General features: G+C 42.9%; 2 protein-coding genes across 5 annotated transcripts; one reads left to right on the top strand and one right to left on the bottom strand.

The window, feature by feature from the left end:
• The first annotated feature begins 9,966 nt into the window (after positions 1-9,966).
• On the top strand, positions 9,967-69,517 carry DPP4 (dipeptidyl peptidase 4). Of its 2 annotated transcripts, none has more exons than XM_035132535.2 (26): positions 9,967-10,260; positions 11,272-11,359; positions 20,677-20,766; positions 22,137-22,228; positions 22,738-22,812; positions 24,776-24,828; positions 25,045-25,117; positions 26,223-26,343; positions 28,188-28,348; positions 29,385-29,428; positions 30,047-30,182; positions 30,392-30,436; positions 34,423-34,533; positions 34,622-34,689; positions 35,894-35,947; positions 37,831-37,949; positions 39,104-39,151; positions 41,205-41,303; positions 44,659-44,734; positions 51,813-52,007; positions 52,462-52,516; positions 53,153-53,252; positions 57,421-57,485; positions 65,278-65,350; positions 65,591-65,664; positions 67,126-69,517. In XM_035132535.2, exons 1-26 carry the CDS (start codon positions 10,255-10,257, stop codon positions 67,222-67,224), a joined length of 2,220 nt encoding a protein of 739 aa, XP_034988426.1. In that variant the 5' UTR covers positions 9,967-10,254; the 3' UTR covers positions 67,225-69,517. The 2 variants fall into 2 exon arrangements, with proteins under 2 accessions (XP_034988426.1, XP_034988442.1); XM_035132551.2 differs by having other exon boundaries at positions 29,325-29,428; positions 67,126-69,516.
• Positions 69,518-72,417: 2,900 nt separating this feature from the next.
• SLC4A10 (solute carrier family 4 member 10) lies at positions 72,418-245,722 on the bottom strand. Of its 3 annotated transcripts, none has more exons than XM_035132512.2 (25): positions 245,357-245,722; positions 169,968-170,049; positions 155,862-156,002; positions 146,230-146,368; positions 142,088-142,248; positions 133,476-133,664; positions 129,536-129,627; positions 119,139-119,296; positions 118,378-118,465; positions 117,911-118,057; positions 116,388-116,488; positions 115,347-115,521; positions 114,686-114,819; positions 113,966-114,211; positions 103,719-103,824; positions 95,966-96,127; positions 95,140-95,253; positions 94,211-94,372; positions 88,912-89,163; positions 87,294-87,362; positions 85,721-85,894; positions 83,592-83,714; positions 80,954-81,021; positions 78,875-78,991; positions 72,418-73,223 (listed from the first exon to the last, which is right to left on the bottom strand). In XM_035132512.2, the coding sequence occupies exons 1-25, from the start codon at positions 245,402-245,404 to the stop codon at positions 73,157-73,159; spliced, it is 3,315 nt and encodes a 1,104-aa protein (XP_034988403.1). In that variant the 5' UTR covers positions 245,405-245,722; the 3' UTR covers positions 72,418-73,156. The 3 variants fall into 3 exon arrangements, with proteins under 3 accessions (XP_034988403.1, XP_034988413.1, XP_060136184.1); XM_035132522.2 differs by having other exon boundaries at positions 129,536-129,624; positions 245,357-245,721; XM_060280201.1 differs by lacking the exons at positions 72,418-73,223; positions 78,875-78,991; positions 80,954-81,021; ... (1 more) ...; positions 85,721-85,894; positions 87,294-87,362 and having other exon boundaries at positions 88,769-89,163.
• Between the last annotated feature and the right edge of the window lie 42,636 nt (positions 245,723-288,358).

Genomic DNA, 288,358 nt, shown 5'->3' with positions numbered 1-288,358 from the left:
AGGGCACAGTTTCCTTGGAATGATGGCCAAAGGAGACTGTAGTAAGTAGGTTTAGGATACAGGTGGTGACCATTTCGCACAAAGGTTGTGTTCCCAGCCCTCTCACACATTGGTGGAAATGTATATAAGTGTACCCCACTCTGGCCCTGTTCCACCCCCATTCTGCTTTCTTCCAGGTTCAAAAGGACCTGTGTGGTGGCAATCACACGTCAAATGGACACACGTAAAATGGTCGCCAGCTGTATATGGATTTATTAACACATATATAAAACCTGATCATGGGGTGGAAAGAGTCGCAGCATTAACACTCCAACAGATCTTGCTTCTCCATAAGGTTTCCAGGGAGCCTGTCCACACCACAGCTTTGCAACAAAAACCGCAGATAAAGATGAGCCTCTCTGTGTCTCCTTTTCTCCAATGTCATCCAAACTCACATACAAAACAACTCTGCTATGGTTCACCTAACTTCAAGATGCTATCACTTCCAGCCCGGTGGGGGGCAAGTGCCTACAATATCTTCAAAGAAAATCATTCCTTGTTGTCTCCAGACCAACATGGCCCTCTCATTAGGATAGTAATGGAGGAACTTAGCTGGACACTAGTTGGGCCAGGTAGGGTCAGACCTCAGAGGACATAAAAATAGCATGCCAGGTAAGATGGAGAGGGGGCATGGATGAGTCAGTAGTGTAGCTGTACATTTCAAGGTGCAGGAGACCATCCAGACATCCTCCATAGTCATGCCTCCAGGAAGAGTGTCAAAAACACAAAAACAAAAACCACTCACGGAACTGTTTTCATTGGACTCTGGCGTCAGTTTTAGAATAGCAGGACAAACTCAGTCTCAGACTATGCTAATATATCACAGGCAACAGAAAAACATGGACGCCTCAGTATCACCTCACTCAATCAACAGGACAAGGAGGGTCTTTCAGTCATCCTTGTGATGGTTTGTTCTGGAACTGCAAAGGTGCCCACCAAGTACCATGGAGAGCTCCTAGTGAGCCACTTTATCTGACAAAGATTGGCAGTGAGCTGAGGTCTTCGGAGCCTCTGCTTCCAGTCCACCCCTCCTAGGCTCCACCCCTTCAGCAGAACTAAGATCTCTGGTCTGAAGATGGGCATGTCTGCTGTGCTCTGTGGCTTTCTGCCCGGGAGCTGTTGGACTGGTGTGGTAGCATCTGGTTCCTCAGGCTCAGGGAAAGGCACCTGTGAGGGTCCTGGTTCCAGTTCAAGATGCTTGGGTGCTGCGGCATCTGTTTCAATGAATTCTGCCTGTCAGCCTCAGGTCTGGTGTTTCCCTGACCAGCAGCAGCAGGCTTAGAACCAGTAACCCGGGCTGGCTCATTAGCCAACTCAGTGCCCTGACTCCTTCTGGACTCTGGAGTCATGACAGGTGCTGCAGTATATGACATCATCATTACTGTCCAGGAGAAAGTCCTGGAACTATGTTCCTCCATGTTGGCCCTCCTCTACATCATTACTTGTGTCAGGAACTGGGTGAGTGGTTTGTGCAGTTGTTCTTACAGGGCAGAATGGAGAGGTGGCAGAGGTAGTGAAAGGTGGAACATGAGGTGACGGATTCTTGAAGCTCATACAAACAAGGAAATTTATCACTGGGAAACAAATTTTTTGTTGCATTAACACCTGCAGTTGTTCTAATCTAATTTCAACGTGCTGGTTTCATATCCGAAGTTGGTTTTGTTCTGTAAGCTCTAGTTTTTTGTGCAGTTCATGTTTTTCACTTTTCACCATAATCTTTGTTTTTCACAATGCAAGAATTCAGTATTTTATTAAACACATAGCCAAAGTAGTACAAGATGACTATAATGTAAGTGACTTATATAGCATTCAACATGACATGTATAGCATTGGAAATGACATGTATATCTATGTACAGTTGGAGGTATGCAAAAAAAAATGTATTTCCTTGCAATACACAGTATCTACAAGCTGTTGTTATTCAGGTAAGAATTTGTGCTTGTAGTTCTTGCGTTTGTGGAGCCCATTTCTTGTCTTGGTCGCCCAGGGGAATTTCAAAATAGCTTTTATAGGCACACCTCACAAATGCTGTTATATTGTGTCTTTGACAAGGAAGTGCATAGCAGCCACATATATATTGTGTTGTAAAAAAAATCTGCCCTTATTCCCTTATGGGGTACACAAGAGCCCTTATAGAGTCCTTTGTAGGTTCTCCATCGGTAGGAGAGAATAACAGAGACCAACCAGAGAATATTGAGAAGCAAAGCAGCTAGTAAGGGCAGGCCGCCGGCCAGCCTGGGTAGGCCAGGTCGTCCTCTTATATACCTGCTGGGATTGATAAGGCCAGGTCATCCTCCACAGTTTTGGAAGCAGCTCCCTACAAAAAGTACAGAACATAATCTGTTAGTTTGCAAACAAAGGATTCAGTGATCCCAACTGAAATGTCAGGATGCCTATTTTTCTGGAGCTTTGCCATTAATATCAGTGAAGAAGAGGAAACAGTTTGACCTTTGGCTCTTGCATTTTTTGCAGACCTGCAGAAATCTCTTCCATGATAAAGGGAAACAATGGACCCTTGTTTGACTGCTGCTGCCCCCAGCCTCATTTTTTGCATTAAAACATGGGAACACCATGAAAAATGCAACAAGGCATTACCTGGAATGTTTCATTTCATAAAGCTGGTGGCAGTTAAAGAAAATCTGACTAAAAATATTTCCCACAAAAGATGTTTTTTCCACATTATGCCTTTACATCTGGAGCATTCCTCTGCCTCATATGTTCCTTCTTTCTGGGTTTTTATCCTCAACGTATATTTCAATACTAATGTGCTTCTTTCCCCCTTTAAGCCATTATTTATCCTGCATCTTTTCGGAGATAAGCGCTTTTGCTTCATTTTTGTTCAGGCATTTTATAGTGCCTTTATATATGCCTGTCTACTCAGAAGCAAGCTGCATTTAGTTCAGTGGGATGAGCTTCCAGGCCAGTGTGTAAAGGTTAGTTGCCAGATTTACCAAGGCTTTGTGCTGTTTTGTAGTGGATGATACCTGCTACCATTCTGTTGTGAATGAAAGAGTGAAATGACATTTGAGTAGCAACCCTTGAAAGCAGATTTAAGCAAGCATCTATCTGAACTGGTTTACGGTTCTGCTTAAGAGTAAGGGGACAAGTGATGAGCCTGTAACAATGTACTGTATTTCCCGTTCCAATTTTTATGGTTCAAGCACTGGACAGATAGCAGAAAAGCAGGACATGGCATATGCACCCACCATTTCTAAAAAATGCATAATTTCTGAAACTTGAAAAATTAGAGAAAATGCTTTTCATTTTACTAAAACTCAGTAAAAATTGCACAGGTATTCACTTCAGTTGCCCTGAAACTTGCTCATTAGGAAATACAGTGTGTATCTCATAGGGTTAATTTTTGGTAGCGTTTGACAAGAAATGTATTTTGATAATCAAAAAAGTAACCACAGCAGAGGTTTTATATTAGAGACACATTTATCTTACGGAGCTCCTGGATGACTAAAACCATTGTTGTCACTGATATGAAACAAATGGAGCATGCTAATCTTCTGTAAAGTGTGGAGAAATCACATTTCCTCTAGGTTCATTTGCAAAACCGGTTTATCATCAACACCTGTCTATTACTGTGCATTCACTTCTATACCACAAACTCATATTAAAAAATATCAGCGTTGTGCAGAATCTCAATTAAAAGCAAAGCAACATAAATTAAGCAGAATATTTTAAAGACACAGAAAGAGAAAAATGGATCAACTGACAATGAGGTTATAAAAATAATGTATCATTTTTATAAGAAGGCTCTCTTGTCTTGAGCTCATTGCAGGTGATTTCATTAAGGTGAGTGTTACATAAACCCTGTTTCACTGTACTAAATGATCCCTTGTTGGTGACAGTCTGATGCTGCCAGGTGCCATCGAAATGTACCTCTGTGGCAGATTGAAAGATCAAAGTGCAGCATTAAAAATGGGGCTGCATACACATGAACCTGCTTGCAATACAAAAATGTAGCTTTTCTCAATCTGGAATCATTCATGCTCATTTTCAACATACCTGCTTTCAATCTAGGTTGATTCTAAATCAGGCTTCCTCAACCTCGGCCCTCCAGATGTTTTTGGCCTACAACTCCCATTATCCCTAGCTAGCAGGACCAGTGGTCAGGGATGATGGGAATTGTAGTCCCAAAACATCTGGAGGGCCGAGGTTGAGGAAGCCTGTTCTAGATCCTGCCATCCACACAGGTGCTTGTGGTTTTCTGATACATATTTGAAAAACCTCCCTTTGATTTGATGATGTCTTTTTCTCCCTGCACATGCCACAGGTGAATGAAGTCAGGACTGTGAGCTTGGAATACGACCACATCATTGGGCAGGTGTGGGTACATCCACAATTGCTGGGACCACCTAAACTTTCTAAGTGTAAAGAAATGATGTTTTAAAATGCCATGCCACATTATGCAAGCACTGGACTCAATATATTGTCATAGCTGCCAAGTTATCCCTTTTTTTAAGGGATTTTCCCTTATGCTGAATAGGCTTCCTCGCGAGAAAAGGGAAAACTTGGCAGCTATGTATATTGTTCTTCTCCTGTACAAGGATATGAGTGTGGTTGTATGTCCAGAAAAATAAGAACCTTCTTCCTTCTTCTTCTTTGTCCACTTCTTAGGGATTTTCACATTGTACATTCAACAAGTGTACAATATGTGTACAGAAATACTTGAGCTGTACATTTGTATGGCTATTCACATGCAGTGTTCAATTACTGTGTGTGGGTGTGTGTGCAAAATAGCTGAGCTGAACAAATCAGTAAGTGTACTCTCTTTCACACAAACACTTGTACATGTGTAGCTAGTGAGTTTTGAAATAAATCACACTTTTGCGTCTCTTCATAGCATTTTGAATACCAGTTATTGTTTTCAGGTAATTAAATGAAATGGAAAACTCTTTAAAGCCTCTCCATGATAGATTTGCAATAGATTTTAGTTCTCATTATCAGAATGTGTTCTAAATATTTTTCTTCTTCTCATTATTAAATCCTGAGTTCTCAGAGTTTGTTTTTTTTAGACATATGCTTATTTCCTGGCAATGAACATTTGTGCCTATGCCTTGAATATATGGGTGCTTGCTTTGAAAGCTTTTAAGGGTGCAGGAAATTGTGCTTTTTGTTTACCCACATTTTTCCTATCCATTTGGGCATTATTAAAAAAATTTCGTACATGCCTTCCCTCATAATGAACACATTATCAGGTTCGGACATGGAAAAAATAATCAGCCCTTTGTCATAACTTTTTGGCAGGGTGAGGTGGATGGGGGAACGAGAAACAACAATCGGTGCAGAGGTAAGAGAAGAAATCTCGAACTTGCTGAAAGATTTATTGTGGCTGAAACAAACCAACTTTCCTTCCTGTTGGCGCTTATTATCAAATTGCAGGGCCAATACAGCTCTGACCAGAAAGCAGCTGCTTCCACTCCTGTTTTTTAAAGGCTGATCATGATGGCGACTGTTAAACAGAAATTTTATAAAAACCACCAGGCATAACGTTGACCTTAATCTGTTTAGCTACCATACCCTCACAAGGCATGATTAGCCAGTATGACATAGAATCATAGAGTTGGAAGAGACCACAAGGGCCATCCAGTCCAACCCCCTGCCAAGCAGGAAACACCATCAAAGCATTCTTGACATATGCCTGTCAAGCCTCTGCTTAAAGACCTCCAAAGAAGGAGACTCCACCACACTCCTTGGTAGCAAATTCCACTGCCGAACAGCTCTTACTGTCAGGAAGTTCCTCCTAATGTTTAGGTGGAATCTTCTTTCTTGTAGTTTGAATCCATTGCTCCGTGTCCGCTTCTCTGGAGCAGCGGAAAACAATATTTCTCCCTCCTCTATATGACATCCTTTTATATATTTGAACATGGCTATCATATCACCCCTTAACCTTCTCTTCTCCAGGCTAAATATACCCAGCTCCCTAAGCCGTTCCTCATAAGGTATCGTTTCCAGGCCTTTGACCATTTTGGTTGCCCTCTTCTGGACATGTTCCAGCTTATCTGTATCCTTCTTGAACTGTGGTGCCCAGAACTGGACACAGTACTCCAGGTGAGGTCTGACCAGAGCAGAATACAGTGGTACTATTACTTCCCTTGAACTAGATGCTATACTCCTATTGATGCAGCCCAGAATTGCATTGGCTTTTTTAGCTGCTGCATCACACTGCTGACTCATGTCAAGTTTGTGGTCTACCAAGACTCCTAGATCCTTTTCACGAGTACTGCTCTCAAGCCAGGTGTCTCCCATCCTGTATTTGTGCCTTTCATTTTTTTGCCCAAGTGTAGTACTTTACATAAAATGTTCAAGACAATCCCATATTTTCTTTATGCCTAACTGAATAGCATCTGTGCATGGTATTTCAAGCTGGTCTGCTTATAGAGGTCGGTTACAAGGCAACTTAAGGCAGGTGCAACTATTATGGCAATGGTAAGAAAACAAAAATAAGCCCCCAGAGGCTTTCTACCTGGCCCCTGGTTCCATGATTCTCATCACCTTACAATTATTATGCACCTTGGTGGTTTTCTCTCAAATGGACACAAGCAAAAGGAATCTGCTGGTGCCCTTTCAACCCTTCCTCAGCTGAAAATATGCTCATATTATAAACTTAGTTGCCTTTTAAGGATTTATGTCCATTTCTTGTCCACCAGGGTCATGGGTAAAGGTAAAGGGACCCCTGACCATTAGGTCCAGTCGTGACCGACTCTGGGGTTGCACGCTCATCTCGCATTATTGGCCGAGGGAGCCGGCGTATAGCTTCCAGGTCATGTGGCCAGCATGACAAAGCCGCTTCTGGCAAACCAGAGCAGCACATGGAAACGCCGTTTACCTTCCCGCTGTAGCGGTACCTATTTATCTACTTGCATTTTGACGTGCTTTCGAACTGCTAGGTTGGCAGGAGCTGGGACCAAGCAACGGGAGCTCACCCCGTCACAGGGATTCGAACCGCCGACCTTCTGATCAGCAAGCCCTAGGCTCAGTGGTTTAACCACAGCGCCACCTGGGTCCCACCAGGGTCATAGCTTCACCTTAATTATGGTGTACCCTCCCAAGAGGGGCTTGCCCTACATAGTGGTCCTTCTCTGTGCCGGCTAGAGACTTCATTTTCTCAAGATTTCAATTACATGCTTTTAGGCTGCAATGCTGTACACACGTCCCTGGAAGAAAGCCCCCCTAAATTCAATGGAACTGTATGGAACTGCAATTTTATCTATTGGCACTTATTGCTTTCCCCTCTGGCGGGTTTTTAGGCAGCATTATATTCTGTGCTTGCTTTAAAAACATACAAAAATACCACAAACTTTTAACGAGTAAAAAAAGGGGAGGATTCTTAAACTCGTTTTGCTGCTGCTTTCTGATTTTATCTTGGCTGTAATAATATATGAGGGACGCGGGTGGCACTGTGGTCTAAACCACAGAGCCTAGGGCTTGCCAATCAGAAGGTCGATGGATGAGCTCCCGTTGCTCGGTCCCTGCTCCTGCCAACCTAGCAGTTTGCACATCAAAGTCCAAGTAGATAAATAGGTACTGCTCTGGCAGGAAGGTAAATGACGTTTCCATGCGCTGTTCTGATTCGCCAGAAGCGGATTAGTCATGCTGGCCACATGACCAGCTGTACGGTGGCTCCCTTGGCCAGTAAAGCGAGATGAGCGCCACAACCCCTGAGTTGTCTGTGACTGGACCCTTTACCTTTACCTTAATAATATATGGTCTACTATGATATTGTGTTGTGACCCACTCAGAAGACTTAATTGAATAGTCAGTATACTAAGGTCATGTCATGTCAAAAATAATGTGACAAATAGCTGCCAACCCCATGTCACCAGTTTTTTAATGTCACAGCACTCCTGACTAAACAATATCCTTTTGCTTGCACAAGTGCTAGATGCAAATACACAAACTTACAAATGAGGATTGTAATCTATGTTCTATGGTAGTTATTAGAATAGGAACATGGGGTGCATTGATCAATTAATGTGTGTAAAACATGATCTTACATATGTCACTTTCATCACTCTTCCACGTCACTTTGCATATGTCATTTATTTCACACGTGCCATTTCTGGTTATATAACCATTTCTTGCATGTGTCATTTTTTTATAGACTTTTCAATGTGGTATATAATACATTATCTTGCATATATCATCCCACAAAGTTCTTCTGAAAAACGTACCTGCTTTTTATACTTTTCTTTTCAAGCTCATCCCCATTCAGAGGCTTGTGTTCTGTTAACATTTCCCAGGTATCTCAACTACTACCGTACCTTCAGGGAACTTCACATCCTTGGACTCTGAAATTTGGAATATCTATCCCGTACAACTCAAATAAGGTGCATTTCAGGAGGGGGAAATCCAAAGACAAAGATCATTTTAATGTTTCTGCTTCTGAAAGTTGAAGAACTGAAGGTTGTGCTTCTGTGTTTGCTTAGTGCAACCAAAATCCAATGTGGGGAATCCCCTCATAATGAGACAGATTCATGCAGCATAAAAATCAAAGAACTTCCTCTGTGATTCAGTACATGGATTCTGTTTCCAGTGGAAAAAAGTATGCAGCCTCTTTTTAATTATTTACCTTCTAACTTCCTCTATGCTAATCTGCCACAACATAATAATAAAAACCCTTGAAGGTCTTGTTATCATCTGAACCACTGGCTAGAGCAAGGTTTCCCAAACGTAGGTCTCCGACTGTTTTGGACTACAATTCCCATCATCCCTGCTAGCTAGGGATGGTAAGAGTTGTAGTCCAAGAACAGCTGGAGACCCAAGTTTGGGAAACTCTGGGCTAGAGCAAGGTGAATCTCTCACTCACCTGGAGCTCTGGCCAAGAACACATAGCTTCTGTGGAGGGGGGGTAGGAACCGCCAGGAGTTGCACTCCCCTATTTTCCCCTCCACTACATCACAGCATTTTGGGAGGCAGGTGGTGCTGTGGTCTAAACCAGTAAGCCTCTTGGGCTTGCTGATCAGAAGGTTGGCGGTTCAAATCCGCATAATGGGTTGAGCTCCCGTTGCTCTGTCCCAGCTCTTGCCAACCTAGCACTTGAAAGCATGCCAGTGCAAGTTGATAAATAGATAGCACTGTGGCGGGAAAATAAACAGCATTTCTGTGCTCTCTGGCTTCTATTGCACCTGAAGCGGTTTAGTCATGCTGACCACATTACCTGGAAACCTGTCTGTGGACAAACACCAGCTCCCTCGGCCTGAAAGCAAGATGAGCGCCACAACCCCATTGTCGCCTTTGACTGGACTTAACCGTCTAGAGGTCCTTTACCTTTTCCCCATGACAGCCTCTACCTCCATGATCATTCAATTGCCCATGAAGAAGCAACTGAACTGAGCTCAGAAGAATGGCTTCTTAGTGCCATGCTAGCCAAGTCTACTCATGCGTAAGTCCCATGGGGCTTACTCCTGAGTGGGTGGAGGAGTGGAGCCTAAAGAGAAATGAAAAAGAGAAAAATTGTCCAGTAGCACCTTATAGACCAACTAAGTTTGTTCTGGTATAAGCTTTCGTGTGCGTGCACACTTCTTCAGATACACATACCTGAAGAAGTGTGCATGCACACCAAAGCTTATACCACAACAAACTTAGTTGGTCTAAGGTGCTACTGGACAATTATTTATTTTATTTCGATTTCGATTGCGTCAGACGACGGCTACCTACCTGAATCTGAAAAAAGGGAAGTCAGCCAGGCCCTCCCACCTCATTTTAGAAACCGAACGCAGGGGCGTGGCCTAGTCACCTGCGCGCCTGCGCAAAGACTTGCGCCTACCTTCAACTCGCGCGCCAAATCCGGGCTTCCCTCACCTCAGCGCCCGTACTTTGAGGTCCTCCGATTCGCACAAGCTCTTCTCTTGCTTTACCTCAGGCCAGCTGGACTGGCGCCCACGGGGGGGGGAGAGACTATATCCCGCCCAAGCGCTCTCTGAGCGCCTCGCCTGCCTGGGATTCCCCGCCCCGCCGGGCTCCTCCCTCCGTCCCGTGCGCCTGGCTCCCTGTCCCGACCCGAGCGTGTTTGTGTGGCAGCCGGGAGGTTTTTGCTCCTTGCTTGGAAACCTCACTAATATTTAACGGGGCGCCGCCACTGCTGCTGACGGAGAACTTCTGCATATCCGGGAGCAAAGTCTTGCGCACTCGAGGCGAAACCGTGCACTTCTAGCGCTTCCCGACCTCAGCAGCTGCTGTTTCGCCCCTCGTCAAGCTCCCGCAATGAAGGTGAGTAGGCAGCGAGCCGTGTGGCTCTGGGGGCAAGTTCGGCCGCTTCTCTGGCGCGCGGGGCGACGGGAACTCGCCTCGGCCGCCTGACGAGGCTGTTCTTGTGCGAAGGCGGCGGCGGCGGCTCGGGCGCGCCTGGAGTTTGCTCCATTCCGGGCGCCTCGTGTATCTACGCGCGCGCGCACTCCCCCCCCCCCGGCTCCCTGGAAAGAGATGCTGGCTCACAGACGTACGGTCCTCGTTTTTCTTTCTCGCCAATGAAAACGCAAGGTTTCCCGTGGTCGCTCGTGGGGCTGGGCTGCGGGTGCAGATTCAAGAACGGAGCTTTGGGCAGTGGTGGAAGTTGCTTGCCTTCCCATCTGTTCTGATGCGATTTCAGGCGCGTGAAACACAAATAACCCCGAAAGTCTGCAGAGAGGGGCTGGGATGTTTATACTTCTGAAGTAAACATCAGGGGAAACGTTCTGAAAATAACAGCTGTTGGGACAGAGGTTGGATGACCATCTGTCATGGATGCTTTAGCTGAGATTCCTGCATGGCAAGGACTAGAGATGTGTGAAGACCTGGGGGGGGGGCGATGGAAGATATGCGTCCAAAACCCAAGTCGAAGAGCCTCCACTAGTTACAGTAGGGATGCAGTTCGAAAGCACATCAGTGCAAGTAGATAAATAGGTACTGCTGCAGCTGGAAAGTAAACGGCATTTTTGTGTGCTCTGGTTTCCGTCATGGTGTTCTGATGCACCAGAAGTGGTTTAGTCATGCTGGCCACATTAATAAGTAAATGTGAACTAAAAAGCGTTGCATCATATTCAATGTGGTGCTAATGTGAATCAGCATAAAGATATATTTTCTTTAAAAAGACACAACTCTTTAAGAAGGCACCATATATGGTAGGCCAGTTGTGGGTTGGATTTGATGCATGGGCATAATTGTCTATGATTGCCATGAAAATATATGTGCTCTTTATGCACATTACAAACTTCTTAACTTCTTTCTTTTTTCCCTTCCCAGACCATAGTGAAGTATCTGTTGGGATTTCTTGGTGTTGCAGTTCTCATTACAGCCATTGCTGTTCCTGTAGCTTTACTGACAAACCAAAGTAAGTTTGCAGCGTTAATTGTCTCTTGGTCGGTGATAGGAAGCAATTTGATACTCCAAGTGGCATGGAAAACCATAGGAGAGATCAGAATGTATGCCATTTCGTATCATATGAATGTATAACTTGAAAGTTAATATTCTCCAGGCATCATTTCAATTTAATGTTTCCGTCATTCAGTAAAAGGGTAGAGGTAATTTGGTCTGTTTGGGATGCTCTTAATGGCCTCACCTACAGCTTGTTTCCCTAAAATTCATCACCCTGGGCTCTTTTCTTCTCAACCTAAATCTGATCCTGCACTCAGTTAGGAGAAAAGCACTTGGAAAGAGCAGCTGTGGTGGAGAGGGAGGGGATAGGATAGAGGCAACTCCCCATTTATGCTGATACACCATGTGTATCAGCGGAAGCCATGTAAGCCCACTCCATTCCGCCCCCTTATGCCCTTGTCCCGTTCCACCCCTGCCCCTTCCCCCTTCCAGTGCCAAAAGCAGCATGCACGTCAGTGGTTGTGTGCATGCTGAGTGTGTGCAAACGGGGAGTTGCCCGTGCATTTTGCACCATGGTTGTGAATGATGGAGGCAAGTGGCATCCCATGAACTGATTTATTATAGCCTAAACTTGCATATGGGATGCGGGTGGCACTGTGGTCTAAACCACAGAGCCTAGGGCTTGCTGATCAGAACGTTGGCAGTCTGAATTCCCGCGACAGGGTGAGCTCCTGCTCGGTCCCAGCTCCTGCCAACCTAGCAGTTCGAAAGCACGTCAAAGTGCAAGTAGATAAATAGGTACCACTCCGGCGGGAAGGTAAACGATGTTTCTGTGTGCTGCTCTAGTTTTGCCAGAAGTGGCTTGGTCATGCTGGCCATGCTGGCATGGTGCTGCATGCTCTCTCCTTACTTTGTGATAGATTCAGTGGGCCATTCTTTTGGAAGCTACGCATTAGATTGCATTTGCAAAAAGTACAAAGTAAAAAAAAAAATCCTTCCTTACAAATGAAAATTTCATGACTTTCTTGACAGCAAACTTGCTGGAATGTATGGCTTTGTACATTTCTAGAATTTGTGGATCGAAGCAAGGTTGTAAAAAGGACCGAGACTGTAATTGGAGATAAATATTTTTAACGTTATAGAGGTCAAGCAGCAAACGATGCATGTGTATGCTTATAAAGAATGTGTAATTTTCTTTACCCTTTGTGCACTTCGTAATAAATATATTTTACAGTGCAGTGCCAAACATGGAGATGAAAGGCAGTTGCAATTTGTAGCTGATTTAAGGAAGTTTGTACTTTGTAGATTCAGAGAGAAAGTTTATATAGATACATAATGTTTTACACACACTAGCATTTGATGGTTTAAGAGCAATTACTTGATACATCTTTTAAACAATGTTTCCATATGAAAAAGTGAAGTGGAGTAAGAATATATGCTATAGTTTGCATAGTGGTCTTGGTGTGCAGACTACTAAACTTGTTCACATGGTTCCAAATGCTGGCTTTAGGCATTGGAATTCTGAAATTGCAGGAACATCAATATTTCTCCTGTAACCTTTGACAGTTTACACATTTTGGACAATGTCTATTTCAGTAAATTGGCTACAGATGTAATTACATATAATTGAAACAATTTTTTTATTTATTTTGGCAGTTAAAAATTATGGCAGCTAATGAGTTGCTAGGAAGTTCATAGCACTGTTAATTAACTCCTGGAAAGCTTTCCTTCTGAAGGCCAAGCTGGTTGTGATCGTGCCAGATCCGGGTGGTCACAATGAGCCCACTTGCACCCCAATCCTGTAAGAATGTGGGTGAGTGGTCCCCTTTCTGATAGCAAAAGGCATGTGGGGGGTATGGGAGTCCATCCTCTTTTATAAGTCTGAATACTCAGATTTTTCCTTAACCATTCAGCTGAACAAGCACTCATTAAATAACAGATACACTGACATATAGTTGTGTTTTCAGCTGTGTAACAAGCCTCCATTGATGTGAATAGGGAACCCCAGCTGCTTCGCCTGCATATCAGTCTGCTTGCAGATTTCTAGGCAATGAGCATGGTGTGTTGCAGGGCTGTAAAAAATTATTTTAAAATGTAAATTGCACATATTTTGAAAAACAACAACAACAACAAATAATATCCTCTGAAGAGCAAACAGGAGACAAAACAAAATAAGAATCTTGGGTGTGTGTGTGTGATATTTGTGGGCAAGCCAAACCAATCCAGATAACCTGGAACACATTCCACCCTTTGAACATTGGTCCAATGTTCTTGATTAAATCAAGGTTAAAAATGCAGCTGTAATCTCAAACAAGCCTTAAGTAGGATCAAAGTCCAGTCTAATTATGTTTGGTACAGCTTTTCAGTTTAAACGTTTTACTCTGCTTTATAAGAAATTAAAGCACTGAGTCCAAAAATTGCGAAGGAAAAAACCCACATGTGTCACAGGGGCGTTAACGGCTACTCTAGAGTAACGACTCTTCCACTCGTGGCCTTTTCATGATTTTATTGGTGCTGAGTATTTACAGTGCAGAGCAGTGCTATGTACATGATGTCAGTTATTTTTCTTCCAGCAAAATAGTCTCGGGATACTGAATCTCTGCCCCCGCCGTTTCCGGCGCAATTCTGGGGTTGGTGGGATGGGCCTTCCCCCCCCTTGCCTCCCACTTCCCATCTCCCGCTGGGCATGGGCTCCGCTACCTTGCCTGAGCCTCGGACCCCACTTCCTGAGTCACCGCTTGAGCTATCCCCCTCCCCACTACTACTGGCGCTGGGCGATGAGCTGGTGTGCAGAATGGGAGGGACCTGCCTGTATCTCTTGTCCCTCACAACATGGTTTTGCTAAAAGAAATAATCCTCTAGAAAAACAGAGACACTTCCTCTAGGATAAATTTCAGACTGTAGTCAATCGTGGCTTGAAGGCAAGTGCACGTAGAAGAATAGGATTTACTCTCCTGTAAGTATGGATATTTGGGACGCGGGTGGCACTGTGGTCTAAACCACAGAGCCTAGGGCTTGCCGATTGGAAGGTCAGTGGTTCGAATCCCTGCAACGGGGTGAGCTCCTGTGGCTTGGTCCCAGCTCCTGCCAACCTCAGAAGTGGCAGAGCTTCATGCTCTGGCACAGCGGACGGAGAGCAGGCGGGGGCAGGGCTGGCACGCGTCCTGGGGGCGTGGCATGCAGCCTAGTACGGGCGAGGGCGCAACTGCGATGGCACCCACTGGGATCGCGCTGTCGGGGGCAGTGCACTCCCCCCGCACTCCTCTTCCTCCACCAGTGTCCCTTGGCCAGTGAAGTAAGATGAACGCCACAACCCCAGAGTCGTTCATGACTGGACTCAACTGTCAGGGGTCCATTACCTTTTAAGTATGGATAGGAGTGTATCCTGAATCATGTAGAGTCGCAGTGGGCAACTGCCTTTGTGTGAGTGCATACTTGTGGCTCGCAGGGGCTGTCAGTAAGTTAATTTCTCAGAGTGTGCACAGTGACAGACTCCAGTGGCTTTTCTGTTTTAAGATCAGTTTTAACTGCTGCTTCTCTGTTTCTCTTCACTGCTAGTTGAGTTTGTTGCTGATTGTTTAATTTCTGCTGGATGTTATTATGTGAAACTATGATAAGTTGCCCTCTCCATCCTGTAGCTGTGGTCTGCAGAAGTTTCAGGGTGGATATACTGCCGCAGTGCTAGAGATGTGAAGGGCTTGGGCCAGTGTGGTGTAGTGGTTAAGAGCAGTAGACTCGTAATCTGGTGAATTGAGTTTGGGTCTCCGCTCCTCCACATGCAGCTGCTGGGTGACCTTGGGCTAGTCACACTTCTTTGAAGTCTCTCAGCCCCATTCACCTCACAGAGTGTTTGTTGTGGGGGAGGAAGGGAAAGGAGAATGTTAGCCGCTTGGAGACTCCTCCGGGTATCAAATTGGGATATAAAGCGGGATATCAAATCCAAACTTCTTCTTCTTCTTCGGGGTGTGTGTGTTGAAATAATTGTGTGTACTGGGGAAGTTTTCCAGTATAAATACACTACTAATGCACTGTTATCACATCAGTAACATGTTACAGGTGCCCTGCTACGAGTCTTCATTGGGCATTCATTCTGTTTTGTTTGTGGGGAGGTTACACAATAATTAGCATTCATCCTGATTTGCTTACAGGATGTTTATACATCCTGTGTATTCCCATTATTCATTCATTCCACACTTCTCTGTGCATGTACACATCACTTTCTGAGAAGGATTGTGTCTGTTTCTTTTTTAAAGTGGAATCTGAAGGCAGCCCTGTATAGGGAAGTTTTTTAAGGTTTAATGTTTTGTTATGTTATATATATAGAATGTTGGAATCCCCCCCAGAGTGGCTGGGGAAACCTAGTCAGAGGGGCAGGATCTAAATAAAAAAAAATGTTGTTGTTGTGCTCCTAGAGGGATGGAGTGCTGTAATCCACTTGAATTGTGCAAACCTTAATTTCCTGGTGTGTGCTTGAATCATTTCTGTGAAATGCTGTCAATCTGGAGATGTGCTAGGCTTTGGGAAGATTAAGAACAGTCTAATATGAAATGTGCTTCCTATCAAAGGAGGGTTCTGATTTAGTACAAGGGGAAGTAAGTTTAAGTTCATGGCCACAGAGACGTGTGTGTGCAAGCCTCAGACTATGTAAGGCATTGGTAATTATACCTTAATGCTGTTTTGTAGATTTACAGCACCATAAGTGCATGTAAGATTGCATGAATACTTGAAAAAGTGAAACACACTGAAGGAACATTAAGGCTGTAATCCTTTGCCCACTTACCTGGTAGTTAGGTAAAGGGGCCCCTGACCATCAGGTCCAGTCATGTCCGGCTCTGGGGTTGCGGCGCTCATCTCGCTCTCAGGGCTGGTGGGTCCATTTAGGCGAACTAGGCAGTTGCCTAGAGCGCGTAAATGGAGGGGGCGCAAAACCTCGCAAAAACCCCACGCCGCCGCCGCCCCACGGCGCACGCTCGCGCTCCTCCCGCCAATGGAGGTCCTATGGAGCGCGAGCCAAAAGGAGCGCTCAGCGCCCTCCCGCCTATGGAGGGGACGCTGTGAGCTCCTCAGCGGCTGCAACGGTGAGCGGTGGCGGTTCAGCTATGGGCGCTGCTGCCCACCGCCGCTCGGTCGCTTGCTGCAACTGCCGCTGAGGAGCTCACAGCATGCCCTCCATAGGCGGGAGGGCGCTGAGCTCTCCTTTTGGCTTGCGCTCCTCCCGCCTATGGAGGGGACACAGGGGCGCCAGGAGGTGATTTTGCCTAGGGCGCAAAAAGCCCTAGCACTGGCCCTGCTTGCTCTATAGGCCGAGGAAACCGGCGTTTGTCCACAGACAGCTTCCGGGTCATGTGGCCAGCATGACAAAGCTGCTTCTGGTGAACCAGAGCAGCGCACGGAAACGCCGTTTACCTTCCCGCCGGAGCGGTCCCTATTTATCTACTTGCACTTTGATGTGCTTTCGAATTGCTAGGTGGGCAAGAGCTGGGCTCACCCCGTTGCAGGGATTTGAACCGCCAACCTTCTGATCAGCAAGCCCTAGACTCTGTGGTTTAACCCACAGTGCCACCTGAGTTCAATGGGTTAGGCCCATTGAAATAACTTCAGAGTAGATGTGTATAGGTGTTAACTATAAAAGACTGCAAATTGTATACTGATGATGTCAATAATATGCTGCCCATATGACCGGGTTACCCCAGCCGCTCTAGGTGGCTCCCAGCAAAATATTAAAAACACAATAAAACACCAAACATTAACAATTATATGTTCAGATATTGCTATTTTGTTAACAATTTGTTATTTGTCCTTTAATTGGTGTGCCGTTGCTGTTAGAAGACTTAGATGGTGCAGAGATACCTAGTGTTATATAATAATGTAACATGTTATTACTTTAAATTGAGATAACACTCTATCTACCTCACTATGGCAACCGTGACTTGTAATGGCTAATCAGAATTTCGGTTGCATCCTTTCCTAGCTCATCTACTTGAGATTCCTTACCTGATATTTCCAAAACCTGAACCTGGGAGCTTTTGTGTGCATTATATTATGGAGCCCCACTGTGCATGTCTTCTCACTCCCATATACGAAGTGCTGCTATAACCAAGTCAGAAAAGTTTAGCTTTGCAGCTACCAACTCCAGCTGATGGCACCTCCACAAGGCAGGGGCCTTATCCCATGAAGCTATCATAAAAGGAACCTGAAATACATTTTGGGAGTCGCACTTCTGTGTTCACAGACAGTAGAGACAGTAGATAATACATTTCAGGTGCTACTTGCTAGCCAGTTCTTGGTGCTCTGCTCAGAACAGCCTTCCTGTTTTCTGATTGTGCAGTGAATTGTTGACATGGCATTAAAAAAAATAGAAGAAAGATATGAGTGACAAATATGTACATTATGTAGAGTAGAACATTTGCATCTTACAGTGCTTTAAAGCTGTGTTTTGAGTATGCAGTTTTGTGTGAGGCATCTCCTACTACACCACTTCTCCTTATTTTTGGTATCAGTTCCTCACACAAATGTTCTTAATTTCCTGCAATGGGTGGGGCGGAAGAATGAAAAATGAGAGAGAAATAGTAATCAGCTGAATGCTAATACAAATTAGGATGCAATCAAAGGCATAGTACAGAGGTGCTCTGGTGCTCTCTTTCACCCGATAAACATCATATTTTTGAGGTCAGTGTCCTAAACAGACTTGCTTAGGAATAAATTTGCTTGACAGTGAGATTTCTTAGGTATCCTTTACCATGAAGTGCCAGTTAGTCACCAAACAAAGAAATTATAAAAACAGTTTAAAACTCTTCTATAATTAAGAAAACAGCTTAAGTAGTTCCAATTCAGATGCAGACTGGAATACGTTACACTGAACCGACTAGACATTCGGATAATTGGGCAAATGCAACAACAGACAGAGTTCTTGCACCTTTAATAGTTGAATAGAAGACGAAATTTCAGTTTGCAGCTGCTGAAATCTTCTCTTCTATACAAATGTTAAAGGTGCAAGAAGCCTGACCATTTGCACAAGACTACTCTATTTTCTTTACTTTACAGATTTTATTTACTTTCCAGATCGGTGTCACAGATAAAATCCAGGAATCAATATCTGAGATAAAATTCAGAACTCAGGTATGCAATATGTGCATAAGCAGACTGGACTTTCCATAGTTCAAACCATGCTCATGGTGGCACACACACACACACACACACACGGAGAGAGATAGAGTATGCAATAACTATGTATGTTTTGGTAGCCTGCAAAATATCAACACAGAAACTAAACATAGTACCAGACAACAAAACAAAATGGCACAGGCTTAACCATAAAAAGACAAACAAACCTCAATCAGGATGAAATGCCAATTTAAATATAAGATGCTAATCTTATATTTGCATCCCAGTTGAGTAGGAATATCGCTGCAGCTCATGATGTATTGATTAAATTTAAGATGCCTTGTATTGTTTACCTGGTATTGTAAGACCATTTAAAACTTAAAAGCTTGGTTGGCACTAGTTGTAGCCAGTGAAGAGCTGCTACCTGTTTATTCAAGTTGGAATTGGTGTTCTGATTTAGGTAAGCAGCTAAGCTTGTTTGGTTTTGGTAATCGTGTGAGTTGCTCGCTCTCTTGAGGGTGCTATCTACTATCAGAGAAGCTCAAGTAGGGATGGTAGTAGACTAAGAGAATGTGCTTGCTGCTTCAAGAAGAGCCATGGAGGGTCCTGATTGCTGGGTGATCTGGTCACACGGTATTGCCACAACATAAGATGATGCACTGTGGATGGGATGCAATATACTTTCATTTTCTCATGACCTACACTAGGAGAAAACTGAATATTTCTAGGCAACCCTTCTCTCTCTCTCTCTCTTTTTGCTATAATAATATCTGATGTAGGATGCTGAACTGCAAAGGTACCAGTAGTTCTTTGTAATTCTTTCTGCTACTCCACACCTGGGGCAATATTATCTGCCAAATATCTAGTGGTACTTAAATATTGCAACCAAATTTTTAAGGATGGTTCCTTATATCAGAGAGCAACTGCGGCCCGCCCCCTTCCACCCAGCTAAAGGCTACTTTGAATCAGTATGGTGGACTGAACCTTTCAAGTCTGCATGGACTTTAACCAAATTATGCATGATGGTTCTTGAGATCAAAGAGCAGGTTTTTGTCTGTGTTTGGAAACAACTCAACACCATTTGGAATCAAGATAGCAGACTGAACGTTTTCAAAACTGCACTGATTTTTTTTTGGTGTCTTAGAATTCCCAAGCAGCACTGAGTACAGTACAAGACTGCTAGCCATCTATAAATAGCAGAGAGTGCCCAGCTCTACTTGGGAATTAGTAGGAGAAAAAAGTGACTTGAATAATTTTTGAGTTTGGACCTAACATAGCAGACTGAAGCTTTCAAAACTGATTTCTTGGTTTCTTAGAGTTCTTAAGCAACACCATATATGACATCTCATTACTAGCAGCCTCACATGCTCATATTAAGCATAAAGTTTAATGGCAGCAGAATTTATATGAAAAATGGGTATAAACAGATTTGCATGTTTTTCTGCTGCACTATACTTTTGTCCTTATCTTAGTCCAAAGTAGTTATAACCTTTAGTACTTCAAAATAGTGCTGTGCTACTCATCACATTTTTGCCTTGCTATCTAGAAATGCTAGGTGATTTTACTATTCTTGGAATAATTAATGAAGGAGAGGGAAGTTGAACCTATAGATTATTAAAATTCCTTCAGTAGCACCTTAAAGACCAACTAAGTTTTTATTTTGGTATGAGCTTTCATGTGCATGCACACTTCATCAGATACCTGGACTTCCATTTCATGTGGCTCAATGTGGTGCCTTCCATAGTTCTAGTTACAGGTAGGTAGCCATGTTGGTCTGAGTCGAAGCAAAATAAAAAAATTCCTTCAGTAGCACCTTAAAGACCAACTAAGTTTTTATTTTGGTATGAGCTTTCGTGTGCATGCACACTTCGTCAGATATACCATATACCAGCTCATACCAAAATAAAAACTTAGTTGGTCTTTAAGGTGCTACTGAAGGAATTTTTTTATTTTGCTTCGACTCAGACCAACACGGCTACCTACCTGTAACTAGAACTATAGATTTTTCTTTGACTTTTTCAATAATGCTTTTTTTTTTTTTGGTGGGGTTCAATCATGAGAGACCATAGTGATGGTGCAAACCACAAATCTCAAATCATTGTTGCAAGCATGATTGTAATCAAGGCATTTTATTTGCAAATAGTATATTCTGTATTGGGCTATAAACAGATTCACTTTTGATGATGATATCGAACACAAGCAATCTTGCCTTTTTCCTTTTATACACAGGTTCTCCTGACCCCCGCAGGACATTTACTCTACAAGATTATTTAAGTGGCAATTTTCAATACAAATCTTTCAACTTACAGTGGATTTCAGGTAATGGGCATGCATTTCTTGTCTGCATTAGGGCTACTAATGATACATGATACAAAGAAAAAAAGTTGTTTGCAAAATATGTGCAAACACAGAGAATGGGTACTGGGGCATATTTTTACTTCTGAATACATTAACTATGTATTCAGATACAATGTTAGTATTTATGATAATACTTTTCATGTTTATACTGCCTTTACTCCAACAGGAGGCTAGGGTAGGGAACAACACAAAAATACTAACCATGAGATCCAATAATTAAAAACATCTAAAAATATATAGAATCTAAAATAGAATAAAAAACAATGCTAGCTGATGACATTCCAATAAACATTCATGTATCAAATGCTTGGGCAAACAGGTAGTGTCTTTAAGTTGAAGCAGCATCAACACACTTCCCCAGGAAACAAGAAGTAGGCATGGAGAACTTTGTGCCCCATGAGTACTACTCATCACTGAGTCTTACTGAATGGCTTCCTATGTTTTCCCTTGTTGTTGTTGTTTAGTCATGTCCAACTCTTCGTGACCCCATGGACCAGAGCACGCCAGGCACTCCTGTCTTTCACTGCCTCCCGCAGTTTGGTCAGACTCATGTTAGTAGCTTTGAGAACACTGTCCAACCATCTCATCCTCTGTCGTCCCCTTCTCCTTGTGCCCTCCATCTTTCCCAACATCAGGGTCTTTTCCAGGGAGTCTTCTCTTCTCATGAGGTGGCCAAAGTATTGGAGCCTCAGCTTCACAATCTGTCCTTCCAGTGAGCACTCAGGGCTGATTTCCTTAAGAATGGATAGGTTTGATCTTCTTGCAGTCCATGGGACTCTCAAGAGTCTCATCCAGCACCATAATTCAAAAGCATAAATTCTTTGGTGATCAGCCTTCTTTCTGGTCCAGCTCTCACTTCCATACATCACTACTGGGGAAACCAAAGCTTTATCTATACCAGGCATCCCCAAACTTCGGCCCTCCAGATGTTTTGGACTACAATTCCCATCTTCCCCAACCACTGGTCCTGTTAGCTAGGAATCATGGGAGTTGTAGGCCAAAACATCTGGAGGGCCGCAGTTTGGGGATGCCTGATCTATACAGACCTTTGTCGGCAAGGTGATGTCTCTGCTTTTTAAGATGCTGTCTAGGTTTGTCATTGCTTTTCTCTCAAGAAGCAGACGTCTTTTAATTTCGTAACTGCTGTCACCATCTGCAGTGATCATGGAACCCAAGAAAGTAAAATCTCTCACTGCCTCCATTTCTTCCCCTTCTATTTGCCAGGAGGTGATGGGATTAGTTTTTTTGATGTTGAGCTTCAGACCATATTTTGTGCTCTACTCTTTCACCCTCATTAAAAGGTTCTTTAATTCCTCCTCACTTTCCCTTAGGAAATCAGTATCTCCACACAGCAGAAAACAACCTTTTACTCTTCAATGCTGATGATGGAACAGAATCTGAAATATTGTCAAATGCCACCTTAGTAAGTATCACAGTCCTTGTTTGTCTACTTCTGATAAACTAGTACCACAGCCATTCTGTCTTTAAGGCTTTTATTTTGCCTGATATTTACAATGTGATTCAGTATCAAGAATACATGTCCTATCAGTCTGACGAAGATTATCCCAATGCCTGGCGTCTGCTCCTCCCCCAGCATAGTAAGCGTGGGATTCCTGCCCTCCTCCCTTTGTGCCTGCACACCTTGGAATGTCTTAAGTCAGGCATGAACTTAAAAGGGTGAGGCATCTCCCCGCTGGACACTTCCCCTGATCCCTCCCCCTGATGTCCTGTCTGAGGTTGCAGTAAGGGCTCTAGGATGCTGCCTGAGCCAGGGTGCCTCTCTTCTGCGATTGTCAGGGAATGCTCACTGCTAGAACAATCCCTGACAGTAAGTTTTTATGAATACCACACACTTCTTCCACTCAAAACAGCTACAGTTTGAGTATTTTTTTAATGTGTCTTTCTATTAATGCCTTTTTCTTTCATCAACAGACCTATTACAATAGTTCAGAGATCATATTGTCCCCTGACCGAAAATTTGCTCTTCTGCGATACAATTATGAGAAGGTACCAGAGACAGCCTACTTTTCTCTTTTGTTTCATCTCTTTCATATTAGTAGAAAAGTTCCAGGTTTTGTATAATATCGATTCACTTGGGCCTTTTGGTATATCAGGACTAGGGAAATGTTTTTAATGCCAACATGCTTGGGCCAGTTACTTTGCATTGCACACATCCTGCAGTGTAGTCCAGTGTTGGATATTTGTTTTGATTTTTTGGGGAAATGCAGTTGGGAGGGATGTTTATTGTAGTAGCAACAAGAGGGTGACTAATTGCTTTCTCGTTCATTGGGAAAATAGGGGGATTCTTTGGGGTGGGCTGTTGCTGCTGGCATAAACAATTAAATGAATATATTTACTTCAAAAATACAAATCAATTTTGCTAAAAAGGGTGGGGGGGTGGTTGCTGATAATACAGCTGCAGCTATGAAAAGGTATAAATAATCATTAAGTGCAAGAAGCACGGGCAACTAAACCTTAGTTGCTAAAAAGCTTATTGTCTCTTTTGACCCACACCTCTAGACATCTATCTGTATGCTTGATTTTGCACTGAATGTCACACTGCTATTTTAAGATTAACATATTACCAGCAATAACACAAAGGACCCATACCTGTCTCTCCAGCTCCATGATAGGATAGGCAGGGGGTACAGAATCATTCTTGTCAAGCTCATCTTCATAGTCTAGTAGCGTAAGGAGGTGGGGAACAACCAGCACAAGTCTTTAAATTGTACAGTCATACCTTAGAAGTCGAACAGAATCCATTCCGGAAGTCCATTCAACTTCCAAAGCATTCGACTTCCAAAGTGCAGCTTCAGAAGCCCCGTTGGACGTTCAGCTTCCAGAAGAATGTCCAAAAACCAGAACAGTCACTTCCGGGTTTCAGTCGTTCAAGAGCCAAAACATTCGAGAACTAGGCTGTTCAAAAACCAAGGTACGACTGTACTCACAGAATAGGCACATTTGGTAGTGGGGGAATAACCTAACAGAATGTAATAATAGACAGTACAGGTAAAGGGACCCCTGACTGTTAGGTCCAGTCATGGACGTCTCTGGGGTTGCGGCGCTCATCTTGCTTTACTGGCCGAGGGAGCTGGCGTACAGCTTCCGGGTCATGTGGCCAGCATGACTAAGCCGCTTCTGGCAAACCAGAGCAGTGCAGGGAAACGCTGCTTACCTTCCCGCCGGAGTGGTACCAGCTTGACTAAGCCACTTCTGGCAAACCAGAGCAGTGCATGGAAACACCGTTTACCTTCCCACCGGAGCGGTACCTATTTATCTACTTGCACTTTGACATGCTTTCGAACTGCTAGGTTGGCAGGAGCAGGGACCAAGCAACGGGAGCTCACCCTGTCATGGGGATTTGAACTGCCAACCTTCCAATCGGCAAGCCCTAGGCTCTGTGGTTTAGACCACAGCGCCACCCGCATACGGAGCCATTGTACAGCCATTGGTGCTAGATTACTCTGACCACCCTATGAAAGCTTTGGGTTGTGTGGGCAAATACACTTACAGCCCTTAGATGAGAAACCTGTTCCAGCTTGAGGGCCACATTCCAGTGGTGCGAAGGGCCAGAGGCATAAGCAAGCAGAGAAATGAATGTGAAATGTTGTATTTGTACAGTAGGCTAGTTTCAACACACACTCATGCATCCCTCCACCCTCCAGCCAGACAAGCAAGAGTCTTACTCAGAGTTCAAGAGCTCATCAAAGACAGGTAAACCAAAGCACAAGGGGTGCAAAGCAGGGCTGGTGGTAGGGTGTTGCCCTGGGGCAAGGCCTGGTCAGTGTTATGAGGGCCAGATAATGTTGCCTGGAGGTCTGCATGCAGCCCCTGCCAGAGACTTTGGTTTTAAGATTGTTAAATAAAATGTAGATAAGAACATGATTAGGAAAAGGATTTTGAATGCCAGCTTGGTGTGCCTTCCAGCTTGTCTTGGTGCTTTCCTTATGTGCAAACATTTCTCTTGCAGGTGTGGAGGCATTCATACAATGCGTCATACTACATCTATGATGTATCTGCTAGGTCAGTACTACTACTACAACAACTGTGTTATCAAAGTGCTGTTGTTACCCTACAAAGGGTTTTTTAGTTCATGCCAGGCTAGCCAGACTATAACAGTATTATTATTATTATTATTATTATTATTATTATTATTAGTAGTAGTAGTAGTAGTAGTAGTAGTAGTATGGTTGCTTTCCCCCTTTTTCTTTTACCCTTTGTGTTTTTCTTTTCTTGTAGTACCTTAGTACAGGTCAACCCAATTCCCGAGGAGATCCAGTACATATCCTGGGCACCTGTTGGTCACAAACTGGTTAGTGAAACACTTGTAGCCAAACCCATACCATAAAAGTTAAGTGGCAAAATTCCCATTGATTTTTTTTAATGGCTCTGGGTTGCACCCAAGAGCCTTTGCATATTGGCAGCAATGTTTTAAATATTTCAGGTCCACATATTTCTTTAAAAATAAAAGGGTTCACATATCTATATTCTGTACATTAGTTACTTTTCTGAGAATGTTGTACGTTCTCTGCTGGATCTTGTCCTTGACAGCAGATTGTACAGATTAAGGGCATTTTCATGAATTTTACTTCCTTTATATAGCATTCTTTTATATTTCAGGTTTTGAAGAATTAAGGTTTTTTTGGGAGGGAAAAGAAAAGGACAGGGTGAGGGAGATTAAGCAAGGGGAGAAGGAAACGACATGGTCATTGGTCAGTAACCATTGTAGGACACACTAGCTTCATTCAGATATGCCTAAATTATACCGAAGTCAACAATGTTCATATGTGTGATAGTAGTTTTCGTATTGTCACCATGTAGCCTAGACTATCAATTAGTTAAGCAGATGGCAGATTTGCATTTGAGCTGCATTCAGTTGCCTTGAATCATAACAGCTTAAGAAGAGCTTGCTGGATCAGGCCAAAGGCCTGTTTTGTCCAGTATCCTGTTCTCATAGTGGCCAACCAGGTGTGCCTTTGGAAAGCCCCAAAGCAGGACTTGAGTACAATAACACACTCCCCAGTTGTGAGTCCCAGCAACTGGATTCTGGAAGCATACAGTCTCTGATATTGTCCGGGAGCCACTGGCATCTTTATCCTCTGTGAAATTATATAATCTTCATGAAAATGATTCAGGCGACTCTTTTCTCTTCTTCCTGAAAATGATTATCAGAACTAATGGTGCTCATTAAACTGTTCAGCGGGGGAGAGTGTGGTTTGACCCTAAATGGCAGCTTATAAATATTTTAAATAAATCATTAGGTGGTGGGTGGGGGGAAACCAATCAGTGTGTCTACAAATGTGTCAGATGAAAGGGAGAAAAGTCATTCGGTTGATAAAAAGTGAAGAGCTATGCAGCTAGCGTTATCTGACGGTGGTTTGTTTTTTTTAAAAAAAAATGTTTTTGTTTAATGGCAGGCTTATGTTTGGCATAACAACATTTATGTGAAAACAGCACCAGATGCCCTCGCTGTGCAGATCACTAAAAATGGAGAAGAAAACAAAATTTTTAATGGAATACCAGACTGGGTTTATGAAGGTAATTGCCATATTATAACCTAAATACAGAATTTATAAGAGGCAGTGACTATATTCAGATGCAACCATGGTTGTCTTTAATGAGAATGAGCTGCTGTGACCCTCAACCTCATGTTCTCCCCACTCATCCTCACACAAGTGGGGGAGATCAGAAGCTTTTGTTTTTAAATTTGTGGCAACTCATAGCATGCGATAAAATAACCCCAGTCATGCTTTGGGTTTGCTTGTTTGGCGAAAGAGCAACTATGGTTTGCCTCGGATTGGAAACGGAAACTTCTAATCTACTTGCACTTGTCTGTACTGCTTATCAGGAGGGGAATGGGGTGATTCAGCAGATCAGGACTGCACAGGCGCACCAAAAGAGCCCAATCACACAGCCATGAATTTGCTACCCACTTCACCTTGCCCCCACTTCTCTGAATAAGCGGCACTGCTGCTGCTGCTACTGCAAATAGACTGTTGCTGTGCTGCTGAGCAGGAAGGGAGAGAAGGAAGGACACTGTTGTGATCCTCCACACCATTGTTCAAAGTGTTATTTGAAATGAATCTTGCATGATTTACTGACATCCAGTGGTTCCGATGCATTCGCCACATTTCATGTACACGGGGATACCTCACTCACTACTGTCAGTAGTGATTTGGCACTCGTTATTAGTCACTTCAAGAAGCATCTTTAATTTACTAGACCTTGTGATGCACCTTGTGTTTGTATTACACACACACACACACACACACACACACACCAAAGCTGCCAAGTTTTCCCTTTTCTCACGAGGAAGCCTATTCAGCATAAGGGAAAATCCCTTTAAAAAAGGGATAACTTAGCAGCTATGACACACACCGGGGAGGGGTGGTAAGATAAAACAGTGCAGCATCCATGTAAACAATTTTGCAAGCATTATCTTTGTTCCTATCCATCCTTTGGAGATAGAAAATACTCAATGAAAATCTGTTGTGTCCCCCAATTTTTTGGTATTGGCAAATTCTGTTCCAAATGAATGCTGAGTTTAATTGCAAAGCACATTTCTAAACATTTTGGGCAATCTTCACTCAGGCCTAAACTACAGATGTGGCAGTGGCTCTGTTTTTAAATACCTGTTAATTCCGTTCCATGATGCCTTTTCTGTTTTGCTGGCTTCTGAGATAAATATAACTGAGAAAGAAAAGTGTTGGTGGTAGAGGGGCTGCGGAGAAGTCAACAGGTGGAAAAGAGAGTTGAACACCATTTCTCCTGCACATCCCTTCAACGTTTTTAGTAGAGCCATATATGTGATCCCATCTAATGCCAGGGGTCTTGCATTTTTACTCAGCTGTTTACTCTGAAAAGACTCCCAAGGCAACTTGGATGGGATCAATACACAAAAAATGCCCCCCCCCCTGTGCAGGATTACAATCTAAAAGACATAATAGGGAAGAAGAAGATAATGTCTGGTATTTCCCTTACGTTTTAAAAATGTTTGGCTTATAACTGGCACTAGAACTGTTTTCTTCTCATTTGACTGTGCCTTATTTGGAAGGCTGCATGTGGAAATGTTATAGACTAGGAAAGAAACAATTGTCTTTGGTAAACTGTTTGGATTTTCAGTGTCAGAATACATGATGATTTTGAGTGCTAGAATTTACATTAATTATTGAAGCCAGATTATTATGACACATTTATTTCTGTAAAAAGGCATTTCTGAGGCTTTGGTTATTGTGTTGGTCGCAAGACAGGGCAAGGCACCTGAACGTTAGCAGCTACAGTTCCATCTGAAATTGTATACAAATTAATAAGAACAATGTTTCAGAGGCAGAAGCCAACTCAGCGACTATTGCTTCAAAAGAACACATTTGCATCTTTTTCAGAGGAAATGTTTGGCACCCATTCTGCTCTGTGGTGGTCTCCAAATGGCAGCTTTTTAGCATATGCAGAGATTAACGATACTGGAGTTCCTGTTATTGAGTATTCATTTTATTCAGAAGATACACTGCAATATCCAAAGACCATTAAAATCCCATATCCTAAGGTCTGTGTTATTTATTAAACATAGTTGTTGAGCATTTTGATTAAGAGAATACTCACATTTAATCAGTTGCTGCTAACTAAAATATTGTCTGTCTCTCCTCAACAGCTTGCTGTGATTACTGCGACTTAAGTCAATAGCATCTGGCAGCATTGAAGTATTTTATTATCTCTAGGGAAACAGGAAATAAATGCAATTTAAGACTTTGGAATTTAAGTTTCTGAAATGGCTTGTCTTGGGGCGGAGTAGGAATGTGATAAGGGCAGATCTTCATTGGGTGTTAGGTCTGTTACCTTCGGCAAATGCATTTGAATGGTCATTAGAAAAGAAGGAGAGGGAGAGAGCTTCCTTACTCCTCCTCCAGGATTCTGGGGCACTCATCTTTTGCATTTAAAATAGTTGGGGATATTTGAGACCTCTGTATTAACATGAAACTGGGCTTAGATCATCATATTGTCCTATTTACTACTTGGGATTGCATGCCTGAATGTGTTTGGCAATAAGTAGCTGGAGGCTTTTTCCTTTTTCAGTAAAATTGACTGTTATAGGGCATAAGCTACATGCTAGTTTGAATTGTGTGTGTGGTTCCAATGATAATAGCATCCCCACAAGCCCCACATAGCTGTTATTTCTCTCAAGAGAAAAAACTCAGAAAAAATAAATGAATAAATAAAAATGTCTGGCTGCACACAAAAAAGGAGGGGTGATATTGCCATGCCTCCTTTTTTGGAATGGAACAAAGCTTTCATGTTTTCTAAGATCAGAAAGAGATAAGGGAGACACATTCACCTGTAGAACCTCAAAATTCTGTAAATCCGTAACTTACCTGGCATATTTCTGAATACCATGCTATTCTGAATTCTAACATTTAAATGTTGAGCTGAAGAATAATTATTTTTAAGCTTGCTGTGCTTTAATAAACGAGCATTGCTGTTATGTACAGATGTTATCATGATATAAAATGTATTAATTCTTTCAGGCAGGTGCAAAAAACCCAACCATAAGGCTATTTGTTGTGAATACCCAGTCTCTTCCCCAGATCAAGTCCGATGAAATTATTGCGCCGAGTAGCATATCATCTGAGTGAGTCCAAATAATGTAACAAGCCTTGCTTTTGAAACTGTTATAGTGCTGTTTCCTTTTTTGAGCAACAATATATAATAAAGCAGAACACTGATTAAAGACAGCAACGTAAATGTAGTAAAAACTATTTCTGGCAGAAGTTTTATATGTAAGAGTTGTCTTTTCAACATTTTTTATAGTTCCATGTTATTAATACTATAGCAAGCCATTATTCTGCCACAAGAGGTTTCCTATAAATAGTGATTCCTATTGCTATAATTGGAATTTCAGCTTATCTATTTCAACATGCTGGAGCAAATCTGCACACATTTTTTTAATGGCTCTGAAACACTTAAGCTAGCATTTAAATGTGCAAGAAGGAAAATATAACCCTTTTTAGCATCCTCTTTTGAATTGTGAGAATGTCAACAATCCTTGTTCAGTGTTTTGAAACGTGCAGCCTAAGACTAGGAGATACTGTTTTAAGAGTTGCAGCCTAATGTCAAGGGTCTGTAGCCAGTATTGCAATTGCGATAGTATTTGATGCTCAGGTAAATACAAATGGTAGCTATGAGTTTTTAGAATTCAAGCTTGTGTACGCATATCAATAGATGCCTAGCACCATCTTATCCTTTCTAGGGATCACTACCTGAGTGTTGTAACATGGGTGACCAATGAGAGACTCTGTCTGCAGTGGCTCAAAAGAATTCAAAATTTTTCAGTTCTTGGAATCTGTGACTACCACACACAGAGTGGAGCATGGCAATGTCCACAGGTATGAAAGGGTAGGGTGGGAGTCAACTTTCCTTAGGAAGCCATTGGGCAAAGAAAATCCTGTAACTATTTACATTAGAGTAGGGGAGGGGGTCACGAAGAGTCGGACACGACTAAACGACTAAACAACAACAGGGGAGGGGCAAGAAGGGTATTGCTTGGTAGGCACCTATTATAATGGTGGATATTTCTTTTCTCTTCCCCTTTCAGGACAAAGAGCGTCGCTTTGAGAGTAAAACTGGCTGGGTTGGCAGAGTAAGTACTGTATTTTGGGGAGCCAAACTACATGCTACACTGCAGCCATGTGCAATGATATCTCCATGGGTCCTTTTCCATTGCAAAGCATAGTTAAGAAGGTGCTTTTTGCAATGAGGAAAAGGGAAAAGATAGACTTAATTGCTGTCTTGCCAGCTGTTTTCTTCCTGAAACTTTCCCCGGCTTTTTTTGTCCCCTGGTGGAGTCCCAAGGCCCATATTTGTACCTTAAACATGGGTCCAGAACAGTAGTGGAGCTAATAGCAACTGGGAACTTGCATGTTCCAGATGGAAGGACAACTTTGTCTGCTGCTGCTTCATGTATTGGTGGACCTTATGCCGATCCTCCCGCAGTGGACACCCTGCAAGACTGTGCAGCCCAGTGCACTGGTTCAGGAACAGAACTTCAGGAACAGTAACTTGGGTTCCAGTTGCTTTTATTATATACAGAAGAGCAAAACCAAAAGCAAAGTATTTACAAGTTACCATACACAGCTTTCTCATCTAACACACACCAACTATCTCCAGACTCCCTCAAAACTCCCCAACAACGACCTTGCAGTATCATGCTGCTTATCAGGGAACTTTCATAATCCAATCACAGCCTGTTGCTAGGCCTTTCAGTTGCTGCGCAAACTTTAGTCATGTAGTCCAGCCAATTTGGCTGCTTGCCAGCTTTCTAATTGCTTCTCCAAAGCTGCCTTACTTTCTCAGACTTTAACATCATGACATGCAGTTTAATAATCAATTACATATTACATCTATAGGAAGGCTGGTCCATTCCACCTCCGCCCCGCAGGTGGAACACTAAGGATTCTTTCCAAGTTTCTTCAGGATTGTCATTGGTCTACAAGGACTGGAAGGGTGTAGCTTAGAAGTAGGAAACGGGTGACCCTCCAGATGCTATTGGACTCCCAACCCTATACATATCTCCTCAAATGTATTTCCAATAGATTTAATGAGACTTACTCCCAAATAAGTGTAAATGGGATTGCATCACTTTTCCTAACAGTGGAAAATAGAATAATAACCCTTCAGGTGCGTAGTTAGATGAGACCATTGGGAGACACCCATTCCAAATAACTGAGACAACAACACTTTAAATGATATTGCCACTTTTGTTCTATCGAGAGGCCACATCTGTGGCCTTATGTGCCCAACTTCTCTCTTTTTTGGGGGGGGGGCTGGAATTGAGGCTGGTAAGATTACAAAATGCATGTGATATTTCAAGCTTTCCCATGCATATTTACAATTTTTAAATTCCTCTCGTCCCCTCCCCCCTGGCAAAAAAAAAAAGAGCTTTCAAGAAACACAGTGAGGAAGGAGACAGCAGGGATAAAAAAAAAACCTACCCTACAAAGATGGGAGATAATCCCACCTGCTGTCAAACTTGATCAGGAAGACCTTACAGCTAACACATTTTGCTTCTATATCGTACAGTATCAGTAAGTAAAGTGATGAGCAGACTGCATTTGCGGCGAACAGTTATGCAAAAGGAAGGTGGGGAAAAAAACGAGCGTGAGTGTAATATAAACTAGAAAGGAGGGAGGGGAATTGATTACCCCACCATTGTTGGATAATGTTCTTCTGCACTCCAGCTGACAGCAGTTCATCAGCAAAGCACAGCTAAATTTCACTACGATATATCAAAGGTTGCTTTCATGCCACAGGGGCAGGCAACTGTTTCTAGCTGGCAGAGCCCTCAACCCTTGCAAGCCATTTCAAAATCAATGCACACTGGTAAAGGCTGAACACTTGGCAGGCACCAGCCATCAGCTGACCAGTGGCACTTGCAAAGTTGCAACAGGGCTTTAAAGCTGCAGCCTATTGGCTAATTCGCAAGCCTTGCTTTCATTCATTCCTTTAAAAAAACCTCCAGTTATATAGATTCTCCACCAATGGCTTTGCATAATACCTTTGAATGTACAGCTATGGATAACAACAAGATTTATTACAGGAATGTTGTGGAGGCTGCTTAGAAATAATGGGAAACCTTGGACAGCTATGCTAATGAATATTTTCCTTAGAGCAAATAAGGGGAACTTCCAGATGTTGGACTTGGTCGGCTCCAGCCAGTAAAGTCAATAGTTGGGGATGATGGAAGCTGTCGTATGACAGCATCTGATTGGCTGCAGGTTCTGCATCCCTGCCTTAGAGCAATGGATCCAGGTTGCCAGACATGTTATTGAATGCCACTTGCTGCTGTATGGATCTGCTTTTTTGGACCCTAGAAATGCAGCTGCCAACATTCTTTGGAATGTGCATAACTTGGTTCTTAGGAGGGGTATACCGAATGGTGGTGGTGCATTTTGTATTGTTCAAGTCAGGGCACTTGATTTTCACTTATCCCGCCTACCTTGCGGACTTCTCTTTATCATATCCTGCTCTGGAGCATCAGCTTATTCCTCAGCAGCAGTTTTTCAGAGGGGATGGTAGCTGAGGATGGTAGCTTAAGGGGCTTACTAGCAGAGATCAGTGAAAACTTGGTTCCCTGACTTGCAAGAATTAAAGGTATTCCTACTGAGGTAAAGGCACATTGGAGGCAACCTGGAGTGATTTTGGATAATAAAATACGTTAGCAAAGGGAAAGTTGTGTTTGCATTGTTTTATGAATAGGGTCTTTTTGCTTTCATATTGAAAACAGGATGTTTTGCCATAAAAAAGATCTAGTCGTTTTATTGAACTAGCAACAAAACTTGCTGATGCTGTATGTTACTATTAATATTTCATCCATTTGCATTCCTTTTGTCACCGCACATAATAGACTAATATTTTGTCAGTTTTAGCAGTGTGTGTGGACATAAATATTAGGTGCCGATTGTGTAATCCAGTTAAATAGGCTCTCTGGTAGATGGGAGTGCACTGCAAAGAAGCAATTCCCCTATTGATCACTTGCTTGACATAACTAAAACAATTATCTCTAGTAGTTTTTGACAAATGACTCCTTATTAAATAATTTGTGCCACACATGAACAATGCTGTAGCCAGGAGACACTTCGGGAGCATTAAAATAAATAGAAGTCATAAACAGAAGTATAATTTGCCTGCTCAACTCAATGCAAGGCAGTACTATTTATTTGCAATTACTCCCCTGCCAGGACAGCCTCCTTCATCTAGAACACAGCATTTCAATAAGATGATAAATCTAATTGCTTAGGGCTCATTATGAAATATCTTGGAATAATATTGCTACCAGAATAGGTCTTGTTTGAGGGGGTGAAGCCAGGTTATAAATCATAACTCACTTAAAACTTTAGCCATGATATATAAATCCGATTTTGTTCTGCTGACACTTTAAGACACTAGCCTTGAAGAATAAAAACAGATTCTTCCATCATGAACTGCAAAAACTGCTGCATTTTCCAGAAACCCTTGATCACTATTCAATGAATAATAATAATATTTTTATTATTTATACCCCATCTGGCTAGGTTTTCCCAGCCACTCTGGGTGGCTCCCAACAGAACACTAAAAACAGAATAAATCATTTAAAACTTTCCTAAACAGGGCTGCCTTCAGATGTATTCTGAATGTCGGGTAGTTGTTTATTTCCTTCTGATGGGAGGGCATTCCACAAGGTAGGTGCCGCTACCGAGAAGGCCCTCTGCCTGATTCCCTGTAACCTCACTTCTCTCAGTGAGGGAACCACCAGAAGGCCCTTGGAGCTGGACCTCAGTTTCCAGGCTGAAAAATGGGAGTGGAGGCACTCCTTCAGATATACTGGGCCAAGGCTGTTTAGGGCTTTAAAAGTCAACACCAACACCTAATTGTGTTCAGAAACGTACTGGGAGCCAATGTAGGTCTTTAATGAAGCTGAATATTTAAAGGATTCCCAAAGTTTATATTATTTATTGAATTTATTGCTCCTTTTTTAAAAAAAGAAAAGTGACCCAAAGCAACTTACAAAATGATATAAACAATAAAGTCATTTTTTAAAAAATCAACCTTGTTTATCTACTGTAAACTTTTGGTTGTTGGTTTCCCCAGTTTCAACCTTCTGAGCCTTACTTTGCACCTGACGGTGATAGCTACTACAAAATCATCAGCAACGCAGATGGCTATAAGCATATCCACCACATTGGTATCAATAGCACAGGGGTAAGTAACAGATATATAAATAAATCATTATGGATTTAGGTTCTTGTATCATATAATTCCATTTTTATCTACCCATTTTATATGTTAGGAAATGAAGCCCATTACATCTGGAAAATGGGAAGTAATCAGCATAGCTGCTTTAACGAATAACTTCATGTGAGTATTCATCAAATTTAGTTTTAAGTTTAGTGGAGAAAGGGAGGGTAATGTTTAAAAAGCCTATTATGGTTTCTTAGTATCTGCTGTAGTGATGTCTCTTAATTAGAAGCAGAAATTACCTCTGCATTTATTTATCTGCAACATTTGCATGCAGCCCTATAACAACATTGGCGGCTTCCAATGAAGAAGGAGGTAACTGCAAATACAAATAGCACATGAAATTATAAAACTAAAAGCAAAAATGGAACAAAAACCCATGGTACCCTTGAAGTTTACACAAAGCTTTAAAAACTGGCCAACATTAGTTATTTTAAAAGGCCTGGATGGCCTCTGAGATGCAAAGTTAGTGGGAACAGATGTAAAGTTTCTATGAGGAAGGGGAACCAAGTAGTATAGGGGATTTTGTGCAAGAATCCCTTTTCTAGCCTGTACCATACTAATTCTGCATGCCCCAAGTCTTCCCATTTGGATTAGCAGGAGCCATCTTGGAAACCAACTCAGTTGCCTAGCAGATAATGTCTTTCAGATAGGCTGAACGTGGATGTCCCTTGATGGGTTTTTTTTTTGGTGGTGTTTCAAAGCCCTCTAGCCAGATGTAGCTAAAGACAGGGATATGTTAAATTGCAATTGACTTAAGCACATTGATTTCAGTGAGGTTTAAGTACCACTAACCTTTATTGAATTTGGAGCTTTTGTGTTGAATCTATTTCACCTAAGCTTAGTATTATGCTGGAACATGGATCACTGAATGTTACGGAGACCCAATGCTTAACATAGCATTTCTCTCTCTTTTGGAAGTGCCCTATTGGCTCACAGACTCCTTTCTCCATCCACTATTCAGTGAGATTCATGGAGATCAGTGAGTGCTGGAAATTACTTATTAAATAAGTCATGCAGTTTTGTTTTGTTTTGGATCTGCTGCATTCCTTATGGGATCTGGTGCAGTCCTTTCTTTATTCCCAGGTTAGAATTACCTTAGCAATGATAAAAACAAACTTTGCCAATGCAAGTTAGTCTTACAGCATTGCTATGGTTAGGTATTATATGTAGGTTGATTTTATAGCTGTCTTTTGTATCTGCTTGTGCATTTGAATAATTTCATATTTTGTGTGTCACCTCAGGCAATTTTTAAAATTGGAATGGTGATTCCACGATTTATTGATCAGTCAATCAGTTGGTAACTTGTTTGCTTGTTTCACAGATACTTTATTAGTAATGAATTTGAAAATACGCCAGGAGGAAGACACCTGTATAAGTAAGATTCTGCTTCGCCACATTTTTATTGTAATCCAATACGATATTTTTTCTTTAAGACAATATCATATTTTTAGTTTTTAAGTGTTATTTTTAGCATTAAGCCAAGATAGCTTGTTTTGTCTTGCTATTTTTGAAGCTGTGGTAATGATCTGAGAATGTTTTGAAGTTTACTCCATCTGCTCTACAGAACATCAGTTAAAGAGCTTGGGATATACGCAGAAGGCTGTTAACCACTGAGGCCTGGCGATGCTCAGAATGGGGTATTGATTGATTTATTATTACGGTTCTTGACCAGCACACATAAATATGCAATACATAAAAACAATAAAAGAAAACAAGAATATCTAAAAATAGACAATAAGTATAAGTTTTAACAATTGGTTAAAAGAAAACTAATTAAAAGAGTATTACTACTTGGAGAGGTAGACTACAGCAGTTAATATCACTGGGGTATTTTACGATCCTCTGGTCTGGCCAGTCAGTGGGTTTGATCTAGAAATACCCAAGAAGTGGAAGATTTCATGCAACACATACTTGATGGATCTTCAGACTCTATACAAGACTCTGTGCAATATTTTGTGCAAAGCTTTCTTGCACTAATAGAAAGCTTCTGCTCGATTTCAGTTCCCTTTTCTCATGGAACGATCTGACAGTACATCAGAAAAAAGCCCACCCTGTGCAAAGAGGCCTTCCACTCACAGAAGAGCACCTCTGAACACAACCCTATATTTCTGATAGCCAAATAGGGTTTGCCTTTGGAATGCGTTCAGTTATAAATGTAACAGCATATGGTGTCAAGATTTGATGGACTTTGCATAATGGGAAATTGTACGGCTGTTTTTGCTTCATTTTGCTGGATGTGTAGGATCTGAGTGATGAGGTTTATCATGACACAGTCATAGGGTAGCTAGCCAAATATGTGCTGTGATGAACTGCTAGCAGACGGGTGCATGGCTATCTTAGAAATCCACATTTTCCATGTAGTAATGGAGTGATCTTCAATGGGAAGAAGGTTGCTGTAGCTCTTAAATGATTCATCAAAGGAATAAAAAGTATGTTTACTGTGATACAGATGGCACAACATGGAGGAACTTGGAACACCATGGAGACAGAAAGTTCTTCATGCAGCTGAAAATAATATAGCAAAACTTTGAAAGAAAAGCATGCAAAAAGAGATATGCATGCAAAACCAGAAATTATTCAGTGTGAAAGAAGCCAGCTAGCTTTCAGGGGCCCACTCTATGGCACCAGGAGGCAGTCTCCTTGTTTTCTTTACTGTAGGACCAAGGGCTGGGAACCAATCCTGGGAGATCCCCTGCCCACCATGGGTGTGAACCTTTCCTACCCTGGATGTTGGACTTCCGGAAATAATTTCTTGCTCTTTTATGTATCCTTGTGGAGGTGCTGTCCTGGCCTTTCTGGGTTTGGCATAGGTCTTCCTGTGCCTTTGCTGTCTCCGGATTGATAAGCAAGGAGGACAATAATCTGCTGGCAAGTGAGGGGACAATTTGCATCTCAATCAAGGCACAGGGCAGAAAGGCTTAAACTTCTCAGCACATTTCAGCACTGTGTGTATGTGTGTGTTTTTGCTGTAGCCCCCCAAATCAGTGGGTGTTGGAAGGGGCATAAAATTTGCTTTAGGGAGCCAGATTATCCCATGGAGATTAGCCACTCCTGTTATAATGGAACAGTTGTGCTATAGTAGTTAATTCTTACTTTAATATCTAGTTGAAAACAGGACGAGATAGAAAGAAGTGTTGCCAGTTGTGTAACCTTTTAAACTGAAATAAAGTTAATCCAAGCCAATTTGGGTGGAGTTCTTCATAATTGCGATTTAATGAAACTAACTTCAAGTTAATCTGTTTTTTATCTTTTTTGCAGAATAGCATTAAATGATTTTAAACAAACATGCATAAGCTGTAATCTAAACAAAGAAAGATGTCAGTATTATTCAGCATCCTTCAGCAGAAATGCAAGATACTATACCCTGAATTGCCATGGTGAGTACAGCCTACCCCATCTGATATAAGTGTGACTTGATACCTGGACCCCAGTGCTTATACCAGGCCTACAACTCCCATTATCCATAGCTAGCAGGACCAGTGGTCAGGGATGATGGGAATTGTAGTCTCAAAACATCTGGAGGGCCAAGTTTGAGGAAGCCTGATTTATATTAATCATAAGAAGAAAAAGCAAATTGGTTGTTCTTTAGCCTTAATAGAAGAAAGAAAAACATTCAACTAGACATATAGCACCAAAAAAGGACAGAGCTCTTGCACCTGTTTGACAGTAGAACAGACTTCCATGAGAAGTCATATGGTAGAATCGCAGAATTGTAGAGTTGGAATGGGTCAAAGGGGTCATCTAGTCCAACCCCCTTCAGTGCAGGAATAGTTTGCCCAATGTGGGGCTTGGATCCACAACCCTGAGATGAAGAGTCTCATGCTCTATCTACTGATCTATTGGTGGGCTTGCCTTCCTTGGAGGTTTTCAAGCAGAAGTTGGATGGCCATCTGTCATGTATGATCTAATTGAGATTCCTTCTTTGCTGGGAGATGGGACTAGAGCACCCTCAGGGTCCCTTCCAATGCAATGATTCTATGGTTCTATGAATAATTGTGTAGGAGCCTTATCATTTTTTCTTTTCTTTTTTTTTGCATCTGGTTACCCTAGCTCAATTTTGTTATACTGATAATATTGTCATGAATTTAACTAGCTGTACAGTGTTACCCCAACACACACTTCCACACAGATTGCCAAAGCAAATGCTGCATATTTCCCCAGGATTCAACCTACAACACATTTCGTTGGCTAATGTGCACCTTGGACATCATTTCTAAAAAAAAGTGCTGAGCAATGAGAAGAGCTACCCAGTGAACTGTTGTTTCTCCTCCTGCTGCCTAGAATGGGAAAAAAAGATTGAGATACAAATTTTGGGAAGCAGAAAAAAGGCTAAAGGGAAATTGTTGCCTTGAAACTTCAGGCAGCGAGTACTGGAAAAAGTACTTGAGGCAAAGTTTCCCTCACTCTATCTTTCCCCCCAGAATAGGCCCCTGCCTGAGCAAAGGGTTTGGCTTAAGTTGCGTAAAACTCTCCATTAATGCCTTGATTTAAAAGAAAATAACTTGAGTTTTTAACACTCTGTTCATAACAGGTCCTGGTGTGCCATCTTTCACCTTGCTCAACAGCAGTACAGATGCAGGTACTTTTCTGTTTTTGCTTTAGACATCTGCAAATGCATAGAAATCTGTGGATGTTTACCACCTGCTGGTAGAATGAGTTGGGCTGTAATCCTATGCATACTTATCTGGGGTTAATCAAACATAATGGTCTTGCTTTTGAGTACAGAAGCGACAAACAAAGTCAGTGGGACCAGTAACATACCCTGTTTCTCATATTTTAAGACATACCCATAAAATAAGCCATAGCAGGATTTTAAGCATTCAAGGAATATAAGCCATACCCCGAAAATAAGACATAGTGATAGGCGCAGCAGCAATGCCGGCCGCGGCAGGAGGAGGAGGAAAAAAATAAGACATCCCTTGAAAATAAGCCATAGTGTGTTTTTTTGAGGGAAAAATAAATATAAGACATGTCTTATAATATGAGAAACAAGGTAGAATTAGAGACAATCACTGCAGTCGAATAGATATAACAATACAGCAGTGGTGCATAAGAACACTTTTGCAATACACCAATGCGTGGTGGGGTAGAGCTGCAATGCTAGCTTCCTGGCCGTGGTGTTACCCCAAATGGAACAGAGGGAGGGATGAGGCAATGGTGAGGTTGGGGCTCTGCAAGCCCACAAGCCCACTGGCAGAGCCAGCCTGATTCTCCTGCCTGTGTGGCTGCATGCTCCTTGCCTCTCCCTCTCTCCACCCTGGTAGGCGGTGGCAACACCACTGCCAAGAAGCCGGCACTGTAGCTCCACCCCACTGGGCAAGCTGCTTCTATTGAAATGCACTCATATTACAACATATGGGGAACAGGCTCACATGGTAATGGGGGAAACAAAACTACTAATAGGGAACCTTTGCAGGGGTGGGTGTTGCAGGTTGGGTGGGACCAGAGGCAAGAGTGGGTGGAGCAATGGAGGTGACATGTATTCAGCCACACATAAATCAGATGTTTCTGCTCTCTGGTGGATCTTTCCATTCTGCATTCAGGCAGGAAACAGTCATCATAACAGCAAGACACACTAGAGGCCACTTGAAGGAGGACCTGGAGTCCTCCAGCACCAGTGAAGTCTGTGGCCTGGGGAGGAGGCATGGCATAGGGAGAGTCCTAGGGGCTGCATAGAGAGCTCCATAGGGCTACATATGGCACCGAGATCTGAGGTTCTCTAGCATCTGGTTTAATCCAATGCATGTTGGTTTGGAAGTTTGATGGGATTTTGTTCTCAAGGAACTTTCATTAGGACTGCATTCTTAGAGGTGTAAATCTAGTGATATAATATGATTTGTCTCAAGAGGAAGTGCCCAACTTGGCAACTTTCCTTTTTGATGGCCTATTGGTGGCATAACCAGAAGATATGGGTTGGGAAAGGAAACTGGCAGAGTGATAAATCCCTTTTAGTGTACAGTGGTACCTCGCAAGACGAATGCCCTGCAAGACTAATTTTTCGCAAGACGAATGCATCTTGCGATCTGAAGGTGACTCGCAAGACAAATTCGTTTTGCAAAAAATTCATCTTGCGAATCGCGGTTTCCCATAAGAATGCATTGAAATTTAATCAATGCGTTCCTATGGGCAAAAAAAGAAATTTCAATGCATTCCTATGGGTAACCACGATTCACAAGACGATTTTTTTTTGCGGAATGAATTAAATTCGTCTTGCGAGGCACCACTGTAGCTCATGTGGGGAACTCCTGTATATTTGGGTGCTAGGATGGAGTGACGAAATAATATATACCACATACTGGCACAGAGACTGATAGCAATTAACAAAGTGGACAGGGAGAAGTGACTGTGGGGGAAATCCCTTTATGTGTGAACTGGCAAGCTGGGATGGTTGCCAGTTAGGCTCATATTTGTGAGCCTGTTCCTTAGATCTTGAATGCTCTAGGAATGGGTAAGGAAGGGGGTCGTATTGGTAGGAAGGAGTTCAGATCGTTCTTTCTGTTGCTAATTCCTCTGCCCCTGGTTTCATAGACACACCTTATTGTACTGCTCTCCAGTACAGTAGAACTTGGGATTTTAAAAGTATTTTGTCTATATGTAAACTCATCTCCCGTATTCATCTGTTTCATGTGTAGTTATTAAGGACCTGGAAAACAATACTGAATTTGATAATATGCAGAAGAATGTCCAGATGCCCTCTAAAATACTAAAGAACATCACATTGCATGAAGAAAGTAAGTTTACAAACCAGTTGTAACTTTGATTGTGGATTTTTTTGTTTTGTTTTTTTACTTCTTCAGATTTATCATGAAATAGATGTGCATTCAGAATTTCGGAGGTCCTAATTTTGCAATGTATTTATCAGTCACTTTTGTTAAAAACAACTCATTTGCATTTAATGCTCAGTGCTGTTTCTGAAGAGAAGGTGAAGCTGCATTTCCTCATTTGACGTGGAACTAGGTATGAGAGTTTGAATTTAAAGCCAAATTTGCACTTTCTGAAGCAATATGAGAACCAAAACAGCCTTCCTTTGAAATGTGCACTTATCTGAATTTTTTGGTGAAGTCCTTCAACATTTACAAAAGTGCATATATTACGGTTGCATAAAAATGAATATGTTAGTGAAAATAACATAAAGAAGTACATTATATTAACAACATTTGCTTGCAAAAATGTGTACATTAGTCAAAATTGCATACAAAAATGTGTTGATTAGGAAAAATTCACAGTAAAATGTATGCTCAACTTTACCTTATCCTTCTTTATCTTACTGCTACCACCTCTCCAGGGTAGAAGCTAATGGGTAAGATAAATTTCTTTGCTTTCCTACACAGGTCCAGACATTTGAGCTCAGCATGTTTTCAGTTACGGTAACTTTCCAGTAGAAAGATAGCCAAGGATCCTATTTAGAGAAAAAATGTTGCTCTCTCCTAGATTTCAGACCACATAAAATTACTCCAAAGGAGCATTTCTATATTTCTGAACAAATAAATTGTTCTGCATTGTAAATGACTATTTTTATTCCCTTTGCTAAAAATAAATAAATGGGGGAGGTGGCTGTTTCATCTGTCTTTATAATTCCTCCAACTATCCCACACACTTTTAAAATACAGAGTTCAATTACATCTTGGCTATATAAAACAAAAACTTTTATATCTTTAGTTTATTTACCCATACCCCCACCTCCACTGAAAAAGTACTGTTTTTAATTTATACCAGAATTTATATCCTGCTATCACCTCCAGAAGGAGTCACTCGGAGATGCTAACAAAACGTAAAACAATGTTAAAAATCAAAACAACATTAATCCCATTGTTTTAAGCAATTACGCCTAACAACCCAGAAATAAAAGCATTTTTAAAAAGGAGGGACCTTTGAAGGGCAAAGCTTGACAACAAATAAATTAATCAGCAGCCCAGTGCCAAATGGAAGTTTTTAGGTGGTTTTTGATGGCAATCCTACATCTACCAAGCCAAGCACATGACATTTGTCCAATCAAGGTGTATTTGGGTCACGTCTGAGCATACTAGGAATTTGTAAACGGCCCAGTAGACCTCCACCCCCATCGTTCAGCCAGGAAACTGAGGTCCAGCGCTGAGGGCCTTCTGGTGGTTCCCTCACTGCGAGAAGCCAAGTTGCAGGGAACCAGGCAGAGGGCCTTCTTAACAGAGGCGCCCACCTTGTGGAATGCCCTCCCACCAGAGGTCAAGGAAATAAGCAACTATCTGACTTTTCGAAGACATCTGAAAGCAGCCCTGTTTAGGGAAGCTTTTTATGTTTGAAGTTTTATTCTGTTTTTAATGTTCTGTTGAAAGCTGCCCAGAGCGGCTGGGAAAACCCAGCCAGATGGGCTGGGTAGAAATATATTATTATTATTATTACTACTACTACTACTACTACTACTACTACTACTACTATGCTTTTCAAGTTGTTATATCACCTAAGCATAACTTAAAGCTTATTTTCATGTTGCATGCCCAGTCATGATTTTCCAGGGTGGGGGTGGGTTTGTGTTGTGACAGACAAAAACTTTATCCATACTGTATAAACATTCTCTTAGTCTGCACATGATCCGTTTCTGAAACACCCATTCATAGCATCAATTCAGTAGCTTGCACAACTCCCCTCCCCCAAATTGAATTCAGTAAATTTACTTCTGAGTAGACATGGGTAGGACTGCAGCTTTAATGTTCTTTTTGGGGGTTTTAAAATTGGGTTATTGTTTTTTGGTTTGATTTAATATGTTGCGGTCTTGTTTGTGAACTGCCATGAGACCTCCGGGTATAGGGCGGTGTATAAATTGAATAAATAATAATGCTATTTAAAAAATCTGTTAAATAAAATGGCACCCACTTCAAATGTTCTATTGAACATGTCCTGGGCTGTGATAGGTTTGATTTCCCGATACAGCAAAACTCCAACCTTTTTCATAAGAAGGAAGAGTCATGCCGAAGAGATCTACGCCTGTGGAGATTATGCTACTTTTCCATTTTGGAAAATTTCAGACTTTCTATGGTCTGAGGAAAGATGCTGATGATTGCATAATTGTGTCATGTAGATGTCCCCTAAAAATGTAGGTGAATGAATTACCCTTGATATCTTATTCTATCTTGAAGGCATTTCCATGCATGGAAATGGCTCTAATGATGAGGTTGCAGAATCTGTGGGCAGTATTCAGTGCTAAGTTTTACCTGACCCATTGAAATGAAGGAACCTGACTTGGTTATGTTCAATACCACCCTGTGTGTTTACAGGTACTGAAGCATTGGCATAACGTATCTTGGGTCAGTTTGACCTGTATTACAGTTCTTGGACATATAAAAATATGAGGAGGCTAGATTTTTCTCATATTGTCCCAATAGCCTTGTCACGATTTTTAGGCATAGGGCTTTCAAATAACTTTTGATGGTTGTCCCTGTTTTAGAATGAAATACAAGTGAAGACGCGGGTGGCCCTGTGTTCTAAACCACAGAGCCTAGGGCTTGCCAATCAGAAGGTTGGCGGTTCGAATCCCCACGACGGGGTGAGCTCCTATTGTTCGGTCCCAGCTCCTGCCCACCTAGCAGTTCGAAAGCACGTCAAAGTGCAAGTATATAAATAGGTACCACTCTGGAGGGAAAGTAAATGGCATTTCCATGTGCTGCTCTGGTTCGCTAGAAGCAGTTTAGTCATGCTGGCCACATGACCCGGAAGCTGTCTGCGGACAAACGCTGGCTCCCTCAGTCTATAGAGCGAGATGAGCGCCACAACCCCAGAGTCGTCCGCAACTGGACCTAATGTCAGGGGTACCTTTACCTTTACCTTACAGGTGAAGAACAGTGCTGTAGTAGTTTAGAACACTCCGATTCTCCTATAAAAGAAGAAATGTTAGGGCATTGTCAAACAAAATTGGAAACTCACTGCCAAATTAATAGTTTGCTCAATCTGTAGTAAGTATGCTTTGCCCAAATGCTTATATCTAAGAATGTAGGCTTTTGCTTCAAGCCAGAATTGGAACTCACTCTAAACCAGAGTCCACTCTTTTATATGAGTGCATCTTTCAGTTATTAGTTACTTGCATCAGTGAAATGTTTTCATTCCTGTTTTCAGCATTCTGGTATCAGATGATCTTACCTCCTCACTTTGATTCGTCTTCATCAAAGAAGTATCCTCTACTTATTGATGTGTAAGTTGAAGTACTTGAGCATATTATACTTTATTACTTGTCCAACTGGGTTCTGTATGAAGGTGAAACGAAACAGCAAACGCAATTGTTCTTATGATCATCAGCTTGACTTGATATGGTTCAGGGAGGCGAGGAGCCATTTAGTCAGGCCAGTGGAGTTGTCCCTGCTGCTGTCACTAGGTGAAATGGCTAATAGTAGATGACTATTTAGGGAGAAGAGGAGCTAAATAGTTTACTAGCAACCCTTTCAAAGACTATCATATAAACATAAATAACAATTTTGGCCTTTTAAACAACAACTACCCACCAAATTTTCATGTACTGTAGTCAGATTGTCTTATTTCATGGTATCAGCATAGCTGTCAAGTTTTCCCTTTTCTCGTGAGGAAGCCTATTCAGCTTAATGGAATTTCCCTTAAAAAAAGGGAGAACTTGACAGCTATAGGTATTAGTGACCTACGAAGCCCCATGGGATCCTTGCTACGAAGATACTGCTACTCAAGATCAGCAGCAATCGCCAGGAAGGCCTCTCAGCCTTCCCAAACTAGGTGTATGGATGAAGAGAAACCAAGAGAGAATCTTTGGTTAATTTGAGAGTTCACATTATTCTTTATAAGCTTTTTATTTGTGCTGCTGCTAAGTAGTTTTTATGGCTGTTTCTTTCATCAAGATTGGGGAAATGCATAAGAAAATATTTTCTAAATAATCCAAAACAAAAACAAAAATGGGTTATCCCCATCAACTACAGAAAAGAAATGTTAAGATGTGAGCAAAATCTTGTATATTCTGATGTACGGTGATAATATTTCCCTTGAAAACTGCATGCTCTACAGCAAGGGAAGAAATCTTGGTCTACATCAGAGGTCAGCATCCTAAGGCCCATGGGCCGGAAGCGAGCCACCCGCTCGGCGAGTCCCCGCGCACTGCACTAAACCGGCACAGCATGGCGAGGTGACTCTCTTCCGCAGCTCCGGAAATCGCTTCAGCGCATGCCGGAAACCATGTCTGCACATGTCCGTGGCACCAGAAATTGCTTCTGTGCATGCCCAGACACTGGAAATCGCACCTGTGCAGAAGCTATTTTCGGCATCTGGGCATGCGCAGAAGTGATTTCCGGCGCTGCGGACATGCGCAGACGTGATTTCCAGAGTCGCATTGCACCAGCCCGGCCCACAGAGGATCCCTGCAGGAGTGATCTGGCCCATGCCGGGTAAGCCTTGCCGACCCCTGGTCTACATGCACTCAAATGTCTTTGTAATCAAATACCTAGTTGTTGCAGATACAGGAAGAACACTCTACTGTTATATGCCTTCTATCAGGCTATTGAGGCTCCTTCAGAGCTTCCACATCTTGGAGAAATGGTGGCTATGTTGCTTCCTGGCTTTTACATCTAAAGTATTGGCAGAAGATGTTGTTTCCCCTCCTTACCATGCAATAAATAAATAAATAGTCTAAATATTGTTGAACATATCAGAACAAAATATTTGGTTGAGTTCCAAGCAATTGAACTCTGGCCTTCCTACTCTTGGGAGAATATTCCAACTCTCCCTGGTGTCTCTAAGACAGGGGTTCCCAACAAAATTTTCTCGAGGACCCCTCATCGAGCCGCTATTGTGACAAGGACCCCCATTAATTCCTAATCCTAAAATTAAAAAGTGAGAGCCAAATTAAGAGTCTTTTTAGTTACAACAGAGTACTCCAGTTAGTTTAAATTTTCAGTTCTTAATGAGTTGAGTTAAATCTCTCCTTTGAGTCCATTATTTCTGAAATATTAGGCTCCAAACTTGAAACTTTCACTCTGAAATCCGACTGCATGTCGAGCCGATTCCTATATTTGTTTTTCATGAAACACATGGAAGAAAATGCTTGCTCACACCGATATGTGGTTGCAAATAGAAGGATCTTTTTCATTGCCTTATCTCCAAGTTTCTTGTACTCCTTGCGTGCTGATGCCCAGAAGTCTGTAATTTTATCACTGATGAAAATGTTTTTCATCGTACCACAGCTGGACAGATCCACAAGTTGACCTCGCTCTTCTTTTTTTGTGTATATCTTCACAGCTGAAGGGATTTCGAATCCATCTGTCCTCAGGGTCAGGTTCAGGGAAATACTCTCTAAAAGTGGTGGCTAGGCTGCGTAGATGCTCGGCTACATTGATCTTGATCTGGTCAGGCAAACTCTCCTCTGATGACTCCAAGAATTGTTTTAAAGTAGAAAAGTTAGTTAGTGACTTGTTTTCTATCCTTGATGCCCAGATCTGACACTTTTTGACCATAGCACTAATCTTATCCTCAACTTTGAACATGTCTACATTTTTTCCTTGTAAACTCAAGTTTAACACATTCAAGTGTTCAAACACATCAGCTAAGTACGCAACTGAGCAAAGCCAAGAGAAGTTAGTGAGAAAATCTGCGTACTTTGTGTCAAGAAGGAAGAGACGAACCTCGTCTCTAAGTTCAAAAAATCTTGACAAGATCCTACCTCGAGAAAGCCATCTTACTTCCGTATGAATAAGAAGTTGCTCATGCTCACTGCTGATCTGTTTACACAACAAAGAAAATAATCTGGATTGTAGAGGTCGAGTTTTAATGTAGTTGATGATTTGAACTACTTCTTTAAGTATCTTTTGCAAGTCTACACAAATCCAGACTGGAGTCCCTGAGACGGTGGGATAGTGTCTTGCACACTTCCTTCTGGCAACTCCTGCCGCCCAACTGGTGCCAAATGTATTGCTCGGCTTTCCTTTGGACCACATCAGCGAGGCTGAAAAGGGGGTGTCTTATAATTTGGGCAGCCCAGGACCTCCATATACACAAAGTGACCCCCAGGGAGGTCACTTTGGTGCAGAGGCACACTCCATTGCCTCTTGATACAAATGGATGCCAACAACAACAATTAATTATAATATTGCATTTTATTGTATTACACTTTGAATACTATGGAAGTAAAAGAAGCAAAGAAAAATACAATTAAGGAATTATACAGCATATCACAATTTCTACAACTGCAATAAAATTTACTAAGTGTTCCCCCAAGACCGTCAGCAATATTAAGGTGGTCTGTTGGCACATCGCCCCAAGGAATCCTGGGAATTGTAATTTGTTAAGGATGCTGGGAAATTGTAGCTCTGCTATGGGTAAACTAGAGCTCCCATAATTTTTTGGGGGGTGGGGGATCGTGTTTTGAATCTGCTGTAAAGGTATGTATCATGTTTCACAATGGGCAAAATGAATGCTTGCTTTTTTGGGGGGGGGAGTAATATCCATTTCCATTTGGTTTTTTAAAAAATGTTTTTAATACTGAAATATTGCACACAGTGATATTTCTGTAACAAAGGCTGCCAAGACCTCTTTATATATAAAAAAGAATTGTGGCCCGTATTAGTTAGTACAGTATGATGGGCGTTCCTTTTCGAATTGGATATTTTACATCAGGCTCCAACATGTCTTGGGCCTGACCTGATCCCACCCAGATCAAAGCTCCATCCCATTGACCCACACAGCCTGTTTGCTGTCACTTTCCTCGCTGGGCAACATTTGCTGGAACTGGGGGAGCTGGAGGCACGAGGGAAGCGGCTGGAGGAGGAGGGGGAGGTCCTGATTGTTCCTGCGTCTTTGTGTGTGTGTGGAGAGAGAGAGATGTGTCGTCGGCTTCTCTTCTCCTTTTGAGAGGCTCCTGAGTTGCAAGGTGCGACGTGAGCCGCAGACAATGGGCGCTTTGAGAAAGGAGGCGGGGAAGCGGTGCGCGCTTTGGGTCTGGCGATCTCCAAAAGCTACGGCGCAGGGCCGAGTCAGAAAAAAACTTTATAAAACACCTTTGCATCCATTTAAACACCACTGCATTCCGTTGATTCAAGCTACAGGACCGTGACAGAACTCTAACAGTGACAGAACGCTAACAGAACTCTTCCAACAGAGCAAAGCCTCTTCTCCCTCCTCCCTATGTCCCAGTGAGGGAGAGGGTGGCAGCGGCAGCGCGTTCGGGGGCCCTCCGATGTGGGCTTCAGCGCGCTCGGAGGCTCGGGGGCTCTCTTTCTCCACCGGAGCGTCGGCACTCCGCGATGTAGCCTGCCCCAAGCCCCAAGGCCACGGCCGGGCGTCCTCGGCGCCGATCTGGCGCGGTCGCTGGGGGGGGGGTTAGGCTAACAACGCAGCAGCGGCTGCGGTTTGGGTTGCTTTTTACCGTTTGGGGGCTGATTTGGTGGCGCTGGCACGTTGGTTGAGTTTAGGAGCTCCACGCCAGCGTGCCTGCCGCCATCTTGCCTCGCCGGAAGGCCCCGTTGCGGACCCCTCCGGCATAGCTCGCGGACCCCTGGGGGTCCGCGGACCACCAGTTGGGAACCTAGGCTCTAAGAGACAAAAGGAAAAAAGGGATGCAGGGACTGTGTGAGGCTGTTGCTGTTTTTGCTAAGCTTGCCTTTGTGTCAGCAATATATAGTGCCTGCCAATAACAAAGAACAATGAGAAGTAGCCTCAGGTAAGTTCTTAAATGTGACATTCCTAGAAGGTGTTGCTTTTCCATTGCACTCACTGCTATCATTAGGAAACAAAGTACACAGGAGGTGCTCATTAGCTTTGAGGACAAGAAGTCAGGATTCTGCTGAAAACAGCTGGTTTGTTAATTCTCTTGAGAAGTAGACCTGAGCTTATTGAAATCAATTGAAACATTCTTACTGACATCAAGATATGACCTCTAGATCAAGCCACTGTGTGCAGTAGGAAAAACTCTTAACTAGAAAACAATTGCCAACTGATAGTTACTTTAAAAAAAAGAATATGTGGACTAGGAAATACTATTGTATGTTGCACAATTGGTTAAAAAATCAGTCTCCCATACTTATCCTGAACCTGCAAAGGCAGGTCAGAAATATAACAAAGGCACATTCACTGGATCTTGAACATATGCTCTTGGTTGCTTTCTTTCTCCACACATCTCTGCACATATTAATGTATTTGCATTAATTACCCTGCCTCTTCTAATTGTGGATTACAAAAAAAATTGCTTTTCATAGTACAATAAAAGCAAAAATACTGCATTTGCTGAGAATTGACTCTCTGAGGGAATATACATTAGTTGTAACTGGGTTTTCTATGATCCTATTGATTTGCATTTTTAAAGCTTAATGGTGTTACATAATTATCACTGGAATTATTAATTATTCGCCTACTTAAAATTTCAATGAGCAGTAATGAGCAAGGCCTTTTGCTTTTTAAAAAGTGGTCCTTGTTAACTAATCTGAAGTCTGTTCTATAGTTTTTTAGGACAACATGTGGAAAGAATAATGTGGCGGTGATTTTTAGATGGCTGGCATGTTTTAATTGCAGAAACTTCAGAAAGGTGCATAAAAGCAAATCTAGAACTAGTTGGTACTACTTCAGTACAAGCAAGAATAGTTCTTCCATCTTCTTCTTTGGTGATCACTCATAGCCGAGTAAGATTGTCTTCCATGACCATGGTTTTAACAGTGAGTCCATAAGTCACTGTGGAGGCCAGTTCTGGATCCGCACGTCCCTCCACAGTGGGGATGTAGGTTTCCAGGCGGGAGGTGAACACAGTGATGGTTTGCCAAAAATGCCTTCCTCTTAGCACGTTTCTCCCTTTTGTCCTGAGTTTGAGCGTTTCCAAAGCCCATGACACCTTTGGGAAAGGCTGTTCTTCCATTGGAGCACTCAAAGGCCAGTGTTTTCCAGTTGTTGGTGTTTACACTACTTTTTTATAGATTTGCCTTGAGAGAGTCTTTAAACCTCTTTTGTTGACCACCAGAATTATGCTTTCCATTTATAAGTTCGGAATAGAGTAGTTGCTTTGGAAGACAATAATCAGGCATCCATACAACATGACCAGTCCATCAAAGTTGATGTTGAAGAATCATTGCTTCGAAAGGAGCATAAAAGCAAATCTAGTAGTAGTCTGGTACTACTTCAGTACAAGCAAGAATAGTTCTTCCATGAATATACTACTAGATTCCAGAACTTTCCGGGGCTTATAGCTACTGGCCTTGTGAATCGTTATTTTGAGTGCACTGTCAAAGAGCCAGTAGGCACAAGGTGATCACATGGAAGTATTCATGGTAGCCTCTACCACTAATCCTTTGACACAGTGAGTTCTTGGTGGTAGTAGCAATTCCCAAGTCTCATTTGACAATTAGGGTCAGTGCTAAGCTTCAGTGGAACTTTGACATTCTGCCATTGCTGGTGCACCTGATGGCTGAGCTGCGCCCCACCTGCCATGGTTACTGCCACCTGCTGCTCCTCAAGCCCCCCAATGGGATTGCAGTTTTTAGTCACTCACCTCCTCCTTCTGGATAGGCTTACCTGGTAGCCATGTTCTCAGGGAATGGGGGGGGGGGTGGAGAATCAAATTGTTAATAATTTATATATTAAGTGAAAACTTAAAAACAAAAGATGCTTTGTTTTGCAGCAGGAACAAACTAGTGCACATTGAAAGGTAACTAAATGCAAGTACTATTGTACTTGTTCAAAGACTAAAAGTGACTTAGGTAAGAAACATAGTTGCTGAATATTAGGGTTCCACTGGATCTGGGCCAATGAAGCATATTATTTTACAACAGAAAGATTGAACAGAGGGCAAAAAGCAAGCTAAGCTAAAATTCTGACCCACAGAGTTCATAAATTGGTACATGTATTAGCACAGAAATGCCATATTGTTCAACCTCCATTTTTATTATATTTCACTATATTTAACATGATGGTAGCGTTGTTTTAAATAGTGCACAACACTGGGGTCTTCTGTATAAATGCATTTTAAAACAAATCGAGAGCTGTCATTCTCAAATTACTCTTCATTGCTTCGGTTGGATTTCTCCTTTGACTCGTTACAATTAAATAAAAACTTCATAAAAACCCTTCAGTAAAATACTTAGAAAACTAAAATCCCTCCACCCCTGTATGACACTAGCTGTTGAAAGCAAATGACAATTTCCTAGAGTGCACAGACAAACCAAGCAGTTCGTGAAATCTTAAATTCCAGTTGTATTTTCCTGTTTGTTTAGAAATTTAGTAATGCTGAAACAAATATAAAGCAGCATGCGAAAGCTTACCTTCGACTCATTTTACAGGTATGGAGGACCCTGTAGTCAGAAGGCAGACTATGCGTACCGGATTAATTGGGCAACATACCTTGCAAGCACAGAAGAGATTATTGTGGCTAGTTTTGATGGCAGGGGAAGTGGCTACCGAGGAGACAAAATCATGCATGCAATATATCGAAGACTTGGAACCTATGAAGTTGAAGATCAGATCGAGGCAGCCCGGTAAGCACACCTCAACCCTTTCATTTTAATGCTGCATATTTAAGTAATCTTGTTGTGGGAAAGTGACTTTTGTATGTTATTATGTACTTATTATGCTATGCTACTATGAAATTGTTACTTTGTTAGTGTTTGTTTGAAATGCATTCCTGTTTCTTAGCTGTAAGCTGCTTTGAGCAAGATTTTGTTTGTGGGAAAGTGGCGAACAAATAAAAGTAATGAATGAATGAGTGCAAATGTTGGGGAACAAGTAATACAAAAATAAACTTGGGCAGTGAAGGATTTGTTCCATAGAAATACATACCAAATCTTAAAATTTATTATGTTCGTAATTTATCTGGGAACAAAGGGCAGGTGAGTTAAAAACTGCTTGGGAAGCAATTGAGGGGCAGAATAAGTGGTGCTTTCTCCTGGGTCTCTATGTACCTCATTTATTTATTTTCTGTCTTTTTCTTAGAGCATTTGCTAAATTAAGCTATGTTGATGAGAGCAGAATAGCTATTTGGGGCTGGGTAAGTATTAAAGTTAACCCTATTTATAATCACCAAGTTAAATGATTAAAGAGATTCTGATGTAACTACGAGAAACATTTACACTTACTGGGCCACTCTTATCTTGAGAAATAGAAAACTATTATGGATCTTTTGCTGCAGCTATGCCCTATTAAGCATTAGCTTGGCTGCAAGTGTCCTTTATTTCAACCATTATTACTTAGAACTTTGTTTCATTTAATATATTTATATGCTGCTTTTCATAAAATGTTACAAAGTGGTATACAAAAGGTGATGCAAAATACGCAATCACAAAATGCTAATAAAAGAACTGTACTATTAGAAAATTCAACTCATAAGGACATTGGCAATATTGGGGGCGGGGGGATATAATACTCCAGCCCATCATTTTTATCCCATTCCTCCTCCAGAAGGAGACTAGAGTAATCATGAACAAGAATCTGCCATAAATATAACAAATGACAAGTCTGCTAAAAATATTGGGTACCAAATGCCAGGAAGAATAAGAACGTTTTCAGAGGTGTGTGTGTGTGTGTGTGTGTGTGTGTGTGTGTGTGTGTGTGTGATATCAGGCTATAAGAATAACAACAATGGGCTCTTGATGTGTTTTAAGCAATAGGATTTATTTTCTCCTAGTCATATGGTGGTTATGTGACCTCCATGGTGCTCGGATCTGGAAGTGGTGTGTTCAAATGTGGAATAGCTGTTGCCCCCGTGTCACGATGGCAATTTTACGGTATGTTCTGTTTCGAAATAAAATAGATAATTCCTCTGTAAAGCATTGCAAAATCATACTTGTTTTTTTTTTTAATATTTTTATTAATTTTCCAATTAAAACCAATTATATCACATTCAATATTTCAAATTATACACATATATATATCAATCAAACCGAATGTTATGCCAAATCATCTAAAGAATTTTTTATTTGGGTTCCCATGCTTCAAGAAATTGGGAATTCCTCGCAACTGTCCACTGCCGTCTTTTTTCTAAAGTTCAAATCGTCCTCCAAGTTCATAATAATCCAGATCTTCCCCTTACAGTCACATAGATGTTTTCCACTTTCATCCGATTGTTTCCCAGCTGCTGAGATAAATATCAAACAAAGTTTCACAGATGTTCTTTCTCCTGTGTGAGTTAATCAGTCCAGCCTCCCCATAAATCTTCTTAATGGAGCTCCCTGTTGCGTCGAAGCAGCTCGAAGTAGCGCCATCTTAAAAAACTCAAATCACTTTCGTTTTCTCTCATAGCCATGAAGATTTACGATCTTTATAGAATTTACAGCTTTTTCAGGCAGGAGACCCAAACATCAAACCATAAACTCTTGGTAAATTAATGGATCTCCTTGCCCTATAGCTGAACTTAGCTTCAGGTCGCTGCTCCAATTTAAAGTGCGTCACAGCTCATAAATCCTCCGAACGCGTCCAGAACTCCTTCCGTCCGACTAGGGGGGGGCTTTTCTCATCGGCAACTCCACATCTTTAAAAAATATGCTCAGTAACAACAGTTATAAAGTTCAACTCACACAGTCTTTTGCTTCTCTTTCACTCCAAACAAGCCAGGACATCGCGTCCGGGAAGGTACGAGGCAACAATATGAAGAAAAAAAAATAAAAACTCACTTCCCTTATCGCTCCGTCCCCATCAATCCTTCTTCCAGATGCAGTACAGTCTTTGACTCCTCATAAATTTCTCAGCAGTAAATTTCTCAGCAGTAAACAGCGCTTCTTCCCCTCCTTCTGAAGTATGTCCATAGATTTAAGCCTAATTATCTTCTTTAACCATGGAAATCCCCGCCATGCAGATTAGCGTCCGGGAGTCCTGGCCCTTGTAAGTGCTCAGCCCAAGCTCCCCCCACTCCAAAAACAGTCGGAGTGGGTCTGGGGGCATCGCGGGCCAGCGGCCCCTCTCCGTAACCCCCGGAGAGGGTAGGGGGTTGCCATTTACTCCCCTAGCAACCGCCAAATTCCTTACGAAGGTCAGAGAGATGGAAAACAGGTCCGCCATTCCTGCAGGCGGAAACCGGAACCTCGCAAAATCATACTTGCAGCTGCTATATATATTCATAGGTATATTATCTTACTAAATTTGTATACTGTACTCCCCTTCATTTTCACAACAGAAAAATTAAAAGTGCCATGAACTCATGTGAGGTATTAACACAGTGTCTCCAGATCATAATTTCCATTAATAAAAAATAAAAAAGCAACTTGGATGTGGAAGAGGGAAAAAAAAATCTGCTTAACCTTTAAAAAGCACAAAATCACTTAATATTTGAAATTTTACTATAATGCAAATGCCTGCATTTGCATTCCTCAAAACTGCCATGTGTTCCAAAGTGTTTCAGGATCATTTCTGAATGTCATAAAATTCATTGGCACGGCTACTAACTTACTTCTACTTCCAGTGAGCTCTAAAAAGAGGGGTCATTATATTTAATCCTTGTCTGCTAGGAAATTTATCACTGCTGATTTAATATGGTATTAGGGTTTTTTTAAAAAAAAAAATTGTAAAAAATTATCTACCAAAGCAGAGTTGGGGAACTTATTGCCCTGTTGTACCTATGTCTTTAACTCTAGTATTCAAATTGTGGGATAGCCAAAGGGGTTCCATTTCCTTAGCTTTGGGTTTTTGTTTCTTTTTAGAAATCTAGGGAAGAGGAGGATTTGGCTAAATTTGTTGGGAGATGGGGCTTGTGAGTTTTTTTAAAGTGTTCCCTACCTTTCCCCCTTACATAAGCACTATTTAAACTCTCTCCCCACTTCAGCAGAGAGTAAGGAGGGGGCAGAATGGCGGCAACACCATCCCAGGTTACAGAATGACAGAAAGCTTCAAAGCATCAAATCAGAGGAGCTCAGGGTTGGTACCAGTGGTGTACGCCAACCCAGAGCTCCCCTGGTTATGCCACTGTCCCCGTGAGAGGCAGCACCAATTGGAGGGCACCTCAGTGCACTACTGCTGTATAGAGTAGCATTTACTACTAGGTGGGTGGGAGCGAATTCAACCCGCAAACATTTTAGGACACTTCATTTCTCATATAATTGCATGTGCTTACACAGTACAATCAGGGTACCATTAGTTGAAATTTCTGAAGTTGGAGTACTCCAAATGTGGTATTGTGTTTGTGCAGACCAGAGACGGTCAGTCTTTTTAAAAATAAAATTGAAAGAGGTTTGACCTCCTGTGGTGTGATCACGCACAGCTTTCTTTGCCCTGCTGATACCTCTGTCAAAAAAGATTTTCCAGGTTTTTGAAACAATACCAAAACCTGTTCAGCAGGTGTGAAAAGCAGCATGACTGAACAAGCAACAATTCACTCCTTCAAATTGCCCACAATTGTTTCCACCTTTTGGAATTTACTGAAACTCGAGAACTTCCCCACCTCCAAATAAGACACATCTGGCAAATGCTGGTGTAGGGCAGAAACCTACTGGCCCAGGTGACCTGTGTCTCTACCCTTAAGGAAAAGGCAAGAGCTAGCAGCTTGGCATCATGGTAGCAGGGTAGAGTGAAGGGTCCAATATCTATTAGTAAGCTTTAGCATATGAAGACTTGACTGGGAACATTTGTAGGGTAAAAGCAGTGCTGTGCTGAAACCTGCCCTCCAAAGCTTTCCTGGTCAGTAAAAGAGGCTTTTGGTTTTTCTTCTGTTTATTTGTTTTGCATGGAGTGCTTTGGAATTCATATTTTACCATTATGAGGTTATCGGATAGTGTGCATGTGTATTTATTCTTCTTACCGCTGAACATTTTCCAGCTCTTCTGAAGCATTCCCAGCAGCCTATGATCTCAAAAAAAGCCCTATGACAGGTGTTGCCTTATGCTGTTCCAGGTGTTTTCAACTGAAATATGGAATACTGGGGAGGGTGGATACTGAATACCTGAGGTCAATCTACTCACTGATTTTAAGGGAAGCCTTTCATTTTAGCCTTTCTTTCTGCAATGAATGGCAATAGGCAAGTACCCTGCCTTCTTATAGGAAAGCCCAGCTGAGGATGTCAGGAAGTTTTCAGGAAATGTGGGGAACCTAGGAAAGTTGCTGAGTGCAGGCTACTGTAGAGATGATTTGTAGAATGATAGAAAGGACGCTCATGAACAGCTCTTAACCACCTCAAAAGTAAGATACGTTCAACAAAAACTCCACCCCACCCATCAGAATTTCACTGAAATTTTATCTCCCATTTGATATTTTCTGGATATAAATTAGTTCCTTATTAATTAATGGGGAAAGTTCAGGGGGGAGGGATGAAAGAGAATTTTTTGGCACACCGCTAGATATTGATCGCTTGCTTTTGCAACAACAACAAAACCTTAAGTGACCATCTGCTGTGTATGTATAGACACTTAACTGTTCTGCTTGTTCTTGATTGCTACAATAGCCTGGGAAAGTGGAGGCCTCCATCTTCTCCCAGTCATGAGGACAAAGTGGCAAAAGTAGAGGAAATGGCTTGTTATGAGCCTATGTATCAGGTTAGGAGGCCAGAAAGCAGAAGGGTTAACTGCCTATATATGATACATGACATCTCTTTTTTCCCCAGGTGAAGTTTTCTGACAAAAATGGAAATATATCAAGGCAATAAAATGTGCATGTATAGTATGAATGAGTTGGGTTTGTGTAACTGGGTTAATAAGTTCATAAGAGCCTGGGAGGGCCAAAGGGTGTTGACCGTGAAAAAATAATGATTTATCATTACATCTGGTAATTTTGCTGATTAGAAATTGGTGTCTACTGACATCTGATTTCCTGATCAGGGGTTACTCGCCCGACTTGTTTCCATTTTCTTCTTTGGTTTATCTTGTTTGTTTCTTCTTTTTCTCCTCAACCTGCATGTTGTATGCAAAACTGCCCTTAAAATAATATCATTTTACAATATTTATTCGCATTTTCTCCTCTCCCCCCCCCCAGATTCTATATATACTGAACGCTACATGGGTCTTCCTGAAAAAAGTGATAACCTGCCTAACTATGAGGTAAGCATGTAACCCATGGCAAACCCTAGTCCTTCCCACCTCATGCAGCTACTAAGCTCCATTTTCACCTTCCTATCCCCATTTCTGAAGCCACTTCTCTTTCCTATTCTGCAGTCCCCCTTTCAGCCCTGTTTTAATCTTCACACCACAACCTTGCACATAGAGCACCATCATGTTAACTGCCTGGATCTTCCTCCCTCCCCCAATTCTGAAGCCATCCCTCCTATTCCGCAACCCTCTTTGTATTCCCATTTGTACGTTCACTTCCACTGAAGAGACAATCCATTGTTTGTTTGTCTGTGAAAAAAACTTGAGGTTAGTTAAACAATGGTTTAGTGTTATGTGTGAAGCAGACCAACACTGGCATGTAGAGTTTAGTTCTCACCAAAGATTGAAAGTGAGAGATGTGGGGCAGAGCCCAGGGCTAGAAGGTACTGCTAAACATTCACCCAAACAACTGTGATGCTATCATGGTAAAACTGGTATCTGTTTTTATTAAAGGACTCATTATACTACTAAAAACCACGAAGTAGAACAAATTACTGGGTGGCTTTGGGCAAGTTTTTCCCACACCCCCACACCCTGTCTGAGGTTAAGATAATGAAATAATCCTGCATGCTCTGCCCTAATCTCATTTGGGTGCAAATGGGATGCTAATAAATACCAGGAGAGTAAATAGTATTAGGTGCAGACTGCACAAACTACAATAATAATAATAATAATAATAATAATAATAATAATTTATTATTTATACCCCGCCCATCTGGTCGGGTTCCCCCAGCCACTCTGGGCGGCTTCCAACAAAACAGAAATTCTAAAATACAGAAATCCATCAAACATTAAAATACAGAGATCCATCAAACATTAAAAGCTTCCCTAAACAGGGCTGCCTTGAGATGCCCTCTAAAGGTCTGGTAATTGTTGTTCTCTTTGACCTCTAGTGGGAGGGCATTCCACAGGGTGGGAGCCACTACCGAAAAGGCCCTCTGCCTGGTTCCCTGTAACTTGGCTTCTCGTAGTGAGGGAACCGCCAGAAGGCCCTCGGAGCTGGACCTCAGTGTCCGGGCAGAACGATGGGGGTGGAGACGCTCCTTCAGGTATACCGGACCGAGGCCGTTTAGGGCTTTAAAGGTCAACACCAACACTTTGAATTGTGCTCGGAAACGTACTGGGAGCCAATGTAGGTCTTTCAGGACCGGTGTTATGTGGTCTCGGCGGCCGCTCCCAGTCACCAGTCTAGCTGCCGCATTCTGGATTAGTTGTAGTTTCCGGGTCACCTTCAAAGGTAGCCCCACGTAGAGCGCATTGCAGTAGTCCAAGCGGGAGATAACTAGAGCATGCACCACTCTGGAGAGACAGTCAGTGGGCAGGTAGGGACTCAGCCTGCGTACCAGGTGGAGCTGATAAACAGCTGCCTTGGACACAGAGTTGACCTGTGCCTCCATGGACAGCTGTGAGTCTAAAATGACTCCCAGGCTGCGCACCTGGTCTTTCAGGGGCACAGTTACCCCATTCAGGACCAGGGAGTCCACAAGCCAGAACAAAATGCGCACAAATCTGGATAAATCCACATAAAAGTATGCACTTGAGATCTCAAGTCTGATAGTCGTATGGGCCTCTTTTTTTGCCCTTTTCAGGAGATAAAATAACAAAAAGGGTGGGGAATCCTTGATACAGTAAAATGAGTTTTGGACCTTTTTGCTGCCTCACCTTCTCTCAGTGATTTATGGACTCTGTGTAAACTTCCTCATCCAAATAGTTTTGACGTATCACCACCTTCCTCCCTGCTCCCAACCCCAGTCCTTATTACTTTTCTATTTTGACTTCCTGTTTGCTGAACATCTTGGGGTTCTGTTCAGGCAGCCTGAGGGGTAGCAGATCCGCACGGCAATTTTGCAAATGAAAAGTCTCTTAACTTGCTACAGATTGAAATGTTAGTGCTCTGGGTGCACAATGTCACTCTGCAACTTCACGGCACAGATGGCACCAGAGGACTGTATAATCCTTTTCTGCCAGGAGTCGAGTTTTCTTGGCGCGGCATCTATTGCTGGCAGTGTCCACGTTGAAACTGCCAGTACCAAAGAGCTAAAGGTTTCCAATGTGTTACTCAGAGGATTAAATTGGAGAGGCTGCAAACTAGGAGGAGGGAGGGGTACATATACTGATTTGACTGTTTCAGTGCACTTTGTTCAACTCATGTTACAAGAGTCAAGTGGGAGGGGGAATGACTCTTCTTGCCATAGGAAGTTAACTAGGGTGGATTTCTCTTTTCTCCTCCATGACCCCCAGTATCTTTGTTCTAAGAAAACAACGTTTCTGCCTCCCCCTCCAACTAAGCAGGTCATCATGTTTAGGATTATATCCCTCCTCTATTAAAGAATTAAACATGGGGATGAATTTGATTCAGTTCACATTTCAAAGCTAATCTATCCAATTTGCAATTTCTGAAACAACAAGCAACCCTAAACATAGCCACCTTTTGAAATTTGCCCTTCCTTAAAATTTTGCAATGTGGTTCTCCGGAGAAATAATGAGTTCCAAAATGCATATACTAGGGTAAACGGTGCATGAAAATGCATTTATTTGTGAAAATAGCAAACAAAAAGACATTATATTAAGGGGAAACTGCTTTGGGGAAATAATGTTTGCATTGGGCAAAATGTGTATGAGAGGAGAAACTCACATAAAAATACTGATAAATTTTCACGAGGTGTGTGTGTGTGTGTGTGTGTGTGTGTGTGTGTGTATGGCAGACCAATGCAGAGCACAGAAAAATGAGAAATGAAGAGAAAACAAGATTGACTAGGGATGGGTAAATCTGTCAAACATGGTTTTTTAGGTGGCAGTTGCTTCTAAAGGCAATCAAGGAAGAGTCCAGTCAGATGGATTAATTGTAGCACAGTTGCACTTTAGTTGCTGTGGCTAACCATACCAGAGAGGCAAAAAAGAGGCACCTGGCCATGGCCGTCTCTAGGCCCGGGTCCGGTGGTGCAGGGCACCAGGGGTGCAGCTGCGCCCGCTGAGAGGCACGGCGGAGGCTGCCCCAGGCGCACCTCTCAGCTTCAGGCCGCTCTCCGGAGGCGTGCGGGCCTGGGGCCGCCTCTGCGCGCAGGGGCATCGCAACAGGGCCCAGGGCCAGCCCTACGGCCAGACTGGGTTGCGCAGGGCTCCGGCCCTCTAGGCGGCAGCCACGCTGCGCCCGCCGGCCGCGCTGGGAAATGGGGCAGGGTGGGGGTGCCGGAGGGATCCGTCGCGCCAGGGCGCCAGGTATGCTTAAGACGGCCCTGCACCTGGCATTATTTTACCTGGCCATTTCATTTGTTCTTGGCTTTCCCCAAGATCCATAGGATTCAATGGTTCAGTGGTGTGGTGTGGGGCAAGTAGCAGTTCAGCAATGGCAAGGTACTGGGAATGGAAATAGGATCTGATCCTTCATAGCTGGACTAAAGAGTCAGGGCTCTTAATCCCCAGTTGTCTGTCATCTCATTGCAAACTGCCAGGGAATGGGACTGGACTGCATGCCAGTACAAGGAACACAAACAAGGCAAAAGTTTGACCTTTTTAAAAAAGAAAAAAGTGAAAGCCTGTGACAATGACATTACCAGTTCTCTTGGAACCTAAATTAACTGAGGAAGTGTGCTGCAGGGTGACAGTCTAGTCCAGGTATCCCCTAACTATAATAATAATAATAATAATAATAATAATAATAATAATAATAATAATAATATAATTATTATCATTATCATTATTATTTATTTATACCCCGCCCATCTGGCTGGTTTTCCCCAGCCACTCTGGGCAGCTTCCAACAGAAAAATACAATACAATAATGGATTAAACATTAAAAGCCTCCCTAAAGAGGGCTGCCTTCAGATGTCTTCTAAAAGTCTGGTAGTTGTTTTTCTCTTTGGCATTTGATGGGAGGGCGTTCCACAGGGCGGGTGCCACTACCAAGAAGGCCCTCTGCATAGTTCCCTGCAACTTGGCTTCTCGTAACGAGGGAACCGCCAGAAGGCCCTCGGTGCTGGACCTCAGTGTCTGGGCAAAATGATTGGGGTGGAGACGCTTCTTCAGGTATACTGGACCGAGGCCATTTAGGGCTTTAAAGGTCAGCACCAACACTTTGAACTGTGCTCGGAAACGTACTGGGAGCCAATGTAGATCTTTCAAGACCGGTGTTATGTGGTCTTGGCGGCCGCTCCCAGTCACCACTCTAGCTGCCGCATTCTGTATTAATTTTGGCCTACAACTCCCATGATCCCTAGCTAACAGGACCAGTGGTCGAGGAAGATGGGAAATGTAGTCCAAAACATCTGGAGGGCCAAAGTTTGGGGATGCCTGGTCTAGTCGAGGCATCCTCAACCTTCGGCCCTCCAGATGTTTTGGACTACAATTCCAATCATCCCTGACCACTGGTCCTGTTAGCTAGGGATTATGGGAGTTGTAGGCCAAAACATCTGGAGGGCCGCAGGTTGGGGATCCCTGGTCTAGCCACATTTATTTTCATGTCTTCTTTTTTTTAAAAAAAAAAAATCAAGCCACAGCATAAAATGCAAGACCTGTATAAGTGTTCAGAAGAAGAACAAAAGAACAAAAATCGAGGCATGCCAAATTTCAGTTTTGTATACATTCTTGAATTCAGGAAAGAAAATGGATCCAAGTGATAAGATTGTCTTTTATTCTTCCCACTGCTACTCCTATCCCCAGCCTTGGCCATATATCAACCTTCTCTTCAGCTATCCAACTAAACCAAATAAGTAGTAACTCGAAGCTGGTACTGGTGAGGCAGTATCAGTGCCAGAATAAGCTTACTCCGTTTTGACTGTATGTGCCCTCACCTGGGGTTTCCCCTCCCCCATTAAGCCAGCTTTGAGAGTAAATACACATCGGGCTGAACTAAACAAGTACAAGTTTTAAGTTGTCTATTATAGACAGTGTAATAATGGTATGGTTATTGTAATCTAATAGTTACAGAGGCAGAAGTCGTTTCTGTGAAGGTGTCACTTTCCCTCTCAGCAACCAGCAGTAAACCACCTCTGTGTTGTTGTTAAATGGGTTCTCTGCTTAGATGAATACGCGAGGGCATCTTCAGGCAATCTTCCCTAACCTGGTGCCCTCCAGATGTTGTTGGAGCTACAACTACCATCAGCCCTGCTCAGTGTCCAGGTTGGCTGCAGCTGATGGGAGTTGTCTAAAACACCTGGAGGGCACCAGGTTGGGAAGGGACGTAACAAGAGCCCCTGCTGGATCAGGCCAAATGTCTGTCTGCTCCAACACTGTTCCCAAAGTAGCCAACCAGCTGCCCGTGGGAAGCCAGAGAACAGAACCCGAGTGTAACGGCAGCCTCCCTACCTGTGATAGCCAGCAACTGTTATTGAGAGGTGGAGGAGGTAGAATATAGCCTAAAAGGCTGATCTAGGACCTGGTTCACACATGCACGTGCATCACTTGATTAACATGCACTTGATGCCTGGCCACTGAGTGTGTGAACTTCCATTGGAAGCCATTCTTGTTTTGAGATGATGTAGGGTGTTGTGACAATTCTGTCTGTGGTGTGATTATCTGAGATGGCCTTTTTGCATGTGCAAGTCATAGCTTGATATGGCAGTTATCAGATGACAAAACATGTGTGAACCAGCCCTAGGAGAAGAGCAGGCTTGCTGTTAATCTTAACAGGATGCTTACCCTCTTTAACGCACAAAAAAACCTGCACTTGTGCTGAAACACCAGCAGTAATAAGGCCTGATATTTTGTATGTATCCATAGGCTTGCATGTGCCTAAGAAGGTTAAACCTAAATTGCAGCCCTGTCCACATTAAGCAGCTTTGTAAAAGAGAGGAAGGTGATGAGAAAGGTCAGTTGCGGTGTTGTGTAGAAAAAGCAAGGAAGGACACAAAAAAACAGTAAAAACTGTGTAAACCATCCCAGAAAAAAGAGAATGCCTGAAGGAAACTGGACTGACATGTTAAGAGCTGGAGGGGAGGGGGAGACAAAGCTGATGATTTGGGGAGGGGAGGAGATGGTGATGTCATAGGCTACCAGGAGAGCGTGCACCGGGGGGGGGGGGGGACTGTTAAACTTGTGAAAGAGGTTGTTTTGCAGCTCTCTCTGAATTTGAAATGCTGTTGGCAAGTATTTGAAGCAGTCATAGATTTGGCAATCTTCTGCTAGCAGATTTGAAATGTTCAGTCCTCAAGAACTGCTGCATCATTAGGTTATGCAAAACAGGGTACAATTTTGTAAATATGCCATCTTGTACTGATATGACATTTGTTCTATTATCCAAGAAATATGCCGAAGGGAGAGAGACCTTCAGATTCCAGCCAAATGTTAACTTGTTTGTTGAGTGCTGATAAAATGTTGACTGCTGTGTGATCTTTTCACAAAGCCAGTTCCCCTTGCAGTGGCCTTACAACTAAGTGTAGCAAAGGGCAACGGAGAATTTCTGCACTTGGGTTCATGCAAACTATATAACCATGCAACAAGATTTTTCCCTACAAAAGATTCGATTTCACTGCATCCCTTGTAACTCTTGGTTTGGAGCATGGAGCTCAGTTCCCTCCTTGTAACTATGGTGTAGTTTATTCCATAAACAAACACTGTGTTAAACTCATCAGGTTCTGCTTAATGACTAAGACCTGGGAATGGTGACTGAATTTTTGTGTTACTTGATTTTTGGGAGCTACCTGTACAAGAGTTTGCTGACTGTCAAGAAGTGAGAAAAATGAGGTCAGAGACTGAATAGTTGTTTGCATGTGTTTTTATTATTTTATTGTTATTTTGTCTTAGATGCTCTAGATTACTGCACCATTTCCCATCCAAAGCACAGCTTCACTAAGTCCACACGAGGGACCATCAGGGAACCATATGGGAAGGCAGTGCAAAAACACCTGCGTAATACCTTTTTTTTGCAGAGATGCTCAGTACAACATGAGAGAATGAATGATGTGTTTATGTATCTGTGACTGCAGCCTGGGGAAAAAATAGGCCACACTGAAGAGATGGTCAGCATACCATGCTTTGACAACACTGGCTTTTAGCTTTGGGGATAGATTCCATATTTGCTCTTTCCCCTTTGACAATGGGATTGGTGCCATCAAGCTCAGCAGGTGGATCACTGAAGATTCAGGTGCATGATTTCCAGCCCAACAGTAGATCCTAGAATAGGCTGACAAGTGAAATCAGGCATTTGGTGGCCCATTTTAATGCTAACAGCAGGTGTGGAGAGAATCTGCTGGAGGATGTGATATCTGAATTTCGTTTCTCATGCAATGTACCATTTATTACACAGTGGTACCTCCGGTTGCAGGTGGGATCTGTTCTGGAGGTCTGGCCGGATCCCGAGGCTTTCGCAACCATAGAGACTACTTCTGCGCACGCACGTGTGGTGGTAGAGCGCTTCTGTGTGTGCACACATGACAAAAACCCGGAAATATACTTTCGGATTTGCTTACGTATCCCGAAGTTTACGTAACCAGAGGGATACGTAAGCGGAGGTACCACTGTATGCAGGCTTGCATCAGGGCCACCCTACCATTAGGCAAAGTGAGACAGCTGCCTCAGATGGCAGATGTGGAGGGCCGGACAGTAGCCCCCCGTTTTCCCCCTAGGAACTGTAAACTAGACTGCTGTTCCCAGGTGGAGATCCTGTGGAAGATACTGTCTTGGTACCATTGTTAAGACTCTGCTTCTAGTCCTGTTGGATTCTATCCATGGAATGAGAGGGTGCCACCTTGCCCTTGGAACCACTCAAAGGCAGACTATAACTGAAACTTCTGGTTGTTTGTTTTAGAATTCCACAGTTATGGCAAGAGCTGAAAAGTTCCGAGAAGTTGAGTACCTCCTGATCCACGGAACAGCAGATGGTGAGCTGCTCTTAATTCGATATCATTATATATCATACATTTGTAGTTCTGCCCCTGACAAATCAGAAGCACAATGGAGCAGCATAACAATGCAACCTTAAGGACAGTTCTGTTAGTCTGTGCATGTTTATTAGCTGGGCTGGAGAGCTGTGGTCCAGCTCTGGTCATTGGGTTCCCTGCCCTATGGCTTTGCAGATGATATTTTGCATTTATCTGTGGTATTTTCTCTGTCCTTCCCAGATAATGTTCACTTTCAACAAGCAGCCCAAATTTCAAAAGCTCTGGTTGACGCAGAGGTGGATTTCCAAGCAATGGTACGTGTTAAGCGTTCCCAAGATGCTTGCTAGGCATACTGTTTGCCTTCTAAACTGCAGTGGTACCTCTGGTTACGAAATTAATTCATTCTGGAGGTCCATTCTTAACCTGAAACTGTTCTTAACCTGAGGTACCACTTTAGCTAATGGGGCCTCCTGCTGCCGCCGCACAATTTCTGTTCTCTTAACCCGAGGTACTACTTCCGGGTTAGCGGAGTCTGTAACCTGAAGTATTTGTAACCCAAAGTGTTTGTAACCTGAGGTACACTGTATATAGTTGTAAACTGTATGTGTTTACAAAGCGTGTATTGAACTACTCACCCTGAACTAAACTGGAATACATGGGGACACCCATATTCTTCCCCACAATGGAATTTCCTAGAAACAACAATGCACCATGATGTAGCATTTGTTAGGGCGCACCTGAGATATTTTGCCGCTGTAGGCAAAATGCTCCAATGCCAGCCCTGCCCCCACCCACAGATCCAGACCTCCGACCCCTCCCTGCCCCACTGTTGTACCCATGCTGCCGCTGGCCCCACCACTAACTGTAGCATCACCTGCAGCTCTGCCTATGCTGCTGCCAGAATGCAGTGGTGAGGTGGGGAGGAAGCGGATCTGCTGTCTGAAGCAAATGGATTTGCTTTGTCTCATTGATAGGCCTCCCCTGAGCATTGCTCTCACAAAACCAGGAGGCAAGCTTTTTGTTTTGAAAATGAGAAATTTTCTTTTGAATTCCCCTCCTCTATTACTGAGTGTTCCTTGCCAGCACTTACTATTTCCAGTTACCAGGGGGGGAAACCCAATTTAACATATGGGGACTTTTGTCCTCTTTCTTTCTTTCTTTCTTTCTTTCTTTCTTTCTTTCTTTCTTTCTTTCTTTCTAAGAGGAGGGAACTTGCTACTTTATTTTCAGTCTTCCAGCCTCCTGAGAGTGAGAACTGGCATATCCATTCACTCATAACCAATTAAACTAACTTTTCTTCAAAACGTTATGTTAGAATAGTCATGTTGAAGCCAACTGGGAAGTCAGATCTGCAAGAAAACAATGTAATCCACATCCTACGGAAGCCAGTGGCAAGGTGACCCATATACCCTTAATAATGGGCACAATTTCGTAAGTCAGACTGGATTTAAGCACGCTTAGCCTAGACACACAGGGCATTTGACCAACTTTTGACATTTCAAGTAATTTCACTGTAACCTTGAAAGGAATCTTGCCATTTGGTTTCAGTACCAACAAAAGCTTACATTTCTGTTTATCCATCTGAAACTGGTAGCCTATTTTATGCCGTATTGTGAAATGTATTTTCTGCTCTGATCATAAGGCTCCAGGGGTTGGGGGTTGGAAATAGAAGTAAGAGCAGCAGCATCAACAGAAACCTATTGCAGCGCTGCATAAATTGTGTTTCATACTATATCTTTCTCTCTCTCTCTCTCTCTCTCTCTCTCTCTCTCCAGTGGTATACGGATAAAGATCATGGGATTGGAGGATTGGCTCATAACCATATTTACACCCATATGACCCACTTCATCAAGCAGTGTTTTGTGCTGTCATAAGACTGGGGAGCCACTTTGCTTTGCTCATGCTGATAACCGGTTTGTGAAGTTATTTCTGGGGTAGGTGGGAAAAGAGAGCACTTTCCTAATGTGTTGTCTTCATCTTTCATTGAGCTTAAGACAGTAGAATTGGATTTCTATGGATACTTGAATGAGATAATCATTTTTGCAATTCCTTTATAGCACAGTCCATTGAATATGAACCAAAGATCTGCAGGTCTCTTGTCACACAAGCAGGAGCTGACCTGACCTCCCCCCACTCCCTTCTCTGTCTTCTGTGTCTCAATTAGACACAGTGAGGGGAGCAAGAGTTTCCCTTGTGCAAAGCTTAGGGCGCCAGGCATGTGTGCCAGAACTGTTGGAAGTGCTGTAGTCTCAGTTTCTTCTTAAGTGACTGTTGCTCTATTGAATCAGATTAAATTGGATTTACACATTATTTCATTACAATAGGAGGGGGGGAATTCTTTAATTTCTGCTTGATTGTCATACACAGTCAAGACTGGAGTCAGTAATTTCAAAGCTGAAGTATTTGATGGAAACTCAGAACTTTTAAGGCACACACTTTTTAAACATCAACACCACATGGGAAATAATCTAGAATAGCTCTAAAGCAAATTCTAGAATCAGCGCCACCACATTGTGCTTCTTCCAGAACTTTTTTTTATATTACAAACAAGACATCTTTCCATACTAAGTAGTATATAAATTTATAAACTGTCATCATTTGGTAACAACCCTCTAAAAATTGAATTATTGCTGGCTGCCCCTCCTGCATTCAGACCCAGGAGCGGCTCATCTGTTCCTTACACCTCTTTTCTAGTGAATGAAGCCAGATCCCACAAGTTGGCGATGGCAGAACACTTTTGAGTATCAGGAACAAGTGCTTATTTATAAAGAAGAGCTCCCATCCAATTGTTTTAGGTACCATCAGCATCATTTTTTCAAAGGACCAACTCATTGCAACAAAAACGTGATCATACCTATGTGCCTTAGATTTTGAAAACACGACAATGCAAGTGATTTTACCAAGAGCAGTATTCTGGGTAGCAATCTTCTTGATAATACCAGGGCTTGAGTTTTGTGAAACTTCATGCCAATGTGCCATAAAATCATGGTTCCCCCCCCCATTTTATATGCAAGGTAAATTGTCGACACCTGGTCTTAAATGTAATAAAGTCATATTGTGATACCCGGGTCTATTTCTTGTGGGAGTTTTTTTGGACGTTAGCCATCATATATATTAATCACTTATTTGTTAACACAGTAAAATATTAAGAACATTCTATAATTGTGACAGTTCCTATTTGTTACTTTAGCAAAGTGTATCACAAGTGCATTATGTTAGTATCAGCTCCACTTGCTACGTGTGGCTGTTAGTGACATTAGGTGTGAATTCAAAACAGGCAAGAATGGGAGGTGAGGGGACCCCCCGGCACTGAGAAGAAAAACCAAAGCTCTGGGGAGGCACAGCACAGAAGAAAATGCATCCTTATAACATTAAATAAAGCCAACATTGATGAATTTAACATCTACCTTTTCTTTCTGTCTGTCTATATTAAGGCAAGAGTGGGGGAAGATCAGTAGCACATGGTATTTTCTATACTAGCTATATTCCCAGAATAAACTTGAATTTGGATGCCTGGATTTTAAAGAACAAACCGTGGTGATCATAGGGCAGACCCATACCTTTTTCCATTCATGGCTTGCTTTCACTAGATCAGGATAACTGTACTCTGCCTGCACAGTGGGTAAAAAGCAGCAAGCATCATAAATATAAGCATAGAGAATAGTTAGGATAAATATTTTATTTCCATGTAACAGCTCTTAAGATGTGAAAAACACAAGTGATTCTATTCACATATACACTTTACTTAAACTTTTGTAATAAATTACATCCAAGAAATTCAGCAGTTGTGGCCAGGAAATATGAAATTAAAAGTAAATAGAACACTACCATTTGCATTTTATTATTACTTCTTTGTGTGATTTCAGAATGTTGGGATTAACATTGGAATAGCAAAATTCACGCAAAACCAGAATATGTAAATAATAATTTTAAAAAAACAAACCTCAAAAATGCTGAACGAAAAATGAAGGGTGCCATTAAATACGCTGATTTGTTAGTATCAAGGAAACTATTCAGAGGAAATTTCTGATTTTCCTTTGATCAGCAACTTATTAAAAACACCAGCAGTCTCTTTCCAGTAACAAATTGTTTTGCCTTGCTATGCTAGACTCACCTTACCACAACTGGATTGCTACAACTACACTAACAAAACACTTTATTCTTAATGTGACTTCTCTAAATTTACATATACAATTGTATTAAACTAAACTTTTGTTTGGGGTGGGTGGGGGGGAGTAGCACAATTTGCATCATATGAAATTGGATTATGCTAAGCAGAATCTGATAAGAGAACAAGCTGCGGTCCAAAAATAGCATTAGAAGCAATGCTTTCTGTTATGTCCATCTGATTTAGCCTAATTTTGGCACAAGAGCAGCTGGCGTAATGTTACTGTTTGAAGTAGAAGGCATATGGAGATGGAAAGCCCAGATTCACACTCTGCAGTCATTGAACAATGACAGCTTGTGCAGATGCGTGTGGTGCATTTCTCAGGCCCTGCCCTGCCGAAGATGACCCTCTTCAGTTTCCGCTGGTGCTGTGGTTTGCTGCCTGTGCAGATGCTTGCTTGCCCAAGTGTGCACTGACAAACTATAGGCCTCTTTCCAGATGCAACACTGCTGTTGTTTGCACCGCGTTAACCCCCCGGGGGCTGGTGTTCCATGCAAATCCTGTCTGCTATCTGCACATGGATGGCAGTTGTCATGTCACCTTAACCTTTAGCTCTGCATTTACAACAGGAATAATGCTCTCTGTTCTACCTCGCAGAGACAAATAGGGGGGGAAAGCTCCATTAGAAAAGTGTACTCTACCAAAGGCCCAGGATTATTTTCTTCAGGACTCCCTAGTACTCACTACAATTGCCATCCAGTTTTTGTCATCTGATGAACCAGCAGCAGCTAGCATGGGCTGAAGCATCCAGTAGGCCAGGCATCCCCAAACTTCGGCCCCCCAGATGTTTTGGACTACAATCCCCCTCTTCCCCGACCACTGGTCCTGTTAGCTAGGGATCATGGGAGTTGTAGGCTAAAACATCTGGAGGGCTGCAGTTTGGGGATGCCTGCAGTAGGCGAACTTGCATGGATCTGATGTGGAGAAATGGGATCCCTTCAGATGGTGGGCTATAAGTCCCACTATCCCAGACCATTTGGCTACACTGCCTGGGGCTGATGGAAGTTTGAGTCTACCACCACCAGATAAGCAACAAGTTAGGGTTAAAGCCATTTCCAAGTTGCCTCCATAAAATGGAACCATGTCCCATTTGGCTCTAGGAATTGTTGCATGCTTGTGCACACATGCACACACACAAGGCCTTGAAATTCAACCAATGAGAGAAAGACACACAGTCTTCTGTACACACGAGATTGAGCTCTGGCACATGTGAGCTGCCCAGACACTTCGTAGAAGAGCCTGGTTTCACATGTGCAAGAGCTTTGAGTGCCAGTACAAGCTGAACGGGGTCTTCAAGGGGGCCGATTTTCACTCCCCACTAATGTTGCACAGAATTCCCTGTATAGTTCTGCTGCTACAAGCTGTGTAGAGCCATGCACATGACTTCAGAACTCCGCTAAGGATTAGGTTAGGCAACTTTGAAGGTACAAAAAGCAGCCATTCTGAGATCTGCAGCAATTCCCTCGACACAGAAAGCCCAAAGGAATTTGTTCCTGGTATTCAAAAGCACTGGTGCATTTATAAGATCTGATTTTGCGTGGAATAATCAATCAGCATGCCTCCAACAACAACAACAACAAAAACAAAAACACAAGCCTGTTAAAAACTAAAGACATATAAAAAATATATAATACTGTCCCGCTTTTATTCCACCTTCTCCCACCCTTGCTTGCAGCCCACTTCTGCCCTTCTCTCCCAGGGAAGCACAGTGGGATGGCCAGTTGCCTAGTTTTATATAGATGCAGACAGTCTGCTCTGCTCTGTCCACATTCTACTCCAGCATGAGTACCTGTGCACACGGTCATGGGGGCAAGCCAGATCTACCGAGGGGAAGTGTGATTGCCTACTCAATTGAAGGCAAGGGATGGGTGCCTTTCTGCCCCCCTGGCTCTCTGTGTCAATAGCTAAAACTGGCCAGGGGTAGGCTCCACTGAGTCCTACTGGTATCCTTTCCCAGCATATGAAGCTGCATGTGGGAGAGGAGATGGATCCTGCCCAGGGTTTATTCTTGCTATTTGGCTGCTAATACAAATTTTAGGACCATAATAAAATCTACACAGTCTATTTTTTTATTTAAAAAAATGTCTTCATTCCAAACATACGGAAATGCATGCCTTTTGTTTAGAAATTTAGCTAAACAACTAACAAAGGCCAAGTTCCTTTTTTTTCTTTTGGCAAAACAGGGGCTTTATGCCAATAAGCTTGCCCTCTGAAAATTAGGGTCAGAATTCCCATTCACTTCAATGGGATCGTGATATCAAAAGTTAATTGACAGCGGCAGACAATTCAGCCAAGTTTGGAGCACATTACAGTCTGGTTGATATGAACGGAAGAGTTAAGCCGACTCCTTCCTCTTCCCCTGAAATCAATATGACTTATAAGTGCTTAACTTTGCCTAGATTTTTGTCTAGAATTTATTGGAGAGAGAAAAAGCAGCATTTTTTAAAAAAATTAAAAATAATAATAATACTAGCATGCATTTGACGACAGAATGAAAAGAACCCCCTAGCAAAAATATAGGTAGGATTTATACCTGGATAAACTCAATACCTGCCTATGACTAGACAAGTGCATAACATCGCATAGGAATTGAAGGGCAAGTATTCAGAGGTGTCAAGCAATGGCCCAAAGACCATCCTTGATGAGGGAGTGGAAATCTTACTCCCCATCTCTGTAAAGAATTATAATACAGTAAGCTAGGGGGGGGGAACCCGTGGATTTACCACCACAATGCAGCTGTTGGACTAACCACTGCAACATTTAGTACAGTACAGTATAAGATATTGTAATAACAGCTTGCATTCACAACAAATACTGTATGGATATTGCACATCAATGGATGTGGCATTCCCCGCCCCCGCCCCCCAACAAGATGAGAGCATGTTAACGATATCCTATATAACTTTATATATTATATTACTTTATCTTTCCAGTTACATATAAATTTAAATATTAAATATCCAGTATTAAATCAAGGAAAATTGCACAAATATAGGGTCCGATCCTGAAAGTCACACACGCATACACACCCACACACATACACCCACACATACATACATACAAGCCATGATTTTTAACGGAGTGGGGGCGGGACTTCTGGTTTCTTCTGGTTAAAGAGTTCGCAGGGTTGAGCCACTTCTCGTTTAAAAATATCTCTCAAAGCTAACATTTCTTTTGTTATCTCGGATCTCCTCAAATAGCTGGCTGAAAGCTAAGCTATAAAAAGAACAGGACGGGGCTGGGGGCGGGGAGCTGTTTTCAAGTTTGTTTGTCTGCTGAGATGGAGAAGCTATGAAAATATGTTGCATGAGCAAAGAAGGAAAAATGCAGTCCAAGGCTACTGAACAGATAGAAAGAGACACTGTTCACTTCTTGAATGGATGACATAGGTTGAATCAGCTGGACCCCACCCCCAAGCATGGAGGGTACAGGATTCTCACTGGCTAGAGTTAATTTCTGCACAGATTAGGGCCCGGGCAATAAGCAGACAGCGAACCAAAGCACGTATTGCACTACTTACATTACCAGTGCTACTTTGGGATGAAAGACAGGTTGTACAACGAAAGGATCAAATCGCGTACAGGTTTATGATTGTGGCACTCCTCACATCTGTTTATAAAAATAAACTGAAGAGCAAGTCATAGACAAGTCTCGCGGTCCACACCTTTCCCTGAGTCCGCTTTCTTCTCTTTTCGGCTTTCAGTGCTAGGTTGGAGGGAGGGAAAGGAGAAAAAAAGAGAGGAAAAGTCTTGCTGTTGCACAGTGCCATCCATCACATTTGCTTTTAAAAAATAATAATGGAGGGAGGGGCTGGGGAAGGATCCACCACTCAAGCCATACTGTTTGCCTTAGCTTTTCATGCTGCCATGTACAGCCTGGGGGAGCGAGAGCAGAAATGCCACTGTTAGGTATGCATGTATGGTCATGAAGAACGCTGGCCAACATCATAGATCAACAGGAAGGCAAAGAAGAGAAGAGGAACAACAACCACAGAGATACCAAACTCAAGATTGATTGGACGTACGAATCTGTGAGCATGCAAGCGAGAGAGAGAGATCATGACACGGTTTAAAGGGCACCCGTTTCCTTTGCAAATAATAACCAGTCATGTGCTTTAATGCCGGCATTTTATGTTGCACAAACAAGAAGATGGGTAATCGGTTGGTTGTACTGTCATCTGCACAGTCATGAGCAAACACATGACTTGGACTGAGCTTGCCTACACATAGGGTTTGGAAGACATACTTCTGAGCACCCAGCCTATGCGCCGAAATGTTAAAGAGGTGCACCATCAGCTAGTATGCACACCTTTTACTTACGCCTTCCAAAACAAAACCCAAACCACCACCCGCCTCTCTCAAAAGGCTTAGGCTGCATCTTCACCTCATTTCCCTTTTAATTCATTTTCATTCAGACCATGTGGGTCCCCCTCTGCTGCTTCTCATGGGTTTGCAGAAGGCACCACTGAGTGCAACACAATATTTCCTTATAAGGGCAGGATGCCTGCTTTCAACAGTTCTGCTGCTCCTTCCAAGCAGCTCATTTGCATTGGTCCCCTTCTCCCACAACATGGCAGCCACTTCAGAATGTTTGGGGAGAACATGTGAATTAAACCAGATGGGTGTTTCTCACCCAGTCAACACTGCCATGGTAAGGAAGATGACAATCAGGTGAGGAGGACCTATGCTATGGACTGCAGTGCCCATCAGCCACAGCAAGCAAAGCCAATGGCCACGGAGTATGAGAACTGTAGGCGGGCACCAGGTTGGCTATCATAGTTGGCTTTACCATCCTTGAATACATGGTTGCTGTGATAAATCTAAATCCTTTCCCTCTGGCTAGTCACAGGAGAACAGCATTGCTCTAAGACAGAAAGCACTATAGCAGGCATCCCCAAACTTTGGGCCTCCAGATGTTTTGGACTACAATTCCCATCATCCCTGACCACTGGTCCTGTTAGCTAGGGATCATGGGAGTTGTAGGCCAAAACATCTGGAGGGTCGCAGTTTGGGGGATGCCTGCACTATAGTCAACGCATCCTGGGGTGAACAATATCCCTCTTTCGAATCTTGAATTTATTAATCAACCTTAAATTCATGGAGACCATGAGCCTAACAGTGGCAGGTTTTTAAAGCCAGATTAGAAGATCCACATTTACCCTACTGGTGGGGGCTGGGGGGGGGGCAGGGTACAGAATAAAAATGAGAAAAACTGAACCATAGCAAAAGCTGCACAATATTTTTGTAGCACGTCAGTGATTGTTCTGCACAGTAACAGATTTCACTGCGGATCTCCCGGCATCTTGGCATGCCCTGTCGCAAGGAACAGATCTCCCAAATGGTGGGGGTACTTCCCAGGTGGGTACCTTCTCTGGCCACTGCCATAACAGCCTTGCTGCCTCAGGCCAAAGGGGAGGTAGGCGAGTCCACCATCTTCTTCTCACAGCAGCCAACCAGATACATCTGGGAAGTCTGCAAATAGGACCTGAGTACTCTCCCCACTTCTGATTCCCAGAAACTGGTATTCAGAAACGTTCTGCCTCCAGCAGGTGGAGGTAGGACACAACCACTGATTACTTTATCCCTCCGTGGATTTTTCTAAACCTCTTTCAAAGCTGTCAGAGTTGTTGATCCATCACTACACTTTCTCTGCTGTCTATCCCCAGTTGCAAACCACAATGGTTTGATGTACCACAGTGGGAACAATCATTATGCAGCACCTTCAGATTAACAAACCTGCCTTTTAACTGCTTGATGATGTTCAATAAAACATCACACAATATTTCTTGTCATTCAGAAGTAATCCTTTTTTGCATTTAATTGTGTACGCTTAATTCTATTCACAGCAAAGTGCTGGTGAGGAAACCCCCAAAGCCTTTTTAAAAACAACAGCCCATGGGGTGGGGGTGGGTGGGTGGGTGGGAGGATGACAAATACGGGCTTAATGCATGTCTCTACAGGTGCACTTCAGGGTAATTCAGGATTTGCTCAGATTCTTGATTTATTTTGATTTCAGTATGACTATTTCCCACTCATGTTGCAAACATGGGCATGGATTTCTCACATGGACTGAGGCTTGGGCTCCCCCCCCTACAGTCCCCAGACAGTTCTGGGGTGGGTCAGGAGAAACCCCAGGACAGCACACAATGGGAGGGTGCGGGTCATTCCATATGGCAAGCTGAAACAGTCACCACAGCACCATGTTGAATTCCACCGCAAGTCCCAAAATGGTGCATATTTTACTTTTACTCACCTCCCCTTTAAAATGGGTGTGACATGCTCTTTTAAAACAACAGTGGAGCGGGTGGAGCTAGGCCAGTCTTTCCCAACCATGCTCCTCCCAGATGTTCTGAACTTGAAGCTTCCAAGGCCTTGCTGGCTGGGGCTGATGGGAATTGTAGTCCAAAACTACAAAAACAAAGCTGATGGGAATTGTAGTCCAACCTGGAAGGCACCAGGTTGGGGATTGCCGAGCTGGTTTCTGCATGGCCCAAAGGCTTGCAAGAAGTGTAGGGAAGGTGTTGAGAAACCCATCTTGTTGCACTAGATTTGGAAAGGGAGGCTATCTGTGTGGGGAGAGGAGGGGGAAGCTCTGTTGCACAAGTGTCAGTCCCTGTGAAGGGCTTCCGTTGACAGGGAAATCCCACCCAGGGGTCTTGCAAACATTGCCCCATTGCATACAATCAGCAGCCACAAGCGACATTGAAGTACTGGGCTGGAAGGTCAGCAACATCTGCATAACAATGCAACTGCACAGAAGTCCAGTCTGTATAATTCTTACCATCTTAATAATTTTAAAAAGTGACAATCTGGTGAACTGAGCCTCTGCTCTGCATCATACAGGGGTTGTATTGTACTGGGCCATAGCAGTGGCATTCCAGCCGAACATGTGGACTGGGGAAGGGTTTATCAACTCACAAACAGATCAAGGTTGTCAGCTCCAGGTTTTGGACTGTTCTTTGGCAATATACACCCTCTACGAGCTCCTACTTCCTCTGTAACGTGACCCCCACCCTTCACTGAGAGGACCCCTCGCTGGAATGTAAGGACATTTGACACCAGTCCTGATTGATCATCTTGTTTATGCTGCTCGGGGAGAGGAAGAACATTGCAAAAGCAACATGCCATTTTGGGGTGACAAAATGCCAGGAGTCAAACACTTTGTTTCAGTTAATTCGCTGGAGTTCAATAACTATGGCTAAAGTTGGCATATGTTACGAGTGCATCTGATATCTCCAGGAGATTGCTAGGGTTCTGAAGTTTGCCTGAATTACAGTGTTTAGAAAATGAATGCATTTGTGGCATCCGATCTCAGAATAACAGACAGGCGTGTTTTCCAAGCGGCCTTCAAAACATGCATTCCGTACCCTTCTAGTAAATTTTGTCTCCCCAAAATTTACACACAGTAAGTTAGAGAGGTTTCCAAAAGACGCCATTTAGTAGTGGGGAAGGAATCAAGGCAGAGGTTCAGGGGCAGGGTCTTACCTTTGGGGAATCAGCTTCAAGAGAGATTAGGTAGGGGAGCTTATAGTAGAAATGTGATAATGGAACAATTAAGTAGAAAAATCATGTTAATTCAAAAGGAATGGCAATTGGGGGAAATAGTGGTTAAACACAGTTGCATGTATACTCAGTTAAACGTATCAAATAGAGATGTCACCATAAAAATGGCCATCTGCTTTTACAGTTTCACAATTAATTTAAGATAGAAGCTAGCCAATAATTGAATGCAACTTGACCCAGGGGCTTAACAGTGTCCTGCTCTCCCCCCTGCTCAGTGCACAATATATGTCTACACACCCACCTCAGGAATCCCCAACCAGACTTCCCTTTTGACCCGGGCTCAAACTACTAGGAAACAGCTACAGCTCAGTGGCTGGGAATATGCTTTGCCCACAAACAGTCCCGGGTTCAATCCTTGGGAACTTCCTAGCGAGCTGCTGCCAGTCTTTGCAGACAATACTGAATTTGATGGACCAATAATCTGGCTTGATATAAAGTAGCATCCTCTGTCCCAGATTGTGATGAAAAGGGGAGAGCAAGGCTCTGTCCAGCCCTAGGCCAACCTCTGGGTCTGCAGGTAGCTGCACCTGCACGGGAATTAATCACGCCTTCAATAATCGTTCAGTTCTTCTAAACAGTACTACTCTGAGCAGTCAGGCTTTTATCAAGCCTCCATTTTGAAAGGGGTGTATGTGTGGCAGGAATGCAAATATGATTTATTAATTTTTTTACTGTAGCTAATGTGAGCTGAATATGTTGATTCATATTCTTACCCACAGAGTTGGAACAGAACAGCCACAGATGATCCTCAGTTTGTTATGTTTGGTGTACATGCTGTAAGCTATCTGAATTGCTCTTGTTTACAATAGCCTTGTTCGCCCTGAAAAGAGCGTGAAGTCAAGCATGATCCAATAGGGACCTGTGTTGTCTGAGAAACTCACATGTAGGCTAAGAAGCACACCTACAGTCCAAGTTCTGCAAATCCAGTATAGTACAAAGCTAGGATTACAAATCATGTACGAGGCGCCTCAAACACGAGATGCTGTACCATAATTAAGAGACGAGCTCTCTTATGGATCCAGAAAGACCAGAGCATTAGGAATTATTATTATTATTATTATTATTATTATTATTATTATTAATTCATTTATTTATACCCCGCCCATCTGGCTGGGTTTCCCCGGCCACTCTGGAAAGGAACAGAACAGAGAATGCACTTGACAAGGATGTCAAAACATCTTCTCTCTCTCTCTCTCTCTTTCTCTTTTTTACCAGGAGTGGGAAGATTTATTTGCAGCCCACCACTAGTAAAGTTTAGTTTAGTTAGTAAGCTATTAAATTTATATCCTGCCCTTTCTCCCAAACTGCTGCCATATGGAGGAGGCATCATTAAGTGATGGACATGAATATCTACCCAGGGACTGAGCTGACACCTTTGGCTATTCCTGTTAGTCCATGGTGATTCCTGCTGGCCTAAGGAGAAAAGAAAGGCCAGTTTGGATGACAGCTTGGCTCTGGAAACATCTTCAGGAACCTGGGGATTCCAGAGGCTCTGCTGGTGCAGCAGCTGAGAGTGTGGACTTGTGTAACGTGTGAATCCATACACTCTCCCCTCTGCTGTGATATTATGCTATTGGCTTCCACCTACAATCCCTGCAGCAGAATGGACTGAATGTGTTCATAAGGTTCTCATTATCTGCCTTCAAAAATGAGTAGCTAAACATTTTTATTTATTTTCTTCATCATCATCATAAATATTCTGCAGGCAACTATTTATCACTGAACTATTATGGTAAACATATAGGATAATTTTTAAATAATCATAATAATCATAATAATAATAATATTAAAAACCTTTTAGAAGGAAAGCTGGACTCCTTATCCTTGGTATTGTCTGACGATATCAACAGTGTCTTCCACACAGCTGTTTTTGACATCTCATCAGAAATATTTATTACAGATGGGTCATCTCTAGAACAGAATGAGCACACAGAGAGAGGCAACCGGAATTTATTTTCTGCAGTACTGTGCAAACAAGGAACTAAAATAAACTCACTGATCCGCTTTAAAGTAGCCATAATGCAATATTTAGCCAATAATTTAGGCAATTCAGTCAATGGAGCATGAGGCTTCAAGGGAAAGGTCCATAACTCCATGAAAGAGCATGTGGTTTGCACAGGAAGAGCTACCAGGAACAATCCCTGGCATCATACAGCTTGATTGGAAGAGACCCCTGTTTGAAACTCTATAGCAGGCATCCCCAAACTTCGGCCCTCCAGATGTTTTGGACTACAATTCCCATCATCCCTGACCAGTGGTCCTGTTAGCTAGGGATCATGGGAGTTGTAGGCCAAAACATCTGGAGGGCCGCAGTTTGGGGATGCCTTCTCTATAGTTACTTACAGACCAAGAAATGGTTCAACCTTGATACATCGATTTAATAGTGGCTTCAGAATGTCTGTGCCCCGCTTTCCCAGCTCTCTATGCACTAATACAAAACAAACTAAGAGCTCCAGCCCAATAGAGTTTCCCTATTCATTTCAGGGGAGTAGGTAGGGCATCTATACATGTAAAGCTTATATAGACTGTAAAGCTGAGGGCAGAGGTTGCTCTGTTTTTTTTTTTTTGCTGCTCTGTAAAATTCTCAGGGGGCGGGGCTTTCAATTGAATAGAGGCAAAAATGCTTTAAACAAATAATGTGCAACAAAATTGGTTGTGAGATAGGTGGGTGCCATTGCCAGTGGGCCAAAAGGATGTTTTAAAGGTACAGTGCAAACTAAGAGCCAAAACGGATGTGATGTAGAACAGTGTTTCCCAACCTTGTGCCTCCAGCTGTTTTCGGACTACAATTCCCATCATTCCTGACCACTGGTCTTGCTAGCTAGGGATGATGGGAATTGTAGTCTCAAAACATCTAGAGGCACAAGGTTGGGAAACACTGATGTAGAAGATCTGTGAGCAGTCTCTCAATTTATTTATTTTTTAATTTTAAAGCGACTGTAGAATTAGAATAAAAAAATTCCTTCAGTAGCACCTTAAAGACCAACTAAGTTTTTATTTTGGTATGAGCTTTCGTGTGCATGCACACTTCTTCAGATACAGTGAAATGGAAGTTTCCAGGCACTTATGTAGAGAAGGGGTGGGGAGGGGTGGGGATGGGGAGGGGGGATCACTCAGAAGGGTGGTGGAAATGGGTGATTGACTGACTGATAGCTGTTGATGACCGCAAACGACTGCAAATGGTTTTGCATGGAAAAGCAAGGGTTGAGATGGCTGAAGATCGCTTATCATGTATAATGAGATAAGAACCCGATATCTCTGTTCAAACCAGGTCCCTCCATGGTTTTGAGCTTGGTGATAAGTTGCAATTCAGCAACTTCTCTTTCCAGTCTATTTCTGAAATTCTTTTGTAGTAAGACAGCTACTTTGAGATCTTGTATAGAATGTCCTGGGAGATTGAAGTGTTCTCCTACTGGTTTTTCAGTCTTCTTAAGACTGTAGAATTTTTCAGTCTTCTTAAGACTGTAGAATTAGAATTAGAAAAGGAGCAACAATGCTGTGGGGGGCAGTTTCCCCCCAATTAATATACAACCACCGGTACCACCAGAAGATGCTTTTAATCCTGCTGGCACAAAGAGGGAAGTATCTGCAGTGCTATTTTTCTAGAAAAAGAGGTGCTCACCATGAACACCACCCTTGTTTTCTTAGAATGTCAATGGTGCCCACCTGAAAGGTGACGGAACTGAGTTCCGGCTAAAAGAAGCCCTGAGTATCTTTATTGTGTGATTTTTTTTTGCAGGGTGTGTGCTAATAGTTGGGTGATCTGATCATGAATGCGCAACTTCACATTTCTTTCAGCTCCAATATGCCAAGGACAAACACAAGGCCCATTTGAACTTTGACCAGGGACAATTTTGTATCCCAGTGGTTTACCTGTAATGTGCATCTAGCGGTAACTGAACTGTGCCTTCCTCTTCCATCGCTAACATGCTTTGTTCCTCCTAGAGTGGGGAAAAACACAATAACTCAGATAGGAGCAAACACCACTCAGCTGCAATTGTTTCCACACACTTATAGATTCGGTTACGAAAAAGGAAAACAAGGTAATCTCTTCTCTTCTCATCTCTTCTCTCTCTCTCTCTCTCCTCCCAAATTGTTTTACTCAAATTTTCCATAGCATGTCATCTTTCCTGTTAACTATTTTGTGAGTAAAAAAGCAGGTGCCAAAAACCAGGGCACTCTGTTTAAAGGGCGGTACCAAAGAGGAAGCTAATTTTCATAGTGGAAAATTGTTCTCTCTAGGAAGGAAGTAAGGAAGTTAGCTAGTTAGTTTGGGGCATTTGTCCACGGTGTGAGCTCACCTGTGCACCTGCGTTACAAATGCCTAAATGGCCTGCGATCCAAGTAATAATTTTAATAATAATAATTTTATTATTTGTACCCCGCCCAGCTGAGCCTATGGCCAACTGGGTAGCAAAGACCCACACAGATGTGATAGTAGTGCATATACTACAACTGTGTATACAACCCCCCAAGCTGAAAAGGGTTTCTTTGTTCCTTCTCTAGAGGCTCTTAGTACAGAAGCTACATCTTCACTCCATGTTCCAAGTGCCCATTGGCAGGCAATCTGAACAATATAACACAACACAATGGCCAATAACAATGGCACTAAACACTATTTATAGACTAATACAAATGATCAGAAATTACAACCAAAGTCTCTAAATCTTCTTTACCAGTCGCGGTAGAATAATTGAATGAAGCATTGAATGAAACAGACTGGTTATCTGGAAACTCTGCTCTGGCGATATTTAGTGACAGATTATGTATATATCGAACTTTTGAATTATTCTTATTGTTATTGGCCATCGTGTTGTGTTATATTGTTCAGCTCGTCTATATTGCAACACAGAGGTTTGTTCATTGGCAGGCAATGGCAGTACAATGAAACTGGCCTCAGAATATTTAGAAATAAAATATGGACCAGTGGCAGAACAGACTAGCCTACCCCGCAGGTTGTTGTGAGGATGAAATGGGGAGGAAGAGAACTACATATGTCACCTCACACACCCCTTGAAGAAAATATGGGATACAAATGCAATCAATCAACAGACTGTGAATAAATATAATTTCTTGTCTCGACGCTGACTGCTCATCACAGATGGGATTTTCCTCTCTTATGTTGAAAAGCAAGTTGCAAAATTAAAATCTTGATCCAATCCAAGCAGCACCTTTAAAATATCCTGTCAGCTTCATTTCTATTTGTACAAAGAGCCCATTTCTATTTTTAAAGCCAGCATAATGGTGACTTTCCAATTACATTCCAGAGGCGCTGCTTCATATATTTATTTATTTATTTATTTTTATTCCTAGCTAATTTTGTCATTTCCAGGCTTCACAGCTGCCCAGGATTTTGACAGTTGAACAGGTTTAATAATAGCCTCAAATATTTAGCAATGCCCGTAATATGTTAAAAAACAAAAACCTGATAATAACTCCTCAAAAAAGACAGCGATTGAAAAATAAAAAAGTAGGTTTTATTTATTTATATATATTTTCAAAAGGTGTACATTCCTAGTTTTGTTTTTCTGTCACCATTCAGGTCTAAAAAGAAAAGAAAAAACAAGGGAAATACCAGACTGAAAAGCAAAGGACTCCTGCAACGATTGCGAAAAACACACCCATCTCCCTTGAGTCGCTTCTGCATTATGAGGGACAGAACACATCACTTGGGAGAAAGTCCTATATGGCTGTGCCGTGGGGGGAAAGGATGCACAACTGAATCAATTTCCAGAAGGAAAAGGTGGATGGAGAGTAGAAAGGGGGCAAGTCATTACACGCTGCAAAGCCCTTATTCCCCTATCCTTGATGTCCAGGCCTGCCCTCCACTAGACACAGGTTATTGGGGTCACTAATGAGATAACGCTCCTAGAAAGTGATTAACTGTGGGTGGTGGGTTCAGTAGTGCAGTGGAGCAGAAATTCAGACTGGGGTGAGTTTGCTGACTCCCTCTCCAGTACCTTTCTCCTCTCTGAGGAGCGATGGTTATCATCTTGTATCTGCTAGTGTTGTAAGCTTGGGCAAGGAGGTTGGAAGGTGGGTGTGGCCCGGCATATGATCCCATTTATTTGGCAGGGTAGGCTTGGTAGGCAGAATCCAATGTCGGGTGAGCGGACTTCTGCTTGCACACTGGGATACCACCTTCTTCTTTTCCCCTACTCCTGCAACCCCACGTGAGCAGATTTTGAGGGCATGCAGGGGGAGGAGAGGAAGGCGAAGTCCTATTGAGGAATCAGAAGTCCGTTCCGCTCGTGCAAGGATAGCGCAGGATACAACTCAATCGTTTCAAAGATGTGTGCATGAGCACCTGAGCCTGGGTTAAAACTTTGCTTCTGTGGGCAAAGTTCCCAGAGACACTTAGATTCGCTGCATGAAAGCATTCTCATATTTCACAGAGATAAGCTTAGGCTGTAAATTTCATGCTGTATTCATTTGATCAAGTGTGAAAAGAAAGAAAGAAAGAAAGAAAGAAAGAAAGAAAGAAAGAAAGAAAGAAAGAAAGAAAACGTACCTCTTTTTCAGCATCCTCCAACTTCTTTTTCTTGCTCTCTGGCATCAAATCATCCAACCAGCTGAGCTCCCGTTTCGTGAAAAATAAGTCCATGAGTTTTCTAACAAACACCAGGGCCAAGACCTGTTCAAAGATGTTTATAATATGGTAAGATATCGTGGACAGCTGTAAAAGGTATGTTTCTTAAAAGACAAATCCAGAAGAAACAGGCCTAATCCTAAAATGGCAAAATTTGTGGGTACGAAACTAAAGCAACACCGCTAGGGTTGTCATATGTCTGGAATTTCCCAGACATATCCGGAATACTGCAGTCGGCAGCAGTGTCTGGGCGGAAATCGGGAAAATGTCCGGGAAAATCCGGAGATGTAGCAACCCATGTCAGCAGTGTCATTTTTGCCAATTTCCCATAAAAATAACCCACAGACGTCAATTTCTTTTTTGCCACCTTTGCCAAAAAAGGCTTAACAACTTTTCTGTCCAGATTTTCACTGTTTGAAATATAGCAACTCTTAACCCCACCGAGTTCAAAAGCAGTTTTATATTAGTATTCTTTAATTTTCAATTCATGTAAAATTATGTATGGGATTAAATTTGCAGATTTCAATTTTTTTATGGTCCTGACTTCTTATATTTTGCCTCATATTCAGTGACCCATCTGGCTAAACATGGCCTTGAATGAGAGCTGATAGTTTCAACAAAACCCAGAGGAAGGAAAGAATGGTTTTTAGCAGGGGAGCCTAAGTATGGGAATATAACAACCAGCACACCAGAAAATATGATCTTCTCTTCGTCCTGGTTCCATTCTGCCTTTTTTCCAGCCCCATGCTCACAGAAGCAAAACAGGAAACAAAAATCATGTCCATGGCTGATAAGTCTATAATTATTACTCAGAGACTTTACAATGTCAAATTACAACAAGAAGTTGCCTTACTCCCAGAGAATTATAGATGCCTAAAATCGTGGCCTAATTTTACAGCTGCCCCTTACTTATCTAACATCACTAACGAAGCTTATAGATGGGCCTTCTCTAGAGCCCGCTTAGAGGCAATGCCCTCAGCGGTGCTGTACGGCAAATTTATGCGGGTACCAATTCATGAGCGCCTTTGCCCTTGCATGTCTAACAAGGTAGAATCTGTCACTCACATTCTTTTATTTTGTGAATTTTATAGTGAAGAACGAGCTCGACTTTTTAAATCAAAATTTACACCCTTACAATAGTATTTGGAATTTCCCCCCATAATCTTATGAGAATTCCTTCTGGAAGATTCCTCAAGCCCAGTGTCACATGACGTGGCCAAATTCTGCACTTTAGCTATTAAGAAACATAACTCCCTTCTATTGAATGACACATTGGAAATTCCTTTTGTGTAATTGTTCTATTTCTGGTGATGTTATTGCTGATTTTCTTTTGTTTGGAATTATGATATTCTGTATTGCTGGCTTTTGCTGTCATAAAAATTGAACTTGAACTTGCTGATAGGTCTAAAAAAAAAGTCTTGATAGTTTCTGGGCAGACATGAACCATTTATTTTTATGAGGTGAAAATAAAACACCACTGTCTAGAAGGTACAGTGGAAAGATTCCTATCTGAGCAGTAACCAAATTGTTTTTTTCCTTTACATAGACAAGCCTATTTTAATCTGGTAAAGGCACTGATTCAATTTAGAGGTGAACAGTAATGCTAATGTTTAGGGAGGCTTTTAATGTTTAATAGATTATTGTATTTTATTTTTCTATTGGAAGCTGCCCAGAGTGGCTGGTGAAACCCAGCCAGATGGGCGGGGTATAAATAAAAAAATATTATTATTATCATCATCATTATCATCATGTGTTTTTATCTAGATTAGCCTATTTTGAACTAGCAATTATTTAAGAGAAACTTGGCATTTGCAGTTTTTTAAAAAAGCAAAAAATCCTCTTCGTTGAAGATAAGCAGGTCTGGGTCTGATCCTGCAAAAATAAAGCGGGGTAAAGAAGAACCTATTGATAAATAGCTTCCAACCATCTCCATGGACTTTCTCCCCTGAAGGGCACCTTTTGACTCTCTGTAAGCTTAGTTAATATCAGTTATTCAATTTTGCTTTTATGGATTGCCTGGACCTTCTAGACTCCGGAAAACGGATCCATACCATCATAGGAAAGACAATGGCAGCTCTTGAAGCCTTGATAACCCACAGCAGCACAAGACAGCTCAGCTGGATGACGGTGAAGAGGTGGACTTTTCGGAGCGGGACATGCCTCAGGTAGATGAAGTCAGGCTGGTGTTTGGCAGGCATCCAGAATAACTTGATTCTGTCAAAAAGCTGAGAAAGGAAAAGAAATCTGGGAGGCAGGGAAATGCAAGTCATTCCTCTACAGACCCTCTACAGATGAAACATTTAAAAGAGGAAGGATAAATGGCTGTAACAAAGGGAATTCGGAAGGTAAAGACACAAGCATAGCCGTCTTCAAGACACCACATTAATTTTCTGTGTTGAGTCGCCCCATCCTCCTCTCATCACATACGCTGAATATCCCCAAGGACACAAGCACAACATGAGCATCTGCAGAAATAGCAGCCTTTGCACATACAACTGTAGCATGAGGGCTACTGTGTGACCTAAAGGTGTTTCCGTGGCCCAAAAGCCTCCACCCAAACATCTATATGCAGGAAGGCCTCATCTCTGCAGGTGGCTGTGCTAGAGACACAAATGTCATGGGCAGGACTACTCAGCCCTACTCCTGGCTCCTGCATTGCCATACATGGAAGCAACAACACCTGAATTGAATAACACAACAAGCACCAGCAAGAGGATGTGTGCAAGTGAACCAGCTACACAAGTGTTGTGCAACCATGATTCAGTTCCTCGTTAGGCTGCTTAAGGATAGCCTGCGGTTTTAAATAGGGAACATGATGTGTTAGTATTTGTATTGTATTTGCATTATAAATGTATTTCGCAAAGAATAAACGGTATTGGGGCAGTTGGAAGTTGCTTGCTTATTCTGTTAGTTCTGTCTTTGTGAATGTGAGAGGTGTGGGGACTTCATGCAGATGCTCTCTGGAGGATGCTGTGAGGACAGGCAAGCTATGGATTGTAAGTTATGCACTGCCACAAATGCGTTTTGAAAGGGAAAAAAAGACTAAGCCCTCTCTTGGGCTCAAGGGAGAGAAATGCATTGCATTCATTAATGTATATGTAAATAATACTTGTTGTTCAACTGTGGCCATACTGACAAGTTAAATATTTGTCTTCAACTATTTGTGTAAGGCATATATTTTTATCACAAATAGCTAACATGATGCACATAGGTGTTAAACAGTAGCAGGCAGTCATGTAGGCAAGTGTGTACCATGGCAAGTCTAAAGTTTTGTGCCACTGAAGTAGATACTATGGTAAATGGGCATGGCTTCATTGACCAATGCAGTGGCTTGGCCTGTAGTTTACTGAACAGCAGGTCGTGTTCAGTATCGAAAAAGCAGCCCAGCAAGCAGGACTGTAAGCCTAGCTCTGTGCCAGATGCAGATGATGGCCGCCTCCTCTTCCCTCTGCTGAGGGGCACGCCGCAAATTCCTGCTGCCAGTGACACTGAAAGTTGCAGGGCTCCATTTCGTATTGGTTGCACCTTTCCAATATCTCTGCGAAACTCAGCAATGCGTATAATGCAAGCAAGGGGCATATGAAAGGCGTAACAAGAGCCACACACAAAAAATATTTCACTGACCTGAATTCCTTTTAGAGAAGAGGCACCCATGTAAAGAAATACACCATAAAGCACTGGCATAGGGATAAACTGGAAAGAGGAGAAAGAAGGTCAACATTAAAAAATTGGGTCTCGGTTCACTGGCAGATAAGACAGGCAGAAAAGGCATTGGACAAAGGGTCTCATATGGGAAGGAGTGTTTGATGGTGAATTTTCACTGCTTCATCTGCACCCAGCAGGGACTGCACACATCCTGGTTTTGGGGGGGGGGGTGTCTTCAGACTTTCTGAACTTCAGTCCCTGTTTTTTTCCTAAATTCTTCTGTCCAAACCAACCCAGCAGTATAGTAGCAGGCATGCAACCTACTGCTAAAAGCACAGATCTGTGGATTTGGACATTTATCCAACACTAGCATTACCTGTGGAATATTAAAAAGCTCTCCCTGACATTCCCCTTAAAAGTTGGCCTGTCCTTACCTTCAAATCAAGGGTGACTGACCATTTGGGGAAAGGGAGCTCACCCTGGCTTTTACACTGACAACATCAAAACAAAGTAATTGTTCGTCTCTGCATTAGATTTCCCTCAACCAGCCCCTGCCTTTCTGCCATATGGTGGCCAGGGCTTGTAACAGTAATAAAATACGAAGTAAAATGCATAATAACAATTGAAAACATAAGAATGCCTGCTTATTACTTGACCATTAAAAAGCTGGCAGATCTCATCAGCAGGTGGACCGTTTCTGTTGTTGTTCATGTGGAGCACTAAGACATCAGTCTGTGAAAATGCCTTCCACCGAGTCAGACTATTAGCCCATCTAGTCCAGTGTGCCCCACTCCAAAGAACAACAGCGCCCCCAAATCTCATGCAGAGCTCCTTCCAATCATCTGCAGTCTGAGATCCAATTTTTCGGTTTGTTTGTTTTCGTAAACTGGGGAAGCCAAGCATTGAACCTGGGCTCCTTGGTGTGTGATCTGTGGTGTGGTCAGGATAGCTCAGTTTGTTTGAGCCTTTCTTGTATTAGGCAATAAGAAAAGGCTCAAACAAACTGAGCTATCCAGTCTGTTAGTATTTTAGCTCTCCTTAGCTGCTACAGCAAGGATTGGTGTGATGAGTTTAAATCACATGAGTGTCTGAGAAAGTGTGGGAATGGAAGTCTGTCTTATCTTTTCCGCCTGAGTGTTGATTATTGTATGTTAGTTTCACTTCTGATGTGTTGCAGTTCAGTACTGTTGTTCGAAGAACACAGACGTGAGTTATGAAGTCTCTGTATATAAACTGTTAAATAAAGTAGTTTTAGAACTACAGGTGAGTCTCTCTTCTAGCACTACAAGATGCTGAAAGACCTGCATGCTCTTTTCATGAGGAAAGAGTCGCATATTCCTGGCGCTCTGGACTGAAGGGACATGCCAGCCAGAGAAGGCCATGGAGAAATGCTCCGGAGTATTGGGGAGCATGCCGTTGCCCCAAGAGTGTTTTTCCAACACAGCCCACATCACAGATCACATACCAAGGAACCCAGCACCGCATCAAGAAACATAAATCCATGCGTTAAAAAAACAAGAACATTTGTGCTAGAATTTAAATCCTTAGTAGTGCTGTTTTACTTTTCCCTTGGTTTCCCCTCAAAGCATGAGCCTACCTTAAGAACTCTGGTCAGAAAAACGGACGAGCCCATCAGGATGAATATCATGAGTCCTGTGACCCGCTGCTCACGGATGCCAAGGAATTTGGGCTGCTCTCCTGGAGCAGAGCACTCCGACTCCAGCTTCAAGCTGTTCACGTGAGAGATGGAGAGAACGGTGGCGGCCACAAACCACGGCAGGCCCATGAGGGAGCACACGCCCAGCATGAGAGCCACCATCAGCAGGTCCAGGTGATAACCGCAGCCCTTCTGTTGAAGGCAACAAACCAAAGAAGGCAATAAGCAACATGGCTGGGGCAGAAGCCGGCATCCTGCAAGACCCTTCTGAACGACCGGCAGCCCCAATTAGCAGCTAGTCTAACGATGCATGCACAAGGTACGTGAACTGTTAGGCAATGGCTGTGCTGCTGCAGGTTAACTTTGCTCTTCAGCCTTGCTTGTGGTACAACATACATGGTTGGATTTGAGCCTTTCTTGTATTAGGCATACACACTTCTGCTTCAATTCAATGCCTTGCATTTGTGAGACTGCTCTGATGAACATCAAGAGCTCCCTTACCCGAGAGGCTGTCCCATTCATTTCAACGGAGCTGTTTATATTCCTGCCAAATGCACCCAAACAGGTCCCATGCATCGAAAGGAGCTTGCTGGATTGTTGGCCTATGAACCTATTCTTAAGTAGTTTTCACCCTGGCCCTACAACGGCTTACAAAATTTTGAAATGCAGCAGAAGAAATTCAAAACAGAGCGCAAGTTCCAGTTAGGAACAACACACTCAGATCTGTCCTCTACGGGTGCAATATGTGGAGCTGGGGAATAGCATGTTAAAAGCCTTTTTGCCATAGCTTGGTCATGGGCACCATAGCAGCAGAGGGACAATTGTTTTTATTAGTAGTAGTAGTAATAGTAGTATAATACCACCCAGAATCCAAAGATCCCAGGGCAATTCAAAACAGATTACACAGCACAAGACAAAAGCATCAGAGATGCGTAAACACAGGGACAAGCCATGTCCTCATAGCCACTTCAAGGAGCTGGTGCCTCACAGAATGTGCAATCTGTACTTCTTTTAAACATCTGGCCTTATGCCTGCTGACTTTTCCAAAAGTCAAAAGGGGTGAAATTGCTGTTAAGTGCAAGTACGCTGCTTCCAACAGTGTCTGGGTTTCAGCTTTCCTCACATTCGCATAGAAGCCCGAGGAAAGTGACATATGGGAGAGAAAGGAGGCATGGCAACAGGTGATGATGCTACATCAGACCCGAGCAAGGAAAAAAAATATATGAATATGCAGCAAAGCAAGAGGGCAGCCAGGAAGACCATCTGACTCCCACATGCCACTGCTGAAATGAAAGGGGGGGCACATTCTAAAGCTTGGCAGGAACTCCCTGCATCTGTCAAGTTAACCGCACAAACACTACGGATTGACACAAGGAGCCTGACTGACAAAGAGGGCAGGGGAGGGAGGGAGGCAAGCAACCCACGGAAAGTGGGGGGGGGGACCATTCACAGCAACCAAGAAGTTGCAGCGTGAAAAGGAGGCTGAAAATGCATTTGTAATGACTGTGTTGCCGTTTCCCAAAGAGTCAAAGAAGCTGAAAAATCTGGGCATGCACGCGGACAAGCTGGTTCCTGAAACTTCTTCCAACCTTTTTTTTTTGGTCCGAAAAGTGATGAACCTTGTTTCATTTCCACCCACCCCCATCTGTTGGAAGGGTTCCACTGCAAATGTGTCTTTTTGGAACCCAGCAATTCTAAGCGCTCAATTGCTGCAGTTTTCCACAACGGGACTAAAAAGGGTGGAACAGACAGTTGTGTGGAAAGTTGGAAGGCACTAGAAAACTTTAAGCTTTGGCAAGACAGGAGGCGGGTAGGAAAACATCGAGGGACGACTAGCACATTTATTGTGGCATGAGCTTACACCACCAGGTGCCTTTATCGCAATTATATTGTGTTTATGAATTAGCCACTTGTCTTGTGGCTAGTTTCCAGGCAACCAGTAAGGAAAGTTTTTATAAAGCAGGAAAAGATGGGGCTCTCGCTTTTATTATTATTATTTACTTATTTAGTGCTTATAGCAAAATTCCAGCTTAAACTGAAGAAAGTAGGAAAAACCACTGGGCCAGTAAGATACAATCTGAATCAAATCCCTTATGAATACACAGTGGAAGTGAGGAACAGGTTTAAGGATTTAGATTTGGTGGACAGAGTGCCTGAAGAACTATGGATGGAGGCTCGTAACATTATACAGGAGGCAGCAACGAAAACCATCCCAAGGAAAAGGAAATGCAAGAAAGCAAAATGGCTGTCCAACGAGGCCTTACAAATAGCGGAGGAGAGGAGGCAAGCAAAATGCAAGGGAGATAGGGAAAGATACAGGAAACTGAATGCAGATTTCCAAAAAACAGCAAGGAGAGACAACAGGGTCTTCTTAAATGAGCAATGCAAAGAAATAGAGGAAAACAATAGAATGGGGAAAACCAGAGATCTGTGCAAGAAAATTGGAGATATGAAAGGAACATTTCGTACAAAGATTACCATAATCAAGGACAAAAGTGGTAAGGACCTAACAGAAGCAGAAGACATCAAGAAGAGGTGGCAAGAATACACAGAGGAATTATACCAGAAAGACATGGAGGTTTCGTACACCCCAGGTAGTGTGGTTGCTGACCTTGAGCCAGACATCTTGGAGAGTGAAGTCAAATGGGCCTTAGAAAGCACTGCTAATAACAAGGCCAGTGGAAGTGATGATATTCCAGCTGAACTATTTAAAATTTTAAAAGATGATGCTGTTAAGGTGCTACACCCAATATGCCAGCAAGTTTGGAAAACTCAGCAATGGCCAGAGGATTGGAGAAGATCAGTCTGCATCCCAATTCCAAAGAAGGGCAGTGCCAAAGAATGCTCCAACTACCGCACTATTGCGCTCATTTCACACGCTAGCAAGGTTATGCTTAAAATTCTACAAGGCAGGCTTAGGCAGTATGTGGACCGAGAACTCCCAGAAGTGCAAGCTGGATTTCGAAAGGGCAGAGGAACCAGAGACCAAATAGCAAACATGCGCTGGATTATGGAGAAAGCTAGAGAGTTCCAGAAAAACATCTACTTCTGCTTCATTGACTATGCAAAAGCCTTTGACTGTGTCGACCACAGCAAACTATGGCAAGTTCTTAAAGAAATGGGAGTGCCTGATCACCTCATCTGTCTCCTGAGAAATCTCTATGTGGGACAAGAAGCTACAGTTAGAACTGGATATGGAACAACTGAGTGGTTCAAAATTGGGAAAGGAGTACGACAAGGTTGTATATTGTCTCCCTGCTTATTTAACTTATATGCAGAATTCATCATGCGAAAGGCTGGACTAGATGAATCCCAAGCCGGAATTAAGATTGCCGGAAGAAATATCAACAACCTCAGATATGCAGATGACACAACCTTGATGGCAGAAAGCGAGGAGGAATTAAAGAACCTTTTAATGAGGGTGAAAGAGGAGAGCGCAAAATATGGTCTGAAGCTCAACATCAAAAAAACCAAGATCATGGCCACTGGTCCCATCACCTCCTGGCAAATAGAAGGGGAAGAAATGGAGGCAGTGAGAGATTTTACTTTCTTGGGCTCCTTGATCACTGCAGATGGTGACAGCAGTCACGAAATTAAAAGACGCCTGCTTCTTGGGAGAAAAGCAATGACAAACCTAGACAGCATCTTAAAAAGCAGAGACATCACCTTGCCGACAAAGGTCCGTATAGTTAAAGCTATGGTTTTCCCAGTAGTGATGTATGGAAGTGAGAGCTGGACCATAAAGAAGGCTGATCGCCGAAGAATTGATGCTTTTGAATTATGGTGCTGGAGGAGACTCTTGAGAGTCCCATGGACTGCTAGAAGATCAAACCTATCCATTCTTAAGGAAATCAGCCCTGAGTGCTCCCTGGAAGGACAGATTGTGAAGCTGAGGCTCCAATACTTTGGCCACCTCATGAGAAGAGAAGAATCCTTGGAAAAGACCCTGATGTTGGGAAAGATGGAGGGCACTAGGAGAAGGGGACGTCAGAGGACAAGATGGTTGGACAGTGTTCTCGAAGCTACGAACATGAGTTTGACCAAACTGCGGGAGGCAGTGCAAGACAGGAGTGCCTGGCGTGCTATGGTCCATGGGGTCACGAAGAGTCGGACACGACTAAACGACTAAACAACAACAGTGCAGGTCATCAGAACCGATCTCAGGGCAGGGCACAAAAGAAATTAAAACTCAGTCTGTAACGTATAAGAAAACCACTTAACAAGAAGGAAGCAGATACACAATTAAGATGTAAAGGACAACCCTTAGCCTAGGGTCAAGCTATGACTTTCAGTCAGTAAGCTAATGAAAATTAATACCCTACAACAAGTTACAAATGAAGAAGGCTGGAGACCAGCATTCTTTTCTTAGGAGAGCTGTTTAAAAGAAAGCATTGCTTGTGTGGTGCGTGCTAATTCCACTGTTAGCGCTCATGAACAGGTCTTGCGGGTTTTAGCGTTGCAAAAAATGGCAAAACCTGTTTGACAATGGTGGAACAATACATCTGCACCCCATGGGAAACAAAGCCTTCTCTAATCTTCCTTTGCATTTTTTCAAAAAACCCATTTGCATCCAGCCTATCGCAGAAATGTGCAAGCTCATATCTTCTGTGGATATTCACAAGACTGAATTACATTCCCCCAGAATGATATGGCAATACTATTAGATGGCGGCTTTTTCAGGTGGTAGAGAACAGGGGACAAACCCACGAAGCAGCGAGACTGTACTTACCGCTAAACAAGGATTTATTACAACAAACTAAAAGCAAGTAGGTGTTCACTCTCTGCAGGGAAATTCAAACTGCAACTGCTCCTTCAGCACAAAACAGCAGCCAAACAGTACTACGGAACTTAACAGAAGCAATTCTTAAAGCTACAAGCACCTTTTCTGTTTCTTTGCAGAATGATTCCTAACAAATACTGTCAGGTTTTTTTTAAATATCTGCAGTTTCTTATTCCCTGCATTTTCAGTTGCCTGCATCATATGCCTGGGACTTCTGCAAGTTCCCTCCCATACATTCAAGTTAACGATGGTTTGGCATTTCCTGGCATGCATCAAACTGCTTGCACAAAATCACACACATTTCACATTGGACTGGGGAAAGTGTGAAAATATTGGTATTCTAAATGCCTTTCTTTTTAAAAAAAACAAAACTGCATTTTTGAAGTGGGGGGGGGGGCTTGCATTGAAGAAAATGCTGGAATGCTAACCAGAAAGATCAAAACACCTTTTGTGCTTTACCTTTAGTTTATGTTCTTTTCTGTTTATAATAACAGCTGTAATCTGCTGGTCCATAAATATCAGAATAGTACAAAGCAAAGCCGGGATTAGCGCAGCCAGCACTGTCCACCAAGGATTGGTCCCCAAAGGCGAAATGAACCAGCCACGATCATCTCTGGTGGGCTAAAAGAACAAGAGCAAATTGGGGGGGGTATTTCATCACTGTGGAGGCCTGCAGGATAATGTAAACATTTGAATGTAAACATTCAAAATCCAAGGTAAGATGCTGTTTTAAGAAGGACACATAAAATATCAAATATGATAAATGGAAGTGGCAACCCTAAAATTTCTTACAAGCCAGAGGATCACACTGGAGGCCTAAGGAAGAAACAACTGGGAATTGAGGTGGGGTAAACACATTTATTAAACTAACCCAGGGTTTCCCAAACTTGGGTCTCCAGCGGATTTTGGACTACAATTCCCATCATCCCTGACCATTAGTCCTGCTAAATAGGGTTGCCATATGTCCTTTTTTTCCAGGACATGTCCTCTTTTTCATGGGGACAGTCTTCATAGCGATCCATAGTTAAAAGTAGAAGTCGGCAAATATGTCCTCTTTTTTGCTCTTCAAAATATGGCAACCCTGGATGGGAGTTGGGTCTCCAGCTGCTTTTGGACTACAGATTTGGGTGAAACTTGAACTAACCTATTCTTATTAGACCAGTCTAAATCACTTTACAGCAACATCTTGTTTTGTTTTTGTTTTTCAAAAAATCCTTTTGAATTTAACTTTTCTGATTTATTAGTTTTCTCAGACAATACGTACCTCCACTTTTGTGTCATTATTTTGATCCATTCAGAAAGAAACAACAACTGGTTTGAAAACCTATTTGTTTTTGGCAAATTTCACTTTTCACACCAAGCCAGGTACGACTGGTGCCAGGAATTACCTTGAAAGCATTGGGAACTTGGAGCTTTGGTGATGGGATCCCAAGGGCATAGTCGATTAAAACCATGGACAGGATGGTGAGAAAGACGGCAAAGTCACTCACGACAGACCGCACCTGGAAACATTGAGCCAATGGTCAGTACACACACATATATACTGGTGGTAGAAGATTTGCACGGACATCCTTTTATGAGCCCAACAAGATTTGGCACACAGGCCAAACCTCTGTGCCCAGTTTCTTGCAGCCGAGTCATTTCATCTGGGCGAACTGCATCACTCTATGATGATGCCCAGCTGCTATGCTAAAATTAAGCAAAGGCTTGTATTCTTCAGGACAATGCTAGTTGTTCTTTCTGGAGAGAAACCCTGGCTGAGAAATCAGTAACGAAGCTCAGCCAGGTGCTGCTGATCGATAACAGCACACCGCATAATTTACAGGGACTGTCTTCTAAGGAAGGAACAGGAAGCTATCTCCTGTCTCTGTCTGCCATTTTAAAAAAATCAGCTCAGGCCCACAGTAGGGCCTGACATTTTGACATTACGGTCCAGGGGCAAAAAAAATGCCTAAAGCCAACCTGTTAATTTGGAGTAGCTTTCTACTCTGACAATCACAGTCTGCCATACACATTTACATTTCTAACCGTACTGAGTCTATTGTGCTTGATGTATTCTGCTGCAAACTGCTCCCTGAAAATGCCATGACACAGTATACCAGTGCAATCTCAGTGCTGCTGGCGAGTTCAGGTTTTTATTTCTGCTGAGGTAGACTTGTATCCTGCATTTGCAAAACAATTTATTTTTATTTATTTTTAAGATATTCAAGTTACCTTGGTCGGGAAGTATCGGCTGGTTTTGAACTGCTTAAGCGTGGATGACAGTGTCACTGTAGAAAAGAATAAGATGACTGACCAGAAGAGAACATCTGGGACGTAAGGACCATGGTGTCCACAGGCGTGTCCTACAAATGCCCCTTGCCAGTCCTTACATTCCTAACATGGAAAGCAAAAGCACATTTTTATATCCTTGCAACTGATCCTATTCACAGAGAAACAAAAGACTGGTCTGCGCATTCCATTATTACTACTGACCTGAAAGGCTTTCAATTTATCTGTCCAAATCCTGACACTTAAGGCGACTTCATACGTTGCATTTTTAAGGAAGGAATAGGCAAATGTGGTACCGTACAAATATTGTTGGACTACAACTCCCATCATCCCTTGCCATTGGCCACGCTAGCTGGGCTGATGGGAGCTGCAGTCAACAGCATCTGGTGGGCAACACATTGGTCACCCTGCAAGGAATGTAGCGCAAGATGTTGAAGTTGTGCACCTAACAACAGCGAAACACAGCATAATCTACAGAGGTAGCTTTACCATGAAGCAATGTGGTTTCCATCTTTGTATACCTTTTAAAAATGGTCCACTGTAGGGAATAGCATTTGCACTACAGTGGAACCTCGGGCTGCGGACGTAATCCGTGACGGAGACGCGCCTGCAACCCGGAGCGTTTGCATTGCAACCCGCAGCGCCACGTCTGCGCACACATGTGACACGATTTGGCACTTCTGCGCATGCGCAAGCGGCGAAACCTAGAAGTAACCCTTTCCTGTACTTCTGGGTTTCTCGCAGTACGCAACCTGAAAACGCGTACCCCGAAGCGTCTGTAACCCGAGGTACCACTGTATTGCCTTCAGCTGCAAACATGTCTGAGTTCAATGGGTTAACTTGTGCATGTTTGAAAACATATGTATCATGCTAGAGAACACTCCTCAGCTATCTAGGAATGGTTAAAGCGCTCTGCTGAGCAAATATCTGACAGAATACCAAAGTTTGCTGTTACATAGTGCCCCAACATTTCACAGGAAGTACTGTGGCCTTTCCATTCTTTGTGTCTGGAAGTGCTGAAAAACAGATAAAGCTAGTATCTGCATTAAAAATAAAAGCCCTTCTGATCCACAGAAGCTAAGCCAAAGGGAACCCAAAACAGTAATAACAGAATCTGTCTATATTAGTAAATTCTATGTCATGAAATACTGTACACGGCTACTTATAGAGGCTGGAACATGAATGATATGTGCACTCAAGACTTTCGCCATAATCTCAAACCATCACATTCATTGGCCTGCTTCAGATGTGCAAGATGCATGGAGTCTTTCTTGGCTACTAAGCTATGATTTAGCATATGTAGATACCAGAAACCTCAAAGCTTCAGCAAGTGTTCACTAAAGACAACCTCGAATGCAGGTATCAATAGTTCTGTGATGTTTTTCCAGTGCATATCACACGGGGGGCCCAATCACAACTGCTATGGCTGCCATACATCTGGACATTTCCCATAAATATATTTTTGGGGCGTTTTTGTACACAAAACACACACCTCGCTTTTATTGTCCCCTGCCCCAACAACCCCCAATGCATTACAATAACACACCCTTTTTGACTGGTTCTGTTCTTTCTCTCATTATGTTGGTGAGTTACATTTCAATATAGTGGTTTTCCCTCCCGTACAGCTGCAACTAATTGAGAATTTTAGAGGAAATTAGTTAAAAACGAAGGTTTATATGAATAACGTGCCTACTTCATGCAGGAAAAGTTGGATGTAATTCACAGCTAAAATCCTGAAACCACTTTATCTAAATTAGTGCTGAGTTAATAAGAGTTTCAAGATCAATGTCCAAATCTGATGTTATGTAAAACATCAGCTCAGAGAATTCAAACTATTCCTTCTATAATGTGAAGAAACAGTTTCCTTTTGCCACAAGGTGGCAATAGACTCCACAAAATTGTTTGCATTTAGGCTATAACAACATTGATTGCAGAAGAAGCTGTTTATGATCAAATTTGGCACCCAGAAGAAGCAAAATTTGGGGGCATGGGTCCAAAGAACTATGAACTGTGCTTCAGGCTTCCCCCCCAAAATGGAACTTGCTGGAACAGAGTTCTGGCACCCCTCAGGTGGGCATTATGGCCATTATGAGAGAACAAGGGAGGCATTCAGGCTGAGTTCCAGCACCTCTTTTTCTAGAAAAATAGCACTGATTGCATTCCACATGGCCTCGGAAGTCTGCTCCGAAGGGAACGTGGACCTCAGGGTGAAATAATTTTCCATTCCCTGCTTGGGTGTCTCTGCACTGAGGTTATCCTTCTCTTCCTCTGGCTGAACTGATGATTGGCAGGGAGGTGCAGAGACATTTCCCCTCTCTAGCAGGCTCCATGAGCACCTCTCATTTGGGTCCCGTTCCACACATGCAAGTGAAATGCATGGGGTTCCCTACCACAGACCCTTCATGTAAGGATTTTCGTTCCATGCTCTGAGGGCACACGGATAAATGAATACGTACTTGATTGGGCCAGTGTGAATAAATGTGAACCTTAACACCAAGCGGTTGACTAGTCAATGACAAACCAACCATCTGGAGGGCTTTGTTTTTTGTATGTTTCAACCTCAACATCTTCTGTCAGTCTTGGGTTTTAAAGGCTAGAGCACGCCAAATCTGTTATGATTACAAAAGCTTTTCAGGAGCTTCTCTTGTAAGCCTGTTGTTTTTCCAATGAGAGAAAAACAACAAGCTCATATTTAAAACTGCGACTGAAAGTTTTAATCAATATAATAGGTACCAACTAAAGCTTGGGGGCAATTTTTTTTATCCATTGGTCTGAGGCTGAAGGACACAATTTGACATGAGGTCTGCAGGGGAGGCCCTTTTTGTTGTACCCCTGCTAAATAAAGCCTGGGGTTACTGGAAATTCTTGGTGGTAGCATCAGTTGTGGAATAATTCTTCCCTCTGAGGTGGGCAGCTGCCAACAATGGCTAGCTTTCAGGACCTTTTCCACCAGTCTGGCCTTTTGTTGAGGGAAGATACCCTATATACACGAAGCTAGAACTTGAATTTTAGATGTTTTGATGTTTTTTTATGACAGCTTTATACATTTTTACATGTGCCCTGCGATCCTTTTATGAGGAGCTGAGATATAATTTTTACATATAAAACAAGAACGGAATTTATTATTATTATTTAACATTTCTTTGGGAAGCTGTTTTGGCTCCAGCATTGCTCCAAATAATGAGTGAAGAAGAAAGTAGTAAAAAAGACAAAAAAAAATGTTTTATAACCAACAGTCAGTTTCATTTAACAAACTGCAAATTCCCATGTTATAAAAAAAGAAAAGAAATTCATATTGAAATTTGCTAGCATAACAATGCATTTAAATGCCATTGATACCTCATTTGATGGTTAGCCAACAGTGCAATCCTATACAGGTTTACTCAGAAGCAAGACTCATTGCATTTAGTGTGACTTACTCCCAGGTAAGAACTGGAGCCTAAAAGTATTAGGCGAAAGGCCATAGTTCAGTGGTAGAGTACATGTTATGCATTTAAGAGGTCTCGGCTTCAATCCCCACCATGCTGAGAAACTTCCATCCAAAAAACACAGAGAACTGCACTTGGCATAGGCCATAATGAATTAGATTGACAAATGCAAAACGGAATGTTTTAAACAAAAACGATAAAACATCTCTAATTAGTGTTGATTTTTAAAGCTTTATTTTAGCAGGAAAAAATACATATTTCCCAAGTTCTATTGCATGTGTGTGTGTGTGTGTGTGTGTGTGTGTGTGTGTGTGTATCAACAGCATCTTGATTCTAGCCTAAATAAATTAGAAAAAGCTAGCAGGGCTTTATAAACTCTGAAAAAATAACCATCAACTTCCATAAAAGGAACAGCATTGTCCTAATGCAAACAATATGTATTTGTGAGCTATTTTACAACATGGGTGACAGCTTGGGTTTTAAAGGTTTTTTCCATGTTGCAGCTTTCTGTTCTGGACTGGAATGTTTTGCTGCTGCTATATTAGTTCAATGTATGTTATATTTGTGTATATTTTACATTATCATTATTAATATTAATAGAAGAAAACAAAGCAAAGCATGTTATCTTCAATGGAAGATACGTCCTATTTTCTTCTAACAATATGGTGATTATGTTTCCTTTGTATATCAAGTTACAAGATTCCAATTTTTTAAGCATCCCTAACACAAAATAGGCTATTTATATCCTAGCTAGATTTGCCACTGAATTTTGCGTACTGTGAAATTTTAAGGTGTTGGGTGTTTGGTTTTTGTTTTTTCTTTTGCTAAGGTGACATTTCGGGGGAATCTCAAGGGAAATCAACAGAAAATTTCTCAGCAGTACCCTCCCTTTCTTTCTTGTCATTCATTTGAAGTTACATTAATACAGGAAAAGTTATGTCAATATGTGCGGTAGGTGTGGAAAATCTAGGAACTAAAGAATAAACTCTCCAAAAAGTCAAATAAACTGTTAAGAGTGGAACCCTCGTAGACAGAGGGTTTTGCTTAGAATGAAGTTTCAAGGCAATTGTGGAAAGCACAAGGAATTTCAATGGGGCAAGCAAGAATTCCCTGTGGGGATTCTGCACATCCCTAATCCTGGCATCACAGATTATCTATAGTATCGCAAGGATTATTCATTTATTATTTTGCATTTAAACTTCAGATATGTGAAGAGGCCGCCAGGTAATAACATAGCAAAGTTGGGAATCCAACCCCGAAAGGGGGGATGGGTGGGGGGGGGATGGAAAGATATGTGACCCACTTGCAAATGAGAACAATAATAATTGCATATTAACACTAGGACTTTTTCACGCTCACAAGAGCCACCCATTTCTGCAAAGAACCACACAGAGTGTGAGACGGCACTTCATGGATCTCAGCTACAGCCGCTTTCGTGGTCTCCAAGGTACGTTTGGAAGTGCGGCAAGTTGCCGCAGCTCAGATCCATCTGCTACTGACTTGCAAGTTACAGTCCTCAAGGGAACTTCCATGGGCAAAAAAACGTGTTCCAAACATATGAACGTAAGTGTCTCTGGATATGCAACTCCTAAGCAGAAAATAAACCCCATTATGAGCAACCCAATCCCAAAGCGCTGCAGTGGTGTAGAAATGGCACTTGTCATCGTCTGCATGACAAGTGCAATGCCGCCGCCAGCCAGCACTGTTGGGAACTCATGGGGCAGGAACCAGCCAAACAGAGCTGGGTGTATCCTGTGGCCGTGGAAGGACCTGCCTCCACAACCGGTCCATGCTTTCATCTGTATCTGTGTTGGAGTTATAGATCAGGGTTTCCCAAACTTGGGTCTTGTTTTTGGACCACAACTCCCATTATCCCTAAACTAGTGGGACCAGTGGGCAGGGATGAGGGGGATTGTCATTCAAAAATAGCTTGAGACCCAAGATTGGGAAACCCTGTCATAGGTAGTTGTCACCACAAAGGGATCCCGAGCACTGAGCAGGGTCTTTACCACAGCATGAGTGATGTCAGTGAGGGATTATTTAAATATAAAAGCCTCTACCCCAGGCATAGGCAAACTCGGCCCTCCAGATGTTTTGGGACTACAACTCCCATCATCCCTAGCTAACAGGATCAGTGGTTTGCCTATGCCTGCTCTAGCCCTTCAGCCACAGATTCATTATTTGCAGTGGGACCACAGGAAACAGTGAATCGGCAGGAAAGCTGACATGCCCTAAGAGCACTTTGCAAAACCTGAAGATCACTTTTAAGAAACACAAGGTTACGGGGCGCTACATTAGTACAGGCTATAAAGTGGTCTTTCTCACTGAACATTCCTCATGATTCTTCCATGATAGCAGGCGTGGGCTACATCAGAGCACAGAAGGTGCAGGAACAAAAGGAGAGCTGATAAAGGCCGTAGACCAAAGATGAGCAGAAGGCAGTCCTTAACCCACCAGTGGACTACAGGCCAATATCCCGTGAATGTCTCGGTGCCTGCTGGTTGGTGAGATTCTTGCTTTGAATGCTAGCTTAGGTAAACTTTGGTGTTATCCAGCAAAATGATGAGGAATAATGGAAGCTGTTGTATGCCAAGTTGAGTATGAAATGACAGGCTGGGATCAAATCTAAAATCCTATGCATGCCACCAAGCGTCTGTTAAGTATAATTTTAAATAGCAAATTATATAGTAATAAATAAGAAACATATCATTAGTAAACTCGATAAAAGAATAAACCCAGTGTCTGCACCATGTAAAAAGTGGACTGGGTGTCAAACAGGAGCTGAAACAATTAATAACTGCACTGGAAATCAAACTATAGCTAGTGACCCACTGGGTCAGGCATCCCCAAACTGCGGCCCTCCAGATGTTTTGGCCTACAACTCCCATGATCCCTAGCTAACAGGACCAGTGGTCAGGGATGATGGGAGTTGTAGTCCCAAAGGCCGAGTTTGGGGATGCCTGCACTAGGTTTTCAGATGGAAGTCTTTCCGAGGTTCTTCTGTATGTGCTCCATTACTGAGCTGCCAGTCAGATGAGACAGTACTGAGTTCAGGACAAGGCAGCTTCCTATGCTTCCTCAGGATCATTTTACAGAAAATGACTTAACTGTTATGCAATTCTGGGCATGTTCCCTTGCTCTCATAGAACTGCAGAGTTGGAAGGAAGCCTGAGGATCATCTAGTCCAAACCCCTGCAATGCAGGCATATGCGTCTTTCCCATACAGGGATTGAACCTGCAACCTTGGCGTTATCAGCACCTCGCTCTAACCAACTGAGCTATCCATATACATATAAAACTTAATTGCAGGCCATGGAGATCCTCTGGGAGCTAGGGAATAAGTAGACCATGCTTCCTGTTGCCCAGGTCACGATCTACACATCTGACAATAAAGCAACGTACAGAAAGGATGTTTTCAAACCTTCCATTTTAACTCTTTTGCTATAGATGAACATCTGGAGTGGTATTTGGGGAGAAATATAGAGCTTACATGTCCCTTTTTTCACATCGCAGCTTCAGATTTACCATCTGGTAGAATTTAGGTCAAATCTGCTGCTATTTGATGAATGCAGGCTTAATCTTAGTAATGCTCCCTGTCGCTACACAAAGTTTCTCAGAATGGTGCACACTGGCACTGGTGCTTAAAAAATAATAATACTTAACCGTGGCAAAAGGGAATGGTCGCCGCTGAAATGGAAAGGTTTATGACTTTTAGCCTCTAAGATATTCCTTAAATATTCCATATTTGCAATTGCAATTCATGGACAGATCAGGTGTTACACGTTTTCAGTACCTTTTAAGACCTTTGCAGATGACACTGCAAACACATGCGTGGGCAGGGTGTGTGTACGCTACCCCTGCATGCAGACTTCTCTCCCCACGATCAGGTTTCCAGTCACATGGATGACCCCCTACATCATAAGAGGAGCCCTGTTCGATCACGCAAAAGCTCACGCAGGCTAGAATCCTATCTCCACAGTGGTTAACCAGGGAAGCCTACATGCAGGGCAGAAATGCAACAGCACTGCCCCACACATGATCCTCAGCAACTGGTTTTCAGAAGCATGCCGCCTCGATACGAGAGGCAATAGCTATATAAAGCCATTGACTGTTCTTTGCATGCAATCTTCAGTTATTACAAAAGTGGCAAGCCTGGGGAACAGCACCTGATCCCACCATCTCCTGCACCCTGCCAACCTGTATTCGGCAGGAACACCTTTATGGTCAGAGTAAAGTTCATCTGTGATGTGTTTCAGTGGTACACTTACTGACACAGTTAAGTTTCCCCAAGGTATGTCTGATGACGACATGTTTTTGGACTGCCAGTATCGCAAAGTATTATTGCTGGGGTCATCTGGTTCCATACAGCTGCATCTGAAAGGCGGGGGGGGGGGAGAGGGAAAAAAAGCCTGATCATTTATAATCTTAAAACTGGCAAGTTGCACCATCGGAATTCCCTAGGAAGTCTGGGACGATAACATACAAGATAACATAAAGGTGGCGGAAGCCCAGTCCTTGGGAATGCCATTGTACCTTTCAGAGTAGAACACTGAATTACACCATGCGCAGCTCTCCACACCACCATGATGCCAAAGCAGGTGGATCTCCTTTCCATGAAATACCATTGATAGTACAAGGAGCCGTCTCTCTAAGTTTTGACCTGGCATCTCTAGACTGATGCATGCTTTTAGATTGCAAAGTGTCCTGAGTCTGGGCAATGTTAAGCTGATGGGCCTTCCCCAACTACTGCCACACTCTGAAGGAGGACGTTCAATCAATGGGGTTTTGTCTTCCACAGCCTCTGAAGGTGAAGAAAGCCATGGCCCTCTCAAATACGGTAAAGCCAAAATGCACTTTTGGGGCATGGGCATCAAGACTTCCTCTCTAGTCCAGTCTCTCTATTTTTTCTCTCTAGCCTCTTCTCCGACTGGCAGTAGCCCTCCAAGGTGTTAAGCCAGAAAAGGCTCTTTCCCAGAATAATCATCTCTGATCCTTTTAACTGTAGATAAAAGTGTGGATTATCAACATCTGAGGGACATGTGGCAATGCTAAAAGGAAAGTATGGGGATTAAAAGAAAAATGGATACCACAGAAATTGGATCTATAATGGGAAATATGGAAATTGTACAAGAAGGGTCAGCCCAATAAAGATATCTTTCACCAAAGACAGAAAATGCAAATGTTCCGCTTACAACAATATATGACAAAATTGCTGCCACTCAGCAGTATTCTAATTCCTCCACCAGAGGCAGCCATGCCATTCTATGTATAAGGAACATAGTAAATATTAAAAACTAAACTACCGGTACACTTCAAAAATACCCACTGAATATTGTAATATTCTTTTTTACACTTTGGTGTGGAAGGTGGCTTACCATTCCATAAAAGGTGGCCAGGGTTTTCTCTGCTTTTTGTTAAATCCTTTTTATAAAAAAAAAAAGTTTTGTTGCCACTTGATGTGGAGGTAGAGCAACCTAGTGGTTTTCCTTTCTACTTTATTATTATTATCGGTATTATTATTATTATTATTATTATTAACGTGATGTATGTTGCTTGGAGACCTTTGGGTAGCAAGTGATTAACATTTCAAATAAGAAAAACAGTAATAATATAATAGTAATAATCAGTGCTTTTTTCTATAAAAAAATATGTTTAGGGGTACTCTCATTTTCCTACTCATATTGAAATACTGCCCCTCAATGAGGCCAAACTTAGATACACAAAATGTTTAGGGGTATGTGTACCCCCCCCCAAAAAAGGACTGGTAATAATAAAATTACTTTTATTATCATTATTATTTATTCTACTTATTAATCACTTGTTACTCTAAGGTCTCCAAGCCACATGCAACACATTTATACAAATAAATACACTTACCATTTAAAAACATCATACTAAACATATACAATGGGATGCCCCAGTGGGAACAATACAATAGCACAATGTCATTCCCAGGGATGCACTTTGGGGAATGGAAAGATGGCTACCAACAATTCCCAATGGAATGATAAATTCTCCTCAAACATTTCTGAATATCCCCCACCCTTTTCTTGAGGAAGAATTGGTCCCATGGAGGAAAATATTCAGCTCAGCTTTATTTATTTATTTTTAAAAAACCCACTTCTTTAGGCTGTGTTGCACAGCAATACAATTATTTTATTATTTTCCTGCTCCACAGTGGCTTCGGAAGCTTTGTGTTCATTTTGAACTGTTAGCTAAACGTAGGAATGGCAGACAAGGCTCTGTGTGGGTGTCCAAATGTTCCAAACACCAATTTAAATTAAAGCCTAAAAAGTAACTGTGGGAGGCGTGTTATTTTTCAAGGATCTGAGGAGGGAGCCTATTATTTTGTTCACCGGTCAAAAAGAAGTAGTGAGCTGAATTACCTCTTGGAGAGCTACAGTTTCACAAGACATAAGTGCCATAAGGCACACAAAGACACACATCCACATACAAGCTCAAACTGTATGTGGAGATCTTTCAGGTTAATTCTGAGGGTAGGGGATGCGACGAACCCCCTCGCCGATGTTGCCAATAGATTATGAGATGAAAGGGTACCGGGGTAAAGCAATCCCCACTCAATTCCTTATGCCTTAAAATAAACCCCTCAGTTCTGGGCTTCTCAGTAAAGAGAGTCTAATTCCAGCTTTCGTGGTCTGATCTCACACACACTCAGGGCTATTTGAATGAACAACCTCTTGCCTACAGAACAGGGACTCCCTCAACTCAGATCCCCTCTGTATCAGTCTGCCATATCACCCAGGCAAACTTGTGGCACTCTAGGTTTTCACCATACTGCCCTTCCTGTGTGACTCTAGGACACAAACTATCCCCTTTTCCTTAGGTAAGCTTTGCCCTTTTCTGAGTCTCCACCTCTGTGAGTTTTAATACGCTGCTGGAATAACTAAGACAATACTCTTTGGCACAAAAAGAAGATGAATTTTATTTTCTTGAGGACATAGGTTTTTCTTTTCTTAACGATGCATAGGTTTACAAGCTTAGCTACAGTTATACATTAACTCTGTCAGACTTTAACTTCAAGTTATCCTAAGCCTAACCTAAACCACCACTATCCTGGCCCCACACCCTTCTTCTTCCCTCTTCGTCACCAACCTCCCACTCTCCCAACTCCCAAAACGGTTATTCCCTCCTTTTTTAAACCAGGCCCCGCCCCGCCTCCTAAAGATGCGCTGTCAGTTAAACTGGAGGTGGCTTAACTCTTTCTAATCCAGGGTGTAATAAATCTTCCATCCTGGGGCTAATCCGTTACACGGGGCACCTCATTCTTCTAATTAACCACTGCTGCATTTCTCATAACTGTTAATTGGCTGTTCTGTCTCTTACACACCACACAAAAACACCCCTCATACATACAAAGAATGTGGAGTATGGCTTCTGCCCATGCTCCTTCCAGATGGATGTGTTTGGTTGGCCACACTACTCCGGGGCTGTGTGTTTGATATTTATACAACTGCAGGCATGTAGGGCTTCTCTACCTAAATTACTACTTAAATTACAGAAATCCATCAAACATTAAAAGCTTCCCTAAACAGGGCTGCCTTGAGATGCCTTCTAAAGGTCTGGTAATTGTTATTCTCTTTGACCTCTGGTGGGAGGGCATTCCACAGGGCGGGCGCCACTACCGAGAAGGCCCTCTGCCTGGTTCCCTGTAACTAGGCTTCTCGTAGCGAGGGAACCGCCAGAAGGCCCTCAGAGCTGGACCTCAGTGTCCTGATTGGCCCCAGAAAGGCCCAGTACTGGGCTGACCTTGGACAACAGCCAAGCAGTGTGATATCATATAAGGGTAATTAATGGAGAAGGTAGAGAGAAGTTTGAACTTAGGTTGTACATGAATGTACAATGAATGCAAGGCTAAGAGGTCAATGCCAAGCTTGGAATATTCAAGAAAGGCAGGTGAGAGGATAGTGAGATACTAACCACTGAACGCAGCGTACTTTCCATTCATTCCAATGGACCTGGCTGCCACAAAAACCTGGCTGAAATATTGGATGAGCAACAGCAGCAGCATTGTTTGGCTGACTGAATCCACTGACGTCATTCAGGCTGAACACATGTCAGAATGACATGAACTTGGCACCTTAAATACCTCTGAGAGTGGGACGTTATGCTCCCAGTTCTTAAATACATGTCATGGACAGATTGTAATATGCATATCACTATGCCAGAAGTGCTTAAAATTATTCAGCATAATCTGTTAATAATTGAGAGGCTTCTGGTAAAGAATTCTTCTTTGTTGTTGTTAGAAAACACAGATTCACCATTCACAAAGTCCAAAAAAGGTTAGGCAGAAGGGGGGGAAGTGTTTGTTTTTAAAGTGGGCAGGTCGTGAACTAATACCTGGAATATTGAGCAGAGACCATTTACTTTCACCACAAAAAAACTGGCAGCATTTAAAATGATTTCACAATCCTGCTTTCCATGGAGTAAAGAGCCAGCACATTTAACTTTCATTTGCTGCTTTAGATCTCATCAGCATTTATACCTCAAATGAAAGAAGATGCAGTTTCAGCAAGGAAATATATCCCATGGTTCAATGCCTATAAGGAAACTAAACATTTTAGCTTAGTATGTTTCCAGCTATGCTATTAACACTATTAATAGGGTTTCAGTGTCTCCTCCAAACTAATAGCCTGGATGGAACATCACATTAAACCGTAGTTACAATAAACCATAGTTTGAATAACCATAGTTATTCAAAAAGTATACAAAAAACCATAGTTTGAACAAGCATAGCATGCTGCTGCACACTACCGAAATTCTCAGTGTTTTGCTCCTCTCCCACTTCTACTGTTGCCTCATTGCAGGCAACAAGCCATGGTCTGGTTTGTTGCATCACCCAAATGCAGGCCCCTCAAAAGCCACAGAGGCCATGCAAGAACAAACCTTGTTTTCCACTTACGTTTTGTTATGAGAGGAAACAAACCGTGAGCCCAGATTCAGATGACATGGCAAATCAGACCATGGTTTGTTTCCTGGGACTGCAGCAGGAAAGCACCTACCATTTCAACAGCATGCACCAGGACACTCGTGGAACCAAAGTTGATTTCAACTATGGTTTAATGTGATGTGTGGACTATGCCACAGTAACAAATGAAGCAAAGAATTGGAGAGGCAAAAGGGGGATTGCCAGAAGAACCTATTAAACAGACAAGGACAAGACAGGAAGGGGAAAATTCATCATACAGAGGTAGGCCAAAACTTAAAAAAAAAAAAGTTGTCAAGCAAAGTAAATATTTATGTAGGCTAGTTGCAACTAGCTGGCACTGCTATTGTGCCACTTAAAAATAATATTCACAATTGAAAGCACAGCACAAGAAATGTGAAACTAAATCCCAGTATGTTCTACTGCTCCAAGAGCTTGCAAATCAACCTGCTTAGGTGCAAAGACTGAACTTTTCCATGTTGGCTCTTAAGAAATACATCATGTGTGGGGGGAAATAAGGGAGAGACATTCTTTGTGGTAGAATACCTATTTTGAAATGCCTTTCTGAGGGAGGTGCACCCAGAGTGTGTTCTTTTTAGTACAAGATTTAAACATTTTTATTTGCCTAGCATTTTAGATATTTTTAAACTGATTGGTTTTAGTCCTCTTATTTTATTATGGATTTCTCCAAGGTTAAATTTCTTTGCATACCACCCAGGAATTCATTTCTGAGTGAATGACACTTCATGCATTTTTTTTAAAAAAGTATTGATTTATTAAGCCAATATTTGACTGCCCCAACATAAAGAAGAGGGTTCCCAATATGGTCACAGATGAACTGGCAGGTGTGCATGTACAGGTAAGCAAACCAAACATGAGTTTCAGCTTGTCTCCCTTGCCTTTCCCTGCCCACTCATTCCCTTGTCTCCAAAACTTAGCAAAGCACTCTGCAGGTATCCAGGTATCTGAAAACAAGAGGATACTTTGCTGCTTTCAGATGGGACAGGTTGTTGGCTCTTCCCATCTGGAAGCCTAAGCAACTGAGGAGGGGCAAGACTGATGGGCCTGAACCAGCGTTTGATTTGCTGGTATCCCTGTCTGACACTTCTGTTTTGAAAGCCAGTTCACAGCATGGCTAAATAACATGCTGAGAGCCTTCACTTCACATCACATCTGCCTTCTTATTTATAGTTCACGATTAACCTTTTTTTTTATTATTCCAATGTCAACCAGGCACACTAAGCAGAAATAAGCATTATTGTGGGCCGATGTTTGTTCCTATTCCCCACTCGTCCTTGGATAACTGGAGGGACGAAAAATTCATTTTTTCCTAACGCAGAACAAGAGATCTTGCGAAACAGAAGAGAAAAGAATCTTGCAATCCATTGGAATGTTTCCTCCCCTAATCAGAAGCCCAGAATGCCACCATTTCAAATTCTATTCAACTTTTTGGGCAAAGTTTCCAAAGAGGAAATTAACTGGCCTTGCCTATTAACCACATTTTATCTTCAGGTAATGTAATGATCAAGCTTTTTTGCATGGTCCACTTTGGGTAGATGCAGAGCAGGATGGAATCAGATGGCCAGCTACTGCTCCAAAACCTCCCCAATGGATAGCTGGCAGGATCCAGCCACACCATGAGGAGGGCATTACTTTATTTCACACTTTACCAGATTTCCAAATCAGTGTGAGATTGTGCAAAGGCATTGGTAGCTCCTTGCCTAGAGCCTATGTGGCTAAATAGCCTGCAAAAGGGGAGCAGGCACTAGAGAGATTTGCTCCGTTTTCTGTACAAGGAACAACACAGGAAGAAGTTACATAATCTCAGGCAATTATAACTGCAAGTTGTCAGGTGGTGTTAAAACATATGGGGAAAGTATTTGAAAGGCATTTGCCCCCTGGGGGGGCGTGATGAAGTTCTGACATTAATTAGCTAATATGACAGTCCTACTTTAGGAGAGCTCTGACCTAAAGGAATATCTGGAGGGGTAATGGCAACGTGAAGGGGGCTCTTCAGATCACTGTTGCAGATTGTCTGTTTCATGTAAGTCAATGAGGAGAAAGGGCATTTTTTAAAAAAAATCAGGGTGACACTGAAGGACAGGAGTCATGCTTACATACAAAACTCAGAAGGAATCATTCATATATGGTAACACAGTGAACCCTAATGTAGAATTAGCTTCCCAAAGGGCCTCCATTGCCAAATATTCTAAAAGCCTGATGGACAAAGCAGCAACGCAAAGCAAAAGTATAGGGGAACGATCAACAAAGATTATTAAAAATGTTAGGGCTTCATAGGACAATCAGCATCATGGAATGGAATGGGGCGAGTACCAGTATGAGAAAGAGAAAGAGAGAGAGAGAGAGAGAGAGAACAGGAGAACAGTAGACAAGTCTTAAAGGTAAAGGTAAAGGGACCCCTGACCATTAGGTCCAGTCGTGACCGACTCCGGGGTTGTGGTTCTCATCTCGTGTTATTGACCGAGGGAGCCGGCGTACAGCTTCCAGGTCATGTGGCCAGCATGACAAAGCCGCTTCTGTTGAACCAGAGCAGCACACGGAAACGCCGTTCACCTTCCCACTGTAGCAGTAACTATTCATCTACTTGCACTTTGACATGCTGTTGAACTGCTAGGTTGGCAGGACAAGTCTTAGGGCCCTGATAATGGAGAGAATTGACTGAATTTCTCATTTGGGTGTTTATATAAACTCTATGCCTGACTAAAAAGCTAATGAACCCAAAGGAAAAGAAGGCGTGATAAATAAGAATAGCTACAAAGAAACTTAATTCTAATATCTGGGAAACTGTGAGGTTAATTGTGCAATCCTACACATGTTGACTTCGAAGTATGTCCCACTGTGTTCAGTGGTACTAAGACCCTGGTGTGTTTAGCCGAAATCAATTTAAGAAGTAGAAGTGTGTATACAGGGCTTCATGTTTGTGTTTGTCATTCACCCCCCCCCCAAAAAAACATTATAACCCCCCTCAAAAAAATCATTATAACCCTGGAAGTTTAACAGTCTTGTATAAAGAGATAATCACATTCAAGCAAACAAAAGCTAAGACTGATAGCATCAACAATAAAGTTGGCTCTCAGGTCATTGTGATCTCTCATCTAATCATCTATTTAAGAAGCCGCTCACTAGGTATTTCAAACTAAAACTCCCAGCAGCCCCTGCCAGAATGGTCAATGGTCAGGGATGGTGGGAGTTATAGCCCACAACATTTGGAGGACATGTACCCCAATCTACATGTAGATGTTAAGACACTGCAACTTCGCAGTCTATGCTTTGGCTTCAATAATTTGCAGGTAGTTGTTCAGAACTTCTTATGCAGGCAGTTTGTTGGGCTTGTTATTCATCCAGGGAGCATATGGCATCAGCATAGGGTAGTGGCCTTGTCTTTCTGTTGCTATTTCCGTATTTGACTCTCCCTAAGCCAAGAGTTCATGTGAGTTGAACACAGCCATTAAAAACCATATCTGGAGGGGCTTCCTAGCCTGAAAATGCTTCTCTGGCTGCTGTCTCTATTGCTGGGGAGATGCATCATGTGCCTCAGGCAGACTGAATCTTGACATTGCCCATGAGAATACTTAGGTTTTCACATAACATAATGCACAAAAACGTACTTTTGATAGCTCAGCTCGCTTCATCCAGCAGCAGCCTTGTGAACTGAACAGTAAAACACAACCCCTCTGAGCAGTCATCTTTTTTGTCAGTTTCACTTCTCAGGCGGCAATTTTTAAAAAAAATATATAATAAAAGTTGCCTCATATGACAACTGCAATTATCCCTGGATATCTTTGGCACGTGAAACTGCTCCCATGTATCTCCTGTCATAGATCTCACTGTCACACCTTGGCTACTGCTCAGGAATGGGAGACAAGAAAGGATCTGGGAACTCAAAGCAATCTTAGCAGTTTTACACACTGAAGCTAAAATTGCATCATAGTGTCTTTTGCAATGCAGCTCAGGGCAAACAGATTTAGCACTATGGTTTAGCATTTTAGCACTATGGTCAGGGTGATCCAATGCAAAAGTGAGCAAGGATCCTGCACCTTTAATTTCAGCAGGTGTGGCTTGTGTTTGCTTTTCGACGCAAGTATTAGGAGATGGAGGACTCCCTGCCCACCTTTTGAATCTGGTCCCCCTGGCTCCGGACTGGATCCAGACTAAGTTAGTTGAACTTAGGTTATATGGAAATCAATGGACAAATGGTTTGAGACTCCCAATTATTTCAGAAGGCTTTTGATGACGTTCCTCATGGTATGCATGTGGAGAAGCTGGTAAAATGTGGGCTGGGCCAGGTATGTGTAAGTGAATCTGTACCTGGGTGACTGACCAAACATAAACAGCGCTCACTAAATGTTCCTTGTCATTCTGGGGGGGGGGAAGTAATAAAGGGGGTAACACAAGGCTCTGTCCTGGGCACGTTGTTGTTCAACGTCTTTATAAATGACTTGGATGAAAGAATTGAGGGGATGCTCATCAAATTTGCAGATGACACCAAACTGGGAGGGGTAGCCAATGCCGACAAAAGCAAACTCAGGATTCAAAATGACCTTCCTAAGTCCCAGAGAAAGTGAGCTGGGACTGATGGGACTTTTAATTTAAAACAAAAAACCTGGAGGGCAGCAAATTGATGAAGGTTAGCTCACACTCTATCACCAATGGGCTCACATCTAGATAACAGTGTTTGAGAATGTGATTAGAATTTTGGCTTGCATGGATATATATATATATATATATATATATATATATATATATATATATATATATAATGGGAGGAATTCAATCTTGTGTTTAAGTGAGAGCCAGTGTGGTGTAGTGGTTAAGAGCGGTAGACTTGTAATCTGGGGAACCGGGTTCGTGTCTCCGCTCTTCCACATGCAGCTGCTGGGTGACCTTGGGCTAGTCACACTTCTCTGAAGTCTCTCAGCCCCACCCACCTCACAGGGTGTCTGTTGTGGGGGAGGAAGGGAAAGGAGAATGTTAGCCGCTTTGAGACTCCTTCGGGTAGTGATAAAGCGGGATATCAAATCCAAACTCTTCTTCTTCTTCTTCTTCTTCTTAAGTCAATCATTCTGTCAGGGCAAGCTTTCTGGCTTCCCAGATGGAACTATACCCCCCTCCTCCACCACCTTCCATGCCATTCCAGAGGTTCTCCCAACCCTTCCAGGCACATTTTGGGGTGGGGTATAAGGGAGGGGGGAAGCCCCATCGTGCAAGAAGAAGCATATGGCTTCTGCTGATGGGGCTCATTAATTGAATCCCACCCTACTACTGCCTGGAGGCAGGGAGTAACAAATATTCTAACTGCTCAGATTATTTATTCAAACCCAACATGTGTGAGCCATTGCCATGACGCTCATGCTGTTGAAATGAAGCTTTCTTTTGGAAAACGTGGGGTTCTTCCTGTCAGAACTTCACAGAAGGATGCAAGCGCTAGTAAAATTATGTAAACATGAACGTCCTCTTTCTATTGGGAAGCCCCTTGGCTTCCTCTCTATGGGAACAGCGCCCCGCGACAAAGGAAATCCCTTCAGGACAACGGATGGAAATCATACTTACGAGTAATGTGTCAGTTGTTCCAAACTGTTATGCATGTTGATTGGATATGTCTCGCTGAGATGAAAGAGCTTCTCTAAGGCCTCGTAAATGAAAATGATGCAGATAAGGGACGCAAAAGCTTCTTCCGTAAACCGAGTGATGTAGCACACAAGCGAACTGGCATCGGTCGCAACAAGGATGATACACAGAGTTGCAGTCCACAAGCCAATGCTTGCTCTCAGAGAAAGGTACGACAGTCCATATTCCCTGGAAGCACATGGAGACAGGATTGCAAATGCAGAGACCCAGACCTATTAAGTTCATTGCTGTCTCGGGGGAAACATATTAATCCCCAAAATGCCTTTGCTGGAAAGCACAGCAAAGACAACGGCTGTTCATGATCATTTATCAATGTGATAAGTTAAAGCATATTTCATTAGTAAGGCAGAGAAAAGCCTTGTGAGAGGTTCTGTTGTTTAGGAATTGCAAGTTTATACTTATACCTGCTCTGCTGCTCACTATCCCTCTTTAAAAATTACTCGAACTTGCCTTAAAGTTCAGTTAACCTGGAACTGCTTGCAGAGAAATTTTTGTATAAATTTTTAATAAATAACAATCATCATCATCCCAACTTTTTAAGAGTTAAGAGTTGTCTTTCAGCTTCAGTAACCCCTCACAAGGCAAACACAACAGAGTATGCAAACAGTGAGACTCTCAAAAGAAGAAAAACGGATCACTTACTTGCAAAATTTGAACAGTATCTTTTCAAACACCAAAACTGGACCCGTGCTCCCTAGTATGGTCAGAGGCTGTCCACCAAAGAGTGAATAGGCTATGCCAGTCATAGACGCACCAAACAAAGATTCTATTGCACTCTGCAGGTGGGCAGCAAGGGAGAAATGGAAAAGTTAGACCTATTATCTCAGCATCGAGGCGATGGATTGCAATAGTTGCCGTTTTTATCAGCTAGAACATTCCAAGCTCACACGCACGCGCGCACACATGCACACAGAGGCGTAGCAAGCCCAGGTGGTACCAGGTGCGGATTTTTTTGTCACCCCCCCCACGCAGCTGCGGCTCTGGCGAAAAGTGAAAAACATGAACTGCAAAAAAACTAGAGCTTACAGAACAAAACCGACTTCAGATATGAAATCAGCATTGAAAGAACATATAAGAACAGTTGAAAAATCTCATGCAACAGAATTTTTTTTTAAAAAAAAGTTCCCCAGTGCGTGTGCCGAGTGTCACCCCCCCTCCAGGGTAGCACCCGGGATGAACCGCCCCCATTGCCCCCCCTTGCTATGCCACTGCACACACACACACACAAAATTCATTCATAGGGTGCTTCAAAAGTGCCAATCGTAAATAATAGGGAAGATTCAGATCAAAATATGACACATACTATGCGGCCATCCGTTGCTTCTCCCAGCAAACCACCAAACGTGATAACAGGAGACATACAAGCACAGTAGAGAAAGAGAAACGAAGCTAAGCACTGCAGGCTGAACGCGTCAGTGAAGTCGCTCAGAAAGAATGGCGCTTTCCTCTTGACATCTAAAACCAAGCCCCCAAAAATCCTACAGAAATGGGGGAAGAAGAAGAAGAAGAAAAAAAAGCAGAGTCAGGCTCTAAACCCAAACCTCCTCATGAATTTTGGAACTGAAAAACACCCATCACTGTTATCGAATCTAATGTGAAAGTGTGTTCTTTGCATTCACCTTTAAGAGTCAAATACGAAGCAGACGAGACCTCTCTAAAAGCATCTTAATGCCCTGAAACATTATACAGGAGAGCCAGTGTGGTATAGTGGTTAGAGCGTTTGACTAGAATGCGGGAGACCAGGGTTCAAATCCCCATTCGGCCTTGAAGGTCACTGGGTGACCTGAGGCCAGTCACTCACTCTCAACGTAACCTACCTCCCAGGGTTGTTGTACGGAGAACTATGTATTGCCACTTTGAGCTCCTTGAAGATAAAGGTGGGGTATAAATGCAACAAATAAGTAAAAAGTACATGCAAAGTGTTTAACTGAGGTGGGAAACTGACTGCACTTTAAGTAGTTCTACAGGGATTATTTTAATTGTGTAAAAATACGGCCTTTTATTAAAGGCCTCAAGGTGTAGCCTTGCCACTTTGGGGTAAGAGGCTTGGTGAATTTTCTTCACAGAGGCTCCTATCAAGGAGGAGAGGCTCAACTGCTGGGAAGCAAAATGACTTTGGAATTTTTAAATTAAAAAATATTTAAAATATGTATAACCCACTTAATAGTTAAGAAAAGCTGGCGTAAACAAGATAAAACTTTAAAATAAACTTTACAACTTTTTTTAAAAAAAATAAGCCAACCATATCTTATTAAAAAACAAACAAACAAACAAACAAAACCACAATACCTTATTTATAAATAAATAAATAAATAAATAAATAAAACCCTGAATTATTACTAACCTTCCAGTACGTTGCAGTTCTGGTCCTGAGTGACCTCCAACTGGTGCTATGTCTCCATGAGGAGCAGTTCCATTTGGCACCCCTGGAATCTTACGCTTCTCCTACATGAGAGAAAGAGATGTGATTTGTGTTTGTGTGTGGGTTTTTTTTACATTTTTCAAATCATGGAATGGGAAAGGAAACTACTTAAGGTCAGCTAGCACGCTCCTGGTATTCCCTTTGAATTATTCCCTCCACAAGTGATGGAAATCACAGAGAGGTGCTAATCTGTAAGGACTGTTAGCACAGCAGCAATCTGACAGACTAACTTGAAACGGTAAAGAGGAGAAGCCTGCTAATCCATTAAGAACATTCCTCCTGTCTTCAAGCCCTGCCACATGGAAATCACCAGTTAGTGTTGACACCTGCTCCATTTATTAGAAATACTGGCAAGAGGATTCTAGATGGCAATCTTCCCTCCCATGAGTTCTGAAACCATATCGCCTACTCTGCTCAGGAGAGAACCACAGTTTGGGGAGTTGGTACAGCACAATGAGGCCCAAGTATAGGAACGGCTTGTGCATGATATAGAGCATATCCCTTAACTACTCGCCTACTAAGGGCCCAATAACATGTTACCATCATAGATGCAATTGCTGTCACACACACACACCCCAACATTTTCTCCCAAGTCTGTCCCCAAAGTGTTTGGTTAAAGAAGATGCCTGAGGTGATATCACTATGCTCGATGCTTCGCTCTTGCCCCACAAAATGGGGCTCTCTAAACAAGGGGTGGAAGCATATGTGCTATGCCAAAATGTGTGCTGGATTCAAAACATTTGCCTCTGTATGCTCAAAAGGGTACCACCAGTAAAAATAAATATAATGGATGCCCTGCTCTGTAAAAGCAGAAATGGTTAGTAAAACACAGGTGGGTAACCTCAAGTCCGAACACTGAATGGAGCTCCAAGGTCTCTCTTATCAGCCCTCAGGACTCTCACTGCTTTTCACCAGACTTACTCTGTCCACCTCAAGTGCTCTTTACTGCTTCAAATGTGCCCTTGAGCTGTGATAACTCCTTGTTTGCCTGCACAGGAGGGATAGTGTGTGTGTGTGTGTGTGTGTGTGTGTGTGTGTGTGTGTGTGTGTGTAGAGAGAGAGGGGGGCCTGTGAGTTGTGCATGGGTGGGATGTATCATACTGTACAGAGTTAAGTCACAGCCATTGCTCCACTCATATATTTTCTTTGCCTATAACACTACTCTACATTGCTGTATGGCCCCCAGAAGTCTATCCATGAGAGAATGTGGCCCCTGAGCTAACAATGTGCTCCATTGATTTTATATCAGCTATATAATCCTAAATCCTAATCACCTGTTTGCACAGGATAGGGTTTTTGCTTTGAATATCTTGAGGACTATTTCAAGAATGTTAAGATAGTGGCGGTGTGTGCAGAAGCTACAATGGAGATATACTGTTTTCCGTTCTTGTTTCAAAAAATGGTCTCTTCACATTGAAACAACACCAACAACAATGTACACATACCTGAGAGGGAACATTTTTTGGGGGCTCTATACGAATCGTTGGGTCCCATTCTCCAGGAGGGAGAACTGTCACCTGGTCGAGAAACTCATCAATCCCGGCAACCAAATCATTACGATCTTTAGCTTTGTAGGCAACATCATGAAACACCTGTCAGAGACAGAAGAAAATACATGAGACTTTTCTTATAAGGAGGGCATATAAAATCCCACATATTTACACAGCTGCTTACATACAGCATGCAACTTACTTCCCTGGTCTTCTATGTACAAAAAATACACTTTAGCATAGTAAACTCTTTGCTTATAGTTGAAGTTTGATTTAAGCAGAATGTGCAAACTGCTACCTACAATTCAAGCAAAGTGTTTTAGGTATACTTTGGAGACCAAAAAAATCCTAACACAGGTTTACTTTTAGGTTTAAACAGGTTGTTTCTAAGTAAGCTTTAACTGCTGTTAATAGATAAATACCTCATCTGTCATTAAGGTTCCAATTGACCTGCCAATCTCATGGAACTGTTGGCCTTTTCCTAGAGGTCCCAGAAGAATAAATAAAAATCTACAAACAAATGGAAAGCAAAAATATTCAAAGGACATCCAGTTACGTAGCCCTAATACGTTTAAACTAATAATGAGCAAAAAAGAAACAACCCCTACAGTTTTTCTAGCTAGACTGGATTGTGGAATTTTAAAAAATAGTGACCTAAAATGGAAGGGTTTGTTTAAAAAACAGAGGCACGAAACAAAAGCTTGATCCAAATGTGTTTTTAGCGAGACAATTAGGCCTGTTCTGAAGTCAAAGGCACCTCCTATTGGTAGCAAGTTTGGGAGAAGGCCTTAGGCTCATGTATTTCCTACCACAGGCGTTAGGGAATATTTTCCAGGTGAAGGAATGCATTCCTTCATGGGCAGCCTTCCAGGCATCACATGTCACTGGTGGATGGAGGCAAAAAAGAAGGGAAGGAAACAACAAATGGGGTTCCTAACTTTCTGCTTCAGGCTACATTTCAGCCACGTGTAAGTTAGGTTTCTAGACGGCTGTCTAGGCAAGCAACAGCCATAACCACATAGTTCGGCACTTTGTTACTGTGCACATATGGAAATGTGTGACATATAAAATGATTTAAAGAGGCTTCCATGCAGCATTTGCAATGCCTATCTACTAGGTCCTGGCCCTTTGTTTGTTAACTGGGAAATGTGCCTTACTTTCTTGGCTCTGGTTATAAAATCACCTCGTTGGGATTGGAACCTCTGCTAGTCCCGAAAGCAGCATGGCGGGAGACAACCTAACAAAAGCCACTACAGCACGGTCCAGGAATTCCAGCTCGCCAACCAGAATGTTTGACGCTTCTGCTCCGGGAGGGATCTTTTTCATGAAATGCAGGTCAACCTGATCATGTGTAGAAAAAAGGGGGAAAAGTCACACAGAGGGGAGCGGAAACTTGTGGGAAGTAACGAGATGCCACAGATAAATGCAAAAACTTGTTTTCTTCCACTTCACTGACACAGCAAGTTTATGACATCGTTGATCACCAACCACAGAACGACTTAGCAATTGTTGATCAGTATTTGTTTATTTATTAGCAATCTCAAATATGTTAACTGCCGTGATCAATCAGTGAAAACTTTGCAGATTCAAAAAGCATATCAAGTTAATCAAGGAAGTCTTTAGCCCTATGAAACAGACTCCTTTTTGTATTCCAAAATTTTTCCATAATTTTTGCTTAATCCAGGGGCAACCCTCCAGATATTGTTGAACTTCAACTTCCATTGGCACCATCCAGCATGCCAAGGGATGCTGCAGGTTGCAGTTCAACATCTGGAGGGACGCAAGGCCTACACCCCTTCTTTACAAAGTTGGTGATTATTTCTTGTTGCTGAAGCATAGCAAATGCTGGGCTTAACTTTTAAATATTAAGTTATCTCATCAAGAAAGCTGTTGACATCATTTCGAAGCCCCGGCAATCACCTAGCTACATTTAATGTTAACGAAGTGAATACTTGGTTAATCAGCTGGATTTTTTTCACGTCAAACTCGTGTCTTAGCATTTGCCTTATAGTGCAACAGGAAGGTGGTTAGTAGTCCTTTTGTACTGAGCATATGCGATGTGTCTTGATGTGCCCTGTCCTACAGCACAAAGAGCAATGTTATCAAGGAGGTCCTGGGCGTAATTCAGCAGAGAGTTAGGCATGTTAAGATTGTTGATTCAATATGCTTAATTCTTTGCTGGATTGTGGCCATTGGCTGCAAGTCCCACAGAAATTTATGAGAATAATTTACAAGTAAATGGGATTGGGATTTGGGCTGACGCAATACATGCCAAAGCTACAATGCAACGCACTATCAACTGTTAAATGCACTGTAAAACATCCTGCAAGATGGGACAAGCCTTGTTTTTCCAGGAGCATATTTCAGGAGTGGGGAACCTGCAATCCACCAACACCTAGAAGCTCACAAGTAGCACAGGGGCCCATGCAAGGGCCTTTTCAGTGGTGGCGCCATGTCTATGGGATGCCCTCCCCACAGAGATGTGCTTAGCTACATCATTGTTTTCTTTTAGGAAACTGGTGTAGATGCAGGTTTCTGGATGAGGGGAACTGAATCGTTTGATGCTGCAGTTTCTTCTTACGAGTTGTAAACAAATATTTGTTTTTAATCCTTTGTGTTGTCTTATGTCCCTGTGGAGATAGCAGTACAGAATCGGTGGCACGTGCCCTTCTGGCTTGCAGTCTTTATAAAGACTCGAGGAATGAGATTATCATCCCTTATTATTGTCCATTCCGGGTCGCCCAACCACTGCCACAGTGTCCTTTCTCTTGGCAGATCAAGATGAGCACGTGACAGCAAAGGTTGCAGGGTTTTTAGCTGGGGCAATCAGAATAAGAGCCACTACTTGACTATTGATTAAAAGCCCTAAAATGCATTTTATTTACCGTAATTGACTTTTTATTTCTGTTCTTTGTATATCGTATTGTTGTTTTATTGCTATGGCCGATGGCTGACACAAATAAAGATCCATTCATTCATTTGTGTTGTGTGGCTACAATCTTGTTCTATGTTGCAAGCCACTCTGAGGCCTTTAGGCAAAGAGGGGTGTACATGTTTTTAAAAACTCCCTGGCACTAGCTAGGGCTGATGGGAACTAAGGTACAGCTACATCTGGAATGCCACAGGTTCTCCACCCCAAGTATATTGGTGGGAGTTTTTTGCCCAGATTACACTCACCAAAAGAAAACTGTTGTCTTTGGCTTGAATGGTTTTTCTGAAGGTTTCCCCACCAAAAGGCAGAGGAAGTTGCAGGGGAATGTGATCAAATATGCAGGGAGGGAGGAGCCATGGCTAATGTTCCTGGATCTTCTTCCTCCTAACATCTTCCACAAACTAGCCAGTATGAATTTAATAGAAATAATCAATGGGTAGTGGAAATCAGCCAGTGGCATTTCCCTTCCCTGAATGTTTGACTGTCATCTATAGTTTCCCTTGTCTGTCAGCCTTCAGATTTCTTAACGAGCGCCACCAGCATAGTGGATTATATTGGCCGCAAGTCTTTGCAATGTTGGGAAGCTGCCAACTGGCAGCCTTTGGTTATCTCTCACCACAAAACATGCTTAGAATCGAGTCTGAAGGAGGATTTTCCACCTATGCAACCTAAGAAGGTAAATTGTAAACAGAGCTCCCTAATTAGCGCCTTCTGAAGGGTAATCAGACTGAGAAATGGAAGAGCTTAGGAGCCCGTCTTGATCCCTGAACAGTAACTAGGGAAGTGGTTCTGTAACTATGCAGGGATTGACAGTGGTGCATTAGCATTTTTTTTTTTAGAAAATAGGGAGGGAGTGGGGAGGAGAGCAGTCGTACTCCACAGCAATTCAGTATTATCAGCATTCAAATCCCTGGCACTCCAAAGGTCCAAAATGGTATCTAACCTTTCTACTGAGAAAAAAGTGAATGAAGGAAAGAGCCCCCCCCCTTGAAAGGAACTTCTGTGCATTGCTCTGGCAAATGCAAATGTAAGGAAGGTAGGTACCATATTACAGCAATGGCTCTATTATGTCCTAAATTCCTCCTCCGTGTAGCCATACCAACAGCAAAATATAGGTAGTTATTCATATTAGTTGGCAGTTATGAAACTATAAGATAAATAGTTATGCCTTAATGGCATATGGCATATGTTCTGGCCATGGTATAGACCAGTTAACTAGTAATTAAAAATATCAATACTTTCTGGCCAAAGTGGGGGTTCTGTTTTGTTTTTTAAATTTTATTTATACTTTCCAGATACATACATTTCACTGACTTTACAATAATTTTGACATTTTAAAACTTGACTTCTTTTCCCTCTTTCTGTGGTTCCTTAAATTTATTTTTAATATCTTCTGCATATCCAAATTTACTTAACTTACTTATTTATTTATTTATCACACACACACACACACACACACAAAAGGTAAAGGTAAAGGGACCCCTGACCATTAGGTCCAGTCGTGACCGACTCTGGGGTTACGGCGCTCATCTCGCGTTATTGGCCGAGGGAGCCGGCATACAGCTTCCGGGTCATGTGGCCAGCATGACAAAGCAGCTTCTGGCGAACCAGAGCAGCACACAGAAAAGCCGTTTACCTTCCCGCTGTAGCGATACCTATTTATCTACTTGCACTTTGATGTGCTTTCGAACTGCTAGGTTGGCAGGTGCTGGGACTGAGCAACGGGAGCTCACCCTGTCGCGGGGATTCAAACCGCTGACCTTCTGATCGGCAAGCCCTAGGCTCTGTGGTTTAACCTACAGCGCCACCCGCATCCCAATACTCTTATGTAGCTGCAGGTTATTACAAGAATCCTGCCAGTGTTTTTATCTGTTTACAATTTATCTGCAAATGTTCAATAAACCATTTCCATTTTTTTTATAAAAAGTTTGTTATCTTGATTTCTTATTCTTCCGGTAAGTTTCGCTATTTCTGGCAAAAGTGTTAACAATATGATTCGCAAATTACAATTTTGCATTTGCCTATATTCTAGAATACCTACCTTTCCTTCTCACTCTGATTACAACAGAATTGAAATCAAACTTGACTTTTCAACCAGAAGAAATTGGTTTAATAAAAGCTAAAAGTAGGCATCCCCAAACTGCGGCCCTCCAGATGTTTTGGCCTAAAACTCCCATGATCCCAAGCTAACAGGACCAGTGGTCAGGGAAGACGGGAATTGTAATCCAAAACATCTGGAGGGCCGAAGTTTGGGGATGCCTGGCTAAAAGAGTAGGCAAACAGTGTAACGATTCTCTATTGCCACTAAAATTCCTGGCTGCTAGAAGCATTAGTTCCTAGTTAGCAAAACTGGTCAAATTATGTAAAGGCTTTAAATATTTTTTTAAATATTTTAAATATTTCCCCCCTCTTGGTTTCTTTCATTGATTTCACAGTGGCAAGTGTCTGGCGTTTGTAAGCATATTCTATTTGCATTCTCCCTATAGTACCTTTCTAAATGTTATGAAGAGGAAAATACAGTGATTCACAAAACAACATGTTCAAATTGATATCACAGCTTCATATTTTGAGAATTTCAAATTGCACTACTTTCCCCCATTTGCTTTCCCATTACCAATCTAAACACAAAAACAGTGACCAAATCCAATATAAACTGTTAAAGTGACCATTTTAATGTCTATCTCGCTGCCATCTGTCAGCGCCAGTGTGCAGTGTCTTCAATACTGTTTACAAAGTTGCTTTCTTGCAAATGGCTCTGGCACATAGACAGAATTTAAGCGTAATGGAGTTGTCTCTGTCATGAAATCTCTCTCAAAACTTGAACATCTCTCCCCGCCCCGCAAAAATAAGGCCAAACAAGGCCCCTTTTCACTGTTTTGTTTTGTTTTTGCCATCTTATATACATATCCCTTATGGGGAAATAATTTTAAGCTTATATATCGATCCAGTACCAAGGAATTATCATCAAGGATCACTTAAAATTGTGACTACTTTTCAAGAAGGGGTTTGCCACAGATGGAGGAAAGCATATGTACACGCTTGGAAGGGATTTCGAGTGACTTTTGATTGAAAAGCTCTAATTGAAGACTCATATACAGTGGGAGTGCTTTTCTGTGGAGAGATTGTGTTCATAGGAGCCAACTCCTGGGGAGCGAGAGCCCTTTGCCCCCCCTCCATAAAATATTTGAGGCCCCCTCAAAAGTTGATGGGCATTGCCATTCAAATGACATGTTTCTGCCGTGTCATGTAATCGATTATGCGGGGCGGGGCTTACCTGGACACACACACACACACACACCCTAATATTTTATTCAAGTTGGCACCCCTGACTATGTGCATGTGTATACCATGCATTTCTTCATGGACACACACAGCATGCACACATGCTCCCCAATTTCCACTGATCTAAATTTGGACCAGTCCAAAAAAATGCAGGGCCTTAAGGAAGTATGTAGAAGTAGGGAAGTGCATTCTTTATTTTGTGCTTTCGTGCATAGCTGCTTCTGGGGAGGTAGTCAGCTGCTACTCCCCGAGGTGTGGACCACGGGGGAAAGCAGGAAGGTCAGCACAGAAAGAGAACGTGGCCGCATGCAGACTGGAAGGATATTTTCCTGCCAATTTTTCCTGCCCTTTGCCATGCCTGCTGGCATCTTTCCATAAAGGAGAATCTGCAGCACCTCCACCTCCAATTGCAAAAACAATTGGCCAGCAAATGAAGAAATCCCTTGAGAACCCACCCCTGATTACCACATCAATGTTTCCTCAAACATCAATGGAGGCTTATGATAAGTTATGGAGTATTTGTGACATTTCATTTATAGAGGGAAGAGGGTTTCCATAAAGCATTATGAATCAACAGTGGCCATTAGGCTTTATGACCAGCAAGTGTATTATTATTATTATTATTATTATTACTACTACTACTACTACTACTATTACTACTGCATTTATTGTTTGCTTTCTACAAAAAATCTCTCTCTCACACACACACACACACACATATGTATGTATGTACAGTGATGCCTCGCAAGATGAAATTTATTCATTCCGCAAGTCACTTCGTCTTGCGATAATTTCATCTTGCAAAGCGCGGTTTGCTGCGGCAAAAAGAAAAAAAAACCGCAAAAAAAATTGTCTTGCAAAGCACGGCCATAGACAACTTCGTCTTGCAAGTCACCAAAAACATCGCAAAACGCTTTCGTCTTGCGAGTTTTTCATTGCGCGAGGCATCCGTCTTGCGAGGTACCACTCTACGTATTGTGTATGGCTTGTGTACGGCTTCAAGTGAAATATATGGGAGGCTTGCGGAAGTGCAATTGGGGCAATAGGATGGTGCAGTGGAGAAGCGATTCTAGCAGGAAAACCCTTGACAACCTTCGACACCTAAGATCCTCTGCTAAATGAAAGAGACACAGGGCAGCAAGTAGCACCCATGTCTTGTCTGATGCTTGCTGCAAATACAAGCTCCCAGAAAGGCGATGGCAGTCACTTTGCTTCTCCTACGACCCTGCTGCTGCAGTGAGGTAAGTCATGTTTTGGCTCAGCGCATCATCTGTGTCGGTCACCTTCAGGCAAACTGTGAACCCAAGAACAAAGCCTAAGGGCAAGACAAACCATGAGCCCTGGTTTGGACACACTAAGGCAAATGGCTTAGCTCGTGGCAGCGCAGCAGCAGGGGGACACAGCACAGGAGCAATCTCCTTTCTAGGAGTATAAATGCTCACATGTTTGAGCTAACCCACAGCTTGTTTTAGCCTGACATTTGAAGCGGGTCAGAGTGTGACTAACCCCATAACCTCTGTGGCTGAATGGAGATTTGAGCCTGGATCCAACATTCTTCGCACTACACAATATTGGCTTGTTAAATGAATGTTCATGAAACTTGAATTTTTAAATAAAGGGCTGTTTGCTACCCTCACTGCCCCACGTTTTGTACTCCCCACATGCATAGTTATGGTATGCCTGCATGCTGAAAGTCTGAGAGAGTTTTGTCAATACTCTCGAGGAGAAAGGAAGGCAATATCCTTTTGGCATGTCTGTTCAGTGGCCAGTATGATTGATGGAGGCTCTCCAGAGCCTAAATATCTCTAAATATCTTCCAGAGCTTCTACGACTTTCCTCTTTTTTTAAAAAATTGCTTTTAATTATGGTCTCTCATACCTCAAACCTATACACTCTTACCTGTGAGTAAGCCCCGCTGTACTCAATGGCACTTACTTCTGAGCAGGCATGTATAGGCTTGAACTGGAAGGTAATTATTTAGTGAGGTTCTCTTTGGGAATCTTGCAGAATTTTCTAGATGTTTGTCTGGATTTATTTGTTTGTTGTGCTCCCCCCCCCCACCGCCTTTGAATGTTCTATATATGTGGGAGCATATACAGTGGTGCCTCGCTAGACGAAATTAATTCGTTCCACGGGTCTTTTCTTATAGTGAAAAATTCGTCTAGCGAATCCCATAGGAATGCACTGAATTTTTTTCGACTTTTTTTTTGCCCATAGGAACACATTAATTGAATTTCAATGCATTCCTATGGGAAACCGCGATTCGCTAGACGAATTTTTCGTAAAACGCTTTTGTCTAGCGAGGCAAGCTCTGCTTGAAAAATCATTTCGTTAAGCGGAAATTTCGTTAAGCAGGGCATTCGTTAAGCGAGGCACCACTGTATATCCTCAGCCTTCAGAGCAGTTGATGGGTTGTGGGGTATTTTCTTTTTTAAAAAAAATGTGAATGTTGTGTACAGAATCTGTGCTTTTGCCAACTGCACTGACATAGCATGGTTTTGAACCCAGTATGGACATTTAGAAATAGACTCTGCTCGCAATCACCGTAGAAAGATAGCCAGAGTAGGTCCTCACCTCTCTCTCTCTCTCTTCCTGATGCAGGTGTCCTTTTTCATGTCTTTGTTTCATCCCAAATAGACTACTGTTATGCCCTTTTTGTTGGTCTCCTAGTCCCTGCACGCACAATTAACAGACTTCAGCTGGTACAAAAAGCTGCTTCTCATATTTTGTCTGGCACCAGATGGAGCAAGCACATAACTAGTTTCTGGCTCGGTTGCACTGGCTGGATGTCACATTCAACCACGGATTCAAATCACTGCTCGCATCAATTCCCTTAGAAGAGAATCATGGTTGGGGGGAAAATATCCTGCTACCAGTCTGCGTTCACCCCAAGCTATGGTCAGTTGAGGCCAACCAGTGTGGCTGTAACTGTCAAACCTATATCTCATGCAAATGTGCTTTCAGGGCACCTTTGTAGTGAAAACTGTCCACTCCAAAAAGAAATGGCAAGGGTTCTCAATCAGGCAAGCACTAGTTCTCCACGTTTTTCCCCTGGTACTCTTTCAATAGCCAATGCTGTGATGCATTCATTGCAGTAAGCTCTTTTAATACATCAGTGGCCATGTGATGATTTTAGTTTATAAATTTTATTATTTAATGTTTCAACTGGTATATTAAGGTGTTTCCATAGCTTTGTGCTGATTAGGTCATAGAATCATAGAATCATAGAGTTGGAAGAGACCACAAGGGTCATCCAGTCCAACCCCCTGCCAAGCAGGAAACACCATCAAAGCATTCTTGACATATGCCTGTCAAGCCTCTGCTTAAAGACCTCCAAAGAAGGAGACTCCACCACACTCCTTGGTAGCAAATTCCACTGCCGAACAGCTCTTAGGTCATGTTTTGATAATGTAAATGTTCTAAGTTTTGTACCAAATTTGTATATATTTTACTGAATTACATTGTATGCATTGCAGCAGCCTTTGGCTCTAAGCAATAAACTTGATACCAATACCATTTCAGTAAGCAACAAAATATCACGGCATGGCACAGGAGCTAGGATTTAGCGTGTGGTATAAAACCTGGCTGTGATTTTGCAATCACCTGGCTTGTAGGCAAGCAGGCTAAGAAATCAAGATTGTAGCCTGATGCACAGATCTACCAGGAAAAAAACCCAAATGTAATCCAGAATCCATTTTACTCCAGAGCTGTGTACCAAAGGCAAAATGATTGCCCCAGCATAAGTGGTAACAGATTAGGACTAAGATAAAACAACTGAGCATTCCTCGCCATCGCGCACAATTTAACAACACGGGGCTGGCTTCAACAGCCACTCCTGCCTCTGAAAATGCAACATCTGAACTTGGGTTTAGCCAAGGGGTGGGTGGGGGGCTATGATTGTACGGCAGTACAAATGTTCATATAAATTTCAGCACTGAAATAATGAAATAATGAGTCCTGGGGGCAGCCAGGAAATGCGGCTCTCTAAACCAGGAATGGGGAACTGGATCCAGCTGGTGGGCCAGATCCTTACCTCTCCCACCACTCGATAAGACAACCCCTTGCCAATCACCTGATATCACAGTGATGTCAGGTGACCCACTTTTACATGATGGTGTGCACAGAAGTCCACGTGCATCCCTATGCAAGCCCCAAAGAACAGCTGAGAGGTAAAATGCTGAGATCTGCAGGGGCTGCCGACTGGTGGCACCTGCACACACCCCTTTTCCACCCAGAGGTGTCTTTTACCTGCCCCACATTTGGCAACAGGGTGTGGGGCAGGTGGGTGAGCAAGGCCTGGTGGACCTCTTCAGACCTGCAGACTGGAGTTTCTAAGCAAAGAATCCCATTGTGATGGATTCCACTTTCTTTCATTGGCTAGCTAGTCCTAGCCACACTAAGGAGTGGGCTTCATCCCAAGAACGAACGGGCAGAAGCCACTTTTGAAGGTAAGGAACATAGGAATCTGCCTTATACCATTAGGCCATTAGTCCACCTAGATTGTTATTATTGTCTATGCTGACCAGCAATGGCTGTGCAGGATTTGAGACAGAGGTCTTTCCCCGCCCAGGATTGAACCTGAGACCTTCAAGGTGGAAAGCTACATGCTCTACCACAGAGCTACAGGCAACTCAATAACAACAGGGCAGCCAATGAGAAGAAAGTGGAAGTCTAGTGCAAGAACCTTGACCAAAGAGCCCCCAGGATTCCACTGCCACAAGACTAGTTGGATCTTTAGCTCTTGGAAATGTAGGGCTGCTTTCATCGTCTAGGGCAGGCATCCCCAAACTGCGGCCCTCCAGATGTTTTGGCCTACAACTCCCATGATCCCTAGCTAACAGGACCAGTGGTCGGGGAAGATGGGAACTGTAGTCCAAAACATCTGGAGGGCCGAAGTTTGGGGATGCCTGGTCTAGGGGTTGCAGGTATTCATGGGAAGGACAAATGCATACATCTGGACGATGCTGCAGAAAGATGTTCCAAGTCTCCCTCTTGGAGCAAGAGACAAGCATTGATTCCCCCACCCCTGTTCCATTGTCAGTGATGTGACTGGCCTGAGAGCATTCTCTTGTTGCTGATTTCTCACAGGCCCTCGAAAAATCATCAAACTCAGACACTAAACAGTCTCTTCTAAAGTTTCATGATGTCTTCACAGTGGTATGGAATGAAATGACCCAACATTTCCAAGGGGGGGAAATAGTTTACTTTAAATTATTAAACATCCCCCCCCTTTATTCTAAGTAAAATATGTGTGGTATGAAACAATGACCAGCGACAACTCATAACACTGAGATGAGACATGCTTTATTGAACACACCTAAACTACATCCTTACCATCCAAAGATTCAAGACGGTAAAAGTCTTACCTTGCTGAAATCAACGCTGCTGTTTTCTCTGCTCACGTCATTTTTTGTTTCAATGCTGGCTGGTGCAGACTGTGGGGAAACAAGCTGACCTGCTGGAAAAAATTGTTATTACAGAATACTAACAATTATCTGTATTATTACAATAAAAATGAAAGAGGTGTTTAAGAGTATCACGTATGCTTCATATTCTAGGCATGTGAAACATGGACTCAAAAGGTGAATGCCTTTTTTCCATACCATGTTCTCAACCCAAATTGCTTGTAGGAACAGAGCAATACATATTTTCCCCACTACCCCAAACGTTTTCCAAACAATGTGGACCAACTGGGATAATCGAACTGTGCATTGTTATCAGGGCATCTAGCTGGCCACTGTCAGAGGGCATACTTTGAGCCCTCTGAAATTATTTACAGATCCTGCAGACCAATGCTATGCATGTTTTGTTGGAAAAGAAGGCTCCACTGTGATCGATGGAGTTTACTCCCTAATAAGTGTGTTTGGGGTTGCAGCCTTAAACTGTTTAATAGCCATGCTTTCTCCCCCCAAGGGCTTTGGGAACTGTAGTTCTGTGAGGGTACGTGGAGGGCTGTCTTCAACAACTTGGTGGCCTCCCATATAATTTGAACTAAAACTCCCATCGGTCCTAGCCCAAAACATCCAGAGGACACCAGGTTGCCAAAGGCTGGAGTAAGCCCTAGCCAAACTATAATGCCCAGGAACCTTTGGAAGAAACCACGATAGTTCAATTGATATAAAATTGATGCAAGTTTATACAGTGTGAAGATACAAGATTTATTGTACGAACCACCCTGCATTTTTATTTAACCTAAATGTGTGGGGTTTTTAAAAAAAAACAACAACACAAAGAACATAAAAATAAATCATACCAACATAACACTGATTTCTACCATCTGAACAGAAATGTGTTAAGACTCTGTATGTCTCTCTCGTTTGTGTATATATATATATATATAAAGAGTCCAACTAAGCTGGAATAGCTATTAATAACATTCTGGCAGAAACCCTGAAGATCAAGTGATTGACTAGATTAACAATGAAAAACGTCACGCTGGAAGAAACGGATGTGAAAACATGAATGAACATTTGAATTGGCCTAAAACTCATGCAAGATAGTTTTGTAGTACACTACCTCTGAACCTCCAAGGAGCTTAGAGAACCCAAAGGTTAGAAGATGAGGGAGGTAGAGAGATGAGATGAGCCTGTTAGAAGACAGATACAACAAAGACAGACCAAAATAAAGAAAGGTGAAGATGACTGACACAACAGCAGAGTTTCGATAACATACAGTTAGTTATTCATGGGCACAAACAAGAACATAGGGAGAAGAAAGGGTTCACTATGAGGTGAAGGTGATCGAGAGATTCCGTGACCTTTATTTCAAGATACTGAACTGCAAGTATTTTTTTTTAAAGAACAAAAGCAGTAAAATAGAAAATGACGAATGTACAGGGGAGTGGGGGTGGGAAATCGACTCACTACACTGAGAGGAGAGATGCCAGACTTGATCAGATGTTGCAAACATGAAATGGCCTTCAACATTCAAGGAATGCAGGACAGCAATCTTAAACAGAGATTCTAGATAGATAACATGTGACTGTTGAGTTCTAAGAAGAGATCTGCTGGAGCTGGACCCACGCAATGCGTCCTGAATATCCTAAATCTGTGGATGGGGTGGACCGTGGTTACTCGGTACCACTCTGCACATGCTGGAACATCACATTATTAATTCAGCTATTCATCAGCTATCGAACACAGTTTCTGGGAATGAATTCTCGTAAGCTTTTGGCCCATTTAAAGTCGGTGTCCTAGCACAAATCCCATTTCTTTCACTCATATATGTTCTAGCTCAGCACTTTGTGGAGCCTGGCTGCAAGTCTACTATTTGTGGTGACTGATACAAAATTGAAAATATGAATCCCAAAGAAAGAAAGACTAAATGGCTAAAACATTACAAATAAATAAAATAAACAAAAGATGACCAATATAAGAAATTTAGAACCTCAAAATGAGTAAGACTTGAGATCATGAAACACCACCTCCTAAACCTCAGTTATGTACTGCTTATTATATATACATTGGCTGTGGCCATTTATTTGAGGATGCCTCATGGTCTCAAACATTAGCAAGGCTTTTAGGCTTCTTTGAAAACAAAACTACACTAGTTTTTTTTTTAAATGATTGCTTCCTAAAATGGAATAAATCTAACGAACTAATTCTCACAGAGGCTGTCAAACTGTATCAAACTTGCAACACTTTAGATCGCAGGGAGCGGCTCACAAGATTCCCCTAATATAATTTTTAAAAAATCAAGCACATCAAGAAAAAAATCTAGACTAGAACACTAGAATGCTTCTCCTTTATATCTAGTTTTCTGTGTGCGGGAAATTTTTTATATGGAAGAGCACTGAATCACGTAAGCCCCATACCAGCAGTCCAAAATCGTATAGTTCAGACAAAGGCATAGGACCTCAATATAAGTAAGTTTTAAGCAATCAGCAGTTGATAATATGTAAGCATGGTACAATGGCAAGCTTCAGCATTTTGGAAAAAGCATCAATTGAAGCCCAGAGTCCTTTCACTTTAAACTTGCTTCTATTTCCGAATGCAATTTAAGAACCTGTGCTTTACATTGCTGGAAGCTTTGAAAGTACTACCAGGAAAATGCCCTCCCAGATCCAGGCTTTTGCTGTATGAATTGATCCATAGTAGTGCCCTAGTAAGACTGCCCTGCCCATTACTTGCCCAACACTTCCTACATCTGCCTAATTTTTCAGAGAATCTTTTTTTTAAAAATATATTATTATTTGTTGTAACATTGGAAATAATCACCCTTAAGGAGTAGGGATTTGAAACATCAATGGAATCATCTCTTGGCTTGTGCTATAATTTGCAATTGCATTGAAGCTAAATCACATACTTTATGAAGGCTTGTTGTATCCCTATGGAACACAGAATATGAATATACCTGTTTTGATCGTCACTCACACACCAGTGCCACTGTCAAAAAGAATCTTAGGTATAACCATATCAGCTTTAGATAGTCTGCAGACTACACCTCCAGGCATTTCAGCTGCAATCCTCAAACAGCTTACCGTACCTGGAGTTCATTGATTTCAGCTTGACTGAGGGCTTTGGCTTATGGCACAAGGACAGGCCGACTTACTTACAAAGTCTCTTAATCGAAGAGTCCCTTGAAGACAATATAATTAGGTTTCCCCTGGTCTGAAAATGCCACCCTTTCTGATCTCAGAGACTTGATGTGCCAACTCTTTCTTGCTTGGGGAATGGCGTAACTGTAGCCACGCCTGCACAACACCGCAAAACATTTGCTTGACTTTCTACTGCAAATACCTTCTCTGCTGCATCTTTACAAAACATGAAATGGCTTACAATCGAAATCAATAAAGGTACTGTATGATCCATTTGCAAGCTAAGAAAGCAAAAAAACCGAGTGTGAAACAGAATCTAATTCAACTGGAAATGGAGAAACTAATTAAACTAGAGCACATCCCTGAACACCTGGCATAAACAGAAGGACTGCGCAAGCTGCCCTGTTGGCCTTTCAGTCTGCTTACCAGGTTGGCAAGCCCTATCAGGAAACTCTTCTGTAATTCCTGGGACTTTGCCAAGAAAGTCCTATTCCCATATCTCGTAGTGTTAGCTTTCCAAAGGGAAAGGACCACAGCCTGCTCTTGCTATGAGCAGAAAAGGAAAAACTATAGAGAAGAATGCTCTCTAATGTGATAGGTTATACAGGTGTTGTAGTGATGTTGCGCCAGTGACACAGGAAGAGGCAGTAGTTTTAAGGTTGGGGTGCCTATCGCTTTCAGATCTGAAGGTGTGCAATACGTGTGTTTCATTTGACAAATATTTTGCAAGAGCTGCCAGTAATTATCACTGAAATAACATGACACTTTACCATTTTTGTCCATGGAATGAGGTTCAGACTGTTTCTTGCCAATATCAGCAAAGGACCTGACTATTGGGATCCTATTGCTTAGCTTCTTCTGATTCTGATGGTGGTGCTGTTTGAGCAGAGCTTCGTGCACCCTGTGACGAACATCTTCGCTGAGTTGTCCTGAGCCTACTTGTTGATCAAGAATCATGTCTGAAAATATAAAAGGCAAATGATCTAATCACACCAGGAGCTAGGATCACAAGGAGCCAAAGAGCAGCAGCAGCAGCAACAACAACAACAGGAGAACTAGCAAGCATCACTGAGGAATTCCCAGTTCAGAAATCCAACAAAATATTTGGGCCATTGTATGTTGCCCCATAAGGGACCCAGGTGGCGCTGTGGGTTAAACCACAGAGTCTAGGGCTTGTTGATCAGAAGGTCGGCGGTTCAAATCCCTGCAACGGGGTGATCTCCCGTTGCTCGGTCCCAGCTCTTGCCCACCTAGCAGTTTGAAAGTACATCAAAGTGCAAGTAGATAAATAGGGACCGCTACAGCGGGAAGGTAAACGGCATTTCTGTGTGCTGCTCTGGTTCGCCAGAAGCAGCTTTGTCATGCTGGCCACATGACCCGGAAGCTGTCTGCGGACAAACGACGGCTCCCTCGGCCTATAGAGCGAGATGAGCGTCGCAACCCCAGAGTTGGACACGACTGGACCTGATGGTCAGGGGCCCCTTTACCTTTACCTATGTTGCCCCATAATGGCACAATGTTTTCTGGGTGAGATAGACTAACTCCCAAACCTGTCAATCTTATGAACCCAGCAAAGTTTGTTGTATATGTAGATTAACAGGTAACCAAATATGAACTTGCCTTCAGCTTTCTCATAGATTGCCCTGCAATGCACAGATGCGTGAATTTATTCTCCAACTCTTCTCCTTTCACCCCTTCCCACCAACACCCTTGGTTATTCCTAGGGCTTGGAATGTGATGCCATAAAGTTCTGCATACATAATTTTAACAGGAGACAAAAAACCCAGTCCAGATCAAAAGTCTTCGCACACCTCTGGAAACTGCTCAGGCTTGGATGAGAGCAGCTGGCTTCCAGGAAGCTGGTCTTCATAGTTATGCAACACTCACTTGCAGTCAACATTTTGTTCCCTGATGAAATGCCACAAGGTGGCTTTTCTGATGGTGGAGCTATGCATCCAGTGGATAGCATGGGTCTTAGAATTTTGCTCTCCAAACAGCTGCAAAGCAGTGGGATTAAGGGAATGATCTGAAGCAGAGAAGTGATGAGGGGAAATACGACACACCACACCACTCATCACTTCCTCCCGCAGCTGCTGGGATTCTGGAAGTCCATCAAATATTCAGATGAATAGCAATGTCCATCAAATATTCAGATGAGCTACAAAAAAAGCAGCTTTCAACATCTCTTGCTCAACAGAGTTTTCTTTGAAATCCGAATGTACATTGGCTAGGGGTGAACTTTGCTGGTCCACAATATCAGTGGCCATATAAATATTGCAAGAGAAACACAGTGGCAGTTTCAGTGCCACTTAGGGAAATGGCCTATGGGGTTTTGAAGGGATGAGGACTAGGAACTCAAGACCATGGCGAGTATTTCTCAATCGTACTTCAACGTCACGGTCAGACGCGTACCCGCTGCAGCGTTTAAAATCTGCTCTCTCTCTTTTTTAAACCAGAAGCTTTTAAAACAGGAATTCTCAGATTACTAACAAGAGCTCATCTGAGCTCAGCGAAACACATTAGGGGTGTGTGAGCACCCTGCTGGCTGCACATCATCTATCTCAGACTTAGTGCACATGTAAAATTCAGGGATAGATAATCGGCTTGGAACCCAAATACTTGAAGGAACCTCTTCCCCTCATCAGGCTGCCCATGCCCTCAGAACTTCAGAGGAGCCTCTTCCCTGCATTGGGAGAAGCTTGCTCTGCGGTGAGTGATACAGGATAGAACCTTCTCCCAAGTGCCCCCCCCCTTTCCAAGATATGATTGGTGCTGATGTTGCTATCATTTAAGCACCAGTTTCAGACTTGATTTATTTGCCCAAGCTTTTTAAGCTGTGTGAGCTGATTACTTGTTTAATCAGGCTCTGTTTGTTTTAGCTGCATTGCATGCATTGTGTTTTATTATTGGGCCGGTTGTTTTCATTTTGCATTCTCTAACCCTCCCTGGCATCCGCAGCGATGGCGTAAAAGGTTGTTAATATTTTCAAGTAACGAATAAGTAACAGGCATAATGTGTATAGAGGAAGTTCCGTGATAATAAAGTTAATATACTAGAATTAAGGTGGGGCAGCAGTGAGGAGAGACTGATGATGGAGGCTTCTCAGAGACAGTATTAAGATGTTGTCCTGTTGAGCTTTTAGAGATCTGGGAGGGGGAAGGCAGCCTTAAGGCTTAAAAGTCAAAAGCAAGTTTCTCACTAAAGCAAGCTGAGCAGCAAGGGTTTTAGCATATTCATTAGGAGAAGCCGTGCCACTCCAAACCTCTGACACAATGAAGGTTGAGTCATGGACTCTTTTGCTCGTGAGCTTTTCTTTCTCTCTGCAACCCCACGTCTCCCAGTAAGCTCTCATCATGAACCAAGAAGAGAGGACAGATACACGATTAAGGTGTCAAAAACAGTCAAGCTTTTCATCATCTTCAAGATGTGAATTTCTGCAGATGGAAAGTCTTGCACAGGGTTCCAACTCCTACAGAGGCACTGGCTTCCCCCATGCAAATACCCAGACTCAATGCACAATCGAACTGGGCGCTACTGCAGATGCCACCCATTCCACCATTAGAAGAATTCAACTGTTTAGTGTGGCAGCACCTGCACTTTGGAACTCCCTGCCACTGTACTCTTTTCAGTGCCTGCTTAAAAACATTCCTACCCAGATGCTTTAAAAGTTGAGGTAATTTTTTCATCTGTTTTAGCATTTTAACTTCTGTACGTTTTAAAGCAGGGTTGTATTTTTCTCTCTCTCTTGATTTTACTGTTTTGTTTGTAGAAACTGCTTTGGGTGGTTGTTGTTGTTGTTGACAATCAAGTGGTGTATAAATTTTATGAAATAAACAAATAACAATGCATGGAGACAGGGCTGACCTGTGGATGCAGCTTTTAAGGGGCAGGGAACATCAGCATCAACAGCAAGGTGTAGGTGGAACATACTGTGTACTTCTTGGTAAAAAAAATAAAAAAATTCTTCACTAGTAAAAGCAAAATGTGGTGGGACTCAAGTAGTGCTCAGCAAGGTAACAAACGAAAGTGTAGACATTTCTTATGGCCAAACAACAAGTGGAATGTATCCATGCCAGTATTAAGAAAAGGTTGCTAAGAGACGCAGAATTAACCTAAGAACCTGTATAAAGGTTTGGATTTCAGGGCGTTCCCAGCACAGCAGGATTTTGGGGACCAGGGGAAAGGAAATGCTCACTGGAAATATTATTCTACCAGTCGTATTATGCAAATACACATGCACGCACGCACACACACACACACACACAAAAAAAAAATTTATATCAGACTGCCATGAAAATCTATTTATTTATTTATTATTTATTTGCGGAAGCACATACATTATTGGCATGGAAAATCAAAAACAGGACTCTTACAAACTGAAAATGCAAGACTTTTAAAAATTTGTGATCCATTCTACTTTATAGAATGTTATTACTATTTTCTTACTGTTTTATGTACAATGCTTAAGGGTGAGGGTTTTTTTTATTAACAGGTTATTGTTGTTGTTGTTATTATTATTATTATTATTAAAAAATATTTTCTTTGATAAGAAATAGCTTGTGGTGTCCTTGTAAGCTGTGTGATCTCAAAATGGTCATGAAGTCATTTCCAAACATAATGTACCAGTAATGGAAATCCTAGTGTCTGTGTGTCATACTGACAAGAATGTAGGATGGAGTATTTTACCAATGAAGAAAACAGAAGTAAAAATGCACCACACTGGATCCTACGTTGGTCCTCAATTCACATATAGGAAAGGACCATTTCCACAATCTCCCCCCTCCATCTGCAGCCCCTGTAGCCTATCCCACACCATTGCCAAAGGACCAAATTTAGGAGTAGCACAGTGGGTTGCAGAGGAAAAGGGGGAAATGGGAAGTCCCTTATCAATGAATGTGAGCATTGTTTCATTCCCATAAGGTTGAATGAATGAGTGGCTCCTGTGAGAACAGGATGCTGAACTAGATGGATCATTGGCTTGGGACTCAGCTATACAGCTGCAAATACAGTGGTACCTCCAGTTGCGGATGAGATCTATTCCGGAGGTCCAGCCGGATCCTGGATACTTCCTGGTTTGCCGCTTTCGCATCCCAACGTTTACGTAACTAGAGGGTTACGTAACCGGAGATACTACTGTATAACACTTTAAGTGCATTACACAAATGTGACACTAGGTGGCACTGGTGAGCTAATGGCAAATTCCACAATTGTTAAAAAAACTTATTTTAAAAATGCATTTTCACAGCCCTTTTTTTTTACATATGTGTTGTTTCTGCCTTGGTCTTCTTATGCTTTTAGAAAGGAAAATTAGGATCTAAGCAGCTAATCTAAAGTAAATATAGGGTGACATCCAATTGTGATACCCCATTTGTGCAACTGACTTCTGCTTGTGCAAATGGGACTTATTCTTTCCACCTTTCCCCTGCAGCTTGCTTTTCCTAAAATTGCTCTAGGGCAGTGGCTTTCAACCAGGGTGCTGTGGCACCCTGGGGTGCTCTGAATGATGGTCAGGGGTGCCACGGGCAATACTGGCCTCTGTCCCTCTTTCCTTCCCTCCCTCCTCTGATACCCTCTCACATCAAAGCCTTCCAAAGGCTTGTACAGCTGTTTGTTGCAGCAGCCCTGACTACAAGCTCTCCAGGCAAACAGTGCCTCTGGGGCTGGCCAGGGGAGAGAAGAAGGGAGGCTGAGGGAACACTCCACAAGGAAAGGTGTTTGAAAAGAGGTGAGGGGCTGCCGGCTTTGCAGGCAAGGGGGTGACATAACTGGGCTTCTGAGGCTCGGAGCACGTTTCCCCACAGGGGAGCCACAGAAAGAATGTACGGTAGTTGGTCAAGGGAGCCTTGAACTCAAAAAGGTTGAAAACCTCTGCTCTAGAAGGTTAGGGGGCTCTGCAGAGCAGATTGGGAAGCTGTAGCAATGGGCAAGAAAGGGAAATCCCATTTCGTCCACTGAAATGACTTATAAGGCTGAATGTGTGCAATACGACTGGACATTTGCCCAAAAGAACACAAAAAGAAAATACGCAGCCCACAACTTTACCCGTCTACCCCTGTAAGCTACAGTGGAATAATAAAAAAAACCACGTTTGATTCAAGCTAGAAAAATGGCATATTGTAAAATCCAAGAGCCATTTAAGTGGCTGCATTCAAACCAAATGATAATTTTAGAATGCATCCAAAGGAAGTAGATGAAAATATCAAAGAGAACATTTCCACCTGCCAATTTGAACTGAAATAATTGGGAGGATATAGTGTGAAATAGCTGTTTAAGGTCAAGAAGGCACATGGTGTGCTGGTCAAGTGCTGTGGACTAGGACTGAGTTCTCATTGTTTGAAGAAGGGATCAGCAATTTGGGACCTTGAGGTAGGAAACTGGGTACCTGAGAAGTACCATAACTATACGTAGGAACAACAAGTGTGATATGAAAAAAGTGTTGATTGTAGTTATGGGAATCGAGAGCAGCCAACTTTAGGAAGCAGCAATGGGATCTGTCACCCTTCACACCATCTTTGAACCAGCTCTATAATAAAATTAATGTATTGTATTGTATTGTATTGTATTGTATTGTATTGTATTTAGTGTGGTTCATAAGGTAAAGGTAAAGGTAAAGGGACCGACTCTGAGGTTGCGGCGCTCATCTCGCTCTATAGGCCGAGGGAGCCGGCGTACAACTTCCAGGTCATGTGGCCAGCATGACAAAGCCGCTTCTGGCGAACCAGAGCAGCACACAGAAATGCCGTTTACCTTCCCGCTGTAGCGGTCCCTATTTATCTACTTGCACTTTGATGTGCTTTCGAACTGCTAGGTTGGCAGGAGCTGGGACCGAGCAACGGGACTCACCCCGTCGCAAGGATTTGAACCGCCGACCTTCTGATCAGCAAGCCCTAGGCTCTGTGGTTTAACCCACAGCGCCACCTGCATCCCATATACTGTAGTGTGGTTCATATATTGCCTAATTAAAGGGAAAACCCTCCAAACAGTTTACGTAAGAGTATAAAATTTTAGCTTAAAGATCAGTGATAAAACACACCTTAAAAACCACACACATAATCAAAATATAGATAAGACCAACACTTGTAAAAGCAAATATACATAACACAGTTACATGAGCAGGCTTGCGTAAACAAAAAAGTTTTTAGGAAGCATCAGAAACAATATAGCAAAGCTGCCTGCTTTATATTAATAGGCAGGGAGTTCTAGAATATTTTTTCTCAGAAGTAAAAAAATAGATGCTGGTCCTAAGATTTAAGATTGCAGCCTAAGGCTGCAAAAATCAAATGCATGTTATATATTATATATAGGAATATGTGTGTTAATGCATTTTATTGTGGTCTACACACCTTTAAAATCATGTTTCTGTAATGTAGAAGGTTTAGCCAAGTTAAGGGAAATAGCAGCATTGTTATTTGACTGATACTGAGTGACAGTTGCCCAGCAGCCATCTAGAGAGGCCAGGACCCTGATATAGTCTGACTCACTCCTGCTGCTGGAAGATCTCTGAACTCAGCGCTAGCAATCATAACAGTGATTCCTGAGTTGCATGCAGCAGCTCCCTGAATGCTTAAGCAATTACAGCGTGGCTACAAATGATCAGGAGAAACACCTATGCCAGCAGCATCTTTGGAACTAGCAAGGAACCAATCTCTCTCCACCCCTTTCAATCTCTCCCCATCAAACACTAATTATTGAGCTGAATTCCTAAAATATCAAATTGCAGCGAGCGAGAGACAAAAGAGCAGAATCCACAATGTCAAAGCACAGCCTGTATAGAAAAGGGCAAGGAAATGTTTGGGAGGAATTCATTGCTACGCCAAGGGGATTATTCCACCAGAGAAAGCAGTTCCTCCAGCCTGCCCACCCCCACTGTTCTTGGTGTTCTCCTGACTACTACCCCCAAATCAATTTCCGGGGAGTGAGGGGTGCAGCGGAGGAGGAGGAGGAGGAGGAGGAGGAGGAGGAGGAGGAGGAGGAGGAAGAGGAAGAGGAAGAGGAAGAGGAAGAGGAAGAGGAAGAGGAAGAGGAAGAAGAAGAAGAAGAAGAAGAAGAAGAAGAAGAAGAAGAAGAAGAGTAGTTTGGATTTGATATCCCACTTTATAACTACCCGAAGGAGTCTCAAAGCGGCTAACATTCTCCTTTCCCGTCTTCTCCCACAACAAACACTCTGTGAGGTGAGTGGGGCTGAGAGACTTCAAAGAAGAGTGACTAGCCCAAGGTTACTCAGCAACTGTATGTGGAAGAGCGGGGGTGCCCTTTTGAGTCACAGGGCCACATTCACTCATGAGAAACCTTCCAGGGGCCACATAACCACTGGTGAGCGGGAACAGAGGGGGCAGTGGGCAGAGTCACAGATGTGATGCTCTCCTTTGCACAGCAGGCTGTATTCTGACCACACAAACAAAAGCCAAAGGTTCCTAGACACGCCCCTATTTATATCTCCGCCCAGGCAAGCAAGAGGCATTCTAACAATTCTAAACAGGCATGCAGCTGGGGGGAGGGGGGCATGTAGCAGGACTGGTGATGGGAGTCTTCTGGGGAGAAGGATGGACACAGATAGAGAGCATGCCAGGAATGCTGGTGCAATTAAGGGACAACTAATTCCGTTGGTTTTCAGCTGGGACGTGGCAGATTATTAGCCTCCTCTGACTAAGCAGCCACAAATCAGATTAAGTGACTGATCACCTGTGCTACATTATCATCATCATATCATCATCATCAGATTTGCCTAAGGCACTAATAGTGCAATCCTTACTATGTCTACTCTACTCTGAAGGAAATCCTACTGGGGCTTACTGTAAAGTTAATAGGATTTGGGTTGCAAACTAACTCGTCACTATTTCCCCCCTTTGCCCATTTTCTCACATTCCCACATAAGAACATAATCTATGAGCTACTTGTTTTGAACATTTTTATTTTCTTCCCTTATCCCAAAAAATATTCCTACCAAGTCTATAGAAATATCTTTACAACACACACACACACTTGCATTTAACATGATTAACTTTGGGGCCCTACTGAATCTTATACATGAGAAGTAGTACTCAGCTTCTCTTCTGAATTATAACCTCCACTCTGTTCTTCAAGAAAATGGTATCTTCCGTTCAACAACAGCTACACCCCTTAACCTTCCCTTTCCACAACTTGTACATCTCTGTCTCAGTGATGATACTGGAAAGACCAACATTAATGTAGTAGAAAACATCAGGGGGAAAGGAAATGCACATTAGAATTTGGAATTTTATTTATTTGGAGTTTGAAATATATTACCACCCCATAGAGAAACATCACATCTTATGCAGGGCAGTGTGATGGTGTTGTTTTATTTTGGGGATGGAGAGAGTACTATACGATCTCTATATTGTTGTGTTAACTGCACACTTACCTGCAATTTCTTCTAAAGAATTTGCTCTCATGTCTAGCAACACAGTGCCGTTGAGGATACAACTTCTCAGTTCAAACAAGCTGTGAAGCGATAACGTGGCGACGTATGGTTTACTCCACCTCTCTCCTCCATCTTCAACATCTTCTTCAAATTTCAACCACCTAAGCAAGCAAAAGAGCTCAGTCAGTTCCTTCTGTTTGAGAACTGAAATGTCAGTCATGCAGAAGCAATAGAGAAGAAACACAAATAGTGAGATGATAGATGATAGATGATAGATGATAGATAGATAGATAGATAGATAGATAGATAGATAGATAGATAGATAGATAGATAGATGATAGATAGATAGATGATAGCAATTTCACAGCTCCGCTCTTTGGGTTGCATCCAACTACGTCCTGTTGTTTCATGGAAGCCTGTTTGATTGAGAGGAGGCTTCCACCAACGGAAGCAGGAGGCAATTTTTGCTACCTCCCCCTTCAGCCTCCTACACAAACAAACCCCCGAATCCACTCCAAAAGGGTTGGAAGACCTTCCATAACAGCATGCAAAGTGGAGACGAAAACTAGGAAGGCGAAAGCAGGGATTTTGTGATGATCACTTCCTTCCCAAAAACCTCTGCTTGATCCCAGAGCTTTTTCTGAATGGATACAACCCCACAGCATGGTATGTGCATAATGGTTTGCTTCCCTCGTTTCAATGCTATCCCTGTGTTTCTATAAAACTAGTGAAAAAGGATCCTCTGCTTAGGATCTCCACAATAAAAGGAAAATGGATGGATTCAGAATGAATCTTTGGGTATCTATTTTGGCTGTCAGGAATGCGAATGCAAAGCATCTTCCTGCCTGCTTTATAGGACTGAGAAATCAAAGGGTTGGATATATTTTGGGGGGCAAGCACCTGTTAATTATGACAGAGCAACTTGTTTCTATATTATGGCAAGTCAAGTATTTAAAAAACGCTGCTTTGTCTTTGATAATAACATGTTCGAAATGTGGGAAGCAGATCAAAGAGGACATCCATGAAAAGAAAAGCATTCCCCAACAATCTTTGCAGCTTTATAAAACCTCCTTCCTTAATTTAAATCTTTGTTTCTAGACCAGATCGATATCTTCCAGCAGTTAATCATCACTGGAGACCAAGCTCCTCATCCTATTTTATTTAGAAAGCTCTTGAAGTTATTAAGCGCTGTTCAAAAGTAATTAAGAAAAAACACACAGGGAGCTGTCGGGAGGCTTAGCAGCTAAAAATTGCAGACATAGAAGAGAAAAAAAGAAGGAAAGAGGGCGAGGAGCCATGAAATATGACACCTGAAGCAAAGACTGAGCGTAGGAACTCAAGTCTTCTTCAAGTTGTCTCTCCCCGCTCCGCCATGTCATCATTATGAAACAACATATTCTCCGTGTGTTGTATCCAACACAGCACTAAGGCTAAGGTTCCATCACCAAGAGGATTCCTCCTTGTACAACGGAACATTTCCCCCCTTTCCTTCCTTTGCTCACCCACTAAATCTGTTCTAGGGGATCCCCCAACCCTTTGGAAAATATCTGAGGGCAGCATTGGGGTGCATGGAGCGAGAAAGGGATAGTCCTATTGCACTAGTGGCAATCCTTGCATGCATGCATGCAACTATTTAATATAGTCTTCTATGTCCTTGTAAATTTGAAATGCTTGATGACTGATAACGTGCACTAGATGAATACCAGACTGGGTGGCTGAGCTTCAAATCTCTTTATTGGCTATGAAGCCCAAAAGGTAATCCCAAACAAGTTAGTATGTATCAACATTTGTTTCCCAACTAAAATAAGAATACTGTCCTTCCCAGGGCCAACATATAAAGAATATGCTGAGCATTGTTAACCAGTGGCGTATTTTTTAAAAAATTATAATTTTCTAACACTCAGCTGTATCACTTTTGCAGAGAATTAAATCATTATATTCAGCAAAGCAACTGAGTCTTGGACACCTCGATCCACTTGTGGAGTAACACGCTCACTATCTTCTGTGTTTACTTTCATTATATCTGCTGACTTCCCAGAGGAACTGAACTCCAGTTCACCCACACTCTCCATCAGCCTTCTGAGTAACAGAACAGCCAAGATCTTGGCAAATCTTACACCACTAAAAAGCTACAATAGCAAGAACATGGCTAGAACATTTGGTTGGATCGATAGCCTTCATTTGATGGGTCAGGGCCCACCCCCTGACCTAAGTTGAGTCACACAAGTGGCGATGCGTTTTGCTTAGGGTTTTTTCTCCTTTTTTAAGAACAAACACAAAGACATTTAGAGAGGAAGCAGATGGGCGGAAATGACAGGGTTCCTGTGCCTTTAAAGGCCATCCAGTAGAGAAAACAGCACCAATGAAAACTGTAGCAGAGAGAAAAGAAAAAGGGACGCATAGGATTTAACAAACAAAAAACACCCTGAAAGGTGAACTATGTTGCAGGCCGAGGCTAAAGGTCAGGTAAGGTCAAAGTCTACTGCGATAGACTGCATCAGGCAATATTTATTTACAGTACTGTACTGACATTAGTGACATCTATGCTATGCCCTGCCATTTCTGCAAAGAACTGAGAGGTAGTGTAGGCTGGGCAGCGCTAGCTTTATGGTACGTATAAGCTAAACAAGTTTTAGCTTAGGGCCCCACTCTCTTGGGGGGGGCCCAAAAAAATTAAAGGAAAAAAACTGGATGTACATTTCCAAAATATAAGATAAGTTCAACAGTTACTTAGATAAAATACATATTTTGTTATGTGCAAATGGCTTTAGATGCTTATTATTCCATAAATTACAATATAGCATATATTCAACACAAAAAACAGCGACCATTTGTTGTTGACAAAGGACAGCTGGACATATAAAGGGCCCCATTACCTTCAGTAGCTTAGGGCCTCATCAAACCTAAATCCAGCCCCTGGGAGGCTGGGAGATTGCAACTCGCCTAAAGGGAGCTTGCAAGCTCCATGGCTGAGCCAAGGCTTCCCACATGTAAGTTCTGCATTGTCCTGGCACTCTGCTATGCAAAATCCATTTACTATCATATTAAAATGGTGACCCATTTTCATTCAGAGGAACACGGCATTCCCAGGTAGGGATGAGCATTCCGAAAACACATCTGCAATGACAAGCTTGTTAAGCACTACTTGAAATTGTGGCACTGGTTGGATTTGGCTCTGGTCGTCCAGAAAACAAAACAAAACATCCATTTCATTGGCAGAGAATGTGGCTGTTCATCTTATTTTGGAACTTTAATTAAATATTTGTCTACCTATGAGTGAGGTCCAGGGCAAATCTAACACGATGTCTGACAGAAATAAAGTTTATTTGAGGTTTTCTTGTTGCATAACTTTCTCCTGACACATTTATTTATTGCTGTGTATTTGTTTCTCCAGTCTTCTGCAAGGAACTCAGAGCAAGAATTTGGATGCACAACAACCCTTTGAGGTAGGTTAGGCTGAAAAATATGTAAGCAGAACAGCATAGTGAGAATGCCTTTATTAAGCTGGGGGTAAGGAATGTCTCGGTACCCATTCCCCAGAGTTATCAGTAGATCAATGCCTGCTTTACTAGAACTGTGTTAAGATTTAGGATTTACCCCCAAAAGCCTATTATTTCAGGATTAGTGCTGTATAAAGCATTATGCAATGCCTCCTCATTACAGTAAACAGTAACCATTCACTATGTTACATTATCTAATCGGGAAAAAGTAAGTTCAACGAAAAGACACACAGGCAACATATCTACATCTTGAACTTTGCTATTAGGCCGAATCTCAATTTAAACCCAGTTTGCAATCAAATTGACTCCATTCTGCTTTACTCTGGAGAGGACTCTGAAATAGCTATAACATTTTCAGCAGAGAAATAAAGATCCTAGCTAACTGCATTGATCTTATTTATTTTTTGCCCATGACAGTATCTCTCCCCCCTCCTAAAAAAAAAAAAAACCATTATCTGACCTTAAAAAAATGTTGCCAACATCTGGCTCTAAGGAAAGGCATGCGAAGTAGCAATACTCGGTATATATTCAACATGTTTGGCTTAAACCTAAATAATAGGCCTTTGGGGCTTCTCTGTGTCTCTCAAAGGTTCCACTGTGTCCTTCCTTGTACATCAAATGCTAAACCAAAAGGGGATTCACCTGGCTGTCTCCCTCCACTCAGCATCTTCTCCTTCGCGCCAGCAAAGTTCATCGAGCTCTGTGAAGAGGTCGTGAGGGATGTGTTCCTCGTCGTCATCTTCTGTTCCGAGAATAAACTGTACCCGCTGGGAAGGGGTGTCTATAGAAAAAAACAAGAGTGGGGATAGGAAGAGACCAGGGAAGTCAAATTGAAACAAGGAGAATTTCCAAAACGGCAAGAGCCACACTACAGTGATTCCATGGAGCATTACTTACATAAATACCTTTTAAGCAATTAAGCACCAGTGTTATTGGTTACAGCTGCATCCTTTAGTGTTGAACAAGTGAATGATCAGGGTGCAGCAAGACTATGCAGCTGTCTGTCAGCCATAGAATTAACTTCTACAGGCAGGTATTATAGCCTGTAATAAAATAATCACAACTTGGCAACTCAGTCATGCTTTAAATGTGTGTTCTGAAACCAACACGGACCATGTTGTCACCGGTTAAGCTTTCCAGTTTAGCAAATTCCTTCTTAACAAATAAACATGTATAAAATTGATCAGACACACTCCCCTCTGCTTGGTTATATGTCCTAGAGATGTAGTTACTGCTTAAGTTTATTCTCATGCCCTGCTAAAATGAAGACAAAATATCTGCAATTGAACTGAATGCATTTTTATTCTCGCCTCCATCTACCTCCTTTCTTGGGTTGCCTTTCCTTTTTTATTTTAAACTCCTACGGGGCAGAAGATTCCTGAGAATCTGAAAAGTACCCTGGTGACATTAGAAAAACAAACAAGTGAAAACTAGGCTGATAAACACGTGTCTTTCTCAATAAGACAAGCAGTCATTGCTTTGAATCAGTTTCATTGGTGTAAAACAGTTTGTCTATTCGACTCTGTTAATTTCATCCATTTTCATCTCAGAAATGAATGGAAATTCAAAGAAAGAGGATAATCCATTCATGAAATTTGGCAAGTCTGCTCTTTGAAAAGCCAATAGGACATCTGAAAGTTTCAGCCACATTGGACTAACGAGGTCTCCCAATGAAAACATTCAGAAGCTTGTGGATTTATGTATTTGATAAATTGCCTCTACAACACAGGCCCCTTTCCCTGATCTGTCTGAAATTTGGCAGGTCTGATGCCTGGAAGAAGTGGCAGGCCTCCTTTAAATGTAGTAACAATGGGATAAAAATCAATGAAGTTACAGACAGCAGAAGACGGAATGGATTTCCCACTGAATTAGTGGCTAATGAAAATGCATGGGAGTCAAAGAAATACGCTATTCCTAATCAGTATCAGAATGTAATTAGAATGAACAAAAAACAAAATGAATGAAACTTTTAATAAGACAAAGAAATGGGGTAACTAAATGATTCCCCCCCTCCCTTGCATATACCCTGCTGAATATTTCTCAGAAGACAATGATTAAATAAACCCCTTTTAGTGCTGGTATTTTAAGAAATATTTGAAATCCTGCATTGTGTTAGGGAAACATCATGGCTGCATTGTGCATTGGTTATATTTCAAAAAAACACAATACATTCAAGCAATCATTATAGTACTTCCTGCTTTCGGTTATTCATCTAATGCGGGTTTTTTAAAAAATACTGTCATTATACTTTGCATCAAAAAGGCAAATCTAATTTATCATCATACTTTACTTTGCATTTCTGGAGAGCACAGAAGGATAGCTGATGTTTCTGACACTCTGCTCCACAGGTGAGAGAATAACTAGGAATATTTCTTGAGTGCACATAGAAGCCGTGTAGTCATTCAAGGGAGGCAAAAAGTATGAGCAGGCAGGAGTATTCCTGCTAGTGTAATGATTTAGCCCTGGATTCAGGGAATGCTATCTCCTCAGCTAACCATGAGATGCCTCACTCAGCTCACAGAGTTTGGTGTGCCTACAGGCCGTGTCGTGCTTTCCACATGCATTAGGGCAGGACAGGGAGCCAATGGCTAGTCAAGGACACAGAAAACTCATGACAATAATGATAAATTGCTTGATGGATACATTTCCTCTGGGGGGCATGGCTGTAAATTCAACTGCAAACAGATAAACCTCATCTGCAGTCATGTGTAGACAGAAGTCACTGTTTTATTGAGGAGGGAGGAACGCCCTCCCATCAGATGTCAAAGAAAAAAACAGCTACCAGATAAGACATCTGAAGGCAGCCCTGTTTAGGGAGGCTTTTAATGTTTAATAGATTATTTTATTTCATTTTTCTGTTGTAAGCTGCCCAGAGTGGCTGGGGAAACCCAGTCAGATGGGCGGGGTATAAATAATAAATTTATTATTATTATTATTATTATTATTATTATTATTATTATTATTATTATTCCATAAATAGAATTCCACAGTACTTCACAAAACTGGACTAAGCATTGGAAATGAATGACTTAAAGAGACCGGGCATATAAAATAGAGCTCTGAGGCAGGGCCGTCCCTAGGCCCGGGGTGGGTGGCACAAGGCACCAGGGTGCCTGGCCATCAGGGGTGCGGAAGGGGCGCCGAACACTGGTGTCTGCCTCCACACGCCTCTGCTGTTGAGCGGCTTCAGGCAGCTCTCCAGAGGCGCGTGGGGAGCGCTGGCCTGGGGCCGCCTGAACAGCTGAGAGGCACAGCGCGGCAGCCCCAGGCTTGCGCTCCCCACGCGCCTCCGGAGCTTCTGTGAGGTGAGTGGGGCTGAGAGACTTCAGAGAAGTGTGACTGGCCCAAGGTCACTCAGCAGCTGCATGTGGAGGAGCGGAGACGCGAACCCGGTCCCCCAGATTACGAGTCTACCGCTCTTAACCACTACACCACGCTGGCTCCACTACAGGATGCGTAGGAGTCCCAGTTTATTTTACCTTGAACAGTCAGGTCTGTGATTAAAAAACCTGCAGAATACTTTTGAACAAATGTTTCAATAAAATATGAATATAGGATCATGTAATGAAATGACAGGAATATGAAAGCATTTGCTGTTGTTCTCTCCCTTAATAGAAAAGTAGGATGCTTGCTATTTAAGTTTTGAGGGTCCATTTTTCTCTCCACTCTCTCAAACATGCAGTTTAATAACTTTTCTGTACCTGACATTTATATGAGGAAGAGAGGCCAGCAGCTGAACAGTTTTTCAAGTTGCCTTCTAAACATATAACCGCCAGTTTTAAAAAAAATCTCCAAAACTGTAATCCAGAGGTCTAAATAATTCATACTTTCTCTCTGCCCTCGTAGCATTTGGGGCGATGCCACAATTTCTCAACTGACATCAAAATATGCATTTACCCATAGTGTGCGGCACAATGCTTGTTTACTTAAATGCATCAGTACCTGCTCAAATCCATCAGCAAATCAATGCATTAGGTAAGCATCCTAATCCAGATCTGGTTGCAATGGGGGGGAGCCTGTTTGTTTGTTTGTTTGTTTGTTTGTTTGTTTGTTTGTTTGTTTTGCTAGATGGTGTCTCATCCAATTTGGCCTTGAATCTCACCTGAGTTTGCAAGGGATGATAACATATTTTAATGTGACTATAGAAACAGAATATTTGAAACAGTCTTCCCCCTCCTCCGCCCAGAAGGTACAAGGACAGGTGGATCATTCCAGAACACAGAATGCAGATGATGACAAAGCCTCTTCACACAAAAACAGCATTACATAAATCTGGTTCATGGTTGCTCCAGCCCTGCCCCACATCCAACTATCCTTCCCCTCTAACTGCAACCCTCCTACGAATGAAGATCTTTATTTGTGAGACAGCTGCATAGCATGAATGGTGCACACAGAGAAGGACTTAGAACGGGGTGAAATAAAAAAATTAAGGTCTTATATATATATATACTAGCTGGTCGTGCCATGCGTTGCTGTGGGTTATTTGTGTGATTTCCCCTACCCTGTGCCAATCCATGACGTATCCCTGTGATTCCCCCACTCACTCCTCCCCTCACACACACCCGGCTTATCCCTGTGATTGCCCCCTCATCCCCCTCCCTCATCCCTGTGAATCCCCCAACTCTGTCCTGATCCATGACCTATTATGCCCCCTCTTCCCCCACCCCCGGTTTATCCCTGTGATTCCCCCCTCTCCTCCCCCTAACCCCCCCACTTACCCCTGTGATTTCCCTCCTCTCCTCCGCCCAACCTCCCCCCCCCCGAGGTTATCCCTGTGACCTGTTCATTTTGAACACAATCATTCCCCCAATGCGCGTTCTGTAAAATTTTGCCCTGTCCCAACCCTGACTCCCCTACCCACGTGTGTTACATGAAATCACATGAATTCTACCCAAAGGCATGGCCCTGTAAAAGGCCCATATTCAGTTGATTCTATGCTGCAGCCTATTCAGCCCCCCATCCCCCACCCAGGCAGACCCCTAAATCCACTCAGCCTAGTCTGCAAAGCCGAGGCGAGATACTGAGGAGAGGGCAGGTTTCATCCCTGTGTCTCCCCCCACCCTGTTCTGACCCATTACCTATCCCTGCCCCCTATTCGGCCCCCCATTCCCCCCCCCCAGGCAGGCCCCTACCTCCACTTGGCAATGTTGGGCCTTGTTGCTGCAAAAGGCCTGTTTTCAGTTGGTTGGGCCTTGTTGCTGCAAAAGGCCTGTTTTCAGTTGGTTGCTGTGGAATTTTGTGGTGTCATCTGGCGGCGCGGCTTTCGAGGCAGCAGTGGGCGATCTGCCTTTCTATTGGATGCTGCTGGAGTCTCCAGGGCTTCTGCTGGTGATGTCTAATTTGGGCGCCACTTTTTTGTGTTTAATCATTATTTTAGGTATGAAAGGTTTGTTTTTTTTGGATTTTTTTATGACAGATCCCTTACTGATGGGCATGGAACATTGTGGCCAAATTTGTTACAGCAGTTACGGAGAAAGGCTGTGACCTCTGCGCACGCAATGCCTACATTTTTATATATATAGATAATAACTGTTCGTCAGTGTACCAGGCGGACACGTACACGGGTGTGAGGGCCATGTATGTGGGGCAGCGCAGGGGGACAGCCCTGAGGCCATTTTGGCTCCCAGACTGACAAAGTGTTTCTTTGCGGGGAGAGAGGGAGGGAACCTTCCCATTGTCTCAGGAATTAAGGTGATTACCATCTCAAAGGAATGGCCAAACTACCAGGAAGGGCAATCAGAGGAGGCATTATCAGCCAATCAGCCAAGTGGGTAAAATTCCTGCCGTGCCCCCGTCCCAACAACAGGCGACACACGACGGCATAGCAAGGTCAAGTGCAACCCCTAAATATAGGGAGAGGTGGGCGGGTCTTCCGATGCACTGAGCCCAAAAGAGGACACTCGGGGACACGTGCAGCGGTTAAATAGTGGTCCTTCGATCGCTTTGACTGGCATCCCTCAGGCCCAATTGCTCCCAAGATCGAGGGACCACCAATAAGGTGTTGTGGCCGCTCCAATGTTCCCACCCACAACACAGGGTCAGGTTGCCAGGTCCCACCGCAATATGTGCCCTCTTGTTAGGGAGGACCCGATTTGCAACGCCCTCCCCATTAGTCATCAGACCAATTTCTCATCATCTCTATTGCTCTTTCGGTGCCTATTGAAGACTTTCCTCCTTCAACAAGCCTTTTAAGTTGGGACCTTTATCCCAGCCTGTATCTGCACTGGAGATAAATAAATTGTTTTTACATATTAAATTGCTTTTTATATATGGAACTGAGATATTTTATGAGAAGCAACTCATAAATAGAATCCAAATAAACAAATAAAATGCCGGCTTTCTATTGTTGTTTTTATCTGATAGCAGTTGTGCATGTGATTATCATTCTCCTTGCTTTGAGTTTCGTAAGCCACCTTGAAATAACTGATAGAAAGTGGTATATAAATGTTTTAAATAAATAAAGTATTTATTTATCACTAGGCAGTGGGGAGATCAGCAACTACTCAGGGATCATCTATAGTTTGTTTAAAAACAAGTTGTTCCAAATAATAACTTATAGTAGCTCTGAGACTAATTTGTAAGCCCCTTGTTGACACTGATTTTCCATATTTTCCTAAACTCCGTGGCTGCATTTAAACAGTTCAAGTGTTTATCCTCAGAATACAAATGACTCTTTCCAGCTCCCTGATTGGATGAGGGGCATGCGGGGAGCATGCCATGAGCTCATGCTGGGGGCTCATCCATGCCCATGGAACCCAAATCAGGCAAATCATGCTTAGTGCTAACCAGCTATTTATTGTCTTTAAGTGGGTTTTGCAAGCCATGCTTTGGAGACAAGGCCCTGCACAGTGCTCCCAGTCTGCTTCATTCAGAAGTCATAGCAAATTATGGGTATTGCAAAACAAATCAAGAGAGGAATCAATCCCAGGGGAAAAGAAGGAAGGGGTGGAGGGTGGTAGGATGATGGAGTGTACAGGTCCATGAGACATTCCCAATCCTCAAAATCATGCTATGGAGGATTGGAATAGGATGCTCGAAGTTAGCTAATCTGTGCAAACTAAGCTAATACACACCACCTTTCAGCAAAGAATCATAATATGTTGACAGGTAAATTTATCTGTCATAGATAAAAGTACTACAGTACTGCTAACATCCATGATTCATTGCTAGCCCTGATAGCTCATCGGCAACACTGATGAGTAATACAACAATCACAACAGATGCTTTACAAAGCCTTTCTGGTCTCCATGACCGCGAGTTGTCTGTGCGCATGTTGCAATGCGTGCATGCACATACCAAGTTTAACCTAAAATACAGCTGATTTGCTTAGAAACGTGATTCGAGCCCAAATCCACCAAGGCGTGCATGCTCCTCATGAGCAGCGGTAGACAAGTGCAATTAAAACGTTAAAAATAATACTCAGTAGCCAAGCTCCCAAGTGACGTGGATTCGATTATGAAAAGGAAGCTTAACAATAAGTGGCATGAAAGAGGATTAAGTCAAGTTGGGAGTAGAGCACAGTGTGCTTGATTGTGCCAAAATATCCACGCCCCTCTGCTTCCATCAACAAGTGTACCATAACACCCAGTGCCTCCTTTATAGAATCTGTGAAAGTACTAACATAGCAAGTACTCCTGGGACATTGGGAGAAAGCTCTGCAAGCTGAGGTGTAAAGGAGTAGAAATCTTCAAGGATTTTGCCTTTACAAAATCAAAATGCCGGGGAACAGTCATGTGCTTTGTGATGTCACCAATCAAATCAACCAGGCCTCTGGCTGATTTGATTGACAGGACCTATGCCCTTTTAAAAGCAATGACAAACCTAGACAGCATCTTAAAAAGCAGAGACATCACCTTGCCGACAAAGGTCCATATAGTTAAAGCTATGGTTTTCCCAGTAGTGATGTATGGAAGTGAGAGCTGGACCATAAAGAAGGCTGATCGCCGAAGAATTGATGCTTTTGAATTATGGTGCTGGAGGAGACTCTTGAGAGTCCCATGGACTGCAAGAAGATCAAACCTATCCATTCTGAAGGAAATCAGCCCTGAGTGCTCCCTGGAAGGACAGATCGTGAAGCTGAGGCTCCAATACTTTGGCCACCTCATGAGAAGAGAAGAATCCTTGGAAAAGACCCTGATGTTGGGAAAGATTGAGGGCACTAGGAGAAGGGGACGACAGAGGACGAGATGGTTGGACAGTGTTCTCGAAGCTACGAACATGAGTTTGACCAAACTGCGGGAGGCAGTGCAAGACAGGAGTGCCTGGCGTGCTATGGTCCATGGGGTCACGAAGAGTCGGACACGACTAAACGACTAAACAACAACATGCCCTTTTAAAATGTGGGTTTGGGGGAAGGCTATTGGGTTGTTTTTATTTTTATTAGATATTTTGTGGTTTTATATTTTGATTTTATTCTGTGAACTGCCCTGAGACCTCCAGGTATAGGGCAGTATATAATAATAATAATAATAATAATAATAATAATAATAATAATAATAATAATAATTTAATAATAATGTCACCACTGCTTACCAGGAGGCTTGGGGGGGGGGGCAAAGTGACAGTGAGATTGGAGAAAGTTGGTGGGGAAACGGTGTCCTTGTGATAGAAGTTTTAAAGTACTGTGATGCCTAATGACAATTTCTTTTTGCTGAAAACACTGTAATAGAACATGTTTACCTGTTACACGGATTAAAAACACAGATAAGATACTTTAGAATAACAAAACAAACAATGGATTATCAGCATCTGCTTCTCAGTGATCTGAAACGTGTTTCTTTTCCTACTTTAGCATCTTGGAATAAGCACAATTTGTCCAAAATAGATGCAGCTAAGTCATTTGGTTTCACGTGAGTATTCATTCTGTGCAACCCAATCTTAATCCTCTTAATACCGACTGAACTCCTATTTCTGAAGACATTTCTATAAATTTCATCCACCTTACATTTTTCTGCAAGAGATTTTAAGGATTTCAAGCATTTTTCTAAAGCCTCAGCCTTCATAGCACCTTCCTTCCACACTTTCAGTGCATATAATTTAAAATCCGATCTAAAGGCATTACAATGACTACTCCACAACCTAAAATTATACTGGCATTTACATTTTTTTAAAGAATCTAAAATATTCTTTTCTACTGCAGCATGGTGCGATAAGGCATCCTGCCAGTGTTTTCATTATAGTCTCTCTGCTTATTATAACTTTGAAGTATTTTCGTCTTAGATGCACCTTTTTACATCAACGCAGTAAGCGATATTATTACTCAAGCAGGAAATAACTTCCCATCAGTGAAGTACACAAGTCTAATGCTCTTATTTTAATGCCATCTCGTGCTGGGGTGGTTGTTGTTGTTGTTGTTGTTGTTGTTGTTGTTGTTGTTGTTGTTTGAGTGTTTTTATTGCTTGCAACATTATATTGTTTTATTGATTGCTTTGAAAGCTACCTTTGGAAGGTGAAAATCCTAAATCAGAGATAGCCAACATAGCATTCTCCATATGGACTACAAGGCCCAGCCTGCAGGGCCCATGACCATGGATAATGGGAATTGCAGTCCACAACTTTCGGAGAGCACCACACTGCCTACGTCCCCCTAAAAGCCAGGGATAGGAATAATGAGACCATTCTAGAAGCATTCCTTCCAATGCTCAACTCAGTTCCAGTTTGTCAGCAGTTCTGTAGTCAAAACTGGACTACCACACACAACAAGAGGAAGGTACCTCCATTCTTGGGTGAATCCCAAGGTATTCACACTTTTTTTAAAAAAAGGAGAGGACCAGAAGAAAGAAACACCCCCCACCGAAAGACACCTATGCCGTACAAGCTAGAGTCTTCCTTCTCCCCTAGCATTTTAATATGTTTGGAGACCAGGGTTCACATTGGCTAAACAGCCATTGCTGAGGCTTCTGGTGCAGGACACAAACAAGGGGAATGAGATATGGTGGGAAGAGGCAAATTAGCAGGTAAGAGGGGAGCAGCTGGAAACAGAGGTGGCAAAAGGGAATGACAGAACAAACAAGAGAAGAGAGGCAAGAGAAAATTAAAGTGGGAGGGAAATCATGGCGTGAGAAAGAGAAAGCCAGAGACAGGAAGGGGCAACAAAGTTAAGAGACGGAAGTGAGGAGGCACTACTTGAAATGCCTACTGTAGTGTGCTCTGTGTGGAAAAGAAATTGGAAATTACAGCAGGGCAAGAATGGGGCAGGACATGTCCCTTGCATGCACCATTTACACAAATTGTCTAACGTCCCGTTAAATTTAAAACAAACAAACAAACCTTACCAAATGAAGGAGACTCTCTGCCATCTTCTAAACCTGAATCCCGTTCTCTGTCTCTCTTTCTGTGTTTGTGCCGTCGATGGCGTCGATGGCTTTTCCTTCCTCCCAGCGGCACATGAACTCCAATAAACAAAGTTCTGTGACCTAGAGAGCAGAAAACAGTTTGCGTAAGTAGATTTGAAAAGAAACAACACATATTCAACACTGAATCATTGGCCCGATGCCCTATTCCTATGTGAAGGCAGCTCCTAAAAAATAAAGAAAGAAAAGGGGGGGGAGATGGAGGGGGGAATCTCTGGTACCCACAGAGCCAGTGTAGGGTAGAGCAGAGCTTTCTAAATTTTTCATGTTGGTGACAAACATTTTGGACATGCATCATTTCACGACACAGTAATTCAGTTTTACTAGCAAATTGGAGGTTAAACTAACCCCTTTCCAGCCCTGGGAGGAGCGTGGGGAGCACACCTACACACTGCAGCTGACACACTAACGTGTCACGACACGCAGTTTGGAAAGCTCTGGGTCTAAGACCTGGGAGACCAGGGTTCAAATCCCTACTCAGCAATCAACCCACAACCCTGAGATGAAGAGTCTCATGCTCTGCCAACTGAGCCATTCTGCTTGCTCATGGATCGCTTCTTAAGGCCAGTTGCTAAATAGGCTGCAATGCTCACAAAATAGGTTAAGAAATGGTATGTTAAACAGTTAAAGCATCTCAAGCACAGAGAGTGCACAACAAAAACAAACTATCCCAAGCCAACCATACCATTAGGCAGAGTGAGGCAGCTGCCTCAGGCATCTGATTTTCAGTGTCGCAAAATAGCAGCCAAATGTTAAAAGTTATTTAATTTATTGTTGCCGAATGTTTACTCCCAGAAAGAAGCAGTTCTGGGATTTTCTCCCTCAGTCTTGGGTAGCGTGCACCTTGCCTTGCAGGTGGGAAAAGGTCACAAGCTGCTCTTCCTCCTCAGGTGACAACATGTATTGAGTGGACACTGCCCAAAGTGCGTTTTTAAAATTAAGGCACAGAAACATTAATTTACATATATTGAATTTACATATATTTGTAAATTGAAAAATTTACAAATATTGAAATAGTAATGATAATAATTTATACCCCGCCCATCTGGCTGAGTTTCCCCAGCCACTCTGGATGGCTTCCAACAAAATATTAAAATACTGTAGTCCGTCAAACATTAAAATGAAAAAAAATGGGAGCTGTTTCATTACATTTTCCAAGTACTACCAGAAGCTGAAAAGCATTTTTTTTTATTAAATAAGTTAAATCAATCCCTTCTACTTTGTGCAAGAAGTGGGAGAAATGATCTCAGAGCTGCTCACAGAAGCAGACTTAGGAGAACGTGACTTGTTAGCCTGCACTGGGTGCCGGGCCAAAAAGGCGGCACAACAATGAAGAACAACGGAAGGCAAGAGGCAGAGGAGCACTGAATGTTGAGAGCCCAAAGTCTACCACTGCTGCTCATCACATTATTTAGCATGACAGGGCCGTCTTAAGCACCTCTGGCGCCCTGGCGCCATGCTGCGACGGATCCCTCCGGCGACCCCCCCGCCCCGTTTCCCAGCACGTCGGGCGGGCGGGTGCAGCGCACAGTGTGGCTGCAGGCAGGCACTGCTGCGCGGCGGGCGGGTCGGCGGGGTCAGCGCTGTAGGGCCGGCCCTGTAGCATGAGGTGGTGCAATTCTTGAGTGGAGCTTGCACATGGCTAAGAAAGAGGGAAGGATCGGAAATCTACTGCTATGGATTTAACAGCTTTGTTATATTGTTGATACTGCAGTGCTATTTATTCTCTTAGTTCCTGACTTTCATGCTGTATTGAATATCATTTTTGGTATTCGTATTGAACATCAAACCAGAGAACTGGTGCAGATGGAAGACGATTGGTGTCATATGATCCACAAAGCAGACACCAGAAAGCAACCCAGTCACGGCATTTTTCACCTAAATGCAGTGACTGAATACAGTCATACCTTGGATCTCGAATGGCTTAGTTACTGAACATTTTGGCTCCTGAACAATTGAAAACCGGAAGGGGGTGTTTGTTTGGAAGCCGAACATCCAATGGAGCTTCCGAACGTTTGGTGTCTGTTTGACTTCCAAGGTACGTCTGTGCTCTTCAAGGGCAGCCAACAATTACCCTGTGACCTACATGGGATTCAAACCTGCATTCCATCAGTCCTTGCCCAGACCTCTAATTGCTTACACCACACCAACACACCTTTTACTTCGATTCAGCCCTCCAGGTAAAGAGGAGAAAAGAAGCCTCATCAGGAAAACATGGACTGTAACTCATTATGTTTGGTGCAAGCATGAGTTTTTACAAGATCACATTTTGTTGTGTTTAATCGTGTCTGACTCTTCGTAGCCCCATGGACCAGAGCACGCCAGGCACTACTGTCTTCCACTGCCTCCCGCAGTTTGGTCAAACTCATGTTCGTAGCTTCGAGAACACTGTCCAAACATCTCATCCTCTGTCGTCCCCTTCTCCTTGTGCCCTCCATCTTTCCCAACATCAATGTCTTTTCCAGGGAGTATTCTCTTCTCATGAGGTGGCCAAAGTATTGGAGCCTCAGCTTCAGGATCTGTCCTTCCAGTGAGCACTCAGGCCTGATTTCCTTAAGAATGGATAAGTTTGATCTTCTTGCAGTCCATGGGACTCTCAAGAGTCTCCTCCAACACCATAATTCAAAAGCATCAATTCTTCGGCGATCAGCCTTCTTTATGGTCCAGCTCTCACTTCCATACATCACTACTGGGGAAAACATAGCTTTAACTATATGGACCTTTGTCGGCAAGATGATGTCTCTGCTTTTTAAGATGCTGACTAGGTTTGTCATTGCTTTTCTCCCAAGATACAGGCGTCTTTTAATTTCGTGACTGCTGCCACCATCTGCAGTGATCATGGAACCCAAGAAAGTAAAATCTCTCACTGCCTCCATTTCTTCCCCTTCTATTTGCCAGGAGGTGATGGGACCAGTGGCCATAATCTTTGTTTTTTTGCTGTTGAGCTTCAGACCCTATTTTGTGCTCTCTTCTTTCACCCTCATTAAAAGGTTCTTTAATTCCTCCTCACTTTCTGCCATCAAGGTTGTGCCATCAGCATATCTGAGGTTGTTGGTATTTTTTCCGGCAATCTTAATTCCAGTTTGGGATTCATCCAGTCCAGCGTTTCGCATGATGAATTCTGCATATAAGTTAAATAAGCAGGGAGACAATATACAGCTTTGTCGTACTCCTTTCCCAATTTTGAACCAATCTGTTATTCCATATCCAGTTCTAACTGGAGCTTCTTGTCCCACATAGAGATTTCTCAGGAGACAGATGAGATGATCAGGCACTCCTATTTCTTTAAGAACTTGCCATAGTTTGCTGTGGTTGACACAGTCAAATGCTTTTGCATAGTCAATGAAGCAGAAGTAGATGTTTTTCTGGAACTCTCTCCATAATCCAACGCATGTTTGCAATTTGGTCTCTGGTTCCTCTGCCCCTTCGAAATCAAGATCACATTGGGTTATGCTATATGCTTGGCAGAATTCTAAATAAAAATAAAGGATCAGAAAACTCCAAAAGGATGTTTGCAGATATAGGGCAAAACAGACCTGTCTTACAGAAGAAAGGAAGGGGTGGAGGGGAAGCAGAACATCTGTGAACAACGGATTCAAACTCTGGGTTCCTGAATGATAAATTACAGCACAGAAACCAATAATTTAGGACAAAACAGGGAAATTAGAGGATTCCAACGGGCCATCGACTACTCAAGAGAAGACAGAACAGGAGCAAAGGAATAAACAGGAAGAATGAGGGCTAATGTGCACTGAGGTGATAAATCTTGTCTGGGGATGTACCATTTCAGATTGCAAGCAGGGGGGTATCTTTCATTGATTGTGTTTACTGTAATTGGTTTTAGTACAGGTGAAACTCCAAAAATTAGAATATCATCGAAAAGTGCATTTATTTCAGTAATGCAACTTATCATTTATTATTTTTCTTTTAATTTTTACAAATGCTTTCTTTTGGAAATTCCACAGTAATAAAACAAATAGTTACAATAATACAAAAATAAAACAAAAATAAACATCGCTATTACATTTCTTCAATTACATTCAATTTATAATTGACCCGCCTAACAAAAAATAATTACAATTACAACAAATAAAGGCTTGACATATCTTGCTTTGCATGTCATGCATCTATCTCATATACAGTGGTCCCTCACTTAACGAATGCCCTGCTTAACGAAATTTCTGCTTAACTAAAGGATTTTTTGAGCGGAGGTTGCCTCGCTAGACGAATGCGTTTTACGAAAAATTCATCTAGCGAATCGCGGTTTCCCATAGGAATGCATTGAAATTCAATTAATGCGTTCCTATGGGCAAAAAAAATTCAATGCATTCCTATGGGATTCGCTAGACGAATTTTTCGCTATAAGAAAAGACCCGTGGAACAAATTAATTTCGTCTAGCGAGGCACCACTGTATTGGTTTCACCTTTTAAGTTGCGTTACTGAAATAAATGCACTTTTTGACGATATTCTAATTTTCCAAGTTTCACCTGTATTTCTGTTGTGTTTGTAAATAGCTTTGAGCTTCAGTCAATAAATCAACTAATAAATATAAATAATAAAAACAATCAATGCTCCTAATAACAACTGATATATTAATTAATTAATCACTTGCAGAGTGTAGCTGCAACTACTGTCCTCTATTATTACAACCCTGAAGCAATGGGATGAGTTTCCATATAAAGTGTGACTATTTAATTATATAGCATATGATTATGAAATAATGGATACTATTTATTTAATCCATATACTAATACTGATCAGTCTTCCTGTGGTTGTGCTTATGTAGCCTTGTCAAACTTTGCAAGCCAATTCAAGCACACAATTGCATGTGGAAGCCTCGGGCTTTCCTGACTTGCATGCAGATTGGCTACAAATTTAAATTTTCAAAACTTTTTTTTAAAAAAAAACTCCACATGAAACAAGGCCCAGATTAGAGCAGGAACCCCAGTCGACCTTATATTTTCAATCCTCCTCAGTCACAGACTGTGGCATACACATACACACCAGGGATATATTGCTGCAACATTTTGTTGCAGGGCATCACTTTCCTTTTATATCAAGAGTTGGTAACGTTTTGCGGTGGTGGCGGCAAGCTTTCCGACGCCATGAAAAAAGCTCTTCAAAGCAAACTAAAGCAGTGTGGTGAGAAAGTGGTGTTTCTCTCATATCTCTGCCAAGTGGACTAACGTGGGTTGCCAGCACCCAGGGCCATGCGGAGGGGTGGGTGGGAGGGAAGGAAGGAAATGGGCACAGTACGCATGTGCATTCAACTGCGTAAAGCGTCCACATCACGCAGGAGATCACAGCCACAGAGATAAGAAAAAAGAAAGATTTTTAACTGTTGTTTTTTTGTTTGTTTGTTTGTTTAAGCCTTTTAGGGCCACGTTTCCTTCAACAGGATCACTCTCACAAGAATTATAAATGGGTGAATAATTTTGTAAGTTGTTATATTAATGTATTATGAACGTACAGCTAGACAGGCTAGTCACAAAGTATATTAGCTGAAAAATTAGGCTGATAACATGCTTTGGGGCATTTTCATATATTTGTGGGTCGGTCTGTCAGAAGTGGAAACCTCTGCTCAGATCCAGGCCCCCGCTGAAATAGCAAAGTTGAAAAATATCAGATTCATGTAAGGAACTTCCCCAGCATCTGCGTATATTATCATTCAAACCCCCTCTATCCCTCAGGCTTTATTTGCCATTCATTCACACTTTTCCTTATGGCAGCAAAGAATATATTATTGAGTGCTGCAAGTCTCACACAGGTATGGCCTTCCATTGATGCTGTAACATCAATGAATGGAGGACTGGCCATTAATGAACAAGATTGGGAATGCATACCGGTATCTGATGTTTCTCCTTCTTTATCAAAAGGCAATGAAGAAGATGATACTATCAGCTGCAATTCACATGTGAATAATAAGGCGAATACAATTTTCCCATCCCACAAGCAATTAGTTGGAAATTGTATTGACAGGTCTCAATCCAGAGATGTCTGAATACAGCAGAAGGCCACGCATCTGCTCCCACGCTCATGCGCTCCACTTTCCTCTGCTAAACAGACGATGAGCGCTGTCAGCTCAGAATGAATAGCAATGGAGTCAAGGGCATTTGCAAATATGTCAGACTGAGACCAAACCAGTCGCTAATGGACCTTGTCTTTTTGAACAGCATTCTCCCCTAATTCCTTTGCTTCCATTCCCCGCTAAATCTCCTCATTTGGGACACTGCAGGTAGCAAAAAAGGTGTTAAAACTGAACTGAATTGATCAGTGCCTCACCAGTCCTAGATACGGTTATATGTTTTTCCCCAGGTCGTAAGAAGTCCGGGGAGTTTTACCTTTCTTTTGAATGAGGAGCAGAGGGGACACTTAATGATGCTCCTGTGATGTCCTTTTATTTACAGGCAGTGGCATAGAGTGGGGGGGCATGGGTGCCGGGCCCCAGGTGCACAATTGGGGGGCACCCCCCCCAAGACCCCCTCACTCAAGACCACCCTCTGCATGCCCTGCCCCCACCTGGCACACCCAGCCACAGCTCTCCCTTCCCAGGGTCAATCCTGACTCGGGGGCAGAGACCAGCTGCGATGCCCAGCACACCTAGCCACAACTCCGCAGAGCAGCTGCGGCGTGTCTGGATGAGGGTCCTCCTTCCCTGGATCAAGGGTGGAGAGCGGCTGCGACGCTCTGGCGGCAACTCCTTCATCCCAGGGTCAAGAGCAACCCATGGGCAGACTGCAGCTGTGGTGCCCGACATGCCCGGCCAAAGCTCCTCCTTCCCCAGGTCAATCCTGACTCAAGGAAGGAGAGTGGCTGTGACGCCCAGCTACAACTCCCCCTTCAGAAGGAGAGCAGCTGTGGCATGCACACCCAAGCTTCTACTTCCCAGGGCCAAGCCTGACCCAAGGGATGGAGAGAGGCTGAGGCTCTTGCTTCCTCACAGCCAGCCTGCAGCTCTGGCGGAGAGAAGGGAGTGGGCAGCAACATTGCTGCCCACTCTCCTGGATTGGGGTGTGAAAATACACCCCAGCGTTGGTGCCGCAGCAGGTTCTCTCCATGCCCTGCCCCCTTTGGGGGCGCAACGCAAGCACTATTTAGATACGCTCCGCCACTGTTTACAGATACATGGGCCAGGCATGGAAAACCAGTCCAGCACCCAGTGACACGAGAGTACTATTGTCTAAAGCAGAATCGGTTCTGCCTTCCGCCTGCCCCACGGAAAGAAAACAGCACCCTCCTAGAACCTGTCACGTACACTTTTTCAAGCCAGTTGCAAAACTCCCTTGCTATTTTGGAGCTCTCTAAATGGTTTGCTCTCCTCCACATGCTGAGCACGTGGAATTTTAGCTCTTTCAAGACCATCTTTCATGCAGTTAGACAATATCAACTGATTATCATCACCAAATTCTAACAAGCAATGCCTCTTTCCTTGCTGTATCAGGTATGTTATAATATCTTCCTAGATCTTGGTCATTTCATTTGACCTTTAATTATTGTCTTTATCAATGAGATTGTATCCAAGTGGCCAGATCCCTATATTGTGGTCTGTTTGCAGAGAATAAACTGAGAATTATGACGAAGGATGTACCCAATAGGGCACAAATAGGTGTATAGGTGCTATTGGCCAATTCCCATCAGCCCCAGCCAGCATGGGGGATGGTCAGGGACGATGGGGGTTGGAGTCTAGCAATATCTGGAGCACCATAGGTACCCCATTCCTGCAAAAGAGAAACCACCAATGCATCTTAATTTCGGATTGAACTGTACTTGGGAAAACATATTTCTTCCTCTATTAAAGAGACACATTGCTGCAAAATCAGAGAGTTCTCCTTCGATTCCAGTTACCTGCTAGCATTAGTTCTGAAGGCAAAGGCAAAAACAAAAAAAAGCCCATGCCCCATTCCCCACCCACCCCAGCTTTAAGCACCTATGCAAACAATTGCTGAACATTTTGCTTTAATATGTTGATCTGAGCAACCATCTGTTCTGCCTGGATGATAGGTCTGGATGTTGCTACCAGATCTATCTGCCAAAATGGTGACTACACAAGAAGACCAAATATAAGCACAAAGGCCTCAATCTGCAATGAAATACCTCGCTCAGTTTGGTGCACTGTTAATTTTCCAGCGTAATGTCAATAAGTAGTCATGCTTTCTTCAATTAAATTTAACATCCTATAAACCCATTTCTTTAACAGCCAATTGCCCGTCATGCATTCTACTCCATACGCAGGGTAGGAAAGAATAAATCTGAATTTATTTTTCAAATGTTGATGGCTTCAGGTTTGAGGACACCATGAAACAGGGGTAGCTAAAGTTGTGGCTTTGCGGGTGCTGCTGGAGTCAAGCCCAATCAGCAAATGGACAATGGTCAAAGGAATAAAAAAAAACTCCAGCAATAACTGGAGGAACAGAGCCATCCCACCCCTGCCTCACGTTGAGGTTTCGTAAGTCAATAAATCCCACTTAATATAATTTGACATGGAACTATTCATCTCACAAGATTAATCAAGCCATCTCAGACAATGAAGAAAGCTCTAAACATATAAGGTAGGTGCAGTAAAGGCTTCGTGATTTTACAACAATTGAAGGAAGTCACGAGGTCGTTCAGATTTGCAGATAATGCTTTCACGTTAATCATTATGCTTTGCATTGTATAGACTGCACAGGAGGGGGGCAAATCTGTGAGACAGGCAGCAGAGATTTGTGGTTCTCCTGGGCTAGAGCCAGAAGGGCCTAGGAAGCTAACAACAATGGCATGTGCTAGTTTTTGGTTTTTTCAGACCTTGGATCCATATTTTTTTTTTTGCCAACATGCACCACTGGGCCCACTTATAATTTTTTTACCGTGGGCTTCTCTCTTTTTCTCCTTCCTATCTTCCTGCCTTCTAGCTTTCTCTCTCTCTCCCTCCCTCTCTCTCTCTCTCTCTCCCCCTCTCTCTCCTTGTCTCTTTGCTTTTAAAAAAGTAAATATGAATATAAAAGCAGGTCAGTGCTGGTGCAACCCACTATGTTCCTGCAACTGAAAACCAGCATCATGCAACAAGAATTGGGGAACCTTCAGATGTTGTGGGACTCCATCAGCCCCAGCCAAATATCAGAAATGATGGAAGCTGTAGTCTAATAGCATCTGAAGGGCCACTGGTTTCCTAGCCCTGGCACAGACTGATGGTGACATTATGGCATGCTTCTCCCATAATATCCCATTGCCTCCTCTCTAACACAACAGGAAGGAAAGGCAAAATCTCACCAAAGCAAAGCGGCTTACACTAGAGGTGCCCGGTGCAACAGAACTGCACTATTAACTACTTGAATTTTGAATGTCTGGCACATTAACAAGCAAATTTAGCCACTCCTGGATACCTTTAGGATTAAGAAGGTTTAGCTGAACTGGCAAGACTGAAATAAATACAGTGGTACCTCTACTTACGAATTTAATGCGTTCTGAACACACATTTGTAAGTCGAAAAAAATTGTAAGTCGAATCCCATAGGAATGCATTGGGAGAAAAAATTCGTAAGTCGAAGCAACCCTATCTAAAAATTCGTAAGTAGAAAAAATCCTATCTAAACCGCATCCAAGATGGCGGACGGAGCTCCATTTGTAAGTAGAAAAATTCGTAAGTAGAGTTATTTCTAAGTAGAGGTACCACTGTATAAAATGCAGCTTTTTACAGGATAGTTTGTGGTGTGTGTGTGTATTATACAATTGCTTGACAGAAACAGTTCATCGCAGGAAAAATGTGTTTTCTCACATGCACACAGACTTTGTGAGCCATATCTGTACTTCAGAAAAGCTGAAGGGCCTGCTGCTACAAAAATTGGGGGAAATTAACACCAGCTGAAAACGGCAAACTCCAAATTCAATGTAAAACAAAAGCTCATGAAAACCAAAGGGTGATATCCAACGATGGTCATACTCAAGAGTTGTAGAATCATAGAATTGGTAGAGTTTGAAGGGACTCTGAGGATCACCTAGTCCAAACCCCTGCAATGCAGGAGTAGGCAGCTGTCTCATATAGGGATCGAACTTGCAACCTTGGCATTATCAGCACAATGTTCTATCCAACTGAGTCACTGGAGGCTGGTTTGTTAGGGCAAGCGGGGCAGTGCCCCACCAACTTCAATCTGCCCCTACCAAGTCACCTGCCTGCCTTTTATGCTTAAAACCAGTCCAGGGAGTTGTGGCCCTTTTTTCAGCTTCCTTTTCCTGAGTCTCAGCATTGCACCTTCTAAATCTCAACAGGGAGGATGGTGGGAACAACACTAGAATACGTTACCTCCGCCTGTCTTTGGTTCTGGCTCTGCTTACTGTTTGAGCTTCCTGCTTTCTGCCCCATGAGTCTTGAAAGGTGCCAATCACCACTGCTCAGAGTAGACCCATTCAAATCAATGTACTTAAACTACATAGTCCACTGATTTCAATGGCTCTTCCCTGAGCATGAGGAGCAGTGGACGTCACGCAAAGTGAGCTTATTCCTGCCCTGACCTACCTGGAAAATTTATTAACAGGGCTTTCAAGTGGGTGGCCCAAAGCCACAATTAATTTATCTTCTTCTTTTAAACTCATGATTCTTTGGAAGAAGCCCCACAAGTTTCAGAAAGCCTCGTGTGCCATAGACAGCAATATCTCATTCTTCAGGGGAAATATTGTTCATGGAGCTCAGAGTGCACAAAGGTGTCACCAGGGAATACTGGTGCAAGGAAGAGACAAATAATTTTTGTTTTTCAGTTGCAACCTGGCAGATCATTAGTCTCCTCTAGCTTAAAATAAAAACAAGCACAAGTCAAATTCTAGATGTAACCCTATTGGAGGAAAAAATTGGATTCCCTGTTGCACTAAAATCAGCACACCGTGGTAGAATGTTGTGCAGCCCCTGCTTTTTTCAACTAAGAATCTATACACTTGCATCAACTTTTATTCAATCATTAAGGGCCTTCTCGGTGGTGCCGCCTGCCCTGTGGAACGCCCTCCCAACAGATGTCAAAGAGCAGGCATCCCCAAACTGCGGCCCTCCAGATGTTTTGGCCTACAACTCCCATGATCCCTAGCTAAGAGGACCAGTGCTTAGGGATGATGGGAATTGTAGTCCAAAATATCTGGAAGGCCGAAGTTTGGGGATGCCTGTCAAAGAGGAAAACAACTACCAGACTTTTAGAATACATCTGAAGGCAGCCCTGTTCAGGGAGGCTTTTAATGTTTAATAGATTACTGTGTTTTATTTTTCTATTGGAAGCCGCCCAGAGTGGCTGGGGAAACCCAGCCAGATGGGCGGGGTATAAATAATAAATTATTATTATTATTATTATTATTATTATTATTATTATTATTAAAAATGTCTGCAGGTTTAAGCTCTCTAATTGTTGGCTCAAAGTCTACAAAGCTGGGAAAGTGGTGATCAGTTGTCCAATGTCTTAGAACTTACCCTCCTTGAACCCATACTTTTCCTTGGTGTTTCAGGCCCAAATCCAGATGAGTAAGATGCTCACTGAATTTCCCTGGTTCTTGAAAGGGAAATCTATTTAAATACTAGGTTCTATTAAATATGTGTGTATGTTGTTATGTGTGCGGGAGTTGCAGTCTAAGTGAGAGGGGGTTCAGAGTGGGGCTGCAGTGTGTGCACCAAAATGTAGGGTTCAGTGTAGGGTAGGTGGGCTCAGGGTATATGGTAAAGTGGGGTGTGTGAAAGTAGGCTGTGGGGTTCAGTGTGGGTTAGTTCCAGTGGGATTGTTGTTGTTGTTGTTTAGTCGTGTCCGACTCTTCGTGGCCCCATGGACCATAGCACGCCAGGCACTCCTGTCTTCCACTGCCTCCCGCAGTTTGGTCCAGTGGGATATGTAGAGGCATTTCAGTGTGAGGCAAAATGTTCAGGAGCTGGCAGTGGGAAATGCAGGTGTGGTTCTGAGGTGTTGTCCACCCTAACAATTCTTCAGGTTTCCAAGTGTGCCCACAGGCCCAAAAAGGTTAGTGGGCCCTTATCCTGCCACCGGTCAAAACCTCACCACACCAGTACAGGATTGCCTTCCTCAGTAAGCCTGACTAAAGTACACCAGTACTTTAAAAACTGGAACAAAAAGAGTCTGTCCATTTTCAGCACATTGAAACTTACTGTACTGTACTTTAATACACACACATTATTATCTTGTGATATTATCTGATAAGACATTATCTGGTGATAAATCCCTCCAAATCAAGCTTTACTCATATCCAACACACTTTTGTCAGCCTCCAATTTTTTTTAAAAAAAAACAAAAAGCTCAAAAGGCAAGAGGAGGTAGAATAAAGATTCTGCTATTCCATTGTGCCTTCCCTGCTCACAACTCATTTTACTATATCAAAACACCCATACTCAGCATGAAGAAGAAGAGGACAATGCTGAGTAAAGGCCACCAACAAGAAATGGCAATGATTGCTTCCCATGAACAGTACAGCTTTAGTCGGATCATACACAGCAAGCCTAAGACATCTCACAGGTTGGAAAGCAGTGAGAACCCCACCCTCTGCAGCCTCCTTCTGGGAACAAAGCCCTAGAGGAAGCAGACTCACTTCACATAGTGCACCTGAAGAGCAAGGAGGCTGCCCTTCTCCCTGTCCACCCCCCTGTGTGACATCAAGGTATCATGATCACAGCTAATAATTTATAAATAAATTTATATCCTGCCCTCCCCAGCCAAAGCCGGGCTCAGAGCGGCTAACAACAAGTAACGGATGAAAAATTCAACTAAGTACTTGTTGGAGGCTAATCTATCAAATTCACACTATCCGAAGCAATATGCAAACTAAAACGCAGTCATCCTTCAAAATCCACACTTATCTGAATTTTGCAATGCAGTTCTCCAACTCAATTTTACAAAAAGGCATAGATTAGGGGAAAGTGTACCTCAAGATGAAGATATCTGTGAAAATCGTTATAGTGGGGGAAACTGCTTGCAAAAATGTGTGCATTGGTCCAACCTGCATATAAAAACGTGTTTGGAGAAATTCATGCTAATAAACAGTGCTGATGAATTTGTGTGAGGATTCCTTAAAAATAAAAATAAAAGCACAAACTGCTACAAAATGTGGAGAACTGAATTTCAGAGAAACTGAGAGAATAAAACTGACAGATCCTTCCATCCTTAATCATAGCCCTTCTACTACCATCCAACTTGCCCATTGAGTGCCACAGAGGGCAAAGGTGGGGGCGTCACCGATCTTGTTACTTCCCACAAGGCTTCCAGAATGTAATGAAGCAGGACAGCAATCAGTTTTCATTCATAGGTTAATTTGGAGACCCTGCTAATGGGGTTTCAGTTTCCACTTGAAACAGGAATAAATGCCTTCAAACAAGCAAGGAAACAAACAAACAAACAAATGGAACCCTATAGTATGGACTATACCATAGTTGAGACTGATCAGATAAAGGGAGGAGTTCTCACCAGGGAGGGGAAAAGGAGGAAAAGGAGGAGGAAGAGGAAGAATGAAAAGGTTACAGGTGAAGAATATGGTAAAGTAGGGTTGTCATATTTCAAGAAGTAAAAAATCCAGACACAAAAAGTTGTTGAACCCAGACATTTTGACAATTCCCCGAAATTCCCCCCAGATGCTGATTCCATCATTGGAATCACATATGGCAACCCTAGGTGAAGAGATCAGCAGAATCTTCGCTGGGCCTACATCATGACATTTCTTAAACAATTTATTATTCTTTTTCTTTTAATGAAATAGAAAGTTACAAACTCATAGCCTCAAAGTCCAGGCATCAATTGTTTCAGGTAATATAGACTGAAGTTCTTATTCTGTATACTTTTTACCACTCAATAAAAGGGTACCCATTTCAGCACCCATCCAGTGAGCACTATCAGTGCATACGGTAATTCATTAAGGATATACATCCATGCAAGAACAGAGCTTGAGGTTTTGATAATGGGAAAATTATTTTCACCAACAGACCCACCACACATGTGACCTCACAGACTTTTTGAACATGAATTAGGTTGATGCTTTTGAAAGACACAAGTCTGTGAATCATGAAGCGCATGTTCTCACCTTCTAAGTCTTCCTTTTCGAAATGTGTTTTGAGAAGGGAGCGTGTTCCACCCGTGTCCACCACTGCCTCCTCATCATTCCTCTGCAAAATAAAATAAAATAAAAAATACATCAGCTTTTCACTGTGCTGTCAGCGTCAGACTTGAGCAATACAAGGTGACAAGCATTTTAGCAAGATACCTTTTTTTTCCCATCAGCAAAAAAAGAAATGCAAAGAATGCTTCTGCTTTGCATGAAGTATCCTTTTTAAATTTGGCATTTACAGAAATAAAATCCAGCTCCATTTCAGCAAATCTGAAATGGATGATGGATCCATTGAGAGAAATAATAAACTGAGAGGTGTGTCTCCTTCAGAAGAGCATTCCATTGGTTGAGGGCCAACCTTGTAAAGGACTGTTCCCATGTGACTACCCTCTGCACTTCCTTCAGGATAGAGAATAGTCTCCGGTGAAGGTTGCAAGGTCCAAGCTGGTTTATATGGGGAGAGGCGGTCCTCAAAATATAACTGTCCTAAGCCACATAGGACTCTAAAGAGCAAAACCAGCGCTCTGAATTCAGCTAGGAAACCAGGCAGTAACCAATGCAGTCAGGCCAGAATTAGTATAATACATTCAGACATTCTGCTCCCCCAATATCCCCCAACCTGGTTGCTGAATTCTGCACTAGCGGAGGTTTCTGAACTATCTTCAAAGGCAGTCCCACGTATAATACATTGCAGCAATCTAACCTAGGCATTACCTAACAACGGCACACGTCTGGCACCACCAAGCATGGAGTGAGATCACTAGATGTCCCTGTGGTAGTGCATGGGGGCACACTATGCACACAGGCCTCCATCCCAGATAATGACTGGAGCATTTCACTGTACTTCGCCTTACGCGTGACTGAACAAACCCAGTACCAGGAGGTAGAAAGGATGGGTTCCACTGAGCCCTATGGGGAAATATTCCCATGCTGACAGAGGCACCTAGAGAAGGAGATGCACTGCACACTTTATATAGGAAAGTGTGCATGTGCAAAAGGTTTTTGTGAGTGCCAACCATATTTATTGTCTTTAAGAAACGTATGCTTACAATACAGCCTTTGACTTGCAAGAAAAATATAGCCATGGAGGTAATTACTCTAGGATACTGCATGTGCTTTTGTCAGATACCCAAAACATTTGGGGCTGGGGGGGTTAGGGTGGATACTTACTGAAATGCTCTAAAGAATTACCGGTAGGGAGCATGTAGGATAAATTACTGTTCCACATTTTCTATAGTGAAATGCCAGACTTTCCCTTCAGCATACAGTACTGTATTTTTAAATAAAGGTAAAGGTAAAGGGGCCCCTGACCATCAGGTCCAGTCGTGTCCAACTCTGGGGTTGCAGCGCTCATCTCGCTCTATAGGCCGAGGGAGCCGGTGTTTGTCCGCAGACAGCTTCCAGGTCATGTGGCCAGCATGACAAAGCTGCTTCTGGCGAACCAGAGCAGCGCACGGAAACGCCGTTTACCTTCCCACCGGAGTGGTACCTATTTATCTACTTGCACTTTGATGTGCTTTCGAACTGCTAGGTGGGCAGGAGCTGGGACCGAGCAACGGGAGCTCACCCCATTGCAGGGGTTCAAACCGCTGACCTTCTGATGAGCAAGCCCTAGGCTCTGTGGTTTAACCCACAGCACCACCTGGGTCCATTCGTATTTTTAAATACCAACACGTAAAAGCCCACACCTCTGTTTCATTGCAAATTTGACACTTTCAGGATTGTCAGAATGCAGCCTCAAGTATCATCAAGTACGAGCCACACATGGTATGCTCTATACTCCTGCTAATGTTCACCTTGACATTTATAAGAATGGTTGTACTGAAGCAAAAGAATGACAAGCCTACTCTCTGAACATAAGGGCTAAGAATACAGACAGAAACACAGCTTTTCAAAGATTCTTAGAAGCATTCTCCGCTGCTGGGACAAAGAGAACTCTGATTATTGCCTTGCTCAGCTCCTCTCACTGAAGGGTCCTTGCGATGACACAGTCATCCAAAATTGGTTTACTGCTCCTAACGTTTATCTACACATTTGAAGCCACTGTCACCCTTCTTCCCTGCTTGAATGTCTTGCTGCATTCAAAACAGGGCAGCTGAGGAAAGCACTCTGAATTTTATCTACATAAAATAAACCCTTCCCTCTTCAATGAGCAGTCGAGGATTTGTTTTATTTTTTAGGAAACAAGGCAATTAAGTCCAGATTCTCCAAAGTATTATTTTAGAACCACCTCTAATATTATTATTATTATTATTATTATTATTATTATTATTATTATTATTAGAATCTGACTGCATTAATGGATAGATGTTCTCCTTTTGGCCAGCCCTGTACCACACAGTACAGGATGTGCAACAAAGTAGAAAGCAATTAGTTTTCATTCCAGATTTATATCTTCCCCAGGGCAGCGTGTCATATGCATGAGGACAGCTCTGCCCTCCCTCCCTCCCTTTTGATAGAAAAAAAACTAAGAGAACACTCAAACACACGCCTGCGATGATGCTAAAATTTGCACCAATCAGCTTTAGCTTGGGCAGACATATGTCCCAGTCAGTTCCAGCCAGACATATATTTAATGCAGCAAGCGTGCAACATTTGAAAAGGGGCACCATTCTTAGCATTAAATCTAAAGCAACAAACAAAATGTTTAAAAATTGCATGGCACTAAATGTGCCTTAGAAAGAGAGAAAGCAGCAGAAAGCAGGATAAATACTGGAAATGAATAAGGGCTTATAACAACATTTTAATGCCCTGTTCGGCTATATATTGTTGACTTAAGCAGTGGCTTCACTCCAGTGTATACCTTTGGCACTGCCTGAACTGAAGCATATTAAATGTACTACAATCAATTGAGCTGGATCGATTCTGCATCACTGCATTAAGCTGACACTGGTTTTATTCGCTAAAGAGTAAGTGAGTTATTTTTAAAACCATCCATGCATTGAGTGATGCAAAACAGAAGTACTTTTTAAAATATTGCTCTCCCCACACCCCACATTTCTGCAATTCTGAGAATCGTATATTCCCATCTGCATTATACATTTAAAATAGTAATCATACCACTTTAAACAGTCATGGTTTCCCCCCAAAGGATTCTGGGAGCTGTAGTTTGTTAGGAAAGCTGAGTGTTGTTAGGATGCCCCTATTCCCTACAATTGTCAGGGTTTCCAAAGAGAAGCAAGAGATGCACTTTTGATCAGTGGGCTGGCACTGAAATATACCTGCCTGCTACCAGAGCTGGATTTAAGTTTGATGAGGCCCTAAGCTACTGAAGGTAATGGGGCCCCTTTATATGTCCAGCTGTCCTTTTTCAACAACAAATGGACGCTGTTTTTTGTGTTGAATATATGCTATATGGTAATTTATGGACCTAATAGGTATCTAAAGCCATTTGCACATAACAAAATATGTAATTTATCAAAGTAATTGTTGAACTGAAATACAATTAAGAACAAGTATATTGGGGGGGGGCTCCAAGAGAGTGGGGCCCTAAGCTACCCATCTTCTGGTACACATGCCTGTGTGCATATATTATTATTGATTTATTGATTTGCCAAATTACAATGGGGGAATGGGAATAAGAACCATAAACACAGGAAACATATACAGTAACCATACTAGGATGATGGCTGTCACTGGAAACAGCAAAGGAGGTTTCAAGGGACATTGTGGTAGAACGGGGGAGAGGAGAGAGGCTGCTTTGTCCCATCTGTTAAGGATCAGGTTTTCCATGGTTCAAAATATGAGTTCACTGAAGCCTCACAGATCATGGTACTTCAGAAATCATTTCCCTCCTCTATCCCAAAATGATAGTGCTACCTGATGTAAGGCATATATGTTCACAGGTTATGTAAGGACCAATATATGCCCTGAGACCTGCGGGTATAGGGCACTATATAAACTTAATAAATAATATAAATAACAAATAAATAATCCTCACCAAACTTAGCAAAAAGTGAGTGCAACAATCAGCTGAGCTACACATTACACTTGCCATGTGATCATCAGTCCAGCTTAGGTCTATTCAAAACTTTGAAAGCTCGCTGCCCACAGGCAAAGGAAGCTGAAGGGGTTCGCTGCTCACAGGGGAGGAGAAGGCATTGGCCAGCCTTCTCCATCTGTTGTTTATTTTTCATTTCTCACTTTTTATCATGAATAATCTCCCATAGCCAGAGCGAGGAGAAGATTACAGAGAAGATTACTTGGGGAATAGGGAAGCCTTCTGCAGCTTCTCCTTCAAAGTGACTCTGGTTTACTTGTCTGTATGGAAGGAACCTTAAAAGTTCTGAAACTCAGCCACTTTTCAAGCGCAACAGGTAGCCCAGGAACAGGGAATGTGTGGCCGTCAGATGTTGCTAGACTGCAACATCCATCTCTTCAGTCCATTGGTCATTCTGGCTGGAGCAGATGGAAGAAAGTGGCTTCAACATCTCGAGAGAAACTGGTTCCCCAGCCCAGATACAGCCTGTCCCTCATTTCAGCATTAACCTATTGATAACTATGAAGATAATTTCTTCTAAATATTAGCAAAAAATAATTGCGAAGATCCAGTCTTCTTTATCAGGTTCTCATGTTAGCAATCCCCCCCCCCAACTGAAGATCAACGCTGGCCATACTCAAGAGTCTGGTACACTTTATACGTGGCAACGTGGTGAGGCCATCATTTAACCATGTCAGTTTTCACCCTCACAATGAAATGAGTAATTTCTCAGACTGTAATATGCATTCAATATGCCACACAATCACATAATTAAACCTTGCACAGAGAACAACGGTGGTGTGCTACAGCTAAGCCCCATTAAAACCAATGGCATTTCCATATAAATGCTTTGTGGAGATAAGGTTGAGTCATATATTTCTAATTTATACAGCTGCCATTTTACATACCCATTTTAAACTTACATGTTAGCAAAGTTACTCCGGAATGCCGGATGACTGAAATACTGGTGGAATGGCATATTGAATTTAAACACCATTCTAAGTACCAGTGAATCAAAGTTTGAAATAAGGTTTGTGTAGAAAATCTACACAGGATTTGCAGGCCTTTTCCCCACCTGGCCTGGAGTAGCAGCATCCTGGCTGTCTAAACCCTTATCCATGCCTATGTTCTCAACATGCACAGGGTTGCCTACCAAACTATTTCACAGTTCCAATGTTTAGCATTACAGGGAATGGATGGATGGAGCCAGTTTCCGTTTCACTCAGTTTCTCATTTTTCCAGTCTTAAATTTAGTCACACACACACACACACACACACACACACACACACACACACACACCTATTTCTGCATGCATTTGCAATTAAAATAAAAAGTCAAGCTAAAAACATGCATGCGTTTTCATGTATCTCCTAATGTGCACATTTCCATAATCCATTTTGCCTAGCATATGACAAACCCAGACAACATCTTAAAAAGCAGAGACATCACTTTGCCAACAAAGGTCCGTATAGTTAAAGCTATGGTTTTCCCAGTAGTGATGTATGGAAGTGAGAGCTGGACCATAAAGAAGGCTGATCGTCGAAGAATTGATGCTTTTGAATTATGGTGCTGGAGGAGACTCTTGAGAGTCCCATGGACTGCAAGAAGATCAAACCTATCCATTCTGAAGGAAATCAGCCCCGAGTGCTTACTGGAAGGACAGATCCTGAAGCTGAAGCTACAATACTTTAGCCACCTCATGAGAAGAGAAGACTCCCTGGAAAAGACCCTGATGTTGGGAAAGATGGAGGGCACAAGGAGAAGGGGATGACAGAGGACGAGATGGCTGGACAGTGTTCTCGAAGCTACAAACATGAGTTTGACCAAACTGCGGGAGGCAGTGGAAGACAGTAGTGCCTGGCGTGCTCTGGTCCATGGGGCTACGAAGAGTCAGACACGACTAAACACAACAAAATGTGATCTTGTAAAAACTCATGCTTGCACCAAACATAATGAGTTACAGTCCATGTTTTCCTGATGAGGCTTCTTTTCTCCTCTTTACCTGGAGGGCTGAATCAAAGTAAAAGGTGGTGAGCTCTCTCAAAGGTTGGTGTGGTGTAAGCAATTAGAGGTCTGGGCAAGGACTGATGGAATGCAGGTTTGAATCCCATGTGCTCTGGTCCATGGGGTCACGAAGAGTCGGACACGACTAAACGACTAAACAACAACAATGCATTTTTGCAAGCAGCTTTATCCCAACAAAACGTGATTGTGTACATTACATTCACTGTTATACACGTTTTGGCTTCCAATTTTTACAAAACAAAAAACCCTCCCACTCTTTCAGCACACATTCTTTGGCTGGAGATCTGCGCTGAAAAAGTCAGAGAAGTGTGGATTCCAAGGGCTTGTTGCTTGGGTTTGCCTATTAGTTCGGCAAGTGCAATTTGGTAGCTCCATATTAAAAGGTGAACCAAATGAAATTTCTCCCTCATCCCCATGGTTCGGTAACAATCACAGCTTACAGGCTACGCTGTAAGTGTACAAGTGTACCAAGTGCCTGGTACACTTACAGAGTGTACAAGAAAACTTGGGTGACATTTGTGCAGTCATGACAGGGTTTAACCACTGTACATATGGGTCATAAAATAACTGCAGTAATGACCTTTGTAGTTCATCTAAAATCTGAGAAATGCTCTCTAAATCATTCTCTCATTGAACTCGAGATTTACAGAGAGAATGCCAAAAAGCTTGAAAGGCAGTTGAGTCCATCCTTTTAGTGAACCAAAAAGGCAGTTAAGTCCAAGCCCTTTTCCCCATCCTCTCTCGTTTATCAGCCTACAGATCATCCACCCCAGGGTTGGTTCCAGGCATTGAGAGACCCTCAGGAAAGTGCCCTCTAGTGGTTCCCCTCTTATGTCAATGCACCATAGCTGTGGGCTTACCTGGCAGTAGACGTAGAAAACTATGAGCAACTCTTAAATAGCCATGGCACGTATTCATTACCGTGTTTCTCATATTTTAAGACATGTCTTATATTAATTTTAACTCAAGAAAATAAGCCTATGGCTTATTTTCGGGGGTGCCTTATTTTTTGCCGAGCCCCGACTGAGCGGGAACCAGCAAAGGCAGCAGCCCGCTGGGCTGGGGTTTGCCTTCCTTGTGAGTCTGTTCTTTTACCTCTTGGCGTCGCTATCACTCACTCACGTCAGTCTCTCTTTCTCCTCCTCTCTCTCCTCCCACTTTGCGTCGGAGATCTAGGCTTCAGGGGCTTCTCCTCCAGCCGCGCTGCAGGCTATTGTTTCGCCCTGGTTCACCCCAGGGCTTTTAGGGGGTCGCTTAGCCTCGCGTTGCCCCTAGACCCCTTAGGCAGCAGCTTCGTGCACGGAGCTTTTCTCAGAGCTCCCGCAGAGCGCGTCCGATGCGAGCGCGAGGAAACCGGAAGTCGGCTCCCGCGCGCTTTGCCGAGCTCCAACGGAGCGGGAACCGGCGGCGGGCTGCTGCCTTTGCTGGTTCCCGCTCAGTCCTGCTCTGTCGGGGTTCAGCAAAGGCAGCAGCACACGCTTTGCTGAGCCCCGACTTAGTGGGAACCAGCAAAAGCACAGCCCGCCGCCGGCTTGGAGCTCGAGCCGGCAAAGGCAGCAGCGCGCGCTTTGCCGAGCTCCAAGCCGGCAGCGGGCTGCTGCCTTCGCTGGTTCCCGCTCCGTTGGAGCTCGGCAAAGCGCGCGGGAGCCGACTTCCGGTTTCCTCGCGCTCGCATCGGACGCGCTCTGCGGGAGCTCTGAGAAAAGCTCCGTGCACGAAGCTGCTGCCTAAGGGGTCTAGGGGCAACGCGAGGCTAAGCGACCCCCTAAAAGCCCTGGGGTGAACCAGGGCGAAACAATAGCCTGCAGCGCGGCTGGAGGAGAAGCCCCTGAAGCCTAGATCTCCGACGCAAAGCGGAGGAGAGGAGGAGAAAGAGAGACTGACGTGAGTGAGTGATAGCGACGCCAAGAGGTAAAAGAACAGACTCACAAGGAAGGCAAACCCCAGCCCAGCGGGCTGCTGCCTTTGCTGGTTCATGCCGGGTCCAGCATGTCTTATTTTTGGGGGATGCCTTATATTTTTTAGGCTTCAGAAAATCGTGCCATGCCTTATTTTGTAGGGATGCCTTAAAATATGAGAAACACGGTATTCATTATCACTCTAGGGCACTGTGGGAAATGAAAAGAGCAGCTCCCACTGGGGGTCATAATTTACATTTCTCATAATGCCCTGAAGCAAAGGCTGGCTACTCGCTAGTCCCACCCCCACCACCTCTCTCACACACAAACACACTATTACCTCTTACAAGCAATGCCAGTACTTGGCCCCTTTCCATCAACCCGCCAATACACTGGGGTTTCTATCTTTGTTCTAGCATCATTAGCAGTGTTCTCGCAAGGTACTTAAGACTAGGGGGCACAGGGCCTAGACACAAATTTGTATACAGTAAAAGTCTATTTTTAGACATCAGGGAAAGACTTTTCTCTTTACATAAGTTTTTGCCCTTTGTTTGAAGGCTGGCATTTTGGCCTCTTCCAGCGGGGTAGGATCCTCAAGTCTTACCCTTTCATCTGTATAGTTGAGTTTTTAGATTTTTATTCAGTGTTCTTAATCGATGATTTTGTGGTAAGCAGCTTGAGGTCACTCTGAGAAAACAAGTAATGCATATGCATCATCATTATCATTAATGTACTGAGTAGGACGCAGGTGGCGCTGTGGGTTAAACCACAGAGCCTAGGGCTTGCTGATCAGAAGGTCGGCGGTTCGAATCCCTGCGACGGGGTGAGCTCCCGTTGCTCGGTCCCAGCTCCTGCCAACCTAGCAGTTCGAAAGCACGTCAAAGTGCAAGTAGATAAATAGGAACCGCTACAGCAGGAAGGTAAACAGTGTTTCCATGCACTGCTCTGGTTCGCCAGAAGCAGCTTTGTCATGCTGGCCACATGACCTGGAAGCTGTACGCTGGCTCCCTCGGCCAATAACGTGAGATAAGTGTCGCAACCCCAGAGTCGGTCACAACTGGACCTAATGGTCAGGGGTCCCTTTACCTTTACCTTTACTGAGTAGTTCTGGGCATGCCAAGATGGCAGGCTGCTGGGGTCTCAATGGCAGTGGACTTTGCAGCAGGCCAGCTACCCATTTTTAACTTGTTTCTTAAAGGGGGAAATGGGCAAGGGATCTAGGGCCTGGCACAAAGGATCAAGAGAATAACACCCCTGGGTCATCAAACTTCTGCACTCAAACGTACATCCAGTCCATGCTCACCCCAAATATATCCCTTCCCAGCTTTCATATTAATCCTTCCCTTCTACGGGACTCCTCCTACATTGATTTATTAGCATTTCTCTGCCCAAAATTAAGTACAAATGGGAGTTTTAACAATCCTACAGGATTTCAGATTGTGAGTGTACCAACATGTTCGGGAAGGCTGGAACATTTCCAACCAAATATTGACAGGCAGACTTCTCTGTTTAAAAAAAAGGCAACTGTGATTTGGCCAAGAACCAGTGATTTACACTGATACCTGCAGAGATCTGAGTAAGTTTCCACATTTTATTTAAAACTCCAACTAGATGGTTGCTGTTGCGTCTCCCCACACACCGATAATACGTGTGTTTGCATGTGTATGCACAGAGACAAAATGAAACTAACATCATTGCCAAAAGAGAAATCTATTATCTTTTCCATTTGTTTTTCAAATTATGCTGTAGAAAAGCTTACCTAATCTTAGACAACTCATTTAGCTATTTGTCCATTAGGTAAAGGTAAAGGGACCCCTGACCATTAGGTCCAGTCGTGACCGACTCTGGGGTTGCGCGCTCATCTCGCATTATTGGCCGAGGGAGCCGGCGTATAGCTTCCAGGTCATGTGGCCAGCATGACAAAGCCGCTTCTGGCAAACCAGAGCAGCACATGGAAACACCGTTTACCTTCCCGCTGTAGCGGTTCCTATTTATCTACTTGCATTTTGACATGCTTTCGAACTGCTAGGTTGGCAGGAGCTGGGACCAAGCAACAGGAGCTCACCCCGTCACAGGGATTCGAACCGCCGACCTTCTGATCAGCAAGCCCTAGGCTCAGTGGTTTACAATGGGTATAATTAACATGTGTGCTGCAGAATCCTATGCATCCTTCCTCAGAAGTAAGGCCCACTGTGTTTCATGGGGCTTCCTTTCACAAAAGGTTTAGGTTTGCAGCCTTAGAACATGAACACACACACACACACACACACACACACGGGGGGGGGAATTGTATTGGATAACAGTTCTTCTGGCTTTTCCATGCACAAGTGCATATACGGAAGAGAAAAAACCCTCAGCGCCAGTAAAAAAGAAGCTAAGGTTTAAAAATAAACTGGTATGAGTCATGCACTCCAGGCTATCTTAATTCCAAATTAAAATGCTCTGACTGCATAAGGAGAATGCAACTTGGTGCAGCTTATGTTTGCTCAAAAACAGTGATTTGCTGCTGTACCACAGTCTTCAGAATTGAAGAATTCTCTAGCACTGCTTACTTTATACAATTATCCATTTGTAGAAATTATTCATTTAATATCATAACATTCTTGGGAAGAAGTATATTATTCCCTTTACTAATGAGTAACTGATGAGAGCTAGGAAGTTGTCCAAAGCTCTTTTTGGTGATTTGAACCTCATTCCTCCAGATATAAACCCAGCAACAAGTCTGGTTTATATTTACATGCACACTAGGAACTTCATAGAATCATAGAGTTGGAGTTGGAAGAGACCACAAGGGCCATCCAGTCCAGCCCCCTGCCAAGGACTTCACTGAGAAGTCTGTTGATGTAGATTTCACAGTTTGCATGTACCCTTTTATAACATTTGTTAAGTTGTAGACCACCAATACTATTATGAATCTGTCTTCATAAATTTGTGAGACTATCCACATCATCTCTGTTACATGGTCTTTTTGATGGCGCATGCTAGGAATCAAATCTGGGACACCACACACACAGTATTAGCACTGCCACCAAGCTAATCTCATTTACCACCCCCTACCTTCCTTCTGAAGGACCCAGGTGGCGCTGTGGTTAAACCACTGAGCCTAGGGCTTGCTGATCAGAAGGTCAGCGGTTCGAATCCCTGTGACGGTGTGAGCTCCCGTTGCTTGGTCCCAGCTCCTGCCAACCTAGCAGTTCGAAAGCACGTCAAAATGCAAGTAGATAAATAGGAACCGCTACAGCGGGAAGGTAAACGGCGTTTCCATGTGCTGCTCTGGTTTGCCAGAAGCGGCTTTGTCATGCTGGCCACATGACCTGGAAGCTATACGCTGGCTCCCTCGGCCAATAATGCGAGATGAGCGCGCAACCCCAGAGTCGGTCACGACTGGACCTAATGGTCAGGGGTCCCTTTACCTCTTTACCTTCCTTCTGGCTAGGTCAGTTTAATCTTGGAATGCTACAAAATATTACAGGCAGATAAAATAAGCTCTGAAAAGCTACGCTGCTAGATCAACACAATAAATTCTCACAACAGCACCATGCTTTCACAGGTCAATGGGGCACAAGACAAATTTCCTTTAGAAAGTCCTTTCCATGTAGAAATGTCTACAAACCCTACATGCATCAAGTACATGTAGCATTTGTGTCAGTTCTGTTATGGGTAAATGTGGCAAGAGTAAAGATAAGTACCCAGAGTACTAGATTCCACAGCAGAATATATACCTGTGCCGTTGAGAACTATGCATGGAATTTATGCAACAGGCCACATATCAGCATGCAGTTTCTGAGTAGTAGGTTTAATGACTGAAAGAATCTGGGATCCCAAAATGTTTCATGAGCGTGATTGGCCATACATCTTCCTCCTTTGCATTTTCAATTTTGGAGCATGCAAGCAACATGGCTCCCTGCAGGACAGAGCAACACGTTTAAGACAGCCCCAAACTAACCCATTGAAATCATTGGGCATGGCTAACTTCAGTCTATTTGTTCCAAGGAGTCTACTCTTTGAGCTTCATTTCATTCATTCGTTTGTTTTATTTGTATGCTGCTTTTCCACACACATGAAATTGTGCTCAAGGCGGATTACAACAAAGAAGCAGGGGTGCATTTCAAACAAACGCTACAAAAACCATTTCATAATAGCATGGCAAAGCAATAACATAGCAACGATTTTGTAGCACAGCAAAACAACAGCAATTTTGTAACAGCATGGCAAAGCAACAGCAAATATAATAGCATACAGGAAAAAGCCACATTCCAATTCTATACATATAACATTATTACGTAAACAACATGCAGCATCCAATAGCAAAAATAATAAGGAAGGTTCATAGTTGCACCTTGGTGCTAGAAACATGCCTCCCATGATATTGCTCATCGTCCTCTCCTTGTCTTAAGTTTGTCTTAACTGGATCCTAACCTCAATTTTTGATAGACTAGAAAAGAAATAAGGTCATAAACTGTAGTTTTATCTTTCTATATATATAGGCAAAAAGTGCACTGCCACTCATATGTTGTTGTTGTTGTTGTTGTTGTTGTTGTTGTTGTTGTTACACTCCCTCCTGCCCTTCCTCTCAAAGGAACCCAGAGCAGCATGTCAAGCTTCATTAAGTGATACAACTTCCAATCTCCTTTTATTGAATCTTCATTATGTCTGAATTGTTCTTGTTTTTTAATCCTGCCACGGTGAATGACAATAGCCTTTTATTGTATCTGCATTCAATACTTTGAATTGGAGACATGCCAGATACATCTTCAGTGACTGAGTAACTCTGATTTACAAGATATGGGACCCAAGGCTGACGACTGACTGGAGAAATGGGGAGACCACATTTAAAGAGAGTGTCTGAGCTGGGGCTTTGGAGGAAAACTGCTGTCCGGGGGTTCTGCACAGAGCTGACACTGCAGACAGAGGAGAAATGCCAAACACTAATGAAGACTGAAGTAGCCTCAGCAAATACCGGTAGCTAAGTGATGCAACTGTGAAGATGAGGACCAAGAAAGGCATGGATCCAAGCAGCAGACTGAGAGCCTTTACACTACCTAATGTCTGTTCCAAACTTAGTAGTCTGTGCCTGAGAGTTCCATGCCTTGCGCATGATACGTGACCCTTTGGCTCTGGTTGGTTATGTTGTTTTATTGCTGTTTCTGTTCACAATATAGACAGGCAGAAAATTCCTTTTGACACATTGCCTGAACTCAGATGCACATTGTGTATGCATCACATTTATTGGACTGATCTAGCAAGTAATTCAGAAGGCTGTTTCTATGGATCTTTGTAGCTCATTCAGGGCAAGAAAGTGGGGGGCGAGGCCCACTTTTTATTGTATTTATTTACCCGTTTACATAAAATTAGCAGAACAGTAAGCATCAATGAAGTCTCTATATATCTGAGCCCTGGCATCAGAAGCAGCTCACCAAATGGGAGTGGACACACTCTGCTAGCTTTCCAGCTGGTGCTTTTTGGGAGGGGTAAGGAGGTCAGCACAAAGTCTCAATGTACCAGCAAAAACAAACTGTCCTTCCTGCCAGTGCAGTTGCACCTTGCTGGTCTTCCCACCACCTCACCCTTCCCAGTAAGGCGGGAAGCAGGCGTAATGGCTTCAACCCCACTCAGCAAGCCACTTCTGTCTGGCATTGCAATTCCGGGCTGAGCTTTAGAATGGAACCTTAGGCATGCCTATTCAAAAGTAAGTGTCAACATGGCTTAGTCCAAGGGAAGTGTGCTGTCAGTCACTTCTACCTCCAGCAAAGGTGGGACCCAGGTGTTACAGGAGGTTTAAAAGAAGGGATCCAAGTTCAACAGGTTTGAGAGACACAGCCACGCACGAAAAAAGAATGTGCCCATCATGGCAGAAAGCCATCTTGCTCTGGTGAATTAGATTCATTCTCCCCAGAGGTGCCAGAATGATTTCTGCAAAGCAGCTGGGGAAATATTTATGGCTCACAGAAGTGTCACAAGGTTCATTAATGCTTAATAACATTCATGCATGGTTTGCTGTTACAGCAGAGTGCCTATAGGAAGACATATTGATGAGCTGCCCTTAGAACAGCAACCTTCCATTACAGATTACTAGATGGACCAATAGTGTTGCCGGGGGGGGGGGGGAATAAGCACATGACTGATATAACAGACTGAAGACCTGCAGCCAAAGATTTGTCTTGTTAGTGCAAATCAATATGTGAAATTCACAATTTCTCCATTTCCTCTGACATCTGCTGCTTCAACCTCCACGGCTTCCTTGCCACACTATTTTCATCCTGTCCAAAGCAGAAAGGCCCAATTATTCCCAAATCCCGTTTGAGGTTTTCCTCCATGTCCTAACCTTGTCTTCCACCCATTTCCCTCATAACTCTTATCTTTTGACCATTGTTCCTTCACATTTCTGCTAGCTGTCCTCTCTTCCCTTCTCCCTTCATTCCCTATGCATCTAGGTCATGCTCCCAACTGTACTTCCAAACCAAAGCTTCCTTGCTCATCCAGCATCCCAGCTCCAAACAACCGCATGCCGTGTCTGCTTTCCAGACAACAGTAGACGGTCCCTCGTATCTCTGCACCTCTGCCCTTTACCCTTCTCTCACGGGAAGTGTATTACATATCCACATTCCTTCTGGACCATTAGAACATTTATTAACGTTGCCGTCCCATGGCATCATAGTAGCTGAACTGGTTGCTAGAGAGGGGGTTCAAAGCAAGCAGACAACGCAAGGCAGGTATTAATCCTTGTAGGTTGTTGTTCAGATGTTCAAAAGTTGCTCAGATGCTCAAAAGTATGTATGTGGGCTTAAAATGTGAAGGAGGTGCACACATAACATCTGCCCCATCATCTCTGTGCATGTCAGTTCTTTGACTCTAACTACATTTAGTTAAGCACATTTAGCCTCCTCCCTATGAACCAGAACTCTGTATAATTAGCTTCTCAATAGACGTGAGGAGTCTAACCGCATTCATATGAATGCAGGTTGAATCTTCCTGCATGTTCAGTATGCAAAGGTTGGGAGAGGAAGGTGAAGAACACTTAAGATATTTCGGAAATGGTGTGCTCACTATCTAATAGGAGTGCTCATGCATTCATTTGCATTTGCCATTTCATGAACTGTATGACAATATGCAGGAAATGAAATCATAAAATGCTATTTTTAAAAACCAGTGCATTACAATCATTCAAAGGACTGGCTAATCAAGAATGTTTTAAACAACTGCACAGACCTGCCAGCATAAAAAAGGTCTTCAAGGAAGTCAAATGTGAGGATGCCTGCGGAATCTCTGCTGGAGAAGCCTGAAGTGGGCTTCTGTTGTTACAGCTTAGCCCTCTTTTTCCAATTATTCCAGTGTACAGGGCACTGATTCCCCCCCCAAAAAAAAAGAAGAAACACTCAGTTCTGACACTCAGTTTGCATTTTCAAATCACTTCATAGAGATCCCACAACTTCTTTAATCGCTTGTAAACAATTTGTTTGTTTTGAAAAAACTAGCCAGCCAAATGCAACAGGCTTGGAAAATACAGGGTCTCTGGTCAATGGTTGCCATTGGAAGCCCATTCCCCAGTTCTACAAATCCTCCGAAACCCCTGGCCCTGCTCCCCTTCACTGTTGCTGCCTGTTCACTTGCCTTGTGGAAGCAGAAACAAGAGCAAAGAAGAGGAGCCTCCACACAGAAGCAGCTCACCTGGTGGGATGGAGCTGCAACTGTCCCTTCCTGGGACAGAGTGAGAAACAGAGGAGAAGATCAGCATCGTGTGGGAACATTGTTGGAAGCAGTGGTTGGGTTGGAGACTGAAACTCGGAGCCTCAGAGAGCGAGAGCGAGTAATGGATTGCTTTGAAGTCATTTCTGCACCGGGTAAAGTAATTTTTAGCCCCACAGCATGTCCTATATTTTGCCCAAACTGTCCTTTATTTTGCCTGATCAAAGGTGACAACCCTAGAGTTATATTAAGACATATGGTAAAGAAAAGAAAACAAGGAAAACTGTCAACAATGGGAGAGACAGAAGATACCAAGTTCTGATGGAAAGACACAGTCTTGATGTTTTATAAAATAAGACATTGACATATCAGAACTTGAGTTTTCCTCTAAGATTCAAAGCTATGTAAAGCAAGAAATGGTTTATAATTAATAATTGTTCACGTTGCCAATGCTTAAGTCCTACTAAGCATTCAATCAATTTATATTATTTCCATTCTACTCTGAACACATTTGATTCTTTTAAGAGCCTTCTCAAAGTGTGGATACTGTATGTGCTAACAGTTGTTTTATTGCTGCTTCCAACAAGCAAACAAACCATTACTCTCTTAATGTACATAATATCCTTTTAATAAACTATCTTAGTTAATAGCTCATTCTGTCTCCAGTGGTGCTATCAATCTCACTTAAGCCTATTATACAAAGCTACTTGGAGGTTTCACAAGCATTTGTGCTTATTATTGCCGGTATTATTGTATTTTATTACTGCATCAACAAAAACATATCAGCATTCACAATAAACCATGGTTTCACTTAATGTGACTTGCAAACCAGGCCAGTGGATCATCAAGTCCTTTCTGGAGGCCTGAAATGGAATAGCCTTACAGGGGAAAGATGGTAGAGAATTCTAAAATCGAGGGGCCACCACAGAGAAAGCCTTCTCCTTGTGCTCACCAATCTCATAATGGGCAATTGAGAAGAGCCTACATCATTGATTTTAACATGCATGCAGGTTTGAGAACAGACAGTTAATGCCACTGGCTACTGAATGCCACTGGCTTTCCTGTTTGAAAGCCATCTAGGTTGGTGGGCGTCAACACATCTTGAATTAGCAAAATGTATACTTGTCTGCTGTGTAAATAACTACTTCCTCTTGTCTATCCCGAATCTTCTACCACTTGGCTCCACTGGATGACCCTGGGTTCTATTAACATGCAAAATGGGGAGAATTTTATTTATTTATTGCATAACTTTCTCTGCACCATGCACTGTGCCCCTCCTATTTGTCTTTTTTCCTAAAGAAAATAAATCCAAACCTTTCCTCATAGAGGAGTTGCTCGAGACCACTTATCCTCCTGGCTGCCATTTTCTGAACCTTTTCCACCTCTACCATATTCATTTTGAGATGACCTGTTCCTCATGAAGAAGAAAAAATTCAAAACTAGCCTGAAAGATCACCAGAATACCTAAACTCACAGGAATTTCAGGCAGCTGCCAAGAAACGGAATGTACTCCTTGCATTAAAATTCTCCAAAACTCAATTCTGAAAGATGATTAAACATGGTTTGTAGCAACTGTAAAAGTTAACATTAAACCCATTCCAAAACTAATCAAGCTTAAGAATGTGTTCATCTCCCCTACTGTTAATCAAAACATAAGCTGGATAAGTAGACCAGGAAACATATCAATTTTAGTTACAAGCCACAAAACAAATATTGTTTTAATATATGTTTTTAATTAAAAATGATTGACCAGATTCCTGGGTGAGCCCTAGCTTTAGACCTCTGCCAGGGTGTCCAACATGCATTTCTAAGAAAGTAAGCAACCAGAGAAACAAATTAATACATGTCAAAAAATTTATAAAAAAAATAACCAAACCACTGAACTTTTTATATATCTGCCTTCTGAATTATAAACATATTGACCCTTTAAAAATCCGTGAGCCTTCCAGGGTCAGAAAACACCCACCTCCTGGACCAATCTGAGCATCACTTGCAGAAACTGAACATCAACTGTACATGAAATGCTACAGGAATATAACCAATATTGCCCTTTATATTATTGTCACTAAAACAGGGCTCCCCAAAGTGTGGTGGATGGACCACCAGTGGTCAGCTGATCTGCAGTCAGGTGATCTGCGTATATCAGGTCATCTGCGGTTTAGTGACTGAAGACAGGAGATGGCACAACCACCCCATTAAACAGTCACCCAGATTTTAATTGGGTTTTTCAATTGCTTCTTTTATTTCTTATCATAGTGCAGTCCAAATTCCATGGAATTCAACAAAACAAATAAAAGCAGCAATGAAAACTCAGCTTAAAAACAAAAAACATCTAGCTCAGCTTAAAAACAAAAAACAAAAAACTCAGCTTAAAAACAAAAAGCAGCAATGAAAACTCAGCTTAAAAACCTTACGATTGCTATAACAGGAAGAAAAATCATTAAATGGTCCCAATTCCTTAGCAATGGTCTGGCGGGTGAGGGGGTGGGAAGTTTAATAACCACTGCTTCATGACATATCCTAACAGGTTACCATGGAAATGTCCAGCAAACAAGTCAGAAGCATTTAAGTTGATATTCAAAGCCATTGCCAGAGAGAGAGAGAGAGAGAGAGAGAGAGAGAGAGAGAGAGAGAGAGAGAGAGAAAGGAATCACATTTGTGTCTACTTTTAGACATAATCTCCTTACACACTATGAGCGATGCGCAAGCAAGAGCCCCTACCTTTGGCTATTCAGCGCCATTTGCAATGAACATGGTTAAGCTGATTATACTGTTTTCAATTTCTTTGCCCGCCCCCCACCGCCCGCCCCTAGCACATCAAAATAGGCTGCTGGAGACACTATGGTGGTTGAAAGGTTATATAAAATACAGACCCAGCCGCTTCCCATTCCTGAAACTTTGCTTCAGGTTTCATAAAGCCTGTGATAGCAATGGGATGGGTGAGGGCTGAATGCAAAAAAAAAGGAATGCTACAGTAAAAATATATAAAATTTGAAATATTTTAAATATTTTAAATATTCAATATTTTAAAATCAAGCCCCACCTCAGCTTCTCAAGCCATTTGTGTGTGCTTTTCTCAACAAAAGTTGTTAGGGGGAAAAGAGCCTTGCACTCTTCAGAGGAGCAAGCCAGCTGCTTGAAATGTAAACAACAAACCTTGGAAAAAGAATCAAACCTATATCTACTCATAGCTGCCAAGTTATCCCTTTTTTTCAGGGATTTTCCATTATGCTGAATAGGCTTCCTCACGAGAAAAGGGAAAACTTGGCAGCTATGCATCTACTATTTTTAAAAAATATGCCTTATGCAGAATGGCTTATCCCCAGCCTTGATTGTGATAGGCTGTTTTCAGCCCACTTTTCATAAAACAGGATAGTTCACAATGTGCTTTCATGAAAAGGATGTGCAAGCCTATTTAACATGCCACTGTGCGAATGACCTTGTATAGTCAGCCCAACAAGCAGTACAAACCTCCAAATTCATGCTATGAGCTAGTCCACGGTTCTGATGTTTTCTTCCATGGAACTGGTGGTGCATATGTTTCACCAGACATGAGCAGAACAACATCTATACACTGAATATTTGCTGTCTCTTTTAAAATACCCTTAAGACTTTTGATTCCTAATGCAAACGCACATAACCCCCCCCCCCAAAAAAAAAACCATATACCTCCTTGCATTTTAAGACAAGCTGCCAGTAGTCTAAATCCTGCATGGAATCCAGCATTTTAAAAAAAACATGACGAACCAGAAAAAGAAATGCAAAACGAACCAGAAAAGAAATGCAAAAGGCAGTGTTTGAAATAATAATGCAAGCCACAAATATGAATATAAACCACAAGGCCATACCTGGTGACTGGTTAGAGACTGGAATGGCTCCCCGATCCCAAGATGCATGACCTTTCTATTCCCAGAAAGCATCCCCTGCCTTGTAACAATGCATCACTCTATCTCTCTATCTCTCAGGCATCTTCTGGGCCAGCAAGGAAAACATCAGGTTTCTCCATTTAGCAAATGATGAGCGAGCTCCTTTCGAAAGATCGGATCTCAAAGATAGTTCCCTTGCCCCCACCCCACCCCCACCCCGTGTGCAGTTCCAGTCATCTAGTAGCGAAAGAGGCTGGCACAGCTACATCAACGATGCTGCTAATGTTTTCAGAAAACACTAAGCTTGCCGCTTAGAGCAATCCCGCATCATCGAAACAGAGTAAGCCACATCCTTCAACTCTCCACGCACGTTACTATAAATCCTCGGGTTGCCATTATAGAGAACGATGATTTGGTTGCTGCTTAATCTCAAGGCAATTAAAGGTGAAAACAGCCATTATGCAACACACATTGCTTTGAAACAGAGCGACAGAGAGAGAGAGAGAGAAAGCCAGGCAAAATGACATATCCAGGTTATCTCAATTTGCTTGCATGACCACTTCTTAACATGCAACGCTGCCGTTCTGAGTGAAAAGCTCCACAGTATGAGGTGACGGGAAAATTACCAGAAAGAAATCATATGCAATTCAGAAGCAGGAGGACACTTAAGATCCTCTGGAATCATATCAATTGAACTGAAAACACCAATGAGATTAAAATATGCATCATATATATATATATATGGCTGTGCTCATTTTCACAAAGCTGTATCCTTCTTGCATTTTGTGCACTGCTCCCTGGCAGCAACCCAGACGTCAACATACCTTGAAAAGATGCCAGTATTATGACAGGGCAAATGTATTTGGGTACCAAACAGAGTGATCACATGCCTGTATTTCTGTTCTTGTAGCCCATTTCACTCCATCAGAAATCGTATTGCTCTCTTCTGAAGAGCTGTGAACAATCCATTAACAAGACACAAGAGTAGCAGGTTATCTCTCATAATATTTTAGCAGAAATCACTCTGTGCCATTTTGAATTGTGATCCCAGTGAATCAAATGCTCTGTTTGTTTGTTTTTAAAAACTGATCCTCAAGACCAATGCTATTGTTTTCAGTGGTATTGCTCCCAATGGTTTTAAGAGGATTGTGATAACTTGTTGTTGTTGTTTTCAGAATTGCAGGTGATCATATTATTTTCAGAAAATCGCAAATGTGTGTGTGTGTGTGTGTGTGTGTGTGTGTGTGTGTGTGTAGTCATATCAGAGCCATACTCCAATTCTGAAAAAGGCTCAGTGGTAGCTCAGCATGTGACATTGGCCATACAGACAAAAATAAGGACACTCTTGTGCATGAGCGGGTGGAACTGATGGTGTAATCTGGCAGCCCAACAGTGGTGAGGCCAGCAAAATCCTGGCTCAAATGTGCCACAAGAAAATGGATGAGCATGCATGCAGTTGGTTCCCAGTGGCAAAAGCATCAAGTTAAACCACACACTCCATCTATCTATATAAAAATGTTCCCACTGCATGTGCAGATGAGACAGCCGTTCCCCGTAACCGCTGAACCAAATTGTATCAAATTAGGACAAAGCGTACCTTGCCCATCAGGGAGGGATCTTGCATAAAAATTTTTTTCCAAAAAAGTACACCTTTCATACCTAAAATAATGATTAAACACAAAAAAGTGGCGCTGAAATTAGACATCACCAGCAGAAGCTCTGAAGACTCCAGCAGCATCTAATAGAAAGGCAGGTCTGAAACTAATTCCTTTTTTTAATGAACTTTCCAAGCAATGTTACATATTTTCGTTAAAAGACCAGCTATTTAAGAGCTCTCAGGTGGGTACCATTCAGACCCCATGATAGAATAGTTCTAAATTTGTCAATAAAGTAAATCTTTTGTCTCCTGTCACCATTATGTAAAAAGAAAAAAGAAAGGCAGGTCGTGCACTGTCACCAGCAAAAGCTCTGAAGGGCGGTGCCAAATAATGACGTCATCAACCGAGCAACTGAAACCACCAAGGCGGCCATTACCAGACAACCCACAGAGTCAGGCCGAGGCCAAGGAATGGAGATACAGGGCGGAGGCCTCGGCTCGCATTTAAATACACCAAGGCGGCCATTACCAGACAACCCACAGAGTCAGACCAGGGTCAAGGAATGAAGATACAGGATGGAGGCCTTGGCTCACATTTAAATACTAGCCCAGGCCGACAGACTAGGCCTCGCCTCTCCTTTGAAGCCTACAAACTAGGCCTCGGTTCTACTTTACAGCCTACAGACTAGGCCTCGGCTCTACTTTACAGCCTAGAGACTAGGCCTCAGCTCTACTTTACAGCCTACAGACTAGGCCTCGGCTCCACTTTACAGACTAGGCCTCAGCTCTACAGCCTACAAACTAGGCCTCTACTCTATTTTAAATACTATCCCAAGTGGAGCCCGGGTTGGGGGAGGGGCCCGAATAGGTCATGGGCTGACGCAGGCACAGCAAACAATAATTAAAACAACAAATCCAAGGACAAAGTTCATACATCTGGAAAAGCATATCACATCAAAACACTAACCAAAAACAAGTTATGCAACCATTACCATTCAAAACACAAATGACATCAATACTCCCCCCCCAAAAAAAAAACCCACAGCAACGCGTGGCCGGGTCAGCTAGTAGCATATAAAATAGTACATGGAATGCATGTATATGCACTGTACTACATTTATACCATTTAGAGACCATTTCGGTCCCATTTTACAGCTGCCGAACACTGAGGCACAGAATAAGTGACTAGCCCAAGATCCGCCAATGAATGAATGAAATTTCCCCCTAACCTTTACTGTGTTAGGAGGACAGAGATGGGTTACAGGAACACTCATCATCTGAACAAGTTCATTTATCCAACATAGAAGAGCATTTGCCTTTGCTTAAATCCAAAGAGGTTCTTTGTGGGTGATACGAAATGATGAACATTGACAGATACATTTGCTATTGCACCTAATTAGTGTGGGAATGTTCAGGAATGTGGATGAGGAGATATTGTTTAATATATCCTATCCCCGCTTGCGCTAGCAAGCACAAAACTTTAGCAGAGTAAAACATTCCCCTTTTGCAAAATACACAGCAGAAGAACGTTTGCGCAGGCTTGATTTAAGCCACTAAAATAAAGTGTATTTTCCTGGTATTTCCCCTTTTTCCCTCTTAAAAGAAAAGACACAACACAATGCTCTTAAAAGTATAAAAGATGTTTACTTACAAGCATCTCGAGGTACAGCACACTCAAGAGGTAGACTTGCTTAGTTAAAAGGTAATATATACATTGTGAAGTTCACTTATAAGAAGTGAGACTCCATCTCAACTCTCTCTCTAGGCTGGAGGCCTTGAGGGAGAGACTCACTAAGATGTGTGTAGTCCAAGAGGTCTGGTCCAAGAGAGGGAAAATGGCTGTTTCCTTCAGGATTTATCTGCCACTTCCTCAACTCATTTGCATGTGAAGGAAGAGGAAACTACGCTTAGTCATATCCTCCTCCTCAGTCCTCCAAGTGGACTATCTAGGGATTGTTGTGACTTGACTGCACTTAACCCTTTGCATCCCACAAACCCCTTCTCAGGCAATTCACAACATACACAAAAACATACATAAATAACTTTAATCAACCACCCAAGAGTCCCAGCTTGCCACGAAGATCCTGGAACTTCTCTCTTGGCAGGGGCTTTGTTAGGACATCTGCAGTCATCTGGTCAGTGTTGCAGTAACACATTTCAACAAGTCCATCCTCGATCACCTGGCGTATGTAGTGGTACCTGACCCCAATGTGTTTGGTGCGTGCAAGGAACTTTTCACTTTGTGTCAGCTTCATACTGCTCTGATTGTCCTCCATCAAGCTGACAGGTCCCGTTCTTGGCACGCCAAAGTCCTTCAGGAGCTGATCCAGCCAGGGGATCTCTCTGCAAGCTTCCGAAGCCGCAATGTACTCAGATTCTGTGGACGATAAAGCTACACATTTCTGTTTATAGCTGCCCCATGCAATAGCTCCGTCCCCATACATAAAAACATAGCCACTTGTGGATTTATAATCCTTATTGTCCCCAGCCCAATCCGCATCAGTGTACCCAAGCAGTTTAGGGTCTCTGACAGCTGGCAGTTTTAATTTACAGTCCATGGTTCCCTTTAGATAACGAACAACCCTCTTAACTCCAGCCCAATCATGCTCAGTGGGACAACTTACTTTCCTACTTAGGATCCCCACTGCACTTGCCAGGTCAGGTCTGCATGTGGTAACCAAATACAAAAGTTTGCCGACCGCTGACCTGTATTGCGTGTTGTTTGGCAGCAACTTCGAACCTTGTTGATTCTTCAAGAAGTCTGTGGCCATCGGTGTCGCAACTGGGTGTGCGTCCTGCATCTGCATGCTTTCAATCAGTTCAGTTATCTTTTGCCTTTGGCTGAGTAAGAACGATCCATCCTCTTCTCTCTCAACTTGAATTCCCAAGTAGTATTTCACTTTTCCAAGTTCCTTGACCTCTACTTCCCTGTTGAGGTGTTTGACTATGTCTTTATAGTCTTTCTCATTTGACGTAGAAATTAAAAGGTCGTCAACAAAGGCTAAAATGTACGAAAACTGTCCATTCCTTTGTTTGGTGTACAAGCACTTATCAGCAGTCCCTTGCTTGTACCCAAGCTGCACCAGCATCTCATGGAGTTTCTGGTTCCAAGCCCTCGCTGCTTGCTTCAAACCATAAAGTCCTTTCTGCAGCTTGCACACTAGATGTGCCTCATTTGGTTTAATGAAACCTTTGGGCTGCTTCATATAAATCTGCTCAGAAATTTCGCCGTGAAGAAAGGCTGTCGCAATGTCAATATGGTAAACTGACATTTGCTTAGATGCTGCAATACTTAAAAGTAGTCTGACACTGCTGTATCGAACTGTCGGTGCAAACACTTGATCGTAATCCTCTCCATACTTCTGGGAAAAACCTTGTGCCACAAGCCTAGCTTTGTAGCGTTGCACCTCCCCTTCTGAACCCTTTTTAACCTTGAACACCCATTTACTTCCAATTGCTTCCTTACCAGGAGGTAGTTCTGTGAGTGTCCAGGTCCTGTTCCGATGAAGTGCATCTATCTCCTCCTGAGCAGCTTTCCTCCAGAGACTGGCTTCATCTGGTGGCATCCTCTCTATCTCTTCCCATTTGGAAGGTTCCTGTGGAGACGCCGACCTTGTAAGGTAGGACAGCCGTAATGGTGGAACACCTCTGTTGGTTCTGGATGAGCGTCTGACCTCTGGTCTTTCGACCGCATCAGCTTCCTCATCCTCCTCCAGCAGTGGCATATCCCCATACAGCTGCTCGTCATCATCTTCGTCTCTGGTGCTGCCAGGGGCCTGGACCTCCACGTCTTCTCGGGTGTCACCTATAGGGGGTGCTACGACACTAGAAGTTGGATTAGTACTTTGTATTGGTTCAAAAGGAAAAATCACAAATTCCTCATCCTGTGGCTCCTTGGAACAATCAATGGCAGTGTCCTTTGTATCAACTTTGCCTTGCTCATCGAAGTAAATTACATGCTGCGAACTTGTCTTGCCAGTTTGCGGATCCAAGACTCTATATCCTTTTCCTCCAGAAGCGTACCCAACTAGGATCCCTGCCTTCGCTCTGGAATCAAGTTTGTGTCTGTGCTCCTTGGGCACATGATAGTAGCACAAACTTCCAAATACACGTATATGTGACAAATTTGGGGCTTTTCCATGCCAAAGTTCAAATGGTGTGCGCTCTGCGCCTTTTGTGGGCAGTCTGTTCTGAAGATAGACTGAGCAACGAGCCGCTTCACCCCACAGCCTGTGTGACAAGTTAGCTTCCTTTAGCATGCACCTTGTCATTTCCAAAATGGATCTAAATTTCCTCTCTGCAATTGAGTTTTGTTGGGGTGTGTAGGCAACTGTGGTCACGTGTGATATGCCTTCTCTAGCCATGACGGCCTGCATCTCATGTGAACAAAATTCCCCACCATTATCGGACATTAAAATGGAAGGGGCTCGCTGGAACTTGTTCTTGACCATGTTAAGATAGTCCCTGAACAATTCCACTGTCTCACTCTTCTCCTTGATAAAGTAGGCTACGCAGAATCTCGAGAAATCGTCCAAAAATATCAAAATATATTTATTACCTCCTAGAGAAGACACATTCATTGGTCCACATAGATCTGTATGGACAATGTCCAATACTTTAGTGCTTCTCTTCTCTGCACAACGTGGGAAAGAAGGTTTAGTTGCTTTCTCACTAACACAAGTTATACATTTTGATGTTGGTGTATTTGTGTTGCTTTGCTTTACCTGCAGACCTCTCACAAGATCACCTTTCTGTAGTTCCAGAATAACGTTGGTGTCTCTGTGTCCAAGTCTCTTGTGCCAGAGTTCCAGACTTCCTTCGTCCTTTTGACTTGGTTGCGCCACCTTTGCAGACTGGTTCTGCTGGTTCTCTGAAACATTAAGCTCATATACACCATCCTTTAGTGTGCCTTGAACATAAACTTCATCATGCTTAGTCACAATACATTGTCCTTTTTCAAATGTAATTTTAAAACCTTTCCTGTCCAAACTGGACACGCTGAGTAAGTTGCAATTAAGCTTTGGTGCAAACTTAACTTCAGTTATCTTAGTATTAATTGTTTCATGATCTACGTTGAATTTCAAATTCACAGTTCCTGAACCAATTGCCTTTACAATGTTGCCATCAGCAATCTCAATTTCAGAGGTTTCATCCCCATTAATCTCATTAAAATACTCCTTTTCATAACAGAAATGAGAACTCGCTCCACTGTCAAGAATCCACTTATTGCGCTTATTTTCACAATCCTGGACAGCTAAACTCCTCTCCTGCATCAACATGGTTTGCTCATGACTCCCCTTCTTAACACCTTGTGGTTTTGAGGGGTGGGATTCAACTTTATCCCCATTTTGACTCTTGCAGTTCCTTGCTATGTGGTTTTTCCCATTGCATTTAAAACAAATTATTTCTCTAGATGTCTGTCTGGACTTTCCAAAATGCTTGGATGCATAGCTGCTATCCTTCCTCCTTGGATTCCTTTCTTGAGAATCAAGGCTATCTCTGCATTCCTCTCTTAAATGGTTGATAAGCTCATTAAAAGTTAAATCCTTTGTGTGATCCATTATACTTTTAAATGGAGCAAACGTAGGTCCCAATGATGCAAGCATAAACGTTACTTTAGTCACATCATCAAAGGCTCTGGGAGTAAGGGCAATTCTTTGAACAATCTCAGAAAAATTCTTAAAATGCTCTGTAAACTCTTCTCTAGAATTCATCTTCAACTTGAGTAACTTATCCAACAAGTATCTATAGGAACTCTCTGTAGATTGTGCATAAATGCGTTCAATGTCCTCTAGGATCTTAGATGCATCATCTTCAAAATTTATCATTGATAGATGCTCATTCCTCAAACTGCTCAAAATTATGTGCTTGGCTTCATCATTTTTAATACTCCAAGCTTCTATCTTAGCTAAAGCTTCTGCATCGGTTCCTGTAGGCTTTTCTTCCTTAATGGCCTGCAGAACACGCCTAGCAGCAAGATAAACTAAAACGCGCTGCTTCCACTGCACAAAATTATTGTCATCCAGCAGCATAAAACTTGGTCTTGCCTCACTATCAAAACTGGAGCTTGCCATCTTAAAACTTCAAAAATTTCCAAAATTCAAAAATCTTTCAAAAATCAAATTCAAAATCTCAAAAATATCTTCACTACCTCTGAGCTTTCTCAGTGCTGTAAACTCTGAGGGAGGGGAGGGGTAGTTAATCCCCCAAGCACACTGCAGAACAAAGAGACCATGTGCTCAACCAGGAAATCCTAACTGGAAAAATCCTACAGAGTTCAAAATCACAATCCAAATCAATCCTTCAAAAATACACAAAATACGCAACTCTGGGCCGCAATAACCCTATGTGGGAATGTTCAGGAATGTGGATGAGGAGATATTGTTTAATATATCCTATCCCCGCTTGCGCTAGCAAGCACAAAACTTTAGCAGAGTAAAACATTCCCCTTTTGCAAAATACACAGCAGAAGAACGTTTGCGCAGGCTTGATTTAAGCCACTAAAATAAAGTGTATTTTCCTGGTATTTCCCCTTTTTCCCTCTTAAAAGAAAAGACACAACACAATGCTCTTAAAAGTATAAAAGATGTTTACTTACAAGCATCTCGAGGTACAGCACACTCAAGAGGTAGACTTGCTTAGTTAAAAGGTAATATATACATTGTGAAGTTCACTTATAAGAAGTGAGACTCCATCTCAACTCTCTCTCTAGGCTGGAGGCCTTGAGGGAGAGACTCACTAAGATGTGTGTAGTCCAAGAGGTCTGGTCCAAGAGAGGGAAAATGGCTGTTTCCTTCAGGATTTATCTGCCACTTCCTCAACTCATTTGCATGTGAAGGAAGAGGAAACTACGCTTAGTCATATCCTCCTCCTCAGTCCTCCAAGTGGACTATCTAGGGATTGTTGTGACTTGACTGCACTTAACCCTTTGCATCCCACAATTAGAATGTCAGTTTTACAAAAAAAGGAACTACCATAAAGCACTTACCTGTATTTTTTCTAGCAAAACGAGAGAGATCCTATCTAGAGAATATGTCATCTATTCAAACAGGAGCTGAGAAGGGGACACTTTCTCAGGGTCCAGACACAGAGGTGGGGGACATACCAGGCTGTAACCTGAGGCTACTCTGCAATTATTCATTGATAATAGTTGTTACTTTGCAGCTGTTTTGCACTCACACTATTACTACTTACACAAACCAATACCGGTTCCAAGTTTGTTTTTGTGAGGAATTAAAACAAATGAATCCCTGTGGACCCACATTTATGGGTGAACAACAAAATAATTGGCTGGGTACCAGGATTCAAAACAAGTGGCTTGCACACCGAGAGCCCCAGTAGCAGAGTATTAAACTCACAAAGATAAGCAGCACAGTAAAGAATTAAGAATATAGGTTGCCAGACCTTTTCATCCCATTCAACTGCACACAGCAGCTGACCTCTTTCTACCCTTCCCACCATGAGCTGACCACACTCTTAAGTAAGTTTAAAATCCTTTACTTACAGATACAAGGTCTCAGTCATGCATTGTTCCATGCAGCAGCGAGGACAAGACAGACAAGACAGGGTAGAAAATACAGCATATAATTCCAGACACATGCTGGGAGCCTGGGAGCAAGATCACACACATAAGAGACTGCTTAGAATGAATCAGACCATTGGTCCATCTAGTACAGTGCTGTCTACAACAACTGGCAGCAGCACTCCAAGGTTTCAGACTGGGGCCATTCCTAGCCCTATCAGGAGATGCCAGGGATTGAACCAGGGACCTTTCAGATGCAAGGCAAATTGTCTACTAGTGAGCCAGGAGGCAGCCACAGAGTCCATCTTTTGCATGCAGTTGAATCTCAAGTTCCATACCTGGTATCTCCAGGTAAAACTTGGGAAAGACTCTAGTCTGGAGAGCTACTGCCAATTGGTTTCAACAATACTAAGCTAGATGGACCCATGAGCAAAGCAAGGGAATAGATGGCAGCCTTACACCATGTGTCAGTACAATCATGGCACCAGACTTAAAGCAGCTGCTTTAATACTAGAGAGCAGTGACTAAGAACCTGCCTGAACATATGCTTTGCCCCTCTAGAGAACGAGAAGTCAGTCGGCCTGGTTTTAAATTTAGTTGATATTTCACCTAACCTACTTCAACACAAAATGTTCTTATGAAATATGCCACATTTTTTAAAAAGAAGAAGAAGAAATGGAAATTATGATACGGAGATCAAGAATACTACACATCTATTGGTCAGCTAAAAAAACACACAAAAAAACCACTGAGTAGAGAGAAAACAGCATTATATAACAGCTTGCACAAAAATTCTTTTTCTCATGCAGCAGTCTAGTGCAGTTCCCCCCTCCAGCAGATTTTAGGGGGGATTGCAACTCCCATCAATCTCATGGCAGTGCTAACTGCGGCAGATGGAGAGTTGTAGTCCAAAACATCTGCACACCCACCAGGTTGATGGGGATGCTCTTCTAGTGCAAGACCTAAAACAGACACGCCATGGACCAGGAGATTCCCTTCCACACACAACTCCTGCGACCCTGCAGGTAGCTGGAGCTCGACAAACCTGAGAGTTGAGACCCTACATGACCCACAGACTGTGCAACCAGCACCCGTGTTGATGTACCGCCAAGCAAAGCAGAACAATGCTACCAGTTACTGCAAGGCCATTAGACTGTATGAGATCTCAACTCTGGGATTGCTAGCTTAGAATCCAGGGAACATGCCTACAGCTTGACATCTGCCCTGCCTCCTGCAATTTCAGGAGCTTAATAAGGTACATGTATGATGGTTGAAGAACATCCACAGTGCCATGCTCAGCTCCCAGTGATTCATGACAGCCACCTGACTGATGCTGATCAAAGAGCTAGCCTTTCAATTTCCCAGAATGCCCATCAGAGTCATTGTGGGGAATTAAAATGGGAGGTTCCCAGACCCAGCCACCTGAAAAAGGGTCCAGAGCAAGCAGCTGTAATGAGCCCTGCTGGGACCTTGACAGCTTCCCAAGGTACTCTGTGCTGATGCTGGGTCTGCAGAAACATTCTCTGGCTTTCAACCTGGCAACCATGTTCAGTTCCCAGGTATACATGTGGTTCATCAAAGGCTCCTTACACTGGCCCTTCTGGTGCCACACAATGGGATAGAGCACCGCACCATCACCAATATACAGGGCATAACAGGGCATGTGGTATAGTGGTTGGAGCATTCCAACTAGAGCATTCCAACTAGAACCATGAAGCTCACCAAGTGAGCTTGTGCCATTCACCACCTCTCAGCCTAGGCTACATTCACAGGGTTGTTGTGAGAGAGAGAGAGAAAACTATGTATGCCATCTTGAAGGAAAGGTGGCATATGAAAATAAAATAATAATAACATTCCCCAACATGCCAAATATTCATCTGTTGCTCTGGCCTTTCACATTATCTGCTATGATAGTTTTAGAAATGATTTAGATGCTTCCACCTTCCTTTGATTTACAGTCCATCCTGAGGCAGAGCACAGAAAAGGAACCCAGCCATGAAGCTTGTGAAACTCTGAGCCAATTTTAATGAATCCCACATCCAAAATGTGCAATTAGTAAATAAAACACCACTGTGAGCCAGTTTGCGAGTTTATGATGCTGGTGTTTGCAAGAGAGTTATTTAACGTTTTAAAAATTACACGATGGCATAATTCAGCATTCAGTGATATCAGTATATAGCCCATGAATGAAAACTGTCAAGGCCTATTTTCTTCAACAAGATCAATGACAGTATCAGAAGAGGAATGGCACTCAGGAAAGGGAACAACACCAGGAATGCTTCCACCAGACAAGCTCTGGCCTGTGGATGTAGTGTTGCCAGAATCTCTCCACTGGAGTAGAAGACTACTGGACCAAGCTGGGCCCCTCTAACCTCAGTGTGGGTGAATTGGAATATAGCTGCTGCAACTATATAGGGTTCAGTATCAGTCTGGTTGTTGCTGAAGCAACATTGCTCTTTCCCCGCAACAACCATTGCCCCTTCGCAGTAACCCAAGGATAAGAAAGGCTAACTGTAGAGATTAGCAGCCTTTCTCAACCTTGGGTGCCCAGGTGTTGTTAGACTTCAACTCCAATCATTCCTAGCTAGCAAGGCCAGTTGTCAGGGATGATGGGCGTTCAAGAACATCTGGGGACCCAAGATTGAGAAAGGCTGGGTTTGGAGTGTTAGACTGGTAAAGTCTAGGTCCACATCTCCATTCAGCCACAAGCTCACTAGCCGACATTGGGTTGATTTGTTTCTTTCTGTCTGTGTCAGTCTCTGTCTCACAGGGTTGTTGCAAGTATAAAGAACCATGCATATTGCCCTGATCTCCTTGGAAGGAGGGAGAGACAAAAATGTACTAGATAAAATAAATGCTCAAAACATAGCATGGTCTGCTGTATCTAAGTAAACATTATGTCAGCTTAAAGAAACAAGCAGCATATTTGTTAATTGGAAACTGCCACAGTTTTAGAATCTGAGCCCCAAGTATCTTGGGGGCAGCCAATAAATCAGGGCATGCAATCATTACAGTTGCTTAGCCACTGCAAAGATACAAAGTGAATGCCTCGCCCCCTTAAGATGATTTTGCATGGGATATAAACATTTATCAGAAAGAATATTCTGCTGAGTTACTATCTAAGGTCACATCCTCACCATACATTTAAAGCACTATCATGCCACTTTAACAGCCATGGCTTCCCTTAAGGTATCCTGGGAAATGTAGTTTGGTAGGGCAAGAATTGTTAGGAGACCCCTGTATATTTTGAAACCAAAGCAGCACATTGGTTGCCCAATGTTGAATATACTGGCATTATTTTTGGCTCTCCTGCTTCCCACGATGGTGGCTGTGTCCTACCTCTGATTTCAGAGACAATATGGGTTCCTTGGGGAATCCTAAGTGGTGAGAGAGTGCTGTTGTGCTCATGACCAGCTTGCAGGCTTCTCACAGGCTTGTGAGAGAACAGGTTGCTGGACTAGAAGGGTCACTAGCCTGATGCAACAGGCTCATATTATGTCCTTAGGAACGTTTGTGGTCTACAAGCCTGCTCTAAGCCTGAAAATATATCTTAGCAAAAAAGAGATCAGCCATTTTGGATCCAGAAAGAGCAAATAACACCATGCGGTGGGGGGGGGCACTGAAGAGGAGCAAACAATTTGCTTTTATCTAAAAATGCCTCTAACCGTTCAAGTGGTTTGAACTGAAAGCTTTGATATCTATGAAGAGTTCAGTCACCAGGCTGTAGCTTAAAATATATAAACACATATACTGTACCTACATGTCCTGTAGATGCTCAAGGAAAATTATTTCCTTAAGCTACAGCCATAAACCTTAAATTGCTTAGTAACTTTTCCCCATGTTATCTTAGTGAATTCCAACATTAACCTTTCAAGTTTCCCCCTGCCAAATGATATCTATGAAACATGATGTAAAAATACAGAGTTATGCATAAAAGGAGTTTTCTGAGCAGGCAATGGGGGTGGGTTCTCTCTTTTCTCTTCAACACAAGGGGAACTTGTGTGCCAATTACTCCTGCACTGGCAAGAAGGTGTCATGTCAAGGCAGGCTAATAATATAGATCAGTGTCTACTCAAGGAAGTGACTCACCTGGAGCTGGCTTTCAAACCATGTCCACAGCCAATAGTTGAGTAGGAACAGAGTTTTATCTCTCTGTAAAAGCATCCCCTCAGTGTTCAGATTACTTCCTAAGGTTGAACACAATGGCTAATGGGAAAACTGTCGGTGACTCACTAAACCTGAGTCACACACATACAAAAAAGGACCAAAGTGGGCAAAGGTGAATTGTTGTACAGTAGTTTTTTTTACAAGCGAGTCATCAGCATCAAGAATCTGGGAAGATGAGACATCCATGGCACAAGATAGTGAGGAAGGATGCAAAGACTTATTTCACTACAAATTGCATAAATCATGTGAGGCCATTCACACATAGAATTATCACAACGGCAGCATGCCTGCTAACTCTACATGCAAACACATTGTTAGTGTGTTTAGTGCATGGAACACTAATGTGGGCAAGGGCGTTGCTGTTCCAAGTATGATTTTTTTAAATAAATAAATGACACAACAATGTTTCAGCATCTGAAAAGACACCACAGCCCAGTACTATCCATTGTGTTCTTAAAACTGCAAGTTTGTATGTCTTTATTTAAGAGATGTATACCCTGCTTACTAAGAGACATTCTTCACAAAGTGGCACAGGGTTATGACCAACTCAGAGTGGTCCCATTTAAATGAATGAATCTAAGTTAGTCATGTCTAGTAACTTCAGTTGGGCTGCTCCAAGCAGGTCTTGCACTGGATACCACTTGTACAAAATAAACATTAAAAAAATGTAACCAACGCAATGTACAGTCGTACCTTGGTTGCCGAATGCCTTGGAACTCGTACGTTTCGGCTCCCGAACGATCAAAAACCAGAAGTGAGTGTTCCAGTTTTTGAACAGTTTTCAGAAGCCAAACATCCAGCACAGCTTCTGCAACTTCTGATTGGCTGCAGGGCGCTCCTGCAGCCAATCGGGAGCCACATATTGGTTTTCAAATAGACTCCCAGAATGCATTCTGTTCGAGAACCAAGGTACCGTATGACTGTAATTTAATGCCATTTAAAACATCCACTGCTAAAAGCTAGCAAAGGAGCTACACATTGTCCAGCATAACATAAGCATACCAAAAAAAAAAGACAACAACAATTTCTACAGCTTAATTTACAACTAGCCACCAAAGGCCATGACAACAAGGCCCAGTCTCATGTCGCTGAAATCCACTGTGGGACCATTTCTAAGAAGGCCCTGTTCCATGTATCTGACAGTCTACTTGTCTTTATAGGTGTGCACCTAAGTAGGCCCTCTGGAGTGAATCTTAAGGCGTAGATAAGTTGATACAGGTGTCACTCAGTTCTTTTAATTAATCCAGTCCCAAAAGATTCATTGTTTTCAAAGTCATCACCAGCACCTTAAATTAAGCTGGCAATGCACTGAATATGTACCAAAACCACCTGAAGTATAGGTTATATAAATCTAAAAACCAACACACCAAGACAACATATCTTCATCTCATTGACAAAACCTAAACTTTTCAGCAGACACTCCACATAAATTCACAGCCTAAAATGGTCTAGTCAGACATCTCATTCATTCATTCAGAATCCATCAGAAGTGTTCAACGATGCCTCTCAGAACTGACCATATAATAGCCAGAATGAGAGGATGGTGCCCACGTTAGTCATTTCACTCTTAGCTGGGAATACAAACACATCAAGACTACTGCACTCCCACGGTCCTATATAAAATAGCTTGTGCCAGGAATACAGATGAAGCACCATAGAAAATGCTTTAAAATATTATTGGGGCTCGGGGTATTATCAGCCAGCAGGCACATCAACCTATACATCTTGATATATAGCATAATCAGGAGTTAAGGTAAAGGTAAAGGGACCCCTGACCATTAGGTCCAGTCGTGACCGACTCTGGGGTTGCGGCGCTCATCTCGCGTTATTGGCCGAGGGAGCTGGCATACAGCTTCCAGGTCATGTGACCAGCATGACTTAGCCGCTTCTGGCAAACCAGAGCAGCACACAGAAACGCCGTTTACCTTCCCGCTGTACCTTCCCTATTTATCTACTTGCACTCTGACATGCTTTTGAACTGCTAGGTTGGCAGGACAAGTCTTAGGGCCCTGATAATGGAGAGAATTGACTGAATTTCTCATTTGGGTGTTTATATAAACTCTATGCCTGACTAAAAAGCTAATGAACCCAAAGGAAAAGAAGGCATGATAAATAAGAATAGCTACAAAGAAACTTAATTATAATATCTGGGAAACTGTGGGGTTAATTGTGCAATCCTACACATGTTGACTTCGAAGTATGTCTCACTGTGTTCAGTGGTACTAAGACGTGCTTTCGAACTGCTAGGTTGGCAGGTGCTGGGACTGAGCAACGGGAGCTCACCCTGTCGCGGGGATTCAAACTGCCAACCTTCTGATCGGCAACCCCTAGGCTCTGTGGTTTAACCCACAGCGCCACCCACGTCTCTAATCAGGAGTTACCGTGTATAAATATTGCAGTGCCATTTCTAGCTGTTCCCTTCAGTTAAAAATACATCCTTGTGGCCAAGAGTGTTATACTCTGGTGCTGCAGCCCCTCATAAAGGCTGCCATCTGTCTGAACTGTAACTTTTTTTCCCATGAAAGAGGAACAACAGTTCAGTCACCATACATGATTATTCCCAGGGTTGGTCAGGTTGGTCTTACCATGAAGTGACATGAAGACGTGGCATTTTGGCAGTAGATTCCAGAGGGGGCACCATTTTCCTGCCTCCAATCTTCATCTCTGTGCTCGATTAAAAACTGCATGGGAGGAGGGGTGTCATTTTAACATTTTTGCTTTATTTGCTCAAAATAAACCAGAGGGAAGCATTGTCAAGTCCACAGATGATGGTGCATTATATGAGTTCAACAAAGAACAAGACTAGAGGTAAACAAATGGTGGATTTTGTTTAAGTGGTTATTCTGGCATTGACAAAACAACTGACAAAATGACTCCATAGTTATCAGCTTTCTAAATGTTACCTGCATAGTTATTAACAAGACACAAAACCTGCTGTTTCTGTTTCAGTGGGTAATAATAGAGAACACATACAGGCTGTATTCATACTTAATTTAGTGTTACAAAGATATAAAAATATAATAATAATAATAATAATAATAATAATAATAATAATAATAATAATAATATATTTATACTCCGCCCATCCCAGCCACTCTGGGCAGCTTCCAACAAAATATTTAAAATACGCTAAAACATTAAAAACTTCCCTAAACAGGGCTGCCTTCAGATGTCTTCTAAAAGTCAGATAGCTGTTTATTTCCTTGACATCTGATGGGAGGGAATTCCACAGGGCGGGCACCACTACCGAGAAGGCCCTGTGCCTGGTTCCCTGTAACTTTGCTTCTCACGGTGAGGGAACCACCAGAAGGCCCTCAGCGATGGACCTCAGTGTCCAGGATGAACAATGGGGGTGGAGATGCTCCTTCAGGTCTACTGGGCTGAGGCCGTTTAGGGCTTTAAAGGTCAGATTATGTGTCGCCCTTCCCCTCTCTTCTTCCAGGTATGACTACGAAGAAAAGATTGTAAACTTCTTCCTCCATGTTAGATTAACCACCATTTACTGTTATGCCTAAGCCCTAAACTATAGTTATGAATTGTTGAAACAAGCTAGCGTCACAAATTGTGGTTTGAACTACTGTTTGAACAAATCACTACAAGGATTAGACAAAGTCTGCCCAGACATGAAAGTCGCAACAAGGCATGATCAATCTAAAACAAAAGAAAAACACTCCAAACACCTCCTTGAAGGTGTACCAAAGGGGAAAGAGGAAGCATGAGAGCCTGTAGCTCACTGCAGCTCATAACACTAAAACATGGTTTAATGCAGCCCTGCAGCCCTTCAAATATTGCTGGACTGCAGCTCTCATTCTCTATGACCTATGGTTATGCTAGCTGCAGTTGATGGGAGTTGGAGTCCAACAACATATGGAGGGCCACAGCTTCCCTACCCGAGTTAATGTTATGTACGAATGCAGCCATTATGTGGTACTGAACGGTGAATGAAATTCTCAGCTTTAATCTGAAAAGCAGTCTAAGTTTCTAGTCCTTGTGGCAGCAAATGTATGCTTGAAAATACATGGTCAATGCCTACTGTAATTTCAGGAGTTAAAAAGGAATCTGAATCAGATTCTCAGAGGGTGGACTATGAGGCTTCAATGTCTATTGCCTTTTCAATGAACCAGTAAGTACCTAAAATATATTTTTTTTAAAATGCCAGAAGAAAGATTGCAAAATAAAATTATGCAAACTGAGCTCAGCTTGCATAATGTACACAGGTTGCAGAATTCATCTTTTCTTCTATTTGCCTCGATGCAATTTTTCCATTATTTCACCAATGAGTACACAAATCCCTGACAATACACCATCATCTTGTTGGGTTGGTCTTGTGCTTCTTTCTGTATTGTGGTAATACAACAATTCTACACTTTCCTCTACAAAATTATACTGATATTTCCACAGCAAACATATAAAAGGAAGGTGTCCCATCAACATCCTTATGTACACATCTATAAGCATCAGTGAGCCCAGGCCCAATCAGGGTTTTGAAGCTCATGGGCTTATATATTTTTGCACAGCACCCCAGCCCACGAGCGCTGAGAAATTCCAGGGGTTCGAGACACTTACCTAGGATTTGTGCTTCCTTTGGCCTTAACCACAGTGCTGATGACATAACACTTAATCACAATTTTGGTGGGTGGTGAAATCTGCACTCCAGATGCACTCACAGCCTTTTTTTAGTACCGTAGCTTAATCAGAACCAAAGATTCATAAGAACATAGGAAAGCACATAGTATCAGGTCAGACTAACCATCTAGTCCAGTGTTTTCTATCTAAATGGCAGAGGGTCTCCTGTGTCTCTGAACAGAGGTCTCTCCCCTCATCTGCTACCTGATTCTTTTCACTTGAGACATCAGGACTCGAACTCAGCGCCTTCGTCACACAGCACGTGTCACGTGCTCCACCCACCAAGTCCATTTCCTCCACTCAGGAGCATTATGACTGCACCAGCCTTCCAAGTCTAAAATCTGTTTCTGCCATTCTCAGAATGTGCAGAAACAGAGATTTCTGTTCTATTCTAAACTAAACTCTCAGCTTGATGTCACATTTCTAAACAACTGAATTTTTATTTTTATTTTAAGCAATCAGCATTCAGAGACATGGGGAGGGCATTTTACAAAAAAGGTACTCTGCAGCCCCTGAAAGCATGTTGGCATTGACTCAGACAATGGAAGCTTATATATCCCCTAAAAGAAGTCAAGAGAGGCTTGTTAGCTGGTAGTGAAATAAACAGCCCCCAGAATTTTCAGGCAGAGTTATTGATAAATCTTTTAGTGAGCCAGAGCGGAACTTTGCAGTTGTCAAAAGAACAACCTGGGCTGGCCATCCATTGCAGTGCCAATGTATAGGGTACAGGGTGTGGGTGTGTTATGATCACATGAAATGGACACACATAAGAAGTGTCTCCCACTAGGCTGAAGCATTGCTGCGACTGCACTTATTTGAAAACATGGGTCTCTTGAGAGGCCTTGCAGCATCTTCTGTGACCCATTAGGCAGCCAACCACGGGGCTATTGAGCGGAAAGTATTTCTCTCGGGAGGATTTCATGCAGAGAAAAACACACACGTCACAGCAATGGAGAAAATTTCTAGAACTGAGACACCAAGGATTGTAACCGTGGCCTTCTGCACACAAGCAAATGCTCTACTGCTGGGTTATGACCGTTCCCCTAGACCAGGCATCCCCAGACTTCAGCCCTCCAGATGTTTTGGACTACAATTCCCATCGTCCATGACCACTGGTCCTATTAGCTAGGGATCATGGGAGTTGTAGGCCAAAATATCTGGAGGGCCGCAGTTTGGGAATCCCTGCCCTAGACTATGACCATATTTTATTATATTATAATTGTTGCTGCTGTTATTTCATCCATGAAATAAAAAATAAAGAAATTTGCAACATATCAACATATATAGAAGAGTTACATGTATAAAAACTGTTCAAACAATTTAACTTTTACATATTTATATACAATACCTGCTGCTTGTATAACAATCTCTGTAAGTCCGCTTCCTGTCTAAACAACATATGGGTACAAAATTATAAATATAAAAAAAGAGTTTAAAACAACAGCCTATACATAAAATCTATTCGAATCTATTCAAGACTATTTTTTATGTGTTTAAAAAAATAAAGAATAAAAAAGACTACTTCCAAGGACTTCTTTTTTTAATTCTGATAAACCCTAATAGCTCCAATATTCGATAAATTTATATCAGAAATCTAACCAGTAGTGTGTGTGTGTGTGTGCATGCACACATACCGGTATACACATACAGTTTTATATTTCCAGAACTTCGTATTTGATACTCCCTGACCAGGCAAATGTGGAAGGTCGGGCTCCTAGTATCTATTTAGCAGTGTCTGACCAGTTCTGAGGCATCACCTTGCACCTCTCTATACTCTTCTGGACCTGAAGAGGCCTGAGTACATGTACTCTATGATATTTCACTAACCTAAGTCCTTGAAAGATCCCGCTATCTTCCTAAATTGCAGCTTTATATACAGTGGGGACACCAGAACAAGGGCAAGGTTTGCACAGCCTCCCTCACCCATGTGTAGAACCTTTACTTCACGCAACCTTAAGAGTGCTGCTGGATCAGAGCAGTGGCCTATCTAGCCCAGCATCCTGTTCTCACAGTGACCAACTGGGGAAACCTACAAGCGAAACTTGAGCACAACAGCTACTGCTGCAGTTCCCAGCAAGTTGGCATTCATCCTGCCTCCGGTCTTCTGGTGCCAACCTTCTCCGATAGCTTTTCTCTACACCACTGAACCTTGCAGTTCAGTGTTGCAAAGCTCTGCACCCTCGCTCTCTGCCTTTGTCAAACCCTCCTCCAAATCTGAGGCAGCGAAGTCAGATTATTGGTGTTGCTAAGCTGCTGCCTTCACCTGCTATTTCTCCCCAGAAAGGCAGTTTCCTTGCTCTTCAGCTGAACTTCTGTGAGCCTGAGCTGGGGACATCCCCCCCCCTTTGTGCCACCTTAGGAGTTTGAGCTGCTTCAACAAAGGAAGGCAAACATGGCCTTGCACTGCACTGTTGAAGCTTGGAGGCGGGGGGGGGGGAGAGAAATCTGCCTTTAGCAGCAGCCTCTGCATAAATTTCAGTGTTGCACAGGCTCCAAATGCAGATTTCTAAAGCCACTCTTGCCTGCCTGTTGGGAAGATTTTCTAAGCTGGGAAGATCTGAGAATTCTTTGCTGAGTGGATCTTGAACTTGGGTTAGTGTAATAATGCAACAACAATAATGCATCTTAGAAAGGGCAGAGGAGCAGTTAGAAAGTAAAAGGCCTTGCCTCCAAGTCCAAAGATGCCAGATAAAAAAACTGTAAACCACCACTTCAGTCATATTTATTTCCTATAATTATATACCACTTAATTTCAGAGCAGTCTCTAAGTGATTTACAATAGATAGCAGGGCCGGCCCACACATGAGGCAAGGTGGGACGACAGCAGGGCCGGCTCTAAGGCAAGGCTAGGTGGCGCAATGCGCCGGGCCGCCAAGGGGAGCGCCGCGCAGCTGTGCCCGTGGAAGCCGAGCAGCGCCCGCCAGACAGCCGCGCTGCGAAACGGGGCGGGGGGGCACCGGAGGGATACACTTAAGACGGCCCTGGACGACTGCCTCAGGCAGCACATTCCACAGGGGCAGTGGATCCCGATTTAGATTTTTATTCCCCTTTTGTTCCTGCTGCCAATCTTTGCTCCCTGCTTCTTCACTGGCGGAGAGGAGAGGGTGCCATTTTGTGCTTTGCCTCAAGTGCCAAAATGGCTTTGGCAGACCAAGATAGATAGATAGATGATAGATAGATAGATAGATAGATAGATAGATAGATAGATAGATAGATGTGTGTGTTTGTGCGTGCGTGCGCAGAAAGCACAGACATGCATGCAACTCATTCTGGCTAAAATCCTAAATACACTTTCTAGGGAGGGAGTAAGACCTACTGAACACAGTGGGACTTGCTTCTGAGTAAGCGTATGCAAGAAAACACTGTCAATGTTGTAAGCATGCAGTCTTGTGCTACTGGGGAAGCTGTGTGAATCATCTTGGAAGACTGCATGGTAGGTGACAAATGCCAGCCAAAATGAGAGCTCGGTTAAAGAGGCAGAGAGAGGATTTATCCCAGGAGCGTGCATCAGATGTATGCAGGGCAGACAAAGTGGATGCAAAGAAGTCGAAAAGGTTGGGGACAGCAAAACAACAACAACAACAACAACAACAACAACAACAACAACAACAACAAATGGATGCCCAATGCAGCCCAAAAATCCCTTAACAGCACAATTTTCTATGTGTATTGACTTGGAAGTCCTACTGAGCTCAATAGGAAGATGAACAGTGTAGAGATTATCTCAGAAATCAACACACAAAACAATGGATTAAAGAAAAATGGAACAGGGACATAAGGCAATTCATTATCTTTAAAAGCATGACAAACAATTCGCAGTGAACAGCTTCAAAATTCAAATATTGTATAAATAATGCTCCTGAGGAAAAGACTACACTGGAATCTGAACTGCAGAAATAAAGCCAGTTGCTCAGCTGGAATCACAGGCTTGATACACTTGAGAGACAGTGTGGTGCAGTGGTTGGAGTGTTGGACTAGGAGCTGGGAGACCAGGGTTCAAATCCCCACAAAGCCACTAAGTTCACTGGGGGACCTGGAACCAGTCACGGCCTCTCAGCCTAGCCTACCTCACAGAGTTGCTATGGGGAGGGGGGTGTTAAAATGAGGGGAGAGAGAAACATGTAGGCCACCTCAAGCTCCTTGGAGAAAAAAATAGATTATTTTTTTAAAAAATGTGAAGTTAATGTGATCAAAATCAAGCCCAATTAGCATTTTTCAAAGTGGGATGTGGATTCCCACTGGACCTATAAAACACAGTGAGGTTACAATCCTTAAAACACATAGGTAAAGGTAAAAAAAGGTAAAGGACCCCTGGATGGTTAAGTCCAGTCAAAGGCGACTATGGGGTGCAGCGCTCATCTCGCTTTTCAGGCTGAGGGAGCCGGCGTTTGTCCACTGACAGCTTTCTGCGTCATGTGAGCAGCATGACTAAACCGCTTCTGGTGCAACGGGACACAGTGACGGAAACCAGAGTGCACGGAAACGCTGTTTACCTTCCTGCCACGGCGGTACCTATTTATCTACTTTCACAGGCATGCTTTCAAATTGATAGGCTGACCAGTTGCCGGGTTGACTGGGGCTGATGAGGGTTGCACTCCAACACCTGGAGATGGAAGCCCACAGGTGTCTTGTACTTGGTGTCCACACAAAAAAGGGGTGCCTGAGTTACTCAACCAATTCGTCAACTAACTCAGAGGTTCTATAACTGTTCTACAGCCCAACAATGGTCCGTCCGCAAGCTTCATTCAGGTGTGCCCTGCAACTACAACAATTGAAGTGCCCGACAACTTCAATTTGAAGGAGTTCTATCACATTCAAATTGCAATACAATAAGATACAAGGTAAGAAAGAAGCATTAAAAAATACAATTAAAAATCATGCAGCTTCTAGCACATTGCATTGCAATTGCTGCAACAGGCAAAAAAATCATGATGTGGTCTGCCAGGAAACTCAGAAATCCCCCCCTTCTTTCTTTTTTTTGAAATAATTTTTATTCACAAGCGAAAGGATATAACAGTACCAGATACATAACCATATATAGAGATTTCTCTGAATCTCCCGACTTTCCACGCTCCCCTCCATGGGTCCCATCGTCAACATCTTCAACTGCATATTAAACAACATGTGGAGGAACCTCAGAAATCTATGGCGGGGTGGAGTTTCAGAATTACTGAACTAAAACTTTACAGTGCAACCCTAACAATATCTACTCAGAAGTAAGTCTTATTGAATTCAATGGAGCTTACTCCCAGCTAAGTGGAGTTAGGACTCCAGCCCTCCCGTTAATTAACTCGGCAATTTTATATACAATATGTGAAATTCCTTCATATGAAAAGAAACAACCATGAAAACAGGAAGAGAGAGGAAGTATACTGTCGAGCAGAACAACCTGAGCTCCAAAAGTGTTCCTAACATCGTACAGTCTAGTACTACCATATGGCACTTTTGTTCACATTGAAATGTACTGGAGGCAGAACTAATGAATCCATCGTTTTATTGGCAGAGGAACCAAGCCTATTAATAAAGGCCTCAATCAGAATAGGTTTGCAGAGCAATTCCCAAAAGATGGTTAAGGCTTGACAGACGGCTGTGGGAGGCTTGTCGGTGAATTGTCAGGGACTGCCAGAAGTGCGTCTGGGGAACAGCATTGAAAAAGAAACTTTGGAACAGTCTCTTCCAGGTCATAAGGGGCAGTTAACAAGTGATGGTTGCTAAACAAAGGCAACAATTCCCCGTGTGTGAGAGTGATTCTTTAGAAAGGTTTCAGACAATATCTGATCTAAAATGTCTACATGAGAAGCCACTGCCACCATCACAATGAAAGGGGGGAAGAAGTCAGGGGTACAATTAGTGCAGCATCTTGGATTGACACAAAATATATTTAAATTAGTGTTTCTGAAGTAGATTATGTCTTAGCTGGTTGAATGTTTCTAATCTTTCTATATATATATATATATATATATATATATATATATATATATATATATAAATGTAGGCATTGCGTGCGCGGAAGTCACAGCCTTTCTCCGTAACCGCTGAACTGTAATGTAACAAATTTGGCCACAACGTTCCATGCCCATCAGTGAGGGATCTGGCATCAAAAATTTTCCAAAAAAGCAAACCTTTCATACCTAAAATAATGATTAAACAAAAAAAAAGTAGCACCCAAATTAGACTTCACCAGCAGAAGCTCTGAAGACTCCAGCAGCATCCAACAGAAAGGTAGATTGCCCACTGCTGCCTCCAAAGCCGCGCCACCAGATGACATCACAAAATTCCACAGCAACCAACTGAAAACAGGCCTTTTGCAGCAACAAGGCCCAACATTGCCAAGTGGAGGTAGGGACCTGCCTGGGGGGGATGGGGGAGCCGAATAGGGGGCAGGGATAGGTAATGGGTCAGAACTCTCCACAGTATCTTGCCTCGGCTTTGCAGACTAGGCTGAGTGGATTTAGGGGCCTGCCGGGGGGGGATTGGGGGGGGCCGAATAGGCCGCAGCATAGAATCAACTGAATATGGGCCTTTTACAGGGGGCCTTTGGGTAGAATAAATGTTATTTCACATAACACACGTGAGTAGGGGAGTCAGGGTTGGGACAGGGCAAAATTTTACAGAACACGCGCATTGGGGAAATGATTGTGTGAAAAATGAACAGGTCACATAACCCGGGGGGTGAGGGGAGGAGTGGGGGAATCACAGGGATACGTCATGGATCAGCATAGGGTAGGGGAAATCACACAAATAACTCACAGCAAAGTGTGGCAGGGCCAGCTAGTACTTTTATGAAAACATATGTAAAGAATCCCTTGGCAAATAACAAATTCATGTTGGCAAGAAAGGTAAATGTGTGTTAATGACATATGTTTGGTTATGTTGGGTGAGAGTCAACCAGTGTTAGAAACTCATATATATAAGCCAAGTGCCAAACAGCTCCTTAAACCAGGGTTATAGTCGCCAAAACAGAATGCCTAGTTGCCATTTTTCAGTCAGATGGCTCCTAAGTCAGATTTTTCAATATTACTTTTTGGTTCCTGAAATTCTTTCTGATTGTACACATAAAATATAACAGATAGAATTCTATAGGATATTTTGCTAGTGTGTGAAAACCAAGGATCCCCAAGCATGCACCTCCAGATGGTGGAGATATCAGGCTCCATCCTGGTGTCCAGGCATCTTCACTTGGTCACAACTGGCCGATGGCCAGGTGCAAAATGTGACTGTGAATTTCAAATGCTGAACCTGCAAAAGGACTTCTGCTTGAGCAACACACACCCATGCCCCCACCCAATTTGCTCAGTGGGTGTGAGGAGAACCCCTGAAAGAGTGGGGGGATAGAAAGAGGGGATGGTTATGTCTGGGAAGCTAAAACACTTGTCCAAAATGAATAAACACCTTAGCATGACACTGATTCCTTCCTTCATTATTACTAGCATTATTTATTCAATTTGTGAGTTGCCTGACATGTAGAAAGTCTTCAGGCAATCTACAAAATTTAAAAATGTAAGGAATGGCATGGAATTAGGAGAACAATGCATTGCACCATGCTAAACTTATTTACTTGGAAATAAGTACCATTGTAATGAGGACCAGTTGAGGAAGTTAGCTATGTTTAGCCTGGAGAAGAGAAGACCGAGAGGTGATATGACAGTCATCTTCAAATATCTGAAGGACTATCACATGAGAAGATGGAGTGAGCTTGTTTACTGCTGCTCCAGAGAGCAGGACCCAAACCAATGGATTCAAATGACAAGAAAAGAGTTTCCAACTAAACATCAGGAAGAACTTTCGGGTGGTAACAGCTGTTTGATAGTAGGATGGGCCACCTGGGAAGGTGTAGGGCTCACCTTCGTTGGAGGTTTTTAAGCAGAGGGTGGAAGGCCATCTGTCAGGGATTTGCTAGCTGTGATTCCTGGATTGGGGCAGGGGGGTTGAACCTATGAGTACCTTTTACTTCAGCATAAATGCGTATTTGGATTAGAATGTTATGAACATGAACTAGCATCTCTCCAAAGTACCTCCCCCTCTCCACAGCAAAAGCCTTCTGCAACGGGTTAATCCTGTTACTCATTGTGATAAACATATTTTTCATTATAGAGAGTAGTACATTAGGTGAGAAAGGTCACTCTAGCTATATTTTCAAGTAATGCAATGGCATCCACAAGCCATCAGAGAAGCAAACTGTGGGGGGAAATAAATGTATTCTGTTCTTACCGTCTTGATCTTTCGGAAATCACTTTGCAAAGCTTCATCATCATGATCCTTATATTTGCTCTGCTCCATGGAAAAGAGTAGGTAAACCTTGTTCAAATCCACCAGCTCTCTGCCATATATAAATTGGGAACAGGCAGCTTCTCAACCTAAGACTTGCCAACGACCACTTAAATAACGAGTAGCTAGCTACAAGGAGTTGCAGAAGGAAAGATAGGTGGATATGGGTTCCTAATCACTTAGTGACAACACTCTGAGTGTATCATCATGACAGATTTAAACAATAATTTCTTCTCCCCAAGAAAATCTGGATGCTGCTTTTTCTTAAGCAGGGGGGATGGGCATTTCATATACAGAGTGCTTGTCACCTTCACCAGTTCCCATTATTCTTTGGGAACATGGCAGTTAAATCGGTATGCAACCATTATAAATTTGGATGGGCCCACACATAAAAAGAAAGGTGGGCGTGTTGGCATAAGCACATGTTCCCCTACTGCCACCAGAAGGCCAATCACTGAGAAGGGTTTATGTGTCCTGGCTCCAACACAAGGAGACCCACTCTCTTACTTATATAAGGAAGAGGTGTTTATTCAGGCAAGTAACACTACAGCCTTGGCAGCAGACACAGGGCTCAGGAATCACAGTTCCGGAGTTTGAGAGCAGGGCAAGAACTTCAGAACTGGACGGACATGACAAAGATGTCCCAACAAGTATCCCTGTCCTTCCCATCAGCTTTCAAAGATGACGCAAGGTGTGCTCACTTGCAAGACGCTCTTGCCTTCTGGGAACGTCTAGATTGCAGACACACACTCCATAGGGGCAGATGCAAAAGTGGCATCTAGTTTGAGTGTACCTGCCAGTCGAGGCACACCCCTCAGCTGATCAAAGCCCTCCCCAGCCTCCACTGAGGCTCTCTGCTCCACAGGAAGGCTGGAGGGGGGGAGCTGGAACCCCTGCTCCCCCTTCTGCAACAGCTGAAGTCAGGGTGGGAAGGGGAGGTTCCCCCCTCCTCCAAACTATGCTCCCACCATTCAGCCACCTCCTCTCCTTCCTCTGCCTCCTCAGTCAGAGCTTGCCAACCCAAGACTGATCCTGACCACACTGCGGAATGTATGATGTCACCCTCCAGGACAAGCTTGCAACTGCTGCATAGCAAAAGAGGCAGGAGGGGGAGAGCTGCAGCTGCGGGGGAGCTTCAAGATGACATATGAGTCAATTCTACCCAGCTTTAACAGGAGCCAAATTAGAAAACCATTGTGGGAATGAGTGCGCTTTGGGAATAACATCTTCATGGGTGACAGAATTGCTGCCTACTATGCATTTCCAAATTCTTAATTTAGCTACCAAACATTTTCCAGAGTGATGCAGTAGTCAGTGAGTGTCTTGAAACTGAAATTATAGGCCATGGAGTGTGCATACCAATTATAGTGCCAAATGGGCTAGCAAGGCTGGAAAGCCGGTGATAAAGGAAATTCCCCATTTGCATTGCCTCAACAAATGCCTGATTATTCAATAAGTGACAACAAGTACAAAATATGGCAATACTTTTCAAGCAGGCATGTAAATAGCTAGCTGGACAATCACCTGTGATGAGTAAGAATCTCTTCTGGTCAGACAAGCATGGAGGCTTTTGCAAACTGGAAAGTACCTCATGTGTCTTTCCTTCTCCCTTTTGGTCTTTAGGTTCTCAAGATTCTACAAACAGAAGCAGTGCGGTGTAATGATCAGTATTTGACTAGGGCCTGGGAGACCTGGGTTCAAAATCCTTGCTCAGTCACTTTCTTTCAGCCTCACCAACTTCACAGGGCTGCTGTGAGAATCAAATGAGGAGGGATAGAAGCATGTATGCCACCCTGAGCTCCTCACAGGAAAGGTGAGATATACAGTAAATGTAACAACTAATAAGCAAATAAATAATTAACATCAGCATTTATGGACTAGTAAAAAAATGCACTGACCATTTTGAGGACTTGCACAGCTGTCTTGAAGAGAAGCTCATAGAAATATGTAGCATTTATGAACGCACTGAGAAATGTATTTCTTATTGCACAGCAACCACAGCAACATTTCTAGGCGTGGAGGAACATCCCCTTCAAAGACCTCAACACATTGAAAGATTCAGAAGAAGAGTGTTGCAGTAGCAGCCTTGGACCAAGAGTAACCAGAGCTCCTGGCCAATCTTGAGCATTCCTCATTGTTGGCTTGACTATATTGTTTGTTTGTTTTTTTAAAAAAATAATTTTAAAAATAACTTTATTAGCATAATAATTTACATGAAATATACAAAAAAAATTAGCACCCACACATACTTACATACTTACATATCTCTATGCCTGTTAGCTCCTGTAATTTGATTTTTTCCTTTTTCCATTTTTTTTTGCCAATATTCCACGTTTTCCACAATTTATTTTGAAACTTGCCAATTTTCCAAATTGATTTATCTTTTTAATAGCTTTTGGTATACTTTTTACTGGGTTCTCGGTTGTTACAATTATATCGTCTGCAAATGCCTGCACTTTGTACCTATTTTTCCCTACCTTGACCCTTTCGATTTCTTTATCCTCCCTGATGCTTTTCAATAATGGTTCCAAAACAATTATAAATAATAGAGGTGACAGAGGACATCCTTGTCTAGTTCCCTTATGAATTTTTATCTCCTCTGATAATTTTCCATTTATTACTATTTTTGCATTTTGATTCTGATAAATGATCCCAATTGCTTTTGTTATTTTCTCTCCTAATTCCAATTCTCCTAACACCTTTTCTAGAAAACACCAAGACACATTATCAAATGCCTTCTCGGCATCCACTGACATAATTGCTGCACTTTTTCCTCTATCATTTTCCAGATATTCCAAAATATTAATTATATTTCTTATATTATCCTTTGTCTGCCTCCCCTTTACGAACCCCGCCTGATTTTCATGAATTACATCATCCAGAATTAAATTTATTCTTTTTGCTAGAACCCCTGGATATATTTTATAGTCGCAATTCAATAGCGATATTGGTCTATAATTGTTTGGTAGTTCCGGGTCTAGATTTGGCTTTGGCAACAGGGTAATCGTGGCTTCCCTCCAGCTCTTTGGCATTCCTTCTTTTATTGGGCTCTCATTCATTAATCTTCGTAAGGGAGTTATTATAATTTCCCCTAATTCTTTATAATATTCTACTGGGATGCCGTCCGGGCCCGGCGATTTTCCATTTATCATTTTTTGGATCACCTCTCTAATTTCTTCATCTGTGAAGGGTTCATTTAATAATCTTATTTTTTTCCTTTGATACATTTGGTAATTTATACTTATTTACAAATTCTTTAGCTTCTTGTTCATTAATTTCTTCCTTCTGGTATAAATTAATATAAAATTTTTCAAATATTTTCCTTATTTCTTTTGGTTTCTCTATAATTTTGTCTCCTATTTTTATTTTGTTAATTAATCTTTCATTTCCCCTTTTTTCACTTGCCACACCAGGAGTTTCCCTGGCTTATTGGCCCAATCATAATTCCTATACTTCCAAAACTCCAATTGCCTATTTATCTCGTCCTCTATTATCTAATAAAAATAAATTGAGACCCTGCCCAGAGTCTCACAGTCCTTTGCTATACATTGAAGGTTGTGTGTGGCAGTATTATTTGTGTTGTTGTTTAGTCGTTTAGTCGTGTCCGACTCTTCGTGACCCCATGGACCATAGCACGCCAGGCACTCCTGTCTTGCACTGCCTCCCGCAGTTTGGTCAAACTCATGTTCGTAGCTTCGAGAACACTGTCCAACCATCTTGTCCTCTGTCGTCCCCTTCTCCTAGTGCCCTCAATCTTTCCCAACATCAGGGTCTTTTCCAAGGATTCTTCTCTTCTCATGAGGTGGCCAAAGTATTGGAGCCTCAGCTTCGCGATCTGTCCTTCCAGGGAGCACTCAGGGCTGATTTCCTTAAGAATGGATAGGTTTGGTCTTCTTGCAGTCCATGGGACTCTCAAGAGTCTCTACCAGCACCATAATTCAAAAGCATCAATTCTTCGGTGATCAGCCTTCTTTATGGTCCAGCTCTCACTTCCATACATCGCTACTGGGAAAACCATACCTTTAACTATACGGACCTTTGTCGGCAAGGTGATGTCTCTGCTTTTTAAGATGCTGTCTAGGTTTGTCATTGCTTTTCTCCCAAGAAGCAGGCGTCTTTTAATTTCGTAACTGCTGTCACCATCTGCAGTGATCAAGGAGCCCAAGAAAGTAAAATCTCTCACTGCCTCCATTTCTTCCCCTTCTATTTGCCAGGAGGTGATGGGACCAGTGGCCATGATCTTGGTTTTTTTGATGTTGAGCTTCAGACCATATTTTGCGCTCTCCTCTTTCACCCTCATTAAAAGGTTCTTTAATTCCTCCTCGCTTTCTGCCATCAAGGTTGTGTCATCTGCATATCTGAGGTTGTTGATATTTCTTCTGGCAATCTTAATTCCGGCTTGGGATTCATCTAGTCCAGCCTTTCGCATGATGAATTCTGCATATAAGTTAAATAAGCAGGGAGACAATATACAACCTTGTCGTACTCCTTTCCCAATTTTGGACCAACTTTTATATGCCTGTTGTCTTTGTCCATGGAGTTTTCTTGGCAGGGATACTGGAGTGGCTTGCCAGTTCCTTCTCCAGGTGGATCACGTTTAGTCAAAACTCTCCACTATGACCTGTCCATCTTGGGTGGCCCTGCATGGCATAGCTCATAGCTTCTCTGAGTTATTCAAGCCCCTTCGCCACGACAAGGCATTGATCCATGAAGGGTTATTTGTACCCACATGAATCAGAAGAAAGGGGTAACAATCAATGGGCTTTATAAGACTTGGCAACTTCTGTCACATTGTGAATCTTTGCACTTGGAAGACAGCACACCTCCCTGGACATCCTGTTTCCTCCGCACTTGGGAAGGAGGGGGAAATAGCTTTATTACAAAGCACAGCAGGATCATGTCTGCTCATTCAAACACACACACAAAAAAAGAGAAGATACAATAAAAACAAGACAAAAACAACCTATCAATTTACAAATTCTATCAAATTGCATGTAACCTTTTATAAAAAGCCAAAGTTCTAACACAAGCATTAGCCAAGAACAATTGCAGTTTAGTTCCTGGTAAAGTTTTGAACTCTTTAAAACAAAAAACAGGGGGGAAATAAATTATAGCTCACAATTATTTAACTAAAGTGTCTCAAGAAAAACATGGAAGGTTAAGTAACAAAAAGCTTTTGACAGTATTTGTATTACAACTTAGATTTGAACTTTTTTCAGTGTCTTGCTTATAACTTGATATCATTTGTGAACTGATGAGTTTTTTTAACATATTGAATAGGACTATTCCAGAGTAAACAGCATCAGCTGGGAAACAGCTGAACTGAATGTTCAGAACAATTTGCAAATTTCACATAGTTACACAAACCTACGTGATGAGAACTTGGATCTAAAGTGCTGTTTAAAAATGCAAACTTTGCACTGTAGAGTACAGAACCTGTCATCTGGTATTTATGAATTTAGCTAATTATACACAGTCAGCTATTAAATTTGAATTTGCATTCAATATTTAGCACCTGATACATGTAAATCACAAGCAAGTTGGCACTGCCATCCAAAGAGCAGCATGGTTTCCTAAAGTTTATAGATCAAATTAAACGTTTATGGAAAAAAACATTACGTTCCAATAGAAAGCATATAAGTTGGCAGAATTTGCAGTTGGACTCAAAGCTAACTGGGTTCTTTCAGGTCAGTATAGAGAGGAAGGAAAAATATGAAGCAAAGCAATCAAAACACATTTCAGGTTTGTTTCAAAATACCTTACTCACAGCACTCACTCTACCACCTTGCTGAGAAACTGTATGTAAGATATAGCATGATAAGAGCAAATATTGCATTATAATTCTCTAACCCATCAAAGGGGAATCTGTGACTCTCCAGATCTTGTTTGGGTGCTACTTCCATAAGTCCTAGCCCACATGGTCAATAATCATTGATGATGGGAGCTGTAAGATCTGCAGGGTTACAGGTTCCCCATCCCTGCTCAGGTAATTACCCTCTTTTGGTACAGATGGACTCCCATCTCTCCTCCAGATATGTGCTGGTTCCCTCCAGCTGGTTCCCTCAGTTAAATTTTACAAGAATCACGGCACATGCATCTCTCCAGGCTCCTTGTAAGCCAGCACTCTTTGGCCTTGACCCTGGCCTGTGATAAATTCTGCCTTCCAGATTGACCCTCTGCTACATTTGCATGTTTCTTCCTTCCTAAACACTGTATAAACCAGGGACGGAGGGGGCTGTGGTCCTCCCGATGTTGCTGGATTACAACTCCCATCATCCCTGACTACTGGGCTCGATGGGAGTCCAGGAGCACACACAAGCCCTCCTGTGGGATCTGCCCCAACAGTCCTGACTCTAGAACCAATCCTAGGACATACATTCATAGTTCCATGTTTGGCTGCATATGGCTCACAGTATTGACAATGGGTGCAGCAGACTGCATACATTCAACCATGTTTAAAAGATGCATTTACTGTGCAATCCTATGCATGTTTACTCAGAAGTGAATTCTACTGAATGCTTACTCCCAAATAAGCACACAGAAGATTACAATGATCACTCTCTTCAGAGAGGCTGCTACTGTACAGCTGATATGAAGGAAACACCTAAAAATTTCTCCCCAGATAGAAGGAATAGACACACGTGGGAAGAGTACGTCTATCACACTTCTTATTACTTAACCATTATTGCATGTCACACTAGCTATAAAAAAGCAGACACCTTTCAACTTCTCCTTCCCCTATGAATTGGGAGTGCAATGTGTGTGAAGTAGCCATGAGGATCTGTGATAATGCTTTCAAATTAACAGATGCTGTGGAGTCTGGGATGAATGACAACTGTGGTTGGATGCATTTTCAAGGGAATTGTAATGGAACAGTCTGGTCCCCCCCCCCCCGATACTTTCCTGGTGGGGTTTAGTCCCAGGGGGTGTTGCTCTCAATTGTTCTATCTCAGTGTGTATGTTGGAGCAAGTGGAAGGTGGCCTGAGCTGTTCAGCTTAACTACATGCACACGAAAGCTCATACCAAAATAAAAACTTAGTTGGTCTTTAAGGTGCTACTGAAGGAATTTTTTTATTTTGCTTCGACTCAGACCAACACGGCTACCTACCTGTAACTACAGTAAAGGAAGGTTGCTATGTGAGTTTGTAATCAGGATAAGCTGTTTATAAACCTACTTGCCTCTTCTGCGAGCAGGACCAATTGGGACATGGAAGCCCGAGTAAGGACTCTAGTTCTGAGACCCACACAGAAAGGAGGAATGTTATAGCAGCTTGATGAATGCAACATATGAATGGGGATCTACACACCCCAGCAGGATTATTTTTTTCAGTCTGTGAGAAACTGGACATAGGAGGAAATGTTGAAAGAAAATAGGCTTGTTCAACCATTTCTCCCTGGTTTGCATGACCATTCCACAAACTTTTGCAGATGCCCGTTGGGTAGACACATCCTAAGTAGCCTAAGAGCTATGGAAATCACACTAACTAATGTCTTACTCTGAGGTGGCATCTCAGCATTATGGTGGTATCATGAAATCATAATCTTGCTAAGCCCCCCCTACATGCACATACTTGTGTGTGCATGCACACATACATACACAACTGAAGTTACATTTCTCTTCCTTTTTCTCTTCTGTTTCTTCAAGGAAAGGATCACAAACCGAGAAGACGAAGGCACGTGCACACACACATACCCAAATGCATACTATCCAACTTTTGCAGAACAAAAAAAACATGGGGCGTGCATCTTCCAGGACCCAGACCACGATCTTGCCCTGAAAAAATGTGTTTCTTTCAAGGCAAGAATGCAGCACTCAAAATGGCTCCTGCAATCTCACATGAAAAAAACAGGACGTTCCATTTTTTCCAATTGGCGGGTATGCAAATGACCATTCTCCATCAACATGCATGCATTAATTTATCAAAACTACTTTACTGTGCTGTAAATGAGATGCTGAAACCGACATTTTACTTAAGTCAACCTTCTGTGTTCCCCAGACTTGAGCTATAAATCCCCCACAAAAAATTACATTGCAGGCCAAAAAAACTCAGTAATTTAAGCCTGCAGGGAGAGAACAATGACTCATACAGAGATGCACTAAGCAGCCTCCTACCAGAGGCTCCTTTGGGTGCTTTTCATCATTTAATGGTCATGATCCCTCGCTCATAGCCTACTAGTGACCTCTCATGACCTGTACCCAGCTATGCATTGCAGTGACTTAGTCTGGGGTTCCATTTCGCAGGAGAGGGGGAGGATGTGACCCACCCCTGGTCCCTGTCTGTTCCCCCCCCCATATAAAGTATTCATAGTTTGGGGAGGGTCTGTGAGGGTCCCCCGGTGGATCCCGGTGGGCGAGGGGGTAGGGGGTACCTGCAGGTTATGTTGGTGAGGGTCTCCCGTTTCCCGCACGGCGGAGGTGGTCTCAGGCCGTGGCCTGAGTCTGGAGGGTCAGGCTGATTCTCGAGTCCCGGCCTGGGTGTGGAGGTGGTATGGGCAGAGGTGGTGGCAGGATCTGGCGTGCCTGCCTCTCATGCTGTCGTCGGTTGTGGCTGAGGCGGTTTCGGGACCTAGCGTGGGCCTGGAGGTCCGGCCTGGGTCTCCAGGCCCAGCCTGGCTGTGGAGGTGGCATTGGCGCTGGGGGGGGGGAGGGGCCGTTCTGGTGAGGTAGGAGGAGGAGGAGAGGGGTGGGTGGGGTGTGGCAGCACTACAGAAATGGAGTCTGTTCCTTTGCTGTCCACTGGAGGGAGCTATTTTTTCACAAATTCATGTTTTTACCTGTGGCAGGTGTCACATCTGTGTAATCTAAGTTTATGCAAACACTCGCATATTGGACTGGAACGTTGTGTCCAAATTTGAACTCAACCGGTCAAGCGGTTTTGGAGAAAGGTCATGACACACAAACATGGACCTTTTACATATATATATAGTCATTTCTCTTGTGGCATGTTGTTGTTTAGTCATTTAGTCGTGTCCGACTCTTCGTGACCCCATGGACCATAGCACGGTCTTGTGGCATACTCTCTTCTTAAAAATAAATCCCTGTGTGTTGCCTATCTCTTGCTCCTAGCATTGTTTTCTCAAAGTTTTGCTGGCTATGCAAGGAAACTACTGCAGTTAAGTCTCTTTGTGCATAGATTAGCATGCTAGAGACTTCTGAACATCCTTCCCAAACTGCAGTTGCTGGCAGCATTTCTTCCAGTGTTTCATAAACAACTATTTGCACAATGCTGACTATATTAAGACAGTTGCTGTACTCAGGCATACGGTAAAGCTAAATTGCAAACATGAAGCTGCATTGTACTAAATTGGATCATTGGTCCATTGATCTCTACTCCAGGAATAAGGAACCTGTAGCACTCCATTATTGCTCCATTATTATTAATGGGTTGATGAAAGCTAAGCCCCAAACTATTTCTTTGGCTAAGAACTAAAGCCATCAGGCTTAAACAGTCGTGGACAGCTGTGGAGTGGAGGCACTTAACTGACCTCCTAGCAAGTGAGTCATTGCCACTCACTAGAATGGTGAGACAGAGAACAGAAACGGTGGGGCTGTCAGTGCAGTGCAAACACATTGGCAGAGCCAATCTGGCACTTCTACAATTACCGTATTATTCTGCTCTTCATGAATACAAAGAAGAAGAAGGAAAATATTACATTAATATTCCAGTTCTTCCACATTATAAATGGATCCTGCCAGAACAAAGTTGACTATATTTTATCACATTATCCTATACTGCATTCTCTATGTGTCTCCAACTAAGAGTATACAGTTAATTTAATTCGATCTTGTACTTTATTATTCCAACAAGATGGGCCATGATTATATTTGAGAATTATCAATATTATTACATGCTCAAAACGCTTTTCCAAACAGACAAATTTCAGCCAAAAATAATGGCTACTTAATTAATATCATATGACTAGGATGCATTCCCCACTGAACATAAATCACTCTGAAGTCATTTCCTGATCTTAAGAACTGAAATGATTAAAAAGACAAAAGCCACTTTGAATTATGACTTCTTTCTCCCTCTCCTTCCCTCTACCCCGCCTCCCCCCGGCTGTTTCTAATTTTTTAGTCTAACTGAACAAAAAAGGTATTCAAGAAAACTAAGCAGGAAGGTGGGGAAGGAGAATCAGGTTACTGCAAAAAGATTCTGTAATTTATACCCAGATATACTGGATAAGTATTGAAATCAAAATGAAAATATGATCAAATTTGACTTGCATCGTGAAATTTCATACAGGGCATTCGTTCCTGTTATTTCTCTTGGTGAAGACTTGCGACGCTGCAGGTTCTTTTTACAGGAATTAATTCCAAATATTGTAAGCTCAGCAGCACCCTACTGTTGGCACATCACCAGCATGTGAAGAGACTGAGGGCCTAGAGAAGCTTGTCTCTTTTTCTAATAAGTCTAAATCTGGGGATATCTAATTAAAGTGATGGGCAAGAGAAGATTGAAAACAGACAAAAGGAGGTGCTGCTTCACACAGTGCATAATAAATTGATGGAGGTTGCTTGATGTTGTGACAGCAACTGCATCTACATCTTAAATGGCTTTCAAAGGTATTAGTGGCTAAAGTCATGATGGAAGACTCCCATGTTCGGAGGCCGGATGCCACTTACTAGCAACTGCAGGGGAACAACAGTAGCCATTGTTGCAAACCGGGTGCTGGACTGGGCGGGCCATTGATCTGATTCATATTATTCAGGCCTGGCTCTAGGTGTAGTCCCAGTGGCGCAGGGCGCCAGGGCGCCAGGCCAACAGGGGGGGCACTGTGCGGCGAAGCCGCACGGAAGCCATGCTGCCTGCTGCGAGGGCGGGGGCGCCGGAGCGATCTCTGTGCCTCAGCGCCAGGGCGCCCGACCTGCTTAAGAAGGCCCTGATATTATTAGCCCATGCCACAAAGATAGCCAAGGTGGTGCTCAACTCCCACCAAACCCAGACAGTATGACTAATGGTCAGAGAAGATGGGAGTTGGAGTCCACCAACATCTGGAGGGCACCACATTGGCCACCCCTGCCTTATAAAACTACAAAACTGATCTGTTAGGCAACTGCAACCTCTCCCAGAATAGGTCATACACCTAATTCCCAGACATGGGAACCACCCACCCTCAGTATTTCCATCTTATCAGGATTCAACTTCAGTTTATAGGCCCCCATCCAGTCCATCATTGCCTTCAGACACCTGTCTCCTGATTCTGCATATCAGTAGCATACTGAAGAAATGATGCTACAAATCCCTGGATGACAGTTCCCAGCTGTTAAATAGCAGAGAAGACAAAAGAGACCTTTGTGAGACCCTACAGCACAAAAGCAATGCAGCCCAGCTACAATCTCCTAGTCCAGGCATCCCCAAACTGCAGTCCTCCAGATGTTTTGGCCTACAACTCCCATGGTCCCTAGCTAACAGGACCAGTGGTTGAGGAAGATGGGAATTGTAGTCCAAAACATCTGGAGGGCCGAAGTTTGGGGATGCCTGTCCTAGTCCTATGTTCTGGCAGAGAACCTATAAGTCAGGGGTCAGCAAACTTTTCCAGCAGGGGGCCGGTCCACTGTCCCTCAGACCTTGTGGGGGACCAGACTATATTTTGGGGAGGAAATGAACAAATTCCTATACCCCACAAATAACCCAGATGTTTAAATAAAATCACACATTTTACTCCTGCAGAAACACCAGGCAGGCCCCACAAATAAGCCAGAGATGCATTTTAAATAAAAGGGCACATTTTACTCATGTAAAAACACGCTGATTCCTGGACCGCCTGCAGGCCAGATTTAGAAGGTGATTGAGCCAGATCCGGGCCCCGGGCCTTAGTTGGCCTACCCATGCTATAAGTAGCACCCTAGACTCCCAACTCCTTGAGACACTCCAGAAACACCACATTTAAACGCCAAGAGCCAGATGTTCTTGCCACATCAGTTAACTGCACAGCATGAGACACTGGAGCATGATCCGAAATAGCAATTGCATCAATACGACATGCGGCTACATATTGAAGTAGGGAAGAAGAAACCAAAAGTAATCTTAACAGAAAACAACCTTCATGTACTGATGAAAGAAAAGTCACATTCTGTTGGGTGTAGCATATGCCAAACAACCGTCAATCCAAATGCAGACATATTTGCCTTCAGCATTGACCTTACTGTAGACTGGATTTTATGGAAAGGAAGTATCCCTGTTTAAAACTGGGTCAAGAACATCATTATAATCTCTCTCAATTACCAGATGCTCATAAATCATATCACACAAGTATCTCAATCACTCTTGAAACAGTCCAAATTCGGACCATTAGCATTCACTAATTCACCAGATCAGCGGCACAGCCATGGGCACCCGCATGGCCCCACAGTATGCCAACATCTTCATGGCAGATTTAGAACAACGTTTCCTTAACTCCTACCCACTCAAACCTCTCCTGTACCTGCGATACATTGACGATATTTTTATTATCTGGACACATGGACAACAGACCCTGGAAACCTTCCACCAGACATTCAATGACTTTCACCCCACCATCAACCTAACAATGAACCAATCTATGCAAGAAATACATTTTTTGGACACTACTATAAAAATACAGGATGGACGTATAGACACCACCTTATACAGAAAACCAACTGACAGACAAACATATCTACATGCTTCTAGCTACCATCCCAAACATACCAAACAATCCATCGTATACAGCCAGGCCTTACGTTACAACCGCATCTGTTCCAACTCTACAGACAGAGAATCTCACCTAAGAGATCTACAGCAAACCTTTTTAGAACTAAAATATCCACCTGATGAAGTTAAACAACAGATCAACAGAGCCAGACAGATACCTAGAGAGAACCTGCTGCAAGACAGACCCAAAAAAGAAAATAACAGAACACCACTAGTCATCACATACAGCTCCCAAGCTAAAACAGTACAACGCATCATCAGAGATCTACAGCCTCTCCTGGACAATGACCGCTCCCTTTCTCAAGCTCTGGGAGGAAGACCTTTCATTGCCTACAGACAGCCACCCAATCTTAAACAACTCCTCACCCACAATAATACAACCACCAGACTTAACATGGACACTGGTACCAGAGCCTGCAATAAACCCAGATGCCAACTTTGCTGCCACATACACCCAGACAACACCATTACTGGCCCCAACAACATCCAACATACCATCTCAGGACTATTTAATTGCTCATCCTCTAACATTGTGTATGCCATCAAATGCCAACAGTGCCCTTCAGCTCTCTATATTGGACAAACAGGCCAAACCCTACGCCAAAGGATAAATGGACATAAATCTGACATCAGGAACCAGAAGACAGAAAAACCAGTAGGAGAACACTTCAATCTCCCAGGACATTCTATACAAGATCTCAAAGTAGCTGTCTTACTACAAAAGAATTTCAGAAATAGACTGGAAAGAGAAGTTGCTGAATTGCAACTTATCACCAAGCTCAAAACCATGGAGGGACCTGGTTTGAACAGAGATATCGGGTTCTTATCTCATTATACATGATAAGCGATCTTCAGCCATCTCAACCCTTGCTTTTTCATGCAAAACCATTTGCAGTCGTTTGCGGTCATCAACAGCTATCAGTCAGTCAATCACCCATTTCCACCACCCTTCTGAGTGATCCCCCCTCCCCATCCCCACCCCTCCCCACCCCTTCTCTACATAAGTGCCTGGAAACTTCCATTTCACTGTATCTGAAGAAGTGTGCATGCACACGAAAGCTCATACCAAAATAAAAACTTAGTTGGTCTTTAAGGTGCTACTGAAGGAATTTTTTTAATTCACTATAGCAGTTATCATATCCGAGGTCTTTGAGAACAAAATAAGGTATCACTCATCTGGAACAACTGCTGCTTGTAACACTACAAGAGGCGCATTTTATGTGTAACTATGGCCACACCCTTACATAGAAGCCAACTTGTAGAGGCCAAGGTCCCTTCACCCACCCCAATAAAATATTTGAGGGGACGAGGTCCCCTCTAAGTTGATGGGCATTGCCATTCAAATAGAGTGTGCACCATGTCTTGTGGTCAGTTATCTGGGGTGGGGCTTACTTGCCCCACCTCCATTATTTTATTCAAGTTGGCACTCTTGCACCCTTCGAATCATCAGCATAGACATCCTCTACTCAGTCTTCACAAACTGTATATTTTATCATCCACAAACAGATGTGCCTCTTGCCACATCAGCTTTGAGATTTTTAATTTTAGAAAGCACCTGTTTTCTTTAGTTACAAGAGCCCAAGCCCTTACAATTCCATGTAATAAAATTTAATGCTATTGTATGTGTGTGTGTGTGTGTGTGTGTGTGTGAGAGAGAGAGAGAGAGAGAGAGAGAGAGAGAGAGAGAGAGAGAGAGAGAGAGAGAGAGAGAATTCTTACATTTCCTTAAACCCAAGCATCTATCCCAGTGCTGCACCAACAAGTACAAAATAACCCCTCTGCAGCGCCACAAATCCAACTCAATGGTATAACATTGGAAAATGTCAAAGAAGTGTGCATGCACACAAAAGCTCATGCCTATGACAAACTTAGTTGGTCTCTAAGGTGCTACTGGAAGGATTTTTTATTTTTATTTTGACTGCATCAGACCAACACAGCTACCTACCTGTAACTTCTCCTACCTAGGCAGTTATCTTTCAACAAAGGCCAACATTGATGCTGAAATCCAGCATCGCTTGAGCTCTGCAAGTGCAGCTTTCTCCCGATTGAAGTGCAGAGTGTTTGAGGACAGGGACATTCTTTCTTTTTTTTAAATATTTTTATTAATTTTCCAATTAAAACCAATTATATCACATTCAATATTTCAAATTATACACATATATATATCAATCTAACCGAATGTTATGCCAAATCATCTAAAGAATTTTTTATTTGGATTCCCATGCTTCAAGAAATTGGGAATTCCTCGCAACTGTCCACTGCCGTCTTTTTTCTAAAGTTCAAATCGCCTTCCAAGTTCATAATAATCCAGATCTTCCCCTTACAGTCACATAGATGTTTTCCACTTTCATCCGATTGTTTCCCAGCTGCTGAGATAAATATCAAACAAAGTTTCACAGATGTTCTTTCTCCTGTGTGAGTTAATCAGTCCAGCCTCCCCATAAATCTTCTTAATGGAGCTCCCTGTTGCGTCGAAGCAGCTCGAAGCAGCGCCATCTTGAAAAGCTCAAATCACTTTCGTTTTCTCTCATAGCCATGAAGATTTACGATCATTATAGAATTTACAGCTTTTCCAGGCAGGAGACCCAAACATCAAACCATAAACTCTTGGTAAATTAAGAGGACAGGGACATTCACAGGAAAACCAAAATGCTTGTTTACAAAGCTATCGTACTGCCAACCTTACTATATGCTTGTGAAACATGGACCACTTATAAACACCATCTCCAACTCCTCGAAAGATTCCATCAACGGTGTCTCCGAAAAATTTTACACATCACTTGGGAAGACAGGCGAACTAATATCAGTATACTGGAAGAAGCAAAGATCACCAGTGTTGAAGCAATGATTCTTCAACACCAACTTCGTTGGACTGGTCCTGTTGTGCGGATGCCTGATGATCGTCTTCCAAAGCAGCTACTCTATTCCAAACTTAAAAATGGAAAGCGTAATGCTGGTGGTCAACAAAAGAGGTTAAAGACTGTCTCAAGGCAAATCTTTAAAAAAATGTAGTATAAACACTGGCAACTGGGAAACACTGGCTTGCGAGCGCTCCAGTTGGAGAACAGCCTTTACCAAAGGTGTCATGGGCTTTGAAGACACTCAAACTCAGGATGCAAGGGAGAAACGTGCTAAGAGGAAGGCACGCTTGGCAAATCCACACCGTGATCAACTCCCGCCCAGAAACCAATGTCCTCACTGTGGAAGGACGTACGGATCCAGAATTGGCCTTCACAGTCACTTACAAACTCACTGTTAAAACCGTGTTTATGAAAGACAATCTTACTCGGCTACAACTGATTGCCAAAGAAGAAGAAGCTATCCCAGCTAACAAAAATTCACATAAATCATAACTTTAAAAAAAAATACCACCCAACCTATTTGTGGTATGTCCCAAGGACACGTTTCCAGGCCTCCATATTTCAGTGCTGAAAACCACAACATCTTTATAATACAAACATCTGGAGCAAAAACTCCATGCTGAACAAAGAAGTACAACAAGTATGTTGTATATACTGATGGAACTTGATAAGGCTATAAGAACCTTAAAGACGAAATGGAAAGTGGAGCAAAAACAAAGGGACTAAGAAAACAACCATCACTAAAACTTAACAGCCCTAGATGGTAGTACAACCCAACTGTCCCCCTCAGTGCTCTCCTCCCATTAGCCACCTGATTATACTTGCTAAAATTGTAGGAACACACCTGAACCCACATATAAGGCAATAAGCAACTACAGTGGTGCCTCGCTTAACGAATGCCCTGCTTAACGAAATTTCCGCTTAACGAAAGGATTTTTCGAGCGGAGGTTGCCTCGCTAGATGAATTCGTTTTATGAAAAATTCATCTAGCGAATCACGGTTTCCCATAGGAATGCATTGAAATTCAATTAATGCGTTCCTATGGGCAAAAAAAATTTCAAAAAAATTCAATGCATTCCTATGGGATTCGCTAGACAAATTTTTCGTTATAAGAAAAGACCCGTGGAATGAATTAAATTCGTCTAGCGAGGCACCACTGTATCTTACTTTTAAAATACCGGTACATCTGAAGGCAGCCCTGTTTAGGGAAGTTTTTAATGTTTAATGCTGTATTGTGTTTTAATATTTGGTTGGGAGCCGCCCAGAGTGGCTGGGGAAACCCAGCCAGATGGACAGGGTATCAATAAATTATTATTATTATTATTATTATTATTATTATTATTATTATTATTATATACACCAGGAGCGCCAAAACTTTTTTCAAAAAGGGCCAGATTTGATTAAGTGAACAAGCGTGACGGCCAACTGGTCGTTGACCTTTTATTAGGATTGAAGTTATTGAGCTTTTTTTAGGGTTTTACCCCAGGATTAAACCGGATTAGGCCCCCGAAACGGAATTTGGGCATGCCTGATATATACAATAGCAGTCCAGGATAAACATCGAACTAGAGGTGTGTCTTTTTCTCATATATTATGGTGGAAGTACAAAAGGCAGGCAAGAATGTAAGGAAACCGCAATGAAAAAGTTCTGAGCTAAGGATGAGCTGTCAGTCAAAATTTCACTTCAGCTACACCATAGCAACAAACATAAGCTGTAGGCACTTCAGATGTCTAAAATCCAGGAGAGACAGAGCAGAAGAAATTACTTGGGAACACTCGAGTGTCTCACTGTGCACTTGTTGAGGCCAGCACTGGATTAATTCCAGGAAGAAGTTTGTCAGGGTCTCCTGCCTTGTAAGTCGAATGCTGTTGATTGCCCACACAAAATGCAAGAAATTTTACAAAATAAATATTATTTTTCTCTCTCAAAAGTAGGCGTGTTCTGCGGAAAGTTTTCCGCAGAACACACCTACAAATCTGTTTTGTGTAAGATATGGTGCTGTTCTCTTCCCTCATTGAAGTTTCCCCTTCCCTCCAGCATGCTGTAGCAGAAACTCTTTAACCTCAAATTTTTCGCAATGAAGTGGCTCACAGAGGAGGAGCTAGTTACAGGTAGGTAGCCGTGTTGGTCTGGTATAGTCGAAACAAAATTAAAAAATTCCTTCCAGTAGCACCTTAGAGACCAACTAAGTTTGCCATTGGTATGAGCTTTCATGTGCATGCACACTTCTTCAGATACACTGCTGACACACAATGAGCTCTCTCTATATCCAGCTAGTAATCTTCCGGTAATGTTAGCACCTCTCATAAAACATCTTCAATAAACTGATCAGGCTGACTTTGCTCACTAGTATTATCAGGGATGATTGTGAGATTCAGGTTTTCTTATTCTAACCATTAGGTTCAGCTTTTGTAGTGCTGCACTATGAAAAGCACTGGTAGGGGTAGGGGGCGGGGGGAGCCCCCCGGACACGTGCTGTGCACCCCCCCTCAATGTGCCACACCCCCAGGACGCATGCCACACCCCCACGGGCAATGTGCCATGCCCCTAGGACACACACCACGTGGGGCAGCATGCCACACACCCCGGGACGCGCAACAGCCACACCCCCGCCTGCTCTCCCATCCCCACCCCCAGTGCCGGAGCATGCAGTTTCACCACTGATGAGATGCAGTGATGTTCTCCAAGTTAGAGCTTCTGACTTCTGCCTCTCTGAGTTGAAGAGCAATTTTCTCAACAGAGTCTTGAAGCTGATCAACAGAGTCTTCTTTGCCCAGCCATCTCTTTAAGAATCAACACAGCATTAGTATCTTTGTCAGTCTCCGCTGCACCAGCTGGGGGAAGAGGCTGGTGTCCGCAAGGTCTTGGCAGATGCACTTCCAAGTTACAGGAGCTTCAGTCTTCCTATCATTTCCCTTAGATGCCATAATATCACTAAGGGGAGGGGTATGCTCTTCATAATTAGCGAGCGAAGGGGGAAACTGCTTGTGGATTGCCTTGTGTAGTTTTATCTTTCCGCTGCAAGAGCATTTGATCCTCTAACAAGAATCAATGCCCTGCCATTTTCTAGATGTTGTGTTCCTTCAAAAGAAATAGTTCTTCAAAGAGCTTTAAGATCTGTGTGACCAGCCTCTCTAGTGCTGGAGTGCACATCTTGAGAACCTTGACTGCAGTTAATTTGACTGCAGTTTAGAGCCAGCGTTCGAAACTCCCATTGTTCTAGGCGTGTTCTGCAACAAGGAATTTCATTAGCACCAGCAGTTTCTGAGCTCTGGGTTGTTTGAAAAGGGGATTAAACAAATGAATGGACTATAAGGGGAATCACTGGATCGCAATCGACTTTCACTTCCGTTGTCGATTTTATTTGCGATTATTAATTTTCTGATGCTGTTTGATTTGTTTAAAAGTTTTGTTATTAACCGTGGTCAATTTGACTCCCTGGGACTCTTGAATGAAGGGTAGACTACAAATGACTCAAATATATAAATATACCTCTGGAATCAAGCGAAAAAATGTTTCCGAGTACCAGTCGCTGGGGGTTACAAGGAGGAGACAGCTACTGTCCTTATGTCCTGCTTGTTGTTTTTCCATAGGCATCTGGTTGGTCACTGTGGGAAACTTGATTTAGGACTATATAAATCTTTGAACTAATCCAGTATGGGTCTTCTTAAGTCCCTAATATGAAAGCAGGCAGGTACACAGGACAAGACATTTTCTTTCTTTCTTTACCTTGCCTCTGCAACTCTCCTGAAAAACCCCTTTTCGTCCCCTCTGCTCCTTGCCTCTCACCATCTCATGATCAGGGGGAAATTGATTTAAAATGGAATATGATCTGACATTGCTTTGTGGGTAAGAGGGAAGAAAGAATCATGTGCCGGGTTGTCTCTGGTAATTTTTGCGGTCATGTTTTGTTATGATGTGATACTTTGCTGATTTTGGATTTTTATGTATTTTGTTAGCTGCTTTGGATATTTATGTAACAAAAAAAAAAGCAGAATACATGTTTATTAACATATTATTGAGTCCATGTGTGTGTAAATTGGTGCAACCACAATTGCAAAAATATCTCATACTCTGGGAACAAAAAATACCGCAGATACATAAAATGTGTATGGGGAAAAAAATATAGGTATGTACGTACCTATCTGCTACCGGGTTTTTTGTTTTCGAAAATTGTCTGGTCTGATTTAGGTGTCGTGTTAAACCATAGTTAGACTATGGTTGAACATAAACCAGCCACTCAAAAGTCCCAAGGTTTGTTCTTAATTGATAATGCATTACAGTACTTGGGGGGGAAACAGACCAGACCATAAGCCCAGATTCAAACTTAATGACAAATCAGCCTTCCTTCCTGGTGCGGCAACAAGAGGAGTGTGGAAGGCGTGAAGTCCAGACTTTCAAGCATCATAAGAAGAGCCACCTGTTCACTCCAAACTCATCTTGTTTATGAAAGTGTTAAAAAGCACAAGTTCCCCCCCCCAAAAAAAACCCCTTTGTACAACGGTCCATTTATTCCTACTCTTTGCTTCCTGCAACTTAGCCCATTCAAGATTCACAGGAGGACCTTTCCTTGACTGCGGTTTACTCATGATCTCCAGAGGCTCTTAAAGGTAAAGGTAAAAGGACCCCTGACCATTAGGTCCAGTCATGACCGACTCTGGGGTTGCGCGCTCATCTCGCATTATTGGCTGAAGGAGCCGCGTATAGCTTCCAGGTCATGTGGCCAGCATGACAAAGCCGCTTCTGGCGAACCAGAGCAGCACACAGAAACGCCGTTTACCTTCCCGCTGTAGCGGTACCTATTTATCTACTTGCATTTTGACGTGCTTTCAAACTGCTAGGTTGGCAGGAGCTGGGACCGAGCAACGGGAGCTCACCCTGTCGCAGGGATTCGAACCGCCGACCTTCTGATCGGCAAGCTCTAGGCTCTGTGGTTTAACCCACAGTGCCACATGGGTCCCCTTTCAGAGGCTCTTAAGGCTTTGTAAAATTTAATTTGGACATATTTGCAATGAGATCATAGGCCCCTGCAGTCCTTATTTATATATTTATTTAGTATGTTGTAAGTCCCGCCTCTCCTCCCCCCACTACAGGAGCGCAAGGATGTGTGTATATGGTTCTCCCTCTCCTGTGAGGTAGGTTAGGGTGAGAGGCAGTGACTGGCCCAAGGTCACCCAGTGAGTTTCATGACTCAGTGGAGATTTGAACCCTGGCATTCCAGGTCCTAGTCTGACACTCGAACCGCTGCACCATACTGGCTGTTAAAAGGAAGGAAGGAAGGAAGGAAGGAAGGAAGGAAGGAAGGAAGGAAGGAAGGAAGGAAGGAAGGAAGGAAACATCTTGCGTTAAGGATTCTCCAAGCAAGCTACCTGCATGAGAGCACAATATTGACCATAGCGCAGCAATGGGTATTTTGCAACCTCCTTCCAGGTATGCACTGCAAGCAAGCAAAACCTTATTCACTTGAAAGGGTTGCTATGGAGCTTTTGCCTGGCAGGAAACAGCCACAAAATGTTAATGAGTCGTTTCAAGTAAAAAAGTAAGGTGTGGGGATTAATAGAGATCACCTCCAGCCAACTTGAGATAGTGGTGTATCTATTTTTTTTTTTTTTTTTTTTAAATTTTAAAATAGACTTTATTAGAAAATTTTAAAAGATGTACAGACACCAAAAAAAAAAAAAAAAAATTTAAAGTAACTTAATAACATAAAATAACTTGGCAACTTAAATACTATAGTATATCAAGTAATATAAATAACATAACTACATATTTAAGCCACCCAACGTAACTTAATCAACATAAGTAAACAAATCAAGGTTGGTCTAAATAAATTAAATCCATCAGACTACAAATAATATACAAAATCAACTTAGGCAAACCTATCATAATATAACATAACATAACATAGCATAACATAACATAACATAACATAACATAACATAACATAATAATATAACATAACATAACATAACGAAAAGGGAAAGAAAAAAAAAGGAAAAGGAAAAAAGAAAAAAGAAAGAAGAAAAAAAAAAAGAAGGAAAATTAGCCCCAGCTTAGATCTTAACACATGGGCCTATCTCCATCAAATCCATTCATTTTAAATTAAAATTGGCTTCCAATCGCCAACATATCGCTTCTCTTGCTATTATTTCCCTTTTTAGTTTGCTTTCCCTCTTGTTAAATCCAACTAAGTTTTTCCTACATGTTTTCTCTATTCCAGACAAATCACTAGCTCTGTTTTGATATTTTCTTTTTTGAAAAACTCTTCTACGTATCTCCATTCTGTTATTATTCTCTGTTTTGGTATATTCCTAATTGCCGCCGTCATTCTTGCTAAGTTCATAAACTCTACTACTTTAATTTGCCACTCTTGGATTGTTGGCGTTTCTGTTCCTTTCCATTTCTGAGCTAGTACTAATCTCGCCGCGGCACACGCATATAAGAAAATATTAATTCTATCTTTAGGTATACTTTCTGGGATTAAACTTAATAGAAAATATTCAGGTTTCTTTTCAAACGTAATTTTTATCATTTTCTTCATTTTTTCATATATCTCACTCCAGAATTTATATATTTTCTTACATTCCCACCAACAGTGAAAATACGTACCAGTTTTTTCCTGGCACTTCCAGCATTCTTTTGTTTCTGTCTTATAGATTTTAGCTAGCCTTTCTGGCGTCAGGTGCCATCTATATACGAGCTTCATCATATTTTCTTTAATTCCTGAACACGCTGTAAATCTCATTGTCGATCTCCACAATTTATCCCATTGCACTTTATAGATTGGTCTTCCTACATCCTGAGCCCATTTTATCATTACAGATTTTATCTCCTCATCTTTTAATTCCCACTCTAATAAAAATTTATACATCTTAGACAGTGGTTTAGCCGTATTATCAATCAAAATTTCCTGTAATTTAGATTTGCCCTCATTGAATCCTATTTCTTTATGTTTTTTAAATAAGCTTTGTATTTGTAAATAATGTAGCCAACTTGTACAATGATGTTTAATTTCTTCATATGGCTTTAATATAAGTTGATCCCCTTCTTTTACTGTTAATTCCTGGTAGGTTGGCCATTTTCTATTTTTACCTCGGCCACTCATCGTTGTCATTTCTAATGGTGACGCCCACCAGGGCGTCTTTGCTTCTAATAGGTTTTTATATTCCTCCCAGATTTTAAATACCGATTTTTTAATTATATGATCTATAAAACTTTTATCTTTTCCTTTGTTTTCTTGCAATAGGTACGCGTGCCATCCTTTATTATTCCTAAACCCTTCCAATTCCAAGAGTTCACAATTTTCTAGTACTATCCATTCCCTCATCCAGCAAAAACATGCGGAGGCATAATATAGTCTGAGATCCGGGACCCCCCAGCCACCTCTCTCCTTGCTGTCTGTTAATAATTTATATTGTATTCTCGCTTTTTTCCCTAGCCAGATGAACTTGCTTAGGTCTTTTCTCCACGAATCAAAAATTTCTTTCTTTCCTATGATAGGTAACATTTGAAACAAAAACAGGATCTTCGGCAACACTGACATTTTGATCACTGCTATCCTTCCTGATAGGGACAAGTTTAATTCTTTCCAACGGTCCAAATCTTTTTTAATCTCCCTCCATACTCTAAGATAATTGTTCTCATACAAATTTATATTATTGGGGGTAACAACAATTCCTAAATATCTAATTTTATTAACTATTTCCCAATTTGTAATCTTCTCCAAATCCATTATTTCTTTCTTCCCTATATTTTTGACTATCATCTTGGTCTTTCCCATATTAACTCTAAAGCCTGACACTTCCCCATATTTTTGCAATTTCTCCTTTAAATTAATTATCGAATCCAATGGTTCTTCCAACATTAAGATCACGTCGTCAGCAAAGGCTTTAATTTTATAAATATTCTTCCCCAATGTTATCCCCTTGATGTTTTTGTCTCCTTGGATGTCTTTTAACAGAAATTCAATTGACAAAATGAATAACAAAGGAGATAAAGGGCATCCCTGACGGGTACCCTTTTGGATTTCAAATTCTTCCATTATTTCTCCATTTAATATCAATCTTGCCTTCTGTTCGCTGTAAATTGCGTTTATCCCCTCTATAAATTTGCCCCCTATTCCAATTTTCCCCAATGATTTTTTCATAAATTCCCATGTCAAGTTATCGAAGGCTTTTTCGGCATCCAAGAAGATAAAAGCTGCTTTTTTGCTAGGCATCCAATCTAGATATTCAATTAAATCTAGGAAAATTCTCATATTATTTGACATTTTTCTCCCTGGTAAAAAGCCTTGTTGGTCATGCCCAATGATCCTGTTTAGTATCTTTTTTAATCTTCCGGCTAGGATATCACTGAAGATTTTATAGTCGACATTAAGTAGAGAGATCGGCCTGAAGGATCCCACCTGGTCGTTCTCTCCCTCCTTCTTTGGTATTAATGTTATAAATGTTTCTCGCCATGATTTTGGAAACACTCCCTTTTCTAAAATTTCGTTCACTAACAATTGGTACACACCACCTATCTCCTCCCAAAACAATTTATAATGCCGGCTTGATAGACCATCTGTTCCGGGTGACTTACCCAATTTCAATCTATTAACAGCCTCATACATTTCTTGTCTTGATATCGGTTTGTTAAGTAACTCCTTTTCTTCTTCATTAATTTGACCTATATCACATTTGGTAAAATAGTTTCCCAATTTTTCTCCATCAATATTCTCTTTTTTATACAGATTTTTATAGAATTTGACAAAACATTTCTGTATATCCTCTCTATTATTCAACCTTTTCCCTTTATCTACTATACTTGTAATCATTCTTTCACTCTGCCTCTTACGTATCTGCCATGCTAGAAGCCTTCCTGCTTTCCCCCCATGTTCGAATGTCTTCTGTTTCATCCATTTTATTTTGTTCTCAATTTCGTGGCTCGTCAATGTGGATAATTTATTTTGTAGGAGTCTAATCTGCATTACCAAATTCCTATCGTCTGGTTTTTTAGCTAACTCCTTTTCCTTCTCCTCCATTTCTCTCCTAACATCTTCCATATTTTTCTCTCTCTCTCTTTTAACCCTATTTTTTTGTTGAAGATATATGCCCCGAATAAAGGCTTTGCTTGCATCCCATGTTGTTGTCAAATCTATTTCTTCTGAAATATTATTTTTAAAGAATTCTTTCAACAAACCTTTAACCTTTTCAACAAATACTTCATCATTTAAAATTCTCTCATCCAATCGCCATCTTCTAATCAATCTGTTATATTCTCTTATTCTCACCATAACCGGGTTGTGGTCCGTTATAGATTTTGCTAGTATTTCACATTTTATTACCTTAGACATTAATTTAGATGACACCCAGATCATGTCAATCCTTGACGCCGACTTCTTAGCCCCAGAATAATATGTAAATTTCTCTTCTTCGGGATTTCTTACTCTCCATCCATCCTTTAATTCATAATTACTTATTATATTGAAAAAAACGTCCGGTAATTTACCTCTATTTTTCCCTTTTCCTTTTGTTCTATCCAGTTGCGGTAATACAACTCCATTAAAATCCCCTAGTAAGATTACCTCTTCCTCATCTATATATTCTTCCATCTTCTTCCCTAATTTCTTGAAAAAATCCAATTTACATCCATTTGGTACATAAATATTAATTATTGTCACATTCCCTGTCGGCAACGTCAAGCGCACTCCCAACATCCTTCCCTCCTTATCCTGGAATATCTTTTCGGCCTTTATACTAGATTTCACATACGTAACCACCCCCCTTTTCTTTTTCACGTCGGATGATATAAATTCTGTACCTAACCTCTTATTAATTAATACCCTTTCATGATCTTTGGATACATGCGTTTCCTGAAGACATATAATGTCCCAGGAATCTTTTTTCAATATATGCTCCGTCTTATTTCTTTTAATTTTATCATTTAGTCCATTAATATTCCATGAAATAATTTTTAAATTCATAACTTTATTATGTCACTCCAGTTGTAGGCTATCAATGCCGGCTTGATTTTAAAAAAAACTCTTAAGGATAAGAAAAGGAGAAGAAAAAAAAGAAAGAAAGGGGGGAAGGGGGGAGAGAGGGATAGGAGCAACCAAAAGGGGGGAGGAAGGAAGAAGAAGAAGAAGAAAAAGGGGGGAGGGGGGAGGGAAAGGGAGGGTGAAGAGAAGAGGGGGGAAGGGAAAGGGGGAAGGGAGGGATTAAAGATAAAAAGGGGAAGGGGAGAAATTATGTGTGGGGGGGAAGCAATAAGGGTGGGCAACTATTGTTTACAATTCCATCATGTACACGAGAAATAAATCAAAGGTTGGTAACTAAATTATCCGCCTTTGTAAATTAGAGTCAGTTCGTCTTAATTCTCTTCTTCTTCCCCAAACAGTTCTTTCTTTTGTCTGTTATAGAATCTTTCCGCTTCTTCCGCCGATCTGATCGTTTTCCTTTTACCTTTGAATGTAAACGTGAGCCCTTCTGGGAACTCCCAGACATACCACATGTTCTGCTTCGATAGGGCATCCGTCAATACTTTATAATTCTGTCTTTTCTGCCGAATCCTCTTGGGAATTTCTTTATATATAGAGATGATTTTCCCGTCTATTATCAGACTTTCTTGTTTTTTCTTTTGCAGTATTTTGTCTCTGAGTAACATTGAGTTAAAAAAAACCATGCAATCCCCGGGGCCTCTGATGTTCTTTGACCGGTCTAATCTGATTCGGTAGATCTTATCCACATCCATCAATAACTCCTCCTCATTGAGATAGTGGTGTATCTATATCTGCTGGCTTGCCACTGCGGTGTGTGTGTGTGTGATATATTTTAAATTGAACAATGAAAGGCAAAAAAATTTTTTGTTGCCAACTGTCTCCATTCCATGATGGCAGTCAGAAGCAAAGGACTCCAATGCCGCCTTCTCCAGCGTGAACAGTAAAAGAGGCTTCAGCAGAGTTCTTGTCTTACGATGCAGCTCACTCACTTAAGACACTAATTTCACCCCTTATGTACAAAGCGCAAGGCGCTTTCACTTTAAGGGCCTTAAATCACTTTAAAGTTTGCAATCTCACCTGAGCTGTTCACATCGAGGGGACGAGCAGCTTACAGACTCCTTTGCTTGTGGTCTTGGCTCACCTTGCTGAAAATGACTAGCAACAAAGGGGATGTTCTGGGGATATGCTGGAAACCCATTTGAAACATCTCTGTGGCCATCCTTGGTTGCCAGTTGCCTACCTCTAGGTGAGAATCATCATCCTAACCACTGCTTTTCATGAATTTTGGAGTGGATGTGAAAGGCCCAGGGATGCCAACGATCCCTTGTCATACAGTAACTCCATTCTAGGATCAAAAAACCAATGTTAAGGCATTTACAAACTCACTCATGCCCTGAAAGCATGGAAACGTTAAGGCAACCCTCTTAACTTTTTGCACCATGTCCCTATGGCTGCTTCTGTTGTGCTTTTTTAGCCTCCCGGTACCCACACATCTCATTGGTTTGTCAAACCCCCAGGTTGGGAAATCTTTGCAAATCCTAGATATTTCTTTCATTCATTTAGAGGGGGGTCAATCTGTTGCAGAGGCCTCTGCATGTTTATTCACAGACAGATGGCTTGCTTGCCTCCTCCTTTCTCTTGCTGACTTCATGGCCTCATGATGAAGCGGCACTTACTCCGATCGCTTTTTGAGCCAGCCACCCCCACCCCCACTGCCACCTCAGTTAAATCGGGGAGTGTGAGCTCTAGAAGCTAACCTGTAAGGGAGCACAACATCTAACTTCTGCATCCTGTGAACTAAGGATGGGGAAGCTGTGACCCTCCAAATGTTGTTTAGTTGCATGATGGGTACAACCGCATCTGGAGAGCCACAGGTTCCCCATCCAAGATATAAGCAGCAAACACAGATGCTTTAACTTACAACTTTCATGTTTCATGGCATATGAACTCAAATGCCTCGATTTTTCTGTTACACTGCAGCATTTTGATCCCATGTCTGTCTAATTTTTTTAAAAGGAAATTCACTGAATTGCATCACTTCCTGGGGTGATGTTACTGTGCTGCCACTCTGTAACTGTCAACATTCATGCTGCACTTGAAAGTTTTGAAAGCACTTTGCACATATTTATCTCGGTAATCTTTTCATCAGTCCTGTACAGCAGGCAATTTTACTACCATCCCCATGTTGTCTCTGGTCTTATCTCCTGGTTTGCCCACTGGTTCAAACAGTGAGCACAGCAAACCATGTAATCTGTCACTGTTCTTCCCATATTGCCCCCAGGGAAAAGTTAAGAGAAAGCTGCAATGGTGTGGGCTTGGTGACAACTGTTGAATGTAGCCATCTGTTATCATCAAAGGCTGCAAATCAAGTTAATACAGCAGAGATCTCAAAACAGAGAGTGGGTCACTTGCGGAAGTAAGTCAAATGGAAGACTACAGTTGAAGTCATCATATGAAGTACATGGTCAAAGAATTAAACCTGTAGAAAACATCTGCACATCCTACAGATAGGGATATACAATAATTAATGTGAATTCTCTCTCTCTCTCTCTCTCTCTCTCTCACACACACACACACACACTGACTCATACACAGGTCACCACCTTCCCTCTTCCACCTACTATCTTCTACAAGCCTTAGCAGCCTGGCAGCAACCATTTTTCTTTAGGGAAGAGGATCCATGCAGGAAACAACGTCTTGCAGTGAGCATGTGTGAAATAACTTGCCCTTAAATAAATGTATGTAAACAGTTTTTCACATGAGAACTTTACCATCTGATATCTTTATTCAATATATGGCCCTTTCCCCCCATCAAATCATAAAGCGTGAGAAGGTGTAATACCCTTGCATTTTCTAAAAAGAGAATTTCAAATGGGGGGGGGGGAGGAGAACTGAATGTTATGGGTGTGCAAAAGGAGTCAGAAAGATGGGTCTACACTTTTAATGTTGTTGGACACCTTAGAATCCTTACTCGTCCATGCCACTTTTCCATACTGTGGGGGATAAATCATATTGATTTGATAATGTTCAGGTGTTATCGTGGGAGCCTTCCTCTCTAATTATACGGATACTCCGTATAATTGAGGGACATACCTCAATTTAAAGTTCTACAGAACTTATAAGAACAAAACCTTCACCCACAAGGGATGAGAAAGAAAGAGGCATCTTGAATGTATACAAGAGAGGCAAGCAACCATCCAGCTAATCTATGTGGTGTGTGTGAGAGAGAGAGGGGGGGGGAGAGAGAAGCCCAAGAGCCAGTGTGTGTGCATGTGTGTAACATGCAGAGAGAACCCCGGCAGCCCGCCCATGCATGTGTGCTAAAGAGAAAGAACCCCAATAGTTAGCCTGCCTGCCAACCAGACTGTGTGCTTGGCCATGAGAATCCCCCACCACACAGCTGTGTGTGTGTGAGAGAGAGACAGACAGACAGGAAGGGAGATGGAACCCCAACAGCCAGTCCATGCAGGTGTGCAGGGGAGAGCCTCTCGGCAGATGGCCTGTGCGTGACAGAATCAGAACCCCAGCAGCAAATTCACTCTAAGATGCACACCTGTGTAGAGCAAGAGAACCCCAACAGCCAGTTTTGGTGAGTGAGGGAGCACCACACTGGCAATCAGTGTGTGGTGTGTGTGTGTGTGAGAGAGAGACTGAGAGAAGAAACCCAGAGAGAAAGAGAGGAGAGGGAGAACACGCACACAGAAATTCTCTGAAGACTGCCTGTGTGCGCTCCTGCGCGTGCCTTGCAGGACTCTCATGAGGCAACCAGTGCACCACTGTCTCCAACCTGAGAGCGAGAGCAGGGGGGACTGCCCACATCACAGGTGTGGGAGAAAGAAAGCAGCCATGGACCCGCAGCCTCCTTACAGGATACAACCAATTCCTCGCGTTCTTGCCTTACTCGGCCAAAGGCTCGCCCCCCTCTCCGACCCCCGTAGGCCTCCCTCCCTCCCTCTCTCTCTCTCTCTCTCTCTCTGTCTCTCCACCTTCCCCCTCCCTCCTCTTGGAAGGCAGCAAAGAAGAGCATTACGGGCGCAGCCTGGGCCCAGCGCACCTCTCCCCAGCCGTGGCGAGCAGAGGGCTCTCCAACTCCGCGTCGCCGGCCTGTAGAGCATCATCCACGCACAGTTGCGACAACTGGCCTTTGCGGCACCGCTGTCCCCCCCCAACCCCCCCTCCACCGCCTTCCGCAATCCGCAGCTCCTTACCGTGGGCAGCAGCGGCTCCATTTGCGCCCCTTGGTCTTTAATCTCCATCTTCTGCGCTCTTGGGAACGGGCACCTCTCGCGCGCGCGCGCCCTCGCCGCCTCGCTCGCTCTCTGCAGTGGCGGTCGCGGCTGCTGCTCTCTTCCTTCGGCGTGTCTCTGGCACAACCAGAGGCAGCGCCGCTCGCTCGCTCGCTCGCCTCTCTCTGCTTAGTATTCGGGTCAGGTAGCTCTGAAGCAGGAGGCAGCCGCACGCCCCGACTCACCGGCGAGTCACATGGCTCCCACTCACACCCCGAGAGGCAACGGCTGCCTCCAGGGTTGCCGGTGGGAACCCAGATTGCAGGACGGAGAAAGGTAAAAAGTGGAAAGACCGGCTTCCGGGATCGTGGAGGTGGAGGAGGAGGAAAATTCTCGGCCAAACTCTGCCCCCACCCCGCCCAATTCGATGACTATTATTGCAGCATTTACATACACGCACGCACATAAAATATTTGGTGGGCATTGCCACTCAAATGCATAGCTGCCAAGTTTTCCCTTTTCTCGCGAGGAAGCCTATTCAGCATAAGGGAAAATCCCTTTAAAAAAGGGATAACTTGGCAGCTATGCAAATGGTGTGGGTGTGCCCCATCATGTGATCAAATGGTGTGGGTGTGCCCTGTCATGGGGAGGGGGCTTACCTGCCGCCCAAATAGTTGGCACCCCTGAAACTATTTATGGATGTATTGCATTTATAACCCACCTTGCTCTCAGGGGCAGACTTTGGCAATCTTTGATAATATGGTGCACTGAGCTAGGCCAAACTTTGATGCCCTGGCCTAAATGGATCTTCTCAATTTTAAATCTTTTCAATTTTGCACCCCATCTTCTTGGTGTTAAGTCCAGCACTGTTTCTCTCCATGGAGCTCAAGGGGGCATACATGGTTCCCTCCCCATCTCATTTAATCCCCCATAACAACCCTGTAAGGTAGGATGTGCTGAGAAGCAGTGACTGGCCCACAGTCCTAGTCTGACACTCTAACCACTACACTGCACGACACATTGCATCCAGAAGGTTTGAAACGCAGTTCTAACCCATGTCAAAGAAACTATCTTCCATAGCCCAAAAGTTCCCAAATTTATCCTGATGTAAAAACAGGAACATTGAAGGATCCTGCCACATTTGATCCATAGCAGTCTTCAGATTTTGCCACTTTAGGCCCATGGAGGAAGGAAAGTGTATCCATCCACATTTGGGGGGGGGGTTAGCCAAGTGGTCTAAGACAGTGTTTCCCAACATGTGATTCACGAAGTCTGTGAAAGAGGGTCCTAGGCTTTACAATTGTTGCTTGGATGTGTTAAGTCATGGTTTTATAAAATAGACAAACCTGCCATTACAATGCATGAAACCAAAAAGTGCCAAAAACCTAAGGTGCAAAATTCATGAGGCAATGAATGGTTGGGTCACAAGTAAATTTACAGTTGTAGGTCAGCGTACCAAGAAGGTTGGGGACCACTGGTTTAGGAAAGTCAAAACCCAGCAAGAGTCCTCTCCTATCACTGTTCTCAAATTTCTCCATCTGTCGCTCATTTTGTGATGCAATTATATTTCAAGGCACAACACATGCTATTGTTGCCAAAACTGCAAGATTCCAGAATCAGACCCAGAAAACGTACCATAACAAAGAAGAGCACATACTTTGCACCAAATCAAGAGACTCCAACATTTTTTGGGGATAAATCTACTCCATCTTTAATTTTTCTCATTTGAATTTCCTTTGTAACTGTAAGTGTTTGGAAGCTTGAAAGGCCAGTCAGCCTGTAAAGCAGGGGTGTGGAACTTGTAGCCCTCCACATATTATTGTACTCCTCTGAGGGCCAGCCCAAGACATTTTGAGACCTGAGGCAAACCATAAAACGGTGCCATGAGGCTCTGACAGGGTCCTAGAGTCCTCCCTATTCCTTCCCAAAGCCTAGTTAGTGTTTTCAATATTGTTTTGCTGTTTTGTTTACTTATTTACTTGTTTTTATCCTGTATTTTATTCTGTGAACCGCCCTGAGATCTTATGATGAAGGCTGATATATAAATCTAATGAAGAAGAAGAAGAAGAAGAAGAAGAAGAAGAAGAAGAAGAAGAAGAAGAAGAAGAAGAAGAAATTGTTATGTGTTTATTGGACCTCTTACCCATCTTTCACCACAAGATCCCAGGGCGAGTTTCAGCAATGTAAGAATGCAATATTAAAATCAGTTAAAACAATTTACAAAAAGAACAGGGTTGGTGCTAAAATCTCTCTCTGTCTCTCAGCTGTCAAAGGCCAGGGTAAAGAGGTAGGTCTTCAGCATAGAGCAGGAGCTACAGAGCAGTGATTCTGGACACACCTATGTGGGGGGGGGGACGGGGACTGACACCATTTTGGGGAAATGCCATCCTCTAGACAGTAGCAATTGGCAGGATGGGGCAGTGGCTTGGCAGGGCAGCCAACATCTTCAACAGTTTCCAAGGCATGGCTTATTAAATATTTTAAAGAAAACACTCTTTCCCATAGCTGAATATATACACTCATGAAACTGATCTTTTAAAACACTGCCTATTTTTTCTAATGATTTACATGTACGACTGAAATAATGTGTGTGCTTTAAGTTGTGCAACTAAACAATCGGAAGTGCAAAATTCAAGTTGATAGACCTCATAAAGGCCCAATGATAATTAAATCAAATGGGACACTTACAACTAGGAAAATAATATTAAGGCTGTAATCCTGAACATAAACTTAATAGCATGCTTGTCTATTTCTAGTTAAAGGCATATGTTGCAATATTTAGGAACGATTAGAATGTGATGAATGTGACAGATTGTTATTCCAGGGATCATTGTGGCTTACATCTGAATTCCTTTGGATTATTATTATGAATACATAAGAAATTTCTCCTGTAATTTTGGAAATGAAAATAAATAAATAAATAAATAAATGGGGGGAGGGAATAAAAAACAGCCTGTTGAATTCCATGAGACTTGCTTCTGATTGCATACAATCATGCCGCATGAATTGATTATTAACAACAACAACAACAACAACAACAACAACAACAACAACAACAACAACATATACCCCACCCATCTGGCTGGGTTTCCCCAGCCACTCTGGGCGGCTTCCAACAGGAGATTAAAAATACATTAAAATATCAGTCATTTAAAAACTTCCCTAAACAGGGCTGCCTGTTCTTCATATCTGCAAATCCAGGATTTCAGTGCTCAGCTGCAGTCTTTCCCTGCTTTCCCTGGTACCATGAAGCCTCTGTCTGTGCTGTTCGATCAGCTCCAGTCATGAGGCGATGAGCATAACATGATGTACAGACAGGAACTAAGCAATCCAGTGGTTATGCTCAGATTGCATCCCTCACTTTGCTCTTCTATTTTCACTCCCACTGAGTTCTGCTGGAAGCATCCTTAATCAGCTCTGATACAAAAAAAAGAAAGAAATTTAAACAGGCCATTTTCCAGAGCCCCCATCACCACCAGTTTTCCTATTCATAAGAAATGTTGGTATTTCCTCTTTTTCAAAAACAAGGCAATTTGTGATTCAGTCCTACAACCATTTACCTAGAACTAAGTCCCATTGAAGAGGGACGCGGGTGGCACTGTGGGTTAAACCACAGAGCCTAGGGCTTGCCGATCAGAAGGTCAGCAGTTCGAATCCCCGCAACGGGGTGAGCTCCCGTTGCTCGGTCCCTGCTCCTGCCAAGCTAGCAGTTCAAAAGCACGTTAAAGTGCAAGTAGATAAATAGGTACCACTCCAGAGGGAAGGTAAACGGCATTTCCGTGCGCTGCTCTGGTTCACCAGAAGCGGCTTTGTCATGCTGGCCACATGACCTGAAAGCTGTCTGCGGACAAACGTCAGCTCCCTCAGCCAGAAAAGCGAGATGAGCGCCACAACCCCAGAGTCAGTCACGACTGGACCTAATGGTCAGGGGTCCCTTTACCTTTACCTTTAAGTCCCATTGAACTCAATGAAAATGCTTTCTGAGTAGGCTTAGAATTACGCTGTTTAAACACTTTTATTGCCTATCGCCTCTAGGAATTATCCCACCAGACTTTAGTGTGTACCCTCTTTGTTTCCTGTTCTTTCTTTGTGGCTTTTGTAGGATTCAAATTGTATGCCACCTTATTTTTAAAATAAAATTGTTTGAAGTGGTAAATATGAACATCAGGCTGAACATATGCAATCAACATAAGTATCCATAAAGCCAAAAAGCTGTGCAACCTATGTAAGTCTGAAACTAATACCGTAACATAATATTAGTTACAGCTGTGTTGGTCTGACGTAGTCAAAACAAAATAAAAAAATTCCTTCCAGCAGCACCTTAAAGACCAACTAAGTTTTTTTTTTTTTTGATATGAGCATTCGTGTGCATGCACACTTCTTCAGATACATAATATGACATAATATGAAAACCATGTTCGTTTTCTGTCCTAAACGTGTTTGACGACACCTTGAGACTAATTTTTAATAAGATTTTTATTACAAAATGAGCTTTCCTGGGCAACAGCCTGCTGCTTCGGATCTGAACTGGAACTTTTAAAAGGAGGTGGAAAAACAAGCTAAAAGCTGATTGGTGGAAAACATTCTATAGTTCTTAAAGGGGTAGTAATAGTACAGGTTATAAATTAAAAGTGCAAGGAAATTATAATCTCTCAAACCCTAGATTAATACGGTCCAATTACTGTATTAATTTCATACATGTATGTAACTGTGACATTTGCAACACTGTCACAGGGAGACTGACATTATTAGCCACTAGGGTGATTTTTGTGTGTTTGTCTGTTCTTTGTAGCTGACTTGAATCTTTGTTATAGAGGCTTAAAGAGAGGCCCATTTGCCCAATGTCTGTTGCAAATGGACATGTCCACTTAGAATTAAATGCACCACATCAATAGGCAGGTGGGTATGAGTGACATGGATGTGATTTATGGTACCATATGGTTCATACACATTTTTCTTTATGCTGATTACAGGACATATTTGACATTTAGGTCAGTGATTTCTTAGTGAATAGTAGCTTTTACTACTGTAACCTAGAGCAGTTTAGCATGACTTGCGGAGGTGCTCTCCATGCATGTCACAAGCTAAATATGCAACCATGCTAAATAAGACATGCTTTAGAACACATACCCTCCAACATTTCTCTGATGAAAATAGGAATGTCCTATCCATAGCTACTGTTGTTGTTGTTGTTGTTGTTGTTGTTACTGTAACTATTTATACCCCGCCCATCTGACTGGGTTGCCCCAGCCACTCTGGGCAGCTTCCAACATATATAAAAACATAATTAAACATTAAACATAAAAAACTTCCCTATATAAGGCTGCCTTCAAATGGTTTGGGGATCAGATAACTCCATACCTTCTGAAATTTCTCCAATGAAAATAGGGATGTCCTAAGAAAAAGCAGGACATTCTGGGATCAAATCAGAAACCAGGGCGGCTTCTGTAAATCCAGGACTGTCCCTGGAAAACAGGGACACTTGGAGGGTCTGAGAACACAGGTTCACATGACAACAATGACTTCAAAAAACTAAACTCCAAATGTGTACATACCGTATGTGGAAATAACGAGACAAAACATTTTATATGCTATTAACATAAAGAACTCTTAAAATATTGCTTGTACACAAACAACCAGAACTGACTGTCCTAGCAGCTAAGTCAGGGGTAGCTAATGTGGTGCCTTTCAGATATTGCAGAACTGTACCTCCCAACATTGACCATATGGGGTGGAGCTGGTTGGCACTGGAGTTCAGCAGCATCTAGTGTGTGCCTCGTTGGCTACCCCTGAGCTAACAAAATACAATGTATGTACAATTTGTGTACTGCCCCTAATCTGGGGGGGGGGGAATGTATAAAACCCTGGATGTGGAAAAGAAAATTGGCCAGCTTTCATCCCCATACTCTAATTTTCTTTAGCTGCACTTTCCTTCCTAGACTTCACAGTGACAATTCTTTTTACATCTTCTGCATCCCTTTTTCTCCCGAGAAAGGGATTGTGTGATCTAAAAATGTGCTTTAATGCTACCAAATTTGCAGCTCTATTTTCTGATGTCTTTTAATGTGAATGCCGAGGTAAGTCGTTAAGGTGCTCAAGCCTATTTTGTCACTTACAATGTATGGTGGCCATTGGACTTCCTCTCAGATTATTGTGATACTAAGCACTATTTTGTTTTTTTAGCTAAAGCAGAAAGTTGGATCACTAAGTGGGTTTTCGTTTACTTGGAGCATAGCTTATTTGGATGCTAAGTCCTCAATTCTTTTACTCAGTAAGGAAGATTGAAACTACAAGTAGGTAATCCTTTCACAATTTAATTAGAGTAAGTCCGCCTTTATTCCAGCCAAATGTGTGTTGGGGTGGGGGTGGGGGAGAGAGAAAACGAAAACCAATGAAAACAAGAATGTTCAAGAGCCTGATCACGCAAACTCTCATCATGTGATATTTTAACAAGACTCCTAGAAAAGCAAGAGATTTTTTTTTTATATGAACAGGAGTTCCGCAGCCAAAGATCTGGTATTTAAAATCAATATGGAATCTCCAACATTCCTCATTTCTGCAGCTCCTAATGATTTACACCTCCCATTACTCTCTATTTTCTTATTAGGTTTTGTCTCTTCTCTTCATCCTTCTGCAGCACCCTCTGCATTCTCCTTTCCTAGTTCCTTCATGTTCCATTGGCCTGAATTGTGTTATGTTTAGTAGATGTATGCAAAACATCAGGATAAAACCCCAACCAAGGACCAAAGTGGAGCATTTGATGCCTGGAAGATACTGGCCATGGCAACCTTTAAATTTGTAACTGTGGCATGTGGCTGTTTTTTAATTGCTTTTAATGATTTTTTATTTTACTTTAAATTGTTTCGTTTCAACATTTTGGTGTTTCCTGACCTGGGCTCCTTAGGAGAGAAATGCAATAATAAATATGATAATTAAAATCCAGACTCACAACAGCTTGATATATTGGCATCTGCGTGTGTTGGATTACGGTTTTAGTCATATTCACATTAAACCCAGTGAAAGCAATGAATTTCTAAGGAACTCTGCTCTTAGTCAAATACAATCCAATGTTTTTTCCTGGTCACAGCTTTGTAAAGTATTCCATTAAATTCTCCAGAAACAAGTTTAAAGCCATCATTAACAAATGCTTTGTCTGAGCAGTTTTTTTTTTAAAAAAATGTAGCCTTTGCTTTGAAATATGCAGTAAACTAACCACGGAGGGAGAACCTGCTCTGAAAATACACATCTCCAGAAAGCTGTAATCATTATGTGATACCTTCTGACGTGGTATTTCTATTCACAGCTATACCATTAGTAGTTGCTTGCAACAGTGACAAAGGTGAGTGTAAACTAAAAGAGATTTATTTATTCTATAATTTATTTATAGAAGGAAAGGAGCAATTAACTACCATATGACTAACACAATTTTGCCTAGGTGTATCTACTGTTAATCAACTGAAAAAGTTGCTAGGAATTTAAAACCGCAGTGGAGTCTCCCATTCTCGAAGCAATGAGTTGCGTGTCAAGGCCCCCAAGCCACCCCCAGGAGAATAAAGACACAAGGACACCGAATTTTAGGTTAAATGTTACTGGGCAAAATTTAGGCCACAACTTTATTGATTACAGAATGTGAGCGGTATTGGCTTAGGCATTGGCATCAATAGTGACTTCTGCCCGCATTGCGAGGATGAAAGTGGAAGCCTGAGAGTCACACTGAGGATTAAATTGTCCCCAGCCACGCCTCCAAGTGTCTGGATTGGCTGCCTGGCATCCTGACGTGGCCGGGGTCTCCCCCAGCGGGATACGGGACACCGTCCCGCCCTGATACTGAAGAGGAGTGGCTAGGGGGACCGGACCACAACCTGGCCCCACCAGGAAGTGGACCTGACAAACAATTTTTTTCCCAACCACAATTTACAGACCTTTCACCATTCTGGTCAGCCTCCTCTGGACATAGTCCATTATTATGGCCAGACTGTGATTATAATGTTGACGCTTAAAACACTTGGAGGTGTATGACCCCTAGATGCCAATGTCATATAGACAAGCCTGCCCTGGCATAGGAGAAACTGACCGAGAGTTCTATTGGGACAACTACAGAGACAGGCAGATAGAAGGTTGGATATAGATACAGAACCTGCCTCTTCCATTACCCGCTCTTGAAAACATTCCCACAATGCATGTGGTGGAATGTGAAGGATCTGAAACATGCCCTTGGTGATCCCTGTTCTTCTTTTTCCTTCTGCTACCTCCTTCATAGCCCAGCCAAGGCAGCAAAATACATTGGCAAGGAGCAGCCACAACCTCCACAATTTCACTTGCCTGCCATCTCCTCTAGGCAGCCTAGCACCAACCCAGACCATTGGTCCATTGAGCTAAGTGATGTCTACAATGACTAGCAGCAGCTCTCCATGGTTTCATGCAGGGTCCTCTTTCAGCCCTACCTGGAGATGCCAGGAATTGGACCTGGGACTCTACCACTGAGCTCTGGCCCTTCTCTGAGTGGGAACTGAGTGGCTCCAGATCCCACTGGTGGTTGTGGCTGCTGCTGCTTTTCAGATGCAGCTGGTAAGGAATCAGCGCAGGTAAGGCTGCCCAAAGTGCTGGGGCCAAATCCTAATGCCTTAATGTGCTCTAAATGGAAGCATGCCATTATTAGGCTGTAAGCATTCCTTTAAAGTGCTGCGTTTTAATCTTTACAAACCCAGCATGGAGACCACAGACAGAAGCTTATATTTGAGCAGCATCTGTATGGTGTCTCTTCAGGCCTGCATACCTTATTTGACGGTCAGATTCTGCACTCGAGCAAACATTCCCTTTGATTTCCATGAGAGGAAGGAATCAGTCCCAAATGCTTCCAGCTGCCACTGTACTGTGTGTCAAGCCGCTTAATGACTTCTCTCGGCCGGTGGCTTAGAAGGAAGAAGAGTAATCTAACAAGCACAGCGTGGACACTCTGCTCCTGTCCCTTTATAGGAAATTAATAACCAATAACAATGAATATACCAGCTTTGTGACAAATTCAGACTGGTCTGAATCTAGGACACTCAGGATGTGCTTGGGTATGGTAATTGGCCAGGCTATTAATATCCTTTGGCCTGCAACAGGAACAAAGTTTTAGTTAGAAATGAAAAGAAATAATATCCCATAGGAGAAATCCGGCCACAGATGCTTCTTGTTTCGTTACCCTTGCTTTTGGAAGAGCAAGGTATGGGTTGGTTCAAGCACAACTGGAAAGCAATTTTGCATCACCCGCATGAGACTGCATGAGCTTCAGGCTCCCATGCTCCCCTCATGTGATTGTGAGGGGGAGATTGGAAGTTTCTGGGGTTTATCTAACCACGGTTTCCTGTGACAGCCAAAGTCAGGGAGGTGTATCTTTAAACTGGAGAAGGGCTCTACACACCTCCCGGCAGTCATGCCTAGAGATGGAGGAGGAATTCATTCAGCCTGCTTTTCATCACAGTTGGCTTGGTTCAACGTTCGCAAGCTTGCTTGTGCCCCAGATGTCACCATCACAAGCATAGGAGGACCCCTGTGCTCACCTGACCTCTGATTGATCATGGCGCTTCTGCTCACTGAGACGGAGAAGGTGAGGGGTGAGGTGGCAGGAAGTGTTGGTGCAGTGCAAAAGCAGCAGCGGAACCAATCCAGTGCTCCTGCCAGTGCAGCTCCACCACACTAACTTCACTGCCCCCCTGTGCCTCCCCCTGATGCAACTGACTAGAGGTCAGGTGAGTGCCACCACCCCACTATACCATCTGCTGCCGAGCATTACTTCTGATTTGTTCCCAGGGAGGTTATATGACAGTTAGCATCAAGCAGTCGTTATTCCACCACTTTCCAGTGCAAAGGTGGAGGGAGGAGTTGGTTTGTTGCTGTAGAGCTCCAAATCCGCATTATTGCACAGTCTAAGTGTGCCACTGTGAATCCCACCCACAAAACAGCAACCATCAGGAAGCACCCAAAGAGATCTTCTCCCTCAATTTGTTGTATTGCTTATTTATCACTGGTCATATATTACATTACATCCGGAGTGTGGCCTTAGGCAACCTCCTGGTATCAGCTGCCTGTCTGCAAAATGCAAGTAATAGTACTGTCCTGCTATTGTAAGTAAGACTACGTTTTGTGTATGTGAAGCACAGCTGTATATAAATGCTAAGTACTGTCATTGTGTTATTTCATTTCTCATACAGCTGTGCCTACATGAAAGGGATATGGAAGCAGCATTTTTATCAGGCTGCATTCTCTGCCTCAGATAAAAAATTTTCCTTGACCCACTACTTAACGCTATCAAAGAAATGCCTTCAGAAAACTTCATCCTACTTTAGAACAAGTCTTAACGTTTTGGTTGCCAGGGCTGCAGTGCCACTTGGTGGGCACTAGGCACAACTGCAAGGCAACAATTTATGCTAAGATTGCACAAGTGGGACTTGTTCAGAGTTCCAGCCAATCTGCTTTGCCATTTTTCAGGATCTTGCATTCCATTGCCTCTCCACCCCCAGCTCAACAGTCTACGGATACTGAGCGTTCTCCATCTTCATCCAGACTGCTTTGGGAGATTCCCCCACCTCCTTGGTTTCCTCCCTATTTTTATTTCCCTACTTCTGCAAACCTTGGCATTCTCCCAAGCCTGTTGATGGGTCTCTCTTGCCTGCGGATGGTGCTATGTTGGCTGCATAAAGACTGGCACTCAAATAACTGTGTTCGCTGCTAGGACTTGTGATCCTCTCCTCATGCAAAGTATTTTTGTGTTTAATTTACATGAGTGGCAGGGTTTGGGAGCACGCCCTAATCCTGGGTGCAGCACCTGGTTGAGAAGTTATATCACAAAGGGCAGAGCGTGAAAGGGCCATTTGGGGGGGGGCATATGGCGCGATTTTATTTCTTGTATCAATATTGAGGCACATGGTCACTGTGTGCCACCAGTATATGCAAATATCTGGCTCATTTAAGACTATTAATGATTGAACTCACAGGTGGAGAATACTTTTATTTTTATATATCTTTCCTATTGGTAAGTGGGACCTTTGCATGAGTTATTACTTTATTATCCCTTTGAGAACTACACTGTATTTTTGTAATTTTATCCTTCCAGGCAGTGATGCTTTATGGATTACATAGTTGGTTCTTTGTTTTAACAAATAAATAAATGCCTCTTCTAGTTCCCCCCCCCCCAAAAAAAAAACTTTGCATGCACCGTTCTCAATAAAGATATTTTAATTGGGAAATAGCCATAATACCAGTAATCTGTTTTCCCCATCCCCAAATGAATGAAGCTCTCACCACCACCTAGTCCACAACCAAATTCTGCTGTCCCATCTCTCTGTCTTCAGCCGTGCTACTTCCTGGGCCTGGAACAACTGCCTTCCTACTTCCTATTTGACAAGTGTCTCTCCTCCTGTCAGGCTGCTAAAAACAATGGTACTTATTTCTGAGTTGACATGCACAGGAATGCATTGTTGGCCTCTTAAGTGCTCCATAGTCATAGCCACCCCATCCATTTAAAGCCCATTTAAATCATATGGCTTCCCCCTCACCTAAAAATCCTGGGAACTGTAAGTTGTTAAAGCTGCTAGGAAATGCAGTTCCATGGGGGGGGGTGTTAAACTATAGTTCCCATGATTATTTGAGAGAGGCCATGGGATTTAAAGGTATAGCATGGTTTTAGATTCAAAGAATCATGTTGGAGTAGGGTGTGTGTAGGTGAACTAGCGCAGGAAATCTTAACCAGGAACGCTTTGTGAAGGGCAATCTACTAGTCTATGAATTGACTGATTAATAAGAGCATCCTGCACAGATTGCTTCCCAGCCTTGACCTGAAGACCTCCAACCACCCCTCAAGCTGCTCTTAATATCAAAAGTTCCTCCAATGCTCAACCGAAATATACCCTCCTGGCATTCAATTCCATTAGATCAATTCCTGCCCTCTGGGGCAGCAGAGAATAAGTCTTTGCCCTCTTCTGTGGCATAGTTCTTTGTGCCCCACCCCCACCCCAGTTTTCTCCCCCCTGATAGAATTAAGAACCTCAAAATTCCCCTAGGAGAAAAGAGTAACTATTAAGCCCAGAGGCAGCTGTCAAGGTGGGAGTCAGGAGCAGACCAGCAATAACTCACAAGGTATCAGTGAAGTTAACTGTTTGACATATGAAAACAGCTCACACCTAGGGAACACAGCAACTCTTCCCAGCAGGTCTTCCCCCAATGAGGCAGTTGCAAGGAGTTGTTTAGTCGTTTAGTCGTGTCCGACTCTTCGTGACCCCATGGACCATAGCACGCCAGGCACTCCTGTCTTCCACTGCCTCCTGCAGTTTGGTCAGACTCATGTTCGTAGCTTCGAGAACACTGTCCAACCATCTCATCCTCTGTCGTCCCCTTCTCCTTGTGCCCTCCATCTTTCCCAACATCAGGGTCTTTTCCAGGGAGTCTTCTCTTCTCATGAGGTGGCCAAAGTATTGGAGCCTCAGCTTCAGGATCTGTCCTTCCAGTGAGCACTCAGGGCTGATTTCCTTCAGAATGGATAGGTTTGACCTTCTTGCAGTCCATGGGACTCTCAAGAGTCTCCTCCAGCACCATAATTCAATTCTTCGGCGATCAGCCTTCTTTATGGTCCAGCTCTCACTTCCATACATCACTACTGGGAAGACCATAGCTTTAACTATACGGACCTTTGTCGGCAAGGTGATGTCTCTGCTTTTTAAGATGCTGTCTAGGTTTATCATTGCTCCCCAGTACCTTCCTAAAATCTGAGGCTTTGTTGTCTTGCCTGTCTTTGCCCTCTTCATACCTCTTTGGGTTCTGGGGGACCAGGGGAAAGGGGAGCTGCCTGTCACAGGATGGGGAGACACCCTGGCTTCCTTGCCAGCCTTACACCTCGCTACCTCTTGGCCCCTCTCCTCTCCAGCCTCTGATTCTGCCTCTGATTCTGGACTGCTCTCTGCCACCACCTCTTCCCGCTCACTGAACCCTGTTAACTCTTCAGCTCCCAACACCTCCTCCTCTCAGTCTGCTCCCTCTTTCCACTCATTGTCATCCCACCAGCAATCCCCAGGCTCTGTGGGGCCAAGAGCAGGTGGAGTCAGATCCAATGACAGGTGGCACCAACACATTTTAGTTTTGTCCCCATCCTCCTCCCTGCTGAATTCTACAAGGCTAACACTGAGACGAAGAAAGAGGAAGCTGGCAGGTAGTGCCGCCATCCCAGGTTGGTTGTGAGTAAGAAGGCAAGCAGGTGGGGGCTGGTTGAGGCAGGCTGAGGTTGGTAGGGCAGAGCTGCATTTGTCCTAATGGACCTACCTATACTGGACCGGGACATTCACAGGACTGGGACATTCGCAGGGAAACCAAAATGCTTGTTTACAAAGCTATTGTACTGCCAACCTTACTATATGCTTGTGAAACATGGACCACTTATAAACGCCATCTCCAACTCCTCGAAAGATTCCATCAGCGGTGTCTCCGAAAAAATTTACACATCACTTGGGAAGACAGGCAAACTAATTTCATTGTACTGGAAGAAGCAAAGATCACCGGTGTTGAAGCAATGATTCTTCAACATCAACTTCATTGGACTGATTCTGTTGTGCGGATGCCTGATGATCGTCTTCCAAAGCAACTACTCTATTCCAAACTTAAAAATGGAAAGCGTAATTCTGGTGGTCAACAAAAGAGGTTTAAAGACTGTCTCAAGGCAAATCTTTAAAAATGTAGCATAAACACTGACAACTGGGAAACACTGGCCTGCAAGCGCTGCATTTGGAGAACAGCCTTTACCAAAGGTGTCATGGGCTTTGAAGACACTCAAACTCAGGATGCAAGGGAGAAACGTGCTAAGAGGAAGGCACGCTTGGCAAATCCACACTGTGATCAACTCCCACCCGGAAACCAATGTCCCCACTGTGGAAAGATGTGTGGATCCAGAATTGGCCTCCACAGTCACTTACGGGCTCATTGTTAAAACCATGTTTATGGAAGACAATCTTACTCGGCTATGAGGGATCGCCAAAGAAGAAGAAGAAGACCTATACTGCATTTAAGCCTGTGGCAACATTAGTCCCAATGAGAAAAGAAAGGGGATGCAACAGGTAAGATGTGCTTGATGGAAGAATCTGTGCAGACTTTACCTAGGAGCAGGGAGGGGTGAATTGGTCTATTTTGTTTCCTCTGTGTCTCATTTTTTCCAGTCTTAAGCTCAGTTCTTCACATTTCCACATCAGCATGCAATTTTTTAAAATTTGCACACAAAAATTTACCAGCATTTTAGTGAGAATTTATCTTTAATATAAACATTTGCATGTGATTTTGCGTAATGTATATATTTTGAGCACACACACATACACACATATATACACACACACCGCCCATCTGGCTGGGTTTCCCCAGCCACTCTGGGTGGCTCCCAACATAATATTAATAATAAAAAGCGATAAAACATCAAAACATTAAAAACTTCCCTAAACAGGGCTGCCTTCAAATATCTTCCAAAAGTCATATATTTGTATATCGGGTTACAACATTAAAACACAATCTTAAAAACAGTTTTAAACAACTTGCAATCACAAACATAATGTAGGTCTAAAAATACACACCTCGAGTATTCAAAGCCAGGGTAAATATTCTTGTACGTTATTTGCAGCAATATGTGCGTTTTAATACACATTTTACCCTTGTAAATTCATTTTTGTACACGTGACTTGGCTAGAGAACAGCACTGTAAAATCCAGAGAAGTACAAATTTCAAAAATGCTGACAACTAAAGCCGGTCCCTTCGCCCTGTTTCTGGAGAAGAGTCCCAGATGTCCCATTAGGACACAGCCACCCCACGGTAGGAAAGAGCCATAGTTCAATAATAGAGACTTGTGTGTAGAAGGTCCCAGTTTCAATCCTTCACATCTTTAGGTAGGGCTGGGAGACACCCCTGCCTGAACCCCTGGAGAGCCACTGCCAAACATTGCAGACATTATTGAGCTGGATGGACCAATGATGTGACTCAGTACAAGGCAGCTTCCTATGTTTCTGTTTACAGGTAGGTAGCCGTGTTGGTCTGCCTTAGTAGAAACAAAATAAAAAAATCCTTCCAGTAGCACCTTAGAGACCAACTAAGTTTGTCATTGGTATGAAGTGTGCATGCACACGAAAGCTCATACCAATGACAAACTTAGTTGGTCTCTAAGGTGCTACTGGAAGGAATTTTTTTTTATTTTGTTTTGACTGTGTTTCTGTATTGCTCCTATGATATGTGGCTGTCTGTTTTCACATGATATAACTTTATTATAATGCACACTTCAGTTTTGGATAGGAATATAGTTGTCTCACATACTGTTGTTCTATTTACAACAGATTTGTTTCTTCCAATACTCCCATGACACCAGATTTTAGAAAACCAATGGGGCATATAGCCTTGGAATACTTTCTGACATGAAAGAAATGAAAACCCTCCAATAGGCAATTAGAGTAGCTTGCTTAAGCAAAGACGGGCTTCAACTTGTATTTCTCCTTGAGCACATTTGTGTAAACCCCCCTTCCTAATTAATACGAGTTAATTAGTTATATTTTAGGGTAGTATGCAACTGCAGCCAAAGGGAATAAACAGGTTCACCAGCTGCTATATTCCACATAGGAAGTCATATTTCTGCACGCTCAAATGCAGAATTCTTGCATTTAAAAAAAAGAAGGAAAGGAAAGGAAAGGAAAATGCCTCCCAATGAATAGCACAAATGTCCTATTTATTTCAGTGAGATTTCGCAAAATTTAAATGCTATGTAGTAAAAACAATATGTGTGAGCCACCTGCTTAGTATCGGATGGAGCGGATTGGCACAGAATGACAGCTGCGGCGGAGCCAACAACATTTCAGATCCTAGCTTACCTTGCCAACTGGACTTAAAATTCACGCATGAGGTTCTTTTACTAGCACTGAATGAATTTGACTGCTATTAATATGCACTGGCAACTGTTTCAGCTCACTCAGGTCACCGAGGGTCGGCGTGCACTCAAACAAAGAGAAATCTGTATCCAGTTGGAAAGGGTTGACAGAAGAAGTCGCTTTTGGGTGGAGAGGCGGAGGTAGCAGCAAAGCAAAAAATGGAGCCAGCTGGGATCCCAATGGGGATCCACTGCCACCATGGGTTCTTTCCTAGGCCTCCAGGTGATGGAGAAGAAGGGCCAAGGGTCTAGAGAAGGAGCTTCTTGAAACCTTCCCAAGAAAAAGGACACAGCAGATGAGTTGCTTCAGTTTTTATGCCTAATACACACCTTAACTTTTCTTTCTTTTTTTGCCTGTCCTTTCAACTCTGGTTTTAGATTCAAGACTACAGAGCTGGCCAATGTGGTAGCCTTCCCAAATTGTTATACTGCAAGTCCCATCAGTCCCTGCCAGGATGGCTGATGGCCAGGGACAATAGGAGCAGTAGTCCAGCAACATCTGCAGGCCACTACATTGGCACAGAGTACGAGAATCACTTCACTGATCATCATTTTCAGGCATTGGAGTTTCCCTGCAATGCACTCGCGCCATTCAATTCTCAGTGGAGAAAGAGTTTCAGATACGTCTCTCTATAGATGTGCATACCTTGGACCCCTTCTGAGATGATACTTATTTTAAGATGATTCCCACCTTTCCTCCATACAACTCAGGGTTGTCTACATGATTATCCTACTCCCAACTTCCCCCACTTGGGCTGAGAAAAGGTTATTGGCCCTTGAATGAATGAATTTGAGCTTCATGAACCAGTGGGGATCTGAATCATAGTCTTCCAGATCCTAGTCTAACCACTACACCACTCTGGCTGACCCTGTCACACAGCATGGAGGTGTGCTCATCACTGGAGGGCAGATGAAGGCAAAAAAGGGATCTGAATGGTACAATGTGACTTTTAGGAGAGTTGAAGGTGCTGTTTAGGCTTCCCTTTCAAGCATCTAGATGCATTGGACTGGTACTGCTTTGGTGGCATGGGATTGTGCTCCCTGCACTGTTTTGATAATGTCCAGAATACAATATCACCTGCAGGGAACCAGAGGTGCAGAGGTTGATCCCATTCAAGGGTTGCTTGTGGTGTCCTTAATCTCTGATAATGCCTCTTGTCTGGATGCGGAATAGAGAGATGTGTGTGTAAGAGAGAGTATGGGGAATCCAAATAAAGGTATTGCTCCAATGTGGATTTTGGTATCTTTCTTCTTGGCTAATTTGGCTACCTTTTCTTATGTACTTCCTAGAAGGGACTCGCTTGATGCAGTCATAATATCTGATGTCAAGGGGCAGAGGGCAGGAATGTGCCACAAGTCAGAGGAAACTTTCTGCCCATGTATTGAAAGGCTGATGCATACATTTGCAGGATTCAGTATATACTAGGGAACCTTTGATAAATATTAAAACATGCTAAACTGTCAACTTTTATTTTACTGTACGTATAAAGTTTCAATTAGATTGTCTTGATCCTGAAATAAAAAAATATTAACGATAACTTGGTCCACCAGAGGGCAGGCTGTTGTGCTACTTGAGAGATTTGCATGGAATAATAACAGGTAACACAGAACTGTAATGTGGTGAGAAAAAGCAGTGATTTATTCTTCATAGGTTGACATTGGGTCATGGATGCTGAGGCTTCCACGATTCCTGATTCTCTACTTTGACATCACAGAGAGAGTGGGGAGCAAGATTGCTGCTGACTCACACACGCCCCAGTAAGACTATTTTATCTGCCCTAATATGGGATTCAAAATTGAATTTCTAATTAGCAACGCTCAGGAAACAATGAGATTGGCAATCATTGTCTTACATGCTCATGAGCTGGGATAGATTACGTACAGAAAAGGTTTCCAAATGGCTCCCTTTCTGCACAGCACCCTGGGTTGCAAGGCTCCCTGTTCCTACAGTGGCCCCCATAATCCTGTGATGCAGAACCCCCACCCCAAGAGGATACGATTCCAAGAGGAGCAGGCAGGAGGGTCAAGGTGAGTCTGCCAGAATTCAGAATGCTGAATGATGCTAAGGGCTGCATCAAATTAGGCCCATGTAACTCTCTGCTTGCAGATCCCCACCCCAGGTTTAAAAGCAGCTGCTGGTGAAGAGAATAAACACTCTCCACCTGTGCTCCCCCCCCCACACACACACACACACAATTAGAATCGCATGCACCTGCCCTCCAAAGCCATTGCCAGCCACAAAGTGGAGGAAAGATGGGAACGATACAGGGACCTTTGTTTTCATGCCTCTGATGCTAATAGCCGCTTTGGGGAAAACAGTTCTAATTAGGGACACGGCACACAGGAATGGTTACAGTCCCCTTCCAACAGGGCTGTGGCCCTGACCAATCCTCCCCACTAAAAAGAGGTGATTTTAAACATCTAAAAAGACTTTGGGATATACAATCACAGATCTCCCATGTCTCAACAAGTTTGGCCCAGATGCTGCCATGTTTTCAAAGAAACCCGATAAACAGCACCCAACTCCTATAGATCCTCAGTAGGATTTGGGGGAGCACCAAGCACTGACTCAGATTTATTATTATTATTAATTATTATTATTATTTAGCTGTGGGTCAGTTATCTCAAGGTGACCATTCTGTCACACACTGATCCTAACAGGGGAGTGTCACAATGGTGCCAAGGAGGGCCTCAGCCGACAAAGCTGCATTGGCAAGCTATGTAAAGGCGGTGAAGCAAATCCATTCTTTCAGAGCATAGTCCTGTTGGACTACGGATCAGGTGAGCAGGCTTGATGCAGCTCCCACTGTGGTTTCCAAAATGCCTTTAGAATGCATCATAGGTGTTCCACTCACCTTTTTGCCTCATCTAGTGGTGTTAGGGCCTAAAGCTCTTGCACAGAGCAGACCTACGCTGTTGCACCCGCATGACGTTGCTCAGATGCAGTAGCTTTTGTTGGAATATGTACACCTATTTGACAGTGCCCTGTCCCTGGCAGAACTTAGCAGTGTCGGGAACTACAGCTGTGGGTCACAAAAGTTAACAAATGGGGTTAGGATGCCCTCTATACTTCTTAGGCATCCAGCCATTGCAGCCTGATCCAGCACAACTTGAGTTTGCCCATCCCCTGGTATGTCCCATAGCTACAAGAAGTGGAAGAACATGGGGTACGGGGAGGGAATTATTTAATGCTGTTTTGTGGTGACCCATTTCCCCAAACAAAATTCTACTCCGGCAGTGAAACAATGCTCATCTTAATGTTTGAAAATGCATAATTAAGGAGGAAATCAGCAATCGCTGTTGCTTTTTTTTTCGTCTTCAGGAAATGAATTTGTTCTCGTTTATTTTAAGAGCCTCTTTTCCAGAAGGTCACATCACTTTACCATCTGCCCTCAGCTGCTAGCTTCCCACTCTGCCGTGTCATTCTTACACCTAGTGCTCTCTGTAACCCTTATGCCTCCTACACTAATTAGCCGACTTCCATCCCCGGAGACTGTGCACTTGCAGTTTTGCCTGGGCTCCTGCCATTGCATGGGGCTGCCTCCCTTTCAGCCTGCATGCAGCAAAGGGATCTTTCCATCTATTCAGCATCACTCTGTGCAGATTCCCTTCTTGTCATGAGGCCTCAGGTTCCGTCTTCCAGCTTTCTGCTCAATCCATTTTGGTACCTCCTGCGTGCATTTGGAATTTTCCTCTTGCATGCTGCGACACTGTATTTTTTTGGTTCTGTCTTGTTTATTTGGATTTTAATCATTGAAAACATTGATACCACACCATTCAGTCTTTGAAAGACATGAAGAAGCATTTGAGATGGCTAACAATCCATAAACACATAAATATACAGAAACAAATCCAAAGATTTTGAAACCAGCAAGAAAGGGTAAAGGAGAAGAACCCCGCGTTGGATCCAGATCTGCTGTACCATAAACAAAAGAGCTCCTTCCATTAGCAGAAGTGAATCAGATCAAGTGGAGACTCTCGCTCCACAAGGAGGACCTCCTGGGGGTGAAAGGGGATTAGGTCATTTTCGCCAAGTTTCCCTTCAGCACCACCTCTCATGCTATTCCAGAAGGTCCCACAAGTCTCTGGGCCAGATCTTCAAGGCCTGGTGGCAGGGCAGATTTTGGTCTTTCAAATTCAGTAGTGCCCTGTGCAAGGCCAAAATTTAGCATCCAACCCCAGCCTCCTTCCTTCCGTTCTGCTCAATTTCCTACATCATAGTTGTGATGCCTTGCAGCGCCCCCTAGGCTTAATGTCCAGTGTGGTGGAATCAGTCACACTGCCCTAAATCTGCCACTGCAGGTAGGGCTGTTAGAGGAGAGAGGAATCTACAAAACTTGCCTCATCCTGCCACCTGTAGGAGCATCTGGTTCATGGAGTTCCATGCAAACCCAGATCCAACCCCCTGTATGGCTTCTTGATCCACTTAGTAAGAATGTGTGGTATAAATTTTATGGATGGACACACACATCATCATCATCATCATCATCATCATCACCATAAGAAACACAGGACTCACACATACTGTTGCTTAATGTGGATTGCAAGCTTCCTGTACCTCCATTCATTTTGCATTGTCCATATGACATTCTCCTCCACATCATTGCCTTCCCACACTTTTGCCTCCCTCAGTCCTGATTTTCTCATGCTCTCTCCTTTTTGAAGTATCTCTGGTATGAGAAAATCTGGTTTGAGGGAGGGAAATTTGTGGGAAGACAGTGATGTGGAAGAGAGCACGAGAATGACAACAGAGAATGAATGGAGGTAATGGAAGCTCCCCATCCTCATTAAATGGCACTATGGATGAACCCAAACACATCACCAAGAAAGGCATGGTACCAAGATCTTTCAAAGATTCAGCCACCTTGCTGAAGCTAGGCAGCTCTGAGTCTTGTCAGGGCTCAGGTGGGAGGTTGCCTAGGAACCCTGCATAAACTGCTTTGAGTTCTAGGGGGAAGCTGCATGACATTAAGTAAATAAATAAAGACATGTACCCCACAACAGCACAACCATTTGCAAATCCTATCCCCTTTGAAAGAACCACGGAACACTTTTTTTTAATGGTTTCTTGAAGGAGTGGAGAGTGGGTGCCTGGAAGAGGGTTTGGCAGAGTCATGGGGCCACCACGGAAAAAGATCTGTTCTTCCAGGCCATTTACCTACCCTCTAAAGAAGGCAGAACACACAGTAGAGCCTAAGATAATAGCCTCAGTAATCAGATTCTTGTGAGAACATGTGAACTTTTAGAAACCCTGATCCTAGACCAGGCATAGGCAACCACGGCCCTCCATATGTTTTGGTACTACAACTCCCATGATCCCTAGCTAACAGGACCAGTGGTCAGGGATGATGGGAATTGTAGTCCCAAAACATATGGAGGGCCAAGGTTGCCTATGCCTGTCCTAGGCTGTTTAAAACAGGAGAAGTCATGGCCATCCAGATGCTGTTGGACTCTGACTCCCATCAACTCCAGCCAACAACATCCTGGAGGCGGAGCTAGCTGCTCCAGCACCCGGAGTGGCGCACATGCTGTGCACACGGGGGCAGGGATAGCATCCCAGGGGGGTGCCGCCCACAGCAAGCGTCCCAGGGGGGCAGTGCAGCGATGTCAACCCCCCCCCAAGGGATGACACCCGGGGCGGGCCGCACCCACCGCACCCCCCTTCCTCTGGCAGTGCCTGAAGGTATCACATTGGCAGGCCCTCATCTAGTCCATGAGCTACTTAAGCAGGAACCTGTGTTGCCGTTTACCTATTATGAAATGTGAATTAAATGAAGCTCTATATAACTTTGGCATAAAACAATGTCTTTCAAGTCCCAGACCATCCACCGTACCCGCCATACCAAGTGAAAGTTCCCTCCATTCAAAGTTTATTAATACAGAATCACACCCACTGAAGCTTATCATTTCTTGATTATATGGTTCTTAAGACAGGAAGTAAAAAATGGTTTCTTGGCCTGCATGAGCTGCTGACAGGAGAAGTTTGCTATGCAATGTTTGATTGTTTGCTCATCATATATAGCATACAGATTCTTTTCTTATTGTATACAGATTGTGGATTGTTCACAAACATGCAGACACCCCAAGTATGCATGCTTTTTTGTGTTGTCCACATGTTGTCCTCATCCAAGTCACAGCATGCACTCTCCCACCATCACTTAAATAGGATTTTCCTGATCCATGGATAATACTATAAGAGGTGGAAAATCCATCTTAAAAACACATGCAGCAGTGTTGCATCCTTTGACAGTGCCCGGGGTGTTATGTGCGCACACCAGCCTGGACCAGGGGCTGGATGCGAAGGGTAAACAAAACCTGCCCTGAAAACCCAACCCTCACCACCACCGGATAAACATGGGGCATGGAGGATTCATGCAGCCATGCTGCAATGTGCTCCCAACACATGCAGTTGGGAGCCCAGCCAGCTGTCATGTCCCTTAGCAGGTCCATTCCCCCCCCCCCAAACACTGGCCAGGCAGTCATTCAGCAAGGGGGCCAGGGGCGCAGCGGCAAGGCCAGGCTGGGGGGTCTGGGGCCCAGAGACCCCCAGCAGCAGGCTACTGAAGTGCATTGTGTGGGTAGGGGTTCCCCCCCCCATGTATGTAATTACCTTTTTCTGGGTGCCATCTATATGTACATACCTTCCTTCAATTGGTGAGGCTCTTCTTGGTGGAATGATGTGGAGCTGGGTGTAACACACACACACACACACACACACTTTTTCTTTTATAACCTGCTGTTTGGGCAAGTCTGGTATATCAGAAAACTTGTATCTAAAAAATAATAAAAATGCTGCATGCACAGGCATACTGCATGGAATATCAGTATTTCCTCAAAGAAAGAATCTGATGGTCTACTGAAAGGTTAATGGAAGGACCTGAGTGGTCACTGCATCTCATCCCACGGGTAGCTCAAAGGCAAAGTTAAAAGGCTTCCTGATTAGACCAGAGAAGATAGGCAAGAAGAATTGCTTAATGTTGCCAACAAAAATTACAACCAAACAAACTGAATGAAAAAGAATGAGGGGGGAGGGGAATGGAAATGATTCAATTAAAATGTCTAAGAGCTCAGAATGAATGGAGGAAGTGGAAGATAACGGTCACGGTCTGGTCGGCGGGAGGTAGCAGGCCCGCCTGAGGACATCAGGACTGGGGGCAAGATGGGGTGTGGAAGCAGGAGCGGGGTCTGGATGGTGCAGGGCTGAGGGTCCAGCAGCAGGCAGTGGCAGGGTCAAGGAACCGAAGGTTGGGAAGCAGGGCATCATGGAGGCGAAGGCCCGAGGGTCAAGGAGCAAGGCAGAGGTGAAGGCAAAGCTCACCGCCCTCACCCGCCTCTGCCATGCAGCTCCGTGCCCAGAGCCTCCGCCTGCCGTGGCCACTGCAGCACGAAGTGGCCAGCTGAGCTGGGAGGCGTCCAGTCTCCACCTATTCCCCACCGAAGGAGCCACCCTGAAGCCGCTGCCCGCCTCCCTAAAAAAAGGTTGACAACTCTGGGAAATGGGGGGGGGCAGGCGCCAGAGGGATATTTGCACCATGGCGCTGGATATGCTTAAGACGTGTGTGTGTGTGTGTGAGAGAGAGAGAGAGAGAGAGAGAGAGAGAGAGAGAGAGAGAGAAAGGAGTGGAAAAGATAGTGTTACTTCTATTGCTACTTATTAGATTCACAGTGAATGTATGGTTCAAGAAAGAAGGGGTGGGTGGGAATAGATCCAAGAGGTGGAACTGGTTTGACCACCAGCAACTCAGTGATTATATCAAGTGGTGATTTTTAAGATGCAAAATGTATGAATAAACTTTGCTGGGAAACAGTGGACCCAAAGCAGACTAATTCCAAGATATCTGATTAGTTTTCTAGAACTTGTAAGACTGAATTGTTAAATGATCTGTGCAATTAGTACCGGTATATATACAAATCAAGTAATTCGTATTTACCTTTGTATCCAGAAACAAGGTCAAATTCTGAGTTGTAAGTTTGAAGCACAATCCATTGATTATGTTGTTGAATTATCTGATTATCAAGGAGCTTGCAGACTGCTTTTGATAAACTATTGCAAGTAATTATTGGTTCACTTGAGATTTTTCTTCATTCTCCTTATGAGTCTCAATTCAGATTCTCAATTGTCCTTTGAAGTTACACCTCCAGGGGGAGGAACATATACTCATGGCCACGTGGTAATAACCACCATTAATATGTGTGGTAAAAAGGTAAAGGGTAAAGGGACCCCTGACCATTAGGTCCAGTCGTGACCGACTCTGGGGTTGCATGACCACCATTAATATGTGAAGCACAACAGCCATGGAAGTTGATCAGCTGATATAGTCATATTCATAAAATCAATCAATCAACACTTTATTATGGTCATAAACCAGCATAAGGGGGGAGGGGTACAACTTCATGAAATTTTGATCAGGTTGCAAGTCTACATGCACTCCGGTGGTGAACATGTGAGGAAGGAGAGGGTCATTTCAGCGAGACCTGAACCAGCACATGGAACATGCTTGGAGGGGTGGCCTCCCATTAATTCAAATAGGAATAAACAGTCGTTAACAGTCATCAACAGGTTTACCACTCTTATCAGCCAATCACCTATTTCCACCACCCTTCTGAGTAATACCCCTCCCCACCCTCTGACTATACACACGAAAGCTCATACCAATGACAAACTTAATTGGTCTCTAAGGTGCTACTGGAAGAATTTGTTGTTGTTCTTTAATTTTTTGTTTCGACTATGTCAGACCAACACGGCTACCTACCTGTATCAAGGAATGCAATTGATCAGAAAACATTGGACGCTAATTATTTGATAGATGAATCTTGCTAATGGGGTGTTCTCCATTAATTGGAATAGCCCTATTATGGGATAGTAGAATTGATCACAACAGCAAAAATGGAAACCTAGGCATACTTCTCTGACATAAGAGGTATATCACCATACCTCCATAATAACTTTTATACAAGTGGGTGGATCATAGGTATGTATGTTTAGTATTATACTGTTTGGGGATAAAAATTTAAGCTATTATTTATCTAGAAAGTGATGCTCTTCCTGTCCATCTTAAGTGACTGGGAAAGCCTTAAGCAGAGAAGAGATCCATGCATGCTTTGTGGTGCACATGAAGCGCTGGATGAAATGATAGGAACAAAAATTGATGGGTTAACTCTAGATTCACTGAGGATACTTTGAGACAACCTGCTTATTGTTCATTCATTCTGATTTGTTGGTGGGAGATTACATGATGTTGCATTGAGCAAGTGTGTCGTTATCATTATGATAATAATTATACTTTTCTCCAAGGAATTCAAGGCAGTGTACACACTTTTTTTTTCCTCTCCTTTTTTCCTCACAACAACCCTGTGGGGTAGGTTAGGCTGAGATACAGTAACAGGCTCAAAATCACCCAGTAGGCTTCATGGCTCAGAGGGGATTTGAACCCTAGTCTCCCCGGTGCTAGTCCAGCACTCTTAACCACTACCCCACCCTAGCTCTCCCATAATTTCTACTGCATGTAGCTCACACTTTCTAGTGCATTTCCCCCCATCACTTTCATTACTGCAAACAGTTTAATATTGGGGGGGGGGAGCAGGTTTACTGTGCAAGACCTCCCAATGAACAGCAATTGCACAACCTGGATTTCCTGGCATGTGATTGAATCACATCCAAAAACAGTGGCAGTCTGGAAGCTCCTTGAGATGCTACACTGCACCATCATCATGCAAATGGGATGTCCTTTGATAACCAGAACTTCCAAGGCTTGAAAGAAAAGCATCACGACTGCTTGGATACAGCAGGTTAGGAAGGGCTGGTATAATGTAAAGCTGCATTAGTTTAAAGCCTACATTGGAAATGTGTTCCCAAACTTAATTTGCAAATCAGCCAGATGGCGATTAGTGTGGAGGTGTACTTTGTGCAGCTTTCCTTAGAGGACAGGTTGCATTTTACCAAAGGAGATTGTTGCCAGTTAGGAAAGGGTAAAAAAGATTTGGGCTTGGGTGTTGTTGTTTTTTTTAAGTCAGACCCCTCGTTTATAACAATCATGAAAACCGCTTGTGATCTACTCTCGTGAGACCAGTAAACCGGAATTGAAGCAGGGGGTGGGGGCTGGAAGGGAGTCAGACAGATAAAGGGTCAAAATGCTGTTGAAGTACATAATGCAAGCAAATCCACTTGAGGTTTGCTGTAACACATCCAATAATGAGCTTCCCATATTTAGACACATTGGACGGCAAATTCAAACCCCTCGGAAAGAATGTGATAGAGCTGCAGAACATCACACATGACGCTGCCTGCCGCTTTGTTGGTACCTAGAAGTCCCCCCTTGGGGTCCGTAGGAAACTTGATATGATCATCTATGAACCACGATACACAGAAATGCTCCAAGACAGCAAACTGATTGAATGATTAGATCACTTGCAACACCACAGAAAATCCATCCATTTTGAATGAGGCTTAACCATACACTAAAAAAAACAGCAACAGATAAAGAAATCTTTCCATATCAGTCTTCCCTGCACCCCCATCTCCTACTGAGTTCACGTTTTTAAAAAGATATTTTTTCCCTTATGTATATAAACCCCCTAAAAAAAAATCTACTAGTCGATACATAAGATAGGATACATATTGTCGAGGAGAAGTTGTTAAAGTGAATTTGAAATGTGCTTCCCAAAATATCATTTACACATTTACCAGATGGTAAAATAAACATGTAAATTGTTATCAAGTATACACCAACTTTATCCTGCAATTTTTAGGCACTAGAGGGATGGTGCAAAAATTGCTGCATATTGTGTTACTTGTTCATTTAATAGTTTATTAGCATTTTAAAGTAAATATGAAGAATGATTTCCTTAATTTAAAAAGGGGGGGGGGAGTTGAGGCTTTAAAAATAATTCTTAGCAACTTAACACTTTTCTGCTTATATTGCAGTTCCAAGCCTCAGGGTGTAAAAACTAAAGGACACAACTAGATTTGTGGATTGGATCGATATTATCGGGGCTGTTGGGTTATGAAAGATGGAGCTTCCATTATGTTCAGCAAGGAATCCGTTTTGTGGAATAAGGACCACACGTTCAGACTGTGATAATGCACATTTTGCAACATCAGAGGAAGGTGAAAAAAGTGAGATGGCTTGTGTATCATTTGCCAGTTCAGGAAGGTAGATGGACAGTATTAGCCCAAAATGCTTTAGTACCTGAGAGAGAGAAATTCAGATGCAGTTGTATTTACAGTACAGTGGTGCCTCGCTTAACGAATGCCCTGCTTAACGAAATTTCCGCTTAACGAAAGGATTTTTCAAGCGGAGGTTGCCTCGCTAGACGAATTTGTTTTATGAAAAATTCATCTAGCGAATCGCGGTTTCCCATAGGAATGCATTGAAATTCAATTAATGCGTTCCCATGGGCAAAAAATAATTTTAAAAAAATCAATGCATTCCTATGGGATTCGCTAGATGAATTTTTCATTATAAGAAAAGACCCGTGGAATGAATTAAATTCTTCTAGCAAGGCACCACTGTATGTTTATGTTTTTAACTGGTAAGTCACTTAGAGAGCCTGGTAACAAATAACTAATAAATTTAATCGGTATTAATAATAGCTCTCTGTTCATTCAGCAAATCAAAACCTTCGTTCTTCAATCCTTACAGTCTTACTTTATGTTTTTGTTACAGTTATTTACGGTATATCTCACCTTTCAAGATAGAAATATTTCCAAGGTAACTGAGAAGAAGCAATAAACTGACTTCAAACAAATAAATAAACACTACAATATATAATATAAAAATATAAAATGCCACAAGCTTCCTTCCCACAATCCCCGGGGTGGGGGAGTTGGGGGGTTAGCCCAGCTGGAGCAGGTTCTGACGTAGCTTTTGCTTGCCCTTCTCTCCATACAGGGAAAAACAACACAAGATCACGCCTCATTTGATTGTAGCAAAACTGCCAATTGCCCTGTCCCCTTCCTTAACTGTGTAATGTAAACATTGGGACCACAAAAGTCATCCCTCACCGGTCCAGCCATGATGATAGGGATGTTCACACATTATGTGCAGGATATGATATAAATGATTGCTGCTGTTGTTGTTCCAAAGAGTGTACAGTCTATGGATCTGTGTACACAAACCACTGGGCTGCATCTTCATACAGTTACTCACATGTAAGATTCAAAGAGTGTACAGCCTGACAATCCTGACCCGTGTAGACTCTTCCATGCAGACACTTGTACCTGTGCAGAGACAGCTCATGCCAACCTTCAGTCTAATATGTAAACAAGCTTGTGGACTGGAGTTGAGTTGCAGCATAAATGCCAGTTTTATTTGTCCTTTAGCCTTGGGAAGATCCAGCTGTTGTGGCAGCAGGTGGCTTCCTAGGACTGTGCTAGATTAGGCATGGCATATATCATCAAAATCAGAGCCAAGACAAACCAAGGAGCATCCAGGTAAGGCAGACCAAGGATGGGGAATCTTGACCCTGCAGGTGTTTACTGGACAACAACTCCCATCATCCTTGACTGGCTGGGTCTGATGGAAGCCCTCTCCAGAGCCATGGGTTCTGCAGGCCTGAGGGAGACGTCTGTGGGAAGTAGGCTTTCTTAGGAGACCTTCCCAAGCATGTGGTGCCCTTAGCCTTTTGGCACAAAGACTCCCACCACTGAGCTGTCTTAGGCAGCGTCCTCCTGCGCATTGAGTCACTGGATTTGAGGCTCTGAAACTTTCTATTAAAATTACCCAGGCATATGTGTAGCCATCCACACCACTATTCTGGTCACTGTGCTCATAGAAATCACTGAATTCTAAGCAACAGGATTGTCTGCTTGCTTCGTAGAGGGTTAGGGTGGTCACTCGTCACAACTTCACCCAACCTCTTGTAGTCATGATGGCAAAGGTACAGCAAACTGATGGTGATTATGCCAGGCAAAGTCTCCCCACTTCAGACCATGGTGGGCCAGGGCACTTTTAAATGGCCTGAGGGGACCCTCAGCTGTGTTCTCACTTTTTCACAAGGTGCCTCCTTGTCTAGACACACTTGGTGTCCACCCAAACATCCTGCTTCTATCACCTCCCAGCTTGTCCCTTCCACAGACCATTCCTCAATGTCCCACCACCACTGTCCTGGGTCTAAGTCTCCTTCCTCTGTATCATCCCTGGGGGATTCTTGGGCAGGCTTCTCCCACCACTCTTATCTTCAATGCCCATCCCTGACATCAAGGCTCCTCTGTGGTGGCCTACGAACCTAAGAAATGCCCAGCTGGATCAGACCAAAGGCCCCTCTAGTCCAGCATCCTGTTCTAACCAGATGCCTATGGGAAGCGCCCCAGCAAGACCCAAGCACAAGGGCATTCTTGATACCTGTAGCCCAGCAACTGGTGTTCAGAAGCAGGCTGCATCCCAAGGTGGAGGTGGAGCTTAGCCACCATGACTATTAACCATCAATAGCCTTATCCTCCATAGTAGCGCTGGCTGGTGCCCATTGTGACTGGTGAAAGGCAGAGCCAATGCCGATGACAGGCAGAGCCAGATAATTCTAGTTTTGTCCCCATCTTCCTTCTCCCTGCTTAGTACCACAAGGGCATTTCTGAGACGAAGAGGAGGAAGCAGACAGCCCGTGTCCCCCTTCTGGACTGGTTGTATGAAGACAGACAGGTAGGACTGGCAGACGGCAGTCCATTTCTCCATAGGCTATATAACAATGATTTGGAAGTGACTTGAGTCATGTGCTGCTGCTGCTGCTGCTGCTGCTGCTGCTGCTGCTGCTGCTGCCGCCACCTTTCTGGCTACAAGTCTCTGGGCCCATTACAGAGGACTAGCTGTATGGATCAGGGGTGAGAGCAAGATAAGGGTGTAGGGAAATTCCATTCCTCCCGTGCTGCAGACAGATGTGTGGGATTGTTACATGCCACATGTCTGTTTACATTCCAGCACTGATTGTTGGAGACTTGTGAGAGGAAATTTAGATATGCTGTTTCCGCTCTGTATAGCTTTTGCTTTTGCAGTCTCTCTCCGAGGAAGAAAGACAGAGAAAGGAACCATGTTTTCTTTGTTCTGTTAAGTTTGATTTAATTTGCAATAAATTAGGCTTAGATGTTACTCCTCAAGGCTGAGCTTCTGCTTTGAATTCTGCTTGTCGTGTGCTCATATTCCTGGATATGGGCCACATCAGCGTGACAGGAGACCGGAGTGATGAATCCCGGGCGACGCTGCATTGGGGGGAGGCACCAGGCCTCGGCATTATCACCCAACAAAGGGGTGGTCCTGGGGAACAACTGTCTTGCACTGAAGCAAATAGACTAATAGAGTGTGTGCAGCAATGTGCATGCGTTATCTCAGTCATTCTTATGGTAACTCAATACTGTCATCCCCACATTGTAGAAGCAGGGGGCCAAAAATAAGGTTTGTCTAAGGACACCCATGCAAATTTGAAAGGACTGCAGTCCCACCCAACCTAAATTGAGAGCTACCATTTGCCATTACATTCTGAGCTCCTGTCTCTATAGGTATCTCTATGGCTGAAAGTCCTATATGCCTTGCATGTGCTATTAGAGTAGCAAGTAGTTCAATTTCATAGGAATTCAAGCAAATACCAGAAGTGCCAGTAAAGGTTGTGTTGGGACTGTACCTGATTGAGGTCTCTTAGTCCTAGTGAGGTCTTGGTTGAGGAGTCTATGGCAGAATTCAGGGACTTCCTGCCCCATAGCTCACACTGCTCATCACAGACCTTAGAGTTGTGTGACTTACTTTAATGTCTGTTCCAACTTATTCTCCAGATTCAGAGTACCATAAGACACAGGACACAGGAAGACCTGGCAAAACAACTATTTGTCTTTATTAATGAGCTTTTAAAAAATAAGAAAAAGAAAAATGCATTGAAATCTCATGTGATTAGCATGAAAAAGGAGAGCTAATATCAGCTTTAATTGTTACTATACAGCCTCTTTATAATCACTGCATCAAAAGTACTGTAAATGGCAAGAACCATTTAAGGCTGAAATGCAGATTGCAGTTACTCATGCATAAATCCAAGTGAATTCAATGTTACTTACACACATGTAATTAATAGCAAATTGCTCCCAAGAAATTAAATTAAAGCATTAACATTAGGAACACAGCACCTTCCGCCATGAGTGTTAATGAGAAGAGAAAACTGGAGCCAAAAGTTGGTGAAGTGTATTTGTTAATATAAGCTATGAGATGGAATATAACAGTTCAAATCTCACCTCAGCCATGAACTCATTAGATGGCCTTAGGCAAGCCCAAATTCTCTTGGGCTCAGCCTACCCATCTGCAAAATGGATATAATAACAATATAGGTCCAGATTACATAACCATTGGATAATATGTCTGCAATGTATTGGACGTTTGTGTGTGTGTGTGTGTGTGTGTGTGTGTGTGTGTGTGTGTGTGTGTGTGTGTGTGTTAATTACTTGGTAGCAAAACAATGTAAGTTCAGCACACCCATATTTTCCACTGGGCTTGGATCCACTTGACTTCGATAGAAAGCACCCCTCCTGTGAGTTTTCTCAAAAGATTTCTGGAAATGCATCACACACTAAAATAGGCCTGTCTCCCGCATCCTGTGTGTTTTGCGAATATGGGGGTTGCCTTCATCTACAGTAGATCTGAAATTAACCTTTTGTCTATGCTGGATATTCAGCAAAGTTTGAACCCTGTTTCTCACCCCAAATACATACATTTCGCTTTAGCCCCCAGGGGTGCCAACTTGAATAAAATGTGGGGGTGGGACAGGTAAGCCCTGCCCCACATAATCAATCACAAAATGTGGCACGCACACACACCATTTGAATGACAATGCCTGTCAACTTGGCAGGGGGGGGCTCAAATATTTTATTGGGGGTGCAAAGGGACATCAGCCCCTAGGAGTTGTCTCCTATATTAGCCTGTATCCTGTAACCTAGAGGTGGAGAACTAGATAGACCTGGGAGCCTCTCTACTTAGTGATATCCATCTGGCCCTTGGGATTCTCCCCAGGCCACACTGCTCACTGATTCTGTTTTACACCAGAAATGCTTTTGCCTGGCTGGAATGTGTCCTTGAAGTCTGATTACGCCTCTTGCTTGACTGATGCGAGGATAGAGAGTCTGTGAGTCTGTGTAGAAACTAGCCTACTGAACAAAGGCAAAATTCTACCTTTGTTGCTCCACCCATTTTTGCCTCTGGGACCACCCACCACTGACAGGTGGCCCCCAGATAGGAATGTGGGCCTCTAGTTGGAAGAGCTTCTCCACCCCTGCTGTAATGGTATCTCTTTCTTTCTCCTTATCAAACAGTGAGGGGCACCACAGCCAAGATGACTTGGTCATTGCAGAATCTGAACTATATTTCTTCATGGTAGCCTGTGGAGTGATGGTCAGAGCCATTTCTGTCCCTGCCACATTTGTAGGTCAACAAACAAAAGCAGGCAGTCATCATTTGAGTGCTACCAAACACCCCAATCTTCTGGGCTGGTTTGGGCTCCCAGGAGATGGAGTTCAAGTTAGTCTGGAATATCCCTGTTATTCATATTTTAAACTTTCCTGGTTAAGAGATTGAAAAAACTTTGACTAAGAATTTTTTTTAACCACTTCCTATAACTAAAGTATAGGGACCCGGGTGGCGCTGTGGGTTAAACCACTGAGTCTAGGACTTGCTGATCAGAAGGTCGGCGGTTTGAATCCCTGTGACGGGGTGAGCTCCCGTTGCTTGGTCCCAGCTCCTGCCAACCTAGCAGTTCGAAAGCACATCAAAGTGCAAGTAGATAAATAGGTACCGCTACAGCGGGAAGGTAAACGGCGTTTCCATGTGCTGCTCTGGTTCGCCAGAAGCGGCTTTGTCATGCTGGCCACATGACCTGGAAGCTATACGCCGGCTCCCTCGGCCAATAATGCGAGATGAGCGCGCAACCCCAGAGTCGGTCACGACTGGACCTAATGGTCAGGGGTCCCTTTACCTTTACCTTATAACTAAAGTAGCATGTACTGTATATGGGTCACTGGATATTGGGGGCTGTGGCTGCAATATTGTACTCCTTTACCTGGGAGTAAAGGCCCTAGAACTCAGTGGACTTGCTTCTGAGTAAGTACATATAAAATTGCAATTAATTGCATGCTAATTATTAGAACCAGGCTATTCAGCACTTGATCGGTGGATAGCGGAATTGAGACCTGTCTTTACTAGGATTCTGTTAAGAGTGAGGAAATATAAAAATTGATTTTTCAGCAGTTTAATCAGTGACGGCATGTTCACACGTGCAAGCCGTAATTTGATGCTCCCATCTAGGAGCTACGCACCTGCAAACCTGCTCTTAGACTCCGCCAGGCATTGAAGAGTTTTGCTGCTCCGAGAAATGCTCGTTCTGCAATCAGCCTAACATTTTGCACAGCGTGAAACGAAGAATCGTGGCGTATGCTTTCAGAAATACCAATCCGTGCCTCGTGGGAGAGACTCGCCGGACAGACAGAGAAGCCTAACATTTCCTCCAGCGCGCTGATTATGCGGAAGGGGCAACTGGCAGAAGTCCTGTTCATTTGCTCAACAGTTCCTACCGCGTACTTTTATGTTCTTCTTTAATCCAGGCCATGTGCTGCTGCTGTAGCTGTGGCCAGCTCCTGAGCCTATTTACGGAGTCCCCCCTAAGTTTAATGGGACTTATTATTCCTAAGCATAGCATTGCCCCACTAGCCCTATTTGAGGGAGCGAATTATTCCATGACAATTTTACCCTGAGAGGTTGGAATATCCCGGTGAATACCCCAGTGATCCCACAATGTGGTAGTAAATCCTCCTCTAAGTCCTGTTTTCCTGGAAATTAAGGCTGCAAGCATAGCCACAATCACCTGCGGGTAGGCCCTACGAAATGCAACTGGCCTTACTTTCGAGGAAACCTACCTTGGCTAGAGCTATAAATCTCCTTCATGTCAATCATCCTGCACCAGGAGTTGAGTGGAGATGAGATAAGGAGGACCCTGAAAAGGGGTGGATAGGGGAAGAAAGGTATTCAAAGGCCTTACACCACAGGGCCTAGGTAAAGGTAAAGGGCCCCTGACCTTTAAGTCCAGTAGCAGCGCTCCTCTTGCTTTACTGGCCGAGGGAGCGGATGTTTGTCTGCATACAGCTTCCGGGTATATCCATAGGCCCGGAGTACAGGTAATTATTTAATATTATTTAATTATTTAATATTATTAATTAATTATTAGGAACGAGAATTATTAGGAACGAGAGAAGACCCATTTCCGACGCCAAGCTAGAAAAGCATCTATTCAACTTCCTCCAGAGCTAAGACTCTCCTAATTTCAGAGAGCTGGAGGTGTCATGATAATATCTGAATTTCTTCTAACTTAACTGGGGCTTGAGCTTTCTTGCCTCCTCCTCCGTCCCGAAACTTTTTCCATCTGTGTCATGTTGTTTTAGATTGTGGGCCTTAAGGTCTGTAAATCTCTGAGAGCCTTCTTGGATACAGGGGTGGAAAGCAAATTCTTTAAGTAAGTGTATAAGCAAACATACTAGGCATCGTTGCCTGTGGTACGGACCCTGCTCGCTGCAGTTGCTCAATCAGGCTGTGTCATTTGAGTAGCCCTGTGGACCAAAAGCCAATAAAGTGATGCAAAACGGTGTACTGTACCTTCAACCCTCTCTTCCTTCTTTCTCTCTCTTAACTTCATCACTCTCCCCCGCCCCGCCCACAAAAAGGTCAGTGTCTTTTGTCTATATGCTTTGCTGTTAAAGGCGCATGAAATGAGCCTCTCGGGGCTCCGTTTCAAGTGCAACGAAAGAGGCCCGAATCGATAACAGGAGCACAACTCAAAGGTCACCCTGGTTCTTCTTCCGTAGATAACTTCGCATCTGATTTACAGATTCTGTGAGGAATCGCATCAGAAGGATCGAGAGACGTGAACAGGGCTGGGTAGGAAGCACAAAATCCGTGGCAAGACTGATGGAAGGGGCGGCGGGGGCAAGGGGCAAAGGACTGCTTTAAACGGTGCCAAATATATCTTTCTCTCCCCCACACCAGGCTCCTTGCTACCAGCAGTCACCGCCCCTTCACCGGCGGTAGATGTCAATGGTCTGTCAAACGCAGCCTCCTGCCCTTCCTCCTCTCCCACCCGAGACGCCGACATTCAAGAGCATCACTTCGCCTCTTTCATCGGTGATTCAAAAAGCCTTCCAAAAATATGCGGGTTCTTCTCCAAGACGCACAAGGGCCGGTGTGTGTGTGAGCCTTAGACATGTAATAGCATTATTCACGTGAAATGAGATCCAGGCAGCCCGTCACTACTTGCAGCAGTTTGTTTTGCGAGGGGGCCTTGTCAGTTTCAGGCGGTGTCGTCTGCTTTAGTTTATTTTAGTCCTGTTTTTTTGGGGGGGGTTGAACCTCACCCCACCCACGCACCCCCTACCCCGGAACAGTTGAACAGTAGCCTAAATCAAACTGAGCCCGGATTGAGTTATGTTCAGGCAGCCTTAGGCAAAATCCAAGCGATCTGTTTCTTGCCTCGGAAATTCCGGGCACATCGCCGGGTTTGCATTCACCAAGCAGGCATAGCCACGTCTATATATTTTAATCCTCATTGGGGCCGAGCATTCGGGATATATGAATGGACTAAGTGCAGGAATAAGTAAATTTGAAAACTACTCATACTCGAGTTGCAAGCCCCTGCACATTTTCTAGGGAGGAAGTGCCATCAAAATCTATTGGGGGGGGAGGATTCCGGGTTAATGTGCATAGGATCGCAGCCCTGCACTACAATCCTCTAAGCCGCTACCGAGAAATAAGTCCGACTGAGTTCATTTTGACTCATTCCGAGGTGTGTATAAGATTGCAGACGCAGTCAGCTTCCTTCAAACCCAGTTGTTATCAGGAAATAACAGGTGTGCATAAAAGTAGGGGAAAATAAAAATAATCCAAACACTTGACAATTGCCAATGTACAGTTTTGTACACCTGGACAATTAAGGTCACACACAAATCGACAATCTAAACAGAAGTCTATAAACTCTCCTAGCCCAGCAGCTGCTGCTGCCAACTCATTAGGCGTAATTTACTTACCCAGCAAGTCTATCTAGTACTGTATGCTGGTGTCTCTTTCAGCCATTCCCGGTAAACAGTCTTGCTCTTTTGCTGATAGCGGAAACGCTGCTTGACTCGGGGTGAGTTTTTGTTTTGAAAAGGCAGAAACCCCTATTTAGGTTCTGTTTAACAAGAGATTGGATATAAGAGGGCTATACTCAAAATACTTCTTTTCTGACATAGGGATGTTCCACAGATTTACAAAGCTTATTATTGTATATATTGGTAGGACCTTTATTGCTGGGAAGATCGCCACCACCCTGTGTTTCTGTTGTTTAATTCTTGCCCATGCCAGTTCCACCTACCTATCTCCAACCTTCAAGCGCACATGGGAGCTTCACATTGTCCTAGGCTAGGGCGGAAAAGAGGGAAAGTAAGAAAACCTACAAAGTTGAGGACCGCATCAGAGGCAAGGTAAGCTCGCCCACGCAGTGGGCCCTGGAGTTCTTATACTGACCACGTGCCCAGCGAGGCCCTGGATATCCCGTGACCTTTCTAGCCGCCTAGTAACAGACCAGAAAGTTAAGAATCGTCCCTTCCCAGCTAGAAACCGCAGCGAAGCCTCTAGGATTTGCGGGAACTTGGCAGGATGCTTCTCTGGCTTCGAAACGAAAAGGAAGGGGTGAAATTGCTTCTAAAACACAGCGAAACGGGTTACTGGTCTAAAGACATTGGCGGACCGGTGCACTAATTTCGCCAAGCTTTATTAACACCCATTGCACCTGGCACTGCGCTGTCCCAGGTCCTGAAAATCTCCTTAAGGCAAAGAATAGACCCTTTCTGGCCTTGTGCAAAGTCGGCAATGAACAAGGGCACAAATTCTGTCCTTAAGAGAGGAGCTGGATGTCTAATATATAGTTTGAGGCAATGCTTACTCAATATGCTGGTCTGCGGATTAGTACCGGTTTACGAACTTTCACCCGCTGTCCTTGGAGATTCCACCACAGCTCGGGTTGGCTGGGACGCTTCAGGGACCAAATACAGTAGCGGCCCTGGCACCCTGGGGTTGGAGGAATTGCCACCACGTCAGATGGAGAAGCACTGGTTTCACCGATGTTAGGTGTACAGGGCAACTGGGGGTACCTTCTAACTCAAAGGTTCCTGTGATATACAACCCAACTGAGCAACAGCAACAACAACAAAAATCCAACTACCTCCAGGTGAATTGGGGTGAGGAAATGACATTTGCCCGGGGAAAAGGACAAGCCAGGTGGACCAACACAACACCCTCTAGGCCTGTGTGTAGCAGGAGGCCAAGGGCCCTTTCCAATTGTTGCCCTGCAGCTTTCACTGTGATGCATATTTTGCAAGACAGATGCCATCCTCCCCCGGAAGTTTAGGAGAGCAACATTTCAAGAAGAGGGAAATATCGGGTCTGCACCTCTTTATCTTGCCGCAGCGAAAAGACATCTCCCTCAACCCCATATTATTTGCCTTGGGAAGATTCCGCCTAGCCAGACATTTTGGAGCACTCGCAAAAGCGGGCATATCTCTCCCTCCCTCCCTCCCTCCCTCCCTCCCTCTCTCTCTTTGCCCCCCTCTCCCCGTTCTTAATTGCTGGTCCTTCCTGACCAGCTCCCTGAGTTTATTTTTAAGCACTCTTCTTTGCCCAGAGCACAGAGTTCTTATTCAGAGAAAAGCCAGTTAAAGGGCGATTTGCTTTGGATTCAGGTCTATAGCTAAGAAAAAGGAGGAGCAGGAGAACTGACTGCACCCGCCTTTGGCGTGGCACTCCTTTCATCTTAAAAACAGTAACAAGAAAACAACGAAAAACACCAAGTCTCAGACAAAAATGGATTTCACTATGCTGTTCAACCATTCACTGTAGCAATTATTTTACTCATTAACAAAGATAAACATTTTTTTATATAACAATCATGTACTCATTCTTAAAGGTGAACCTATTCTCTCTGGTGTACCTCCCTCAAGGTATGAATTTCATTTGGGTATTACTGTCCGAACAGCAAATGGCACCACCTTAGGCACATTTGCTGCAACAGGCTACCATATACTACCACAAACACGTCTGATTTGAGTCAGAATATCTGTTGCACTAAAGAAGTGCATCTTGTTAGTTTGGATCTTTTTTTAACAACAACAAATCAGAACCCCAAAGGCTCCTGCTTTTCCTCCTTAATGCTACCCGCAATATCAGCGTCACTAACAAAGCAGGCAGCCACCTCGCCACCACCTCCTCCTCTTCCAGCATGTGGCCTGCAATTTGGAGAGCGGCAGTGTTTGAACAAGAGTGAGGCTGGATTCCGACAAACGCTTCAGACCTGGAAGTACGAGGCGCGTTTTATGAAAGCCACTTCCTCTGTGCTTATTGACAAAGTGGAACAAAGGTCACTGACTTCATCGTAAGGGCATGCAAGATAAAGCCTCGTGGTGCTTTTACACACCATGAATCACCTGCTGCAATAGGATTATTAAGTTCAAGCGATGTGCAATTTAAGAATGCTGTCACAAACTATCCTTAGCCCTTGAGATATAGCTAGACGACAACAACAGAACAAGTATCAATAATAGCAGTTAAGCGAATTGCTTATTATAATTATTGTTAATAATGTAACAACTGCAACGGTATAATTCTAAACAGCTGTGGCGCTCCCTGTTTTCTGTCGTTTCTGGGCTGCAGAAAATACTTTCCTGAAATATCTGTGACGGTTTAGAATACCTGGTCTCTGGTAAATAATATAACACATTTTTAAGCAGGGTGTGGGGAGAGTGTTCCACTGTTGCTCTATTTAAATATGGCCTTTCATTAACAGTAATAACATCCTGCGCTTCGTTACAAACTAGCTATATTAACCAAGCAGAGCCGCCTAGTGGCCAGTCGTAGCATCGCTGGAAACTTCCCAGCAGCCGGAGTCTCTGACTCGCTCGAGGTTCTGTTTACATCTTTGATTATATATATTTTCCTCAAATGTTATAGAGTTTTCTGGTTTATATAAGACAAATAGTTCCTGGGAGTATTCAGGTGGCCTGAAATCTAGGAAACCAGGTAGGTTTGCCAATCGGTGAAGCAGCAAGATAGCCTCAAGTTGTTGAGGATATTTATAATTCTCGGAAGGGGATGCGCAGTGGAAGGAAGGAGACGGATCCGGGCCTTTTCAGATGCTTTCCGAGTGCGGTTCAAAAATCTGCATAGAAATAAATAGACACGCCTTTTGCCTTCTTTCTCAGAGCCTTGAGCTGAGAGACTTTTGAGCCAGACGAGTCGGCCGTGTCTCTAGCATAGAAAAGGGGGGAAGAAGACCACTCTAGTCTAAACGAACGAAACTTCTTCCAACCAGTGGGATATAGAAGGGAAAACCGAGACAGATTGCTGACTAACAACCTTTGCACCACGCTCTGTTATCCAAGCAGCGTTACCCCATCAGCACAATCTGCATCTTGCTGGATGGAACCAATGGCAACTGAGTTCAATGGCTCCTGGCATTCTATTTAAAGACAAGAAAACAAAACATCCGGCAGCAACATCAGAATCATATTTTCCCCTAAAAGTCACTGACTTCCTGATTCATATCAAACCCCACCACTCTTTTCCTAACTGCAGGAGAAATTACTTGCGCGGCGGGGCAGAAAACCAAGCTATTTGCCCCAGTAGCACCATGTAAAACTGAGACTGTAGAAGTTGAGGAGGACAAAAACAAGTTAATTTTCGATGTCGAAAAAGAGGCCGGAGGTGGGATAGGAAACAACTTGAGAGGAGCAGAGATCGGACGCCTCTACTACACCTTTCCTTGCTCGACTTGCCAAAATTTCCTAAAAAGGCAGCTTGTTGTGTTCAAAGACCGTCTTAACGTTTTGCCAGGTTTTATTATGCTTGTTGTATACACAGACAATACAAACGGGCGAAAAACCAAAACATTTTTTTTCCAGTGGAGTTCGCAACTTGTAGAAATAAGTATTCAAGTGCACAGACATAACAGGAACAAATATTGTTTTAGTTTTCTTTCCTTTTTTGTTTGCTTGTTTTTTTTAAAAAAAAATTCACAACAATCATTTACAGAAGAGCAAAAATATATACACACGGTTAAAACCCTGAATTTCTATTTGGGAACTTTTCCCGCCCCTCTGTCGATTGAAATCTAAAGTACATTGTTTTGCCTGATGCATATTTCAAGGTTCTTTCCCTTCCCACCCCCATTTTTTTATTAAAAAAAAAAGGTATAGATTTCCTACACAAAATTCGAAGACTGGCTACTCTACATCAACAAGGGTCTTAGGTGGGTGGGTGGGATTCGGTCAGGTATTAAATGCTCGAATTAACAGGATTTTTTCTTTTAAAATAAAAGAAAAATACTCTTAACTGGCACCACCTAGTCTATTATTCCCCAGGAAGGCTGTTTTCAGGTACTTACTTTTCCATTAAAAATATAAATAAAATTAAAATTTAACAAAAATCCAAACTAAATGCAATTTTAAAATGTACAGCTCACGAAGTCATCTTCACTGGACTACACTATGGGTACCAACAAGTCAGTCGTCTATTATCGGTTGTAGCTTGTTCATTACAAAGATTTACAGCAATAGAAATCAACTGGAGCGGGGTGAAGGGAGGAGGAGAATGGAGAGAGAGAGAGAGAGAGAGAGAGAGAGAGAGAGAGAGAGAGAGAGAGAGAGAGAGAGAGAGAGAGAGAGAGAGAGAGAGAGAGAGAGAGAGAGAGAGAGAGAGAGAGAGAGAATGGCCTCTCTAGGCGAACCAGCAATTGACTGGGGAGGAAGAGCAGGCAGAGAGGAGGCAGACGGAGAAAAGAACAGTGGTGCATGTAAATATGGATTAAAATTCAGATGATCAGTGGGATAAGTTTACAACGAATCCCCCCATTCATTCACTGATTGTCTGCTTGAAAAGTGGGCATTTAGATCGGTCTTAAATTAATCTGCGCTAACTTTACTTGAAGGAGTGCTCACATTTATAAAGCGCTCCCTAAACAACCTAAAATCTTAATAGGGTTTATGTCCAGGCGTTGGATTACGCCGTAGATCCCAAAGATTTCACTGACGGAGTTAAGCACATGCTTAGCTCGCCCCTCCCCGCGCATTAGAATCAACTTGATGTTAAACAATTGATTTAATTTACAGCACACTCCTATCCATCGCTACAAGACAGAAATCCCACCGATTTCAAATAAACATTGCTCCCGTGTAAGGGTGCGCAAAAGAATAGACTTGAGCTGAATCGTGTTCTTAATCTTTATTTCCAGTACCCTAGTCCTAAACATGCCCAGGGAAGGAAATTCGGGGAGAAGCGCGCTCAAGATTGAAATCCGGGGCCGTTTATAAATGCTGCAATCCTAAACATGTTTATTACGGAGTTAGAATGCATTGGACTGAAGAGGAATTTGCCGGCTATAATCCTTTACACACTTGCCCGGAAGTAGGTTTCATTGACCTCCGTGGGACTTATTTCTGGATAGGCCCCGTATAAGATTGCACTGTTGCTTTCTAAGGAATAGAGTATAGGATCTGCCTGTTGTTAGGCCCATTGATTTATTAATCGAGGTTTGAAAGCACCTAACAATTGTTTCGAGACTGCACTCACTATGTGAAAGGAAGCCCCACCGATACTTTTTATAATTAGTATTATACATTTGGTGGTGGTTAGTATTGTTGTGATTTGGCCACCTGTGTACATAACGCTTTACAAACTGCGATCCTAGTAACACAGAATCGGAGAAAACTCTTTGGAAAGCATTTACTATTCAACCTGTTCATGATCCGAGTGTAACTTCTGCAACAGATAATAGATGGGTTGTAGCCACACTTTAGATCCATCCATCCACATCCTATGCGTAGTTACACGAAAGGAAATCTCGCTAAATTCAATGGGTCTTACTTCCAAGTAAGTGCACACAGGATTGCGAACTAAAGAGCCCCATTGATTTCAATTAGAGGGATGTAAGCGAATTATTCTTTGCAGCCTATGCACCTCCATAAGAGGAGGGAAGTGAAATTTACACCCGAGTAAGTATAACTAGGATTGCGCTGTAAACGTGACTAGATCGCACCCAAAGAAGTTATTATGCATCTCCCACCAATATAGCAGTCCTATAAATTCGATAGTCCTTTCCTCTTCTGCGAAACTTACTTTCACGGAAGTACTAGGGTGTTAACTGAATTTCTGGATCCATTCATATGAACTTTAATTAATGCCTAGTTGTGTTCATTTCATTGTTGTAGTTTAATTCCCTTCACACTGTTTTCGAAATCCGCTTCCAGCTCACGTTAGAAAAGAGGAAGGTGACTTTTTAAATATATATAAAAAATAATTTGTCAGAATATTAAATACAGGCAAGTATGTCTCAACTAAGGACAAGACGTTTCCCACTAAATCCACTTTCTTCTAGAAAGTTTTGAGTCCCTTTTCTTTTTCTTCCACGTTACGAAATAGGCTAAACTGGTGGGCTTAGTCTGCAGACTCAAAACCATCGGCAGATTTGTCTTTTCAGCCGCGTTTGCCGGCTAAAGTACCAGGACCCTTCGTAAAGACGCTTAGGATTGCAGCCTTAACAGCATTAAATTTGGATAAGCAACTGGAGAGCGCTGTGAGAACCCTAACAGAAGTTAGCTTTAATGGCACGGGAAAGGTCCCATTGTGCTCCGAGCTTGATACTCCACAGAATAACTGTTACCTGGGCGGGTTGATATCCAAACCACTGGCTAGTGCGATCCTAACTCAGGATGCAGACCAGTTCGCATCACCTGGGAGTAAGCCAAATGAGCACAGTGTACTGACTTCCGAACAAAATATTCCTAGGCTTCCTAGGCTTGAGCGGCGAGGAAGGGGTTTCCTCCCATACAAAGCTGTATGCATAGGACAGTTTTAGGGTGAAGATTAGGACGCGCACTCTCAGCCTTTAACCATCTTTACTGCAAGGACCAGTTGAGATGGCTAAAGGGGATCACGATTCTCGTTGCCTTGATCCGAATGGGTTACCCCTTAAGTGGAGTCACTTAATACGGATCAAGGAAAGGTCTTACTTCTCCCTGCAGGAGTTT

Source organism: Zootoca vivipara, chromosome 1 (assembly GCF_963506605.1).
Source record: "Zootoca vivipara chromosome 1, rZooViv1.1, whole genome shotgun sequence".
Taxonomy (NCBI): Eukaryota; Metazoa; Chordata; class Lepidosauria; order Squamata; family Lacertidae; genus Zootoca; species Zootoca vivipara.
This window is presented reverse-complemented; position numbering and strand designations above follow the sequence as displayed.

Coding starts and splice junctions, on each gene's coding strand:
- DPP4 (XM_035132551.2), top strand. Junction 20,767..22,136: donor CAACTTACAGTGGATTTCAG/GTAATGGGCATG, acceptor ACTTTCCCTTAG/GAAATCAGTATCTCCACACA. Junction 26,344..28,187: donor ACCAGACTGGGTTTATGAAG/GTAATTGCCATA, acceptor CATCTTTTTCAG/AGGAAATGTTTGGCACCCAT.
- SLC4A10 (XM_035132512.2), bottom strand. CDS start 245,404: ATGGAGATTAAAGACCAAGGGGCGCAAATGGAGCCGCTGCTGCCCACG. Junction 146,369..155,861: donor CAGAGAGTCTCCTTCATTTG/GTAAGGTTTGTT, acceptor TTTTTTCTATAG/ACACCCCTTCCCAGCGGGTA. Junction 129,628..133,475: donor TCATTCCATGGACAAAAATG/GTAAAGTGTCAT, acceptor AATTTTTTCCAG/CAGGTCAGCTTGTTTCCCCA.